A 281,951-nucleotide genomic window follows, 5' to 3' on the forward strand; every position below is an offset into this window, starting at 1 on the left:
GCTTAATAAATATCAAAATCCCTTCCAGTGATGAGCAGTGTTGGTGCTTCCCTCTCATGATGGAAGTCCCAGCCACTTCTCTTAAGCATAATTTCTTGCCTCCATATTCTGGAGTTTGATTCCTTCTGGAAGAGCAGGAGTAAGAAAGGGACACTTGTGTACTCTTGGTTTTTGTTGGTCTAATTGGTTGGGCCTTCTTGCCCAGGGTGCCCTGATAGTAGGCACAGTTGCCTCAACAGATCTTGGGAATCTGCCATTACAGGAAAAGCCTAGAGACCCTGCTGCAGTTGTCTGACCAGAGTCCACACATGGATAAGGCTTTGTCAGGAAAAACAGCTGTCCAAGGCCCCCACAGTGTACTCTACCTGAGCACGCATCAAGGCCTGCCATGACCTCCTGAGCACCTGGCTTGGTCCCCAAGTAAAGGTTATTGGAGCATGAAGTCTGGATCAGCTCATTCAGACACAAACCACAGGTGAGACAGGCCTTGGCCACTTTCTAAAAGGATAGGACCTAGTGCTGCAGGCCTACCACACACCACTGTTGCCATTACTCCAGTTGGCCACCTCCTTTTCCAGCCACAGAAGGATTCCAGCTCCTCCCTTGTTGACACTTGCTAGACAATCCCTACTCCCCTAGAAATCTGATCACTGATAACTCATTCCCATAAGACATACGTATCCTTTATTCTTTGCATCTATTATGATTTCCTACCCCACGTTGTTAACCCTGCCAACTCATCACATCGTTCAGTCTAGTACTTCTGTGGACTACAAGGCCCAGAAACCACAGATCTCCCTAAAGCAGTGTGTTGTGACAGAAAGAGCTAGAAAGACATGGGGGTGAGTCCTCTCTCCGTTTTGTGTTTGGTTAAGTTACTTAATCTTCCTGGTGTTCCCAAGCCTGTAAGATGGTTTGGTAAGACTGACCTCAGGGGTTATAGACCAGTGGGCCAAGCCCATAGCCCAGAATCTGATGGTAGGAGCTCAGCAAAATGTTGGTCTTCCCCAGGGTGTGCTGGAATTCACCCACTGTACTTTTTAAACTCCTTTTTGGGAAAGGCTCCACAATAAATGAACTAGCAAAACAAAAAAATATAGACCTCCTTTTCTCCCTCCTTTCCCTTATTTTCTGTCTCTTCTGCCTTTTATACACACTCTTTTTCTTCCCTTTCTTATGTATGTATATGTGTCTCTGTTCTTTCTTTTCCACTTCTCCTCCCATACCTTAGCCAGAGTCAGGGAACAATTAACCAAATGTTAAATGTTTTCATTGTGAGAATCAGAAGATGAACATGAAAGTGTTAGTCTCTCAGTTGTGTCCAACTCTGTGACCCCATGGACCGTAGCCTGCCAGGCTCCTTCTGTGTATGGAATTCTTCAGGCAAGAATACTGGAGTGGGTAGCCATTCCCTTCTCCAGGGAATCTTCCCAACCCAGGGATCAAACCCGGGTCTCCTGCATTGCAGGCAGATTCTTTACCATCTGAGCCAACCGGAAAGCCCAGAAGATAAAAGGAGTCAAAAGTGAAAAGTGTTTGAGAACGGAGCCAACTTTCTCACTTGGTGTCCCCGGCACTAGAAAACACATTATCTGTATAGATCTAAACCATTGTGGGCTAAGTGAAAAATTAGGGGGAAGACTCCGTAATCTATCTGAGCCACCAGGGAAGCCCAAGAATACTGGAGTGAGTAGCCTATCCCTTCTCTAGGGGATCTTCCAAACCCAGGAATCGAACCGGGGTTTCCTGCATTGCAGGCAGATTCTTTACCAACAGAGCTATCAGGGAAGCCTTAGTATGGCCATACCACCCTTTTCTCCCTTCACATCTTAGCAGTTTGCTTGCAGTGATGGGCTCCAAGGCCAAAAGAACTTAGGCAGGCAGGCCCTTAGAAGTTCTCAGGAGCAGAGGAGCATGAGGCAGTGGGAGGAGAGGCCCTAAGGATGGTAGAAAACGAACCGTGAGACACTGGCAGAATTGGAGCTCCTTGGGCTTAGAGACCTTGACCAAATCATTCTCTTTTCTGCTTCTTATTTCTCTCCTTAATTCTCACTTACCTGTCTTGTAAGATAGTTAAGAGAATCAGCTCTGAAAGTGTTTCACATATGAAATGTGAAATAAGCTGCTTAGATGAAACATCATAGTTTACATTTACCCAACTACAAAGCACCTATTTCATGATATCCACTTCTAGGCACTGGAGAAACATAAAGAATAAGAAAAGATCTTTCTAAGGAACTCAAGAGTTAGTATTTTTAGGATAATGGGTACAATGGGGGTCTTCAGACAGTGGGCCTGAAGACTTAGAAACTTGCTAGAACTGGCCTAAAGACAGCTATGGTCAAGCTACTGAAAGGTACAGAGGGCTAATAACAGTGTCAAGGTACCTTCACCCAGTAGGTGTGCCCCCAACTTTTTTTCCACTGTGTGTGTCACCAAGGTGAGAGCTGAAGCAGCTCAAATGCTCCATGAGCAGGAGGAAGCCGTGGGACGACGGGGAGGGACCCCACAGAGAACAGAGCCTCGTCAGCATCGGAAACCACAGGAAACCAGGTCAGTGCGTGGGGCCCGCTCCCTCTGCTCCAGCACTCAGCTCTGAACTCTAGGGCCTCCTGAGCAGACTGTACTGATTAGTGGATCCTTGGAGCTGGAGGCCTTTTGGCAGAAGAGCCAGAAGAACAGGCCAGTGGGTCATCAGAAAGCTACTCTATAATCCTGAGAGTCAGCCGGCTAGGGCCAGGGTGCGCTGGGGGACACGTGAGCTTTATGTGCCTCCTATAGTGCTTTCTTGTTCTCTAAATAGTGCTCAGTCACCTCTGTCTCCAGCACCTGATGCACAGAAGTGCTTGATAGCTCTGTCAGCCCTCTAAGTGAGAGGATGAAGCGTGTGTCCAGGGGAGATCCAAGTCCAGGAGCTGCTAAGGGGCAGGTGCCATCCACAGGGTGTTGCAGGAGTAGGAGGGGTTAAGTAGATGCAACCTGCCATCCACCCCCTAGCCGTATACCCACCTCTTTCCTGTTCTTTGCCAGAGCAAGAGCACCCTTGCCCTTTAGGTAGGGGAGCGGGGTTTTCTGAGGGGTAGATGTTCCCCAGTCCCTGCGCTTGGGGAAGGAATGTGGCCTGGCTGGCTGGTTGGGAACGAGGAGGAGCTCTGGGGCAGGGCGGGGCAGGGGCAGGCTGAGGCGAGGGCTCCTGCTGGCACTGCACTCCCGGCTGCTGCGCAGCAAGCCGGCCCAGGCCCTGCCGCCCACCTTCGGGCCGTGCAGCCATGCACTGGGCGCCTTGACCCTACGGAACCCCATGGGGAGCCCCAGACTGGCAGCCCTGCTCCTGCCTCTTCTCCAGCTGCTCACTGGCCTGTCTGCCTCTGCTGGGATTGGCTGCCCCTTCCTTCCCCGCTGGAGCACTCGCTGTCTACTGGCCTCCCGCATGGTAAGGTGCGCCTGCCACTGCTGGTGGGGACACCTGGCTCGCACAGGCTCATAACACTCCCCACTCTCCGGCCTGTCCTTTCCTACCACCCAGGTCCCTAAGCTCTGATCGCAGCATCAGCGTGTCCTCTACACCATCTTGAAGTGATAGCCATAGTCCCAGGGCACCGAGGGCCTGGGCAGGGTGGAGCTGGGAAGAAGACAGCCGGAGTGGATGGGCTATTGGTTTACGGGTCTCAAGCAGGGAGAACACCCCTGTGAGAACCTCTGCTAATTCTACTTCTGTCCTTTCTTTTCCCTACCTGGCCCTGTGCTTTCAGGATGGCAGTTTCACTGGTGAGTCTCATTCCCTGCCCTGCTCCCCTTCCCTGTTTCCTCCATTCTAATTTTTTTTTTCTCTACCTAAGAAGTGGCATATATCAAGGGAAAAGCACAGGGTTTAGAGCGAGGACAAGCCTGGATTTGCATTGCAATACTGCCACATACTCCACACATGGCTTCGGGCAGTGCACGGTGTCTGAGGGGTACAGCAGCAGAGTAGAAATGATTGTACAATGAAAACTGTTGTCCCTGAGCTGTGGGGAGGATTAAATGAGAGCCAGGTAAATCTCCAGGCACTCTGCCTTGACTAGTTCTTCACCAGTCAGTCGTACAATGATCCTTGCTATTTTACGGTACCTTCTGCTTTACAAGGTATTTTGCTACACATTATCTTACTTGAGCTTGACAGCAGCCCCACTTTATGAATGAGGAAGCTGAGGTTTACAGGAGTCTGTAACTTGCCTCAAGTCACTTAGCCAGGGTGTAAGTGGCAGTGCTCAGCCTCAAGTCCAACTTGTCTAAGGCAGAAGGGACCTCCTGGGACCTTACTGTCTGATTTCCTTTTCTTCTGTCACAGGAAGGTCTGCCCAGATTCCTCACCATATCCAGCCGGCCCCCCACCTCTCCCCAAAGCCTTGGTGTGCTTGCTGCTGCCACTGTCCCCACTGCTGGTGTCTGCATCTGGTGTCGGGTCCCTCGGGTATGAGAAACAGCGCTCTGGGCCATTCTTAGAGGAGATGGGAATTGGGGGAATTGGGGGTGAGCCAAGTGAGATGTATCACACTAAAAGAGATGTTAGTCCTGTTGCCAACCTCAGCAGAGACTTCAGCCATCCTGAAATAGCACACTGTGCCTACTGATAAGTTCTGTTGTATCATTTGGTGAAGGTGTTTCTCCTTTCAGCTGGTACCAGTTCTTGGGATTAAAATGTTTCAGTTCTATGAATTTACTATTACTACGTTCTAGTAAGGCAAGATCTGTCTTATAAGAAAGAACAGACAGATCTTATTCAGCTCTACATTTTTCTTGCCTACCTCAGTGCCTGGGACATACTAAATTCCCACACACTGCTTAAGAATCGACAGTTTATAATTTTTCACTGTTATAAATAATGCTACTATGAATCTTTGTATACACATAGATTTTTCTCTACTTAAGAAATTAGTTCTCTTTGGTTGTATCATAACTTTCAGGACTGTAGACGTTTGGGATCATTACCCTCCCTGATGTAAAATGATTGACTGTCCAGCACCAGGTCACATCTTCCGATAGGGGAGGGACTGCGAAGGGCCAGGTAGTAAGTGTGCTGTTCCCTGTGCAGGGCTTCAGTGGGGCTGGCTCCGCCTCCTAGTGCAGAAATCCGAAAAGTCTTACAAGTTCTGGCTCTGTAGGAGACACAGGATGCCAGCGTCTGCTCAGGTACTCTCCCTGCCAATGCCAGCCCTGCCCGATGCCCTACAGCCCTTCCCTTTCTGGCCTCTCCTTCTGTTCTCCAGTCATCCAAGAGAGAGGGAAAGCGTGGAGCTGAAGTAGACTATTCTGTCCATTACACAGTTAGGGACACTAAAGCTTAAATGTTGAGCAGCTTGCCTGTCGTGCCCCGGGCTGCTCCATAGACAGGAATAGAAGCCAGAGTTCCTGATTTCTGCCCTGAGGCCAACCTTGCTGTCTGCCTGCAGAGGAAGTTGCTGAGTAGCTGCTGCCTGTCTGAGAAGGGCCATCACAACTCCAGCCTCTCCCCAGATAGCTCCCACAAGGGGCTACGCTCCAAAAGAACCCAGCCGGTAGATCCAGAGGCAGGGGAAGGTCTCTCCAGATCCGGCTCACAAAAGCTTGGAGGTAGGCACGTCGTGTGACTGGAGATAGTGGAGCCAAGTAGTGGTGCCTGTGCTAAGGCCAAGAGACAAGGCCACCAAATCCCCCTTCTCCCCAGGACCTGAGTTCTCCTTTGACTTGCTGCCTGAGACAAGGACTATTCAAGTGACCATTCCTCCAGGCCCAGAGGTCAGTGTGCGTCTTTGCCACCAGTGGGCACTGGAGTGTGAGGACCTGAGCCATCCCTTCGATGCCCAGGTATGCAGTGCCATCTGCCCATAAAGCCAAATCATACAGGGCCGGAACCAAAGGACCTACCTATTGTACAGATGAGGAAACTGAGGCCCAGAGAGGAATGGTAATTGTCCAAGACTTCTTACAAGTCTGAAGTGCCTATCATGAAGACTTTGAACTAGAGAGAGAAGGCAGGGGGCCGTGTCTCTTGGCAGGAGAGGAAGGGAAGAGGGGGTAGAGATCTGGGACAACCATGAATGCCTAGCAAGGTGAGGAATATGGCACTTAACCTCAGTGCAGTGACCCTCAGTGAGATTCAGGTTGCCTTTTCAGTTCCACCAAGAAGTTGTTTTCCCTGAGAAAGTAATAAATTGGTTACATCTGTCTTGATACCCTTCAATCTCGCTCTCTTTTGTCACTGCTCCTCAGAGAATGAGATGTCCCCTGTTCTCCCAGCCTGTGGCCTGACATCCCACCTCAACCTCCAGTTGTCATGGATACTCTTGTATACAGTTGGAGCCATTTGCAGGGACTGATGCTGTACCCAAGTCCCTCAGATCTCCACATTTAAAATGATGATGATGCCTCCCGACATCATCGTGATGCTAGTATTTAATGCATTGAGTTGGTGCTTCTAGCACCTAGCACCCTCCCCAGCATACAGTAGGGGCTCAATAAATGTATATTCCTTTCCCCAACTCCTCCCTCCCCCTATTCCACGTATTGAGACACTTAGAGCAGATGGCCAGACTACAGGACAGAGACCCCCCTGAGAAGGAATTTGTCAGTGAAAGAAATAAGCCTCAGATAAGAGGAAAAGCAGGATGTATGGTGGGTAAGTTCCAGCTTCTTCCTGCCCTTGTCCAGGGTGCCTCTGCTCTTTCTCAGCCCCCTCTTCATCTCTCCCTTTGCTGAACTGTCCACAGAAAATTGTGCCTGGGAGCCACACTGTAGACCTGCCTTATGAATTCCTTCTGCCCTGTCTGTGCATCGAGGTAAGCAGAGGGAAAGGTGTGGATGGTCCATGCTCCACTCCTAGGCCACCCAGACAGCACAGTTGGTCAAGTGTATCTCCACTAAGTCCGGTTTTAAAAGGGCTGGTGTTAATGAGATGCTGGGGGAGACTGGTGCCAGCCTAACAATGAGCCTCACACTGGGTCAGGGGTGGAGGTGTCCTGCTGATCATGGGATATTCCTGGGGGTGATTCCAACCTCAGCCCCACCCAAACCCAGCTTGCTTTTGTTGAGACCCAGCCTCAGCCTACCCACAGAGCAGAATAGACAGCTGCCTTCACTGGGTGTCCTGAGCCGTTAGGGTGAGGGCTCATGGCCACTGCAAGGTTGCATATGGCTCCAGAAGTGCCATTCCCACTAGCCCTACATGGCAGTCCTCCTCCTCTGCCTGTAGGGCTGAGGGGGCCTAGCATTAAGACTTCTTTTAAGGGACTTCCCTGGTGATCCAGTGGCTAAGACTTCACACTGTCAATGCAGGGGGGCCAGAGTTTGATCCATTGTCAGAGAACTAGATCCCACATGCTGCAACTGAAGATCTCACGTGCTGTAACTAAGACCCAGCACAGCCAAATAAATAAATATATTTTTGAAAAAAGGCTCCTCTGGGCTAGACAGAAAAGTCTGGGGGCCTTGTTACTGGGAAGGAGATGAAAGGGAAGGTACAGGCAGAGACATGTAATGAGGAGCGCCTGCCAGAGGTACAACCACTGGATGTTGAGGGGAGAGGCCTGGAAGGGCACTTGGCAGCTTGGGAATTGCTGAGAATGGACACCTGGGAAGGCAGAAGTTGAGGAACATGGACCTCATGATTTGCCTCTTTCTGGGGCTAGGTTCTCCTCTCCCAGAGAAGAGGACTCAACCCCTCCCTCACTGATCTCGCTCCTATAGTCCGGAGTTCCTCCCCAAGCGCCTCCACCCTGGCCTGCACCCCACACGGCTGCCCCTCCTTGGTGCCCAGCCAGCTCAGGCAACTTGTGTCCAGGCAAAGTCAAGCCAAAATGAGTTTCAAGTCTGAGTGATGTCGGGAAAGCCAGTCCTCTGACCTCCATCCCTGTTCCCTTCTCCCACAGGCATCCTACCTGCAAGAGGACACCGTGAGGCGCAAAAAATGTCCCTTCCAGGGCCAGCCTGAAGCCTGTGAGTGCTGCTCATGTGACTCCTGTGCACGCACACCTTCTCTCTGTCTCTCTCCCACACACACGTACATACACACAAACGCACGCACATGCACACCCTCTACACTGGTATGGGAGGAAGTCCGCAGAAAGCATGAGGCACTTTCTCTGGAATTAGTGCAGAGGCAAGTCATGGACTACCATGTCTGCTAAATCAGACTGTTGAACATTGTCCTAGGCACTATGGGAGGTTCAGAAATATCCACCCCAGGAGTCAGTGTACTAAGAGGGTGGATCAGAAGACTTGGGCTCATATCCCAGCTCTGCTACTCATTCTTCTCTGAGCCTCATCTGTGAAATAATGATACTTGCCCTGCTTCACTTTCCAACTCCTTATGAGACTGGAATTCAATATTATATGTGAAAGTGGTTGGTGACATCTATGCATATTGTTGAGCCCAAATTGCAGAGACAGGATGCTCAAACATGACAGATGAGTAGCACCAAGCAGCTTATGGTCCACAGCAGGATTGTAACTAAGGAATAGGCTATAGGGCATGACCTGTGGGGACAGAGAAGCCCATGATGGTTGTCTCAGGGGAGGGAGAAGCCCATGGTGGTTGAATAGAAAAGGTCTCCTAAAGGAAGTGACACCTGAGTTGGGCTCAGAAAAAGGGCAGGATTTAGAAAAAAGAGAACGGAGGATAAAGCATTCCTAATTCTGAGAGGAATGTAAGAAAAGATATGAAGATTTTGAGTTTGGGGAGCAGCAAGGAGTTGGCCAGAAGGGAGGCGCAAGAAGGAGAGGAGATAGCTAAATATAAAAGGTAGTAGGAGGGGCTGGAAGCGGCATGCTCCTTTATCACCTAGGCAGACCATGGCTGTACCAAGCTCCTTCAGAAATATCATCTTCTGATGCCCTGGGGATCAGGATCAGTTTCAGGCCTCCTGGGCCTCACTCTCTGCCCCTGCTGCCTGCCCAGATGGCTCAGACTTCTGGGAGTCAATGAACTTCACTGACCACAGCCAGCACAATCAGATGGTCATGGCCGTGACACTCCGCTGCCCACTGAAGCTGGAGGCCTCCCTGTGCCAGAGGCGGGGCTGGCCGACCCTCTGCGAAGACCTCCCCAATGCCATGGCTCGAGAGTCAGAGGGGGTGAGTCAGGCCTTCCTAGGGCCTGGGCGAGCAGGGCTAGGGCCTGGGGCCCTGCTCTCAACTCTCTTCTCCCCCCACAGTGGTATGTCGTAGAGAAAGTGGACTTGCATCCCCAGCTCTGCTTCAAGGTACCAGCATGTACCTTGAAGTACAGGGGCTGGGAAGGGTGTGCATGGTGCCTGGAGCTTGCTGACTTGCCATTCTTGGATTTCTCAGTTTTCTTTTGGAAACAGCAGCCACGTTGAATGCCCCCACCGGACATTCGGTGAGCCAATAAGTGACCCTGGCTGGGACCCCTCTCTCACCATTTCACCCTCACACAACTGTGGTGAAGCCAAACTCTATCCCTGCCCTAGACTTCTCTGTCAACTGCAGCCCAGCTCCTATAACCTCCCACAAAAACATCATCTCTCACCTGACGCTCTCCCCCGTCCCCCCCTCCACAGCAGCTCCATCCTGGAATGTGAGCATGGATACCCAGGCCCAGCAGGTGGTCCTTCACTTCTCTTCAAGGACGCATGTCACCTTCAGTGCTGCCTGGAACCACCCAGGCTTGGGGCAGGACAGCGTGGTGCCCCCCGTGTACAGCGTCAGCCAGGTATGGCCTAGCCAGGGTTTGGCTCCCACTGGGACCTATTGATTAGAGCACATCAGGGAGAGGCAAGCAAATATCTGACTTACAGCATCTGCTGATTTAATGACTTGATAAGCCTGTATTCAGCTGCCTCTTCTGCCAGTCAGTGGAGTCTTCGATGGAGCAATTTCTAGGCCTTTCCATTTCTGAACCAACAAGGATAAACAGGCAAGAGGCTGGCCCTCTCACTCCCAGCTGCTCTCTGACCCACTCCAACTGCCACCACATTTTGTACTGATGCCCTCTCCTGAACCAGCTGTCCTCCACACACCCCTGCCTGCCTCCACAAGGCATCGGGCAGGAGTTCTCTGTCTCTGGGAGACAGAACCCCAGGAAGCTGAAGTGCTCTTTGCAGAATACTGTGAACCACTGACAGATTCAACTCTGTCATGTGAACTAAAAACAGCTAACTAGCAGACTCTCTTCTGTGTATCTGACATAAAAACCACCATCAAATATATCCGCAAAACCACAGCACCAAGCTGACTAAGCATGGCTCGCTCTTTTCAGTTCTTTCTTATTCACATGCAGCTTATTTGTTTTATAGTCTTTGAGGGCTCCCAAGCAGACAGATGGTAGTAAATGCTATAGATTTAAGACAAAATCATGTGGGATGACCTAAAATAGGGAGCTATATCTAAGGACTCCTTTATTGCTGTGAGCTGGGAACATCATTGAGTTTAACCATGGTTTGAGAGCCACAGTATCATACCCGCTCACAGCTGGCTGGAGAATGGGGGCTGAGGAAGGGCTGGGGCAGGGGGTGGAGGGTGTTTCCAAAGAATGGAGATTGATCCACCCTAACCAATGCCCAGAACACAGGGTGAAGCCACATCCTGCCTGTAGACGGAGGGCCGTCAGTTCAGCGTGCATTTATTCAGTGCCCGCTCTGTTCCCACTCTGTAATAGGCCCTGGGAGATATAAGAAAATCATGTAACACAGCCTCTGCCCGTAAGAAGCCTATCGTGTAATAAATAAGCACTACTACCAAATGAATACACACTGCACTGTGTACTGTAAACGGCATCCACCTGCATATTCCCATCTGAGGCTTTCAGTAACCCAGTGAAATAAGGATTATTATCCATTATACACAGATGAAGAAACTGAGGCTCAAGGAGGAAGGTAGTCTATCTCGATGCAAAGATCTCACTGCTAGGAACAACAAAGGGAGAGTTAAGGCTGACTTCGCTAGCTGTGGTCTCCTGACTCTACAACTTACATTCTTTCCAGTGGACAAGCTGCCCCTCCAGGTTTGCAGGGCAGAGATTAACCTCCTGGTTTGTGAGCTATTAGAGGACAGAACCAATGTCTGTGCTCACCTTGTTTCCTCAGGGCTTGGTACAGAGTCAGTACTCAGAGTATGTTTGTTGATGAGTGCCTGATTAACATGTATCTGTGCCACAGTTCAGATCTGGGAGTGATCAGCAGGATCTGGGAATGAAGCCTAGGAAGGCTTCTTGTTGGGGTGGCACTTGGCCCTAAGCTTGGTAGGATTTGAGTGGGGGTGGCGTGGAGAAGGGAAGAACACCACCTGGGCAAAGGCTCAGGGGCTGCACAGAGCCAGATTTGCCTCTGTGGGGACAGTCATTCTGCTCTTCATTCCCACAGACTCAGGGCTCAACCCCAGTGACCCTAGACCTCATCGTTCCCTTCCTGAGGCCAGGAGGCTGTGTCCTGGTAAGGAATTCTGCCCTCACTCTGCATACACACCCCTGGCATCTACACCACAGGTGGCACATGGGGCAAATCCAGTCAGTAAAAATGTTTGATTTGGCTAGCACAGTGTTCAAAATTGGAATTAGTTGTCACCATTTAACTAGTGGGAGACGTCATATTTTTAAAAGTTGATTTCCGGCGTTTCTTGAAAACTCAGAAAGCCTGGTGCTTTGTGTCCACATTCAGATGTGGTAATTGGTGTGGGAGCTCAGTGGTGTCTGATTACTTCAGTCGGGACTTGTGCCCCTCCAGCTCCTCTTGGGTGCCCTGGTCCGCTTTGGGTTTACTTTCTGAGTTTGCCAAAGCTGGCCCAGGCGCAAACCCTGTGCTACAAGAATGCCCTCTCCACGGTCCCCCTCTCCATCCTCCCACCTCATTCAGCTTCCCCTGGGAGGAGGGTTTACCTTGGCTCACAAGGGTGGGGGGCTCTGTGCCCTCAGGTGTGGAGGTCAGATGTCCAGTTTGCCTGGAAGCGCCTCTTGTGTCCAGATGGTGAGTTCTTGGGAGGGGACGGGGAGTGAGAGGGAGGCTGGGCACTGAGGAGCTGGGCTTCGCCTCACCCTGCTTGACTCAGTCTCTCACAGACGCCTGGGGCTCTTGATCCTGGCACTGCTGGCCTTCACCACTCTACTAGGAGTTGTTTTGGTTCTCACGTGCCGGCGTCCACTGTCAGGTAAGCTTACTGGGAGGTAACTTGGGGACTTTTTTGGCTGCTAGGCCAGTTGCCCTCTCCTTGCTCCCCTGCCCAGGATGCCTTCCCAAAGAGCCTCCTCCCTGCTGTGCGCACCCGTCCTGTTACCAAGGCTTTTAGCCTTAGGCCCCCTAGTGGGCAGAGATGGTTAAAGCAGGACAAAGGTCCCTCTGCCGGTAGTTCTCTGCGGCGTCTCTAGGCAAGAGGCAAGTGGGGTGGAAATGCAGCTTGCGCTGCACCTGTCGCCCTGGCCCTTGCCTCTTCCAGGGCACCTTTATCTAAATTAGCCCAAAGGTGCCCTATAGACTAAAGCTGCCTTGGATACCCAACCCTGGCGCAGATGAGGAACAGGGAAGGTGGAGGGGGGGTGAAGTTCAACCCTATCAGGTAGCCCTGAGGCCTGGGAGGAGAGGGCTGGGTTTTCCTTTAGCCCCCCACACTGCTCATCTGTTGCTCCCGCCCCCAGGCCCCGAACGAGCGCCGCCGGTGCTGCTGCTGCACGTGGCGGAGTCTGAGGCCCAGCGGCGCCTGGTGGGAGCACTTGCTGAACTGTTGCGAGCCGCGCTGGGCGGCGGGCGCGACGTGATCGTGGACCTTTGGGAGGGCACACGGGTGGCACGCGTGGGCCCCCTGCCGTGGCTCTGGGCGGCTCGGGCACGTGTGGCGCGGGAGCGAGGCACCGTGGTTCTTCTGTGGAGCAGTGCCGGCCCCAGCCCCACGGGCGGCCCGGATCCTCGCGCTGCGCCCCTGCGCGCCCTGCTTCGCGCCGCCCCGCGCCCGCTGCTGCTGCTGGTTTACTTTAGTCGTCTCTGTGCCAAGGGCGACATTCCCCCGCCCCTGCGCGCCCTGCCCCGCTACCGCCTGCTGCACGACCTGCCGCGCCTGCTGCGCGCCCTGGATGCTCGGGCTTCTACTGAAGCCACCACCCGGGGCCGCTTCGTCGCCCAGCCGCGCCTGAGGGGTCGCGTGGAACTGTGCCGCAGGCTGGAACTGGAGGCCGCCAAACTTGCCGACCAAGGCTGAACAGAGCTCAGCGCAGTCAGGATGTCTGTGACTGCAGGCCTAGGGGCACTGGCTGGAACCCCCTCACTCAGCGTCCCCGCCCACTCCCCACGTTCCCCCAGTGTCCAACCTCTTCTTCCTGCTCATGCTTCCTCAGAACCCTCAGGGAAAGTCTCTTTTTACAGAGAACGCCCTTGACCTCAGTCCTGTGGTGGGTGGGGATCATCACACTTCCTCTCTCCAAAAGTTCCAGAGAATAGTGCACGTAGGCTCCAGTCCACACCGGAGAGCTTAGGGCTTGGGGAGGCAGGAGAGATGGCAGTTCTGACTGGGAGGCGCCTCCAGACGAGTGCGGGAGGAGGGGGATCGGTGGAGAGGGCAGAACACCCCTTTGGGGCTAAGGATCCGCCTTTTTCAGAAGGAGGCCCTGCCCACAGATGGAGGGAGGGAGGGCTCTGGACCCAGGGTGGTGGGGGCAGACGTGGGACAGTGGGGACTGAGAGAAAGATGAATAAAAGAAAACATGATGGGTAAGCTAAGAAACACAAGGCGCCTCTTCAGTGTGCCCAGGGTGCTGAGCTGGGGAAGGGCCAGCATTACCCTACCCAGGGCTGGTTATACGTCATTCTGTGGGCCCAGATCCTCTGTGTCCACATCCACATCCACGTCTGTCACGTTCTCACAAGCAGTGCCTCTGAAAAGGCAAAGAGGGATCTGGAGATCTTGATCCTCACTGTGATTCTTCAGAGAGAATAAAGGAAAACGGGTGATGTGGGTCCGTGGTCACGCAGCTAGCCTGTGGCAACAGCACAATTAGGACCCTGTCTTCCTGCCTCTGGGGTCCTGGGTTCCTCCCCTCGACCCCACACTGCAGCATAAGCCAAGCAGTGATGAGAAGTCCACTTTCTAGTGCCTTTAGAGCTCCTGTCCCACAGTGAGGCCCAAGGAGAATGTGGGAAGGGACCTGGAGTCCCAGAGTCATATGGGAAGTGAAAATGCCCCAGGATTGCCCAGAACTCTCCTCCTTAGGGACTCCCAGAGTGAGTAAGAGCTCCCTTACTCACCCATTAGGCCACCACCCTCTTCAGGGGCCCCTCCCAGCCAGGTGTCAGCAGAGAAGGAGGAGGAGGAGGGGAAGAGGAGGAGGGACTGAGCCACCACCACTCCAGTCCAGGGCTGCTGGCTCCCAAGTCTGGTGTTGGTGGGAGGGACCGGGCGGGGCGGGAACAGACGGCTGCCTGCCGGGAGCCAAAACGAAAGCACTGTGGCTGGGACTGGCCTGGAGTCTAGACTCCCGGGAGAGGCGAGCGTGAGCGGGCCAGCGCTGGGACCCCAAGGCTGAGGAGCGATTCCAGCCTCTCCTGCCCCGAGGCCCGCGGCTGAGTGGGAGCAGAGGTGTGGTGTCTGCCCCCCCTCGGGGGGGGGGGGCAGGACAGGGCCTCAGGCCTGGGTGCTGCCTGGCACCTGGAAGATGCCTGTGCCCTGGTTCCTTCTGTCCTTGGCTCTGGGCCGGAACCCCGTGGTCCTCTCTCTGGAGAGGGTTGTGGGGCCTCAGGACACGGCTCGCTGCTCTCCGGTGAGTCTGGGGCCCCGGGCGGGCTGAGGAAGGCTCCGGGTTCGGTCTGGGGCTGTAGAGGCCCTAGCCTGGCTCCTGTCACTGCCATCCCTGTCAGAACCGCCCTGGCTGGTCTGTCGGGTGCTGATGGGGTAAGAGAAGAATGGGGAGGGGGCAAGAGCTAGATCTGAGTTCTTCTGGGAGGGACTCGAAAAAGGGAGAAAGAGTCGGCGGCCGAGGGAATGTTAGATCTGGAAGCATAAACTCTGACTTGTCTTTACCTCTCTCCCAGGGCCTGTCCTGCCATCTCTGGGGTGAGTAGCTCTACTTTTAGAGAGGAAAGATCTTCCTGGGTTGGCAGCAGGGAAGAGGGATGGGAGCTGTTCAGCCTAGGGAGAGCCCAAAGCTCCTTGGCCCTCTGGGGGTGTCAGGTGCAACCAGACTCTGGGTCTGAGCAGCTTCAGCACCTACCCCACCCTTCACATGCAGATGGTGACGTGCTCTGCCTGCCTGGGAGCCTCGTGTCCGCCCCAGGCCCCGTGCTGGTGCCCACACGCTTGCAGACAGAGCTGGTGCTGAGGTGCCACGAGGAGACTGACTGTGACCTCTGTGTGCGTGTGGCCGTCCACTTGGCCGTGCAGGGTGAGCCTATCATCCTGTGACTGGGCATTGGGTGCACGTGAGTGTGTCTGATGTGGACACAAGGACAGGGTGGGGGGAGACTGTCAGGTAGCCCGGGGCATCCTCAGATTCTCCTGGAGACACTGGCCAGTGCACACCGCCCAAGTCAGCCTGGTCTCACTGCCCACCCCCCAGGCCCCAGGCCTGGCCTCTGCTTCCAAGCACCGAGCTTCCTGGAAGGAAGCTAAACCCAGAGCTGAGGCTGGACCTGTGCCTTGCTCTTGGGCCCTTCCAGGGTACTGGGAAGATCCTGAAGATGAAGAGAAGTTTAGAAGAGCAGCTGACCCAGAGCTTGAGGAGCCTAGGAATGGTGAGAAGAAGCTGGTCGACCCAGCTGTCCCTGCCCAGAGCTTTGCCCTCCCTCCTGGGCCTGACCGCCTCCCCGCCCTGTTGTTCACAGCCTCTCTCCAGGCCCACATCGTGCTCTCCTTCCAGGCCTACCCTACTGCCCACTGTGTCCTGCTGGAGGTGCAAGTGCCTGCTGCCCTCGTGCAGCCTGGTCAGTCTGTGGTATGCAAAATAATAATAACGCTAACCACTTCCTAAAGCTGAAATTCATGAAGTACTTTCATGTACATTATCTCTTTAAGTCCTAATCTCAGCAGGGCTGTGGGCAAGTCATTTCAGTCCTTTATGCTTCAGTTTGCTTGTCTGTAAAGTGGGAATAAGAGTAGCCCCACCTCGGGAATTCTCTGGCAGTCCAGTGGTTGGGACTTCCAGCTTTCACTGCTGAGGTTTGATCTCTGGTCAGGGATCTAATATCCCACAAGCCATGAGATGTGCCTCCCCCACCAAAAAAAAAAAGAAAAGAAGAATAGTCCTATCTTATATGGCTGTTGTGAGAATTAAATGAGTTGATATATGTAAAATACCTGGTATAATGCCCAGCTCGGAAGAGCCTCAGAAAGTTTAATTTTTCTTTTGTAATCCCTTAACTGAGTGGGAGGGTATTATCCCTTCACTGGCCCTGCTGCCACTCCTCCTGAGGGTGTGTATCTTAGAGTCCTTGAGGACATGTTCATGATGGAATTTGGGGGCATAGAGTATAGTCATTGGTTGGGAATAGGGCAGAGGGTGAGTGGAGAGGGTCCATGGAGAGGATTCTGAGCCTTATACCACCAGCCTTCCGCCACCCTCTCCTCACAGGGCTCTGTAGTATTTGACTGTTTCGAGGCTGCCCTGGGGGCTGAGGTGCAAATCTGGTCCTACACTCAGCCCAGGTACCAGAAGGAACTCAATCTCACGCAGCAGCTCCCTGGTAAGTGACCCCAGAGCCTGAGGGGCCCCAAGTCTGGCCCCTTGTCTGTCTCCCCACTGGCAACTGCCCCTCTGCACTCACCCCCTTGCTTGTCCCAACTTCACTCAGTCACTCTCGCCCCCAGCCTCCCCAGGTGACATTGCTCCCCAGTGGGCACTGAAGTAGATATGGGTGATATTGAGGGGACAGGGAGTCTTCCCAGGGGTTGGTTTGCCCCCCTCCTTTCTTTGGCCCCTAACCCCACTGGAGGCTTTTCTGTGATCTCTCCCCAGACTGCAGGGGTCTGGAAGTCCAGGACAACATTCAGAGCTGCTGGGGTAGGAGCTAGGTCCAGTGAGGCTGGGAGGAGGGAGGGGCTTGTTCTGGAGTGGGAGGGGCCCTGGGAGTCAACTTCAGGCCTGGCTGCCACACCCCACAGGCTCACAGAGCTCATTGATTCATTTATCACACATGATCTACAGTAGTTCCTACTCCGTGCCAGGCATTCAAAGGTGAATTCTCACTCCTTAGAACAAATATTTGTTCATACCAGAGACAGCCAGAGGCCCAAAGCATGGTCAGGATTATGGTGTAACCCCTGTCCTGCCCCAATATATCAAAATAAAAATAGCTTTAAACCATAAAATAAGGGCTAAGGATCTCAAGGTTCTGATGATGTTTTTCACATAAACTATTTGGACTTTTGTTTCATTCCTTTAAAAAAAATACTTTATTTATCATGGTGTACCATACATACAGAAAACTGTAAAGTGCACTAATTTTAATTCCAGTTCAATTAATTTTTACATATGTGTACACTTGTGTAACTACCAGCACATCAAGACAGAAACACTGTGGGCTTCTGAACTCTTATATTATTTCAACTTCATTTTCTGCTTAGTTTCTTAAACTTAAGCTTGATGCCTCTTTGGTAATTCATTTAAGACTGCTCAGCACCAGGGTTTTGATATACAGATACACATCACGGATTTCATGTCTTTATTCATTTAGTAGACCTTGATTCACTTAGTCATCAGATATTTATTGAGTAATTATTCTGCCCAAGGAATATCCCTAGGCACTGGAGATAAACCAATTAAAAAAAAAAATCCCTGCCCTCACAGAGCTAACATTCTAGCTGGGAGTCAGGGTCATAGTAGAGGTGACAGAGGACACTTCCACGTATTTCACGTGGAAGTGTGAAATACACAGTAAGTTAGATGGTAATTAATACTATAGAGAAAATTCAGGGAAGAGGGATATGGAGGTTGGGAGTGGCAGTGGTCAGTCAGCATAAGACCCGAAAGAGGCGAAGGAGGAGCCATATGCGTATCTGAGGGGAGAGGGTTCCATATGGAGGGAAGCGCCAGTGCGAAGGGCCTGGGGCAGGAGCGTGCCTGGTATGTTTAAGTGTTAGTAAGGAGGACAGTGTCTGCAGCAGGTTAATTAAGGACATGAGTGCTAGGAAAGGAGATTGGAGAGGTCACAGCAGCCAGACAGGAAGTACTTGCAGGCACTGTAAGGACCCTGACTTTTACTGTGGGAGTGAGGTGGTGGGGGCGGGCATCAGAAGGTTCTGAGCAGAGGAGAATGCTTTTAGTGGTTACAGGGTACTTTCTGGCTGCAGAGGGAGAAGCAAGGAGAAGAGCCAGCTCCAGACCCCTACTGGGGTCTACACAGGCTCCATCTTGGGATGCAGCCAAAGTTTGGTTCGTGATGGAGACACAGGCTCTGCCCTCCAGGGGCCCCCTAGTCTAAGGGGTTTGAAGGAAACTCCAAAGGGCAGTGGGTGGGTATTACCCAGGCTTGGGTGTGCGGAAGAGGTGAGGGAAGACTGTCTGTCTGCATCCCCCTGCAGCCCTGCCCTGGCTCAACGTGTCTGCAGATGGCGAGGACGTGCGCCTGGTGCTGGACGTCTCTGAGGAGCAGCGCTTCGGCCTCTCTCTGTACTGGAACCAGGTCCAGGGCCCTATAAAACCCTGGTGGCACAGTAACCTGGTGAGGCCTCCCCCTCCCCAAGTCCATTCTCACCATAGGCTGATGCCCATGCTAAAGTTGCAAGTGCCTTATCACAGGGGACCCTTGAAAAGGACACAGCCACCCACAGTCAAAGCAAGGATCATCGGTGGGGGAACAGCTACCCCCCTGGTGTCCTTAACTTTGGCCTGCAGCCTTCCTCCTACTCATCTTCTCCAGCTTCTCCCCTTCTACTTGTCCCACAGACTGGACCACAGACCATTACCTTGAACCACACGGACCTGGTCCCCTGCCTCTGTATTCAGGTAGGAGCAGAGTCTGGCCGGGGGCCCGGGGAAGGGGATCAGGGAATTGGTGAGAGGGTTGGTCCTCACCTGCCTGGTGGAATCTATGGCTCCTAGGGGCTGGCCCCCTTGACCTTTTCTGTCCTGTGTCTTCTCCTTGTGCATGCCCTGAACACTCTTCCTGCTCTTTGAAGGCTTCTGCCACTCCTCTAGTTCCCTCTCTGGGCTTCCCTGGAGAGTAGAGCCTGTGTTGTGAACTCAGACTCATTTGAATCCTGATTCTTGCCATTTCCTAGCTCTGTGACCTTGAGCAATTCACTTCACCTCTCTGAGCTTGTTTCCTATAAGTAAAATGAGAATAACAGTACCAGCCTAAGAGGGCTATTACAAGGAAGTGTGCCACTTCCAGCTTATATATGCTATAATAATACATTCTCCCTCTGATTGTACATTTAATTGGTCATTAGGTCCCATGTTTTACTTCTGACATTAACGTCTCTCATTCTCACTACCTAAAATGCCCTCACTTCTTTTTCATATACCCTAATCCTTCCAGTTCAAATGTTACTTCTTTCCCAAAGCTTTTGTTCAAACTCCTGGCCTCTCCTATCTCCTCCAAATCTTCTTGCATTTCTGTCTTTTCTGTTCATTATTTATCATTTCTTTTGTTATTTGAGCACCTGTCTTCTTGCACAAGACAAATCCTCAATAAATGGAGTGCTTGATTTATTAATTTGTATACATGTTTTATTCTTACTACAACTGCAAATCTGTGATTTCCCTGAAGGCAAGGAAATAATAACTATTCACATTTAGTAATTTCCCTGGAGCTTTGCATAATGCTTGGCATCTAGTGGGTGCTAATAAGTTTGTTAAGTTAATGAATGAATGAATGCGTGAAACTCTACTGCTTAGCACAGTGTTAGGACATGTAACAGACATTCATGAAATGTTTGCTGTCACATAAATGTTCTCATTGCCAAGCACAATGCCTACTACATAGTAGCTCTTAAAGGTTTGCTGAAGAAATTATTCTATTTCTCCTGTGCTTAGAACAAGGCTAAGCCAAGAATGGGTGCACTTAAAAGGTCTATTGGAAGAATAAATGGAGAATAGATGGATGTGTCCTTCACACTTAGCACAGTGCCTGGCAAGTAGTGTGTTCTCACAAAGTGATTGTGGATTTAATTGTCGAATGTCCCTATGCCTACCATAGTGCTAAGACACATGGTAGGTACTCATTAAAAATTTGTTGAGTGAAGATGTTGCCAGATGTTGGCATGGGGATTGCTGAAAGAATAAATGTGTGCAATTCTAGGACTTTGCAGAGAACAGGAAGACCATATGTTTGTAAAATACGTCCTCCCTCTATATTCAGTATCCTAGAGGGATTAGTTCCAGGACTTCTGTGGATACCAAAGTCTGTGATCCTCAAGTCCTTTATATGATATAAAATGGTGCAGTAGTTACATATAATTCACTCACATACTCCCATATACCTTAAATCATTTCCAGATTGTTTATAATACCTAATACAACCTAAATGCTATGTAAACAGTTTCCTGTAGACAAATTCAAGTTTTGCTTTTTGCAACTTTCTGGAATTTTCTCCCCAAATATTTCTGATCTGAGGATGAGGGACAGTGGATAAGGAGGGCCAAGGAGGGCTGACTGTTTGGGGCTGAATGAATGCACCCCCAGGGCTTTAAGCAGAGGGTTGGCTGGGTTGAACTGACCTGTGGAGCTCTCTTTCCTTTCTAGGTGTGGCCCCTGGAGCCCGACTCTGTCAGGACCAGCATCTGCCCCTTTAGGGAGGGTGAGTGAACAGGTCCTGCCAGGGCGGGAGCAGTGAGGGAGGGACCTGCTGGTGAGCAGTGCAGTGACCTGTCCTGTGCCTGCAGACCCCCGCGCACACCGAAACCTCTGGCGCGCTGCCCGATTGCAGCTGCTTCCCCCGCTGGGCTGGCGGCTAGACGCGCCATGCTCACTGCCCGCCGAGGCCACTCTGTGCTGGCAGCCACTGGATGGGGGCCCCTGCCTGTCGCTGGTCCCGCCGCTGCCCCGAGAAAATGTTACTGTGAATGTAAGTGAAGTGGCAGGAGGTTCCTGGGGTTGGGGAAGGAAGGGGAGCCCAGGAGCCCACTTTCATGACCTCATGCATTACCCTCTTTCCACAGAAGGTTCTTGAGTTCCCCTTGCTGAAAGGCCACCCCAACGTCTGTGTCCAGGCAAGAAGGGGGCGCCAGAGAGCTGAGCTGGGGAAAGGACCTGCACGGACCCCCAGTCTTCTGGATCCACTTTATCCTTGGGTCCCTGGAGCAAAGTGGTTACCAACTTCCTCTTTAGGAGTTCCACTATTTACTTTAGCAGTGCATGGCATGTGAGCCTGGGCACTTCACCTGTCTGAATGTCAGTCTCCTCATGTATTTAATGGGGATGATAATAGTAACTACTTCACAGATGAAGATTAAATAAGTGCTTCACCTTGGTGACTGGCACAAACTAAATGTTCAGCAAACCTTAGCTGCTTTGATACTTGTTATAATTATCCCATTTCCCTACCTGGAGAAATGGGTTGCTTTACAGCTTCAAAGGGTGGTTATAAAAATATTAATTCAAGATTTATTGAGCACCTACTATATGCCAAGCACTGTTTTAGGCTCTTGGGATAGCTGTGTCAGTGAATAAAACCAATAAATATTCCCACCTTTAGAGAGCTTATGTTCTAATGGAAAAAAACAGACAATAGACATAATGAGTAAATTACATAGTCTGTTAAAATTGTGTATAATTGCTATAGAAAAAGATGGGGAAGGATAAAGGAGGGTTGTAGTTGCAATTTCAAGAGGGGCAGTCAGATGAGGCTTCTTTGAAAAGGTGGTTAGATGAGAAGGGAGTATATAAAGTGCTATCAGAAATGAAAAGAGTAGGGACTTCCCTGGCAGTCCAGTGGTTCAGACTTTGCCTTCCAGTGGAGGGGGTGCAAGTTTGATCCCTGGTTGGGGAGCTAAGATTCCACATGCCTTCCAGCTGAAAAGCCAAAACATAAAACAGAAGCAATACGGTAACATTCAATAAAGACTTTTAAAATAGTCCACATCAAAAACAAACTTTATTTTTTTAAAGAAATGAAAAGAGCTAATTTAGGCTGGGCTTCCCAGGTGGCTCAGTGGTAAAGAATCTGCCTACCAATGCAGGAGACATAGGTTTGATCTCTGGGTTAGGAACATCCCCTGGAGAAGGAAATAAACTCACTCCACTATTTTTGCCTGGGAAATCCTGTGGACAGAGGAGCCTGGTGGGCTACAGTCTATGGGATCACAAAAAGTTCAGACACAGTTTAGAGATTAAACAGGGAAGCAATTTAGGGCTGTCAGACCCTTTAGCACAGATAACCTCATGAGGCTGAGGCTGAGAAAGATGGAGTGATTCCTCATTAACCAGCCTTGAAGCTAGATCTGCCTAAGTTCAGGTCCAGAGTCCAGACCACCTCCTCCCCCAACCTGACAGGCCTCCCCCTTGTTGCTCCTTCCTTCTCTTCTGATTTTTCTGGCCTCAGCTTCTTTGTTCCTCATGTCTCTAACTCTGGCCTCTTTTGAGCAGGTGAGCACCTGGGAGAAGCTACAGCTACAAGAGTGCTTGTGGGCTGGTGAGTGGAACCTCAGGGGAGGCTGGGGCAAGGCCACTGCAATGGGGTGAGCCCAGGAAGTGCCAGCCCCTGGGGTGAAGGTCAGACATGGAGCAGGGTTGGGTTGGGTCTAACTCAGAGTGGGCTCTCACCCTTTCCAGACTCCCTGGGGCCTCGCAAGGATGACATGCTGCTGGTGGAGACACGAGGCCCCCAGGACAATGGTTCCCTCTGTGCCTTGGAACCCAGTGGCTGCACCCCACTGCTCAGCAGGGCATCCACGGTGAGGGATGGCGGGCCCTCCTCCATGTCCCTTTCCAGCTCCATCTCACACCTGACCTCAAATTTTCACTCTCTTCACATTCCCCTCCTTCAAGCCAAGCCCTGTGCTGGTCTCTGGAAATGTGGGGGTGACTTAGACTTGGACCTTGTTCTCAATGGCCTCTCAGAAGTCTCCCAGCCTCCCTCCCCAACTATCCCGCCCACCTGTAGCCTGGTGGGTCGCCTAGGTGTGGTGCCTCTAGGTGACAGCCCCCACTCCTTGGCTTGGCAGAGGGCAGCTCGCCTTGGAGAGCAGTTACTACAAGACGTGCAGTCGGGCCAGTGTCTACAGGTAAGTAGGTGGCAGGAGGGCCCTTCCCAATGCCAAAAGGCAAGGGGCTTCAAACCCTGTCTTAAACTTTTTCTACCTCTTACTGTGTCTAGCAGGAAAGAGTGAGAACCCTTCTGGGGCAGGGTCCTCCTCACTGTCCTCTAGTGCTTATTTTCTGTCCAGCCCAGGGGAACCTAAGGGTTGAGCCACTGTCCCCAAGTTGCTCACTGCTGGGTAAGAAACCAGCAAACAGATAACCACTGGATTAAGACAGTCGATAACCAATGTGTTAAGCTTTGGGTTCCAGGGGACATTCAAGTAAGGGTCTCTTCCTGTGGGCCAGTTCTGGCACCAGAAGGAAGGCACAGTCCAGAAAACAGGCACAGCATGGGCAAAGCAGAGCAGCTTGTGGCAACCTGCTGTGTGTAGAGGGAAATACGCATGGTCAAGGCTGCAAATTTGGGACTGGAACTTGGTGAGTGTGGAACACCAAGCTGGGGCCCTGGATTTGCTTTTGTTTGTATCTTACAGCTCTGGGACAATGACCTGGGAGCACTCTGGGCCTGCCCCATGGACAAGTGTGAGTATTACAAGAACTGCCCTTATCTGTACAGGGAGCTGGAATCTTGACAGGGACCATTCCCAGGGAAGCACACACAATGAATGGCCTTGTCCTTCCCTGGCTAAGATCAACCAGAGGGTAATTCCTTCATTAATTCACAAACTAATCTGGTAATCCCAGTATCACCAGAGACAAAATCCTTGTCCTCATGCCAGTGTCCAAAGCCCTGAATGCTTACAGAGGGGAGCTGATCTAGGTCAGGCGAGTTCAGGGGAAAGGTTGGAAGTGAACTCTGAAGGCTGAGCTAGATGAAGGGCGTGGGTAAAGATGCATTTTTGTGAAGACCCTGGGTGATTTTTTGAGGAACTCCAAGGTGGCCACTGTGATTGTGTTTTGAGAGGTAGACCTCTGTCATGAGATGAGGACATGAGGGCCATTGTAGGGCCTTGGGAACCAATGTAACCAATTTGGATTTTATATTAAGAATAGCAGGAACTTTTTGAAAGGCTATAATCAAATTTGCATTTAAAAAGATCTTGGGCCGCCCTGTGGTAATGAAAGTGAAAGTGAAAGTCAGTCAGTTGTATCCAACTCTTTGGGACCCCATGGACTGTATAGTCTATGGAATTCTGCAGCCATAATACTGGAGTGGGTAGCCTTTCCCTTCTCCAGGGGATCTTCCCAACCCAGGATCAAACCCAGGTCTTCGCACTGCAGGTGAATTCTTTACCAGCTGAACCACAAGGGAAGCCCAAGAAGACTGGAGTGGGTAGCCCATCCCTTCTCCAGTGGATCTTCCCGACCCAGGAATCGAACTGGGGTCTCCTGCATTGCAGGTGGATTCTTTACCAACTGAGCTATGTGGTAGAGTTAGAGGCAAAAAAGAAAGAGGTCAGAGACACCAGATAGAAGGCTGCTGCAGTCATCCAAGAGAGTGAGGTCAAGAGTCTAGCAACCCTAGCCTTGGAGTGGGGGCAATAATCTTAGCTGACATCTTAGCACTTACTATGTCCCCTCAGCATTATGTTCAGTGCTTTATGTGGATCAATACATATAGTCCTCACAAGAATCCTATGAAGTAGATACTACTGTTACCTCAGTTTTACAGAGGTGAAAACTGAGGCAGAAGGTGAAGTCACTTACCAAGGTCACCCATGTAGATTGATCTGTGTTCATACCCTGTACTCTGACCCTATGAGCTCTGACTTTGGGCAACTCTCTTCATTTCTCTGAGCCTCAGTTTTTCTCCTTCGTGAAGTGGGGGTCTCTTAACAAGCCCATCTTCTCCCTTAATTCTCCTAGACATCCACCAGCGCTGGGCCCTGGTCTGGCTGGCCTGCTTACTCTTGGCCGCTGTGCTTTTCCTTCTCCTTCTTCTCAAAATGAGCCGTGTGAAAGGTGAGCGCTTCCCAGCTCCCCATTCCCCAGGGGCAGGACTGGAAGTTGGCCAGGAGAAAGCGGGGACCGGGCTGACCGGCTGCCTCCGCTCCTCTCCCCTCGCAGGGTGGCTGAGGCTCTTGAAGGAGAACATCCGCGCGGGGGGTGAGTGTGAGCAAGAGCGGGGCGGGGGGCCGCCCCCAGCGGCCCTCGGGCCAGCTCACGTCTCCCTCCCGCTCTGTTCTCTCCCGCAGCGGCCGCCGGGAGCCGCGCGGCTCTGCTCCTCTACTCCGCCGACGACGCGAGCTTCGAGCGCCTGGTGGGCTCCCTGGCCTCGGCGCTGTGCCAGCTGCCGCTGCGCGTGGCCGTGGACCTGTGGAGCCGTCGCGATCTGAGCGCGCAGGGAGCGCTGGCCTGGTTCCATGCGCAGCGGCGCCAGACCCTGCAGGAGGGCGGCGTGGTGGTCCTGCTCTTCTCGCCCGGGGCCGTGGCGCTATGCCGCGAGTGGCTGCAGGATGCCACTTCGGCGCCCAGGGCGCACGACCCGCACGATGCCTTTGCCGCCTCGCTCAGCTGCGTGCTGCCGGACTTCTTGCAGGGCCGCGCGCCCGGCCGCTACGTCGGGGCCTACTTTGACAAACTACTGCCCGCGGACGCCGTGCCCGCCCTGTTCCGCAGCGTGCCAGTCTTCTCTTTGCCCTCACAGCTGCCCGACTTTCTGGGGACTTTGCAGGGATCCGCCGCCCCCCGCCCTCGGCGGCTCGCGGAGAGAGCGGAGCAAGTGTCCCGGGCCCTGCAGCCCGCCCTGGATAGCTGTTTCCGGCCCCCGGGGGCCCCGGGGACAGGACGCGGGATGGGGCCTGAGGCAGGAGACAGAACTTGAATAAAGTCAGACCCTATTTTTCTACCCGTGTCTCCAGTGTGTCTCCTCAGCTACTGTCCGCCGAACTACCGCCAGTATCCGGTATCCCCGCGCCCCTTTAACTCCCGGACAGGTGCAGTCCGGAGACGTCTCTGGTTGGCTGGCATGGGGTGACGCAATGGCACATGGCCCACTGCCATTGGCTGTGGCGTGGGTTCCTCCCCTCCCGGCTGCGGAGTCGGCGGCGGGTGCACGTTTTACGCAGCCGCGGCGTTGGGAAGACAGCTGCTGGCGACCGCGGGCTGGGTGGGTTGTCCCTTTCTCCTCCGCGGCCTATGTGGATCTGGATCCTTCCTTGCCCGCTAGTGGGCCATGCCTTTGCCGTCTGAAGGCCCTGGACCTGACCTCTTCATATCCGGATCCGGGCTCCTCCCCCCGCCCCCACACGGGGGTTCCGGACTCCTCCCCCCAAGACCGTCCGTCCGGAATCTTCTCCCGCAGTATTAGGAATCTAACCAGTTCTCCATAATCCCGCTGATTCAGCCTTTTAGAACCGTATTCCGACACTAAAACGATGGGCTGACTCCTACCTCCTTGCCGAGGATCCTGGCCATCTACCCCAGCAGCGACGAGGATAACTTATTACCATCCTGGAATTTTAGAATAGCTTCCTTTCCCTGTCTCCCCTCCCTCGGACTTAACCCAGTCTAGCCTTGTTTTCTTATACCACAGATCTGGGCCCCCAGACCCGCAGCACCGCAAATCCCACCCTTTTCTTTCCCACTTGGCTTCCCTAGTGAACCCTCCGCATATCCTCTGTCTACAGGTCCCCAGCCTGGGAAAAGATGGCCCCAAGATCCTCAAGGGGCATAGCCCCAGCTATGCTCTGTGGTTTGAGCCTCTTCCTTGGCTTCCCAGGCCTGGTCTGGGTCCAAATTTCTGTGCCTCCCCAATCTTCTCCCCACACTGAGCCCCATCCGTGTCACACCTGCCGGGGACTGGTTGACAGCTTCAACAAGGTGGGTGCATCAGCAGTATAAGAGGGAGGGGCCAGCTACTGTAACACAGTGGTTGAGAGTTGGGAGCTCTGGGATACAAGCCTGTATGAACTCATGTCCCAGCTTGGTTACTTGCTATTTGAATAGACTTGGGCAGGTTGCCTCTCTGCCTCAGTTTCTTGGTTTGTGAAATACAAGTGCTAGGATGTGCCAGGCAATATTAATAATTTTCTCCATTTCCAGGGCCTGGAGAGAACCATCCGGGACAACTTTGGAGGTGGAAACACTGCTTGGGAGGAAGAGAAGTTGTCCAAATACAAAGACAGGTAAGAAAGAGGCTGGAGGGGTGAGTTTGTATACCTAACATTCCCAGTCTCTGCTATGCTGGTAGAGGCCTAGAGACACGTGGAGAGGACTTACTCAACCAATGTTGCTGAATATAGGACAGCACTAAACAAGCCAATCAGAATCCCTCCTTCAGGGAGCTTACATTCTAGTAGAGGAGACAGTGAATAGATAAGTTGTTATTGTTTAATCACTAAGTCACGTCTGACCCTTTTGCAAGCCCGTGGACAGTAGCCCGCCAGGCTCCTCTGCCCATGGGATTTCCCAGGCAAGAATACTGGAGCTGGTTGCCATTTCTTCTCCACGGGATCTTTCCGACTCAGGGATCAAATCCACATCTCCTGTATTAACAAGCAGATTCTTTACCACTGAGCCACCAGGGAAGCCCAAATAAATTAATAATGTCATATCAGGTGAAGAATGGTAAAGCAGGATGGACTGCAGATTGGTGGGAGACATGGCATTCAGCATATGACATTTGAACAGAGACCTGAGGTGCAGAAGCAGACTGTGCAACAGTTCAGGAAAGGGTTTGGACAGAGCGGGACTGAGCTTGATGTATTTCAGAAGTGGTTGGATTTGGAGTAAACTGAAGGGAGAGTGGCAGAAGATGAAGGCACAGGGCCCGGAAAGTCACAAAAAGACATTTAGATTTTGTTCTGAGTATATCAGGAAGTCATTGGAAGTTTTGAAGCTGGGAAGTGATAACAGTTTTATTTGTACCTACAAAAGGTCTCTCACATGGACACAGGAAAACCAGTTGGGAGGCTAGGTCATAGACTAGGCATGTTGGCAGTGGTGGATGTGGTGAGAAAGGGTCAGAGTCTGGGTTTATTTTGCAGATAGGATAGAACGTGATGATGGAATCATCATGAAGTGTGAGAGGTTTGGGGCCTGCGCAACTGGGTGAATAGTGGGACTTTTCTGAGATGAGATAAATGGGTCTAGGGGAGGCATGGAATCAGGTGTTCTCATTGAACATGTTGGGCTGAAACGTCCATTAAATAGTCAAATAGAGTTAGATGTAGGAGTCAGGAGTTCAGGGGAGAAATAGGGCTGGAAACATGAATTTGATAGTCATCAACATATAGTCAGTGTATAAAGCCAGGGAACAAGATGAGATTATATTGAGAGGAGAGGCTGAGTCCTAGACACTTTAGCTTTTCAGAGTCCAATTGGGAAGAGGAATCGCCATGCTTGAAATTAGACCATGTTGTCAGTTGGGATCCTTTGTACCTTCGGGAAGGTCACTTCACCTTTGATCCTCTATTTCCTTATCTGTAAATTGGGAGTATTAATGTCAATCCAATTTTATATGATTGTGGTAAAGATTAAACTGTGATTAAACCACTAGAAAGAAAAGTTTTGGTACTCTGTAACATTGGTCATTTTCCTTTCCCTCAGTGGGCCTCATTTTCCTCATTTGGGAATGAAGGGATTGACCAAGGTAACCCTAAGGGCAATTCTAGCTCTATAATGGTTCCTGTTTTGTGGTTTTATTTTAAATCACCACGTCCCATATGCCAGGCACTGTGCAAGACCCTTTAAGCATAATGTAATACATTTTTTGTATTGCATATATATTAAAATTTTTTTATTGTTGTAAAATGGAATAACACAAAATTTACCATTAGATATACCAATGTATATTAAATATATATTTAGTATGTTCAGTGTTTTGCAACTATTACCATCATCTAGTTCCCAAACAATTTCATCCCCCAGAAGAGAAACTCCATCTCCATGGAGCATCATTCTCTCTTCCCCCAGCTGCTGGAAACCACTAATCTGCTATCTGTCTCCGAGGATTTGCTGATTCTGTTGGAATCATACAATATGGCCTTTTATGTCTGGCTTCTTGCACTCAGCATAATGTTTTCAGGGTTCATCCACTTTGTAGCAAGTATCAGTACTTTATTACTTTTTAAGGCTTAGTTATGTTCTGTTGCATTAATAGACCACATTTGTTTATCCATTTATCAGTTGATGGACATTTGGGTTGTTTATACCTTTTGGCTACTGTGTATAGTATTGCTGTGAACCTTTGTGTACAAGTTTTTGTTTGAACACCTGTTTTGCATTCTTTTGGCGAAGTATCCAGGAGTGGAATTACTGAGTCATATGGTGATTCCATGTTTAACTTACGGAGAAACTGCCGAATGGTTTCCACAGTGGCTGCACCATTTTTCATTCCCACCTGCTATGTAGGAGGGTTCCAGTTTCTCCACATCCTTGCCAACACTTGTTATATGATATGTTTTTAACTACATCTACCGAGCAAGGCTATTATATTCTGTTGTGCAGATGCAGGGACTGAGCTGTCTTCCAGCAAACCTACAGGGGAGCCATTGTCCCATTTTACAGATAAGAAAACATGTTCAGGAGAGGTTAAATGACCTGCCCAAGGTCACACCACTAGATTGGAACCCAGATCTGTCTGACTCCCAAAACTAGCACCCCTTGGCCTGTGGCCTTTGACATTGTCTGGCATCAGGTGGGGGAAGGGATTATAAGAGGGTAGTAGGTGGGCTGGAGTGTGTTCCTACCACCCGTCCCTGTCCCGTCAGTGAGACCCGCCTGGTAGAGGTGCTTGAGGGCGTGTGCAGCAAGTCGGATTTCGAGTGCCACCGCCTGCTGGAGCTGAGTGAGGAGCTGGTGGAGAGCTGGTGGTTTCACAAGTGAGTGAGAGGGGCCTTCCTGGGCGGGGCTCAGGCCAGGCCCGGCTGGTAATGCAGGGGGTGGCGAGCTAGCGGCTATGTCCTCCTTTGGCTCCTTCCTCCAAACCCAGGTGTGCCAAGGACTTCTGGGGAACCCAGGCTCCCACTCTGAGCTGCAGTCTGCAACTCTGCCAGTCAAGAAGAGGGCGGCCTTAAGGGTCCTGTGCCCACAATGGCTGTATCACAGATGCTGTGGGAGGTTGGGGGAGGGGGGGTGGGCGGCGCCTCTGACTCTGTCTCAGCCCCCACACTGTCCCCCTCCTCAGGCAGCAGGAAGCCCCTGACCTCTTCCAGTGGCTCTGCTCAGATTCCCTGAAGCTCTGCTGCCCTTCAGGCACCTTCGGGCCCTCCTGCCTTCGTGAGTTTTTCCAGGTCTTCTTGGGGGCTGGAAGGGAACTGCTGGGGCCAGGGGTCCAGTTGTGGCCCTGCCCCTGGCTGGCTCTGTGAGCTTGGGCTCCTCAGATTATTTCGCTGGACCTTGGTTCTCACCTACCTCACAGAGCTGGTTGGTGAGATGAGCAAATCAATGGGGAATGACTCTGAAAAGAGATATGGGGCTAGACTGAGTCAGATGGGACCATGGTTTCTATCATGTATTTGAGAAATCTGCCCCCCGCCCCCAGCCCCACCTTTCCCATGCCTGGACTAAGGGACTAAGGTATGACCTTCTTAGGGACAGGCAGGTGTTGCCTTGAAGCCCCTGCTGTCACCAGTTTTTTTTCCACGAAGTCTTGAGACAGGAGCTGAACTCACTCCCAGCCCCTTTTGAGAAATCTCTCTTGCAGTTGCACATATAAAGAGTTAGCAACAAAGATGGTCAATTCAGTCTTCCTAAAAGAAAAGATTTGTAAATAACCTAACCATTCCACAATGGAATGGTTAGATAAATTTCATAAAGTTTTATGACAGAATATTATGGCATTGTTAAAATGGTTTCTTCTCCAAAAATGTTTACTGACATGGGAGAAAATACTCTCTACATACAAAGTTGTATTTATGACCCCACCTGGTTCGGTGTCTGCCCACAGCCTGTCCTGGGGGTGCGGAGCGGCCCTGCGGTGGCTACGGCCATTGTGAAGGGGAAGGGACTCGAGGGGGCAGCGGGCACTGTGACTGCCAAGCTGGCTACGGGGGTGAGGCCTGTGGCCAGTGCGGCCTCGGCTACTTTGAAGCGGAGCGCAACGCCAGCCATCTGGTATGTTCGGGTAGGTAGCCCAGAGGCGCGGGGCCGGGCAGGGGTGTGTGGGATACCTGCCTGCCCACCCTCATACTTCCTCCGTTCCGCCCAGCTTGCTTTGGCCCCTGTGCACGCTGCTCAGGACCTGAGGAATCACATTGTCTACAGTGCAAGAAGGGCTGGGCCCTGCATCACCTTAAGTGTGTAGGTGAGTGGCACCCTGTCTGGGAGGGCAGGCAAGGTCTCGGGCTTGGTGACCGACCGACATACATATCTCTAGGCTCGACCAGTGCAGTCTGCATCTTCATAGAGAAATACCAACCTGCAAAAGTGGGAAAGTAACCAGGCACTTTCAGTACAGACCAATTGTTGTATAGCGGGAAATGTGTCTCATCCAGTTTGGTGGTGGGGAGTCAGGAAAGGCCTCTTGGAGGAGGTGTCACTTGGGTCTGGTCTTGAAGATTGGAAAAGGGTTAGCCAGGGGAATGAGGATAAACTTGGGGTCAGGAAACCTGTGTTCGAGACTTAGTTTGGTCCCTGTCTAGTCATTTAGATAGACGAGGGTAAAGGCTAAGCCGCTGTAACAGAAAGATCCCCAAAGACTGTGGCTTAGTGAATATAGAGGTTTATTTTCATGTCATATCAGTGTTGAAGCCGGTGATCCAGGCTAGCAGAAAAGCTCTGCTTATCACGGTCATTAGGACCTGGATTCCTTCTGTCATACTGTGCAGTCATGGGCATCTCTTTGTTTCACCATCTGGCACTGAGGAGGTGAGGTAGAGAAGAAGGGGCACAGAGGATCTAAGTCCATTGTTTTAAGCGAAAAGTGCAGCACGTCACTTTTGTCTGCATCCCGTTGGCCAAAACTCAGTCCCAAGGCCACAGTTAGCTGCAAAGTTGAAAACCAGTAGTCTCCAGTTGGCCAGGCGGAGTCCAGCTGCACCCCTGTATCTGTGGCGGCGGACAGCCTGCTGTCTCAGCCACACTCTTTGAGCCTGGGCAAGTCCTTTCCCAACAACCATGGCCTCAGCTTCCCTGTGAGTGAAATGGGGATTGAAGTCCCCACCCTGCCGGCCTCTTCGCAGACATTGATGAATGCGGCACGGAGCGAGCCAGCTGTGGAGCTGACCAGTTTTGTGTGAACACGGAGGGCTCCTACGAGTGCCGGGGTGAGTGTCTGCTCCTGTCTTCTGGGGACAGCTATGGGGAGGGTTGGGGGAGCTGCTCCACGCCTTTCCCCACAAACTGCCACCTTGCCAGGTGCCCCAACCCCTCCACCCTAGGTCCCTTCTGGAGCAGGGCTCCCCCAGGCCTACGGGCAGCTCGCCCCCATCTCTCTTCCTGCTCCAGACTGTGCCAAGGCCTGCCTGGGCTGCATGGGGGCGGGACCCGGCCGCTGTAAGAAGTGTAGCCCTGGCTACCAGCAGGTGGGCTCCAAGTGTCTCGGTGAGTGTCCTGCCACCCAGGAGGGCCTCGCCCACCACGAATTGACAGGGGCTGGACTGTGGACAGGGTGTGGGAAGGAAGGGCGGAATGTTGTCTGAGCCAGGGCAGAGGGGTGTCAGGATGTGAGTGAGATGGGACCCTGGCGGTCAGGGCTCTGAGCCCTCCTTGCCCTCCCTCAAGATGTGGACGAGTGTGAGACGGCGGTGTGTCCGGGGGAGAACCAACAATGTGAGAACACCGAGGGCAGTTACCGCTGCATCTGTGCGGATGGCTACAAACAGATGGAGGGCATCTGTGTGAAGGAGCAGATCCCAGGTGAGCCCCAGGAACCTGGGGAGGGGAGTTCCTCAATACAGGGGGAGGGCCAGCAAGCCCCTCGTCTGGGCAGCTGCAGACCTTCCCTTCCCCACCCCTTCACAAGGCTGCCCTGGCACAAGAACCCCACCGCCCAGGCTGGCTTTCGGTGGCCTCACCCTTCCCAGGGTAGAAAGGAAATCTGACTTGGTGTCAAATCATTCTGCCTTTCCAAGCCTCTTTCCCCATCTGTCCTTGCCCTGCTGCTGAGGGCTGTTGTAGGCTGTGGGTGTGATGAGACGAAGGATAATCACAATGATGGTGATAGTGACCACTTCCATGGTTTCAAACTGCATGTCACATGCTGTTCCAGGCATGTTGTACATATTGACTGATTTCACCCCTAAAATAGGATGTGATGGATCTTATTTTCATCTCCACTCTGCATAGTGGAAACAGGGACACAGATGAAACAGCTCGCCCAGGGCCCCATGGTAAGCAGGTGGCAGAGCTGGATGTCAAATCCAGGTGCTCTGACTCTGGAGCCGGGCTTGTACACATGCTCTGACATGACAGTCTCATGGCCTTGGGCAAACCTCTCGGCACCCCAGTTTTCCATTTAGTGAAACATGGATAATAACTGCCCATCTGGGAGTTGTTCTCAGCGGTGAATGACGCTGTGTGCTGGTGTGCCCAGCGGGCATGTTTGTGGCAGTGATGATCAGGTGTGTAGGAGGCTCCAGAAAGAGAAAATGGTGACAGATAGGCGCTTCTCTTGCTCAGAGTCAGCGGGCTTCTTCTCGGAGATGACGGAGGACGAGCTGGTGGTGCTGCAGCAGATGTTCTTCGGTGTCATCATCTGCGCACTGGCCACACTGGCCGCCAAGGGTGACTTGGTCTTTACCGCCATCTTCATTGGAGCTGTGGCAGCCATGACTGGCTATTGGTTGTCAGAGCGCAGTGACCGTGTGCTGGAGGGCTTCATCAAGGGCAGATAATCGCTGCCACACCTGCATCATCTCCTCCCACCCAGGCTGCCCCTGAGGTCGGGACTCTCCCATCTGGACACTTGAGGCACTTGCTTTATTTTTGAGAGTGGGGTAAGCACCCACTCCGCACTTTATAGAGCAGCCCAGACACCAGACCCCTGGAGTGAAAAAGTAGCCCCAAGGGTAGGTGCCTTGAGATCTTGACTTTGGGGCACTGGGCCAGCTTCACAATGTGTGAATTTTTTTTAAACAGTGTCTCCTCGTTGTGGCTGCTGGTGAGCTTTGGCCCTTGCCCAGGGTGAGGCTGGGGGAAGGTGTCCCTGCAGGGGTAGGCCCTTCACAGCCCCCTCCTGCCAGCTGCATGCTGCCAGTTCCTGTTCTGTACTCACCCCCTGCCCCTCAGCCACTGATTTATTTATTCATCTCAGGAAATAAAGAAAGGTCTTAGAAAATGGAGAATCTTGTCTTCCTACCTGTTCCCACCTGCTGTGGGTTGGCTTAAGCTACTGAGAGCCCTCCACCCTTGGGGAAGTTTCCTAAAGCCCTGGGAAACTGAGGGCTCTCTTGATGGGAGGAGTAGAGGGAATGCAAAGGAGAGCCTTGGCCCTGAAATATGTTAAGAGAAGGGGGATGGCGGAACCAAGCTTAGGAATGGAACTTTCTTAGTTCAGTACTGCCTATCATTTGCCAAAGGACCCTGACAAATGACTCTTCTCTAAAAAATGACTCTTCTATAAAATGGGCATAATAATGCTTCCCATCCAGGCTTAATGTGAGAATTAAGGTGATACAAAGAGCTGAAAAGTGTACAGCAGATAGATATTCCATGAAACATTGGTAGCCATTATTTTTAAAGCCTCCAAGAGGACTTCCCTGGTGGTTGAGTGGTTAAGAATCTGCCTGCCAGTGCAGGGGACACGGGCTCGATCCCTGGTCCAGGAAGATTCCATGTGCCAACGGGCAACTAAGCCCATTCGCCACAACTACGGAAGCCCTCATGACCTTGAGCCCATGCTCCACAACCAAAGTAGCCCTCCCTGGCCACTGGCCAAGACTAGAGAAAACCCACACACAGCAAGGAAGACCCGGTGCAGACCAAAAAAACCAGCCTCGGAGGGTTGAGTGCCCTTTGGAATTCCTCCCTTGCACAGTACACACAGGACTTGGAATCACTAGGTGGGTGGGTGAAGGGGGCCATCTCCTCTAAACAGGATCCTGGCAAGGGCAGAAGGAGGCATGAGCCAAGTCCTAAGGTTTATTTCTTTGGCACAAAGAGGACAGTCTGGACAAGCAAGACTCATCTCCACCCTGGGGAATCTGGAGGGGATGTTTCGGGCACCTGCATCCTGTTCCCCATTCTCAAATCCGTGCATGTCCACCCTGTATTCCGTATAAGTCTCGGCCTTTGTGCAAAATACCCGCTGAAAAAAATAGAGATATTTTAAAAAACAAAAATCCTGGGCTGGGGGTGGGTTCATGTCTGGCTGTCTCCGGAGGTTGCATTCAGTTGGAGGCCCAGGAATACTCCTGGAATGTCTTTCAAATGCTCAAAGTCCCAGAAGGTCTGCGCTCGCGGCCCTGGTCCTGAGTTTCTGGACCCCTCAGAGCTCGATGGTGTCACTGGAGGCGCTGCGCGAGTCTCCAGTCTTGCAGCGAGGCTGGACCCCATTCTGGGGCTCCCCAGACCATGCGGGAGCCGGGGCAGGAGCTGGTGTAGACAGTAGCTGCACTGTGCTGGGCAGCTCATCCAGGGGCAGACTGTCCACCGACGACAGCCCGTGGCGCCACGGGTTCCAGCTAATCTTGAGCGAGCCCCGGGAGAAGCTGTCCACGGAGCTGCCGGAAGCCGCCGCGTCAGCTTCTTCCACCACGTGTGGCGGGACCGGGCCGCGCACGCGCACATCGCTGAGCGACCGGCAGCGGCCTCGGAGGAGCGAAGAGCCCAAGCCGTCGAGCTCGGCGTCGGGGTGGCTGCCCCGGCGCGGCCGCAGCGCGCCCCCGGGCGGCGGGGAGGCCAGGCAGCGGAGGCCGCAGCGTCGGAAGACGCTGTCTTGGACCAAGTGCTCTCGGAAGAGCGCGGCATCGATGCTGCGGCTCAGGTTGATGGGTGATGGCGGCCGCAGGTCCAGCTCGCTTATTGACGGCGCCGGCCCCACGCTGCTGCGGGACAGTCCGGGGCCACCCTGGGGACCGCGGCTCAGCGACGTAGCCGAACCCCAGGCGCCGGAGCTGGGCGTGGCTGGAGGCCCACCCTCCGCTGGATTGCGGATAAGGCTCTTGCTGATGTCTAGGGTACCCGCGCTGACGCCACTGGGCCCCGCATAGCAGTTGTTGGGCCGCTCCGGCACCTCGCTCTTGCTAGAGGGCGTTGGGCACGCCAGGCGCAGCAGCTTAGCCCAGCAAGCGTGCTCTGTGGGTGGCCTGGGCCGCGCGGCGGCCAGAGCGGCCAGCGCCAGGGTGAGTGCCCATGTCAGCTCCAGCAGGCGCAGCCAGAAGTGCACGCCCCACCAAGCCCACGAGAAGCGGCCCACCCGGCCCGGGCCCGGGTACAGCCAGAGCGCCGCCGCCAGCTGCAAGCCGCTGGCCAGCAGCCCCAGCGCGCCGGCCACGGCCAGCAGCCTAGGGCCCGGGCTGGCATCCCAGCCTCTCGGCCCGTCCAACAGGCGGCGACGGCACAGACAGAGAGTGCCCAGAGCCACGGCTGCGCCCCAGGCGCACGATAAGCCCTGGGCCAGAAGGTTGAGCGCAGGCCTCACCGACAGCAGGTCTGTGGTGAGCAGCCCCAAGCCGTGCGTCAACGCCAGTGCTCCCAGGAGGAGTGGGTTCTGCAGCTGCTGTGGCAGCCCCGCGCCCAGGCCCAGCAAGGTCAGGGCTGCCAACGCGGTGAGTAGCAAGGGGAAGGGCAGGTTGTAGAGCACGAGGCCGGCGCGTAAACCCAGCCGTGCCTGCGAGCCATACGGGTCGGTGAGCATGTAGGCGGATCGCAGACCCCCCGCTACCAGCACCAGCACCGCCGCTACCAGTGCCAGCCGGGGCCCAGCAGGGGCGGCTGCCAGCGAGGCCAGTGCCAACAACGCGGGCAATAGGAAGAGCACCCCCACCCCGTAAACGTGCAGCTCCCAGGAAAAGCTCAGCACCCGTCGCAGGGGACCCCAGCGCAGAGGGGGTGCCGTGGCGTTGGTAGGGGGGCTGGAGGCAGGGACTGATGCCATGGAGCTGGCTGAGGGCTCCGGAGGGGGTGGCTGGCCCAGGGCGCGCTGCGTGGTGACCCGAATGAGGCCCCGGCGAGACGTCGAGGGGGCCTGGACAGGGGGTGCTGGGGGATGGCTTTGGGGGCGCCCGGGCCACTCCTCGGCTTCATCTGCAATAATAACAATATTAAAATAGCCCTTTGAAAAGTGCTTTTGATTTCCCATCATGCTCCAGTGTGGTGAACAAGTTATATAACTTTGCCAAGCACATCTGTAAAATGGGGATGGTAACAGCAACCCCCTCCTTGGGTTGCGGTGAGGATTAAACCTTTAGCATAGTCCCCAACACCCACTAAGGGTTAAATGGATGTGTCCTGCCATTTTTATTGAGATATCAGCAGTTCTCGTTAGGGGCTGCATATTAGAATCACCTGGAGATCAACTCAATCAGAATTCCTCTTGCTGGAGCCTGTGCTTTGGAATTTTTTCAAAGCTCCTCCAGTGAATTGTGGGAGTTGGAGAATCTCTTGCACTAAATAAACCCATGTTAATTTAAGACTTTTCTAGTCCCCAGAGTGCAAATGACTTCTCCCAGAGTACCCAGTGAGTAGTAGTTTATTATCCTAAGTTGTTTGAAGTTGTTGGTCAGTTCCTTTAAGGAGGCATTCATCCCCATTCATTCCCCACCCCTCCCCTATATGCTTCACACAGGTTCTTTTATTCCAGAGTACCCGCTCTGGCCAACCCCCCAGCCATGCCCTCACCTGGCTTCAGGGATCCCACAGGGCTCTCTGTTCGGTTTGCAGTTGGGCCAAGGTCCAAGGGGCCAGGGATGAGGGACTTGGGGGTACCTGGGGCCTCCACTGCACCTCTCACCCGCTGAGGGGAGATGGGATCTGCTCCATTCATTGCTGCCAACTCTGAAATAAAAAAGCAGTCATGGCTTTGCCTGACCCTCTAGCGTTCCCCCAAATCTAATCTTCCAGGAGAGAGGCATATCACCCTCATTTGCCAGAATGAGGTAAATGGGACCCAGAGGGAGCAGAGGTCACACAGAAACGGGGACATCCAGCCGCCCTGGAACACTGCCCCTCCCAGCCCTGATCAGCACCCTCACTTTGATACCCACCTGGCTTGGGCTGCCCATCAGAAGTCTCTGAGGCTGGGAGATCTGACGGCTGGGGTCCTGGTGAGCCCCTGACATCAGGGAGGTGAGCCTCTTTGGGGGAGGGACTTGAAGAACTGACTTCCCAGGCCTCCCCAGCTCCAGCCGTCTTGGGCAGCTCCATGGGCTGCTCCTCAGCAGGAGGAAGGCTTCTGGCCAGTGCCAGGTCTGGTTGGGACTCAGGCTCCTGAGAGGATGCCCCCTCAGCTGGTGACACTGAGCCAGTATCAGGGGCTGCTGGACCCTGCTGGGTGGAGAGGGGGCCTTGAACTGCCTCCTGGAAGTCCTCCTCACCCCCACCCTGTTCTTCCATCCCCGGCCTCGCCACAATACCCGGGTGGGGCACAAGAGTTGGGGAAGGGCCCTTGTGGTCCTCGGGAAATGTCTCCGAGACCCTGGTCTTGCCTTTGGCCAACAGACCCTCATCTCTAGGCGGCAGCTGTCCCACTCGGCCTCCAGGTCCCCCCGACGTGGGAGGAACAGTGGCTAGCCCGAGGTGGAGTCTGGGAGTCGTGGGGAAGAAAGGAAGGTGGGGTGCCCCCACTGGATAGGGGACTGGTGCTTCTTGCTCCATAGGCTCCTGTGAGTCAGGAGGTCCTGTCCAGCCCTGAGAAATTGGCCCTCGAGCCATCTGGAGGTCGTCGGTCACTGGGAGTCCTCCTTTCTGAGCCCCGTGGGCCGCTTTAGGTCCATGCAGGGCTGGGCCAAGGGCGTCTTCAGGCCTCTCTGGCATCTCCTCAGCAGGGACCTGGGGGACACTGGCATTCCAGGGGCTCTCGTCTCGGGGGTTCTCCCAGAAGAAGTCGAAGGCCTGACGCTCCGTGTCAAGAGGGCCCTTGCCTTGGGCTCCAGGGGCCAAGTGTGGTTCTGAGTCCTCAAGGGGTCTGGGAAGGCCCCGGCCCAGGGCAGGGCTGGCCCCCAGGGACAGCAGGGGCAACAGCAGCAGGAGGCCATGCACACAGCCCCAGGGGCTGGGGGCCATGCTCCACGCTGATGCCTGGGCCTCGAGCCCTCCGCTTCCCGTCCTCACCGGATGAGCCTGAAAGAAGGAGAGGGGGAAGGCGCATGAGGGGGGTCTCTGATGGCTACCCCATGGGGGCTGGTGGGAAAGAAAGAAGCAGCTTCCTCTCTACCCGTTCCTTCCTGTTCAGCCTCTGCATGCTACCCAGAGTCCTTTTAACACTACCTCTCTGGTCGTGCCACTTGCCATCATTCAGAACCTTCAGTGGTTCCGCATCACCCTCAGGAGAGAATATAAGGTCCTCTCCTGGCCTCCCAAGGCCACACCAGGCTGCTCACCTATCCCTCATCACCCACAGAACTGCCTGACACTCCACGCCTTCGATACTGCTCTTCCCTCAGGCTGGAATGCCGTCTCCCTTCTCCTTGCTGAAATCCTTTATATATAAATATATTTTAAATCCTATTCTTGAAGGCCCAGCTCAAAAATTACAGAAGTGGAGAGGGAGAGGAATATGCCCCTGCCTTTGAAGAGGGATCTGGGTTTGAATCCCAGCTTCACTAGTTTCTGGGTGACTGACTTTTCCCCTCCGCATCATGGTTTTCCCATCCGTAAAACGGGTATAATAATAGTACCCAACTCCAAGGGCCTCTTATAAGACATAACAAAACACGTGATGGGCCAGGCCCATAAATGGAGCTGAATAAGCATTAGAGCCCTCTGGCTTTTCCTTTTGTCCAGAAAGCTTTCTTTCTCACCAACCCTCTAACCATGTCAACAAATAATTGGAGCACGTACTGTGTGCCAAGCCTGGGGGATAAAGCAGTGAACAAGACTGGCAAGATCTCTGCCCTCATGGAGCTGGTGTTCTGGGTAAAAGACAGACAATGACTACTTTTAAATAAGATGGGCTATGGAGAACATAATACAGGGGTAAGAAACAGAAGAATGGGGGACGACTTTACACAGGCGTGCAAGAAAGGCCACTCAGGTGACATTTGAGCTAAATACAGAATGGGAAGAAGGAGTCATCCATTAGATGATATCCAGGAAAAGCATTTGCTGGAGGAAACAAAGTGCAAAGGCCCTTCGGCAGGCAGAAGGAGCACAGCAGACGCAGGAGAAAGGAGCAGAGGGAGATGAAATCAGGGAGGCAGGGCTTTCTCAAAAGCCACAAAAAGGCACCTGGATTTTTTTCTCAGTGTCCCACCCAGGAAGCCAAGGGAGATGACAAGCATAGAAGTTACAAGGGAGATCTGAGAAGTGTTTTAAAAGGGGGAGAGAGGCCGTTGCAGAAATCCAGGTAGGCTTTGACGGTGGCTTGTTTCAGCTTGAGTATTTCTTTCCCTGACACCTTCTCCACCCCTTCCGTCACACCGGTCACACAGCATAGTAATCTCCTGTCTCCCCCACCCGCCTGGGGCTTCTCAAGGGCTGTGTCTTTTATTTCTTGTCTCCAGTCACTGCATATGCCTCAACCAAGTATATTCCCTTACAGTTCCCCTTCCTGAGAGTCCCTAATGTAGGCGGGAGGCAGGAAGGGACCCCACAGCCAGCAGAGGGGGACAGCGGCTGTGAGAGCCAGTGCCTGGGTGAGTTTAAGGGCAGAGACCCTGTTCGATTTCTCTCTGGGGACCAGTTGTGCTCAAAGCTCCCAGGTTCCTAATCCTTGGTGGCTCGCAGACACCTTGAGAAGCTGAAGAAAATGCCAGGTGGCCTCCCCGGGGAAATGTCCAAGTTCACCAAAGCTTGTGGGTGATTTTAGGGGGAATCAAAGACCCCTTAAACCCATCCCCCAAACTGAGTTTAGGCTCCGCCTCGTTAGTTCATTTCTCAAACCTGGCCCAGGCTAGGTGCTGGGGACCCGAAGAGAAGGCTCAGTTCCAGTGTCCAGAGTGGGGTTGACCTGAGGTGGAAGAACTGGAAGGCCACGGACACAGGCGCTGGTGAATAACAGTTCTCCTTTGTCAAGCTCGTCCCCACTTAGGTTCCTGTGCTAAGCTTAGCTGAATGTCCTCGATCTCATCCACCTCTCCCGACACAAGCAGGTGTGGGTATATCCATTTCATAGGGGAAGAAAGCAAGGTTCAGAGAGGCTGAGCAACTCAGCCAAGGTCACACAGGCTGCCAATGGCTATAGCAGGGGCTGTGAAACCCGCACGGACTCAGTTTACACAGGGGGTCCGAGAAGATTTGCAGAGGAGGAGGCAGTAGAGTTGGGCCTTCAAGGATAAACATATGCCATCTGCTCACCACCCCCGATCCAAGAGATGTAGTCATCTCCGGATGAGCAGGGGGCTGCCCAGCTTTGGGTTCCAGCTGCTGAAGAGATTTTTTTTTAGTGGGGAGGGTGTTCTCCCTACCTCAGGGACTGGGGAGAGGCCGTCCTGGGGGGAGGGTGCGGGCCGCCGCAGGGCAGCCTCAGGAGCCGGTCCATCTCGGGTTACCTCTCCTTTTTCTCCATCTCCTCTCCTCTGGCTCCGCGCCTTCCCGCAGTGTCCTGGGTGGGGGTAGGCGCTAGTGCAGACCCTGCCGCTCGCACCTGAGAGCGGGGCTGCAGGCCATGCTCCCTGCCGGGGCCCCTCCACTGCCCCCTCCCTAGTCCACTCCTCACCTGGGCGCCAAGCTGGCAGCCCCCGCGTTCACCTTGCGCGCGTCCCTGAAGCTGCTCTCCACGCCGCATCCTCCGAGATGCTCAGACTTGGCTAACAGAGCCCGGCGCTGCCGATCGGGGAGCCCGCCCACAGGAGTGCCGTCCCAGCTTAACCCTTTCCCCTTAAGGGTGGATTCTTCTCCCAGTCCTAACCTCCCCTCTCTGAGAGAGTCTCAGGGCTAAGAAGGGAAGCGAGGTCACCTCGGAGGGATGTGAAAATCACTTCCGCAGCATCCCTGAAAACGGAGCAGTCTCTTTTTGCATACCTCCTGTGATGGGGAGCTCACTCCCTTTGTAGTCTAGATCGATATCCTTATAATACATACATACTTACTAGGGACCTCCTACAGGTAAATCCTACCTATGGCGTGATGTATATCCTTCAGCTTTTTGAAGGCACAGCCACATACACATTTTAAATAGAAATGAGATCATACTGTACATATTGTTCTGTAACTCGCCTTCTCCTTCACTTCCCAATATATCCTGGCATATTCAGCATGTACATTTCTACAGAGCCATCTCATTTCTTGTATTCAGCATGGAGAACTGCAGCATATGATCAGCCTGCCATTTTTACTTAGCCAGTTTGGGAAGTCGGACGTGTAGTTTGTTCCCAGCTATTTGTTAGCAAGAATATCAAGGCACCGGCACTCCCGTGCAGACATCTTTGTGCACATGCACTGGTGTGCCTATCAGATAATCTCTACCCGAGGCATGGGTAGGTCAGTGTCTCTGAGCATTTTCAGGTTGGTCTGTCAGAATGCTCCAGGCCCCTCTTTGGACAGTTCCTGATGTATTCAATGGCCACCATAAGGCTCAGTACATTAAGGAAAATCCATAGAAGGAATACATGTGGTCATTAAATATGATGTGGGATCTTTAATGGCATGGAGACATGTCGAGAGTAGACTTGTTTATTTATTTAAAGCACAGTCATTTGAGTTATAATATATGCTGAAATTGTCCCAATTCAAGCAACATAGAAACGTTCAAAGAATACAGGAACTGTCTTATCTTTGGTCTCTCCAGCTCTGCTCCCCCCCCGAGATGTACCCATTGTTAACATCATACTTTTCTTTGCATCATGTAAAAATATATATGTGCATGCATTTCTACAAAAATGGGATCATACTATGTGTATTGTTCCATAAGCTTGTTTTGTTTTAAGCAGATATATGTTGGAAACATTTTGAAGGCAACACATACTAGCTCGGCCCTTTCTTTTCATTAGCTGTACAGTTTTGCATGCTGTGGATGTTCTGTTAATTTGTCAGACAGCCCCAGTATTCCCCTACTGATGAGTAATCAGATGATTAACAGCTTTTTTTTTCCCCCTAGAAGCAATACTGCAATAAGCATCCTTACATACTAATATATATATTATTATATGCTGATACTCTCATTTCTCAGATAATTATTTGTATGATCCCATTTTTGTTAATATCCATCAATCAGTCCACCACCTATCCTATCCCTAAATATTAGAAGGTAAATAGTGATTGATGTTGTGTGTATGTGCTCCGTCATGTCCAACTCTTTGCAACCCCATAGACTGAGGCCCACCAGGCTCCTCTGTCCGTGGGATTTCCCAGACAAGAACACTGGAGTGGGTTGCCATTTCTTTCTCCAGAGGATCTTCCCAACCCAGGAACTGAACCTGTATCTCCTGCATTGGCAGGCAGATTCTTTATCACTGTGCCAACTGGGTTACTAGGACACGACTGAGCGACTGAGCACTCATGCAGATAGTGGTTGATATAATTTTTATCTAATTTTGCTTTTCTGTTTACCAATGTTTTATACAACCATGTATTTCTTTTGTAATCAGAGGTAAGAATGATAATATCATTTTAAAAAGAAAGAAAGAAAATCCTTCCTAGGGTTGAGCTGAAGTATCTGCCAGTGTTTTCCTATCTTTAGCTCTCACAGAAAACCAACACTCAGCCCTTAGATGTGTCTGACATGCTGTAGTGTGAAGAGTGGTCAGTCTCTGCTGCTGCTGCTGCTGCTAAGTCGAGTCAGTCATGTCCGACTCTGTGCGACCCCATAGACGGCAGCCCACTAGGCTCCTCTGTCCCTGGGATTCTCCAGGCAAGAACACTGGAGTGGGGTGCCATTGCCTTCTCCGGTCAGTTTCTAGTAGCTGGTAAATGGCGGAGCCTGAATCTAGCTTTTCTGACTCTGGGGGAGATTTCAGGCTTCTCCCATTTTACCATATCATCTGACCAGCTTTACTATTTTTTCTTGTGGAAACCCCTTCAGGATTGTAAAGTCATCTGTTATTTCTCTAGGATTTTCTTCTTCCAGGCCAAACCCTTCCAGTTCTCTAGCCTTCCCTTGAAAGACAAGGTTCTGAGATCTCACCATGGTGACATCTCTCCTCTGTTTGCTTCTTACCAGGTCAACAATATTCTCTTTAAAGAATGACTCTTGGAACTGAGAGAATAAAACTGAATGTTCACCTCCCCTTTCCTAGAGTCTACTCCTCTATTAATATGACCCCACCAATTAATATGCTGAAGTAATGTTTCTGGCAGCCACATCACTTTATTCTCAATATTGACCAGGTCTTCCCCATCTCACTATGTGCAGCTGGTTTCTTTTTTCTTCTCTTGGACATATCCCATGGCATGTGGGATCTTAGCTGTCCACCCAGGGATGGAACCTGTGCCCCCTGCAGAAGTGCACAGTCTTAACCACTGGACCACCAGGGAAATCCCTGCAGTTAATGTTTTGATCCTCACTAGAGGATTCTACATTTGTTTGTTGCTTATCCTATCTTGTTAGATCTAACCAGTTGTTCTGATTTTGTGGGAAACTATCTAGATCCTGATTCTACGTATAACAGCTAGTGGGCATTTTTTGGCTTTGTCCAAGATCTCTCTTCTGACAGTATGCTCATGTCCTTTGAGGGGCCTCTGTCTTTTCCCCTGGGGGCAGTCTTGGTGGGAAGGCAGTTCTAGGGGCCTATTACGGAAGCTGTGGGATCCAGGCCCCTCCTTTCAGTGCCTTATGGGAAAACTCACTGATGAGTCTCCTTTGGAAATGTCAAGATTCCCTCAGCCGGTTCAGGGCTGGCTTGATTCCTTTCCTCAGTTTCCTCCAAGGAGGGTATGGTTTGTGTGCTTGGACCCCAATTCATGCCTTTGCAGAGTCTCACTGGCTTGGCGGCGCCCAAATCCCCAGTTCCCTCAGAATCATCAGGCTGCTGCTCCCCGGCTGCCTCTCTGGAGCCCCAATCCCATTGTGTTTCCAAACCGTGGATTGGTAGGGGCTTTGAGATTGCAGACAAAAGCAAGGAGATTATGATCCCTTTGGCCAGAACCCACGATGAAAGCTGATCCAAAGGAAAGAGGAGACTGGCTAGGGGTGGAGGTGAATGTTAAGTGGGGAGCATGGGGTGCCATTCTGGCCCTAAAAGCTCCTGACCTCATCCTGGAGAGGCTGGGACAGCAAGGATGGGTGGGGGATGATTCCAAGCATAGCATACGGCGTATGGTCAGTAGCTGTTTATCAAGCTCTTAGTCTGCCAGGAGCTGTGCTACACATCTTACATGCATTATTCTTTCTAAGTCCCAACAACACCCTATATACTATTTGTTTTTCCAGTTAGGTTTTGTAAAAATTATGTGTTTATTTCTGGCTGTGCTGGGCCTCTGCTGCTGCACACAGTCTTATTCTAGTTGCAGTGAGTGGGGGCGACTCTTGAGCTGTGACGCACAGGCTTCGCAGTGCGGTGCCTTCTTTTGTTGCAGAGCGCAGGCTCCAGGGTGCATGAGCTTCAGCAGTTGCAGCACGTGGGCTCAGTAGTTGTGGCACAGGCTCTGTTGCCTCGCAGCACGTGGAATCTTCCCACATCAGGGATCAAACCTGTGTCCCTTGCATTGGCAGGTAAATTCTTAAGCCTGGACCACTAGGGAAGTCCCCATGACCCTGTATTATTATTTTTTTATTTTTAATTGGAGGACAATTGCTTTATAATATTGTGTTGGTTTCTGCCATATCAACATGGATCAGTCATAGGCTTACAGATGTCCCCTCTCTTGAACCTGCCTCCCATCCCATCCCACCCCTCTAGGTTGTCACGGAGCACCGGTTTGAGCTCCCTGAGTCATACAGCGAGTTCCCACTGGTGATCTATTTTATATATGGTAATGTATGTGTTTCCATGCTACCCTCTCAATTTGTCCCAGCTTCCCCTTCCCCCACTGTGCGCACAAGTCTGTTCTCTGCCAACAGCTTGATACATTATTATGCTTTCCATTTTACAGCCAGCAGGCTCAGGCTCAGGGAGGTTATGTAATTTGTCCAAGGTCACACAGCAAGTAAAAAGCCAAACCATAAGAGCCAGTGATCTTAAGAGTGATGACACTATCCTGCCCCTCTGGAAGAATCGCAGAGAGAGGAGAGATGAAAACCACAGGCTTTCCCGGTGGCACTTACTGTGCTAGGAGTTTGAATCTGAAAATAGGCCTCCAGCGCTCGCTTCGGCAGCACATATACTAAAATTAAAAACAGGCCTCTGACGGGATCTCCGATGAAAGGAGAGCCAACCACCAGCTTTGGGAATTTTTGAGAGCTCCTAATCCAGAGTACCTTGGAAGCTCCCAAGGAAGGGGAGAGAGAATGAAAAGGCAAAGGTGCGTGACAGCCAGGATGAAATCTCCTGCTTGGACAGGACACTTGGCTGGCCTTTCTGTTCTGGCGAGTCACTATGGTGGGAAAGAGCAGAGAAACAAAAGGCAGCTTGGGAGTGGGGCTCGGGGAGACGGTGCTGTCTGGCAGACCTTGTCTGTTCTCAGCCACTGTCTTAGCTGTGAGGGCAGGAACAGTCACACTCCCACATTGAGCCTCAAGGGTTCCTGGAATCTTAATTCATTCTTTCTCAGATTTTAGCCTCCACGGATACCAGCTAAATGAACCCTATTTTTTTTTAATATATATTTTTTATTAGTAAGTCTGATGAACCAGTACACACTGTAAAAATCAACTGTCCTTTATTTTATTCCCTCTCACTCCCAATTCTTTTCAACTCTTTCTGGTAGTTCTGATTATTTCTTTTGTTTTTATATGTATTTTCTAATTGTCAGACTTATATTGCTAATTTTTTTTTTCAGCTTTAGGTTTTACCTCTTGACTACTACAAAGGAACGCGAAGATTTAGCTCTTATATTGCCTTCCACATTTTCCTGTGCCGCTTTTGTTTATATCATCAATCTGCATTTACAATACTCCAACCACGAAACAAATTATCCAAGCTGAATCAGGAGTGTGCTATGATTATAATTCCTTTGCTGGATGTTCTGCTTTTCCTGGGGTAAGTGTGGCTTGGGTTTTTATTTACTTAATTGTCTATGCATCTGTCACTGATTCCCCATAATCTTTCCTTGAAGAGAAAAACAATCTGAAGATTTGGTCTCCCATCCCAGGTGAGAATACTTTCAAAAAGGCTTACAGACTTCGATAACAAATACGTAGTGTCTTCAACAAACTAACAGCTTGGAAAAAGCAGGGGGAAGGGAAAATGTTATAAGAGACTTGAGTCATAGCAGTCAAATGCCACGTTCGGGGCCCTTGTTGGGATCCTCATCCAGACAAAGCAAGGACACGAAGGTGCTGGAAGATAACTGGGTAATTTGAACATTGATTGGGCCTTAGCATGGACTAAACAATAAACCTGTTTGGACTCGGTGAATAGGGGTATTATGGGTTATGTTTTATCATTTCCTCATCTGTTACAGCTACTTACTATTTATATGTGAGATGGTATCATATCTGACATTTACTGTTGAAACACTCCAGGAAAAAAACAAATGGGCTTGGACGATACATGAAAGATTGACAAAATATTGATTATTATTATCAGTGAAGGGAGATGGGTATGTCCTTATACTATGCTCTCCACTCTTGTGTATGGTTGAAATTTTTCATAGTAAAAAGTTTAAAACAAAAAAATTCACAAAGAAATGGAAGAAAGGAAAAGATTGCACAGGGCTGGCTGTGCAATTGGTGAGCTGGTTGTAGAAATAAAACCTTTTACGTATTGAGCACTAGCCCGTTTTGTGTCTAGTACATGGATATAGAACTCGGGTTTCTGAAGCCTGCTGACCTTCCCAGGCTCCTCCAGAGCCTGGGAGATGGGGATGGTGGGACCAGGGTGAGCACAGGGTCAGGAGGAGGGCTGCTAGGGCTGCTGTTAAAGCACAGGAGAGGCTCAGGGACATGCTGGCATGCCCGACACCCCTCTGCACCCAGCGTTCACAGATGTCTCTTCCATGCCCTCCTCATACATCCTGGATAGTCTCCAAGAGCCCCTCGTAGCCGTGACCTTGAGAGATCTTGATGTCAACAGCCAGGGGCTTACCCTCACTTAATGTGATGTAATTCACCTATTTAAGGTCTTCTATTCAGTGGATTTTATTATAGTCACAGGGTTGTGTAACTATCACAAGTACAACATTTTATCATTATCTTTTATTACTGAAGTACGGTTGACTTACAATGTGGTATTAGTTTCAGGTGTGAAGCACAGTGATTCAGTTATATACACGCTTACACATTTGGTTGATGGCTATTGGGGTTGTTTCCACTTCGTGGCGGTTATGAATAATGCTACTGTGTTTGTGTACAAGTTTTTGTGTGGACATATATGTACTCATTTCTATTGGGCTATCGTCTGGGAGTGGAATTGCTAGATCATATGGAAACTTTGTTTGAGCTTTAGAGGAACTGCCAGACTGTTTTCCATAGTGGCTGCAGATCTGGGCTGGGAAAGGAATGGATGGGATAGAAGCGGAGAGTAACGGGGTGGTGAGTGGGGAGACTGAGGCCCAGAGAAAGAAAGTCCCTTACATACAGCCACACTGAGGCAGAGCAGGAAAAGTGGGGCTAACCATCTTGACGGCCTCAACTCCACCCCAGCAGCAAATCCCTTCCTACCAGTCCCTCGCAAAGGTTCTTGAAGTAACATCAGGATGAAGTGCGTGTCTGAGGAGTGACTTAGAAGCTCTCTGCCATCTGGCCTTGCCTCTGCCTCATCGCATCATGTCTTTTTTGTGTATTTATTTGGCTGCATTGGGTCCTACTTGCAGCACACGGGATCTTTAGTTGAGGCGTGTACTGTGGCATGTGGGATCTAGTTCCTTGACCAGGGATTGAAACTGGGCCCCCCTGCATTGGGAGCACAGAGTCTTAGCCACTGGACCACCAGGGAATTCCCAGGAGTGCTTTTCACTGCACTTACGTAGCTGGTGTCTCCGTGAGAAGACAAAATGCCTGAGAATAGAAAAAAGCAGACTTGAGAAAGCAACCAAGTCTGGATGGTATCATTTGAGGCCCCGGCTCCAGCTACACTGGAGTAACTGACCACTGGGCATTTTAGTTTTTGAACCAATTTACATTAAGAAAAAAAAGAAAACTGCTTAACCCAGATTGAGTTCTGTCAGTTGCCACTGCAGTATTCCTCACACAGTAATCCCCCATGCCTCCCACATGTAGCCATGCCCACCAGGCTCCTCAGACCACACAGGGGAACCACACTGGCTTTTGCCTCTAAGCACAGGTTTACCTGCTGTCCTCCAATCCAAGTGATCATTATTTTTATGAGTTGCGTTTTGCCACTGACTGTCCATCTTTAGTCTTCCATGCAAGGTGCCTTTCATACCACCATTATCAGCAAGTGGACATTCCAGGTTGCCCTAAATGGTTTTGGGTGCTAAGACCAGGTTGATGGTAAAGCTGGAATGCTCACCTAGCAATCTGATCCAAATTAAACTCCAAGCAGACATAATAAGCAGTGTTCCCTGAACTTGTGTGCTGGTCCTGAAAAGACCTTGCCAAGACAAACTTGGCTTTTCCCTTTGACTTGCTGGTGCCAAGGACATACACATTTACCACCGTGATGGGTGAGAAGAGTCTCACACATTTTACCCACCCAGCTTCACTACAGGGAAAAGGACAGACTGTGTGGGTCAAGAGGCAGACCGAGGACACACAAAGAGGGTCCTACGCTCAGTCCCCGCACTGTCTCCATTCCTGCCTGATTCGGGCCTTTCTGTATATCCCATGCCACTCCCCACTTCGTCAGGAAGCAGTGAATTGTAGACATTTTCATCTGCGGGCCTTGGCTGGTTCTCTTCCCTCTGCTTGGGATGCTTTTCTACACTGCAGAACTCTTTCAAGACTCAGATCAAAGGTTAGCTCCCCTGGGAATCTTTGGTCCTTTAATATTTTAACAACTCTTTTAAATATTAGCATTTCTTAACCTTGGGTCAGTGTGTCACTATGAATAGGCTTCAAAGGGTCTATCTGTGCTCCTGGGGTTACCCTAGAGATCTGTGCCCATGTCTGTTACTCTGGCGGCCAGGTCAGAGCATCCATCAGATTCTCAAAGAGGTACTGTGACCTAACGAATGATTAAGAACCACCAATTTCTCATGTGTCTCTCTTATGAGTTCCTGAGGACAGAAGTCCCATCTTTTCCATTGTAGACTCTCCAGCACTGGTCCACAATACATACTCCTAACTGTTGGCAGAAGGCTGTGAGTGACCCACAGAGGTAATGTTTTTACAGCAAAGACAAGAAAACAGAATAATTTGTAGAGTCGAGTTGTTTGTTCTTGATTACAACATTCAACGTGTAGATTACATTCACCTCTTGGTACCGAAAAGGCCCTCTGCCACCTTCCTGGGACAGTTAATCCAGAGAGAACTATTCCTGGGCAACCCTTACCTCTGTGTCCGCCAGCAATCACCCTCTCTCCCTTCTTACAACCATATGTAAGGTCTCTCTCATCCAGAATAACTTGGACACGGGGTCTTTTGTTCAGTGGAGTAGCCATGTATAGTACAGCTCTACTGATTTGACAATGGATTTAATATACTATGAATTCCAGATCAAGACCTCACATTATTTAACTGCTTAAGTCTTTGAGGATACCAAAGGCATTTGAGAATCTGGCAGTGTTGCAGGGTCACCAATTTTTACCTGATAGTATTAAAACAGAGAGAAGGTTTGCTAAGTCTGTCCTGGCCCTGGGTTATTTACTCTGAAAAAGAGCTTGAGTAAGGTTTTGACACATTTGCTTTTCATATCATTTGCAGGCGCAAGATGAACAACACAGAGAGTTTCATTTTGTCTATCCATTGGTCTTAAATTTTCAACAATGAAAATGTATTATTTGTGAAAGGGAAGTTTACTAACAAAAAATTAAAGGTGAAATGCCAGGTGGATGGATTCCAAGAAAACAGGAGTTTACTGAGGTTTAAATGTCAGAATGACTGCACATAATAATTAGGTTTAATTAACAATGCTTTTTCCATAGACTGAATTTTCGCTGTTTTTTAATATTATCACTAACTTGAGTGTCCCCCCTTTCTCTTACTTTTATTACTAGAGTCACCAGAAGGAACATTTAAAATATTAAAAAAATAGCTGTTTCTGGGCAAGTCACCCAGCATACACTCCTCATGTTTCCTCTGGGTTCAAACATGAAGGGGAGCCTGCCTCAGACAAGAACAATCCTTGCTGCACCCCCGCCAGCTCATGCACCCCCTTTTCATTCCAAGAGGCTCCAGCTCAAATGAAAGTTATAAGGTTAAGCGCGACTCCAAGTTCCAGACACAGCTAGCCCCTGCTTGGTCTTCAAAAAATAGAGGTCTGTAATTCCTTTTTGAACATGCCTTCGAAATGGAGGTCTTTGGCCATGAGCTCCTCTTCGACATCATCCAGCGCCCATTGGTGATCCGTCAGTTCCAGAGCTTCCCACTCTGTCTGCAAAGGAAGAGAAACATGGGGGCAGGGAGGGAAGGGCTGTTATAGGAGCAGTGCTGATGTGCTCAGGCCTGGAGTGGGATCGAGCTCTGCACATGTGACCCTCACTCAGTCCTAGGAGGGAGGTGCTGCGGTGCCCTCACCCACCCCCACCCCTAAGTTACAGACAGGAGACTAGGCTAAGAAAGAAACAATCTGTTCCGGTCCCTGGAGCTGGCAACTAATTACACTTCTCAAGTATTCTATTAATGTTGACTACTTTTGCCTTAAATTAGTAGGTCTTTAAAAAAATGCTCTACGAAACTTAATGTGCAATATAAATGTTAGCTCACAGCTATGGGTTTTAAAAAATAATAATTTGCACAATCCATCCCTTCAATGTGTGCAATTCAGTGGCTTTTAGTATTTTCATAAAGATGTGCAAGCATCATACTATGTAGTTCCAGAACACTTCTGTCATGGCAAACACACTCTACATCAAACAGCAGACACTCCCATTATCCCCTCCCCCAAGCCCTGGCAACAACTACTTCATTTTCTGAATCTTGTCATCTTTTCTGGATGCAGTATGTGGCCTTTTGTCACTGGTTTCTTTCATTTAACATTTAAAAAAAAATTATTTTGTTGAAGTATACTTGATCTACAATGTTGTCTTGGTTTCTGCCATACTGCAAAGTGATTCAGTTATACATACACATTTAGTTTTTTTTCATCCTTTTCCATTAAGATTTATAACAGGGTATTGGTTATAGTTCCTTTCTCTTAGCATGTTTTTACGGTCCCTCTCTGTTGTGGCATGATTCAGCTCTTCATTCTTTTTTTTCTTCTTCATTCTTTTTTATGGCTAATGTTCCACTGCATACATTCCATTGTCTAGACACTGCATTATCTGTTCATCAGATGATGGACATTTGGATTGTTTCTAGTTTTGACTATTATCAGTAGTTTTCTGAACATTCTTGTACTCAGTTTTTGTGGGAAAATATGTTTTCAGTTCTCTTGGGTGTTTAGCTGAGAGTAGAATTTCTGGGTCATATGGTAAGTGTGTTTAAGTTTTTGAGGAAAGACTAAGAACCGCGTTCCAAAGCAGCTGGACAATCACCAGCACGTACGAGGGTTCCAATGTCTCTACATCCTTGTCAACACTCGTTATTGTCCATCTTTTTTATTATAACCGTATGAGTGAGTGTGAAGTGGTATCTCACTGAAGTTTTGATTTGCAAAACCCGCGATGACTAATGATGTTGGGCATCTTTTCATGTGCTTAGCTTATTGGGTATTTGTGTGTCTTCTTTGAAGAAATGAATATTCATATCCTTTGCCAACTTTTTACTGGATCATGTTTGTATTGTTGAGTTCTAAGAGTTCTTTATTCTGAATCCTGGACCCTTACCAGATATATGATTTTCAGACACTTTCTCCAATTCTATGGGTTGGCTTTTCACTTTGTTAATGGTGTCTTTTGAAGCACAGAAGTTTTCATTTTGACAAAGTTCCACTTATCTATTTTTCCTTTTGTTGCTTATACTTTTGATGTCATATCTAAGAAATCATTGCCTAATCTAAGGTCACAAATATTTACACCTATGTTTTCTTTTATGAGCTTTCTAGTTTTAGCTCTTATATTTAGGTCTTTGACCCATTTAAAAACTTTTATTCAAAACATTTTTTATTGTGGTAAATATTAATATACATATGACACAAAATTTGCCATTTTTAACCACTGTTAAGTATACAATTTAGTGGCAGTTTTTAGGTTCACAATGTTGTGCAACCATCACCACTAACTTTTTCTAAATTTTTCATGCCCTGAAACAGAAACTCTGTACACAATAAACAGCAAAACTATTCTTTCCCTCAATGAACTGTTTTGGCACCTTTCTCAAAAATCATTTGATCTACATGTATGAGCTTCTATTTCTGAACTCTCAATTCTTTAAAAACAAAACAAAACTTTTTTTTATTTATTGGCTGCACTGCACAGCATATGGGATCTTAGTTCCCTGGTCACAGATTAAACCTGTGCCTCCTCCACTGGAAGCACACAGAGTCTTAACCACTGGACCGTCAGGGAAGTCCCTGCTGAATGAAATGTCAGTTCTGTTCCACTGATCTGCATGTCTGTCCACACAGTCTTGATTACTATAGCTCAGAAGTAGGTTTTCAAATCAGGAAGTCTTGAGTCTTCCAACTCTGTTCTTATCCAACATTGTTTCGCCTGTTCTGAAGCCCTTTCACTTCCGTATTATCTTCTGGATCAGACTGCTAATTCGCACAAGAAAACCTGGTGGGATTTTGAGTCTGTAGATCAACAGATCAAGGAGTACTGCCATCTTGATAACAGTAAGTCAAGACAATATGTACATGGATATATTTGCATTTATTTAGGGCTTCTTTAGTTTCTTTCAGCAATATTTTACAGTTTTCATGGTACAAATCTTGCTGTTTTGTTAAATTTATTCTTATCCTTTTTGATACTATTATAAATGGAATGATTTTCTTAATTTCTATTTTTCAGATTCTTTATTACCAGTGTGTAGAACTGTGACTGATTCCTGTAAACCCTGCTGAATGTATTACATGTAATAGCTTTTTTGTGGATTCCTTTTAGGATATTCTATATAAAAGACCACATTACTTGCAAACAAAGACAATTTTACTTCTAAAACTTTTTTTTTTTTTTTAATTTTGGCTGCACTGTGTCTTCACTGCGATCCATGGCCTCTCTAGTTGCAGCACGTGAGCTTGGCTACCCTGTGGTATGTGGGATCTTCGTTCCCAAACCAGGGATCGAACCCAAGTCCCCTGCATTGGAAGGCAGATCCTTAACCACTGGACTGCCAGGGAAGTCCCTACTTCTTCCTTTCTAATCTAGATGCTTTTTCTTTCTTTTTCTCGCCTAACTGCCCTGGCTAGAACATCTAGAATAATGTTGAATAGACGTGGTCATAGTGGACATCTTTTGTCTTGTTCCTACCCTTAGGGGCAAAGCTTCCAGAATAAGTATGCTAACTGTGGGTCCTTCATAAGTATCTTTCATCAAGATGAGCAAATTCCTCTCTATTTCTAGTTTTCATCATGAAAAATTTGTGAGATTTTGCTGTGTAAAATTATATTGGATTTTACAAATTCAAGAATCATTGTATGAAAGGCTCAAATAATTTAGATTTTATGGGGGGGCAAGCCACATGGCCTAAGGGATCTTAGTTCCTCCACCGGGGATTGAACCTGGGTCCTCGGCAGTTAGAAGAGTGTGGAGTCCTAACCACTCGACTGCCAAGTATCCCAATTTGGATTTTACTGAATGAAATTTATATCAGGTTCAAAAAAGTTCAAAATATTCCAAATGTCTACCTCGTATCTCTGATTGGGGTGTTTTTATAACTTCATTTGCACTGTGGATTAAATTGGGTGAGCATTTAAAAACCACCAAAAGTACCAAGAATCTCTAACTTACTTATCAGATGATTCTGTCTCTGGAATAAGAGACATGTAAATGAAAATACATCTTTGCTAAACTTAAGATGATGGAACCATATATATAGCACATTCACTTAAGGGAATTCATCTTTAAAAGTAACTCTGGTAACACCTTTGAGCTTCAGTGAAGCTGGGAAGAGAAGTGAGTGTACCTTAAAAGCTTTGTTGGTGTCTGCGGGCATGGCCATGGCTGCGCCAGTCATCTGCTCCTGCATCATCCGTGATTGGTCAGCAGCTGCAGCGTAAGACACACCCCAGTGAGTGCCAGGGCACAGCAGGCACCCAGGACCCTCAGGGAAGAATGGTTCTCACACAGCACTTACAGATGCTTGGCAGTGGGCTAGAGGACCATGGGACAGTTCACTGACTGGCCTTGTCACACACTTTGTGAAAGTCACTTTACCTCTTACAAAAAATGGACGTGATAACAGCAGGAGAGAGAAGATTAACTAAAGGAAGCTCTAACCTTTATTTCAAATTTAAATAACACGAGCAATAGCTATGAGTTACTGAGCAACACCAACATGCCAGGTACTTCACTAAGTGCTCCATGTATCTACCTTATCTACTCCTCACAGCAAACCCAGAAGTCAGTTATTAAGGTCCCTATTTTACAGGTAGGCAAACAGAGCACTGGTGTGGTTAAGTAACTTGCCCAGGGTCCCAGCTATTTAAGTAAGAGAGCCAGGACTGGTACTGGTCTCTAGTCAATGGGCGAACTGATCAAACCAGCCTTCTCTCAGCTTCAGGCTTACATTGCTGGTGCTGGATCCCTCATAGGAGGGTATCAGACTCTGCATAACTAAATACTGTCCCTGTGATTAATGAGATCTTCAGTCTGACCTTGCGATGTTTAAGACTCTTTCAGAGTACCTCAGAAACTTAGGAATAAGTTTAGGGAATGAAGCACCATATTTCACTCTGTTCAATACAACTACATAATCACTCTGGCCCTGGTATGAATGACTCAGCTATTGAAGTAATTGCCTCTTACCATTATCTTGGCCCAAAATCAGAGAGTAGATGCTCCGAAGCCCAAAGACGTTGAGGAAATACCAGGATGCAGAACTCACCCTAGGAAGCAAAAGTGAAACAATGTAGGTAGCTATTTCAGAATACACTAGTTCACACACTTCTCCCACCGGAAGTTGTTCAGAGTATGTAAAGGAATCTCCTGGGGTCAGCCAGTAGTCATCCAGAGCACAACCAAAGAAGAAATACATGTTATGAAGGCCATGTTACAAATATTAATAGTTACAGCTCTCTGCAGGCGAACAGCTGAGCCTTGTGGACAGACTTGGGTCAAACCTCGATTCTTCCACTCACTTCAGAGAGTTGCCATGAGGGTAAAATGAGTTAATATATGGAGGTTAACGGCTCCTTCTTTGGCATTCAGTAGCAGGAACTGAACTCACACCTGGTGGGCTTCATTTTATCAGGGTATACAAGTTTTGTTTAATTATCCTGCCTACATAGTGGGTTTTCAAACCATTTATTATTTGTAATCATGACAACACACACTTGTTATTGATGTATGTATATAATACACGCAAATAATACTGAAGTACATAGGATAAATTGAAAGAGGCCGCCTGTCCTGAATCCCATTCTCTAAAGAAACCACAAGTGTTAACAGGCTTCATATTGAAGACTGTAGTGACTGGAAAAGCCATTTCAAGTTTTGAACTATATCCCAAAGCTCTCCTTAGGTTAGGTTTCCCACCTTGCCCCAGTGAAGTTAATATGCTTGCATATAATAAAAAACTAAAACGAGTGTCAGAAATGATACAGAGAGAAAGGACCCACACTTCATTCCAATACTTGGGTCACACTTATCTGTACATAATCTTTCAGATTGGTAAGCTAGTTCATATGTGGTTCCAGGCTCCTTTGTCCACACGAGCATGTCAGAAACATACTTGTCCAGGTGCTGAGAAAAGATAAAACAGCTTTTCTCCACCCCATGAAGTTTGTGTTTGGTCCACAGGAGACTGGAAGGCCAAAGCTGAACAGTCATGCTACTTGTAGGAAGTATAGCTTTTCTCCTCTGGGGGAAGTGTGCATGGCCAAGACTCTCCCAGCGCCGGGTCTATCGTGTCCCTCCCAAACAAGCACAGACTGCTCCAATGGGGAGTCAGTCAAGATCAGTCAGGCAATGACCCCCAACGCCCATTCTCCTCCTCCTACTGTCTGGCTGTTTTATTTTATTCTAGTCTACTCAATTTTATTTTGGCTACGCTGGTCTTTGTTGTGGTGTGCAGGCTTCTCGAGTTATGGTGGGCTGGCCTAGTTGCCCTGCCGCAGGCGGGATCCTAGTTCCCTGACAAGGGACTGAACTCGTGACCCCTGCATGGGAAGGGGGACTCTTAACCACTGGACCACTACGGAAGTCCCTGTCTGGTTTCCATTAGATGCTAGTTTCTGGGAAGCCAGACAAAATAGTCTTGGAGAGACCACATGAAGAAGCACTACTGTGTTCCCGAGGCTGCAGCACTGTCCTAAGAGCTCTTCATATTTGGGGTTTTATTACTCTGATATAAAAAACAGAACAGTAAATAAGACACAAGTGCTGGATTTGGACAGACTTGTGGTCAAATCTCAATGGCTCCACTTCATAGGGTTGCTACGAGAATAAAATAATATATGGAATGTATCTAGCACAGAGACTGATACCAGTGAAAAGAATTAATGTTGTTTTTGGAAGTAATGTATTTTGAAACAAATAATACCAACATCCACTTCCATAAGCTCCAGGGCATTTATTGTTAAAAAGGCTGCTTTGGCCAGAGTTCCTGCCTTTAACTTTTTTTGGGGTGGACACATCTACTTTTTTGAGCTCCTAAGACCCAAGAAACTAGGAGAAAGAGCTTGATACATTCTCTCCTTTTGCAAGAAAACTCATGTAAAAGTTATCAAAATCTGTGGCATTCTGAGTGGAGTTTCAATGAGAAAAACTCCAAAAACCTATTCCAGTGAAGCAGGCAAACTGGAAATCCTGTTAACAGATCGCTGTTTTAGATTTTGGTTGGTGTTTTTACTCAATAGAAGAAAGTCCTTACCAGGAGGCATCTAATGTTAGTAGTTCAATTCCTTGCTGTAGCATAGGCTTAAAACGGAGGGTCAGTGGAAACGGGACCTTGGCTGCAGAAAAGAAAGAAAAGTTCAGAATCACACCCAGCTTCCTCTGTAGAACGGTTTAGTAAGTGTGATGCACATATTTCCCTGAGGAGGTGGGAACTCTGTACCATACAGTGCTTAGAAACTTATTTCCACAAAGAGCCGTATGCCACTTCTGAAGGATTAACACTCAAAAGTCACTCTATTCTAGTTCTTTGAACAACACCAGCTTCTCTAGTGCTTAAGAAGTAAGGGCTCAAACTGAGCTGTGCCCCAAAATCTGGAAAGGAAACCAGCACTAGTCTGTTAAACCCAAAGTGGAATATACACACACAAAGAACTATATTACTGAGACACCAAGTTCATTTAAATCAAAGCGGCTCACGAACAAATCGACAACTGACCCCAACACCTCAAAAATGAAGTCAAGACAGAAACAGGCTTCCCGTCCTCCTACTCACTGGGACACAAAACTAGTTTTGGATACAAATCAGTAAGCCACTCGTTCAAGTCCCTTAGTGAAAAAGCATCCATGTCATGAATGTATGAACGCTTTGGGATAAGAGCCATGAAATTAGAGCATAATCAATTTTTTGTTCAAGAACTGTTATCAGTTTCCACTCGAGAACACAGGACCCGGGACAGTAGTATGTCAGCAGCACCTGGATTTCTGAGTAGGGTCATGGGAAAGGATCACAGATTAAGTAAACCTGAAGTCTTCTGAGTGTGTAACTTACTTGTGACAAAGCCTGAAAATGTCATGTTGATCCATCCACCAATAAGAATCATAGGCAGGACATTGGTGACATTGCCTTTCATCATATCTGTGAGCATGGTGGGATCTAAGACAGAAAAACAAGCAACCAATAGCTGTTACCACAGTTGGTAGGGATTTATTCCTTGCTTTCTGTAACTTTTTACTTTACTTGACAAAATTAATACAAGTAATACAAGTTCATTGTAAAAAATTCAAACGACATAGAAACACAGGATGTGGACAGTTCCTCTGCCTACTGTCTAAACACTTTTAACTGTTGTCTATTCTTCTATCTTTATATGTCAATACAAACATACATATATACCTATACATGTATATACACAATGGTTTCTTTCTGTATATATATACATGAAGGGATACTATGCTTACTATTCTGCTTCTTAATTTAAAAACTTAACATACTGTGATATATTATGTTTCCATATTGGTGTAACATGGCTCATTATTTTTAATGTTTGCATAGGCATCCACTGTGGTCACACTCATCACTTCTGGTTAGATCTATAGATTGTTTATTGGCAAAAAGAAAAATGTTGTGAACAACTTCCTTGTACATAAATCTGCAAATTTGTGTAAGTGCTTCTGTGAGAGAAACTCTTAGAAGAATTTCTGGGCCAAGGGATTTGACCATTTAAAACTGACTTTCAACAACAGTAAGAGGACTTCATTTTCCATGACCCTGACAGTAGCAGCTTTGGTCAAGCTTTTCAATCTTTTCGAATTTAATGGGTTAAGAAGGACACCGTGTTTTAATTTGCATTCCACTGATTTTAGTGATGTTAAGTATCTTTCCATATATTTATTGGTCTTTTGTTTCTTGTAGGTTTGCTAAAAGACTTATTATTGAAATCAATTCCAGTACCTTCTGTCTGGGTTTATGATACTGGTTATCTAACCTAAAGAAATAGGTACTGAAATAAATGGATAAGTAAAACCAAATACTACGTTATTTTTGTTTTACTTTAAAGATGCTGTGTTCTTCACATGACTGGGATCAGAGGAAGTAAGAACTCTGTTAGAGGAAAAACTGTAGGGGGAGAGCAAGCAATCATGTCTGACAAAGAAATGAATCACCGAGGGAAGCATTTAGGCAGAATCTGGGAGTCATCTGCCAGCAGCAGGATTGCACTGGGTGGGACCTGGGACTGGAATGCTTTCCAGCTGTGCCCCTCAGAGCCCTGGGTCCTGAGGAACAGCAAAGGGGAGACACCTGGGGACTGGGGCCCTATTCCCCGTCCCCTTAGCCGAGAGGTCTTGCTTTTAATTCCACTTTATACAGTGGAGTTCCCAAGGTATAAGATTTATTTGAAAAAGAGAATCCCCCCTTTTGTAGATCCCTGTATCCGATGATCCCTAACTCCCTCAGATTACTGTCTTATACTATTTAAATTTCAAATAAAAGGACATCCTCCCTGCTCATCCTACCATCATGTTAAAAATCTTCCTTAAAGATGAGAGAGGGGAATATACATACCAGTCACAGGAGAAGGCGGCACAACCTTCCTTTTAGTTTTTTTGAAAAATCCATCCTCTGGGTTGTTGAAGTAATATTTTCGTGTCAGGAAAGACTAGTAGAAAAAAGAACTTTTTAAGTCTTAAAACTGTGACATAGAACATTGTCAAATTATTCCCCCGAGGTTTAGTCAGAAGGCCCTTGGAATATGCTATTACACTCAGAGCTGGCAGCCTACTTGGCAGCCGTCCTGACACTTTAGCTGAGTCACATTTGAAAACAATTTCCCAAGAAGAGCAAGGTCACAATGACAGCAAACACCACTAGGCCACAGCTTAATTACTGACTTGCCTGCCTTCAGCTTTCCCCGAAGAGTCCCCTTTTAAAACATTCAGCTATCTACTGTCCTCAACAGTGAATCGTGGAGCTTGTAATAAAAGATAAATGAGTACCTGTTTGGGAATGTATTTTCCATTTTCCCTGAGGACTCTGCTTCGAATTAGGACTTGACTGAAGGGAAAAAAAAACAAAACAAAAAAACAAAACCAAGACAATGAGATTTTTAAAAGTGAAACTCTAGAAGAAAATGAGAGAATAAAGTAGAAAACCTATTTAAACACAAGAGAAGGCCTATTTGGCAATAGCTCTGTGTGGAAACTTTTCAAAATACAAGTCTCCTTAAAACCAACAGGACATACTTAACCCAACACTCAGCTTTCCACAAGAAGTTTTCCGGAGTGACTCTTTCTAAACAAAGATTTCTGAGGAAGGCACATTTGGGACATGACGCTTTTTCTTACTTTATAATGAGCTAAGAAGGAACTTTTCTCTGAGTAAAAAGAGTAGCAGTTGGATGCTACTCAAAAGACCTGGGGGCAGAAGGGAGGAAGGGCAAGGATAAAAGAAGGAAGTTTAAAAACAAAGCAAAACCAAAGAAATGATTACAGGGCTTGACAGGGTTGTTACCTGACAGACAAATACAATTCTACTCAGGGTGCAGATGCTGGTAAGCTCTCAGTAGATACTTACTGAATTCATAAATGAAATTATCTGGTGATATTTGAACATAGTTGATTCTTACAGATAACAAAGTGTACCAAGCGGGCAGTGTTAGAACAAACATCAAACAGAAGAGATCAAAACGCTAATTTTTCTAGGTTGTTTTAATGAGGGGAGGAAAAAACCACCTTAATGGAAATCCTTCTTAAAAAGTGAGACAAAACAAAATGCTATAGACACAAGCCTGAAGAGTTGAGAGGTGATATGTTCCATTCCCTGGGAGCTAGACTAAAGCTATTCATAATGTGGCCTATGTCGCAATGCTGGTCTGTGGTGAGGTAAGAACAGACACTGAGACTAAAGGTTTAGAAACTTTTATAGCAATCTGACATTGTCCAAACATCCAAATATGTGATCAAAAATTTTTTATCAAAGCACCAGCCTGTGACAGACTGAACATTCAAAAACCCAAACTGGTCCTTTACCCCAGACAGTTTAAGTAGCACTGGGTCTAGAATAATGAGTAAAAATTTAAGCTCTGGAGTTGGACAGATGGGTTCAAATATTGGCTCTGCCACTTGTTAACTATGTGATTCTGGGTGAGTGCCTTAAATCTCCTACACCTCCATTCATATTGAACACAATAACAGGCTTATTCTCGTTGAACAAATACTTCTCGAGCTTCTGGGTGCCATGTTAGGTGACATGAACAACAGCGATCAAAAAGCAAGAATCTATCTTGGACTTCCCTGGAGGTCTGGTGGTTAAGAATCTGCTCTTCTACTGCAGGAGGCATGGGCTGGATCCCTATTCAGGGATCCTGCATGCTGCGGCCAAAAAAAAAAAAAAAAAGGCAAATATCTCAAGGAGGTTAAAGTCTAGTAGGGAAGAAAAACAATAATCAAATAACCACAGGAATAAATGTCAAATCCATCTGTTACATACCAGGAAAGAGAGACGGATAATCTGAGTGTGTTAACAGGGGGATGTGACTGAGTCTAAGAAGTCAAGGTCTTGGAGAAAGCTTTCCTGAGGGGCTATGATTAAGCTGAAATCTTAAAGACGGGTAGAGACAACCTTGGCAAAGAGCTGGAGCATGGGCAAAAGCCCTGAGGCAGGAGTAAGCACTGTTGTCTCTGAGGACCAGGAAAACGCCATATGGGTGGAAGCAAGAGGACTACAGAAACATGGTGAGACAAGGCTTGAGAGCTTGGCAAGAGCTAGACTATGTAAGAGAGTATCAGTGCTATTTTTTAAAAAAATTGTGGTAAAAAACATTAACATAAAATTTACCATCTTAACCACATTTAAGCACACAGTTCAGTAGTGTTAAGCATATTCACACTGTTGTGAAACAGATCTCCGGAACTTTTTCATCCTGCAAACCTGAAACTCTATTCCTATTGCACAATAACTTCCCTATTCCCCATCTCCCAGCCCCTAGTAACCGCCATTCTACTTTGTGTTCCTGTGAATTTGACTATTTTAGATACTTCATATAAGTAGAATCATACAGATATTACCTTTTTGTATCTGGTCTCTTTTGTTTAGCCTCATGTTCTTAAGGTTCATCTGTGTTGTAATCATGTGACATGATTCCTTTCTTTTTAAGGGTTCCACTGTATTGTAATCTTTATCTTAAAAGCAAAAGGTTGGGGGAAAGGAAACCCTTGTTGGTGGGACTGTAAATTGGTACAAATTTATGAAAAACAATATGGAGGTGCTTCAGAAAAATAAAAATAGAATCACATTATATATACGTATATATAATATATGTATATATGTAACCCTGTGTTCATTGGAGTATTAGTCACAATAGCCCATATATAGAAACAACCCCGAGGACTTCCCTGGTGGTCCAGCGGTTAAGAATCTGCCTGCCAATGCAGGGGACATGGGTTCGATCCCTGGTCCAGGAAGATTCCACATGCCATGGGGAACTAAGCCTTTGCGCCACAACTACCGAAACCCATGAGCTCTAGAGCCCAAGTGCTGCAATTCCTGAAGCCCAAATGCTCTGGAGCCTGTGCCCTGCAACAAGAGAAGCCACAGCAAGAAGCCCCATGCATCACAACTAAATAGCAGCCCTTACTCTCTGCACACAGAGAAAGTCTGCACACAGCAAAGAACACCCAGCACAACCCCAAATAAACAATAATTTTAAAAAGTCCTGAAAGGATAAAGACAACATGATATATGGGTAGACACACACACCGGAATATTAATTCAGCCACGAAAAAGAAGGAAATCCATTCACTTGCAACGACATGGACAAACCATGAATACACTATACAATGAGGCAGACCCCAAAGGACAAATACTGTGTGATTCCACTTACTGAAGTACCTAAAGTAGAATGGTGCGTCTCAGGAACTAGGAGAGACGGAAATGAGTTCAATAGGCTCAGAGTTTCTGCTGGGGTCAGGAAAATACTGTGGAAGTGTACAGTGGTGGCAATTGCACAACAAGGTGGATGTACCTTACGGCACTGAACTGTATAGTTACAAACAGTCCAAGTGGGGCTTCCCTGGTGTCTCAGTGGTAAAGAGCCTGCTGCCGACGCAGGAGACATGGGTTCATTCTGGTTAGGGAAGATCCCACATGCTGCAGAGCAACTCAACCTGTGTGCCACGACTACTGGCCCACTTAAAGCCCGTCTTCCAAAACGAGAGAGGCTAACGCAATGAGAGGCCTGCGGACCGCAAGCAGAGAGTAGCTCCTGTTCTCTGCAACTAGAGAAAAGCCTGTGCAATAATGAAGACCCAGCACAGCCCAAATAAATAAAATTAAACTTTAAAAAAAGAAAAAAAGAAAGTGGAAAGTTTTATATGTATTTTACCACAGTTTTTTAAAGAGCAAAAGGCAAATACTAAAGGATTTTAAGCTAATTCTTCACATATGTCATTTAAGGTGATTACCACTGTACTTAGCATACCCTGAGCACTAAAATAATAGTATTTCCTATCTTCCCTTTGCATGTTTTATCACTTGGACTAAAACTCCCTGAGAGTAGGGTCTTGTCATATTTTGTACCCCCTAGCATACAGCACAGTGCAGGGCACATGGTAAGTCGTCAAAAAAACCTTGTTCACTACAGAGAATTCAGGACTTCCACAGGCTTAACAGAAATTCAGATAGATCTCTATTTATACTGCTGAGCAATTTTGCAGATGTGGGGTTGAGAATCATGTGAGGCATTTAAACCCTGAAATAAGGCCAACTTAAATTATCCTATAAATTTTAAATACTCAGTTTCTCTTAAGGTCTGCAAATTCTACAAGAATTTTTGAATTTTGCATTTTTTCCCACTAGTATCTAAAAATAAGTCCCTGCTCGACTAAGCACAACAACACAACAACTGGCGATAAAGGTAAAGTTTATCTTCTGCCGTCGTAATTTGCAAGTGAAAAACATTTTCTTAAAATAAAACTCTAGTTTTCCAAGTCAGTATTTTTCAAACTGGAGTTTCACATTCTTAAAGATCTATTTGTTTTTACTTTCCGAAAAGTCACTATTCTACAAGCTTGAGAGTCACTTTTTACATACGTTCTATTCCCAAATATGGTCTAATGTTTTTTCATTTATATATTTCTCCATTTTGGTTTAACACATTTTAGAAAAATTTTAGTAACCTCTGAGGCAGCAAAACCTTAATTATGAAACCAAAAGTCCCATTTGTGATCATTCAGGCTCATGGAAACTTATACCGTATCTAGAGGAATGTTTTACAGACATCATCTAAAATTTAGTTCCCACTCCTGCTCTATGAGGCATGTCCTGTTATCATCCCCATTTCGCAGATGAACAAGTGAAACACAGGGGTAACTCAGCCAAGGAAACTCAGCTAGTGGGGGCCTGATTAAGCCGGGCAAACTGACATAACCCCTGTGCTTTCTTGCCCAAGGTCACGAGAGTGAGATTGCCGGAGAGGGGAGGGCGCTGACCTGTCGGAGACTTGTTCCTGGGTGAGCTTCTTGTCGCTCTGCAGCAGGATGGACACGTAGTGGCGGATCATGCCCACGAAGAAGGTGATGATAACGATGGGCAGGACCACCCAGAGACGGATGTTTGAGTCAAGCAACAGCTCCGGCCCCGCCATCTTCACAGAGTGGGCTCCCGGTCGAGTGTAACCGGGTTTCTTTTCGTCGGGGCACCGGGTCCTAGTTGAGGCCGCCTCTGGGCCTTCTCACCGTCCTCAGCCAGGCGAGACCCGGACCCTACGGCGGCGTTGTCCCTTGAGTCCTGCCCCAAGCCGGGCCGCCGGGCCGCCCACTTCCGGCGCGGACGTTTTACGTCATGGCGAGGGCGCGCTGAAGTAGCCTCAATGTGGCGTCAGTGTGGCGTCCTACCGGCGGGAAAATCGAAGAGGCGGGCCGGCGACGCCTTCTCCGCCGGTGACTGGAGCAGCGGTCGTCGTCTCTCGAGGCCTCGTGAACTTACGGCCTGGTTTCTCGGTCCCAACAGAGCCTGGCCTTTCCCTCTGAGCCTCCGTGCCCTCAACCTCAGCTTTTTCAGCTATCTAGTCGCGGGATAATACCTCCAGGTACCTTCCTGCGTCGTTAAAAAGACGAAATGAGGAGAGACTTGACCCCCATCCCCGCCCCCCGCCCCTCCCCGGAGGACCTAGTCCAGACAGCCCTCCGGGTTTCCCCGGGTTTGAGGCTGCTGGACTGGTTAGCAGGTGTTAAGGGCGTGTTCCCTGAAGTCCAGAGGCCGTGACTTGCCTTAGTTTTTCCTTCTGTAGAATGGTTGAGAATGCTTATAAATGTAAACGAGGCAAAGTATATAAAAAAAATGCTTAGCATGACGCTTGGTAAGTAGTAAATGTAAGTATTGTTGGAAGCCACTATTATGGGTGGTAGTTAAGAAGCAGGTAGATCCTGGAGCCGGCTTGCTAAATTGGAATCTCAGCTCTGCCACTGAATCTGAGAATAATGGGGGGTGGGTGGGTGGGTGCGTGTGCGTGTGCGTGTGCGTGTGCGTGTGCGTGTGTGTAGGCGCTCTTGTGCGCCCGTACGCTCAGTGCGTCAGTCATGCCCCAGTCTGCAACTGCGTAGACTGTGGCCCGCCGGGCTCCTCTGTTCATGGAATTTTCCAGGCAGAAATACTGGAGTGGATTGCCATTTCCTACTGCAGGGGATCTTCCCGATCCAGGGATTGAACTCAGGTGTCTTTAGAGTAATGGTACCTACCTCAAAAAGTTTTGTGAGAAATAAAGGAAGTATTAGATATAAAAGACTTAGTAGTTTTTGTTAGATATTAATATTTACATTCCTGCCAGCTATTCTCATTTAGCGAATATTCTCAGAAATTTTTTTCTTTAATGCTAGGTACCATGCTGGGCCCTAGGGATACCTGAGATAAACAACACTGGATTCCTGCTCTCAAGGAGCCCCTCAGTCTAGTGTGTTCTAAGGTTTCTTACATATACTTTGGAGCAGGAAAGCTGGAGGAGTAATCTCCTTTGGGGATAGGAGTCCAGTTTTCAAGGAAGAAGACATTTGATTGAGACTTTAAGGAGATGGAGTAATTTCCAGGCAGATAACAGCATTTCAGTTGGAGCAGGAATCATTTTTGGTTCACAAATGTAACCCCAACACCTAGCCCAGTCCTCAACATTGGAGTTCTGGATTAATGAGTTAAAGGAATAGTAGATTGGGGCTAAATGGTGAAGGATCTTCAATGTCAGAGAACTATGGGTTTTATTCTTCAGCAAGAGAAAAGTGATCTGGCTAAAGAGGCAACTAGGTAAACAAGTCGTGAAAGTAAGCAAGTATTGACCAGAAAGAGGAGTTGAAATTTTCTCAAGATCTGGCTTTAGATAGCATTTTGTGAAGTCTTTGGTTTTGGATAGAGCATTAATTGTTTTCTTTGAGCTAATATTTTTAACTTCTCAGAATTTATCTAGCTTCTACAGAGTAACTTATGTTCTCTGATTTGTTCTGCAAAGTAATTTAACTGAAGAAGACTGGTCAGAATGATTTCCAAAAGAAAACTATCAGTGTCAGAGAATAAAGAGAGCCTGACAGAAGATGCCTCTGGTAAGTGTCTAATCATTTGTTGCTTTATTTTTTGTAGCAAATGTGTGAGGCACTAAAAGGGATATAAAGTTCCTCCTTTCAAGTGTTGGGAGTCATCAAGTCTTAATAGATAGGACACACACAGTCCAGTGTCAAGAGATTTGGAATTTCTACCTCTAATTGCATGTATGACTTTGGGCATGCCTATAGTCTGTGAGCTTCAGTCTCCACATAAGTGGAATCTACAGACGTAAGAACTTATCTATCGTACGTCCTTCAGGTGCTGGGACACAAAGATAACTACATAGTCTGTGCTTAGTCGTCAGTCGTGTCCAACTGTTTGCAGCCCCATGGACTGCAACCCACCAGGCTCCTCTGTCCTTGGGGATTCTCCAGGCAAGAATACTGGAATGAGTTGTCATGCCCTCCAGGGGGTCTTCCCAACTCAAGGATTGAACCCAGGTCTCCCGCATTGCAGGCGGATTCTGTACCAACTGAGCCACCAGGGAAGCCCCAAACAGTTGTTGTGTTAGTCACTCAGTCGTGTCCGATTCATCGGGACCCTCATGGACTGTAGCCCACCAGGCTCCTCTGTCTATGGAGTTCTCCAGGCAAGAATACTGGAGTGTGTAGCCATTCCATTCTCCAGGGGATCTTCCTGACCCAGGGATTAAACCTGGGTCTCCTGTGTTGCAGGCAGCTTCTTTACCATCTGAGCCACCAGGGAAGCCCCTAACCCTTTAAAAATCTTTTGGTCATCTTTCCTCCCTTAAAAAAATTTATGATCTCAATAAATGCTGTGATGGTGATACAGAAAGGAATAGCATCATATCAAAGCAAACACGCCAGAGGCAAAGAAAGAGGACAGACTCTGTCTATAATGAGAATGCAACTGACAGAAGCCCTAAGTATTCCTATGAGAAGTGGTTGACAGTCTTTTGTTTATTATATTCATCTACTCTATTAAGGCAATTCTAACATTGCTTCATTAAGGGAGAAGAGTAGATAATCATACTGAACCTCAGGTACCTTTTTGTTTATGTTTGCTTATTTTTTTTAATTACTTCTCATGGATTGAAAGCCTTGGGGTGAAATCAGTCTAGACTTTGTACTCAAAGATAAGACGTAGGCGAATCTGTCACATTCTTCCACCTCTGCATCCTTATCATTGGTTCTCAAGCTTCGGTGGGAGTAAGGATTATTACCTGCAGAATATGAATTATTAAAAATTTAGATTCCCAGGCTCTAGCCTTGAAATTTTGATTTTGTACGTCTGGGATGTGACCTAAGAATATGCTTCCAATAAGCTTCTCAGTGATTCTAATGCAGTGGTTTGTAGAGTACATGAGAGACCCTGGCTGCTTTAGAATTTGGGTGGAAACCATTTCTATGGTTATTCTTGTTAGAGGTGGCATATTTTGAATTCTTCAAAAGAAAACTTAATAGGTGAAAATAATTCTGTTTGTTAATTGTTTTGTTTGTCTGCAAGCCATTATTGCTGACCCTTGTTAGAGATAAAATTTCACTGCAGCATCAGTTCCAGTATAGTCTCTCAGGAACCCATCAACTAGCCTAGGTATTATTCTAGGGTTTACATTTTAAGCTTTGCTCTACTCTTTGTCGAATTCTTGAAATTTTTTTCAATTTTCAGAAGCCAGGAAGCAACCACTTTCCAAAAAGACAAAGAAATCTCATGTTCACAATGAAGTTGAAGAAAATGACAATGTCTTTGTAAAGTTTCTTAAGGCATCAGGAATTACTCTTAAAACCGGAGAGAGTCAGAACCAACTAGGTAATGTTTAATGAAAATCTTTTATCTGGGTATAGTGAAAGGGCTCAGAACTGAATAATGGATTTTCTAGAGAGGCAGTGAAGATTAGAAATGGGAGCACCATCTGTCTGGAGACAAGGATGAAACTGAAATTACATTTTAGTTAATGAATGTTAAGTAAAGTATGTCTAGTTCTTTTTTTTTTTTTTTAAGAATGTTATATATAGTATTACTTTGTTTTCTTGTGAAAAAATAAATACCCAGAGAGTATTTATCTGGGTCAGAATTAATTTCAGAGGAAAATTTATAAATAAAGCCATATAAGGCCCTACTTTAGGAGCATAGATTATCCCATTCAGTTAAGGGTATGGCATCTTTTTAAAATACTTAGTAGCTATCCTTTACTAATGCTAATTCTGTTCTGCTGTGAGTTTATTAGGTTGGGAATACCTTTATTGGTTTCATCAGACAGGAACCTAGGTCTTAGGAAAGGGAGACAATAGTCAGGAGTGTTCAAGACACTGGGGACCAACTCGTCTTCTTTTCTTATAGCTGTGGATCAAATCGTTTTCCAAAAGAAACTCTTTCAGACTCTGAGGAAACATCCTTCTTATCCCACAGTATGTATTTTCTCCCTAGTGCTGTTTTTTTTTTTTTGCCAGCAGTACTCTTCAGTTGGGAATTTAAAGTCACTGGCATAGAGTTGAATGTGCTAGAATGATTTTATTTAACCCACAGCAAATGTTAAACTAAAATTTTTACTCTTGTTTTCTTTGAATGTTACCAAGATAATAGAAGAGTTCGTTAGTGGCCTGGAGTCTTACATTGAGGACCAAGACAGTTTCAGGAACTGCCTTTTGTCTTGTGAACGTGTGCAGGATGAGGAAACCAGGTGTGGAGATGAGTCGTCGAGTCTTGCTGAAATTTTACACCGGTTGGATTGGGGGGTGTGGGGAGGTTGGATAGAATGCAGGTTTTTTTGGAATTTGGTTTTGATTTATAGCTCTCTTTTTCTCAGAGTTTTAGCCTAACCTTTAAATTATTAAGTTCAGGATACTAAGAATCCAGAATGTTTTTTAAAATGTTTTTTAAAATGTATCTCACCTCTGTTGGTGAAAATTTCAACTCTTTACCTCTCTGTGACTTAAGAACTGTCTTCTCATGTGCTGTACTTCTTCTCCAACAGGATAGTTTCTCCTAAAAAATTACGTATTTAACCAATTTTATGGACAAAGGATAATAAAAACCGTAACACAAAACAGAAAACAAATTTCTCTCTTTTTTTTTAACAGCACGGGCACATCTTACTGTAAGAGCCTCATTAAATTGCTTCTGGGGATTGACATATTACAGGTGAGGCTGTGCCACTTTTTGTGTGAACATCTCATGGATGTGATTTGTGGTGTATGCCCAAGTATAAATGGCTGGAGCACGGGGTAGAGCAGGGGTAATAGAAGCATTTGAGTTTGTAGCAGTTTCCCACAGCCCTGTTGCTGAGATGAATCTGGAGAGCAATATCTGTGGTTTGGACTGAGCTGATTTGCCTATTATATCCTGAAGTCTCATTTGTCCGGTCAGCCTCTGCTTCCTGTTTTGTAAAGCTTCATGCTATGTGGTCTGTATACCATGTATGTCTCTGCTATATTCACATCTGCATCATCTCCCATTTAGCTTTGTATTTGCTTATTAACTAGATTTTGCCATTTTCCTTCTCTCTGCCTCTCTATTTAGTAGACAGTCTGTCCCACTGTTAATCTTAGCATTCTCTTTTCCTTTTCATTGGAAATCTTGAATATCATTTAGTTTACTTAAATCTATAGGAACTCTCTTGTTCCCCTGAAGAGAAATCTTTCTTGCAAACTATTTGATAATCTGTTAAAATTTGCATGTCATGGGTTAACAGTTCTCATTATAATTAATCATACTATTGATTATCTGATTATTTTAGTGTTCCCTTGATAGTCATTTTGCAATTTTTCAGAGGGTGGGTTATTGACAGATTTTTGTATTCCAGCAGGTTCTGTTCAAAATATAGGCAGCATTCATGTGGACATTCTTAAAAATGAGCATTTCAATTATAGCAGGTTTTTGCCTCCAAGAATCTTGATGGAGAGAATTACCGCTGGTTGTACATTTCTTTTGTACATTTCGAGACCATCTCCTAACTCCCTATGTTTTCTTTTTTAGCCTGCCATTATCAAAGTCTTATTTGAAAAGTTGCCAGAATTTCTTTTTGAAAAGTAAGTGAAGTTATACATCCTGGTGTACTTACGTTTCTCTGAAAAGATTGCTCTGAAACATCATTGGTACCTCTGAAGATCATATTTATCATGACTCCAGATTTTTAAGTAACTACTCAAGTTTAACTGTGGTGACTCTTTTGAAATTTTAGTAGCGTGTCTTATGTATTCCTAGAAGAATGCACGGTAAACTGGTGGTAGTGATTGTTTCCAAGGAGGGGAGCCAGTTGGCTGGAGTCAGATATTGTCTGAATGCTGTTCTTTACCTTTTCAGTTTTATACTGTACGTGTGCTGCCATTTTTTAGAAATGTACTTTAATGGTTAAGATTCCAGGCTTTCACTATCAGGGGCCCAGGTTTTATCCCTGTGTGGGGACTAATATCCTGCAAGCCATATGACATGGCCAAAAAAGAAAAACAAACACTTTGTTTGTTTGTTTTATTAAAAAAAAAAAGTTAGGAAAAAAGAGCAGCCTAATAGAAAAGTAGATAAAGATCATGAATAGATAATTCACAGAGAAGAAATATAAGAGCATTAAATGTTTTTTTAATGCACAAGTTCATTAATAATCAAAGATGACAATTTCAAATAATATTTTTTACTCTCAAAGGATCTCCCTTGTTGAGTGTAATTAACAAGCCAGTTCATACATCACTGGTAAACATATATAAAGCATTGTAATCACTCTGAAGATCAGGAGGTTGTGTGTATCATAACCTTAGATTTTGCTTTATGTTCAGCTGTACATCCTAATTTATCCTAAGGTAATAGCTCTGAATGAAAACAGTAATGAATATTATTGCTGTTTAAAATAAAAATTATAAACAGATTTTTAAGTATAAGGGATTGGTTAAGTAAATTAGTATAGGGATATCATGTGGATATTAAAAATTGTAAAAAGGGTTATATAATACCATTTAATTAAAAAAATTCAGGTTGCAAGTCATTTACAATTCACTCAATATTTTGTTAACAAAAATTCATACATATACATTTACATAGACATATGTATGTCAGTGATGGACATCTCTGGATGAGAGGATTTGGGTCATTTTAATTTTCTCCCTTTTAAAATGTGCCTTTTCAGTGTCTTATATGTAATAATAGTAAACTTGAAGGTTTATCTTTAAAAATTCATGCTTTGCCTAAATGGATTGCACTAGATGATTTGTGTCCTGGCTAGTCTTTTTTAGTAGTTAAACTTGACTATTATAAACAAAAATTGAAAGTGTTGTCAAGAAGAGGAGCTGGAGGTAATCCAAAACTTAGACATAGGAGGCTGGGAAGAAGGCAAAGACTGTCATCTTACGGGAAATAGTACTGAGTCAACTTTTTTTCATCCATATATGGATGGTTTTTAATACTTTCACAGACATAATCTCATCTGACCTAGGTTTCTATACCAGTAAAAAATATTCTGCTGTTTCAGTACTTATCACATCTAGGTAATTAGTTTTTACTTTTTAAAAATAATTTCTCTTACCCAATTTATTAATAATCTTTATTTTAAAAATTGTTCATGTATTTTAACAGATACTCTCCAGACCTTTCTTCCCCTCTCAACCCTCTCCAGATATAGTCATTAACAGTTCAGTGCATCTTCTTCCAGACATCTTTCTCAACATATATGCATATGTCCTATGTTTTTTTGGTATCATCTGTGTGTCTAGCACAGCGTGCAACCCGTGGTTAATGTTTCATTTCAGTTCAGTCACTCAGTCGTGTCCTACTCTTTGCGATCCCATGAATTGTAGCACGCCAGGCCTCCCTGTCCATCACCAACTCCCGGAGTTCACTCAAACTCATGTTCATCGAGTCGGTGATGCCATCCAGCCATCTCATCCTCTGTCATCCACTTCTCCTGCCCCCAATCCCTCCCAGCATCAGTCTTTTCCAATGAGTCAACTCTTCGCATGAGGTGGTCACAGTGCTGGAGTTCCAGCTTTAGCATCATTCCTTCTAAAGAAATCCCAGGGCTAATCTCCTTCAGAATGGACTGGTTGGATCTCCTTGCAGTCTAAGGGACTCTCAAGAGTCTTCCCCAGCACCACAGTTCAAAAGCATCAATTCTTCGGTGCTCAGCTTTCTTAACAGTCCAACTCTCACATCCATACATGACCACTGGAAAAACCATAGCCTTCACTGGATGGACCTTTGTTGGCAAAGTAATGTCTCTGCTTTTTAATATGCTATCTAGTTTGGTCATAACGTTCCTTCCAAGGAGTAAGCGTCTTTTAATTTCATGGCTGCAGTCACCATCTGCAGTGATTTTGGAGCCCCCAAAAATAAAGTCTGGCACTGTTTCCCCATCTATTTCCCATGAAGTGATATGACCAGATGCCATGATCTCATTTTCTGAATGTTGAACTTTAAGCCAATGTTAATTGAATGACTGAGATGTTATATGCAGTATTAATGTTTGCTGCTGTGTAGGTCAGACAGGCTATGTTCCTGATTTTTCATCCACTCTAACATTTCAGAGTGAACAGTGATGGAATCAGCATGCCTCGACTCATCATCAATCAGCTAAAGTGGCTGGACCGAGTTGTGGATAGTAAGGTAGGCTTGGGTACTTTTTTGGTCTCTTGTCTTTAGAGAGTGTTTTCTGCACTTAACACCAAACCTTTGGAATTTGCAGGGTTTTTTGCCTTTCTAGACAGGAAATTCATATTCTTCTATCCATTAGCTTTTTTAGCTTTCGTAGTTTGAAAGTCATGGTTATTTCATCCTTTAAATGTCTTCAAAAAACAGAAATATATCTCACTGTGATGGAAGTGAAGAGTCTTGTCCGACTCTTTGCAACCCCATGGATAGTCCATGGAATTCTCCAGGCCAGAATACTAGAGTGGGTAGCCTTTACTTTCTCCAAGGCATCTTCCCAACCTAGGGATCGAACCCAGGTCTTCTGCATTGCAGGCAGGTTCTTTACCAGCTTAGCCACTAGGGAAGCCCATAACTGTGATGACTGGATGTGATTTATTAAATTAATTATTTGTAAGGAATTCACGAATTTCTCAAAATACAGAGATTATTATGTTTTATTTCTCAAAAAAAGTGAGGTCTGAAACCATCCTACTTCACTGCAGATGTGTTGATTTAATTATATATTGAGGAAAATTTCTTTGGGAGTTTTGTTATTAAGTACCTTGGTAAAGATGAATCTGTTTTGAGCCTTTTGCTTATTCTTTAGAGTTCTTAAAATCATTCTACTAAGTTTTGTCACATTCAAAGGCTAAATCTTTATTTGAAAGAACATAAGTTTTGGAGTCTCATCTGGGCTGGAATTTTGGGTCTGGCACTTCTTAATTGTGTATCCTTGAGCAACAGATCCCTACCTTTTAAAAAAGGAAATAGAGATGTAAATATTAAGTGAAATAAAGATATTAGATAATATGCCATCCGGCCTACTTTTTTTTTTTAATATAGATACCATCTCATTTATGAAAAATCTCTAGGTGATTTACTTTTGATTTTAGATTTTGAGCTTGGATGTATGTGTAGTTGTCATATTGTACACAAAATAATTCCAGCTCTATATTTTGGGAGTAGGAAGTCTTTCTCTATTCTGGATACTGTGTTACAGTTCTTATAATAGTGTCCTCCACTGCAGGATCTTACCACCAAGATCATGCAGCTGATCAGTGTTGCTCCGCTGTGCCTACAACATGACTTTGTCATCAGCCTACCTGAGATCCTAGGGGATTCCCAGCATGCTGATGTGGGGAAAGAGCTCAGGTGGGTAAGCACCTTGTTGCCAGCTTGAGCAAGCCTTCACTCTGGGAGCCTATTGCCGCAGTATAAAAAGAGTAATAATACTGTGTTTCTGGATAAAAGAGAATGATACTTGTCTTACTGGGATATTGAATGTGGCTTGTTTTTCTAATAATATATATTTAAGTAGGCGTATGTATCTGTTGTGAATATGAAGTCTGGCTTAGGATTAGGTATATAAATTTGATCTGTGGAGACGTAAACTTTCCTTTATTAGCATTTTTTTTTTGTTTTGTTAGCATTTCCTGTACCCACGGGTGTCCTCAATCATGACTGCACATCCAGATGGTTTGTGGAACCTATTAAACATCAACGTTCTTTGGTCCCTAAATGATTAATTCTAATGCACATTGTTGTGTCAGATCCATTGCTTTCTGACATTTATGTGAAAAATTCTCATTGATAGAGCAGTAACGAAGAAGGGGTAATGCAACTGTGTATTTATCCTAGAAGTAATTAAAAACTTCAATTTGTAATACCTCCTTTTCTGTAGTTATCTGTAAAGCTATCTCCGAAAAGGTCTAGAGATTTCTTGCCTTTGTACTTTTGGGCAGACTGCTCCTTCTGTGTATAGCCCTATACCCCTCCCTTTGCCTGCCTGTCCTTTTGTATAACTTTCTCTTAGAATCCATTGCTGTCCTTCTCTACTCTATGCTACTGTAGCACCCTGCACATATAGGTATCATATTTATCCCACTTTATTGTAATTGTGGCTTTTCTTTTTCCTTTTCTGAGGAAGGATATGGACCAAATCTCAACAGTGGTTTCCTCTGAGTAGAGGGTATGATGAGATAGGGTTTCTTGTTGTTTGAATTTTTCAAAATGTGCATGTATTTTTTTTACTCAAGAGAATTTTAATGAAACATACTACAAATAGAATTTAATGGGAGCTAAGTATATCCTCTCTTCCCATCCTTGGATGATTTTCCCAAGTCATTACTTGCTCAATTCTGTTAAAAGTTGGATAATTTCTTTTCCACTGTTCCCAGCGACCTTCTAACAGAGAATACTCTGCTCACCGTCCCGATCCTGGATGTCCTTTCTAGCCTCCAACTTGAGTCAAAGCTCCTGACTAAGGTACGGAGGACTTTGCTCTCCAGAAACAGAACTAGTCTTCTCACCTCCCAGAACCAATATCAGTCATTCATTGCCCTGGACCAATTGTATATAATGAAAATTTCATTTTGAAACAGTGCTGAAAGACACCTATTCTTTTTTTTTTTGGTGAATTTTATGTGCTACGCTGTGATAGATGAACTGTTTGTTTTTAAGCCGTAAATTTTAGTGGAAATTGTCTGTGTTGCCTGCATATTTACAAACTGTTCCCATAGTAATAACAAATTTTTATGGCTTTCTGTAACCAGTGGAAAATTCAGACTCCAAAATGTAAGATAATAACTTTCATATTAATCGCCTCTCTGTTTTTGAAGAAGCCGTAGCATTAACAGTTGAGAGCTGGTAATTTGGAAAAAAGTAAAATGTGTTTTTCTTCTGAAAGTGCAAGTGAGAAGCTGAGAGAAATAATTTTTCTAATTTTACCTAATGAGTCGTTACTAGATTGTGATATTAACATGGAAATATGTAAGATTTTGTGTTTTTTGTGTTTAGGTCCGCCAGTTAGTGATGGGTAAGCTGTCATCTGTCAGTTTGGACGACCTACCTGTGATCATCAAATTCATTCTTCATTCCGTAACCCCCACAGATGCACTTGAGGTACTCTGCTGTTTCCTAACAAACACTAGGGTATTAGATCCTGGACAGTACAGAGAATAGTTGTGGTGCTCTTGTGAAACTCAGCAGTGAAAAGAAGCCTAACCTAGAGGAAAATATATCAAGATAAATTGTTTAAAAGGTTCTGATTCCTCTTCTCTGTCCTGAAACTAACTGATAATGCTAATTAGTCCAGATAGTATTCAAGGGAGAGAATGGATCTACTAGTCAGACTTATTGTTCTGTATTAGCCGCTATAGGTTATATTTGCTATTTCAGTGTAATGCCTCAAGGAATTCTGGACTTTTAAGGAGCATGACGTACTATAGTTGCATTAGTTATTTTCATCAACTGTCTCTTTCAAACTGCATTGTTTAATAATTCATTTAATAATTCTTCCTCAGTCTTTGAGGAGAATGTTATGATTCTTCTGTTGGAAAAATAGATTGTGCCTAGCTGCTGTGAATGATCAGAACACACAGCTAACACATTTATTTGCTGTAGGTAATTTCTGAGCTTCGAGAGAAGTTGGATCTGCAGCACTGTATTTTGCCTTCACAGTTCCAGGTTTCTCTAAGCAGGTTGAGAAATAAAGGACAAACAAGGTATAAACTCATGGACAGTTACCACCCTTTTTCTCACATGAGCAAGGAAAGTTTTTTGACATTTATTGTGGAGCCAGGACAGAAGATCTTAATATTTACAACTACAAATTATGTAGTAATATCATAATAATATATTACTATTATTTTTCAAATAATATTTATATGTATAAGTATGTATATGTACATGAGTGAGTGTGTGTGTGTGTGTGTGTGTGTGTATTCCCTTTGCTATTCACATCAATCTCTGATAGACTGCAATAAATTTTTATTAGCTATTTTACACATGAAATTGTGAATAGTTTTAAGGCACATGCCTAGTAAGCAGGAATCTAGATCTTACAGGTCCTTCTCTGGTAAGAAGGATTTCCTTTCCCTCTGCTACTTGTAGTTTTTCAGGAAATCAAGAAAATAGCAGTCAAGACTGTGTTACTCTTCTCTTCGATGTAATAAAGTCAGCTATTAGATATGAGAAAATCATTTCAGAAGCCTGGATTAAGGTGAGTGAGATCTTTGAACATTGAGGAAGAAGTGGCTGGCAATCAGTCATGGATATATAAGTAAAGGTAGTTGAAATAAAAGTCTTGAAAGTCAATCAAGTAGAAATAATAGATGATGGTTTGCCAGATGAGCAGATTGGTTCAAACGTGTTCTTATGTGTTGTAATATTTTTGTGACCCTTGTTTTTCCAGGCAATTGAAAGGACCCCCTCAGAGGCTGAACACAAGGTAATGTTCCTCTTCTATGAATGTTAAATATTATAGATGTAAAATTAGTGATATTGCCTGGCTTTCCTCCCTGCTGTTTGGCCTGGGATCTTCCAGTCATCCTTTTGCAGCTGCTCTGCTGCTGCTGCTGCTAAGTCACTTCAGTCGTGTCCGACTCTGTGCGACCCCATAGACGGCAGCCCACCAGGCTCCTCCGTCCCTGGGATTCTCCAGGCAAGAACACTGGAGTGGGTTGCCATTTCCTTCTCCAATGCATGAAAGTGAAAAGTGAAAGTGAAGTCGCTCAGTCGTGTCTGACTGCTAGCGACCCCATGGATTGCAGCCCACCAGGCTCCTCCATCCATGGGATAGGAAGATAATCTGAAAGGATGGCTTGCCAGATGGTCTTTATTCTGGCAATACAATGAAATAAAATATCCACAAGGGGAAGTAGTAATATTCCAAACAGTCACAGTGAACTGCAGTCAAAGAAGCTCCCATGAGGAGATGAGCACTGGAGTCACCTGGGTCATGAGTCAGGTGTTTAGGTCCCTCTGTCTGATTGCCCTTCCTCCAGTTTCACATGGAATTGTCAAGATAGTAGCATTTCATGTTTTACTTTCTTTTACCTGACGAGTGAATCAAACAGTCCATCTGTTATCAGGGTCATGATACTGAGTCTATCTTAACTCTGGAAATGCTTTCTTCAGTCAGGAAGCCAGAAGATTGAGTTCCTTATGTGCTGATTGGTTCCGTTTAAGGATATTCTTTAGTTGAAATCTCTTGTTTTGGGGGGTTTTGTTAGTTGAATTATTCAGTTGTTGGATGACTATTTTGAAAGCTGTTGTGATATTGAATAAAATAAAGAAAAACTCATTTTTTTTGTGGTGGCAGGATAGGAGGGTGATCAGAATATCCAAGACAACTATTATTGCATAACCCTTGGCTTCCTGCATAGCTATTTTTACTGATTTCTATTCATTGTATAAATATAATTTTGTGTTCTGACTTTTTTCTCTTCACATTGTGTCATAAATGTTTTATGTGCTTCTGCATTGTCTATTTTCATTTTTAATAGCTGTATTTTCTGCTATAATCTATCCTAATTTTAGTGTCTGAGTTGGGCCATCAGTGAAAGGATGTCCCAAGTAATTTGTTGTTTTTTGTTTTTATTAATTAGAGCATCTAACAATATATGTTAATGTTAATTGAGATAAAGTTGATAAATTGATAATATTATATTAGACATACAATGCAAGGATTTGTTATTTGTATAAGTCATTTGCAAAATGATCACTGCAGTAGTGGTTAATTTCCATCACCGTACACTGCTAGTACAAGTTTTTTTATTTGTGGTAAGAACTTGCAAGATCTACTCTCTTAGCAGCTTTCAGATGTGTGATACAGTATCAGTAACTATATTCACCATGCTGTACGTTACATCCCTGTGACTTAATTATTTTATAACTGAAATTTGTACCTTTACTCATTTTACCAATTCCTTCCCATCACCTCTGGCAACCACCAATTTATTCTCTGTATCTGTAAATTCATTTTTATTTTTTAGATTCCACATATAATTGAGATCATACAGTATTTGTCTTTCTCTGTCTGATGTATTTCAGAATGATACCCTCAGGGATCATCCATGTTGTTGCAGATAGCAAGATTTCATTCTTTTTGTAGCTGAATAATAGTCTCTCTCTGTGTGTATCACATTTTCTTTATCCATTCCATCAGTGGACTCTTGAGTTGTTTCCATGTCTCAGTTACTGTAAATAATGCTCTAATGAACATGGAGGTACAGATATCTTTGCAAATTAGTGTTTGTTTTCTTCGAATGCATAATCAGAAGTGGGATTGCTGGATCTATAGTACTTCTATTTTTATTTTTTTGAGGCCCCTCCACACTGTTCTCCATAGTGGTTGTATCAATTTACATTCCCACCAACAGTGCACAAGGGTTCCCTTTGCTGTCCCTCCTTTATTATTTTTGTCTTACATTTGTTATTCTTTGTCCTTTTAATTATAGCCATTTTAACAGATGTGAAGTGATATTTCATTGTGGTTTTGATTTGCCTTTCCCTGATGATTAGTGATGTTTTACATCTTTTCATGTTGGCTGGCTAGCTGTATGTCTTTGGAAGAATGACTGTTCAGATTCTCTGACCATCTTTTAATTGGATTGTATTTTTGCTGTTGAGTTGTGCAAGTTCCAAGTAGTTTGTTCTTTTCTTTTTTGTCCTGCTTGGCTTTTTAAACTCTCCCTCTCCTTTTTTTTTTTTTAAATTAAACATAGGTAATACAAGCTAATTGGGGAGGGAGAAATATCACAAGTATCTAAATATCTGTAAAATAAAGTTTACCTCCAATCTCTGTGCCACTCTTCTGGATTATCGTTCTTCCAGATATTTTTTTTTTTTTTTTTAAACTTTACAATATTGTATTGTTTTGCCAAATATCGAAATGAATCCACCACAGGTATACATGTGTTCCCCATCCTGAACCCTCCTCCCTCCCCATACCATCCCTCTGGGTCATGCCAGTGCATTCACATCCAAGTTGTATATGTGTGCAAGCACAAGCATGCTCACTCTGATATTTACACATATTTGTACTTGTATATTGTTTTTATACAAATGGAATCTTACTGTGATTATTGCAGATTGCTTTTATTTTGCTTCACAATATATTGTCAAAAAATATAGTATATCTCATTTTTAATGGCCACATAATATGTTGAAAATGACCATTATAATTTATATAACCATGTTCAGATTGACATTTTCAGTCTCTAACTTTTCACAAAGTAATTTTCCTAATAACAATGAAAATATATACTGAATTTGGCAAGTGATTTTTTTTCTTTAATAAATGTGAAGCTATTCAAAGTTGTTTCTGTAATAATACTACTTTTACTTGTATTCCAATATTTTAAAAATAATTTTTTTATTTATTTATTTTTGGCTGTACTGGCTTTTCATTGCTCCACATGCTTTTCTCTAGTTGCAGCGAGTGGAGACTACTCTCTAGTTGCCCTGCTCAAGCTTCTTATTGCGGTGGTTTCTCTTGTTGCAGAGCATGGACTCTTGGGCTTTTGGGGTTCAGTAGTCATGGCTCTGGGACCCTAAAGCACAGGCTAAATAGTTGTGGCACATGGGTTTAGTTGCTCTGTGGCATATGAGATCTTCCCTCATCAGGAATTGAACCTGTGTCTTTTGCATTGGCGGGCAGATTCTTCACTACTAAGCCACCAGGGAAGCCCTTCAATATTTTCTTAAAGGATACCAGTGGTTAATAGTTGTGACACTTCATTTCTCTGAAAAATCTTCTAGGTTTTATGAAACTGTAGGTACTCCCATGGGATTATGTTGAGCAAATGAGTAGTGTTTGTCTTAATGGAAAAAGTTGAGAGCTGCTGTTTTGTTGTAGTAAATGTACTGATTTAGTAAACTGTTTTCCTGTTGGTGCATATTTATTGACAACAGATTTTTGACCTGGCAATGCTTCTCATCATCTATAGCACCAACACTCAGACAAAGAAGTACATTGAGAGGGTGCTAAGAAATAAGATTCGATCAGGCTGCTTTGAAGAAGATCTGCTACAGGGTACATTCTATATTCATTACTTGGTAAGTGTCAGAGAAATCGGGCAGCATTAGTCTGAAAGTTACAGAGGTGGTTTTAACCTTTCCTACCCTGGGTGGAAATCATGACACTGCCACCTTTGCTGGGTAATAATGTTTTACAGGGAGCTTAGTATATTTCAGAACATAGTGGAATTATTACCATCTTGATTGTGACATTATAAATATTAATAAAATCCAACTAAGATTGGTTTTCATCTTTTTAGCAAAAAAAGCACAAAACTGGTTCAACAATTCCTTGAACACTGGACTCAAGCCCTGTATTCTTCTTTTATAGGAAATATTGTAATTCATGTCTTCTATAATTTCATTTTGACCTAAAATGTTGAACTTCACATCTCCCTTAGAAACTATCATATTAGTTTCAACCCATTGTTCAAGTCCATTGAGACTTTTGAATCTTAATTTTATGTATTAATCATTTTAATTGTCTAGCTCTCTGTGATCTGTAACTTTTGACAAACTTGCCTTCTGTATCCTGTTATAAGTAGTTTCTAAAAACCCTTGAGTATAACATTATCAGAGGAATGCTAGTAGAGACATAATTTTATATCTTTTGAATTATTACTATTTTAGCCATTCAGCGTATGACCCTTAGGTGATCATTCTTGTTGAAGTATAAACCATTTGATATGGAATTTTATAATCTAGAAATGGTATTTTCCAGGTGAATATTCAGGATATTAACAGTGTACACCTTAGAAAACTGGGTGAACCAGAGGTTTGGGGCTTAGGAATTAATGAGAATATGTAGTTGAGTCTTAAGACTTTATTATTTAGGAATTGATTTAAAGATAGTATTATTTTACCTTACAGTCTTTTCTGTGCTTATTTGTGCTCTGATATGTGTTTTGGTCTATAATTTTGCAGAGGGCAGAAACCATATATAATTTTTTATTGCATCTTCCTCAGTAAAGCATTATACCCATTTAAAGAAACAATAACTGGTTATTTATTCTGATTCCATTCATGTCCACCTACTGCCTTCTTGTTAGGACATAATCAGTTCTCTTGATGTACTTTAAAAGAAATCAGTTTAATTAGATTGAACCTTATAGACTGATTTAAAATCATAACCAGGGAAGAATAGGCCCACTGTATCCCCAGGGAGGCAATAAGATTAAGTGAGGAAATTTGAATTTAGAAGTTTGGGTTCTTGTCCCAAGCTGGGCAGATTACAAGCTATTAGGCTTGTGATTTAACTTCTTTGAAGTTAAAGGTCAATTCTTATCCATATATTGAATTTCACTGATTCTAAGAGAAGCTCAGAATGAAGGATTATTCTGAGTAAAACAAAGATTAAAATTCCTTAAAATAAGAATTAGGGAGAACTCTGACATCTTAAAAGGGTTAGCAATAGCAGCTCTAGGTGCTGTGATAACGAAGTCTCTCCCACAGCTTCATTTTTCTCTACTCCTCTCTCCTCAAGGTTCTTAAGGATATTTGTCCATCCATTTTGTCGCTGGCTCAGAGTTTGTTGAACTCCCTAGACCAGAGCATAATTTTGTTTGGCAGTCTTCTATACAGATATTCATTTATGTTTTTTGACACTTACTGCCAGCAGGTATGTTGAAATATTTATCTTGGGAAGGAGGGAACAGGGAAAAAGAAAAAAATGCCATCCCAAATGACTTGCATGTGATCCAATATTTGTTTCTTTTTGGTTGAAAGGCATTGAAGAAGGAAGAACTCCTGAACTGGGAGTTGGGAAAACTTAGTTCTAGTCCTAGTCTCTAAATGAAGGGATTGGACTTGAGGATCTAACTCCATGTTTTGATCTTTAAATTCTCTCAGTCTTGCTCCAGTCTGCTTGAAACAAACATTTGCCCTGGGGTTATCATGTAGTTTTCACAGTACAGGAATGGCGGTTTTAAACTTACCTGCTAATAATCTACTGCCATTGATCCTGAAATTGTTCTCAAATGCAGATTTATTTGAGATCTCAAATAAATCTCATAAATAGTTTCTCAAATGCAGTAGCTATCTCATGCCAGATGTCTATTACTCCGCTTTAAATGTGTATTTATCACAAGCACTATCATGACATCCTGAAAAAGGTGTCATGAGAAACAAACGAGAGAGAAATGCCTGAGGGCCTAACCCTCTTTCCATGAATACCAGACACCACATTTATTAGCACACTTCTAGAGAGGGAAGGCTGTACTTGTGGAAAGTGATTAGAACAAAGAACAAAGTGTCTTGTTTTGTATTGGTCATTTATGTTATACCTTTATTAACAACAGTAAAGCACATTTGAAAGGGCAACTTTTAAAAATGAAAAATGAAATTTCTTTGGTGGTCCAGTGGCTAAGACTTTGCACTTCCAATGCCAGGGGAGTGGATTTGATCCCTGGTCAAGAAACTAAGATCCCATGGTGTGGCCAAAAAAAGAATTTTAAAATGAATAATATAAAATTTTTAAAATTTAAAGCAGGAAAAAAAACACATTTAAAGCAGAGTAATAGACATTTGGCATGAGATAGCTACTGCATTTGAGAATCTATTTATGAGATTTATTTGAGATCTCAAATAAATCTGCATTTAAGATTGATCTGCATTTGAGATCTATTTATGCTAGATACCGAGCACTATAATTTGGTGTGAAACAGCAGTATAAAGGAAGGGAAGAGTGACATCTAAGATATTTGTGGAGAACCATCTTAATGTCTTAGAGACACCATCATGACCCACGTTTACTTGAAAAAATAAGTCTAACTTTAAAAAAAACCTTTAAAACCTTTAGCTTCTTGAGTGCCACCTTTTCAGTAAATTTTAATAGATTAAGTACAACTACAATTTAATGGGTAATATTTGACACTTATGAGAAAAAAGAAAGATAATACCAGGAAGCAAAATCTAGAGGGCTTAGATAGTGCTCACTAGTAAAATATGGGTAGTAAATCAAGACTGGATGGTAGTGTAGTTAGAGACATAATTCTAAACCTCTTGAATCTAATGGTAATGAAACCAGTTTATAGAAGTAGGTGATGGAATGAGGTCGGTTGGGATTTTAACCAGGTTGAGATTGGAATGGCCTTGGGCACAAACCTCTTTTTGATGACTGTACTGTATTTTAGCTTCACACAGTCGTGTTGACTTTTCTCTGCATAGGAAGTGATCGGTGCCCTAGTGACCCATGTCTGCAGTGGAAATGAAGTCGAAGTTGATGCTGCATTGGATGTCCTCCTCGAGTTGGTAGTTGTAAGCCCATCTGCTATGAGGCTGAATGCTGTCTTTGTGAAGGTATCTAGTCCTACCATTGACATATATTCAATCATTTTTCTTTCTTACATATATCTGAGAGACACCTGATAACTTGTTAGCAATTTATTTTTTATGCTAGATACCGAGCACTATAATTTGTAGAAGTGGAGGGGATGAAGGTGGGGTGATGGGGAAAATAATAGAAAAAATAACTCATCTGTCTATATATTTATTAATTCAGCAAATACTTCTTTATACCTAATGATGCGCCAGGCTCTATTCTGGGTGCTGAGGATATAAACAGTAGTCGTTGCCTTTGATGATAGAAAGTAAGATGTATAAGTACGTCACTATATATACAACATGACAAATTCTCTAATAAAGTGCTATAGATACACCAGTGCAGAAATAATTAATTTGGCCTGGGAAACTGGAGAAATCTTCAAACAAGAGATAATATTAGAGTGATTCTTGAAAGGTAGAAGAGATTTGTCAAGAAAGAATAAAGGAAGTATATCTAGGCTGCTGCTGCTGCTAAGTCGTGTCTGACTCTGTGCAACCCCATAGACGGCAGCCCACCAGGCTCCCCCATCCCTGGGATTCTCCAGGCAAGAACACTGGAGTAGGTTGCCATTTCCTTCTCCAATGCATGAAAGTGAAAAGTGAAAGTGAAGTTGCTCAGTCGTGTCCAACTCTTAGCGACCCCATGGACTGCAGCCTACCAGGCTCCTCCGTCCATGGGATTTTCCAGGCAAGAGTACTGGAGTGGGGTGCCATTGCCTTCTCCAATATCTAGGCAGAGAATAGTTTGAACAGAAGCAAACTGGCACTTATGTCCATGGTGTGCTTGAGGGATGACAAGTAAGATCAGCATGATTGGTAGATAGGGTAAGGTGGGAGGCGAAGACCAGATTATGAAGGATCTTAAATACCGAGCCAAAGAGTTGCAACTTTATTTTATAGACAAGAGGGAGTTGGTAAAGGGTTTTAATGGGGTTTGACATAAGTCCTTCCATATCTATAAAGAAAAAAATAATTCATGGAATACAAGCTGAGAAGTAAGGTCAGAGACATAACTTTTGACAGAATATTGTTTTCACTAAGAAAAAGGGAAGCGTGGAGAAAAAGTATAGGGAGAACTAGGAGCTATGTTAGGATGACTAAGTAGAATATCAACCCTTTGTGCTCTGAGGCATAGTTTTAGAGAACTTGAGCTTTTGTGAAACATGCCTGGCTGTCTGTGTGTGTGCCTTTTATGAGAATTTTAATTTTTTTATTTAAAGGAAAAAGAAAAGTTAGTTGCTAATCTCATCATTGACTTTTTTTTCTCCCAGGGCATTCTGGATTATCTGGATAATATGTCCCCTCAGCAAATACGAAAACTCTTTTGTGTTCTCAGCACACTGGCATTTAGCAAAGAACATGAAGCCAATAGTCACATCCAGGTAAGTAACTGTGTGTTGAGAAAGAATCTTTTAAACCTCTTCGGTTGAAATTTGTGGAACAAAATCCCCACAGCCTGTGTAGTAGTATAACTAAAGTACATAGCCACAATCCTGGTATTTGTTTATTCTTTCCTGCTACAAACATTATATGCCTACTGTATGCCAAGCACCGAGACAGTAGATGTATATTAGACCTGCCCTTTAGGAGCTCAGTCTGTTAGTATGGAAATGAGCCTATAATCTGCACATTATGAAACTAAGAAAAGCCATTCAGGTACTGTACCAGGGGCCATGGAAAAACAGGGAATACTCTTGTTCCATAAGGAACATCTCCATCTAACGTGAACTCCGTCTGGGGCTTCTCTGCTTTGTGAACACCATTCACTGAAAAAGCCAAAGCCAAGCAAAATGTCTAAAGTAAGATTGGGTTGGAATCAACTCATAGCTCTTTTGCATCTTCAGTGCCACCTTGTGGCAGTAAGCCATACTGGTCTTTGGACAACTTTTTTTTTTTCCACTAAGTTTCAAGAATTGGCAAGGTAGTATATACCATGGTACAAAATTCAAAAGATACTGAAAGGTAGTGAAGAATGTACCCTCCCTCTCAGTCCTCGAGGCTGAGATTCTCTAAAGGCAATCACTATTACTAGCTTATAGCTTTCTGAGATGTGCTGAGCATAGACAAATTTGTATTTACCCATATAACTTTTCCACACCATATCCTCTTGTTTTGTGTCTTGCTTGTTTGATCTAGCAGTATAGTTTGAGGATTTCATCATATCAGGAATAATAGAGCTACATCATTATGTTTTAATTGTGGTAAAACATACATAAGATAAATTTTACTGTTTTAACCAGTTTTAATTATACAGTTCAGTGGCATTGAGTACATTCACAGTGTTGTGCAACCATCACCATTATCTGTCTCCAGAACTTTTTCATCATCTCAAATAGAAATTCTATCCCCATTAAGCAATAACGCCCCATTTCCCTTTCTCTATACCCTGGTAACCTCTTACCTACTTTCTGTGAATTTGTGTGATCATTTAAATAGTTATACACATTATACACATTTAAATAGTTACACACATTAAATGTGTGATCATTTAAATAATTATACAATATTTGTCCTTTTGTGTCTGGCTTATTTCACTTAGCATAATGTGTTCACAGTTCCTCTGTGTTGTAGGATATATCGGAACTTTATTGCTTTTTATGGCTGAATATTCCATTGTATATATAGACTGTAACTAGTTTATCCATTGATGGATATTGGATTTTCCCCACCTTTTGTTATTTTGAAGAATGCTGCTGTGAACACTGATGTACAAGTATTTCTTTGGAGTCCCCGTTTTCAGTTGGGTATATACTTGGTATATACCTAGGAGTGAGATTTCTGAATCATATGAAGATTCTGTGTTTAACATTTTGAGGAGCCACAAAACTGTTTTCCACAGTGGCTATACCATTTTGCATTCTAATGGGCAATAGAGGGTTCCAGTTTTTCTACATCCTTATCAACACTTGTTTGATAAGTGTGTGTGTAAAGTGGTATCTCATTGTGGTTTTGATTTCTATTTTCCAGATGACTAATGATGTTGAACATCTTACTGTATGCTTATTGGTTCTTGTATATCTTCTTTAGAAAAAATCTATTCAAGTCCTTTTGCTCACTTTTTAAATGGGTTATTTTTTGTTGTTGACATGTAGGAATTCTTTTTATATTCTGGATATTAGTCCCTTATCAGATAAATGATTTGGAAATATCTTCTCTCTGAGATTATCTTTTCAGTCTTGATAGTGTCCTTGGGTGCAGTTTTGATGAAGTCCACTCAGTCTTTTTTTCTTTTGTTGCTGGTGCTTTTGGTGTCATGCTTATATTTTTTAAAAATCGCAAAATTTGAAGTCATGAAAAATTTTCCCCAAGTTTTCTTGTCAGAATTTTATAGTTTTAGCTCTTAAATTTAAATCATTGATTCACTTTGAGTTAATTTTTATGTATGGTATAAGGTAAGGGCTCTACTTCGTTTGTGTGTGTGTGGGTATCCAGTTTTCTCTAGCACCTTTTGTTGAGTAGTTTGTCTTTTTCTATTGAGTGGGCTTGGCACCTTTGTGGAAAATCAGTTGACCATATTTGTGAGGGTTTATTTCTAGGATCTGTTCTATCTATTGGTCTGAATATGCTTATGCTGGAAGCACGTTTTGATTACTATAGCTTTGTAATTTTGAAATTGGAAAGTGTGAGCCCTCCAAACTTGTTCTTTTTCAAAATTATTTTGACTGTTTGGGGTCCCTTGAAACTCCATATGAATTTTAGTATGGGTTTTTCTATTTTTGTAAAAAATGTTGTTAGAGGTACTTGCCTGGTGGACCACTGAGTAGGACTCTGAGCTCCCAATGCAGGGGGCCCAGGTTTGATCCCTGGTTGGGGAACCAAATACCACATGCTGCAACTAAGAAGCCCTAATGCCTCAGTGAAGATTCCACAAGCCACAACTAAGACCCAGTGCAGCCTAAAAAAAGAAATATTTTTAAAATACTGTTAGAATTTTTAAAATGATTACATTGAATGAGTATATCATCATCTTAACAGTGTTCAGTCTTTAGTTCCATGAACATGGAATACCTTTCCTTTTATTTAGGTCTTTAATTTATTTCAGTAATGTTTTGCAGTTTTTACAATGTGCAAGTCTTTTACCTCTTTGTTAAATTTATTCCTAAGCACTTTTTTTTCTGTTTGATTACTACTGCCTGAGCAGCCAACGACATGATAATTCACATTATCCATATCAAGCAACTATCCCAGCAGTAACAGTAATAGCTATTATTATTGAATGTCTACCATGTGACAGATGCTGTTCTTGGAATTTTTTGTAATTTGGTCTCTGATCCTCACAAAACCTTTCCCTTTCTATAGATGAAAAAAATTGAGACTCAAAAAGATTGAGTGACTCATCAAAGACCACACAGTTAATAAATGATAGAAACCTTGCTGTTCTGGTTGTTTGGTTCTAATATTTGACTGTCTTGCTGTACCATTCCAACATCTTCACCATTATTTCCTTGCAGGATGACATGCACCTGGTGATACGAAAACAGCTGTCTAGCACCGTATTCAAGTACAAGCTTATTGGTATTATTGGTGCTGTCACCATGGCTGGCGTCATGGCAGCAGATAGGTATGTATGGAAATTCTGATTTCTGTGGCTCATGGTCAGTTAATACAGTTGCTGTCTTACAAAATAAAGTGTTATATTGTTTAGACATCATTATAACAGAAGAACTAAAACCATAATAAGAGAAGTTACTTTTCATGTTCTTTTAAATCTTGACTGTATATGTTACCTATAATTTTTGCAGAATTGTGATCATAGTCATTACATTCTCATTGTTTAAAACTAGGGAATGCTAAGAAATTAAGTTTTAGAAAATGTTTGCACAAAAGAGGGAACCCTGATCCTCCTGGGATGCTTTTTTTCTGCATCTGCTCCAATCTTAAGCATTAGACAATACAGGTTTCTCCATTACTGTGTTTTTCGTGTCTGGAACACCTCATTTGATATAAAGTCTTCTTTTTTAAAAAAAATTTATTTATTTATTTTAATTGTGATATAAATAAAGTCTTCTTGTGGATTTTCCCTCCTGTACTAGTTCTTTGATTCCACAATTGTAACATCTCATAGAAGCTTGGGGCTTGATAAGTTGTTACTGTTGTGAAGTCATGAAATTTAGTTCATGCTTCTTGGAATTGATTTGTCATGAATTCCTTGGAGCTCAAGAAACATCCTTAGAGTTAGCATTAGTAATCTGTAGAGGCTGCATAGTATACTGGTTAAAAGTTCATTCTCTGGAGCCATTTGCTTGCCTGGGGTCAAATACTGGCTCCATTGTTCTTAGCTGAATGATCTTGGATAAGTCACTTTACCGTTCTGTTTCTGTTCAAATGTGTGAGGTAAAGATATTAATAGTATTTACTTCATAGAGTTGTTGAGAGCATTAAGTAGAACAATGCCAAATACTTGCTCTTATGATTTTTACTAGTTTAGTTAGTGTACACTTAAAAAAAAATCTAAGGTAGCCATCATTGCGCTAATCCACCTTTTGTAAGGCCTTAATAAATACTTGGCTGTGCTTTCATTCGATTTCATCTCCACCCTGATCTTAGGGAAGGCAATTTTTAAAAATTTATTGCTGGTTGTTGTAAAATATTACAGATGTGAATCTAAAATAACTTGTTTTTAGAAGTAGATCTTCCAATTTGACCCCAGGGAGTGGAGAGCTGAGCAGTGAACAGTGCACCCAGGTGAGTTCTTGTCTTGGGGTTGGATATGTTTATGAGTAACTGAGAAATTGCTTCTGGTCACTGTTGGCTGAGTGCCAAAGAATTGATGCTTCCGAATTGTGGTGTTGGAGAAGACTCTTTGAGAGTCCCTTGGACTACAAGGAGAGCATACCAGTTAATCCTAAAGGAAGTCAGTCCTGAATATTTATTGAAAGGACTGATGCTGAAGCTAAAGCTTCAGTACTTTGGCCACCTTATGCAAAGAGCCGACTCATTGGAAAAGACCTTGATGCTGAGAAAAATTGAAGGCAGGAGGAGAAGAGGACGACAGAGGACAAGATGATTGGATGGCATCGCCAACTTGATGGACATGGGTTTGAGCAAGCTCTAGGAAATGGTGAAGGACGGGAAAGCCTGGCGTGCTGTGGCCCATGGGGTTGCAAAGAGCTGGACACGACTAAGCAACTGAACAACTGTCACCTTACAAAGAGTGCTTCTTTTTTCAAAATATGTTTTCCTGAACTCATAGTTTTTGTAATTTGTACTACTCTTTTGGCCTTTAAAATCCTTTGGCTTGGGTTGTATTTTAACTCTGTATCTGATCTCCTTATTAAATTGTAAATTCCTAGAGAGCAAAATAGGTGGGCCATGTTTGAAGAGTAACAGGTTGACTAGAGTGTAGGGACAAGTAAGTGTATAATTGGAGAGCTGGAGATAGAGCTAGTTTGGAGATAGAAAACAGAGTGCTCTGAATGTGAATCAAGACATTTTAATTTTTACACAGAGGTAGTCTTTAAGGGTTTTAGCATAGAAATGGCATAATCCAAGCTTTGCTTTAGAAAAATTAATCTGGTTCATGTGTCTGGATTGGAAAAGAGGTAAAATTGAAAAGAAAGGATTGGTCAGGAGGCTTAGGAGAAACCTCAGGTGAGAGGTGGTGATGAGAGCTTTGCCAATGCAGTTGGAAAGGGAAAAACTTATTGTTGAATGGAGTGAATAGTTTTTAACTAGGAAGCATCAGCAACTCAAGGACTGGACCATTCTTTCTCTTCAACTGTTTCAGGTGACCTCCTTGCTACAGTTGGTTCATTCCTGCAGTGAGCAATCTCCTCAGGCCTCTGGACTTTATTATGATGAATTTGCCAACCTGATCCATGGAAGGAGGCTAGCTCCAGAAGTCCTGGTGAGGCCAAGTATCTTTTCTTAAAACAGTGAAGCTCAAGGGCTGCTTTACTATACATTCTTCAAATCCTTCTCTCTGTTGTATTGCAAAAATAGATGTGCCTGTGAGCTCTCCCATATTCTAATTGGGAAGGCTGTTCTGACTCACTCTGTCCCAGGCCTTTCTTCTGAGGCCTCCTTCACATACTAAGAGTGAGAATCATGATCATTTGGTTAATGATATTGTTAAAAGCCACCGTCTATTCTGTGCCAGGCACTGTATTAAGCATTTTTCATGTATTATGTCTATTCCACATCAGAATAATGCAGTATGTATTACTTGTATTTTCTTTTCAGAAATGAGGAAACAGGCTTCAGAAAGGATAATAGTTTATTTAGGGCTTTATAGGATGTACACCCTGGGCTACACAGACCTTTTTGTTTGTTTGCTTCCTGAAGGAATGGCTTGGGCAGACCATCTTTAATGATTTCCAAGATGCGTTTGTGTTGGATGCCTGTGATGTTCCAGAAGGGTAAGTGCTGTTTACCCACTGACATGGTTATATTGGTAAAGAAATTTTGTTAGTTATGTTGATAGCTGGTACCAATCTCAGAATGTCTTTGACTTCATCCAAGTCTATCCTACTCCTCCAACTTCCCTCCTCCCAACCCTAACACCCCAGCAGTCCCAGCTCCAGGACTGCTAGAAGATTCCCCACTTGTTCTTTCTCACTTCTCATAATAGAGAAGACTGGTTTGTCCTAGTGGTTTTTCCCATATAGTTGCCATACCCTGATGCTGGGACCTCACATTCTGGGTTCTCTTTGCAGTGATTATCCATTTCCTGTGAAAGCACTCTACGGACTAGAAGACTACGATAGTTGTGATGGGATTGTCATCAACCTCCTGCCACTGTTGTTCTCTCAGGACTTTGTGAAAGATGGGAGTACACGGACTTCGCAGGAATCAGACCAAAAGTCAGTATACTTTTTCTTCTCTAAAACCGCTGTTGGTGTGTTGAATCTTGACAAAGAATGACACAGTTCTTGTTCACAAGGAATGCTACAGTTCTTGTAATCTGTTGGCAACTTGATTGAAAAGCATTTCTCCCAAGACAGGTGGTATTTGGATGCATTACCAAGAATGGATCAGACTCCTTGTTTTCTCCCAGATCCTGGGATTGGGATTTGCAATGGCTCATGACAGCCAACAGATACTTTGTGAGGCTGCTTTTGTTTCTGTTTCTTTTCCCCACCTGGGAATGTGTTTGTGTACCTATGCCAGTCATGTGCCTTCCTTCTGTGTTACCCGTACTTTATCTTAATGCGTGGATATTTCACACTTACCTGTGTCTTCTTCCCGTTCAGTTCATTATTTATTTGCTGAGCATCCACTATGTTCTTTGTCATGTTTTTAAAAGTAGACATTTATTTTGGGCAAAACTTGTTAATTACAAGATCGGGGTCTCTATAAACATGGACTAATATGTCTGTAAACTGTGACCTAGAAATGGATTTTCCTTCCCAGATTGGTTTCTCCATTATGCCTGGCTCCCTATTTCCGGTTACTGAGACTTTGTGTGGACAGACAACATAATGGAAACTTGGAGGAGATTGATGGTTTATTAGGTATAGAATGAAGTTATCATGTTCTTTCTTCTTTGTAACCTTTTTTTGGTAAACTTAGGGAAGTGGTACATTGGTACTTGTGGGGGGACGGGAGGGAATTTTCTAACTTTACAGAGACTTTTAAGTTACATTTGTTGATGCTGCATGGTATGAGGGTATTTTTGAGACTAACTGAAACTTGACCTTAAAATATCCATTAAAGGGGGAAATAAGTAGAAGGAGACCTAGCTCTGGGGGCAGCATCCAGGTTCTGTTGACTTCAACTAAAAGAGATTAGAAATGTTTGTTCTTCTCTTTCAGATTGTCCTATATTCCTCACTGACCTGGAGCCTGGAGAGAGGCTCCAGTCCATGTCTGTTAAAGAACGTTCGTTCCTGTGTTCACTCATATTTCTTACTCTCAACTGGTTCCGAGAGGTGAGCAGTTATTGGGATGTTTCACCTACTGTCTGTAATTTCTCTAGAAAGGAAACTATTTTCTTGGTTCCCATGAGACTCCTTAAAAATTGTCCACCAACCTCTAACCCCTGTGTGTCTCTTTGGCGATTGTGTCCCACCCTTCCCTAGTTACATGCACCTCTTGATGTAGCCAAATCAAAATGCTTAGAATTCACTTAATGTTGCCCATGCTTTACTGCTTCTAAGCCTTTTCACACTATTCTGCTTCCTGCATGGTATAACTTCACCTTCTCCACTGTGAAAATACTGTTCCTCCTTACAGGTATGTGCTTAATATCTCGATTTAGTGAGATCAAATGAAGATAGTTTTCACCATCTTTTAGAATATATTTGTACTTAATGAAATGCACAATAATAATGAAATACTTTGAAAATGACAGTAACATCTTATATCTATATCACATTTCCTTTCTCATGCATATTGTTTCTAAGAATATTTATTCACTTTAATGATCTCTTCTTATCCCGACAACTGTATTATAGTACAGGCAGGGTAGGTATTACTATCCTTGCTTTATTCATATGAAATTGCAGTTACAGAGAGTTCAAAGTCATTAAAATTTATCAAACACATGTGCCAAATGCTGGGCTAGTTTCTTTATTCACACTTAATCCACACAACTGCATTCCCATTTTATAGTTAAAGAGATAGAAGCACAGAAAGGTTCAAGACTTGGCCAAGGTCACACAACTGGTAAGTAGCAGACCTTGGACTTGTTTCACCAAAGGTTGTACTCTCTAGCTGCAGAGAGTTACTTAACTTCTGTTAAGTTAAGTAACAGGTTCTGCCTTGTTACTTAACTAGGAATAAGTAGAACTGGTATTAAAAGTTAGGTCCTCCTGTATTGGCCCAGGGTGTTTTTTCTCTGCAGCACCTTGCTGAGAAGACTTTGATATTGCTCACTCGGCTCACGGATCCTTTCACTGAATGGCTCTTTTAGCCTTTGCTGAATAATGCAAATGAGGTTAAAATCTGAACAGTTCACAGATATGATTTGTACTTCTACAGGTTGTAAATGCCTTCTGTCGGCAAAAGTTGCCCGAGATGAAGGGGAAGGTGCTCACCCGATTAAAGCACATTGTAGAACTGCAGCAACTCCTGGAAAAGCACTTGGCAGGTGAGGGAAGGGTCCCGGCTGGGAACCCTGCTGGGCAATAGTGAGGAGATAAGAGGACAGCCTTTAAGCCAGACTCGATGATAGCTGCCCCTAATTCATGTGGGACAAGAAAATGTTTGCTCAACAGAAATTTTTAAAAATGAATACAGCCATTTTCCTCCCATTGTTTTCTCCAGGAGACCTTGGTGTTTGAGAAAAGACAAGATATAAAACATTGGTTGGGCTTTTGTAAATTACTTTGGTTCTTCAGATGTCAAACTTCCAGTGCCCTTTACCTTCCTGAACATCACCATGAGTACAGCTGAGAGGCCTCTTGATACCCTCTGACCATTAAGAAAACTTGTTTTACAATTCTAGCTTGATTTTCTGGGGAAAACAGAGCCTCCCTCAGGCTCTCATCTAAATAATTGTGTGTAAAACAACTATGTGACCAAATATTGCTACTATCTTTAGATTTTAAATGTAAGTTTATTTTTAGTTCTTAGCTGTTTGGATACTTTATATCTTTATTTAGAATGATTTTATGTTAGTTGACCATAATCAGTTAATGCAGTATTTCTATAAGTTATCTTTGGCCATTTTACTGTGCCAAAATGGTTAGCGTCACATGACCTGCAAGCATCTGATAGATAGTCAGCCATGCTTGGTAGTTCTGGAAACTAGATTTTAGCTACTTGGGTGATGATCATTCAAGTTTAACAGTGGTATATGGTTGGTATACATTGAGCTTCCTGCTCTCTGTTTCAGTCACCCCAGACTATGTTCCTCCCCTTGCAAACTTTGACTTGGAAACTCTAGAAGAAACACCTCATACCAGTACTGCCGTTTCAGCAAAAATCAGAATGAAAGGAAAGACAGGTATTTTCTTTTCCTCTTATTCCGTCTCCTCCTATGTGTTGTGTTGAGTTGACTTAGAGGTTATGTGTGTCAAGGCATCAGTAATGGGAGAGGTTATATAACTGAACCCATTCTTTAGCATGGTTATCAATGAACCGTAACTTAGGGTTATAAAATTAACTTCTTCATCTCTAGGTAGTCTTTAGCAGGTTGTTTCTTGAAGGCAGTGATATTTCGCAAACAAGATTACTGATTATTTCAGTTACTTTTCTCCTCTTGAAACATAAGGAGGAAAGAAACGAAAAGCAGATGGCGGCAAAACATCCTCCCCTGATGTGCTTTCAAAGGACGATAATTCAGAATGTGACCCTACACTAGCTGAGAGGAGCCAACAGGAAAAGGTATTGGAATGATGAATCTCCATGAAGATGTGTAACAACCCAGTGAAATTAGCAAGGGCTAGCATTATCCTATGCATTTCACAGAGAGAAAAGTTATGGAAAGGAGAGGTGAACAAACTCTGATAGGCCTTGGAGTGACCCTGTCAGTAGCAGAGGTTGGGTGAGACTCGAAATATTTATCACTACCACACACTGGTTCTTCTCATTATTTTCTTGATCATATTACTCCCTTTTTTGCACCCCAGGAGTACTTTGAATTATCTTGTAGCAATTATCAAATTCTGTCTTTGGATGTATTCTAAATATACTTCTTTTAGCTTTTTTTCCTCATCTGATCCCAGATTATTCCCTTCTCAGTGAATTGAGATAACACAAAATGCTTAGCATAGTTTCTTAATACAGATACTTAACAATTTCCTATAATAGTACCGCTCACAGAGTTGGTTTGTGAAATTGCTTAAACCACATGGATCCCAGTTATTTCTGTTCTTTAGCTATTGTTTGTGAGTATTTGTTATGTATAACTCCTCTAATCTTCCCAAAATCAAGTTTAGTATTGATACCTATATATAATAGATGAGAAAACTTAAGACCCAGAGAGAGTAGGTGACTTGTTCAAAGTTATACAGTTAATAAGTGCTTGAGCAAGGGTTTGAAGCCAGATTTTTTGGTCCATAAGCTCACAGTTTTCTGGTCCACACCATAGTGCCTTGATTTGCCTAGTAGTTCATCCCTAAGTGGAAACCAACCAAGAGTCTCAGTGTGCAACCTATATCCCAGTGTTACATTGGGTACTCTGTCTCAGGAATATTTTGAGACCTTGGAAAAAGAAAGTTGATAAAAGAATGTAATGAAGTGTAACTTTTTGTATAAAGTAAATGCTTAACTGCACTTTGAAACCTTCATTTAAAATTAGATTAATAAAGAAACCTTGTTCTGTTGGTTACTCGTACTTCTTAGGAATTCAGAGGGAAAGAAGAAAAGACATCAGTGTCATTACAGAATTACCACGCTTTTTTCCGAGAAATGGACATTGAGGTCTTCTCTATTCTGCGTTGTGGGCTTGTGACCAAGTTCATCTTAGATACTGAAATGCACACCGAAGTAAGTGACAGAACTGAGATCCCAGAACTTAGTCTTTTTTTAGGAAGTTCCTCAGCTCTCTTCCTTTTTCACAAAAAACACCATGACACTGGGAGAAGTAGGACTCTGGCTTCCAAAGCCTTTATATGTGAAAAAGTAGATAAATAATTATCCTCATCATCTTGATGTTTATAAATCTAAGTTTTGGTTGTTTTTTTTTCTTAATAGTACATTAGACATTACAGAAGATCATGCTAATGGTGTGATCCTTACTTTAGGTTGCTAATAACCAGCTGTTTGGATTACTTTATAAAGCAGCACTATTTTGGTTTATAGTTACTCAGTGTTCTTTTCACTTTTTCATGATATTTGTTCAGTGTCCATGATATACTTGTTGAGTCAGTTTTTTGCCACTCACCTAGACATTGGCAATTCAGTAGTACATCCAACATGATGCTCACCTTCAAATAGCTCATAATCTAATAAAGGAAGTAGACAACCAGTAGTACATGCTATGTGCATGATCTGAACCAAGTACCAGTGAAACTCTGAGGAAAGAATGGTATTTATAATGAACTTGAAAGTGGAGGACATTTACACAGAGAAGGTACTTTCTGATACAGGATTTCACCAGAAGGTAGAGGTTTTCCAGGTTAAAAAAATTTAAAAAAAAATGGTGTGGATTTTTGCCATAGATTTTTACAATGTGTATTTTTATAAGAATGTTTTGTTTTTTCAGTATTTCTATATCAGCCTGTACTTGGAGATTCTCCATAAATGTACGGTTAAGTGAAAAATTTGAAGTGAGACTGCATTGGATCCATTCTATTTCTGGTAGTGCAACGCACTTATAATGATTCTGCCAGTCTTATCTTAATAGTAGTGAAACGTTTCAGGGAGAGAAAATGCGAAAGAATTATTTAATGAATAGAGAAAAGCAAAAATTTCTTGAATTAGTCTTTTTTTTTTTTTTTAAATCCCAAGGTATTTAGGAAAGGCATCACTGGTCCATAGCTGGAAGGATATACAAGAGGCATTTATTTCTAGAGAAAAAGAGTGTCTTCTAAAACTATACTGCCTCATTACTATTTAATAATTTTAAATTTTGTTTTACTTAGGAAATGCATGACTTTGATTTGTTGACAGAGCACAACAGTCATTTATGTGAGGTGGGGGAAATTTCCCCCTTTCTTTTGGTAATGATCATATTCTTTACACATTGTAGACAGTAAAAACATGGACTGTATCCCCAAAAGATGGCTAGAGCATGTTGGGAATTATTCTTTCCTTCTTCCTTATAACAGGCTGCAGAAGTTGTGCAACTTCAGCCCCCTGAACTGCTTTTCTTGCTGGAAGATCTCACCCAGAAGCTGGACAACATGCTAACACCTGTGGCCAGGAGAGTCCCCTTCCTCAAGGTTAATACAGACAGGAGCACAGGGCCTGTCCTGTGGATTTGGAAACAAAGAGGTCTTAGTAGTGAATAAGTTGTCAGTTTCTCTGATAGTTTTTGGGTAGCGTGGTGGTAGGCCTGTTGCCAGCCCACAGTCACCTTGCTTTAGAAAGGAACTCTAAAACCGAGAAAACAAAAAGCCACCCAAAACAGAAGATGTATTTCCAAATGCCCTGAGAATTCCTGAATCCTGTTCTTTGCTTGGGTTTTGGTTTTAATACCCTCCCAAACAGCCTTTGTCCAAGGCTCAGCATGGTAGTTGGCTGTCTAGAACAGTCCACAAGCTCAAGTGTGTATCTAATGGACAATGCATGCAGCATCTGGGGAAGCAAATAGATGATAGGAACAGCAAAATGAGAGAGTTTCAGGTGTGAATGTTTAATATATCCAGTTACTTGATTCTTCTTGAATTTAATATTTGGTCTACATTCTTATTAGACTAAATGATTTCTATTTTTGTGTGAGCTTTATCTCATTACTAATTTGGGGTTTGTACTTCTCAAACGCTGTGCTGTGCTTAATTGCTCAATTGTGTCTGACTTTGAGACCTTATGGCCTGTAGCCTGCCAGGCTCCTCTGTCCATGGGGATTCTTCAGGCAAGAATACTAGAGTGGGTTGCCATGCCCTCCTCCAGGGGATCCCGTCTCAAACACTGTGTACTCTATAAAAGCCAATCTCTTGGTTATTTGAAGATTGAGTTTCCTCTGTCAAAATATATCCCTAGTTTCTTCCTTTCGCTCTACCTGCTGATACAAGGTTTGATTAAACCCCATAACAGACTCTTAGTTTCAAAGAAGTTATCCAACAGTTTCTTTCCTAGTAACTCTGAATTTATTATAGAGCAAAGGAAACCGGAATATTGGATTCTCACATCTCCACCAGAGATCTGCCTCAGAAATCGCGTTTAGGGTTGTTCAACTGCTGAACCCCATGTGTAACCATCTGGAGAACATTCACAACTATTTTCAGGTCAGAAGCCTATCTTATCATTATAGAGATTTAGAAGTTGCTAAATGAACAAGAGATTTCATTTTTGGCTGAAAAATCTTGAAGGAAAATGATGGCAATTGCTAAAGCAACAGTCTTAAAAGCACCTTTCCCTTGTAGTGCTTAACTGCTGAGAATCATGGTGTAGTTGATGGACCTGGAATTAAAGGTCAAGAGTACCACACAATGTCTTCCTGCTATCTGAGGCTACTGCAGATTTTTCATGGGCTTTTTGCTTGGTGAGTATGTGGCAAGTACAGTAGGTAGAGATAATCAAGAATGTCCTTGCTTCTACCTGACAGTCACCAAGGCACTGAGGTGTAGAAAAGAAGAAAAGGACTCCAAAAGGTTATGTCAATATGACACTTACTTTTTCTGAAGTGTTTTTGTCTCTGCATCATTTAATTTGGTTTGGCACACTTTATCTGTTACTAACTCATTTGAAAATCAGATGACTTGCTCTTTTCTAACCTGTAACAAATCTAGCCATCTGATTCTTGGCTAGTTCGCTGTGGCACCCTTTCCCTAATAGCACCAGGGTGAGTGCTGTAAGAAGTTGTTACTCATCAAGTTGTAGATAAATTCCAGATTGTGTGGTAAAGAGCTGCAGGCAATGTAAGCCAGGGTGTCTAGGGATGCCTTCATGAAATTGTGGGACTTGATGGGTCTACCTTGGAGGGTAGATGGCTTTGGGGAGTAAAGGAAGAAACTGTAAGGCACGGCATGGACAAGAGTAGAAATGAGGGAGGTGTGTCCCTTACATGCTTCTGTTCCTCAGGGCTGGGTCTTGGCCTCTCTGTTCTCATACAGGTTTCCTGGGCAGTCTCAACCAAGGTTAAATTTGGGCTAAAATTTAACTTCTGAGCTATAGGCATTTAACTCCCACCTGCCTACTCAGCTCCTCCTTATACCTGTGTCACTGACAGCTCAGATTCATCACATCCAAAGCGTGTTTCATCCTCCCCACCACTCCTTCAGCTTTCCCTGGCGAGACAGATGGCACCACCAGTTGCCTGAGCTAGAAGCTAGGAGTTTTTCTTTGTCCCTTTCCTTCTCTCTACCCTTTCTCTGTTCCGCATCTGATCACAAAATCCTATTGAGTTTATCTTCTAGATTACATCTAAATGGCTACCTGTCCCCTCTTTCTCCACTGCTTCCAGACTCCTGTTATCTCTCACCAGACCTAGAACAGCTTTACAGTTGGTCTCTCTCTGCCTCCACGTTTCCTCTTTTGGTCCCTCCTTCATACAGCAATTAAAGTGATCTTCCCAACATAAATCTGATCATATCTTACCCCACCTTTGTTCTGATCGCCGTTATATTTCTCTTGAATTCAATCTCTTCTACTTAGCTTCTAAGGACTTATTATCTGACTCCTGCTGTTCTACTCACTGTGGTGCACTCTGCCCTCCAGTTATACTGAAATAATTTCAGCACCCTATATAGCATTTACCTAGAAGGCTACACATACTCATCCTTCTGCCAGGATCTTCACCTTCCTTGACCCCCCGTCTCTTTTAACTCATCCTTGAGATCTGGATTTAAACTTCAGTTCCTCAGGACCATCTTCCCTGACCCCTAGACTGGGTAAATCTTTCTGCCTCTCTTATCCCCACTTCTTTTCTAATACTCTTAGGATAAAACTTCTCACATTTTATTATAATTATTTGTTCATCTGTCTTCCCTGCTGGACTGTGAGCTCTATGAAGGCCTAGACTAGCCATTATCATATTCTCAGTACTTAAAAACAGTGCCAGACAAAGGATTTGAACAGATGCTTAATCAAGGAGATATGTGAGCGGCAAGTAAACATATGCAAAGATGTGCAGCAGTGTTAGTTATTAAGAAAATACAAATTAAAATTACAGCACGGATGCAGTAAAAAGACTTACCTTGCCAAGTGCTGGTGAGGATATAGAGTAATTGGAGCTCTCACATGCTGCTGTTGTGACTGTAAAATGGTATACTCACTTTTGAAAACCGTTTGGCAGTTCATCAGAAAGTTAGATATATACCCACCATACCACCCAACCATTTTACTGCTAGTAAAAGTAGTAATTTATCCAAGAGAAATGAAAGCATATGTCTGCACAGAGTTTTCTATATGAATATTTATTGGAGCTTCATTTGTAATATCCTCAAGTTGGAAACAATTAAAATGTCATAAAATGGTGAATGGATAACAAATTGTAGTGTCTCTATGTGGTAGAATACTAAATGCAACAACATGGATGAAAAAAGAATTATACTGAATGAAAACCAAGACTGTAAGAGTGTGTAGTACTTGATTCTAGTTATACTAAGTTTTAGAAAAAGTGTATAATCTTGTAGTGACAGAAAACTGTTCAGTGGTTGCCTCTCATTGGGTGGGAGGATGGAAGGAGGGCTGGATTACAAAAGAATACGAGGAAACTGTTAGGAATAGATATGTTTATTATTTTCATTGGGGTGATGGTTTCTTGGATTTGTGTATAAGTCACGAATCAAATTCACCATTTTAAATGCATGCAGTTTAGTGTATGTCCATTACACTTTAAAAAAGCTATTCAGGAAAAAAAAAATACAACATTATAGGCCCTCAGAATTAATTTGTGGAAAGGAAGAGAGGCTACCACTGGTGATGCGGAAATGTTTCTAGAGGAGTGAAAGTTCTAGGGGGTCAGGTTGTGCTGGGCCTTGAAGGTCAGGCAAAAGAAGGGTCATGCTGGCCTAAATGGATTGGAAAGGCAGCCAAAGAGACCAATGAAAAGATGTTGGTGTGATCCATGCATGGGATGATGATAAGGGCCTGGCCTAGAGGATGGTCTTGGCTTGGAAAGGAAGAGATAGTAGGAAAGACAATCAGAAGACAGAACTGTCAAGATTTGACTTAATCTGGTATGGATTAGACACTGATTTAAGCAGTTTCACAAAATTATTCCTATTTTTTTGTTGTTGTTGTTTGTTTTGAGAAGATTGACAGTTATCTCTAAAATGTATACAATAAAGGAGAGTTTTTTTTTCCCTTGGAAATAAACCTAGGAGGAGGACTGTTATAGATCCTTAAGAAAAGACTGTTTAGGGTACGCTTCAGCTTCTAGTCTGGTATTCAGAGCTGTGACTAGATTTAGCGCTTGAGTACCTTCAGTACTTGAGTTCTTGTTCTTCTGTTGATTTATTGATGGTACAGAATAGTGGCCAGGATCCTTAAATGCTGTCCACATAATCTTCCTGAAACTGAGCTCAGCTACCTTTCCTTGACTTTCCTTTAGGAGTGGATTCTGTCAACTTCAAAATAATAATTTACTATACTCAGCCCTTGGGATCCTTACTAGCCGACTGAAGCCAGGAGAGCGTGACCAATCCATGGAGGAGCTGCTCAGGTGGGCTGGACCGCATGTCCCTGAGAGTTATCTAAAGAAATTCCTAGGAATAAAACAGGCAAGATTTCTTGGAGATAACTTGGTGTTTTCAGTGCCTTTTCCTCATTTATGTGAGCTTTCTTATCTGTGTATTCAGATATATCCTGAAACTTTAGAAACTGTTGAATAAATCAAACTAAATCCTCATGTATCCTTCATCCTGTAAAGTTTGTATTTTCAGGTAACAATGATGAAGGTGCTAGCCAGCTGTAGTCAACTCTTGATTATCTAGGTACCTACTCTGTCTCCTAATTGGGTTGGATAATTAGGTAGCAGTCAGTTATCACTTCCCTCATCTTGAAAGAGGAGAAGGCAGTGGCACCCCACTGCAGTACCCTTGCCTGGAAAATCCCATGGATGGAGAAGTCTGGTGGGCTGTAGTCCATGGGGTCGCTAAGAGTCGGACACGACTGAGCGACTTCACACTCACTTTTTCACTTTCATGCATTGGAGAAGGAAATGGCAACCTGCTCCAGTGTTCTTGCCTGGAGAATCCCAGGGATGGGGGAGCCTGGTGGGCTGCTGTCTATGGGGTCGCACAGAATCGGACATGACTGAAGTGACTTAGCAGCAGCAGCAGCATCTTGAAAGAAGAGGAGCCTAGACTGAGAGCACAGGAGATGAGAAGGAGCTCTAAGGAGCATGGCTTCAGCCTCTGCCCCAGCTTCACCCAGAGCAGTTTGGTCTTTCCCCTACCTCCCCTGAGAGCCTAGGCCATCACTGAGTCCGCAGTCTGCCTTTAGCACCTTATTTCATTTTCGATACAGTTCTTTTAAATTTGTTTGACTTACTTTCCACCAGTCAGTAGTTGACTCTGGTTTTATTTTAACTATGATTTTAGATTAATTGTGTTTCTTCATCTGCTATTACTTCAGAACACGAAAAGCTAACTACATATGATACATTTATCAAGTTCTGCTTTATCGTTTCCTTTTACCTTGTCCCTTGTCCTTGCACCTTCCTTTTACCTTAACCCATAATTTAAACATTATACTCAGTGTGTTGCCTCTTGCCTTAAAGAGCAAATAATTTACCCGAGGTTGCACATATCAGCATGGCCTAGGCTAGCACTTGGTTATCTTGGCATACATGACTCTCTTCAATGCCAGCATCCCATACACTGGGTCAGGCCTCTACACCCTGGCTTTCTCCATACAAAGTTACATTTCTCCATAAGATCTTGAAAGAAGGTTCTACTAAAGCACCTGCAAATGAGGAGGATTCTGCTTAGACCATCAGGCATTTCAGTGGACTTGTATAACTCATGGATTTAGACACATCTGTAATACTTGTGATGGTGGGTTTTGTTTTTTTTTTTTTTTTTTGTCTCTTTACAGGCAGAGCTTCCATTACTTGCAGAATTTCCATGCCAGCATTCCCAGTTTCCAGTGTGCTCTTTATCTCCTTAGACTTTTGATGGTCATTTTGGAGAAATCTGCAGCTCCTGCTGAGAACAAAAGACAAATTGGTGATGGATCCTCTTTTTGTCCTTCATGAATAGACTAGTAAACTTGGGGCTTCCTAGAACCTTGTAAATTTTACAAGCAAATCTCTCCATCATTGTGGATATGCTCTCTTTCTATACCAAGAAGGACATAGTCCCAGTAGGAGCTATGTCTGAGCTCTGCTGACATGGCTTAAACTGAGTGTGGTTAGTTTACTTGGCTGGATTTGCTGTTTAACTTTTGTTTATTCATATCCTTCCCTTTTTTTTTTTTGTTATTAAGTATCTGAGACATTTGACAGAAAAACATAAGCCATTAAGTTAATAAAATGGGACAGAAAGGAGAAATCAGGATTAAGTGTAAAGAAAAGTCTGGTCCCATCCCTGATCTTTTTCTTTAACTATCTTTTGACATCGCTCTTAGAATGCATCTCACTGATAAATCTTAGTTGGCAGCACACACAGAAAGCAAGAAAAAATGCAAAACCTTTATTCCTGTTCCTTAAAGGGGGAGGGTTTTATATGAACCTTGGAGGCCCATACTGTTTATTGTTTACTGGCCTGCCAAGGAGTACCTGAGATGACTTCCCACTGCCCAGCAGCACTCCTTACTCTGTGTGTCTGTATGGTTCATGCTTGTGTCAAGACAGGATAAGAGGGTGGGGCATGTTAGGTCTTAGAGAAATGGGTTTATTTCTGGTAGAAGGACTAACAGAGCAGGAACTCATGAAAGCTTCCCCCCCGCCCCCAAAATTGTCTGTTAGTCTAGGAACTTCATAGTAAATATAAAAGAATAACGTTTTTGATCAATTATCATCCCCCAAAGACTGCAAAACAAGAATTAAGTTCATTTTCCGTGAATCAAATTTGTGTTGTTTCACCAACAGCTTCCCTGGCCAAACAGTTCCTCTGTCGAGTGTGGCCTAGTGGAGAGAAAGAGAGGAGCAGCATTCCTAATGACCAGCTCCAGGCTTTGCTTGGGTAAGAGGCTCAGCTTCTGTCCACAAGCCAAATAGCCTTCCATTTGCCCCTGTTTGGATCCCTTGTTTAGTAAAAAACTGAGAAATTTATCTTGGTTGATGATAATTTGGAAGCAGTGAAATAGGTGTGAAATTAATGTAATTTAGAATATGTGGATTTTCAGATCCTCTAGTTCTGTTTTATGCTGTCAGTTCTTTAGTAAATCAAATCATAGAGGAAGTGGAGGAGTCTGCTGTTGTATCCTGCCTTGTTAACCCATGAGTCAGGTATTTATTATTGCCTACCATATCTAAGACACAGCCATCACTTCATGGTGTCTAACTGTATTTCTAATGGAGACATCATTTCCTTTACTCCTGAAAAGTAATTGGAATCTTTATGTTATTAAAAATAAATGTTGGGAATTCCTTGGTGAGCCACTGGTTAGTGCTCAGCACTTTCACTTCTGTGGCCCTGGGTTCAGTTCCTGGCCGGGGAACTGAGATTCTGCAAGTCGTGTGGCATAGCAAAAAATAGATTAATAAAATAATTGCTAATAGTTGGTTTAAAGCTTAGTACCTGGATATGTCTCAAGAAAGAAATCTTGATTTAGAAATTCTGTAATGTGTGTTCATACTCCTGTGGCTATCAATACAGCATCTACCTGGAGCACACAGACAGTGTACTGAAGGCCATAGAGGAAATTGCTGGTGTTGGTGTCCCAGAGCTGATCAACTCTCCAAAAGAAGCCTCTTCTTCCACATTCCCTACACTGACTTGGTAAGGGAGCACTCTCCTCTAGTCCTTTCCGTAAGTTAGAATCATACTAATGTATGTAGGTTCCAAGTAACTACCTTACTCTTTATCTAGTTCTGATACAGAAGGTATGTGCAGTCATTTGTTCAACACATAGAATGTCTGCTATGAATTCTCTTCAAGCTTCAAGCAGTCCTCACCCCGCCCATATGAAAGGATATTATTGAGGAATGACTTTTCAGTAGTTACAGTTTTTAGAGACATTGGATATTTAATCACCAAACTTTTTTCAGTGCTTTCACCCTTTATATGTGAAATTATTGTTCCAATATTTTAACCAGCTTTAGAAGGATACAGTGGTTATTGTGTCTAACCATATATGTGTCACTTAATGGGTTTTGTGTCTCATAGTATCAGTGGTTATCTGATATTCATATGGTCTTTATAGTTTATAATGCACTCTTATATTCCTTATTTCATTTGATCCTTTAGATGAATCTGTGAGGTAGATTTCATTTCCCCTGTTTTACTGATGAGGAAAATGAGCTTTAGAGAGGGAGCTTGCTTGGAACTAGAAACTTAAAGTTGAATCTTCTGACCACTACTTTCCTGCTCTTTCTCTGCCACCACACTGTCCCTTCATGAAATTAATCCCATGGTTTCACAGGCCGTCTTCTTGGCTCATTTCTAAATCCTTCCTGCTCTCACATCCTCCTAGAGTAGACCCTAGTGAAAGCATGTTTCCAGAGGTAGGGAGGGAAATCACTTTGGGTTCCCTGGTTTCATCCCAGGACTTTCTTTGTGATGAGTGCATCATTGTGTGAGTGTCATACTTTTCTCTTGTAGGACCACGTTTGTCATTTTCTTCCGAGTAATGATGGCTGAACTAGAGAAGACAGTGAAAGGTCTTCAGGCTGGAACAGCAGCAGATTCACAGCAGGTGAGTCAGATTGTCCCACCTCAGGAAGCAGACTCTGGATTATTTGGAAGATTCTGGTTGTTCTCCTTGGGTCTAGAATTTTCTCCTAAGCTATTTCCTTTAACTTACTGAGATCCAGAACTTTTTTCGAAGAGTTCTTGATGTCCTTTCTTCTAGTTGGAAGTGAGAATTAAGCTGTTTTCCCTGCTACTTCCTAAGGATAACCTTGGACTCCATAGACCTAGTCTGGAAAAAATATCTTTGGTTGCAGCCTCATGTACCCAGCTGCAACTTGTGAGCTGGCATGAGGTTAACAAGCTTGTTTCAGATGCTGTGGTCCTAGGCCTTGGCAACCTGCTAACCAGAGCAGAGCTAGCCTTCTAGGAGCAAGAGCTTGCTTAGGGAATCAGAGAAACTACAGGGATATGTTGCAGAAGCTTTTTCCTACTTGTAAGTTATTGAAGAGGAGTTGTCTTCTTAGAAAGTCTCAATAAGGTACCCTAGTGATACCATATATGCAGGCCTCCGAACCATCTACTGGGTTCACTGGTTGCCACATCTGTTTAGGAGGATACTTGGTTTAAAATCTCTGTAGAGCTCTGTAGTTCAAGAATCATATGTTAGTGGGAACATGGTAAAAGAAGTATTTGGCTGCAATTCAAAGATGGCTGTATATTTGGCTACCCCCAGATTCATGAAGAGAAGCTCCTCTACTGGAACATGGCTGTTCGAGACTTCAGTATCCTCATCAACCTGATAAAGGTGAGTATGGAGAGGCTCCCTGTTCCATCTCACTGGCTAACTGCAGAAACTGCCAAGGGGCCTGACTTCCAAAATGGACCCTCTCCGCTCCTCCCCACCCTTTGTTGGGCACCTGTTTCCCCATCTTGTCCCTGTGCCCTGCCCATCCTGGATAACACCGTCCCTGCTTCCTGTGCAGTGTCTTTCCCTTCTCTGCCTTCCTCCTTCCAGTCTGTGCCATACTGTTTACTATTTAATGACTCCTTCCACCCGTCATTCTCCCATACTCTCTCACCACACCGTGAATCTGAGCACATTCCCCATGGTCTCCATCTTCCAACTTGAATGCCTTCTTTATCCCTCATGTACACTCTGCTCTCCTCCACTCCATGATTTTGCTCAGACTGTTCCCCAAGCTTAGAATGTTTTTCTTTCCTTTCTGCCTCTTTCTTCAGGCTTCCCATCAAGGTTTGGGATCTCTGCAATGCCATCTTAACATTCCTTGTTGGAATCAATTCCTTGTTTCTCTATGCTCCCCTCTTCTTTTCTTGAACTTCAGTTACAGTGATTACTTTATTCTTTGTGATTGATTTGTTGACATGTTGATGTGCCTCCTTCATTTTAGACGTCTGTATAACACTCAGAGCTGTGCTTTGCATGGTGGGGAAGAGGCTGGGGTGCTCAGAGGAGCAGATCTCAGCTCTGGTTTCTTGTCCTTCATCTTTCCAGGTGTTTGATAGTCGTCCTGTTCTGTTTGCGTGTTTGAAGGTGAGCAATAGACTGGGCCCTCTTTAGTGTTTATTCTTCCTTTGGATCAGCTGAGTGGAATTGCTTAATACCTTGCCCACAAGCCAGTCTCCAGAATCTCTGCTGATAGGTAGTCTATAAAAGACCATGGATATGTTTTCCTATATTAATTGGATAACCAGAGAAACCAATTTTCCTATGAGTTTGAAAACTTAGTCTTAGAACTAGGATGATTGGCTTAAGGAGCAGTAGTCACTCCCTGCCATTCCTTCCCAGTCAACAGGAAGGAAGGAGGAGTGGGTGAGTCCTCTTTTTAAAGCCTGTGGGTGGCCTCATCGATGTGGGAGCTGGCCTTCTGGTATCCTCCAGGGGAATACCCTGGATTAGCCCTAGATTTGGTGATAAACACATTGGGTTAAGAGCTAAGGAAGGCAGTAGGGAGAATGCTTCTCCCCTTTCCCAGCAGTTCCTTCCAGGAGATGGTGCCCCATACTGTTGTCTCCTGGCTTCTCTCTTCCTCTTTACTCACACCCCGCACTGATGCCAGCGTGAGGGATGGTTGAGAAGGGGGAGTCCTTTTCCTGATGGGTGAATTGGGCAGTTGGTCATGTGCTTCCTCAGCTCTACCCAGTTTATTCCTTTTGAGAGTAAGTTGCCCTCTGGGAGCAGGGGCTCCCCTCAGTTCCTCTGTGCTCTCATTCTCAAGCTGAGCAATACCCCGCACATTGACTGTGTGTGAGGCAGGTAAGGATGCTTAACTCAGGACGAAACAGGCCTGTTTAGCCTTTGCATTAAGCTGTATTCTCTGAATTAACCTTTTGAACCCTTTCCGATTTATTTTTTACATATAAAAGAAAATAAACACTCTGGTCTGAGAAATGCTGTGTTGCCTCAGGCAGGGGCATTTCCCACGAAAGACCTCAGCGAGAGGTCCTCACCAGCTTCTCTCTTCTCTTCCTCAGTATGGGCGTCTCTTTGTGGAAGCATTTCTGAAGCAGTGTATGCCGCTCCTAGATTTCAGTTTTAGAAAACACCGGGTAAGAACTGAGAGCAGAGAGCACAGGCATGCTCTGTGTAGTGGTTCAGAAAGTATGTCCACAGCGGCTCCTGGGCAGCCATGGGGACAGCTCCCTCACCCCGGCTCTGGACACAGACTGACGCAGGCACCTCTGGTCACCAGCTGTCCCAGAGACGCCCATGGAGGACTGACGATTCCCTAGTGGACCCACCTTCCGATTTCTGCTCCAGAGCCGAGGATGGTTTCTTTTAGCCTGGTTTTATTATGCTACTGCCGTCCCAGGACCTCACATATTAGTGTGTCATTTGTTCCTGTGTACTTTTCTGGGTCTGGTCTCAGGAATTATAAAAAAAGGAAAGAAAACTCATTTGTGTCATAAACTGCACTGTAAGCCCAGAGTCCTAACCACTAGACCACCAGGCAAGTCCAGGAGATGATTTCTTGCATATATTTACCAAGTTGAACTTTGCAGAACACTCTCACAATATTTGGTTGGTCCCTCATAGCACAGAAAGAGAGGGGAGGACAGCCAGTGAGCACTCCTCCTTCTGTTTGAGGGCCAAATCCATATAAACTTGAAAAATTATGAATCACTGTGTTGTACACCTGAAGTTTAAATCAACACTACGTCAGTTTGAAAAAGAGATGATTGTCCATCTATGGCAGAACCTGAGGCTTGATGTCTTTGGTACTCTTGGTTGCAAGGATATCTTGCACGTAAAGTGAAATGAGAATGTTTCATACGGCATTTGTGCGTGTTGTTGGTTGTAGGAAGATGTTCTGAGCTTACTGGAAACCTTCCAGTTGAGCACGAGACTGCTTCATCACCTGTGTGGGCATTCCAAGGTAAGAGGGAAAGCAGGTCACAATTGTTGGTTTAATCTGTGGTTGCTCTTTGGAGACCCAGGGGCTCCAGTGCCTTCTTCCTTTTTTACCCTTCTTAAGTCTTTATTTCTGAGACTATGTCTGTCCAAAGGCAGTTTATCAGAGTGGTCAAAGCCTCAGTTGCTGGCTGAGATTGGGTAATCATCTCGAGGGAAATTTCTGCATCTGAAATTTGACTCAAACTCCATAGCCCTGTTTCTTCTGGGGCCTCTTCTTTGGTAAGAGAATGTTGGTGGTTGTGTAACTACGTACCATACTCTGGGCAGAAGGAATATTAAGGAAGTGATGACTCTACTGGAGATGAGAAGGAGTTCTAAAAGCAGCTGTTTTTAGAGCTTTTCTGCTGTATTATTTCCTAGTCAAGGAACACATCTGTCTCTTCTGAGAATATTTTAGCATTCAAGGACTTTTCCACTTAAAGTGTACAGTTGAGTCCTTGTCACTTTTTGTCTGAAGGGGCACAGAACCGTGGAATTGTGAAGTCACTGGCAAGCCCTTGATTCTTCCACCCAGTGCCTGTCATTCACTTCCTCCCCTGCTTATAAATTTTTAAGGTGCTGAACAGTGGAATTTTAAGGACTCCCTCCACTACAAAGGGGTACTTTCTATTGATTAATGTCAGTATAATATGTGTTCAAGAATATTTTAGGTAAATTCATTGATAATTGATCAATGAGAGATTATGATGAGGAACTGAGAGGTATTGGTGATATGTCTTCTAGGCTGCTTTAGCTTAAAGGACAACTACCATTCTCTTCAGAGTACTCTCAGTTCAGCTCAGTTCAGTCGCTCAGTCGTGTCCGACTCTTTGCGACTCCTTGGACTGCAGCACGCCAGGCTTCCCTGTCCATCACCAGCTCCCGGAGTTTACTCAAACTCATGTCCACTGAGTTGGTGATGCCATCCAGCCATCTCATCCTCGTCATTCCCTTCTCCTCCCACCTTCAGTCTTTCCCGGCATCAGCGTCTTTTCAAATGAGTCAGGTCTTCACATGAGATGGCCAAAGTATTGGAGTTTCAGCCTCAACATCAGTCCTTCCAATGAACATTGAGGACTGATTTCCTTTAGGATGGACTGGTTGGATCTCCTTGCAGTCCAAGGGACTCTCAAGAGTCTTCTCCAACACCACAGTTCAAAAGCATCAATTCTTTGGTGCTCAGCTTTCTTTACAGTCCATCTCTCACATTCATACATGACTACTGGAAAAACCATAGTCTTGACTAGATGAACCTTTGTTGGCAAAGTAATGTCTTTGCTTTTTAATATGCTGTTTGCTGCTGCTGCTAAGTCACTTCAGTCGTGTCCGACTCTTTGTGACCCCATAGACAGCAGCGACCAGGCTCCCCCGTCCCTGGGATTCTCCAGGCAAGAACACTGGAGTGGGTTGCTATTTCCTTCTCCAATGCATGAAAGTGAAAAGTGAAAGTGAAGTTGCTCAGTCAGCGACCCCCTGGACTGCAGCCTTCCAGGCTCCTCCATCTATGGGATTTTCTAGGCAAGAGTACTGGAGTGGGGTGCCATTGCCCTCTCCGAATATGGTGTTTAGGTTGGTCATAACTTTCCTTCCAAGGAGTAAGCGTCTTCTAATTTCATGGCTGCAGTCACCATCTGCAGTGATTATGGAGCCCCCAAAAATAAAGTCTTCCACTGTTTCTCCATCTGTTTGCCTTGAAGTGATGGGACCGGATGCCATGATCTTTGTTTTCTGAATGTTGAGCTTTAAGCCAACTTTTTCACTCTCCTCTTTAACTTTCATCAAGAGGCTCTTTAGTTCTTCACTGTCTGCCATAAGGGTGATGTCATCTGCATATCTGAGGTTATTGATATTTCTCCCAGCAGTCTTGATTCCAGCTTGTGCTTCATCCATCGTAGCATTTCTCGTGATGTACTCTGCATATAAGTTAAATAAGCACGGTGACAGTATACAGCCTTGACATACTCCTTTTCCTATTTGGAACCAATCTGTTGTTCCATGTCTAGTTTTAACTGTTGCTTCCTGACTTGCATACAGATTTCTCAAGAGGCATGTCAGGTGGTCTGGTATTCCCATCTCTTTCAGAATTTCCCACATTGTGTTGTGATCCACACAGTCAAAGTCGTTGGCATAGTCAGTAAAGCAGAAATAGATGTTTTTCTAGAACTCTTGCTTTTTCCATGATCCAGCGGATGTTGGCAATTTGATCTCTGGTTCCTCTGCCTTTTCTAAAACCAGTTTGAACATCTGGAAGTTCATGGTTCATGTATTGCTGAAGCCTGGCTTGGAGAATTTTCAGAGTACTCTACCAGACTACTATTTGGGGAATGTGTCTCTGGTCTATATTGGCAGGGCTTATGCTCTTGTTGAGTGTTCAGGGTGTTAGGAGTTCGAAAGTTTCTGTATAGGAAACGTGAAAGCACGATGATAAATGCAGATGAATTGGTTGCATTTGTTTCCATTCAGATTCACCAGGACACAAAACTCACCAAACATGTGCCTTTGCTCAAAAAGACCCTGGAACTGTTAGTTTGCCGAGTGAAAGCCATGCTTATCCTCAACAATTGCAGAGAGGCTTTCTGGCTGGGCAATCTTAAAAATCGGGACTTGCAGGTAAGCCTGGGACCCTACCAATGATAATCTCCTTCTCTTCTGTTCTTTGTGAGAGCATTGGAAAGTATCTAAGGAAGGTGACCTAAGCTCCACTCTCTCAATACTCAAAACTACTTTTCTCTTAAGTGACTGTTTAGCTCTTAAAGTTACTTTGTTCTTGGGCCCTGGTTGCAGGTTGCACCCCTCAGCAACAGCAGCAGCAGAGGCACCAAAACATACCATTGATGTATTAATAAAAAAGGCCTCAGACAGAGAAGCAGATCAGGAAAACCTTTTTCTACAACTATGGAGAAACTTTTTTTTGTTGTTTAGTTTTTTTTTTTTTCCCTCTAAAAGCAGTCTGTTCTATTCCTGAAATTATTCTCTGTGCTGATTTTTTTTTTTTTTTTTTTCTGACTGATTTTAACAAGTTAGCATTCCTTACTTCTTTCAGTTGTCTGACTGATGGGCTGAAATCTTGTGTTGTTTATACTGTTTCTTTGGTGTAACACCATTTTTCAAATACAGCCCAAGCCCCTATCATTCATGTTTATAATATCTGAGTCTCATAATTCATACATGAAAATAATAAATCCCCATAGTGTTAGCTTCCTTTCTTTACATCAGTGTTATTAGGTAGATACTCTTGTTATTATGAGAATTGAAGCTCAGAGAGGTTAAGTAACTTGCCATTCAGCAATATGAGTGCAGAAAAGGTTTGAGTCCTAACAGTCCTCATCCAGATTTGGTATTCCTAAACCACTTTAGTATACTATCTTTCAGCCTCTAAATGGCCATTTGTAATTGGTGTGGGTTTTCTTTTTTTTTTTTTTAGATTCAATTTAAAAAAATTATCTATTTTTGTTACTGGGTGTGCTGTGTCTTCATTGCTGCTTGAGGGCTTTCTCTCATTGCAGCAAACGGGCTACTCTAGTTGTACAGGCTGCTGACTGCAGTGGCTCCTTATTGCGGAGCTTGGGCTCCAGGGCTCTTGGGCTTCAGTAATTGCTGCATGTGGGCTCAATAGTTGTGGTGCATGGTGCTTGAGGCATATAGGATATCCCCAGACCAGGGATTGAACCAGTGTCCCATGCGTTGGCAGGCAGAATTTTAGCCACTGGACCACCAGGGAAGCCCTGTATATAGTTGATGTGTTGATGTTCATGTTCACATACTTTAAGGTATTTGAGAAAGTTTAGAATCATATTGAGCATTACCTGAAAGAGTCACCAATACAATCTGGCCATGTAAAACTAGTATTATACTGGAATACAAAGATGAATCTTTTGTAAAACTGCATTTGTGTGAGAGCCAGAAGCATCTCAGAAGCCTTGGGTTGATTATCACTTCTCTAGCTGCTGGATCATAGGTTGGTGTCTGTGTTTGATCATATTTGAATGACTTTTTTTGCCTTGCCTATAAACTTAAGCCTTTCTCTCCTTGAGACCCATGTGTGATCATTATAACCCACCATTTGTCTTGGCCCATTCACATTCAGGGTGAAGAGATTATATCCCAGAATTCCCAGGAGAGCACTGCAAATGAGAGTGAGGGTGACACATCATTCCAAGGAGCAGAGGTATGTGCAGGACTTCTCCCGCCCAAGTTTATAATTACTTCCTTAGGTGAATTCTGTGAGGGCCAGAAAACACACACACACACACAACACACACACACACACACGTGCAGGACTTCTCCCGCCCAAGTTTATAATTACTTCCTTAGGTGAATTCTGTGAGGGCCAGAAAACACACACACACACACACACACACACACACACACACACGTGCAGGACTTCTCCCGCCCAAGTTTATAATTCCTTAGGTGAATTCTGTGAGGGCCAGAAAACACACACACACACACACACACACACACACACACACGTGCAGGACTTCTCCCACCCAAGTTTATAATTATTTCCTTAGGTGAATTCTGTGAGGCAGACACACACACTATTATAATCACTGTTGAGTATCTCAGGTTGTGCCGTATGTTATACAGTTGAAAATTCCCTTCCATTATAGCCTCTTGTTTTTCCCTGAATTCGTATCTGAAACCATTTTAGAGGGGAGATAGGAAGAGGTCAAAGTGTTTTGTGAGTGTTGAGAAGAATGAGTTAAACCATTTAAACATGTTGTTTGAATGTGCAAAATAGAAATGTAAAAGCCAAAGCACAGAATCAAAAGCTGTCACCACTGGGGACTACAATAATAGTGGTAGTCTTTATGCTCTTCTGGGCTACTCCTGATGCTGTTGAGATTTTAAAGCAAAGAAAAATATATTTATAAAAGTTTCTTACAATTTGGACAGGTTATAGATATCGAGAATCTCAGATTTAAGAATCTGGATATAATTTGTAATGCCATTTGAGGCTGTGAAAAGATCACTTAGTATGAAAAATTATTTTATTACATGGTTCTCTGTTTTATTTGTATCGAATGCCTCCGCCTTGTTCTCATAAAAAAGTTTGAGGCAGACAATATTCTATTTGATGCTTTGTCCTAAGCAAACCTCTCAGATTAGATTTTGCAGATCAGAGAGAATCTTATGCTGGATTCCTGTTGTATTTTGAATTTAACCAACATTTCATTCTATACTGAATGCCCATTTTATTCCTGTGTCATATACATGCTGTAGTGCTGTGAGCTTATTTAAAAATCACACATGGTTGGGTTGCCGAATGGCCCAAGTCAGTATCAAAATGGCTGCCTCTATCATCTTCAAGGCTACCATCTTCAAGAATACCAAATCTGGCTTCAAGGCTTTAAGGCCATGATAGGAGAATGGAGCAGCCTCTGATTCTTTTCTCAAAAGAATGGTTTAAACCTATCATTGGTTTTAACAGTGAAACAGTGCAGTTGTACATGCTGTGGGAGCAGTGTTGCAAGTCATGAGGTTGATCAGATGACCCCAAATAATTATCGTTTGCCTCTTAGGGTGGCGAAGAAGATAAAGCAAGTGATGGAGAAAAGGAGCGAGAGAGTGATGAAGATGAGAGTGATGACGACTGAGTAGGCTACAGAAAGGTGCTCCTTCCCGTCCTTGCCAGCCACTCACCACAGTGTTCAGGGTCACAGATGCTGCCGGTCTGCCTAACTGGAAGCATCCTATTTTGTCCTTAAAAAGGGGGTTCTATTGAATCAACTCAATTGTGGATTTCACGGATTGTCTACTAACGTTAAAGACGGTGGCTTAACGTCTACTATATTAAAGACGAAGGTAGCATTGCTTACCCATTTGAGTGAACACGGCAGAACAGTCATGATTCTAGGCTTTGGGAGCTGGTTTTGAAACTCTGGATTTATTCTACAATTTAAGCTTGTACCAGTTTTCAAATAAAGTCTCAGTTCTACCTCAGCGATCTTTTGTAATTTCCTTCGTAGGTGGGACTGAATTGGAGTTTGTGCAGAGAAATAATGGAGAATTAAAATGATCTGTTCCCTATTAAAAGGACTGTCTTATTTGACATGAAAACACATTTGTGATCTTTTTGGAAGAGTGACAGATTTCTTGTAGTGCTCAAAGAAAGTCAAACGTTTGGCTGCATTTTAAATTTTTGGTGGTTATGTAGACATATAAGACAAAGGTGAAAAGGGCAGCATCCAACTCATGTTAACTTTGCATAAATTTTATTTCCACATTATTCTGAGTTATACCTATAATCTAGTTATAAGAATACTACAAAATGGCTTGTAGTTGATTAAAAATAAAACATTAAGCATACACTTCAGCTAAAATGGGGAACTCTTCATGTCTTCTGCTCTTATTTCAGTGCCAGACTGTTAATATTTAATATTTGTTAATATTTCTACCTACTTTCATACTCTCCAGTAATGTTAGGGTGTGGGTGGTTAGGTTTTTATGTTGTTTTTTGGTGGGGAGGTTAATCATTGACCTATATACACATTTTTGACCCCTTTATCCTCATGTACATAGGAATCCATAATCTCCTTCCTTGACATTCTTTGTTTCTCCACCTCATTGTGGTTTTAGTGTTGAAATGAGGTCACAGTAGGCTCATTGGTGTATATGGTTTAATGGTTCTTTATCACATGGTACATGTCAGTGCTAGTTTGACTCTCTTTCAAATGGTTGTTCGGCTTTACAGTGGAAATGTTCTCCTCCCTTGCTCTGTCACTGGCCCATTTTTGGAGGGAAAGGGAGGAGAGGGGCTCCTGAATTGTCACCGCCTGACTGGAAAGCAAAATAGCTGGGACAAGCAGTTTCCTTTACAGGGACAGCTCTACATAAGCTTCAGGCACATAGCGAAAGACATGGTGTGAGGAACAGGAATCAGATGGGACCCTTTACTTGGAATGTTGCAAGGCAAAGGTACACTTCTTGTATGTTGCATACAGCAAGAGGATGGAGCGTAACATCTGTTTGCACATGGTCACTGTCATCTGAATCTGAGGTTCCTTAAGTCCAGTGGGCCACTGGTGCTCCCGGCTAATGATTTTGCAAAAGGCTGACTTGTCTGAAACTCTGAAGGTCCCAGTCCACTTTGGTGGCTGAGCTGTGATGACCCTGCCAAAGACAGAATCCACTCCACTGAGGCGGACAGGCTGAGGCTTCCTGACCAGCCCTTTCTTGTTGTTCATGGTTCGGAGCTCTGATGTGTGATAGGGCAACTTGGGACTCACCCCAGGCTCCAGGAAAGGGCTGTCTAGGACTAGAGTGACCTCTTGAAAGCACAGCTGCACTTCAAGGTCAGAAGGGGTATGTGGGAAGCAGGGGGAAGCCCTAAAGGGGTGCTTGGAAGAAGGGGTAGGTGTTGTATGCCGCAGCCATTGGAAGCTCTCATCCAGTGGGGTCCATGGTGACCAGAGCTGGTATCCTGCCATTGACAGTCCTAGAGGAGAGGAATCAGAACATGGAATTTCCCTAGCATGCTTTTGGCGAGGGTAGGGCTGTTCAAATTCACATCTCTGTCTCAGTATTAACTTTACCTTACTCTGTAGTTCTCATGAACACAGATTCCAGTACTTTGTTAGGATACAAGTAGTTCTATAAAGGGCAGTAGAGGATAGTGACAAGTATTGAATCTGGTAACTGCTGTGTGTACTTTATTAAACCTAATCACAAGCCTCTGAAGGTAGGTTTTTATCCATGGTACAAATGAGGAAATGGATTTGTCCAAAAGAGTAGCCCTGTTTGGTATTAGGATCTGTGCTGTGTTGATAACTGCTAAAGACAGAATCTGTGCCTCTCAGGTGGCAGAGGCTGCTGGCACTCCATGGTGAGACATTTGTGGATGGGTGCTCAGAAAGGCCTGTCTCACCAGGTATTTGTGACTAAATCACATGTACTTTATACCGTTGGTTCTCAAAGTATGATTCTGGGACTGGCGCCTTAAGCATCCTGTGGAAACATGGAAGAAATGCAGATTCTTGGGTCCCCTGCATTCTGCACTTAAAGAAACCCTCCAAGGGAGTCTGATGCACCTTACAGTTTGAGAACTTACGCTTTTTCTTTAAGGAACTTCAGCTTTTCTATTCTTAATTATGGACAGTCAGAACCTCTTTTGACACGTGACCAGCTCTCTCGGCGCCCTGAGGTACTTATACACCACCTCAGAGGAATTACACAAGGCAGGAGGGGAAAAAGTTCCCAAGACCAGTCCTTTTTTAGTTTTTAAAGATTTTTCTGGTTCTCCTATGTATGTGTTTTTTGGGCTTCCCTGGTAACTCAGCTGGTAAAGAATCTGCCTGTAATGCAGGAGACCCTGGTTCAATTCCTGGGTCGGGAAGATCTGCTGGAGAATGAATGGGCTACCTATTCCAGTATTCTTGGGCTTCCCTGGTGGCTTAGCTGGTAAATGATCCATCTGCAATGAAGGATACCTGGGTTTGAAGCCTTGGTTGGGAAGATCCACTGGAGAGGGGAATGGCTACCCACTCCAGTGTTCTGGCCAGGAGTAGAGTCACAAAGAGTCGGACATGACTAAGTGACTTTCACTTCACTGGGTATGTTTTGTTTTTGTTTTTTTATCTGTGTAAGACCCACTGGTTGAGATTTTTTCCTTTCTTCTTTGAAGATAAAGGAAAAGGCGTGGAGGATATGTCGCTAACTCAAAATTTACCCAAGTAGAATTTAGACTTTCCATCTTTCTACTTTAAAATTGTCAGTATATAAAGGATTTCACTGAATTCAAGAGAGATGTAACATTTATTCAGCACCTACCTACTATGATAAGGGGCACGGCAGACCCTTTTCTTTCTAGTCAAGTGTATTTCTCTGTATCTTCACTATTCTTCCACAAAGGTAGCAGCAAATGGGATCCCATCCCACCCAGTAATGGCCCAGGAGAAGTTTGACAACCTCACCATAGTTTGTGAGACAGTGAAGTTTTGTTTTGAAAAGAGAATTGTTGGTGACATTTGAAACAGAAGACCTGCCCCTGACAGTGGTTAGTAGAAAGATTTGTTGATTTCCTCTGGCTGGGAATGTTTCTCCTGAGGTATGCAAGCTCTTGTGCATACTGTGTTCAAATATCTGGACTGCCTTAGGATGAGAAAGTGACAACCAAGGGATAGTTATCGGTTTGAAACAGCCTGTGAAAGGCTTCTGGTACTTGATATTCTGGCCCTAAGAGCACACATCCAGGATCAGGGCTGCTCTGGTACCCCATCAAGACAAGGTCGGGGTGGAGAGTGTTAACTCTGAATGTATGATACAGAAAAAAAAAAAAAAAAAAAAATCCAGGAGCCCTTCTTCCTTGTCTCTTGAGAGGAAATAGGGCCAGAGGGAAAAGACTTTATCGAATGTCCAGCCGAAATACTCAGCAGAACCAACATGGGGTGAAAGAGAGCGTCTGACCCCAGGTCCCTTCCACCACTTTTACATAAGGATCAAATAAAGCTAGTTCACCGCTCGATCCTACCAGCCACGAGTCTCCATCATCCACTTCAGGAGGATTTGAACCTAGTCAGTCTGTTCAAGCTGCTCTAAGACTTAGCTCCCAGGTAGGGAACACCTGCTTCTAGCCCCAAAGGTTTTCCCTTCATACACTTCCTCCCATGTCAAGAAACCCAGTCCCTTCATTTCCGCACCTGGGAACGGGGAAGACAGCGTCAAAGTGCAGCTGAGGTCCTTATGAACTGTGATCCCGAGGGGCTGGAGCTGCCCTGAGAGGAACAGGCTCCCCCTCCCTACCCCGGGGCAGGGGCCAGACGGATCTGGCCGAGGCGGAGGTGGTGGTGGGAGCCCGGGCCCGGTCCCACCATCCGGGCCGTGGTCTCACCTGCTGAACTCCGCGGGCCTCACGCTCCAGAGTGGCGGCTGCTGTTCCCTGGCCGCATCTTCACCGGGTGCTTGGCAACAACCTTTGTGACCCAGGACCGTGGCGGCGGGGTGGGAGGGGTTGGGGGGGAGCGGGGAGAGCCCGAACCGCGGAAGGGGCGCGGTGAGGGGGCGGGGATCGAAGCGCCCCGTTCGCTCGGAGCCCCCGTCTCACTGGAACACCCGGTCCGGGATTCAGCCTTCAGGAGTGCTGAACCGAATTCTCTTCCCCTCCGCCTCTTCCCCACCTCGCCACAGCGATGTGCCTTTGATCTATCTGGTCAAAGAGGACTACGGAGCCCATTTCAAAGACTGGCCGGGAACCTGCCTGCATAAATGTCAGGGGAGGGGGAGCTGTGGTTAGTATTAAAAGGTTAGCGCTACCCTTTAAACCCTGCTCTGAGTTACCCAGAGTTCTGAAGGCTTTTGTGGCTGCATTGAATAACCCCAGTGCAAGGACCCAGACAGGTGCTCCCCTGTCAAGATGGAGAAAGATAACTCTCTCCTTGACTTCCTAACCAAAAACTTTGCTTTCTGTTAAACTTCAAAAAGGAAGATTCTCATTCTCAGAAAGCTGAAAAACTGACACTTTCACCTTAGTAAAAGAGTGATTTGGCTACTTTTAAACTTCATTGCCAACAATTACTCTTTAAGGCCGGGGGAAGGGAGGTCTACCCAGTTGACTCCTATATCCACAGTGCCTGACTATCACAATGCCTGGCAGGGTGCAGTATTTGTAGGAAGAATTAACTAATGGCCCACCTGCGCTTCCCTTACCCAGAAAACCGCCCATGCACTTTGTGAACCCATGGAACACAGCGCAAACAGCTGTCAGGTTTGTGTGACTCTAGGTGAAGCTGAAGGGGAGAGACTGGGCATCTTTGGGTTGGGGTCAGGCTGAGATCCTGGTTTGGAAGACCAAATAGTCTTGAGGGACTTGTCAAGAATTGTCAGATGCCCACTGTGTGTATGTGTGGCCTTGTGGAAGGAGAGATAAGTGGAGAGAGTTGGAGAAAGTTGGTGGCAGAGAGGGGAAAGGGACAGAGAATGATGAATCTTGGAAGAGACTAAAATGATTTTAACTTACCACTTTTTACCCCAGTAATTTTATTATTTTCCTCTTGAATAATTTTGCATAGTTGCAATTTTTTAACAGTGTATTTTGTTTTCCGTTTCAATTTATCATCTGTGTTGTGCTGCCATAGTATTTTTCCTGATTAGCATTTAAATGACTGCATAATACTGCTCTGAGTGGCTATACCAATAGCCATTCCCCAACTGCTGAGATTTTTAAAAAACAGATTATCTCAAAGAACACCTCTGCGCTGAAAGTGTTTTTTTTCCAATAATTTTGTTAAATAATTCAAAAACTTTGAAAATGTGTACAGCTCTTGCTTTCAATTTTACAAATTTCCTTCTGAAGAGACCGTCAGTTTACAGTGTGATCAGCTAATTGCGACGTTTACCGATTTCCCCTCAGCCTCTTCAAAACTGAAAAAAATAACGTTTTGTTCACTTGATAATTGCAAAGTGGCACATCATGTTCTGTTGTTTAAAAGGTATTCTAAAAATGATTTGTATTTAGTGTGGTTTAATTGGCTATGCCCAGCTTGGTTTGGACACAGCTCGCAAGCTTACTTTGAAGCACTTGAGAGAAGGTGTGAATGTGGACCCATGCGCCGCCCCCCGCCCAACGACCATAACCGCCAGAGACGGAGGCGGGTATTTGAGGGGGATCTTTGCATCTGCGCACCCTATTTTCCTCGTCGGCTTGGGGCGGGTCTGTTCAGGGGCGTGGGAGCAAAGCGAAGACGCTACCGAGTACTTGACAGTGCGCAGGCGCGCCACAAGGCCCTGGGATTCGTGGGTACCCAGGCAAGGGTGTGGGAGAGCGGCGCAGGCGCCCTGGCGGCCTGGAGGGTCGAGGCGCCTGCGCAGTCGCGCTTCCTCGGGCAGCAGCCATGGCGGGACAAGAGGATCCGGTGCAGCGGGAGATTCACCAGGACTGGGCGAACCGGGAGTACATTGAGGTCATCACCAGCAGCATCAAGAAAATCGCAGACTTTCTCAACTCATTCGGTCAGCGGGCGAGCAGGGGGAGGCTGGGAAGAGGGAAGCCCGCTGAGCGAGGGCGCTGAGAAGCTTTGAAGGGGAGTCTTGAGTGCCCTAGGCTCCTGCTGATTTTCGCTTCCTCATTCAGGCCGCACCTTCCCCCTCTCGCCCTGACCCCGGGCTCCACTGGACAGTCCCTGGGGCGGAGGGGAGGGGGGGTGCGGTTATCCTGCCCCAGACTGAGCTCATCGGCAGCTTTGCCTTTACCCCGGATCCATTATCGAGTCTTTCCTTTTCCCGGACACGTCCTGGCAACCCTATCCTTCGTCTGCGCCTTTTCTTCTCTTCAGTCGCCTCCCTTCCTCCTCTGTGCTTCGTTTCCAGTTCCCACTTGGCTCTCAGATGCAGCATGATCTTGTCACTGCCCTGTAAAGACTCTAGAGGTTTCCCATCTCCTTTCTGGTCGAGCCTTCTAGTCGCCCCTCCGGCCCCTCCTGTTAGTCCCTTCTTGTCCTGTGCTGAGCGGGAGCAGATGAGGGCAAAGTAAGGTCCACATCTTGTCACGCCATGGACATCTCTGCGTTGCTAGTATGAAACCGACAGTGGGTGTTCTGCTTCTAGCAAAATCTTTCCTAGGCATTAGCCTACTCGTGACAGTCTTAAATTCTTTCCGCTTTGTCGCACACCCTTCTGGACAGCAAGCCGGTAGCAGAGACCCCTACTTCCAGTTCTTCGAGTGTTTCTTTGACAGAACTGAGCATTTGGTAGACTTTCTATGTCATCACAAGGAGTGGGAATGACATTTTTCCAACTGGTGTGCTTCTGGTCCATTCTTTCAGCAGTGTTAAATGGTTAAGATTAAGGAGGGGTCAATGATGTATAAGAAAAGATTTCAAAAGGAATTATTTTCTAGCTGGAGAACCTGACACATCCTAAGGAGTCTAAGGACAGAGCAAAAGTTTGATCAGAAGGCATCTGCAAGAGAGACTAAGTCTTGAGTACAAGGCTGTCTCTTAGGCTAGGTGGGGGAAAAAGCATCATTTTCCTGCCTTTAAAGAATTTCTGTCTTGCAGATGAAATAATGACAGCTTCAGAACAAAGCAGAATATTGTTTATGTTTTAATATATTTACATACAAGGTGTCTTGGGGTGGTGGATTTCCTCACTCAGGTAATGGGAGTGATGTTAGTATTAATGAGAGACAAGAATAGAATAAATTTTATATCAGTGACACAAATTCACACGTATAACTTCCTGTAGTGGTTGTAATAGGAAATGGTAGTCAAGAAATCATAGAGCTCATGTATCCTGAAATTATTTTTTAAAGTTCTATGCAAACTCTTCCAGTATTAGTTCTCCTGATTGTCTCTTCTGCTTCCCTAGAGAGATGAACTATTACGAGGGTTCTTTAGGGCACTTTATACTCATAACTTTTCCTCAGAGGAAGGACCAGATAAAAGATTCCATGCACAGGGAGGGATAGAGTGATGACAGAATGGCATCTGAATGAAACTTTGGCTTAGACTGAGGAGGCAGTGGAACGTGGTTGGACAAATAACTGACAAAGAATTTTTACTTTTTAAAAGATATTTATTTATTTGGCTGTGCTGCTCGACGTTTGTTCAGGCAACTGGGATCTTTGGTTGTGGCATGTGGGGTCTAGTTCCCTGACCAGGGATTGAACCTGGGCTCCTTGCATTGGGAGTATAGAGTCTTAGCCATCGGACCACCAGGGAAGTCCTGAGAGCCTTTACTTTTAAAACCAGAAGTAAAAGACTTCATTTATATGGTAGGCGTTAATATCTGATACGTAGACAGAATATCCTAACAGAATATTAAGAAAGTCAATTCAGTAAATCAAGCATCTAAAATAAGTTAAACTGGGGCTGTTTTTCATAATTAAAAGTGACCTAGTGTCTCAATTCCCCCAGTTTGTATCTAGATAACGTAATAACTTCATTTCTGAGCATTTAATCATATTAATCTACCTGCAATGCAGGAGACCCCGGTTTGATTCCTAAGTCGGCAAGATCCCCTGGAGAAGGGATAGTCTGCCCACTCCAGTATTTTTGGGCTTCACTGGTGGCTCAGTTGGTAAAGATCCACCTGCAATGCGGGAGACCCCAGCCTGATTCCTGGGGTTGGGAAGATCCTCTGGAGAAGGGAATGGCTACACCCACTCCAGTGTTCTTGCCTGGAGAATTCCATGGACAGAGGAGCCTGGCAAGCTACATACAGTCCATGGGGTTGCAAAGAGTCGGACACGACTGAGTGACTTTCTCTTTCAATCATATTAATAAACATATAATAAACATGCATTCATCTCTGACATAAAACTTTTTGGCATGTTACTGTAGTTTTAGTTGGTGAGTCTTGGAATTAACCAAAAATTGAAGCATTTGAGCTTAGAATTTGTGGAGGAGAAATATCTCTTTTCTTGCTATATAAGCAGGGAAATATATGCTGCTGTGAGATTTTATCAAATACATGTGAGTTACATTTTATCAGATAGAAAACAAAGGCTTTTCTCTCTCTCTCTCTTTTTTTTTTTTAGTTTCCAGCAAGTCCTAGACTAAGGAAATAGACACACAAGATTCCAGTCTTTCAGGAGCTGGAAGAAATGGCTTCCCTTAGCTTCGGCCATTATTTTCCTCTAAGGTGGGGGTAATGGCCTAACATTAGCGATTACTAGGTGATTTTTGAAGATTTTAGAAAGTGGATTTAGGCCTTTTAAAGAAAAGAACAGTTAATTACAAGTAGAAATAATTAGGAAGCACAATTAAAGGGTAAAGCAATTTGACTTAGCAGTTAGATATACCTGAGGCAAGGTCCCAAAGATTGGCGGTATCACGATATAAGAGTTTAGACAAAGACCAACAGGCTGAGAAACTGGATAAATCATAAAGATAGATGAGTACATTGTCTTGGCATTGGATGACTCAGGATGAATGAGTGTGGGATGTATTTTCCCATTCTAAGCCATTTGCATGACTCCTCCATTCTGATGTGTGGCTGCGGGGCTTGTATCATGTGTGTGATGTGATTTGGCGGCGCAGAGGTTTAGCAGGTGTTTCCTCTAAGGGGGCATCTACAGCTATTTGAAAATGGCAGCAAACCTACAGTTCTCACCCTGACCATAATAGGCTTGTAGGCCATGTGCTTTGGAGAGGGAATTGTTTTTCCAGGATACCTAATGACTCTGAACAGCTTTACCCTGTGATTCTGGCTGGTGAGAGTAGGGTTTTGATCCATTTGTGGTTTTCTCTTTGAGCATGGGAGGACCACTGGGACCTAAGGACACACGCATCATGATGTACCACAAGCATCCTAACACTAGGCCTATTCTGTACTTTGAATGGATGAAGTTTCTAAAAATAGATTGTTACAAATGATAGCTTTTTATTTTTATACCTTTTTATCCTGACTCTGAAGCGAACACATGCAGAGACATGTAACCAAAAAAACAGAGTGTGTAGCTATTTTTAAATCTCCATTTTCTTAATAGTTAGCCAACAAATATTACTTGCCTGTTGTGACTCCAGCTGTGTGTCAGATGCTGTGAGAAAGGAATAAATAAGAATAAATGGACAGAACCACTTCTAAAAGGTTTAGAATTTTGTTGGAGAAATAAAGTCTTCCCTTGTGGCTCAGGTCTCCTGCTTGCAATGCGGGAGACCTAGGTTCGAGCCCTGGGTTGGGGAGATCCCCTGGAGAAGGAAATGGCAACCCACTCCAGTATTCTTGCCTGGAGAATCCAGTGGACAGAGGAGTTTGGTAGGCTACAGTCAGTAGGGTTGCAAAGAATCAGACATGACTGAGCAACTTTGGAGAAATAAGATCTTATGAGAAAGACAGTGTTGATTTTTGTAGGCTAAAGTTATGTGCAGTAAGAGTTCAGAGAAGTTGTTTGATAACTGGCATTTGTTAGCAGTGGTCATGTATGCACACCGTTAAACACCCTGATGAGGACACATGGCATTTTCAGTTAAAGTCTGATGATAATGTACATATAAATGCATTGTGGTTTCAAATTTGTCCAGCTGCCAGGTTCTTTCCCAGTATTTTGTTTGAACCAGTATTATTTAATGGAATCTGAAATATGACTGAAGTTTCTAGAGTTTAACGTGTTACATTTTCAGCAGTGCTTATCTGTGCAGGCCAGTAACACAGTGTTGTTCTTGGATTCTGACTCATCACCAGATTGACAGAGCTGGAACAGAACAGCCACCCAGGAAGGAACCCTCCCTCTCACCACCCCACCCCTTCATTGTGGCCACGACTTTTTTTTATGGGAAATGACAGGTTGTCGGTGATAACACGCGTGCTCATTCTGAATAGCCTTTGAGCTTCTAAAAACCAGGCTGAAAAGAGATTAGGTCCTATTGGGCCTGGGAATTCGAAGCAGCAGCACTTGCAGGTTAAACACACATACACACACACACACACACACCACCCCCCTGCCAAGAACATGTATTTGTATGGCTGAGTCCCTTTACTGTCCACGTGAAACTATCACAACATTGTTAATTGGCTTACCCCAATAAAGACTGGTTTTGGTGTTTAAAAAAAACAAACCCAATATTTAAAGGAAGAAGGAACAGTGTCCAGGATAGGCAAATCCTTACAGAAGAGGGAGGATTATGTCCACTTGGCAAAGACCTCTCAGAGGTCCACTTTGAATGGACTTGAAGGAGAATGCTGAGGCAGGCAGGATGAGTTAAGATTTGGACTTGATGGGATGAAAGTCGAGGCAAGAATCAGGGTGTGGGAGATTTCTTAAATTGGGTGCTGAAGTACTTTTGCATAACATCTAGGGAAAAGTTGAAAGGGAGGATTGTGAGCTAAGTGTTAAATCACTGGGTGGGAGACTGTCTTGGAGAGCAGATATTTAGAACTTCAGAAGTGGGGATTATTGAGTGATGCCTGAACATCAGTGTTGGAGGAGGGTGGGAATAATTAGCGTGCCTGGAATGTGGAGAACAGTTGGAGGAAGAGTGGTCAAGTGATTTCTGTTGAGAAGTTTTGTAGGGAAAAGGTATCCTAGAGCAAGTCTAGGTTTCCTTTTGGGCGAGGTGGTAAAAGAGACTGGAAAAATTAGAGGAAGAAAAGGAACCTTTTGCAGATGGAAGGCAGGCCCCACAGGGTTTTTGATGCTCTCCAGGTTTTCTCTTGTTCCAAAAGGCCTGTGCAGGGACTGTTGGGTCATCAAGGGCCCCAAGAGCAGCAGCGTGGCAGGGCCTCCACGAGCTCAGCAGCACCACACCTTCTGTCCTTCTAGGGTCTGCTGCTTCCTTGACCTCTACTGTTCTTCCCTATTAAGATTATTTTCTTCCTCTTATCATTTCCCCTCTCTTGGAAACTCTTGGTTTGCCCATTAATTATCAAGTGGCCATCTGTACAGCCTTGGTGTATCAGTTTTTTTTTAATTTTCTATGGCTGCCATAACAGATTACCACAAATGTAGTCACACAAACCACATACATTTATTATCTTAAGTCATGTACATCTGAAGTCCAGCAGTGGTTTGCTGAGGTGAAATCAGTGTCAGCCCAGAGCCTCCCTCCTCAGCTGGAGGTTCTAGGAGAGGAGCTGATTCCTTGCCCATAGCTTGTGGGCAGAACTCATTCTCTTGCAGCTGTAAGAATAAGATCTGTATTTCCTTGCTGGTTGTCAACTAAGGACTATGCCCAGCTTCTAAAGATCACTTGCATCCCTTGGGTCATGGCCTCCTTCTTCCATCTTTGGAGCCTTTGATGACAGGTTGAATGCCACTCACATCCCTTGTCCTCCTTCTGCCTTTCTCGTGCCTTTCATGTCTACGTTTATGGACTTGTGATTACATGGGGTCCATCTGGGTAATCCAGAATCTCAAGGTCCTTCACCTTAGCCACATCTGCAAAGTCCTTTTGCCTGTGAGATACATATTTGTGGGTTCTGGGGATTAAAGTCTGGACATCTTGTGGGGAGCAGTATTCTCTGCCTGTCACATTTGGTAGGAGGTTAAGCAGATCCTCCCTAAGCAGCTGTGTTCCTAAGATACTTCTCACCTTATCCTCCCACTGCCTTGCTTTGCCCACTCGCTCCCATTTGTGCCTTGCATGATACAGCATTCCTCCTCTTCATCTTAGGGGGCTGGCGTGTGTCTATGTCTGGAATGGCATTAATCCTGAACGTCTGTCTTCTTTTACTAGATATGTCTTGTCGCTCAAGACTCGCAACACTAAATGAGAAATTGACAGCTCTTGAGCGGAGAATAGAGTACATAGAAGCCAGGGTGAGTATGCCGGGCACCGGGCGTCCTCATGAGGCAGGTGTGGCTGTGTGAGAGAGAATACACATTCTCACTTGTTGCTGCAAAAACTGGGAAGCAGAAACAGGCTTAGAGAAGTTAAGTACCTTGCCTGAACTTAAACCTGCTTTCTGGGACTCCAAAGCTGTCCCCTTTTTCTACCACTCCCCAGCTACCTAAGATATAAAAATTTAATAAAATTTTAGACTCTCTATTGCTTTTGAATTTATCTAATTGTCAGTTTTCCTTTGACAGGTGACAAAAGGTGAAACCCTCACCTAGGACTGTGCCATGCTGCTGCTGGGAAGTTTGCTCTTACAGCAGCCAGCCTCTCGTGGGAAAGGCCCCAGCAGCCTTCAGCTCCTTCCTCTCTCCTTAAAGAACAACAGGGCTTATTCTTGTTTTTCTTTTTTTCAAAAGTGTGGCCTTTGGGCTCTGCCATGCACACCCAGAAGTGTGATGTGGCGTGTGGGGAGGAGTCCGGGGCCCTCTCGGAAACATTGTTAGGCATTTTACCTCTGCAGTAACATTCTGTAGAACTACATGTCAACACATTTGAGGCACTGAGAGCCAAAAACCTGGGACTCTGTCAAGGTCCTCCCCACCTCTCTCTCTCTCTCTCTCTCAGTCTTTCCTTATAGCTCTCATTGCCTGTGCATTGATTCTATAAACAGTCCTTGTCTTATTCCCACCTTTGGCTGGGGGTAGGAAGCAGTCCTGGCTGAGATGCCCTGGTGAGGTGGCTGCCAGAGAATGTTGTTGCTAACCCACCAGTTTCTTGTCCTTTTGGGGAGGTCAAGGCCAGGCCCCCACTTGGCTTGAAAAGGGACATTTTCAGAGTTTTCTGTCTGTCATTTGGGGTGTCTTTACCTCTCATATTTCCCTAATAAACTCCTCAACTTTATCTGACTGCTGTGATTGTGGTGGGGAGAGGAGCTAGAGACGGGGTACACCTCTTTCACAGAAATCTGATGTGTGGGATTCTTAATCTAACAAAACTTTCAGATGTAGCCGTTTGATCAAAGCCTAGGTGGCTTGCAAGCTGGAGCCCCCATATTCGGACTTTGAGCTCATTCATCCTGGGGATCCTTTGGTCATTCAGCAGACATTTACCAAGTACTTACTATGTAGGGACTTTATGCTCCAATAAAATATACAGTGTTGAATCAGGTGTGATGCTTACCGTCTATTTAAATACCAGCATCTACACAGTTTAACTGCAGTCCATGGCAGACTATGAGTTTTATTAGGTACAAGCGAAATGTCTACTTTTAGAAAGGAAATCATTTAAACAGAAGTGTCTAAACTTTTCATTCTAGCATCAAAGCCTACTGTAAACTTGTGCCAACTCACTAGGCTTAACCCCCATATAGAATTTTCATTTTAGTCACGTAGAAGTCATTTCTCCCTGTTCAGATCTTATTTGCCACTGAAGGTCTAGCTTAAGGCAAACCTCCTCCATAAAGTTGTCCTGTCTCCCTTTTCACTGAGTGCCGCACTGTTGCTTTTTCACAGTCCCTCCCATCCTGCCATGCTAACACCGCTTCAGCCCTGAGTTTGGTCTTGTTCTTTGACTTAGCGTCTGCATCTTACAGTATATATGAGCACCTTAGGCTTGTATTGTCCAGCCGGGTACTTTGCAGAAGGCAGGCAGTCAGTAAATAGCAATTGAAATGCCTTGCAGAGCTCAAGCTGCAAGCACACATCTGTGCTTAGATCCTTGTTTAGACCTTTGGAAGACCATCTGAAGTAGGACCTTCATGTAAAAAGGTGATGTTACAATGGAGGCAAAACTGCCGTCCTTCACTTTGGTAACAGCTGTTTTTGAACATTATTGAGCTCATCTGATATGCTTTTAACAATTGCTTGAGATATTTATTCATAATATCTTCCCTGTCCTTTCTGGGATAAAAAATGTATTCCTAAAGTTCAGGTTTTAGATTATCTAGTGCTCTGCAGTCAGTTTAACAGATACTTATCAAATTCCTACTATATTCAGTGACTATAATGAGACAGTAATAGAGGCAAAAATGATGGTAATCTTCCTTAGATGACATGTGAAAATGATAATTTTTTATGGTGCTATAGACATTCTTTAATGATATTGAAGTAATATTTCTAAAAGAAAAATAGTGCCCTAAATAATATGATGTTGCTAATGGTAAGCTACTGGTTGTCGGGAAAACAACTGGTATGGGAACCAGTGAGTCCAGCCTCCTCTAGTAGAGGTAACTGCTCTGTCTTACCTGATCCTTTGAGGAATCACCCCCTTTATATATTGAGCCTCAGCTCAGGGATATATAACTAGCATTATCTATAATTTATTGAGTGCTACCATATGTTAGATGTGCTAAGTGCTATGTGTACTTTATGTCTTTAATCCTCAAGCCCTAACAAGTAGGCTTTCTTCATGAAATTTTTCTTTTTTTAATTTCTTTTGATGTGGACCATTTTTTAAGTCTCTATTGAATATGTTAAAATACTGCTTCTATTTTATGTTTTGGTTTTTTGGCTGTAAGGCTTGTGGGATCTAAGCTTCCCTACCAGGGATCGAACCTGCAACCCCTGTACTAGAAGGCAAAGTCTTAACCCCTGGACCACCAGGGAAGTTCCCCCATGCACTTCTTTAGAGAGGCTAAAACTTGTGCCAAGTCATACAGAGTAAGTAAAGGTGCTAGAATATGGACCTAGACTTATCTGACTCAGATTCTACTTCTGAATGTGGTAGATCTAAAACCAGATCTAAAACTTTCTCGTTCCTAGTTCAATGCTATTAAATAATTTTTAAGCTGCTACACACCCATGTTAGTTTTACCTGCCTTTCACTGTCCTTTGGTAAAGAAGGCTTCATGGGTTTTCCTGGCTCTGTCTATCAAATGCTGTTCACATTGATGTCTGTGTTGTTTTGCTTCTTCCAGCTTCCTTTCTCTGAAGGCTTGTGTCATGTCTTTTCTGGAAGTCTTGCCTAAGGAATTTTATCAACTCTGGCACTTTCCCTGGCTATCTGTGGGTTTCCTTCTGAAAGACCATATTTGGTCAGGCTCCAGAAATTGGGATTTTATTCTCAGGTTATACACATCTTTGCACATAGGTCATTTCAGCCCATAAATAGTGTTATGCTAAACCACCATTTGGAGAAGACTCTTGAGAGTCCCTTGGACTACAAGGAGATCCAACCAGTCCATTCTGAAGGAGATCAGCCCTGGGATTTCTTTGGAAGGAATGATGCTAAAGCTGAAACTCCAGTACTTTGGCTACCTGATGCGAAGAGTTGACTCATTGGAAAAGACTCTGATGCTGGGAGGGATTGGGGGCAGGAGGAGAAGGGGACGACAGAGGATGAGATGGCTGGATGGCATCACTGACTCGATGGATATGAGTCTGGGTGAACTCTGGGAGTTGGTGATGGACAGGGAGGCCTGGCGTGCTGTGATTCATGGGTTCGTGAAGAGTCGGACACAACTGAGCGACTGAACTGAACTGAACTGATACACATCTTTGCACATAGGTCATTTGAGCCCACAAATAGTGTTATGCTAAACCATCATTCATTTTGTCCCCAATGTGTTCCTTCAACTTAACGTAGAGTTCTGATATATTTTACTCTCACTGATGATGATAAAGTTATGGTTTGCATTTTAATCCATACTAAGTCACTCAGGTTTTTAAATTTAAACATAAAATGTTTTATCCATTTATAACAAAATTAAGATGTTGATAGGATAGCTGCTTTGATTTGACCCATATGGAGACTAGGAGTTCAGAGAGGTTAAATGTTAATATTGTACCCAGCTTTGCTGAATCAAGATTGTTCTCAGTCATCTCATCATCATTAACAAAGTTGTTCTAGATAAAAGAACTATCAAAACTCAACAGCTAAGAAAAGCTAATAAAGAAATGGACAAAAGATTTGAATTGATACTTCAAAGACAAAAGGATGACAAGGTCATGAAAGATCTTCAACATTGTTAGTCATTGGGAAAATATAAATTGAAGCCTCAGCCAGATTCCACCATATGCACTCAATCAGAATGGCTAAAATTTTTCAAAATGCACAAAATCCTGATAATACTAAGTGCAGGCAAGGATGTGGAGCGACTGGAACACTCATACATTGCTGGCAGGAATGCAAAATGATACAACCCACTTGGGAAAATAGTTGAGCAATTTCTCACGAAGTTAAGCATGCACTGACTGTGTCTCAGCTGTCTTATCTGTAGATGATTCTCACCTAAGAGAAGTGAAAACTTAACGGACACACACATAAAACCTGTATGCAAATGCTTATAGCTTTATTCATGATTGCTCAGTGTCCCTTAGCTGGTGAGTGTATTGTGGAGTACCACTTGGCAATGGAAAGGAATAAACTTGATACGTTCTACAATATTGATGAATCTCAAGCACACTAAGTGAAAAGCCAGACTCAGAATTCTACCTGCTGTGTGGTCCTATTATATGACCATCTGGAAAATTATAGAGATGGAAAAAAGATGTATCAATAGTTGCCAAGACTTAAGCCTGGGAGTAAGGTTTGATTACACTCATTTTTTGGGGGTGGGAGAGGGTGGATTGTTCTGTACTTTGATTGTCCTGATGGTTACATGACTATCCATTTTATCAAAACACACCCCTATACACCAAAAAGAGTGAACTCTACCATATGGAAATTTAAAATAAATTTAGGGGGAAAAAAAGTAGCCTGGTTAGACACATCAAACTCATGGTAGTTACTGCCTATGAAGAAGGAAGGGAAACAGGGTGGAAGTTAAAGGAATTTTGGCCTCATCATTTATGCTGTCATAACTAAAAAGTAAGTATGACAATGTACTGTTAATTTTATATGGTGAGATTATCAGTGTTTGGTTTATTACTCTATACTTTTTAATTGGTCAAAATATTGTTTAGTTGCTAAGTTGTATCCAACTTTTTTGGGACCCCATGGACTATATAGCCCAACAGGCTCCTCTGTCCATGGAATTTCCCAGGCAAAAATACTGGAATGGGTTGCCATTTCCATCTCCAGGAGATCTTCCCAACCCAGGGGTCAAACCTGTATCTTCTGCTTGGCAGGTGGATTCTTTATCACTCTGCCACCAGGGAAGCATAAACAAGGCAAAATACATATTAAAAGAAAATTTTGAAAAGGCTGAGAAGTAGAAGAAGAAAAAATCACTAGTTGTTTTGAAAAACGGGTACATTTTCTCTCTACTTGTTTGGCATAGTGTAAAATGTACTCTAAGAACAACATAGCCTGTAGCTTGGACTTAGAATACCCAAAATACATTTTCCTTTCTCTTAAATATGTAAACGTTTGCAATGATACAATGTTAGTGTTAAGGTCTGTGTTTAATAACTTGTTTTATTTCCTCTGTATTCTTTTTTGGTAAATGATAAAAGAATTTCCATTGATGGTGGTGATATAAAATTTCCTCTCAGATGTGTTCAATTGGGTATGCCTAGAAAAACTTTGAAAGGAAATACAAAAAACTGATGATATTTATTGCCTCTAGGGATTCTTTTGAGGTGGTTGGGGGAACTAGGATGAAAGGGAAATTTTCACTTTATCCTACTTTTCTGTACAAAACTCAAATCTTGTGATCCAAAATGGAAACAAAACAACTTGATTAATAAAATTAGTAAATAGCGCAGATGGTAGGGAAAATACGGCAAAAACCATGACAGTCTTAAGGCAATGAATGAAGCTAAAGAAATGCTGTGTGAAAAACCTATGGGAGGCACAAGAATCTAACGTTCAGAGGAAACCCTGGGGCAAAATGGCCTAGCGCCACCCTCCGCCTCACAGAAGGCTAGTCCCCTAAAGTTAGGTGATACATCTGCGCATGCGCACCGCCTCTAGCCTGCCATCTTCAGGGTATAATCCATCCTCCACCGAGAGCACGCGAAAGCCGCACGTACGCCTGCCCGGGGACGCGCACGCACCCCCCGCCCCGCCCCGCGCGGCCGGCGAATCCCGCGAGGCCCGGGTAGTCTAGGCTCTTGGAGGTAATGCCCCGGAAGGCGGGGGACGCGGAAGAGGCTGAGGCCGGCGCTGAGGAGGCGAGTGCAGAGGACCCCGGCGCCGAGCGGGAGATGGAGGCCGGGCGGCTGCGGCCGGTGCTGCGCTCCGTGAACACGCGCGAGCCGTCCCAGGTCATCTTCTGCAACCGCAGCCCGCGCGTGGTGCTGCCCGTGTGGCTCAACTTCGATGGCGAGCCCCAGCCTTACCCGACGCTGCCCCCCGGCACGGGCCGCCGCATCCACAGCTACCGAGGTAGGCGGTCCGGGGTCGCCCTGTCGCGCCCGGCCGCGCCGCCCCCTTGAGCTGAGCGCAGCGAGCCGCGCTGTAGGCCTGAGAATCACGGTGACCGTGGCTCGGTCTCACCGAATCCCCGCCCCATTCGGGGGAGGCAGCTGCTGTTGTCATTTTTATTCCCATTTTACACTCGAGGAACTGAGGCCCCAAGAGAGGTTGTGACAGATTCAAGTTGACGCAACTAGTAAGTGACAGTATCTTTCTAAGACTGAGTAATTTGCATTTGAATATCAACCCCACGTGTATTCCATCCCTCACGCCCATTTGTTCAGTTTGTGATTAGGAGAATCCCACATTCTCCGGTGTGCCCAGTGAGCCGGTCCGCGTCGGGTCCCTGTCTTGATGAAGTGTCTCTTCTGCCCATTAGAAGAGACAAATGCATAAATAGATAAGAACAAGCCAGTGTCATAATTGCTGCAGTAGGAACGGAGCACAGCATTGCACCTTCTCAGTGAAAGAGAAGGGGGTGTGCTTTCAGTTAGGGAAGCTTCCCAGAAAAGGAGAATTCTGGAAGATGCATGGAATCTGACCAACCCAAGACAGGAGTTGAGAGCTGTAGACAGACAGAACCGCATGGCCTGACACCTGGAACCTGGGAGAGGGGAGAGGGTATGCAATGGGAGAGGAAGTCTGAAAAATGATTTTACCCCTAGGAAAATGGGGGCCATTGGAAATTATTAAACAGAGAAATGGTATTGCCTGATTTAATACTAAAAAGCTTCCCCAGGATGCAAGGTCATTTGGAAGGGGAAGACTACTGGTAAGAGTTAGAAAACTGTTGTAATAACCCAGGCTGGAGATGTCCAGGCCAAATGAAGTTAACGCTTACTAAAAATTCACTATCTTTCTCAGAGGATCTTGATGAATCTTTTTTCTTTGAGGGTAGCATAGTCAGTGATGCTCTTCAAACTTTTACACCAAATTTCTCCTAATACTAAATGAGGAATGGGAATTCTTTGGGCTTCCCTGTGGCTCAGAAGGTAAAGAATCAGCCTGCAATGAGGGTGACCTGGGTTCAGTCCCTGGCTTGGGGAGATCCCCTGGAGGAGGGTAGGGCAACCCACTCCAGTATTCTTACCTGGAGAATCCCCATGAACAGAGGAGCCTGGCGGGGTGCAGTCCATGGGGTGACAGAGTCAGACATGACTGAGCGACTAAGCATGCACCAGTGTTTTAGGACTCAGTGGTTTCTCTGCTGGCCCTGGTTGGATTCCTGGTGGGGGAACTAAGATCCTTGCAGGCCACGTAGTATCCTAGGAAAAAAAATAATTTTTTTTTTTTTTTTAATGAGGAAGAATTCAATTCTTCCAGACATCCACATTTCTGCAGTCTTATATTTGGGAAATTGTGTGACTTTTGTATTCTCTAAAATTTATCTGTGCCTGATTTAATACAAACGTTAAAAAAATTACTTCCTGAATGTACTTAATGTTCCTAAATTATACACTTAAAAATGATTAAAATAACCAATTTTATGTTATGTATATTTCGCCACAATAAAAAACATTACTTCTCACTTGACATTTCTTAAATTTTGCCTCCAAATCGTCAAGTAAACATATGCCCAGGATCTCATGCTGTTTTTGTTCTGAAAGAGCCTCCTTCCTTCCTTGAACAGAATCTTAGGCCTGGGATTTTTTGTCTCCTTCCAACTGTCCCCCTCTCTTTTTTTTTTGCATAAGATATATTTATTTCTTAAATCCATTTTTTAATTTGCATGCAGTAAAATACACAGATCCTAGCATTTAATAGGTTTTGACAATACCTAGATCAAGTTATAGATTAGAATATTTCCATTATCCCAGAAAGTTCTGTCTTGCCCCTTTCTACTCTTTGGATTTTTCACATCCTTGTTTAGTTTCATCTCTTCATACAGAATGTACTCTTCTCTATCTGGCTTTTTTCTCTCAGTGTGATGTTTTTGTACCTTGTTGTTTTTGAAAAGCACAGATCTGAGGAGTTGGTGACCTCTCTCCTTTTAGTTTGCACCACTGGATGTGATTTGCAGTTCAAATACTTTGCTTTTGCACCAAGGTAGCAGAAAGGGCCTTCATTTTGGAACCTGGTATAGTTGCTCTTCTGTTTACTGTCTCCATTGCCTTTTGTGAGGATTCAATAGAATAACATTATTGGGAGGGCTTTGTATGGTATTCGAGCATAACGAGAGGCAAGTATTTCAGTCTGGGGAGATGAAGGCAATAGATATATGACTACTTAACCTCTGCTTGTCTTAACAGGTCACCTTTGGCTCTTCCGAGATGCTGGGACATCTGATGGGCTTCTAGTTAACCAAACTGAGCTATTTGTGCCATCTCTCAATGTTGATGGGCAGCCTATTTTTGCCAACATCACACTGCCAGGTATACTGATGTTCCATCTTACTTTTTAAAAAGATAGGCTGTTGTGCTAAGTAGAGGATAGGCCCTTGAAAGAGCTCAGTCCTTAGTGACTTTTGCCTGATGCTGGGCAAGGTATCCAGCTTTTCTGTGTCTTATTCTCCACCATAAATAAAATGTAAGAAATGTACTGGTATTCTCTATGTTGAACAAAGATGTTGTGGTGTCTCAGAAGCTCTTTGGGCTTGTCAGGAGTGGGCTAAATTAAAATAACTGATTGTAGAATTATGAGTGCGTTTTGTTTCCGTGGCCTTGGAGTAGAGTTATGCCCTGGAATCTCAGAAGAAAAAACATGTAGAGAGTGAGATATCATGGCTTATTTATGACTTCTGGTGTTGTATCTTTTAATGTAATTTAATGCAATCAAGCTTACTGTGCCAGTCAGGGTTTTTTTTAAAAAAAAAAAAACCACCAAATTGAACATTAGCTTCATAGCTTACCACTTGTTTAAAACTCAAATGATTTTATTAGATTGAACCCCAAGAAACTGATCTTTTGGGTTAAGAAAAAAAACCTAAATATCTGTGGCTTCATAAGGTTCACACTAGTATGTGTATATAGATTTTGTTTTAAGGCAGTGGATATACAGAAGTGAACACTGGTAAGTTAAAATGTAGGAAATTTTGCCTTGTAGGAGACATTTAAAGAGTAAGTTCCCCAGTGAGTTAAAAATAGGATTTGAGGAAATTGGTGACAGTCAGCTGGAATCCCCAAAAGGCTATTGACAGAAGGAGGTTTCAATAAGGAAAGGTTGAGACCTACCTCAGGATGAACAGAGTAGTCAGCAGCTGGGCTGACTTCCTAATATGTGGGACCCAGTGCAAAATTAAGATGTGGGACATTTTGTCCAAAAATCAGGAAAACTACCATTTAAAATACTAAAATATCTTCCCTTTCTTCTGTGTCTCTCTCACAACTTGTTACGGTGTCTTTTCTGTTTGCTACTTAATGCTATTTTAGGAAAAGTTAAAGTTTTTTAATTACTTAAAAAAATAGGATTTGAAGGACTTCCTTGGAGGTCCAGTGGTTAGGATTCTGGCTTCCACTGCAGAGAGCACGGGTTCGATCCCTGATCAGGGAAACTTAAGATCCCACAAGCTGTGAGGTGCGACAAAGAAAAGCAAAAACATAGAATTTGAGTTCCCCCCAGAATCCAGTTATATGCTGTTTTAGTTATCTTTTGCTGTGTGACAGCTACCTGTAACTCAACAACATTTTATTTGTTCATAATTCTGCAGGCAGGGCTGAGTTCAACTCAGGGGTTATTCTACTCTCTGGTGGTCACCGGTGTGGCTGCTTTCTGCCGGCAGGTTGGCTGAGGGCTGGGCCTCTCTCCCATGTCGTCTCAGGGCCTGGCCCTCTTTGTGTGGTCTCTCTTGCTGTATAACTCAGGGCTCCTGAGGGCGTAAAAGCGATTGTTGCCAGAGCTTCTTAAGGCTGAAGCCCAGAATCAGCACAGCGTCACTTTGCCCACATTCACTTAATTAAAGCACATGATAGGCTCAGCCCAGCCTCAAGGGAAGTCCTCCACATGGCCATGAATGCTATGAGATGTCTGTTGGAGCCATCACGTTACACTCCGCCACAACCCGCGTACTCACTTTTTTTGTCCAATGTGAGGTCCAGCTGTCGAAAATGTAACGGCCTCGGTTGGCCAAGCCTCGTGAGCGCTTAATCCCCAGGCCTGAGTTTGCTGCTGAGAGTCGCTTTTCTGCCCTTACAGTGTACACCCTGAAAGAGCGGTGCCTCCAGGTTGTGCGAAGCCTGGTCAAGCCTGAGGATTACAGGAGACTGGACATTGTGCGATCCCTCTACGAAGATCTGGAAGACCATCCCAATGTGCAGAAGGACCTGGTGCGGCTGACGCAGGAGCATATTGAAAGCCAGCGGATGGCAGGGGAGATTGAAGATGTTTAGTTCAGAGTCACACTCCTGGGTCTCAGCTTTTGATGGTCCTGACAAGTCTTGATCTAGAGCTAGGACTGGTCACCTTTTCTCAGCTTCAAGGTGTCTCATTCTTGGAGTGAAAATGCTCCATTGCTTAAAACAAAGTTAACTGACCTCACTACAAGGCATTGTGATGTTTAAGGGCAAATATCACAAAATGTAATAATTATGCCTGCCTCTTGTAGAAATATTTATCAAGGAAAAGTAGTTGCATCTTTGCTTCCTAGTGAGTCAGGAAAGTTTCTGTGTAAGGACTTTGTGGAAGTAATTACAGCGAGAATAGTAGCTTCTTGTTGAGTTGTAAGGAAGCAGTGGTGCCTGCTTTTCATTGTTGTGTTGTGGTCTGTGATGTGCCCGCCTCCCGCTCTGGGAGACAGAAATGTCCTTGGGGCAGGGGAAAATCTGTCTGCTCTTTGAGACCCTAGTGCCTCGCACATTATCAGCCTTCCATCTGGTGTTAGTTGAATGAACAAACCAGTGGGTCCTTTGGTAGAAAGTGTTTAGAGGTTTTGACCCTTTTTTTTTGAGGGGGAGTGACAGTGGGGACCTTAAAGTATATACAGTAAACAGATGTTTAAAAGGGAATCATTTTTATAGAAAGTAATCTTTTAATAATTTTCTAAATTTTGACTTTTCTTAGTCCATTGTTGTCACAGGGCTGTGTCACTTCTGTTTCTAAGCCAGGACTAGCTTTCTACAGTTCTTGTGGTGATGGCTTTTTGAAACTTGCTATCCGCACAGGAGAGAGGAGAAAATGGCCATTACCTTGTTTAATCATAGTGTTAAAGAGCTACTCCTGTACTATAAATAGGTTTTTGCCAAGTGTGCGTATTTCTGTTCCTTTTTGTAACTCCATGACTTTTCTGTTTAATTCAGCAGTTTTTCACCAGGCAGGATCTGGTGACACTTTGCACCTGGCTAGAGGAGAAGAGGAAGAAGCCCTCTAAACTCTGGAATGTTACAGCTAGCACACTGTGGATTTAGAGAGTAGCCTGGAATCTTTTATAGTTTTGTACATGCCCAGATCCTTTCCTATAGGCTGGACTTAAATTCATTAATTTGAATTCAATACTTCTGTCAGGCATCCTTTTTTGGTAGCTAATCGTTAAAAAAAAAAAAAGGATCCTCCCCAGTAGAGAAAATTTTGGAAGAAACGGAAAAATAAAAGGAAGAAAAGATCCAGGTAGATACATTGCTTAAATACAACCACTAAACATTTTGAACAGCCTTTTTTTGGCTTGGTTTTACATAGTTGAGATCATACTGAATATACAGTTTTATATTCTACTTTCTCATTTAACTTTATAACTTAAAATATTTTTCCATGGTATTATAAGCTCTTCATACTCATGAGTGCAGCCTTCCTTTTATAAATAATGTGGGACTATTTCTTACCATCCTTATTAAATCCTTCTGCTAACTTTTGAGCGCATTTCCTGTGCTCTGATATCAGAGTGGAGTGAATGAATCAAATGCCTTACAGTTTTTCCACCTAATCATATTCTCCTCTTTCAACATTCAACAAATAAGGGGCTTTTGTTTTTTAATCTGTTGTGTTATTCATTCAGTGACACACCTCTAATTTTTTTTCTAATTTTTGTTGTTGAATTGTTGGGTAGAGAAGAAAATATGCTGGTATAGAAGGCAGCCATACGATTAAAAAAGTAGGATAGTATGAGAGATTTAAGGAAGTCTCTCGGTGCTGGATTAGTTCAATGTTGGTTTTATTGTTTTTTTAACCTGCCGTTGTGTCAAAATGTTCCTGAAACTTGCAATTTGAGTACTGTTTTTGTGTTGTCCAAAGAAAATCGAAAACCTGTAGCATGTATGGGCTCATTTGAAATCTTATGAATGTATTAAATGTATTGCTCTTGAGAGACTGTGATCTTACCTGTTTTCAGTTTTTTTTTTTTAAAGCTTCCTTTGGATACAGTAAATGGTGCTGAGTAAAGGAAATGGGTAGGATGTCATTTGCCAGGTTCTTCTGTCTTGGAGAGGTGTGAAGACTGTTTAATGGCCTTGGGGAGACGAAACACAAGGAACCTGGTTCTCTGTCGCTTTTCTTCGCAACCCTGGATTTTGTTTAGAACTTTATTTTAGCTCTTCTTTTCTTGTAAAGATGAAATATCACTAAAAATTTTAAGCCCTACAGAAAAGGATGAAGAAGAAAAGCATTCACATTGGGAAGAAAGGCATTTTTTTTTTTTTTTTTTTCATGAAAATAGAACCAGCCTTAACAAACACCTCCCTAAAGAAGATACGCGGATAGCAACTAAGCATATGAAAGGATGCTCCAGGAACTTCTCTGGCGGTCCAGCGCTTAAGACTCCATGCATCCAATGCAAGGGGCGTGCATTTGATCCCTGGTCGGCTAACTAAGATCCCACGTGCCAAGTGGTGTGACCAAAAAAGTATTTAAAAAAAGAAAAGATGGTCCACGTAGTACGTCATCAGAGAATTGCAAATTAAACAGCAGTGAGATACTACTACACAGCTATTAGAATGCTCCCCACACACACAAAAAAAGGCTCACATCCAGAACACTGACCACACCAAATGCTGGTGAGGATGTAGAACAACAGGAACTCTGATTCATTGCTAATGGGAACGCCAAATCTTATGGCCACTTTGGAAGACAGTTTGATGGCTTCCTATGAAATTAAATGCTTATCATATATCCAGTAATTATGCTTCTTGGGTATTTACTCAAAGGAGCTGAAAATGTACGTCCAAAAACTTGCACATGGATGTTTATGGCAGTTTTGTTCATAGTTGCTAACATTTGGAAACAAGCAAGGTGTCCTTCAGTAGGTGAATAGATGCATATATGATATATTCAAATAACGGAATATGGTTCAGCACTAAGATGAAGGGAGCTGTCCACCAAGAAAAGAGAGATAAAACTTAAATGCTTATTACTAAGTGAAAGAAGACAGCTTGAAAAGGTCACACACTTTATGATTCCAACTCTACAACATTCTGGAAAAGGCAGAATTGGATTAAAAAGGGATTGAGGGAACTTCCCTGGCGGTCCAGTGGTTAAAACTGCACGCTTCCAATGCAGGGGTCATGGTTTTGATCCCTGGATGGTGAACTAAGGTCCCATGTACAGTTGGCATGGCCAAAAATAAATAATTTTTTAAAAATTTATGGGGCAGAGAGGCTTGGAGGAGGTGGAGGGATGAATAAGTAGACCACAGAATTTTTTGAGGTAGTAAATTTATTCTGCATGATAGAATAGTGGATATATATTATTATACATCTGTCTGAACCCACAGAATGTGCAATGCCGAGTGAACCCTAAGGTAAACTGTAGACTTGGGGTAATAATGATGTGTCAGTGTAGGTCCATCGATTGTTAACAAATGTACCACTTTATGGGGATGTTGATAATGGGAGAGACTGTGTGTGGGAGCACGAGGTATATAGGAAATCCTGTACCTTCCTCTTAATTATGCTGTGAACCTTAAAACTGCTCTAGACAATAGTCTATTAAAAAAAAGTGGTTAATGTCTCACTAGGACTTACTGTATATTGAGAAGATGAAAAGAAAGCAGGGCGCTCAGCTCACTAAGGACATGAAATAAATACCAGTGTTTTACAGTCCTGAAATAGGAACACCAGTATGACCTTTTCAGATATTTCACGTTTGGTTTCTGTATCCTGTTCTCCACCTCAGCCCCGCTCTATACTAGTCACTGGGCTGCCTGTTACCCTTCACCATTTCTCCTTTCTGTCAACTAAGCTCCCTGCCTCAACAGAACGTTTTCCTGGAGACTTCTCCCGTCACCACACAATCCCAGTAATCCATAGGCAGATCACACCAGTTGACTCTTGATGTTGTACATTCTGTGAGTTTGGACAAATTTCTAATGACATCTATCCACTTTTATAATATCAGACAGAATAGATTGACAGATATGCTTGTGATGTTAACCAAAAGTGTTGGGCAGTAGCACCGGACACTTAAATGAGAGAGAAACCTGCAAAACTTGTTTCAGAATTTGGAACATGAAACCTCAGGAAAGTACAAGTCAACATACAAATAAATAGCAATATGCTCTCTCCCTATTCAGGTAGAAAACACAAAAGATTGTTTTGCTCCAGTTGGGAAGAGTTGAGTCCCTGATAACTGGACTGGACCCACAAATGTTAACAACAGACCTAAGATTTCTGAAAGACTCAGAGGAAATCATTTTAGCAAATTATTTTATCTTCAGATAAATTGAATTAATTGGGTGAAGAACAGCCTAGCAGCAGTTTGCTAGGGAGGACATAAGATGACATTCTTTACCTGAAGGAGCAGGGTCAGATACCCTGGTCCAACTTGGAAATACTAAGAACTTGTGCTTCAGTTATCCAGTGCTCAGAAACAATCAGATGGAAACTAGAGTGGAGAATTACTCTAGCGGGTCTGGATTACCCTTGTCCTGTGGCAAATGCAGAGAGTGAAGGGAATTTGGGGAAGGGTCTACTATGTCCTCAGGGCATCAGTTTTCCAAAAATTGGTTTATGGTTTTCCTTGATAGACTTTAGGACTCCCCTTCCCTTCCTGTAGATGAGAAAGCAGACACCTCTGGAACAGAGTCCAATACTGGAAATAAATGTACATTAATAGGAGATGGGCCAAATCGCGTATCCTAAATAAACCATTAAAAGGGAAAAGATAGATTCTTATATATGGACATGAAAAACTGTTCATTATTAGTTGAAAAACATTTATAGAAAATTAAATGTGTTTTTAAAATTTTTATGTTAAAAAGTTAATTTTATAGAGGTCTAAAAATACATGCCAGAGAAGGCAATGGCACCCCACTCCAGTACTCTTGCCTGGAAAATCCCATGGACGGAGGAGCCTGGTAGGCTGCGGTCCATGGGGTCGCTAAGAGTCGGACACGACTGAGCGACTTCACTTTCACTTTTCACTTTCATGCATTGGAGAAGGAAATGGCAACCCACTCCAGTGTTCTTGCCTGGAGAATCCCAGGGACGGGGGAGCCTGGTAGGCTGCTGTCCATGGGGTCACGCAGAGTCGGACACGACTGAAGTGACTTAGCAGCAGCAGCAGTAAAGATACATGCAAGTATATACACCAAACTATTAATAATGGTTGTCCCTCCAGGATGAGACTATGGGAAGGTGTTAATTTCTCTGTCTCTGTCTCTCTGACATAACAGGGAAAAAAAAAAGTATATATATGTATATGTATATGTCTATGTATATATATAGGTCTCTGCCTGAACTCCTGGTACACAGCTCTCCTAAAACCATTGATTTCAAATTCCTAAGTGATAAGATCATTAGGAGTATCTTTTATTCTAATGAGAGGACTCTGGGCTGGCTCTTGTATGACTCCTGGAAGAAAGCATTGAATTTTCAGCCCTAGCCACCCTTCTCTAGCCTAGAACACAGTAAACAGATCTAATCCCGTATTTCTCTTCATCTGGATATTCATCTGTATTCTTTATCATATCCTTTAATAAAGTGGTAAGTGTATTTCCATAAGTTCTTTGGGCAATTAGCAAATTAATTAAACTTAAGGAGGGGTCAATGGCACCCCACTCCAGTACTCTTGCCTGGAAAATTACATGGACGGAGGAGCCTGGTAGGCTGCAGTCCATGGGGTCGCAAAGAGTTGGACACAACTGAGCGACTTCCCTTTCACTTTTCACTTTCATGCATTGGAGAAGGAAATGGCAACCCACTCCAGTGTTCTTGCCTGGAGAATCCCAGGGACGGGGGAATCTGGTGGGCTTCTGTCTATGGGGTCGCACAGAGTCGGACATGACTGAAGCGACTTAGCAGCAGCAGCAGCAGCAAACATCAACAGGTCAAAATGGCACAACTATATCACTAATTACATTTAGCTTCAGTAACTTTTTAACCAACCCTAGTAGGGAGGGTGTTGGTCATGGAAAAGCTAATTAGGAGAAACTATGTATTGTTCAGGATCACAGGAAAATTTTCGGAGAAGAAAATAGGGAACAAAGAGCCCTTCCTTGGGATCAGACTTGGGTTGAATCTTGTTACTTGACCAGTTTGGCTTGGACAAGTTACAACTGACTCAAGCCTAAGTTTCCTCATCTGTAGAAGAGAATGATAAATGTATCCTGTAGGAGATGCCTGGTACTTGATACGTGAGTGGCAACTCTATTAATTAGTAATAACAAAGACCTTACTTTGAGGAACTTATTCTAAAGAATGGGGACAAAGTCATGTCCATAACATGGCCTGCTGAGGCCCCCACACTACTCAAGCCTCTCTGGAGGAAAGAATCCAGCACCTAGAGCAGTGTCTGGCAAATAGTAGCTGCTCAATAAATATTGGCCCTTAAAATCACAGTCTATCCTGAGTCTCCTATTTAATACAGAGTCCTACCCCTGCTTCCTCTGGACTCCTGATTTCTCTTAAAGTACCCCCCCACACACACACAATAGCACCTTTTAGCATTTCATGTAACTTATTTATTCAGTAATGTTTTATTTATTGCTAGTTTCCTCCATCCACTCCCACCCCCGTCTAGATTAAGTCCCATGAAAACAGGGACTTTTGTAAGTTTTCTGCACTTTTGCATCTCCAACACCTATGAATAGTGCCCAACTTATAGCAGGTTATTAATAGACTATCTCTTGAATGAGTCGAATGTGGCTGAGGGGCTAAAGCCCTGGAGGTGGAGTCAGAAGGTCTCTTGGGATCAACACTGAATTCCCGTGTGGTCTTAAAGGTGTTTCCTCTCTCCTCTGGGCCTGTTTCTCCTCCGGGCTCTGACCGACTTGGTTTTTCAGCCACTGGTCAAGCCGGCCGGGAGGCGTCGCGCCCCCAGTGTCCGCCAGGGGGCAGTCGCACACAGGGCCGGCCCCGCCCACTTCCCGGCGGCCCGCGGTGGGTGGACCCACGAGCCCGCGGGTACAGAAGCGGAGTCCTGCCTGCGTCGGACTCAGTTGTCAGGCCGCCTGCCCGCCAGCCCTCAGAGCCTGGCCATGTCCTGCTACATCTACCAGCTGCCCTCCTGGGTGCTGGACGACCTGTGCCGCAACATGGACACGCTGAGCGAGTGGGACTGGATGCAGTTCGGTGAGTGGTCCTTTCTGCGACCCCACTAAGCCCCCTCCCCAACCTGTCTACCGTGGTCCTTGATGTCAAGGGCTCTCTCTGCTGCTTTCCTGGGCCCGGGCCTCCCTGTGTATCCTCGGGCCTCCTTGTGTGTCCTCGGGCAGGGGCTGCCCCTTCTCTGTTGGTGATCTAGAAGGTGTGAGGTGATCTCGGACGATTTCTGCTGTTACTCAGTCTGTCGCTAAGTAATGACTGGCTGCACTTCGCTGTTTACGGTAAAGCTGAAAATTATTGCTGTCAGCAATGACTGGTGCTTACTGTGTGCCCGGCCCTGACGCAAGAACCTGACACGGATTATCTCATTTAATTTCCATAACAACTTGTAAAGTGCATATTTCTCTTACCCCGTCTTACAGACCAGGAAAAGGATTTAGAGGTAGACTCACTTGTGAGGGCAGCCACTTATAAGAGTCACTTGTGCAACGCGGTTCCTAAGTGGCGGTTCCTAAACCCTGGCGTCTGGCTCCGCCAGGACATCCTTAACTCCTTGTTCTATTTTCTTTGTTTGCGCCTGGTGATTGACTGAGGGCTTGGCATTTTGGGGCATGCTGAGCATGTGGTCCTCAGGCGCCCAAACAGAGGTCTGTACTCCAGGCTCCGCCACATCCAACTGGTGACTTTGGGCAAGTTGCTTAACCTTAATCTGAGTCTCAGTTTCTTAATCTGTAAACTGGAGGTGGTTGTGAGGAATGAAAATTGTATAAAAAGGTCTTGACACCTGCGTATCAGAGTTTCTTGTAAGAATTAAGGAAGTATTAACAACATTAACATTCTTAGTTGTTTTTTTTTTTTTTTTTAAACCGTGCAACTGGTGCCACTTTATTTGAAAGGTAATATCTGTATTTTAAAAAACTGAGATTATGATATATACCATTTGAACAAAGAATGTAATATTTATGTATGGTGGAAAGAATAATAATACAATGAGCATGCATGTTGTTATCTATTCAGTTTGAGGAAATAATATATACTTTAACCTAGTGGTTCTCAACCAGGGGCAATTTTGACCCCTTTAGGGAACATTTCTAATGTCTGGAGACATTTTTGGTTGTCGCAGCTTGGGGGATATAGTGAGTAGGTGCCAAGTGTGTCGGTAGCTCAGTCGTGTTTGACTCTTCGCAACACCATGGACTGCAGCCAGGCTTCTCTGTCCATGGAATTCTCCCAGCAAGAATACTGGAGTGGGTTGCCATTTCCTTCTCTAGGGGATCTTCCCAACCCAGGGATCGAACCCAGGCCTTCTGCATTGCAGGCAGATTCTTTACCATCTGAGCCATCCAGGGAAGCCAAGGATGTTGCTAATTGTCGTACAACACACAAAACAGCCCCCTCCTCAAAGAACTATCCAGCCTAAAGTGTCAGTAGTGCTGAGGTTCAGAAATCCTGCTTTGAACCAGTCACAAAAATAATACATGCTTATTGCAAAATACTGAAGGAAGCAAAGATTAGCTCAAACTCTGCCGCTCAGTGATACCATCCTATCATTTGGGTGCTAATAATAATAATAACAGCAGCAGCCGGTAACATGAATTGGCTTCTAACCATGTTCCAGCAGAGTGCTAGGTGTCATACCTTCTAGTTTTTTTTCCCTAAGCATATTTATTTATGAATATACATTTTCCAAAAATCATAATTTTGTACATTCTACTAGCCTACTTTTTTCACTTACACTGTATCACAAATTCTCCTTGCCAAGCAGTATTCTTTAGCAGCACAGACTTCGATTTTTATTTCAGTGTGTATTTTTATTAACTGTTTAGTGGAAAAAAATAGCAGATGTGCTAGGTTAAATGAACAAATCAGGCCCCTGGAAAGTTGTGTCTTTCCCCTCCCTGGTCCTCAGCCTCCCCTTTCCTCCCTGCAGAAGCAGTACCTTGGTAACACATCAGGGCATCTCTGAGAATGTCTGTCATCATCTGATTTTCTAGACTGCACTGTGACCCTTTGCTCAGATGATCTGTGATTTCACTGCTTTTGACTGTTTTGTGGGTTGTGGAAAAACACTTTATGTAAGAGACTGTCTCTAGTTTTTCCGTGTGGGCCTCAGTTATGAGACCAGAACAACTTCTGTTTCTAGGATACTAATTTAGAAGGCACTCCTGTGAAGTTCTTCCTCTTCTTTATAAACTAAAAAATTTTTAAATTGAATTATAGTTGATTTACAGTGTTGTAACTTCTGCTGTACAGCAAACTGATTCAGTTATATATATTTATATATTTTAAAAAAATTCTTTTCCATTGTGGTTTATTACAGGATATAGGATATAGTTCTCTGTGCTATAAAGTAGGACCTTGTTGTTTATCCATTCAATATATAACATTTTGCATCTGCTAATCCTAAACTCGCAATCCATCCTTCCCCCATGCCCCTGCCTCTTGGCAACAAGTCTGTTCTCCATATATGACGATTAAAAAAAACCAACAACACAGCACAGCTTCATTGAGGTATAATTCACCTACCATGCAGTTCACACATTTAAAGTGTACAATCCAATGGCATCTAGTATATGCAAAGTTGTATATCCATTTCCATATCAATCTTAGAACATTTCGATTACCCCAGAAGGAAACCCTATACCCCTCGACCGTCTCTCCCAACCCCCCAAACACATCTCCTGTTTCCTGCCAGCTTTAGGCATTGCCTATTTTGGACATTTCATATAAATGGAATAAATCATAAAACATGTGCTCCCTTGCAACTTTAGCACCTTTCCACAGTTCATCCATATTTTAGTGTGTATCAGTGCTTAATTTCTTTTTATTTATTACTGAATAATATTCCATTGTATGGAGGTACTTCATTTTATTTATTCATCTGACATTTGGGGTTCTTTCCACTGCTTGACTGTTATGAATAATCCTTCTGTGTACATTTGTGTCCGTCTTTGTGTGGCTGTATGTTTTCATTTCCCTTGAGTAGGTACCTAGGCATGGAATTACTGAGTCACAGCGTAACTATGTTTAACACTTTGAGGAAGTGTTACACAGTTTTTGGAAATGCATTTACCATTTTACATTCCCACCAGCTCTGTATGAGGGTCCCAATTTCTCCATGGCCCCCTCCATCCATGCACTTGTTACTCTCCGTCTTTCTGAGTTTCTGGCCATCTGAGGAGCCCTTCGAGGAGGTATGAAGTGATTTTTTGCTGTGGTTTGGTTTGCATTTCCATAATGACTAATGATATTGGGTGTCTCTTCATGTGCATTTGTACATCCTCGGTGGAGAATACCTCTGACCCCTCAGACTCTGGAGACACCAGAATTGCTCAAGGTCCTCAGAGGCTTCCCATTGTGATTTAGGTTATAATCCACTTTCCGCACCAGGCCCGCCCCATCTGGCACAGTGTGAGCCGCACTGACTTTTGTGTGACTCTCCTCCCACACCCAGCTCTTGCTCACCCTGCTCCAGCTATGCTAGCCTCCTTGGTCCAGACTCAGGGCCTTAGTACTGGCTGTTCCCTCTGTCTGGGACATTCTTTCCCCATCTTCCCCAGGGCTGGTTTTCTAGTCTCTTTTAGACTTCTTTTGCTGCTGTAACCAATTACCGCAATTTAATGGTTTTAAAACAGCCTTTATTGTGTTGCAGTTCTGGAGGTCAGAAGGCCTAGCAGGACAGCTGTCCTTGCAGAGGCGCTAGAGGAGAATCTATTTCCTTGTTTTTTGGGCTTCTAGAGGCTGCCTGCATCCCTTGACCTGTGGCCCCTCTTCCACTGTCAAAGAGACCAGGGTAGCGTCCCCAGCTGTCTCTACCTCTGCTTCTGTAGTTTTCCCTGAATCAGACACTCCTGCCGCCCGTGTATAAGGATCCTTGGGCTCACTCAGATAATCCAGGATAATCTTATCTCAAAGCCCTTAACTTAATGCCATCTGCAAAGTCCCTTTTGTCATGTAAGGTGCCATATCCACAGACTTTGGGGTTTAGGCCACTGACATCTGTGGGGGGCATAGTCTTTCAGTTCTCAATTCATATGCCACCTTGTTTGAGAAGCTGACCCTGTCCCCCTTTCTTTCTTTTTTTAATCTCATCTCCATGTTTTATTTTCTTCATCTCTCTTAACACGCTATGACCTTGTTCCTTATTTGTCTATGTTCGTCTGTCCCCAGATAATGTAAGCACCATTAGGGCAGGAACATCACCTGTCTGGTTTGCTTCTGTATTCTCAGTGCCTGGGGCAGTGCCCGGCCAGTGCACACTCAGTACCACTTGAGTGAATGATGGGCTGAAGGATGTGGGAATGGTGAGGACGTAGGATGGCCTGGAGCCCCGTGCTCAGCCAGCTGTCTGTGCTGAGTCAGAGGTCACTGGGCTGGGAGCCAGCCATGCCCCCCAGGTGACAGCTCCTTGCCAAGGCAGCGCTTCATGATTTTCTGTTCAGCACAAGTAATCGTGATTGTCCTTCCAGCCCTAAAGAGTCTTGGCTTCTGCAAGTCTCTTTTTTATTGTTGAGGTTGAAAGACCTTACTGCAAATTCCACAATTGATTCTTTTTTTTTCTTTAATGGCATTCTAGCGTTTTACTATTACAGATAATGCCAGTCATTTTAGAAGCGATCATCCCTTAGGGGAGATTGTGATACTGGGGAATGGAGGTGGAAAAATCCATCAAGTGATGCAAAAATCATACAGTCACAAATATGCAAACTCTTTGGATTTGACAATTTTGGCAGATAACATGTTTGCCTCCTGTTTGTTTCCCTATGATTGTGACTGCATTGATGTTTCCCCTTGGGGGAAAACAGGCTTCTTACTGTTTGACTCATTCCTGCTGCATTTCGAGGGGTCCTGGGGCAGGGATTCCTTTGTTAGATGGCTCCTGTTCCTCCTCTCTCATGCATGCACCAGTCTTCGTGTACAGCCCTGCTTTGTCCCTGCCCAGCTGTGTGACTTCAGGCAAGTGACTGCCTCTCTCTGAGCCTTTAGTTTCCTCATCTGTAAAATGGGGATGAGTTGCTGAGAGTCTTAGGGGACAAGACACTCTCCCTTTCCCACAACCAGAAAGGAGTCTGGTTAGTCCAGACAAGGAGCACTTCATACAAGGGCGGATCATTTCAGGAGACTGTTCCCTCTCTGCTCCAGAGAGCTTTGCAGATGGGCAAGGTTTTTCCCTGAGTCCTGCAGGACTCAGGATCCCAGACCAAAAGGGATGGTCATCACGTAGTGTTAACCTTCGGGGATGAAAGCAGGTTTTCATAGAGTATAGATGGCTTAACAATTACAGCGAGCATTTATATCTCAGGTATGTTATCCTATATGTATAACTAATCTAATCCTTGCAACAACCGCTGAAGCAGGTGGCATTGTTTTCCTCATTTGAAAATGAGGAAACTGGGGCACAGGGAGAGGTGAGGAGGCGCCTTCCCTAAGCACACTGCAAATAAGTAGCAGAGAGAAGATCTGAACCCAGGCCTCAGAATCCAAGGTCTAGGGACTTGGTGGTCCAGTGATTAAGACTCTGCACTCCCAATGTAAGGGACCTGGGTTTGAACCCTGGTCAGGAAACTATATCCCACATGCCACAATTAAAGATCCCGAGAGCCGCAACTAAGATCTGGTGCAGCCAAATAAATATTAAAAAAAAAAAAAAAAGAATCCGAAGTCTGGTCCCTAAGCCTGTGATTGTAACATCCATCCTGTTGACATAAGCATGTATTTTTATTTCTGATAGAAGAGTCTACAAGAGTATAACCAGTGCTTTCCTTGGGGTCTTCCAAGTGGGGTGATCATGGGGGCTTTGATTTTCTCCCAGTTTCTGAATGTTCCACATGTGATGACCAGGTTGTGAGTGTTGGGCAAAGAGCCAAGGACTCAGCAGGGCACTCGGCAGTGACTCATCCCACTAAGATCTGTATCTTGTCTTAACCCTGATTTCAGGGTCTTGTTAAATGCTGGCAGGTTAGTGCTGTGAGAGATGTCACTTTCACAGAGCTACAGTGTCCACACTGCAGGGCAACTCCGGGTTTAATTCCTCTTCCTCCCACGTTGCCCGTGAGGAAAGTGCAGCTCACAGAAGTGAGGGCTGCCGCAGTGGAGCCCTGGGGGCGGCTTCTGTTCCTCCCATGACATCATGCTGCCTCCAGAGAGTGGGAGGTGAACCTGTGGACAGACCTTGTGTGCATGGAGGGCTGGGAAGAAGGGGTTCCTTCCTCTTCCCTCCACTCTTTTGTCTCTGCCACTGGAAGCGGCCCCTGACCCTGCTGACATCACATCCCACGGACCAGAAATCTGGTCTGGGGTTTCCAGTGACTAAGGTTGCAACTCAAGAACTTTCCATCTCTAACTGGGCAGTTCTCCCAGAGGCTTTCTCTCTGTGGGAGGCTGTCACAACCTTCCCCATTCCTCCAGAGGAACAGGGACTGTCCAATAAGATCATGTCCCTCCCCGGCTCTGAGGTATTTCATGGTGTCCTGGTGTCTGTGGCTCTTAGGATCAGGTTCAGACTGCAGCCTGGCATTCGAACTCCATTGTTCTGTGATCCTGGGCTCTTGTCTTGCTCTTCCCCACTCAGTTCACTTAATGTTTGTATATTTTCAAACAGAAAAGCTCTGTGGACTTCGGGTTGACTCACCACTGTATCTCTGGGACTTGTCATAGGCCTGGAGCGCAATAATATTTTGTTGAATGAATGTATGACTTGATGTTTCACATAGGTTTCTGAAATCCTGAAACTGAAGTCTGATTGTTTGTGTCCTAGTTTAAAAATAAATAAATAAATGCCTGCCTCATTTCAGGAAACTCAGCAGAATACTATGTGACCACTCAAGAATGCTAAATATGAAGAGCTTGTAACCAACTTGAAAAATGCTTACAGTATAATGTTAGTAAATAAGGTCTAGATACACATTCTGTCTTACGGTCTGGAACAACTGCATCCAGAGGCACACCTGTATGTTTTGGGGGAGAGTCTTAGAAGTGGAAAGTATCCTAGTGGGATGCTGTGTCATTTATTAGCTTTTTTGCCCCTGCGTTTTCCAAGTTTTCTTTAGCAAACAACCATTAACTTTATAATAAAAATGAAAAGAAGGAAGGCATTAGTTTTAGTATTGTAGACAGCGCGTGCATGCTCCATTGCTTCAGTTCAGTTCAGTTTATTTGCTCAGTCGTGTCCGACTCTTTGCGACCCCATGAATCGCAGCACGCCAGGCCTCCCTGTCCATCACCAACTCCCGGAGTTCACCCAGACTCAAGTCCATTGAGTCAGTGATGCCATCCAGCCATCTCATCCTCTGTCGTCCCCTTCTCCTCCTGCCCCCAATCCCTCCCAGCATTAGAGTTTTTTCCAGTGAGTCAACTCTTCGCATGAGGTGGCCAAAGTACTGGAATTTCAGCTTTAGCATCATTCCTTCCAAAGAAATCCCAGGGCTGATCTCCTTCAGAATGGACTGGTTGGATCTCCTTGCAGTCCAAGGGACTCTCAAGAGTCTTCTCCAACACCACAGTTCAAAAGCATCAATTCTTCGGTGCTCAGACTTCTTCACAGTTCAACTCTCACATCCATACATGACCACAGGAAAAACCATAGCCTTGACTAGACGGACCTTTGTTGGCAAAGTAATGTCTCTGCTTTTCAGTATGCTATCTAGGTTGGTGATAACTTTTCTTCCAAGGAGTAAGTGTCTTTTAATTTCATGGCTGCAGTCACCATCTGCCGTGATTTTGGAGCCCCAAAAAATAAAGTCTGACACTGTTTCCCCATTTATTTCCCATGAAGTGATGGGACCAGATGCCATGATCTTCGTTTTCTGAATGTTGAGTTTTAAGCCAACTTTTTCACTCTCCTCCTTCACCCTCATCAAGAGGCTTTTTAGTTCCTCTTCACTTTCTGCCATAAGGGTGGTGTCATCTGCATATTGAGGTTATTGATATTTCTCCCGGCAATCTTGATTCCAGCTTGTGTTTCTTCCAGCCCAGCATTTCTCATGATGTACTCTGCATATAAGTTAAATAAGCAGGGTGACAATATACAGCCTTGATGTACTCCTTTTCCTATTTGGAACCAGTCTGTTGTTCCATGTCCAGTTCTAACTGTTGCTTCCTGACCTGCATACAGGTTTCTCAAGAGGCAGGTCAGGTGGTCTGGTATTCCCATCTCTTTAGGAATTTTCCACAGTTTATTGTGATCCACACAGTCAAGGGCTTTGGCATAGTCAATAAAGCAGAAATAGATGTTTTTCTGGAACTCTCTTGCTTTTCCCATGATCCAGCGGATGTTGGCAATTTGATCTCTGGTTCCTCTGCCTTTTCTAAAACCAGCTTGAACATCTCAAAGTTCACGGTTCACGTATTGCTGAAGCCTGGCTTGGAGAATTTTGAGCATTACTTTACTAGCATGTGAGATGACTGCAATTGTGCGGTAGTTTGAGCATTCTTTGACATTGCCTTTCTTTGGGATTGGAATAAAAACTGACCTTTTCCAGTCCTGTGGCCACTGTTGAGTTTTCCAAATTTGCTGGCATATTGAATGCAGCAGTTTCACAGCATCATCTTTCAGGATTTGAAATAGCTCAACTGGAATTCCATCACCTCCACTAGCTTTGTTTGTAGTGATGCTTTCTAAGGCCCACTTGACTTCAGTCATGTCCATCTCTTTCCGGCCTGCCAGGCTCCTCTGTGCATAGGATTTCCCAGGCAAGAGTACTGGAGTTGGTTGGCAAGCCCTCCTCCAGGGGCTCTTCCCAAGTCAGGGATCTAACCCAAGTCTTCTGCATCTCCTGCATTGCAGGTGAATTTTTTACTGCTGAGCCACCAGGGAAGCCCATTGTAGACAGTAGCCCCCTGTACATTGTACACTGCTTCAGAGTTGGCAGAGTGCTTTTTAGATCCATGGCTCTCTTGCTCCTTGTAACAGTTTTATGAGGATGGCGGGCTGTGGATTCATTGATTGATTCATTCAGTTCTCCCTGCCAGGGCTGGGACTTAGAGGTGACGAGAATGAGATACCCAGGGCAAAACTATAGGTGGCATCTACTCTCCAGCTGCTTCAGGGGCAGGACCAGCCCCGAGAGTGAGCACTTCCTTAACGTTTGCCCCCTGGCTGCCTCCACGGCCTCACTTTGGTCCTGGCCCTGCCCCCACTCTGTGCCGGGCCTTCTTCTCTGTCCTGAGGCTCTAACAGTGCCTACATGGGGCTTCTGTTTGGAAGGGAAGACAGACAAAGTTCTTTCACCTTCTGTTACACTTGAGGAAACCGAGGCTCCCATCCCCCTGGGCAAGTGTCTTGCCCATAGCAAATAAGCAGCTAAAGCTCAAGGCCCCTGACCCTCTTGTCCAGTGGTTTTTCTCCTAAGTCTTGCATGGCCACCCAGGGTGACATTTACATTCAAGTGTGAGTATGCTGGTCCTGGTGGTGTTGAATGACTTGGGCTGCCGGTGGAGCCCAACTCATGGTGGAATTTCAGGTAGAGTGAGGGGCAGGTGGCTTTGTGATGGACAGAGCCGGGCCAGCATGGGGTCCCTCTGGTGGAGGGACTGCCCTTCTGACTCTTAAGTATTTTTTCGTGCTCACCTTCCAGCCTCCTACGTGATCACAGACCTGACCCAGCTGCGGAAGATCAAGTCCATGGAGCGGGCCCAGGGTGTGAGCATCACACGAGAGCTACTGTGGTGGTGGGGCATGCGGCAGGCCACCGTCCAGCAGCTGTTGGACCTCCTGTGCCACCTGGAGCTCTACCGCGCCGCCCAGATCATCCTCAACTGTGAGTCCCCACAGTCCCCTCACAGCCAGCAGGAACTGCGCTTTCTGGCCTTAAAAGCTTTCCTGATCTTAAAGACATTTCTTACCACCCAAGTAAGAAATTAATAACAGTGGTCACCCCCAGGGAGAGGAATGGTGCAGCCAGGGAAGCAGGAGTTGGAGAGAGATTTTATTTTATTGATTTTTTGATTGTCAGTCTCTTTTAAATGTCATCTTTTAAATGTTGGTTCTCTGTTGCAAAAATAAATAGAAGTTTAAAAATAGCTATAACATAACAATTCAAGAAAGTCGGCAGTAAAAATTATTTATATCCTCATCCTGTTTCCCAATTTGGCATCCCAAGAAGTAACCACTAGTTACAATTTCTTGTCTGTTTTCCCAGAAATTTTCTAGGCAAATGTTTATATGTATCTGCAATGCTTTTAATACAAATGGCAGAGAGAAGACCATGCACTCAGACGGCCCCTTTGTTTTCACCTGGCAGTTGATCTTCCAGGCTGTTTCATATTGAGATCTTTTGTCAGCAGTGACATTGTATTCCTATGACATACTGTATGGCGATTTATTGATGGGTGTTCAGGCTGCTTCTAGCAGTTGCCTATTGTATACAGTGTTGGGACACACACCGCATTTGCACACATGTGAATCTAGTTGTGGGATGGTTTTCCCAACATTGGAATGGCTGCGTTGAAAGTTTGCATATTTTAAGTTTTGATGAGTTCAGTACCAGTGTTACAAACTGCCCCCCTACAGATATGGCCATGGTGGGACTATATTAACAGGTAATAAATAATAACCTCCTTACCTTGAAGGGTGTCAGTGAAACTGAAAAAATAGAATATGTCAAGGGCCTGGTGTTCAGCCAGTGTTCAGCAGAGGCAGGGGGATGGGGGGGGGGCTGATAATCTACACTGGACCCCCCAGCCCCATGTTCCCAAAGAGACCCTTTCAGTGTGGGGCAGTGGGCCAGGCCTCACAGGAATTTACTGAGCCCCTGCCCAGTGCCTGGTGCTGTCCGAGGTCCTGGAATACAGGTGGGAAAGCAACAGGTCCTCTGTTCTCATGGAGAGCATAGTGATGGGGAGACGGCAGACAGGAAAACAAGTAAAAATAAAGGGAGGGAGTGACTGAGTAGGGGAGCCTTCTAGAACATGGTGGTCATGAAAGGCCCATCTGAGGAGGTGAAGTTGGAGGAGTGAAAAGAAGGCACCTGTGAGAGGAGTTGGAGTAAGAGAACCCAGGGGAGAGGGAACAGCCTGTGTGAAGGCCCAGGGGTGTTGAAGGAACTAGCAAAAAGCTGGTGTGAGAGGTAGACAGCAGGGCATTCAGAGCCCCACCGGCCTGTGGGAGACCTGTGGGCCCTGAGCTGGGAATAACCTGACTGAACCAACAGACCTCAGTTCAGCACCTGCCTTCTGGAATCAGGGAGGGCTTCCAGGAGGAGGAGTAGGGGCTTAGAGCCTTCCATCCTCAGAGATAAATCAGGAGCTAGCAGGGTGGCCTATAGGTGGAGACACACAGTGGTTGGTGTGACTAACACCTGTCCTGTGTAACTGCTTGCAGATCCCTCTTTGGCTTGTCTGCAGCCCCAGAACCTGACATGTGGTACACTCTGAGTTGAGTAGATGTGCTTTCAAACATTTTTCATGTTTTGATAGAATTAGTGATAAACTCTAAATGGGATCAAAAAGAGGTGAGGAAATTTGTGCCTGTCCAAGGATGCTAAAGAGAAAGAGAGGGGAAAAAAGAGAGAGTTGTGGAGAACGGGGACTGCAGAGTGGAGCAGGAAAGCTGTTGTTGGGTCAGGTCAGCCAGAATGGAGGGACCTCGGCTCAGGCCACTTTGGAGAGGACACCTGTTTAGGGTACTGGGATGCTGCAGGGGTGTCTGGAGGCCTAGGGAAATTGAGGAATTGAGACACATCTCTTGTTGGACACACCAGTTTGCCATTGACGTCAGAAACTGACTGTTGACTAATCTTGAACATATTCTTAACAATTTGAGGTCAACACACAGCTTAATGCCAGATTCAGAGAAACACACTCATTGCAGTGTGACCATCTGAAGCTGACACTGACTAGGCACTTTTGAGGTGCCAGGCACTGAACTTGGTTCCTCCCAGAACCCCCTCGAGGTGGGTGCTCTAAGGAGCCCCTTCTCCCACTAAGAGGACACTGAGGTCAGGAATGGCTCAGAGCCTTCCCCAAGGGCACAGGTCTGGTCACACCCAGGCGCGTCTGGATCAGAGTCCTCATTCTTAGCTTTTCTCATGGGAACTTCACTGCACGCAGTGTTTGGTCTTCCAGGAAACAGTAATAGTTATCTGTCAGCCTTTCTTCCTAGAACTTTACTCAGTTCCCTGCTTTCCTGTTCCAACCGCCTGTAACCTCTCAGGACTGTGAGAGTGTGCCTCTGTTCCCCAGTCCTCCTTGGCTCTGATTAAAATTGCCTGAGGAAGAGACATTTGTTTTGGGATTTCGGTTGTGTTTTCACTATTGCTTTCAGTCCTCAGGCAATACACTTCCCCTTTCCGTATCTTGGGGGTTTTTTGGGTTTTGTTTTTCTGTGGTTTGTTTTTTTTTTTAATTAAAAAAAAAAGGTGCCATAAATCTTGGTCACTTTTTGAAATTGAATACAAAAGGCATGAGTGAGGCATATTAAATTTCTGTTATTCCAGCCAATTGGATCAGTTTTCCCTTCCCTAATTGTAACATTGCTTTTGTTTAGTCCATGCGTCCTGTGGGCCTCTGTGCTATCCCATGGACTGTAGCCCACCAGGCTCCTCTGTCCGTGGGATTTCCAAGGCAAGAATACTGGAGTGGGTTGTCATTTCCTTCTCCAGGGAATCTTCTTGACCCAGGGATTGAACCCGCATCTCTTGCATTGGCAGGTGGATTCTTTACCCCTGTGCCACCTGGGAAGCCCTAATGGTAGCATTAGTTAAACCTTGCTTTGCATTTACTTTGTGTCAGGCTAGTGTATTCTCCTCGGTTCTGTCTCGTCACAACAAAGATTTGGAGCGATGGACATTAAAGCCCTCGGCGCGTCACAGCTCTCGGGTCTTGGACAAACCGTATTATAGCTCTTAGACAAATCAGTGTTACAGCTCTATTTCATTTAGAAGATAGCAGGAGGATCCATCCCCGAAGTGTGAGGGCATGCCAACCCAAAGACACGAAGAGAAGAGAGTGGAGAAGCGCACCAGCTCCCGGGGGAGAGAGAGAGAAAGAGCTCGCTTTGGCTCCTCCTTTTATGTTTTTTCCTCCCCCTGGGCCTGCCCTATGCAAATTGGGCTTAGCCAGGAGTGCTGTTTGTTCTTCCTGAGGTCTTCACACCAGTCCTCGGACCTTCCTTTGTTCTATTTTTGCGGGCTTTTCCTTTCCTTGTCTTTTAGCCATTTTGGACTCCTGTTTTCTATTCTAACTACCTAACACTTGCTGAAGATTGTTTATGAGCTTGCTCAGCTGCCCATAGCAGTTTGAGAACCTAACTTCTGCCCACCACTTTTCAGATAACTTTAAGACTAGGTTTGACTAAAACAGAACTTGAGAACCAGACACCAAAAGTCCCACATATAAAGCCTCAGAGACTTAAGACTCTAGGTAATATATTTGTATTTAGCAGAGACCTTCCGAAGGTTGTACCTGAACCAAAAGGCTGAGTGTGGGGTTCACGGAGGGCCATACGTGTGTCCTGTCTCTTGAAATCATGTCCTTCAAAGAGCTGAGTGTGTGGGTCTCTGTTCCTTGATATTTTCTCAGCCTTAATTGCCAAGACCATTAATATTCAATTGTCAGACATTAAATGTTATAAGAATTAGAATAAACTAGTACAGAAGCCTTACCATTGCTTTTTCTGGCAAATCTGCTTGCCAGGGTCAACCTTTTTTACTCCTTTAGCTGTTTCTTGGTAGTTTCCTATATTAGCGTCCCAGGTTTATTGCTGTTACTAAGGGCAGACTACAGTGATTTAAATAAGACTTAAACAAGACTGTGCCTCCACACATGCCTTCCAGCCAACAAGAAAGGCACGATCCCCTGGGAATTGCAGTGTAACCTCCCTTCACAGACCATTGGCCAGGGTTGATCACATGATCACATGTAGTTGCAAGGGAAGCTGGGAAATGGGATCTGTAGCTGGGAGCCTGTGTGCACAACTTAAGTGTCTATTACTCTAGAAGATGAGGGGATACATGTTGGAGGGACAGCTGTCTTCCTTTGGCCCTTTGCTTTGGGCCACCCTAATATCTGTATGTATCCTTTTTCCCACAAACACAACATGCTCACCCTTTCCCCAAGGGAGTCTCTTTCGGCAAGGGGAGTGAGTCCTTTGCTTGGTCCATCTGGCAGCCCCTTGTTCTTTTAGTTGACCAGTGATTCTTAAAGTGTATTCCTTAGACTTCTAAGGCTTAGCTTCCCCTGGGAACTTGTTAGAAATTCAGGTTCTTGGGCCTTACCTCAATTGCCAGTGTAGATAAAGTTAAGAACTGCTGTTCCAGCACCTGGTTCTCTGATTTCTGACCCTGTTTTGAGGGGTGGGGTAGGTATTGGTGGAGCTTCCCTGCTTCCTGTTCTCTGTGGTCTCATCAGAAGTGGGAACTTCTGATAAGGCTGCCCTTATAGGGGGCTACATGGCTTTTATAGCGCTCTTTCTGCTGGGGAGAAGTGGTTTGGGGGCCTCAGAGAAGCTGTGGGGTCAAATAATGGCCAGCTTTTGTCACACCAGGCTTGTGGTTTCTTTGGCAATACATTTCCCTCAAAATGCTAGAAATTTCTGGTCTCTTGGCTTCTAATCAGTTGTGTATGTGATAACCACAGCTAATGATCCAGCCTAGATAGCTTACTTCTTAGCCCTGAAAGGTTTGCTCTTTTATTTAGTGGCCTATGTATTCAGCCTGCACCTCGCCCACCCCCCCACTTCCTCCTAATTTAAGGTGCATACCTGGAGCCTCCCCTGAGGCCACCTGAAACAATAACTTGGATGGGATGGAAGTGTTCTTCTTTGGACTCTTGCTTCTGGGCTCTGTGTCTGGCAGATAGTGGTGGACTGAGAATTAGATCAGTGGTGGACTGAGAAGTGTGAATTAGAAAGGTTGGGGCCATGCTATCACCTCCTCCTGGGACTTTCCCTTTGGGACCCCTGACAGGGGACGTGGTTCTTGGTCAACTTGGATTTTCTACTGCAGGCCGCATCATCATTTTCATCTCCGCTTTAACATGGTCTGGCTCCACATGAGTTCTTCTGCCTTTGTTGGAGGTCTCTTGAAAAAGAAGCCACATACACCAACCCTCAGAACATTTTCAGCTTCTCCATTTAGAGTTACGGGATTGCTTAGCACATGGACTGCCTTCCGAGGATCACAGGTGACAGTTTTGCTTTGGTATGAGGAGAGTAATCAGCTTTCCAGCCTGCCATACCTGGGTCCTTGCCACCTCTAACATTATTATATTGATCTGACTCCTATGTTTTGTGCTTAGCCATTCAGTCGTTTCCGACTCTTTGAGACCTTATGGCCTGTAGCCCGCCAGGCTCCTCTGTCCATGGGGATTCTTCAGGCAAGAATGCTGGAGTGAGTGGCCATGCCCTCCTCCAGGGGATCTTCCCAACCCAGGGATTGAACCCAGGGCTCCTACATTGTAGGCGGATAATTTACCAGATGAGGTACCAGCGAAACCCTGGCTCCTATAAGAAAGGCCAAAATAACAACGAGTTAAACTAAAAGAAGATTTCTCTCCATTAGTAGTGTGTGTGTTGGCAAAAAGGCTGATAGGGTGGATCCACAGTGTCAGGGATTCAAGGTTTTTTTCTACCTTATCCTGCTATCCTGAACATGTGGTTTCCAGCTTGTGGTTTGAGATACTCTCTTCAGCTCCTCTTCTCTTTTCCATATTCCAGGCAGCAGAAAGGGGTGGGGACTTTTCTTTCCTTCTAAGGGTTTAAGCTGAAAGAGGTACTTTTATCACTTCATTCAGTTCAGTTCAGTTCAGTTGCTCAGTTGTGTCCGACTCTTTGTGACCCCATGAACTGCAGCACGCCAGGCCTCCCTGTCCATCCCGGAGTTCACCCAAACTCATGTCCATGGCGTCGGTGACGCCACCCAGCTACCTCATCCTCTGTCATCCCCTTCTCCTCCCACCTTCAATCTTTCCGAGCATCAGGGTCTTTTCCAATGAGTCAGTTCTTCGTGCCACTCGAGTGTATGTTCCTCGGTTCTTTGTCTCATCACAACAAAGACTTGGAGTGACAGACATTAAAGCCCCCTCAGCGTGTCACAGCTCTCAGGTCTTGGATAGACCGTGTTATAGCTTTCAGGTCTCGAATGGACCATGTTATAGCTCTTAGACAAATCAGTGTTACAGCTCAGTGTTACAGCTCTATTTTATTTAGAAGATAACAGGAAAATCCATCTTCGAAGCGTGAAGGCACATCGATCCAAAGACACGAGGAGAAGAGCGCCCCAGCGTGGTGGGGAGAGAGAGAGACCTAGCTTTGGCTCCTCTTATATGTTTATCTCTCCCTGGGCCTGTCCTATGTAAATTGGGCCAGCCAGGAGTGTTTGTTGTACCTGAGGTCCTCGCTCTGGTCCTCGGACCTTCTTTTGTTCTATTTTCGCGGGCTTTTCCCTTCTTTGTCTTCTAGCCACCGCCATTTTGGACTCCTTTTCCCTATTCTACCTACCTAACATTCGCATCAGGTGGTGAAAGTATTGGAGTTTCAGCTTCAGCATCAGTCCTTCCAGTGAACACTCAGGACTGATTTCCTTTAGGATGGACTGGTTGGATCTCCTTGCTGTCCAAGGGCCTCTCAAGAGTCTTCTCCAACACCACAGTTCAAAAGCATCAATTCTTCGGCCCTCAATTTTCTTTATAGTCCAACTTTCACATCCATACATGACTACTGGAAAAACCATAGCCTTGACTAAACAAACCTTTGTTGGCAAAGTAGTGTCTTTGCTTTTTAATATGCTGTCTAGGTTGGTCGTAACTTTCCTTCCAAGGAGTGTCTTTTAATTTCATGGCTGCAGTCATCATCTGCAGTGATTTTGGAGCCCCAAAAATAAAGTCTGCCACTGTTTCCACTGTTTCCCCATCTATTTGCCATGAAGTGATGGGACCGGATGCCATGATCTTCGTTTTCTGAATGCTGAGTTTTAAGCCAACTTTTTCACTCTCCTCTTCCACTTTCATCAAGAGGCTCTTTAGTTCTTCTTCACTTTCTGCCATAAGGGTGGTGTCATCTGCATATCTGAGGTTATTGATATTTCTCCCGGCAATCTTGATTCCAGCTTGTGCTTCATCCAACCCAGCATTTCTCATGATGTACTCTGCATGTAAGTTAAATAAGCAGGGTGACGATATATAGCCTTGACGTACTCCTTTTTCTATTTGGAACCAGTCTGTTGTTCCATGTCTAGTTCAAACTGTTTCTTCCTGAACTGCATACAGATTTCTCAAGAGGCAGGTCAGGTAGGCTGGTATTCCCATTTCTTCATTAAGTTCTATTAACTAGAACCTAGTCACATGACCATAATTAGCTGCAAGGGAAGTCTGAATGTAGCTTAAAAATGTAGTTTTTATCCAGGCAGCTGTCTGTCTAGCTAAAACTTCTAAAACTAGAATGTAGGAACTCATTCCTACATGTCAAAACATCCCGACATTCTAGAATGTAGCTAAAACTAGAATGTAGGAAGACAAGGGGAATGGATATTCTCACCACATTTGCACTATCTCTAAATAATGTGCTTATCCTGTTCTTTTCATATATATCAATTTAAATATTATCCATTAACTTCCTAGAAGAGAATTTGGCTCTACATGTTGCAGTAAAAAGGAAAAAAGAGGTATGAGTTTTTCTTTTTCCCTTTTCTGGGAACAAAGAAGATAAAGATAAAAATCAGCGAGCAGGCCTGAGCATTCCTTGTTTTTTTTAGTCTCAGTTCAGTTCAGTTCAGTCACTCAGTCGTGTCTGACTCTTTGCAACCCCATGAATTGCAGCATGCCAGGCCTCCCTGTCCATCACCAACTCCCGGAGTTCACTCAGACTCACGTCCATCGAGTCAGTGATGCCATCCAGCCATCTCATCCTCTGTCGTCCCCTTCTCCTCCTGCCCCCAACCCCTCCCAGCATCAGAGTCTTTTCCAACAATGAGTCAACTCTTCCCATGAGTTGGCCAAAGTACTGGAGTTTAAGCTTCAGCATCATTCCTTCCAAAGAAATCCCAGGGCTGATCTCCTTCAGAATGGACTGGTTGGATCTCCTTGCAGTCCAAGGGACTCTCAAGAGTCTTCTCCAACACCACAGTTCAAAAGCATCAATTCTTTGGTGCTCAGCTCTCTTCACAGTCCAACTCTCACATTCATATATGACCACTGGAAAAACCATAGCCTTGACTAGACGGACCTTTGTTGGCAAAGTAATGTGTCTGCTTTTCAATATGCTATCTAGGTTAGTCATAACTTTTCTTCCAAGGTCTACTGATCTTAATTTTGCATGTCAGTAACTAAGTTTGCTTTTGTGCCCCTTAACTCTGCAGGAGCTACAGTGCACATTTTCTTCTTTGACTCTATGCTAAATACATCCCCTATCTGGTGTTTACCCTTTCAACACCCTTCCCCTTGTAGTTACACATCAAAAAGAGGGCCGCAGAGCCCCCCAACTATCAGACTCAATTATTGGATTACCAGTGCCAGTTTATGACTGTCTTTGAAACAACTCGAGAGGAAGAAATCAAGATCCTATCACCTTTGTTCCTCATCACCATCTCATGACTGCAAGCCCTTGCCTTATAGAAGTCCCTAGACTCCTCATGGAGGAGGGACGCAGTTCTGGGGGCGTGAGCCTACTATGTTCCCCTGTCTACTGGCTGAGAATAAAAACCATCTTTCTATTTCCTCCAAACTCTGTCTCCGTATTTTTTATTTAACTTTGGTGGGCAGAGAAGGCCAAGATTTTGGCTGGCCACATACACACCTCTTCTCCCCGTTCCTCCAAATACATTTACAGCAATACATTTATATCCTCTGTAATCTGTAGATGGATTTTTAGTTCCTCTATAGTCTGTAGGTTGTTGTTCTAACTTTTAACGAATATCATTACATATTTAATGAATTTTCCATCAGCTCTAGACAGTGTCCCCCCCCCCCCTTTTTTTTCAAGATATCTTTTGATGTGGACCATTTTTAAAGTCTTCATTGAATTTGTTACAACTTATTTTATGTTTTCTGTTTTGGTTTTTTGGCCAAGAGGGATTTTAGCTCCCTTACCAGGAATCAAATCTTCTTAACCACTGGACCACCAGGGAAGTGCCTAGGCAGTACCTCTTGATGGTTCACTTTGTGAGATGAAGTGACTTTACCTTGCACTTTATTACTCTCCCCTCTCCGCTTTCACCTCCTGACTTCTGGCAGAGACCAGACATAAAGTGACTTTCCATGGATGTCTTCACATCCAGGCTCTTCTGAGCCCACAGGGAAGAGCAGGGTCTTAAGTGAGAGCCCACAGGGAAGAGCAGGGTCTTAAGTGAAGCCCCAGTCTCTGAGTCAAGATAGGAAGAGGAATGGGGCCTTTGTATTGCATTGAAAAATGTCTTTTTGTGATGGGGAAAGTACCGTATGCATAGGATATCCCCAGGGTGACTCATGGCTTAGAGTAGCATTTCCCAAATCACGTGCCCGTGTGCTCCAGCAAGTTACCTCCTACAAACAAAGGGTTCATGAAAAAATAAACTTGGGCAATCTGTATGCTTTATCAGTGCCCCCTAAGATACACACCAATGTTTTAAGGCTCTGATAAGTTCTGTAGCAAAGGAACCTATTTAGGCCAGTATTTTCCATTTACATTTGACTATGGGAGCCCTCTTTTCATTTGATACTTATTAATATTCCCACGGAATCAGTACACTGTGGGAGTCACTGCTCTAGTAAATGGTGGCCACGGTGCAGTTGTTGGGCATCCCAGGGGGGCCTCATAATGGAGAACCTGGGGCATCAGGGGCGGCATTCACATGGTCAGGCCAGCATCAGAAGAGTCTGACCCTGGGACCTAGGTTCAATCATCACCCTGGGGCTTAAAACCTGAGCATCCTTCTCCTGATGGGGACTTTTCCTGACCACCAGGCTTAGGGAGAGGGCTGTGTGCTGGCATCTGGGGGTCTCAGGAGCTGGAATCAAGGCAGAGGCCAAAGTATCAGAGCTGTGGCTTCCCGCCAGAGGTAGGTTGGTTGTCATTGCAGCTGAGCTTCGGAGCTGATGAAATGCCACTAAGGTGGGCATGGGAGCTGAACCCGCCAACAGCAGTGGTCTGATGGCTCTAGCTCTGAGCATGAAGGCATGAAACCAGCTATGCCTGACCTGTGAGGTGAAACTCTCCCTTGTTCTTCCTCATAGGGAGTTAGATACACAGAATCTGGAGAAGAGAGTCAGCAGTGAACTGAGGCATGTTATCAAGTGCCCACCATGTGCTAGGTGCCGAGGACACAGCAGTGAAAACACAGACTAGATCTCCGACCTGAAGGAGTTTGCAGTTTAGTTGAGAGCTGGATATGAACAGGATGCTGGCATAGAGATGGGTACCCAGCCGCAGCAGGAGTGCTCAAAGGAGAAATGTAGGTAGGTAGGTAGGAGGGTGGGAGAGGGGAAGTTTTGATTTCATCTGGGGAAGCTTCCCTGAGGAACTGAAACTTGAGTCTCCACTCAAAGGACGGGTTGGCCAACCACACAGGCATTTGCAGGCAGAGGGAACAGCGTGTGCAAAGGCCTGGTGGTGGAAAGGAGCGATGCTTGGCCGTGGTCAGGTCTCCTTTCATCAGGAGTGAAGGGAAGGTTTGGGAGGGAGTATCCCCACTGCTCTGGCCATGGTGGGGAACAGGGGCTTCTGAGGTTCCAGGTGTCAGCTGAATAGGAGAGCAGGAAGCTTCTGGAACCTGAAGGGACTCCAAGGGAGGTGAAGCAGGTTTCTTCTTTCCATCTGCTGCTGTCATCTTCCTGGGAGTTTGTTCTTTCAAGTTTCCCAATTTTCACACGGTCTTTTCTTAGTTGAGCAACCTTCACAGTTTCTAACTTTTGTTTGGTGGCTCAGCCAAAGTCATTTCCTTCCTGGAGCTGGGCTCTTGCTGGGTGGGGAGTTTCTGTCTGTTGTCCAGATTCCTAAAGTGAAATGGAAGAGAACAAACCCTTTCTCTCCCAAAGAGGCTGAGCAGTTGCAAGGACCAGACAGGCCTGGTGTGTGTATTCTCCTGGAGATTTCCCCAACACCCGCTCCTTTCCTACCACTAGGGAACAACAAAGTGTGGGAAGGACTCAGGTCCTAGGACCCCAGGAGACTTGCCCCTGGTGGTGGCACTGCACTGGACCAAGAGCCCCCCTGCCAACTCCCACCACATCCCAGCCAGGAGTCATGTTACCTGAGTGCTAGTTATAACTTGTATTTAGCACCTGATGTGCTGGGCAAGTATATTACCTCACAGATCTTGCTATTTTCATTTCATGGATGAGGAAACTGAGACGCAGGGATTAAGTAAGTCACCCAAAGCCACACAGCGAGTAAGCAATGGGCAGGGAAGGGATGCAGGTCTGCTTGATCTTAACCCTGCTGGGGGACATCACCAGAGGGCATCAAGTCTCACTTTCCCCTCTGAAAAACAGGCGTAGACATTGTCCTGTCTGATTGTCTCATAAACAGGGAAGCTTCAGAACATAAGTGGCACTAGGCTTTCTGAACATCCTTGCTGTGTGACTTAGCATGGTCTCCTGACCCTCCTTCCACGCATTAGTGATTCCACTGGAAAAGAGCGAAGCTTTGAGCACTGTAGGTTTCTTGGGAGTCCGTGTGAGCGTGGACAGAGGGGCACATGTGGTGCCTTTCAACCAGTCCCCAGGTTTTCAGAGAGGACGAGTGGGAGCTGGAGGGAGAGGAGCCGCGGTTTACTGAGCTCCTGCTCTATGCCACGCTGTGGAAAGCAGCTCCTCTGGGTTACGAGCATTAGACACATGTTGAGGTTGCCCATTAATCAGGATGGGCTGTGGTATTGCAGTCACAGATAAACCTGGAAATCTTGGTTGTTCAATGTAGCAAAGATTGATTTCTCAGAGTCTAGGGCTGCCTCCTGCCTTCTGGCACTTGGTAGGCCATCAGGAATGCATGGTTTCCACAGTCACTGTAGAGGGAAAGAGACGAATGGACGAGGCTTGCTTTATCCGGGAAGTGACAATGGCATTTCCACTTAACACCTATTGGCCAGAACCAGTCAGTGCCCTCAGCCTAATTGCTAGAGAGGCTGGGGTCTGAGGGGCCAAATGACTGTTTGGTAAGCACCGTCTCAGCTCTAGGGTACCTCAGTTCAAGGGGTTTTTTACAAGATTCCACCTCACTGTGGCCCACGCGGTCTCACAGGGTCTAACCCTCGCCCAGTTCTCTCAGCTCATCTTGGCTACTCCCCCCACCCTCCCATTCATTCAGTTCAACCAGTAGGGTCATCTTTCATTTTAGGAGATAGACCGAACTATCTTCTGCCTCAGGATTTTTGCACATGCTGTTCCTTCTCTTTACAATGCTGGTCCGTGCCCACCCCCACCCCCCAACTCCCTTGTATTCTTTCCGTGGTTCATCCCTCTCATCTTCTGAGTCTCGACTTAAACGGCACCTGTCCACAGAAGCCTACCCTGGACACCCCATGTAAGTAAGTGTCAGGTACCCCTCCCTTCCTCCAGCTTGTTTTCAGCGCAGAACTCCTCCCAGTTTACAATTAGATATCTTTGAACTATCATGTGGGTTTTGATAACGGTTGGCATCCCCTGTCCCTAACACAATGAGTAAGTGAATGAGGATGGATGAGTCATTTTAGCAGCTGGGGGACAGTTCCAATGGAGGATCCTAGATAGGGTGATGGGGAAGACAGGTCATGCTCTCTGACTTGCCTAACTTCATGTCTAGCTTGAGCTGGGAGTTTCTAGGGGTGTGTGTGTATGGACTTTGGATGCACAGGGAGGGAAAGGAAAAGGAAAAGAGAGGGTCTAGAAAGTTCTGTTTGTCCTGCTGTGGCCAGCTGGCACCTGGGTTCTTCACTTGGGGGCTGAATCACTTTTATTTGCTCTCAAAGGGATCCCTTTAAGCCACATGAGTCAGAATAAACACAAAAAATAAAGACAAATATATAAATACTCCATCACGGTTTACCTTGAGGTAGCACCCCTCAGCCGAGGGCTGTGAAGAGTGGGGGAAATTCCAGACTTGCTCACCGGGGAAATACCTTGCCGGCAGCTGGAGTGCCCTTTGCTCAAGCATGTGGCTCCAGGGTTTGCCACTGTATCAAATGTTCCCAAATTGCTGGCCCCTGCGAGAAGATCACAGGGCCCTCTGCCAAGGACCCAGCATGTGTAAGCCTTTCGACCAAAGGAAGTGGGGCCTCCATAAACAAAATATAAGTAAGAGAACTATGTCAGGTTTCACTTTACTGAAGTATTACCTAGAGATAGCAACCGGCCTTTCCCCCCAGAGCTGTCATCTGAATTCAATAGGTTACACATACAGGAAAACACAGGAGGAAAAAACGCCTGACCTAAACTCGGGGGAGATGAGCATAACAATAGTAAATTACAATAGTAGCTTATAACTATTGAGCACTTACTTATTTCATCATCTCTGGGGGCGGATGGCACAGTTCCTCATCCCACTTGTCAGATGAAACTTGGAGAGTTTCCTTTGCCCACAAGCGTAACTGCGGTGTGCATGAGTGAATTCACTGAATTCACTATTGGGCCCCACAGCACATGTGATCTGTGGCTCATTAGAGAGAGTGGAACATCCTAAAAATACAAAGCGGGGAGAAAAAGGAATCAGACCCACTGTTCCCTGGGAACTATGGAGAGAGCGGAGAGAAACGCTTCTTTCTGACCCTTCCTCTGCCCCTTGGAGCTGGAAACTCAATCCTCATCATTCTGGGTTAAACCAACTGTTCTGAGCCTTATCTAGGGAGCTTTTGAAAACATCCAGACTCTGATTTAATTGATCTGAGAACCAACACCTCAACCCCTTGGCATCCACAGCCACCAAAGATGTTACTTTGAGCTTTGGCATCTCCTCCCATTTCTAGGGGTCTCAACAGGAGAACCCCAAGTTGCCTGTCCTCCTGGGTGTGAGCAGGCCAGCTGCCAATGACACAGCGGACAGAAGCAGGGCAGGGCTCTCCTCTATCAGGGCTTCTGTAATACTCAGCGCGACGGCCACTGCACCTTCAAGGCCCTGCCACTGCCCACTGAGACGCACATGTCCATTGGAGGGTTTAAACTGTTGGAACTGTCCATCCCAGATGCTTCTTCAGAGAATCTAAATTGGGATCAGAGATTCTTCCTCTGTGTCTTTGAGCAGCAAGAGAGGACAGAGAATGACTGAGTCACAGTTTGTGCCCTCTCCCATCACTGGCCCAGCTGTGTATCTGGTTTTATATCTGGTTCCACTGAGTCCTGGGATTGTCCTGGGATAGAAGGGTTATAATGATTCTGACTCCATAGAAGATGCAAATGAAGCTCAGAAGGTTAAAAAATCCAGCCTAAGAGGGGCTGGCTCTGGAAACTTCCCCACACTTCCTCTCACTTCTACTCGGTGATCACAATTCCTATTTTTGGTTCTCATGATACAGCAAAATCAACTTTTTGTGTGCACTCTTTTTGAACATGTAATTGCAGCAGAGAAAAGAGTGCTGTCTCCTGGAAGTGTGAGGCTGCTCCCGTACATCAGTCATAGGAATAAATGATGTCACTGACTTGCTTTTTGGTCTTGGCAGACAGGAAACTGGTGAGATTTAAAGATCATCATGACCCTTTCGTGTGAGCGTTATGTCCTCCTTTGCCCCATCCTGCTCTTGATGTTCTATTTTTATTTCAACGACACTCTGCAGTATGTACTGGCCCAAAGGAGTGGGCGTGGTATCCTCTCAGGTATCACGATCAGTTTCCAGGCAGTAAGAGGGGAAAAGCCACAGTTTCTCCCACTCATGGGTTTGATGGTAGGAAAAGAGACAAGCAAAAGCGTGCCCTGCACCTTCCAATTCAGATCGGACACCAGCAACCCAAGAGTCAAACTGAAGATATGTCATGTTTATGACATGTCATGTCATGTCTGCATCTCAAAACCATCTGAAAACCCAGAGTGCTGAGACGGGGGTTTCACAGGAAACAAGCTTCTCAATTTGATTGCTACCGCAGGCCTGAAGCTGGGCTCCATCAGCTGTCCTCTATGCCCTTGTGTGTGAGTAGGTGGGACTCGAGTGGACTTTAGCTGAAATGCTCTGACGAGTTCAGTTTCAGGCTGGAGCCCCCGCTGGGTGCCACAGGACTGTTCCCTCCCCAGTCCCACACGTTTGCACAGAGCACAGTGCCAGCTGTAGGCTCCCGCATGTCACTGCACACTCTCCTTAGGGTGACAATGTAACGAAGCTGTTTCTGTTCCTGAGGGTGGAGGCCAGAGAGGTCAGCCACTGGTGGGTGGGTGGCCTTGATGTTCCTACCAAATAGATCTTGACTGAGAGGCAAAGATCTGTGCAGAAAGGGAAAGGGGAAAGGGATAAGTCACTGAAGTGAGGTCAGGCCGGGATGGCCACCTTCACTCCCATTTGACTGATGACGAAACAGGCTCAGCCAGGCCTCGGATGGGGGAAGGTGCCAGTTGGGGTGCAGGTGGGACCTTTAGAAGCTGTATATTCAGGAGCATCTCCTGCTGTGGTGGGCTGTCTGGGATCCCCTTCACCAGCAGGCCCGACTGGCCCAGTGCAAGGGGAACTGGAGCCACAGAAGAGCCACCTCTGGCCCTGTGCCTCATACATAGATGTTGTCATGAGGACGGCTTGGATGTGGCCCTTTGAGAAATATGAGACCCACACGAGGCAGTTGGTGGAGAGTGGGGTGTGCCAAGGGGCCATCTCCTCAGGCCAGAGAGGAGAAAAGAGGGCTCTGAGAGGCCCGGGGGCCCCTTCTTCCTAGGCTGTTCGCTTCTGCTCCATATCTTCCCAGGAATCAGTGTTCACTATTGGTGACTGTCCCTGTTGTCACTCTCTACAAGAAACTGTCACCCAGCACCTGAGGAAAGCAGTATATGACACGAGCAAAGACGTGGGAATCCGTGAATCCTGCTGGCAGGGCTGCCCTTGGGGAGGAACCTCGCTTCTGGGATCACAGTTGGGCCAGAAGGGCCTCTCCCTGATGGGATTGGCGTGGGGGCAGCGTGGTGCCTGAGGACCCCAGGTGGGGAGAAATAAAGTGTGTGACCTCTGGGGCCCCCCTATGGGGTGGCGTGAATTTCAGTTTGGGAAGAGGGCAATTCAGTTCGGGAAGATGAAAAAGTTTTGGATGGATGATGGTGATGGTTGGACAGCAGTGTAAATGCACTTTTCTTTTTTTAAACAATGTTTATTTATTTATTTGGCTGTGTCGAGTCTTAATTGTGGCATGCTGGCCCTTCATCGCAGACATGCTGGCTTCTCTCTAGCGGTGTCTAGTGTAAATGCAGTTAATGCCACTGAACTGTAAAATTATTAAGATGATAAATTTTACGTTTTATGTATTTTACCACAACTTAAAAAAACAAATGCAGTAAAACAACAACAAAAAATTGTAAATGATTCAGAGTTAGGTTAAATGAAAACAAAAAGACTCCAGCCTACATTCTTTACACCCAATATGTGGGCTGCTTAAGAGATAACCTGTGGGACTTCCTTGGTGGTCCAGTGGCTGGGACTCCATGCTCCCAACGCACAGGGCCCGGGTTCAATCCCTGGTCAGGGATCCCATGTGCTATAACTAAAATCCTGCATGCCACGACAAAAATTGAAGATCCCACATGACGCAACTGAGCCCCAGCACAGCTGAGTATTTTGTTTTAAGAAAAGAGATAACCCACTATTTTAAAAATATGATACCACCACCACCACCAATGAAGTTCCCGTGTTTTGAGCTAATCAGTTAACGTGTGCTGATTCCTCTTAGTCTCGTGGAAGCTGTCCAAAGCCAACACAGCTGGGAGGTGATGAAACTGGTGTCCCTGCCAAAACCTGGACTCTGAGCAGCTAAGCTCTGCTACTTCTTTATAAGATAAAAGATATCTTATAAGATGCTGTGCTGTGCTTAGTTTCTCAGTCGTGTTCAACTTTTTGTGACCCCATGTACTGTAGTCTGCCGGGCTCCTCCATCCATGGTGATTCTCCAGGCAAGAATATTGGAGTGGGTTGCCATGCCCTCCTCCTGTGGGTCTTCCCAACCCAGGGATCAAACCCAAGTCTCTCGCATTGCAGACGGATTCTTTACCATCTAAGCTACTAGGGAATCCCATGAATACTGGAATGGGTGGCCTATCCCTTCTCCAGGGGACCTTCCTGACCAGGAATTGAACTGGAGTCTCCTGCATTGCAGGTGGATTCTTTACCAGCTAAGCTAACTGGGAAGCCCATCTTATAAGAAAGTTCCATTTAAAGGAATAGTATGTCAGTGACAGTAAAGGAAACAAGGAAAAAGTCACCCATTATCCCTCATTCGGCCTTCAGGATACTTTTGTGCATTCCCTCTGGCCTTTCCTCACTTGCTCGCAAGCTGTTCCCTTTGTCCTGCTTTTCCTCCGGTGGGGCCACGCCCAGAGCCGAGCCACCTGCAGAGGGGAACAGGAGTGCTAAGGACAGTGCATTTGAGTGGTTCTGTCCTTGCTGGGTAAATAACAGTGAAACCAGCCCCAGGTTTGAATCCATCAGCTCTTTGGCTGGGAACAAACCATTTCACCCATCTGAGCCTCAATATGCTCAAAAGTAAAAGGCAGAGATAGCTGTCAGCCACCAGAGATGGTTGAGAACATCAGATAAATCTGCACGGCCTTCCGTGTGCAGTGCCGTGAATTTAGGCATTATTATTGTTCTAGTCCCAGAGCGCCTGTGTGAGAAGTTTGGTTCCGTAGCAATGATTGGTTTTATTTATAGAGAGACACAGTTTGTGTGCCTGCTCAGTCATGTCAGATTCTTTGCGACACCATGGACTGTAGCCTAGCCTAGAATTCTCTATCCATGGAATTCTCCTAGGCAAGAATACTGGAGTGGGTTGCCATTTCCTCCTGCCAGGGGATCTTCCAGACCCAGGGATCAAACCTGAGTCTCCTACATTGGCAGGCAGACTCTTATCGCTGAGCCGCCCTGGGGAGCCCCAGGACACAGTTTACCTGTTGGAATAAATGCTCCTGCAGACCCAAAGGCTGGAGGTGTTTCGTTGAAGCCCCACCCGCTGCCCATGTGAGAACGAGCGAGTGGCCAGTCTTCCCCACACTTTGGGGCGCTCTGTTTTTTTTGGTTCTCAAAAACATATGGGTCCACCTCTCACCACCAGGAGTTGAAGGGCCTTGAACGCAGGGCTGTAGAATTAGGATTTGGTCTGGGAGGCAGTGGGGGGTGGGGGGTGTCAGAGGGTTCATGTGCGGAGTAGTGTGTTTTATCCTGTAAGTGGGGAGTCAGATGGGCTCTAAGCAGGGAAGTGGCGGGGCCAGGAAGGTGTCTCAGTAAGATGAGACCTGGGGAGGGCTCTGGAGGCCACTGGAGCTGGAGGCCGGACCAACCTGAGAGGACGGCAGTGCTGGGGGAGGGGAGAGGAAGCCGGTTCTTAGGAGCAGGCTCTGTGGAAGCTGGTGGAAACACACCCTCCAGCACCTTTGGGGTTTCCCAAATCACTGCAGAGAGGAAGTGATTACTCTCAAAAGGCAGCTGACCTCCACCCAGGCTCCTTTAGCTGGTCCTGCCTACTCAGGCTGTGTGATCTCCGACAAGCCACTTAACCTGCTCAGGCCTCAGAGTCTTCATCTCCAGCAGGATGCACTGAAGGACCTTGGGAGGATTTCATGCTTGCAGAACTGGGGCTGACCAGACGTCATGGCTCGCAGTTGACGTGGCTGCTATTTTCAGGCTTCCCATCTCTAAAACAGGGAAAGATGCACGTGTCTGCACTGCTCATGGAAGGGGAAGCTGGAAGACGGGCAGTACTTTTATACTTAGGGGCTCAACTAGGGACTCAGTGGTTCCCCGATGTGTTCAGGGAACCTCATGGTCTACAGAGCCCTTTCATGTATGCGTTCTCATTCCCTCTTCCTGACAGCCCTGTGAGGGAAGCAAGCAGATGTTATCATGACTATCACTTCTGTCTCATAGGTAAGGAAACAGGCTCGGAGAGAGAAGGAAAGTGACTTATCAAAGGTCACACAGCTGGTAGGATTGGAAGTCAGGTGGGTCTGACTCAGAGTGCCTGAGATGGACGGTCGCAGAGATTGTCGGGTCCAAGCGCTATACATTACACGCGGGGAGGCCAAGGCCCAGAGAGGGAAACAACTTTCAGGGGCACATGAATCTGAAGCCAAGCCCAGACTCTGAACCAAGTCTCTAGATTTCTCCATCCAACCTCTCGATGGCTAACCCACTTCACTGAATGATAATAGCTTTCTTTCTTCCTACCTCATTTCAGGGAAACCAGTTCTTGAAGTCAAGTCTTCCATCCCAGACTTCTCGGACACTGTGAAGCCAGGAAAGCCTTTGGCAGCTTCTGTAAGAAACACTGAGGATAAGCAAGAAACGGGGCAGCCTGTGAGGCCACCCACCTTTCCAGGCTCAGGTAGTTTTAATTAAACTTAATTTTTTAATTTAAAGGAGATTTATTTAAGGAACTGTTTTATCTATGAGGATATTTAGCTCAGAGTATAATAGCAAAAAAATGGAAACAACGAGTGTGGGTGGCCAAATTAATCACAGATGGCGGTAACAGTAAAATCCTGCTAACAGTGACATAGGGATGAATATACACGGGCTTCCCTGGTGGCTCAGATGGTAAAGAACCTGCTTGCAACGTGGGGGACCTGGGTTCGATCCTTGACTTAGGAAGATCCCCTGGAGGAGGGCATGGCAACCCACTCCAGTATTCTTGCCTAGAGAATTCCCATGGACAGAGGAACCTTGTGGGCCACTGTCCATAGGGTTGCAAAGAATTGGACATGACTGAGCAACTAAGCACAACAGAGCACGTGTATATACACGTGGAAATATGCTCGTGATACGCTGAGGTTAAAAATGTCAGATGACAGAAGGATATATGCCATCTATTACCTTTTTTTGTTTGTTTGGCCTCACTGCACAGCATGTGGGATCTTAGCTCCCCAACCAGGGGTTGAACCCTGAATTGGCAGAGCACCTGGGAAGTCCCGCATTTTTGTAAAAAGGAAAAAGAAACTCAGTAACAGAGGGCTTTGTATGTGTTACACACTGTTCTAAATTTATCCTTCAAAGATGTTGACCTTTTTAACCTTCAACAGACTGTAGGAGTTTGGTATTATTTTTCTCCCCATTTCACAGATGAGGAAACTGAAGCACAGAGAGGTTTTCATCATGTGTGGTAAGGAATCATACACCTTGGAGTTGCCACCATGTAAATGCTTATTAAACGTTAGCTGATCTTAGGAACATTCCAAGCACCCCAGCTAGGTTGAGTCTGGAAAGTTAATTCTAGGCCGAGTAGTCTGAATTATTTCCTATAGCCTATCATGTTCATATGCTATGGGCCCAGGTATTTTACCTTTGGTTCCCCAAGACCCAGCACAGGCTCCGGGCAGGGAGCCTACTGACCTCTTCATCTGCCATCCTCAGGCCCCTGGCCCTTGCAGCCATGTTGGGGGTTGCCAAGGGGCGCTGCCTGCCCCATAGCCGTCCTCCCCTCTGCCTGGTAGAGATCTGCTGCTTTGTTCTGTGGAGTTTGAGTATGGAGCGTGAAAGTGACTTGCTCAAGATCATGTGGGTAGGAAGTAGCATCTGAGCCATGTGATTTGAACGCTCATGTCCCCAGCCACTACACACACCACTGACCCAAAGCTTCTCAGCCCGCTTCAGTTGTCTCCACCTCCTTGTCCCCTGGGGAAGGACTCAGCCAGCAGGTGACTTCCCCAGGGGACCCGTTCTTCATGCCATCCTTCCCACGTCTCCCCCGGAGTCCCACCCACCTTCTGTTTTTCTGCAGTCTCCTGAGTAGAGAGCCGGAGACCCCAAATCCACGAAACCTCCCAAAGTCATTGATGTGGCCCCCGAAGCCAGGGTCAGTGTCGGCTGAGAGGAGCAGGCATGGGCTTTTGCATCTGGCAGACTAATATTTGAATCCCAGCTCTGTCCTCATTATCAGGAGACTGACTACTTTAGCCTCTCTGTACCTCATTTTCTTCATCTAAGAAATGGGCATAATAATAGAAACCATATCATCCTGTGTGGGAAGTAATTATACACCTTGGGGTTACCACCATGTAGATGCTCATTAAGCATTAGCTGATCTTAGGAATGTTCCAGACACCCCAGCTAGGTTGAGTCTGAAAAGTTAATTGTAGTCCAAGTAGTCTGAATTATTTCCTACAGCTAAAGAGTTTTTTTGTTAAGGGCAGAACTCTGATCAGTGATTAAAGATAAGGGGATATGGTCCTAAAGCTCATTTGACAGTGGTTGGTAGCCAAAGGGAAGGAAACTAATAAAATAGGGAGATTCTAGGGGAGTGCGGGTGAGGCTAGAGAAGATTACTGATAAGCAGCTTCTTTGGAGGTTCCTAAGCTCAGCTGCTGTGAAAACAAGCACCGTGTGTCTCTGCCAGCCTTCGCACCCTTTGCTTTCTTGAATGGCACCTGGAAGGACATGTTCTTAGACAAGTCAGGACCATAACTATCTGTAGACAGAGACAGGAAGTCTATTGTCTGTCTTTGCCCAAGCTGAAAATATGGGTGTGATCATCAATTTCCTCAAACAACCCAAAGCCAGTCTTCTCTTGGGAAAACCCCAAGGTTCTATTGGGCCCCAAAGTTCCAGCTGTTTCTCTCATAGGAGTGGAGAAGGTGGAGGCAAAGGTAGCTGGGGAGGAGGACTGACAGGTGGGAACGGTGCCTACTGGCAGTCACTGAATCGGCTTGACACCCTAGGGCGGAGGGCTCTTGGTAGCTAGGGAAGGAGGCATAACCTGTCAAAACTCTATGGCTGACCAAGCGGCGGGAGTGGGATTCAGCTCATGTGAATTGTTCCAGAGTTCACATCTTAACCTCTGTATCTCCTGATCCGCTGGCAGTAGGTAGGGAGGAAGTAGGGAGAAACATGGAGAAGGAAAATACACAAGCAGATGAGCCATGGACAAGTTCTCAGTACCTCCTTAAACAGATACTCAAAGCTAGATTTCAGATAAAAGGGCACTGAGCGGCTGAAATAACTGTCACAAAGCCTTACCTATAGGAGAGGCATCGGCTGTTCATCAGAACTGATTTGCTCTCATTCTATATGTAGTTTTACCAGCCTTGGTACCCCATATATACCAGAGGCTGGTCTTTGTGCTTTATGCCATCTTTTAATCTGGAAAAGAACTCTACACAGAATGGACTATTACTGTTTTCTTTTGTTGTTGTTTCTTCATTTTTACATTTGAGAAAGCTAAAATGAGGCACAACTCACCCAAGTTCAAATCTTTAGTAATGACAGAGCCAGGACTGGAGCTCAGTTCTGTCTGCTACCAAGAAAGAGATAGGGAAGCTGTAGATGCTGATGCACTGCCTGCCACATGGCAGGATCCAGAAAACTCCAAAATGAGATACAGCACTCTGCCTGCAGTGATGCAACTCAGCAGGACAAGATTTTGGTGTATTCTGCTTGAGAAAGCAAAAAATCTTCTAGAAAGATTTCTGTGGGAAATGGCACACGAAAGTTGAACTCTAGTGTTTTGGAAATGACATTTGTGTAGACCAGTGTCTTCCATGAGTGTTTCCAAAGAAGGCAAAGGCTTGTTCTTACCTGGTTTCTCAGCCTTGCAGCACTGGCCCACATTCCACTCCCTTTCCCTCCACTCTCCAAACCAGAGAGACAAACAGACTGAACCACCCTCAGTAGCTCTCCTGTGTCACAAGAGCAGACCTCAGCGATCTCCCTACACTGAGAGGCTTGGTGCAGCCCCCAGAGCAAACCCCAGGTATCAGACCAGAGAATCGTGGCTGTGTGAGGCCAGTGCAGACCTTGGTATTGCTGGGCAGTGGGAGAGGGTGAGGGACCATGTGTGCAGCCTAGTGCGGCCACCCTGGGGTGGGGGGAGCGGATTGTGCAGAAATGCAGGAAAGAAGCAGCGGGGGAGTTGAGTTGGCCTAGAGCAGCTGTCCCCAGAGTGCAGAGCCTCTGCCCACCAGTGTGCATGGAACACAGGTATTAGAGTGTGTGTTACATGCACAAAAGACTAGGGATTCAATGCTGAATACTCAAGATGTGAATTAGAGCAGAGTGAAAGAAAACATCGTGGGGCAGCACGGACGCATGACCCACACCTAGGAGGTGGACGACTATGACCACTGGGACTCAGGCCAAGGAAGGGCACTGAGCCGAGCCCAAGAGATGGCGGGGTGACAGTGGGGGCCTCTGAAGATGCAGCAGCTGTGGGTGGAGCACCCACCCAGGGAGCCTCCCCTCTGCATCCAGGCACCAGGGGTGGGGGCAGCTGTGGCAAGCTCAGCCTGGGGGCAGATGCACAGAGGGATCTGAATGAGCAGCTGGTCTTTGGTCAGTTATACTGCCAGCAGCTGGTCTGCAATGTGTTGCTGGTTTTACTTAATTTGTTTTACCTTTTTATTTTTTTTAATTGAAGTATAGTTGATTTACAATGTTGTATTGGTTTCAGGTATACCGCAGAGTTATTTAGTTATACAAACATATATATCTATTCTTTTTTTTTCAGGTTATTTTCCCTTATAGCTTATTACAGAATATTGAGTATAATTCTCTGTGCTATATAGTAGGTCCTTGTTGGTTATCTGTTCTGTATATAGTAGTGTGTATCTGTTAAACCAAGCTCCTAATTTATCTCTCCCTCAACCTTTTCCCTTTTCCCTTTCATTTTTTTTTTAGTGGCTGAGTAAAAATAGCCCATCTTCTTTATTCGTTTATTCTGGTTTTATTTTTTCCTTTTTATTGGCCGAAAGTTTAATATCTATGCCTGAGCTATAGCTCTTATTCCGAAGCTCAGTTTAAGCTGCAGTGCCCTGAGGGACAGAGAGGGTATGTGTGACTGTGTGTACACCTGTGTATTTTGGGGAGGGGTGTTTATTGTTACTACCCCCATTCTGGGGGTCTCTGGTGCAGTGTGGGTATACCAACATGGTACCTTCTCAAGTGTAGTCCTTTCAAATATAGCCAGTGCTGGAAAATATGGGGGAAAAAAAGAAAACAAAAGACAAACAAAAACTCTAGAAGCAGCAGAAAACTCAGGGAGAGAGGCTTACTTAGGGTGGCCCCTCTCCTCAGAGAATGAAAGTGCCTCAGACTTTGTATCAGGTGAGTTTTGTTTTATTAGCTGCCTGGGTAAATAGTTTTGAAAAGCTGGTTCTAGTTTCACCATGGTGCTGTTTTCAGTCTTCTGAGTTAATTTTTATGGCCAAAGTTCCACATTAATCACTCCTTTGCTGGTAATGTAAGCCAGACATACTTGAAGCAGGTAGATTAGGTCCACAACACTGGGGCCAAAGTCAGGTTCCCTTGGGAGGGCCGGCCTCCTGTTACACAGAGGCCAGGCCTGCGGGAGGACCACTTGGGTATTGCCAGAGGATGGCATCTGAAGCTCTGGCTTCTGGCCAAGGTCCACTTTCACGTGTCTCTTGTGAATCTTCTCCATTCACTAAGGGCGTGAAAGCACAAACTCTGGAGCCACTGACTGGGTGTCTTTGGAAAGGTGGGGTCACCTCTGTGTGCCTTAGTTTCACCACCTGTAAAGAGTAGATGATGCGTCTGTCTCCTGCAACTGTTGTGAGGGTGAAATGAATTAGGTCAGGGAAGGGCTGGGAACAGAGCCCGGCATACTCTCAGTGTGTGTTAACTGAGCGTGCCTGGAATGCTTACCACAGCCTGGGCTTTCCTGCTGTGGCTTTACCTCCTCATGGGCTGGTTCCTCGGCCTTGGTGCCTTCCCTCCCTCACAGCTACTTGTTGCAAATGTTTCATCTTGGAGGTCCAGGTCAAGTGTTCCTTCCTCTGTGAAACCTTCCTTGATCTCTAACTCACTGAGGCAGACCTCTCTTGCCTCTCCCCTGGGAGGCTGGTTGTTGCCATTCCTGCCACATGGAGGTTTCTAGAAGTCAGGCTCTGTAACTGATTCACTTGTGTCCTTCTCAGCTGCTTTAGAGGGAGGTGGGTTAGGGCTGGGAGTCAGAAGGCACAGGGAGCTCCCTTTGAAGGCTGACTTTGCCACTTCCATCAGTGTGGCCCTGGGCAGCCAGCCGCCTCCAGCGCCTCCTTTCCGCCACCTGTCACAGGGGACTTTGTATAGGACCAACCCACAGGGCTGTGAGAAGTCTTCCACAGGGTAACATGTGAGCAGCCTGTGGGCTAGCGCCTGGCTGTCAGGAAATGGCTGACGTCATGATCGACAGTGTCACTGGCGTGAATGAGACACTGGCCGGGTCGGGAGACCAGCCAGGGACCCCTCCCACCTTCCTCCAGCATCCGAGGCCTGATCCACTGTCTCTCCTTTTCAGGACCTGCTGCAGTCAGAGTCAGCCTCCCAGCCCCTCCTGAAGATGCCTCTTCTTCCTTAAAAACCAACCAGACTGCCTCAGCTGATTCAAAGGTAAACCCTCCACCCTGAGTGTAACCCCTGGCTTTGACTGTCTTTCTAAAATGCAATGTGTTTATTCCCTGAGACCAGTTTGGGGGTTAGGGGTCCGAGTGAAGAGGCGAACCCCATCGAATTACTCTGAGCTTCTAAGACTCTTAAGTGCCAACCCTCAATAAAACAGGAGAGAGGGTCGGGGAGAGAGTGAGCTTTAGTTTTTAATGAGCTTTTCCATTATTTGTGTTTAAATGAGAGCTGATAATTGGCATCCTCCTCACCCCCCGAAATATCTTGGTGGCAGTAGTCATTTGCTTAGAACATGCCTTCCCTCCAACCTTTTTTCAACACAAAATATATCTGATTTATTCTGAATTTTTAATGATTTGGGTCCAGGGTCACTAGTGACTTCTGTGAATCTGAAGCACTTTTTGCCTTTCTAGGCTCTTTCTTTCATTTAAAAATGTTTTTTAAAATCATATTTTATGATTGCAATGGTTTTAAAGATGAACATAATCCAAGTTGGATTAAAAATTTCAACATTTTCTTTGAGGTGAAAAGTACATTTTTATTCTTTAGACTTTGAAAGAAATTATGTTAAGACATTTTTGTGGGCCCTTAAAAGTGTCTTGGTGTCTGGCAGGGAAGCCAGTGCTACACAGATCTGGTCAGTGGAGCTCTTCCATAAATGGGACTATCACTTAAGCAAGGTGATTTATATTTTAATAATTAATCATTTCAAAGACAACTGAATAATTGGGAGAATAATCATGAAGTAATGTTAAAAGAAAACACGAGAAATCAAAACAATGTGTGTGACATGATCTCAGTTTTTATTTATTTATCCTTTATTTTTCTTCTTTTTTTGGCTGAACCGCAGCTTCTGGGATCTTTAGTTCCCAGACTAGAGATTAAACCCATGAACCCTGAAGTTGAAGTATATGGTCCTAGCTGCTGGACTTCTAAGGAATTCCCACAATCCCAATTTAAAAAAGAAATCCTCATATATCTAACTGGCAAGAAGAGGATAATGGGATCATGCATAATTAGCCCCCGACTCTAATTCTTTAAAACTGTTTGTGAGAGCCTGCTATGCTGTGCTGTGCATGCAGGCTCAGTCGTGTTGGACTCTTTTATGACCCTGTGGACTGCAGTCCGCCAGGCTCCTCTGTGCATGGGATTTCCCAGGCGAGAATACTGGAGTGGGTTGCCATTTCCTACTCCAGGGGATCTACCCAACCCAGGAATTGAACCACATCTCCTGCATTGGCTAGTGGGTTCCTTACCACTGTGCCACCTGGGAGTTCCTTATAAAAGCATATATAACTTTAAAAAATGGAAATTTATGTCTACCTATTTTAAGGAGGGCCGCTTTTCTTAGACTTACATAGGTTATGTGGACCTGTATCCTGCTTCTCAGCATGTATACCATGTGTAGGACCAGGGGCACCAGCCCAGCCACTGACCTGGAGTGGAATCTGACTTCAGTTGTTTGACCCTTTGTAAACTGAAAATAAAAAATAAAGGAAACATTGACCGTGGGCTGGGAATACTCACATTGTAGTTAATCTATAGGTAGAAAGGTAATGTTACCTTTCAGGGTACTATGATTATCTTCGTTTTTGCTGATGAGGCAGTGAAGGCTCAGAGAGGTTAAGTAACTTGTCCAAAGTCACAGAGCAGGTTAGAAGTGGAGCTGGGATCTGTCCTTTTTGTATTCCTCCTCACTGGATGAGATGATCCCATTCACCCCTCAGCTCTGCTGTTCTGAGATTCCCTGAGGTAGTAGGGAAAATAATACTTTCCATATTAATCTCTGTCTCTTCTCTATGAATTTCCAGGATTTCAGTGCCTCCATTCCTAAGCAAGAGACACTTTCAAGCCTGGCTGGAGATGACCTTTTCTGGAGTGAGGTAGATGTGATCCAGGCAACTGATAATTTCAACCCAAGCCACAAAATCAGTGAGGGGACCTTTGCCGACGTCTACAAGGGGCAAAAGCGTGGCACACCGTTTATCTTCAAGAAGCTCAGAGAGGTAGGCACTTCTTGGTTTCCAGTAAGAGGTGGAGGCTGCATGGTGAGGCTGGATTTTCATGTTTCAATGTCTTTTCCCACAGATGGCCTGTTCAGGTCCAGGATCAGTGGAAAAATTCTTCCAGGCAGAGGTGCAAATTTGTCGTAGGTAAGTCTCCTCTTTGGAAAATACTTTGTTTGATAGTGATGACAGCTAACCTGTATATAGTGCTTCCTATGTGGCAACATGTTTTAAGCATTTTCTTTATGTAATCCTCATAAGAACCCTGTAACATGGCTACTATTATAACATTATTTTACACATGGACACATTGTGGCACAGAGATGTTAAGTGTTTTGTCCAAGATCACACAGCTAGTATGTGGCAGAGCTGGAATTTGGTTGGTTGATCTGACTCCTTCCATGCTTTTTCTCTGTAGCCACTGTATGCATGGATTAGAATTATAAAAGAACCTCGGCTCACTTGGCTCAACTCCTTCCTTCCAGTCGGGAAAGAATCTGTTTCTGTCCCATTTTTTGAGATGGACAGAAATGTACTGATTCCAACTCTAAAAGCAAATGATGACCCACAGGCTTAGCCTGGCCTAGCTCTATTTTAATGGCCTGAGAGCTAGGAATAGTTTTTACATTCTTAAAGGGTTAAACAAATAAAAAGAAGATAATTTCATGACACATGAAAAGTATGTGAAATTCAAATATCAGCATCCATAATGAAGTTTATTGGAACCCAGCTGTCCTTATTTATTTCCGTGTCATCTGTGGCTGCTCTTCCATGATGGTGCACAGTGGGGGAATTGTACCAGAGGCCAGATGGCCTACAATGGCTAAAATATTTACTGTCTAGTTTTTTATAGAGAAATTTTGTTTACCTCTGGTCTTGAGCAATAAGGGCCTTCAAAAGTCATCCTCAAACCTGCATTTTATAGATGACGAAACTGAGGCTGGAGAAGTAAAGTGCAGCTCCCATCACAGAGCTTAGTAGGGGCAGGGGCACTGGGAAAGAGAAGGGGAGGACATTTGCAGACCTGGACATTTGTCCTGCCCCTGCTGTCATTGCCTGATGGATTTAACACACGCATACTAGGCCTCTGCAGTGTGCTGGACACCAGCTGTCATTTGAGCTGGCAAGTCACTCTCTGAGTTTCTCTGCCAAATATGCAGTCTCGGGAAAGCAGTGTGTGATGACTGTGGTATATTTTAAGAAATAAAGAAAGTTTTAAAGAGGAAAATAGAAATCACCGATTTTCCATAGCATCTGTAAATTACTACTACAGTATTCAGATTTTTATATATTTTCTTTAGTCCTTTTTCTCTTCATATATATATATGACTACACACAAACACACACACATATACATATATACACATCCTTAACTACACACACACACATGCACACACATGCACACTCGTAATGGAAACTGGAAATCTGATTCCCTTTCCATCTTGGTATAGAGCCTTCCTGGAGTAAGCAGCTATTGCTTCATTCATTCATTTGGCAAGTGTGAGTCATCAAGGCCTTTCTTGGTTCTCGGGAGTGCAGACATGCAGAAAACACAGCGTCCGCCTTGGGGAGTTCATGGTGCCGAGGGGAGAGTGAATGTAAATAACTGGTGAGGGTGGAAAGTGTGCGGTAGTGCAGTAGGATGGCCTAGCGGGAAGCGGAGAGGGGCTGAGGGGCAGGCAGGTGGCCCTTGAAACAGTGTTCAGGAGAGTCCATCAGCATCTGCCTCAAGGTGGAGGAGGGAAGAATGAAGGGGGTGTTTTCAAAGCTATTTATGACGATGAAAGGTGACTAATTAGATGGGAGAGGTAAGGAGGTTTCTAGGAAATTGGATGGTTGGTGGTGCCCTTGGGTGAGCAAGTAACTAAGGCTGGAGAATCAGGTTTGGAACTTGTTGAGTCTAGGTGTTCACCTGGAACATTGGGATGCAATTTGACATTCAGGTCTGGACTGTGGGTTGGACCTGGAGAGATGTAGGGGTGCTCCTCATAGAGAGGGTGCACTTTGTAGAGGTGAGAGATCCCTGATGGAGCAGCTTATAAAATGAGATGATGAGCCCATCCAGGGAGACTCAGGTTTCAGAGAAAGGCTGAGGAAGAGGGTCTTAGTGGAAAAGGCCAAGGAAGAGCTGTCAGAGAGGCAGGAGAGTCAGGAGGGAACAGTGACTTTCAATCGGCCAGAAGAGGATTTTGTGAAGAATCACAAGTGGTTGGGGTATCATGTACTTTGAGTTCTTTGATTTCAAGCATCTTGAAGGCATGCAGTTGTCATCTCTCTACCCTCAGGAGTCAGAGCATTTGGTACCTGGGAGCTTCCTGGTGGCCTCGTGGGTGGAGAGGGCAGAAGAGGTGGAGGAGGCAGGAAATGGAGCTGTCTTTGATTATTCTTTCTGTCTAACTCCTCATGCCTGCACTGATGCCTAATTTCAGATGCTGCCACCCCAACGTCTTACCTCTGCTGGGCTGCTGCACTGGAGAACAGTTTTACAGCTTGATTTACCCATACATGGCAAATGGTTCTTTACAGGACAGACTCCAGGGTCAGGTAAGGGGCTGGGTCATGGTCAAAGAACAGGACTAGGCAGCATTCACTTACAGAATCAAGGATTAAGAACTTAAAGGAATCCAGAGGGGAAGAGGGCCACTCAGCGGCCCTTTAAGGAGAGGAGTTGGGCCAAGATAGATAAGATCTGGCTAAACATCTTCAGGAAAAACCTATTTAAAAAGTTTTTTGACAAAGAGGCATTTAAATCAAGAGTAAGACAAAGGTAACCCATAGCACTATATTATCCAGTATTGTTCTGAAGGTACAAGCCAGTGCACTAGGCAAGAAAAAGAATGAACAGATACAGAGTATGGAAAGTGGAGGTACATTTTTCTTAAAAATGGTATTCTAATAAATTCCTATTTGTTTGTGAATATATGGAATATTTATGGAGAGATACAGGAAACTGGTACCTTGACTGCCTCTGGAGAACTACATGTAGACGGGGCTCAGGTTGGGAGACAAACTTTTACTACATACTCATTTGACCTTTTGCATATCATACCATATGAGTGTTATATCTATTAATGTTATAATTTTTAAGACAAACAAGCCTCCTTCCCATAAAGTCCTCAAACAGAGTGACAAAAGTTATTCCACAGCAGAATTATTGCTTCCCTTGGGAGGGATAAAAGTAGTTATTCATGGTATAATAATGATTGTTAGCTTTGCTGAGCTCTCACTGTGGGCAGGACACCATGATAATGGCTTTGTACATCTCCTTCAGGCCTTGCCACCACCCCAGAGGTTCCCCCATTTTCAAAAAGAGGAGTCTCTGCCACAGAGAAGCAAAGTAACTTACCCAAAGAAACACAGCTGATGGGTATCAGGGCAAGAGTTCATGTGGCTCCAGATTCCAGAGTTTTTGAGAAGAAATCTATTAGCAAGGCCAGTTCTTAGAGGACGTAGAATCTAAGAGGTCACCTAAAAAATAAGAAGGGATTTTTCTTGGACATTCAGCCTTAGAACAGCAGTGGAAGTATAGAGGGCTTTAGACCACCCATAATCTCCATCAGCTCTTGTGACATCTCTCCAGATACTTATAAAATCAGCTCATGTGCTTGATGTGCCAATGTAAGGTCCTTAGTTCCTCTCCCAAGCAGTCCCTCTTAGAGACGAATTCCAGAACTGCTGCATGATAGTCATGATAAAAATAGCTGCTATTTAGTGAGCACCCACTGTGTGGCAGGTACTATGCTGAGGGCATACCATTCACTCCTTTGAATCCTTACTACAGCCTTAAAGCATAGGGATTAACGTTTCTATTTTATATCAGAAAAAACTGAGGCTCAGAGATGTTGAGTGTCTTTTCCAAAGTCACACAGCTAGTGGGTGTCTGGGCTGGGATTTATACGTAGATCTGTCTGATGTCAAAACCAGTTCCCTGCCAGTAAACCATGCTGGTTGAGCCCTGTTGTTGAGGACCTGAGGGCTGGAGGAGAGACAGGAGCCCAGGACTCTGTCACTTTAAAGTCCATTGAGACTTTAAAAAGGCACAGATGTCACTATTTTCTCCTCCTTTTCTTTCTCTTAGGGTGGCTCAGACCCTCTCCCCTGGCCCCAGCGCATCAGCATCTGCTCAGGACTGCTTCATGCCGTGGAGCACCTGCACAGCTTGGAGATCATCCACGGCAATGTCAAGAGGTGAGAGAGGAGGGCTGAGCCCCGCCTTAGGCTGGGGTGGCAGGGATGAGGCCACACACACTGCTGGGTCCCATTCCTTTCCCTTTGTCTCTCTTTTCTTTGACTTTCTCTCCCCTCCTTGCCTTTCTTGGATCTCTTTTTCTTTGCTGTTCCCTGGAACATCAGTGTTTCTAGGTTGTACTCTGTCTCTGGTTGCCGTCAGCATGACTCCCTATCTCCCTAACAAAGGTATTTCCCCAAAAAGTTTGTTGGTATTTACCCACAAGCCTTCCATTCCCCTGCCATATTTCACTTCCCCTCCAGCAGCCGATCTGGACTGGGTCCTCGAGCTGTGGGCTGTGGCTGCCAGGCTCCCTGGGCTTCTGAGACCTGCTTTCGTTCGTGCATCTGTTGTCACAGATCCTGTGACACAGGTTAGGTGTGCACCCCAGCATCTCAGTACCGTGCTCCCAAGACTAGAAACATGGAGAGGGATTCCAGAAGATACCAGAAGATCTGGCAACAGTGACCTCGAAACCATAGCATTCGCACTTCCCCAGAGTTCTGTCCTCTTTTGGCCAGTGGAAGCCTTTTCCTCTTTTCTCCCCCCTGATTTTTATTGAATTGTGCAAACAATTGTAATAGCAAGAAAGGAAGTGAAGGGACAAGAGGTCATCCTGACCCTATTACCCTGACGTGGCCTCCATTTCTCTGCTGTTTTTCTTTTCCAGCCCTTGCCCACACAGATATCTCAGCCCTAAGATAGCACTATTACCTGATTACCAACTCATAATCTCTTTTCCCCCATGATTTAAACATTTCCTCACGTTGCATGTCATCAATTTTTTGGCACTTCTTAGTCTTCCATTGAAGGTATTTGCCCATAATTTACATAATGGCTCCTAATAGCCAATATTGGAATTGGTGTCTACTTTTTTTGGGTGACAAGACAAAAGGATTTATTGAAAAGGGATGTTTAAGTGAACAGCAGCAGGGTCAGGGAACCCGGGAGAACTGACCTCTGTATCTACTTTTTAAAAACCATTTAGGGTTAGTTTGAATATTTCTTTTAAAGGTTTTGTTGTTATTTTTTTTGATGTAGGTCATTTTTAAAGTCTTTATTGAATTTGTTACGATATTGCTTCTGTTTTATATTTTGATTTTTTTGGCCATGAAGCATGTGGGGTCTTAGCTCCCTACCCAGGTATTGAACCTACACACCCTGCATTGGAAGGCGAAATCTTTTTTTTTTTTAACTTTCTGTTTTGTATCGGGGTATAGCCGATTAACAATTTTGTGACAGTTTCAAGTGAACAGTGAAGGCACTCAGCCATACATATACATATCCATCCTCCCCCAAAACCCCCTCCAATTGGAAGGTGAAGTCAATCACTGGACCATGAGAGAAGTCCCCAGTTTGAATATTTTTATACATGTAGGTTAGTTTTTAAAAATTAAATTTTTTTCCTTTGGAGTACTTTCTGAGAGTATTCATTCCTGTAGATTAGATGCTTAAGTCTAAGAATATTTTTACTGTTCGTCTTATTCCCCATGATCTGAGCAGGTTCAGTCCCAAAGAATGCTGGTGTTTAGACTTGAGTCAGCAAGGCCACAGCTGGGGGTTGGAACAGCTTCAGAAGAGATGGAGCCAGTACAGCCTCTGGGCTCAGGGCTGATATCCGTGGGGATAAGGATGGTCGTGCCTCTCTGGCCACCAAATGTCATTTCTGGGGCAGCAGGACTGATCTTATCTTCCTCCCCATTTGCTGGTGGAGGTCGGCTCCCAATCCCCACCCCCCATCAGGACTGGCTCATAAACTTGTTGAGGGTCTTCAGTGACCCTCGTTGGCTGGCTCACTACTAAGCTGCTTTCCAAAAGGGTCTCCACGGCAACCTCTTCTTGTCCACCTCCAAACAAGAAGGTTCTCTCTGCCTTCTTTCCCACAGCTCCAATGTTTTGCTAGACCAAAACTTCACCCCCAAGCTGGCTCATTCGATGGCTCACCCGTGTCCTGTCAACAGAACATCAAAATATACCATGATGAAGACCCACCTTTTCCAGGCCTCCACTGCATATCTTCCAGAAGATTTCATCAGAGTGGGGCAGCTGACAAAGCGAGTGGACATATTCAGCTGTGGAATAGTAAGAGCTTCCTTCTGTGCTCAAATCAAGGCCTGCACACATCTGTCCTTCCCATGGCTCCTCTGTAAGCACAAACTAGAAATATTCCACAAAGTACAGCAGGAGTTGGCAAATTATGGCCTGCAGATCAGAACTGGCCTACGGCCTATTTTCTATGGCCTGTAATTAAGAATAGTTTTTATATTTATAAAAGACTGAATAATAACAACAACAGCAATAATAAAAGAACGTGTGACAGAAATTGTTTGTGGCTCACAAAACCTAAAATATTTACTGTCTAGCCTAGAAAGTAAATATCTCTAGAGATATTTACTTTCTAGAGAAAGTTTGCCAACCCTTGAAGTAAAGCTCCCCCTCCCCATGAGTGTCCAGATTCTAATAGGCTACAGATAGCTCCTGACTTCTCTGATGTGCATTCAGCCTGCCATCTAATTATCCATCCGCTTGTCTATTTCTTCTTGTTTGTTCATCTGTTTAGTCCATCTGTCCATCCATCAGTCCGGTTATTATCCAACCATTCATGCAACAGCCACCCATCCATTCGGAATCCATCCAGCCATCCAACCCGTGTCCTAATCACCACTGCTGTCCATCATTACTGTGTGCCAGGCACTTGGACTATAAATGTAACTAAAACACAGACCCTCCCCCAAGAGTTCATGGTCTGAATCTAGCAATCTCCAAAGCACATTTCTATAAAACACAGTTCCCTGAGATCTCAATAGGTTTGATGTGTTTAAAGGGTTTCGATGTGTTCAAATAGGTTTGAGAAACGCTGGGTTGAACAAGGTTATGCTTGTTCAAGGAGAAAAAAGTTACCACAAAAAATTAACCAGGGCCTTTCATATGGTAATAGTCTTTAACCTGGTAATAATGAAGCAAGGGTATGCAGCATGTCCCAAATTCCCTTGACTATGGAGCCTTGTTTTCTTAGCATCTCTAAACATCAGAGACCTGGGGATCCCAGTCTGGGAATTTCGGGCTGAGAAAAGTGACGGTTTCTGGCTGACCTCTGCCTAGAGCCAACAGCTGCATCTTGGCCCTTGCCTTCTCTCTTCGTCTCCAGCCTCAAACTCTGCACTTCCTCTCCCTGACCACAGTCTGTCTGGTTCTTCCACTAATGCCCTTCTTCGGAGCCATCTTCTGCCCTCAGCCCAGCTTCCACATATGAGGTTCTGCTTCCTACTGTCTCCTGGCACATCAGCCCTTCTGGTTTACTTGTCCCCCAGTTCTTTCCTGCCTCACCCCCTCCCCACCCCCACCAGCACCACTGTGGGGGCTGCTCAGTGAAGCTCAGCAGGGTCAGCCCAGGATCCTCCTCCCTTAAGAACCAGTGGAACTAAACCCCGAAGCTGCCAGGCACATACAGTGTAGAGCTGAAGAGCATGAGTTTGAGTCCCAGCTCAGCTGCTTTCAGCTGTGTGACCTGGGGTATCACTGATAACTCTGGGCCTCAGGTTTATACTCTGTAAAATGGAGGTAATGATGCATATAGAAATTAATGAGATTCATAAGATAGCATATAAAAACTGGTTAGCAGAGTATGTTACGTTGATCAGTATGATTATTATTATGGGGATTAGTGTTAATTATTATAATTTTCCCTGCCTTCACACCCTCACTCCTGATTTCTGTTTATGCTTGACTTTTTAACTCAGTTCTGGATGTAACAATTGACTTTCCCTTTCATTCATTCAGTGAGTGCCTACTGGTTCCCTTCAATCTTTTTCTCAGCTCTGCTACTGATGGATGGTATGATTCTCAACTTTGGTTCTTGTTGTGGGGAACACTGCCCTTCTCTGTTGTTATTGCTGTTTTTGTTTATCTTTTTTTTGAATATAGTTGGTTTACAACATTGTGTTAATTTCTGCTATACAGCATAGTGACTCAGTGATACACATATATACATTCTTTTTTATGTTCTTTTCCATTGTGATTTATCCAAGGATACTGAATGTAGTTCCCTGTGCTATATAGTAATAAGTCACTGGTTTTTTTATGAGCGCTAAGTAATTTTTGTAAAAGGCCTGGCACAGGGCCTGCCCTGTGGAAGAGGCAGAGGAAGTTTGTCTGTTCATTTCCTCTTGTTCTTCTCTCCAGTCTTGGCAGGACCTCGACTGGAGTCCCTTTTCTCTTGGCTTCCCTCCACCAGCTGCAGCGGTGCCTTCTGCTGCTCCCTCCTGGCAGCTGCAGTCTGTTAGTAAAGCTGCAGGCCCTTTCAGGGTGGAGGAGGAGTTCTTGGCAGTTGTTCAGTAGCTCAGTCATGTCAGACTCTGTGACCCCATGGACTGCAGCACGCCAGGCCTCCCTGTCCTTCACCGTCTCCCGGAGCCTGCTCAAACTCATGTCCATCGAGTCAGTGATGCCATCCAATCATCTCGTCCTCTATCGTCCCCTTCTCCTCCTGCCTTCAATCTTGCCCAGCATCAGGGTCTTTTCTAATGAGTTGGCTCTTCACATCAGGTGGCCAAAGCATTGGAGTTTCAGCTTCAGCACCACTCCTTTCAGGATTGATTTCCTTTCGGATTGACTGGGTTGATCTTCTTGCAGTCCAAGGGACTCTCAAGAGTCATCTCCAACACCAGAGTTCAGTCAGTTCTTTGGTGCTTATCCTTCTTTATGGTCCAACTCTCACATCCATACATGACTACTGGAAAAACTGTAGCTTTGACTAGACGGACCTGTGTTGGTAAAGTAATGTCTCTGTTTTTTAATATGCTGTCTAGGTTGGTCATAGCTTTTCTTCCAAGGAGCAAGTATCTTTTAATTTCATGGCTGCAATCACCATCTGCAGTGATTTTGGACCCCAAGAAAATAAAGTCTGTCACTCTTTCCATTGTTTCCCCATCTATTTGCCATGAAATGATGGAACTGGATGCCATGATCTTCACTTTTAAATGTTGAGTTTTAAGTCAGCTTTTTCACTCTCCTCTTTTACCTTCATCAAGAGGTTCTTTAGTTCCTCTTCACTTTCTGCCATGAGGGTGGTATCATCTGCATATCTGAGGTTATTGATATTCCTCCAGCAATCTTGATTCCAGCTTGTACTTCTTGGCAGTAACTGGACCTTATTCTGTCTTTGAGAGAAGTTGTTGGAGGGAGATTTAACACTAAACTGGAGTACCCACTCCCTCATATACAGTCATTAGATCACCATGTACCAGATAAGGATACAGGCTCAGATTTTAGTTTCTTGCCCACAGATCACCCCAGCATGTAAGGAACAGAGTCAGAATATGAACCCAGGCCCATGTGACTGGCTGGACTCCGTAGCCAGTGTGCTGTTACCTCTGCTGAGAATTTCTGTTCAAAGCAGCTCTCGCATTTATTAAGATACAGATCACAGTTTGTCAGTTTGGTGGTGGCTTACACCAGCTCAGGACTGTGCTCTTTTCATGAATGGATGAATTAATGAGCAAACAATGTTAATAAAAGCCTGTGGATGAAAATGCTATGGATATTGCCAAGATTTTCTGTCTGGAATAGATATCTGCATGTGGATTCCTCCTTTTCTTGAGATTAACATAGCAGTGCCTGCTTACCATTTTTGATGGGTTTTAAATGAAAATATTTTTAATATATAGTGTGTGTGTATACATATGTATGCGTGTATACAGATAGATGTTTATATATATATATAGAGAGAGAGAGAGAGAGAGAAGGGGGTGTGTGTGTTTGTGTGTGTATATCTATCTGATGGTGATACACACACATTTGGTTTTCATCCTCCTTGCTTTGCTATCAGTTTGAACTTCTCCTAGCAGCTGGGTGATGTGTTTAGCTAGAGAAGGTGTTTAGTGATGTTTACACATTCCAGATTTGGGGCAAGTGTCTGTGCTGGCAAATGACAGAGCCAGGCCTGAAGCTCAGACTGTATTCCTGAGAAGAAGCTTCTCTCTTGGCCAGAATCTCCTGTGTGAACTTGTGCGTGTGTGTCTGAACTGTGCTAACTCTGTATTCTCTCCAGGTGTTAGCCGAGGTCCTCACAGGCATCCCTGCGATGGATAACAACCGGAACCCGGTTTACTTGGTAAGCGAACCAACCCCTTCTGGCTCACAGCTATGAGGGGTTTAGGGGTGGAGAGAGCAGGAACCTCCACTGTACCCTCTGTACCCATTTTTATTGCTAATGAGGCCTAAATCCAGGATTTGATTTGTACCTGTGCAAAGCAGCTGTAACCTTCCCCCTTCACCAGCCAGACAACAACTACTTTTGCATAAAAATAGAGTTTAGAATGTTTGGGGAAATCCATTTCTTCTGTCTACATGTCAGGCAATCAGATAGGGTTTGTTTGATTTTTTTTTTTTTGGCCACACCGTGCAGTATATGGGCTCAGTTCCCCAAGCAGGGATCAAACCCACGCCCACTACAGTGGAAATACAGTATTAATCTCTGGACCACCAGGGACGTCGTAGCCTTTGTCTTTAAATTGGTGAAAGTAAATTTCAGCCCTTTTAGGTTTCTATAATAATTTCTATTTTGTAGGTTTTATAACAACTGTCATTCAAATATACATGTGTATGTGTATAGTGGCAATTTCAGAAATATAATGACATAGCCCAACTCTGTGATTGACACTTTATATATGCGTATGTGAGTGCTCAGTCATGTCCTCCTCTTTTCAACCCCATGGACTATAGCCTGCCAGGCTCCTCTGTAGTATTTTCCAGGCAAAAATACTGTAACCAGTTGCCATTTCCTCCTCCAGGGGATATTCCCAACCCAGGGATCGAACCCAAGTCTCTTGCATCTCCTGCACTGGCAAGTGGATTCAGTTGGGAGTTGGTTAAAAAAGTGACGATAGTGGGGACTTCCCTGGTGGTCCAGTGGTTGAGAATCCTCCAGGGAACACAGATTCAATCCCTGGTCCGTGAGCTGGGATCCCACATACCACAAGGGAGCTAAAGGCATGTGCTACAACTTCTGTAGCCTATGAGCCCTAGAGTTTGTACTCTGCAACAAGAGAAGTCATCATGATGAAAAGCCCTTGTGCACCCTGAGTAGAGAGTAGCCCCCATTCACCCCAACTATGGAAAGCCCACGTGCAGCAATGAAGGCCCAGCACAGCCAAAAATAAATAAATAAAGAATGACAATAGGGACTTTCCTGCTGGTCTGGTGGTTAAGACTTCACACTTCCACGGGACAAGACCTATGATTTCGTTGGCAATAGCCAACTGGGGAGCGTCTCCTTACACCATTCCTTCAGGGCAATCACTGTACAGGTTCTCATTTGTTTCAGATGGTGTATTAATTTCCTATATTTAATCTATTTAATCAATACAAGTAATATATTTATAACCTATTTATATAAGTAAATGCATACATGCAAAATGTATCATGTAACATAATTTATGCTATACAAATATATCTATATATAGTAATATATCTATTGTTATTTGTATAGCATATCTTCTGTTTTATGCATAGTTCAGATTTCTGCTAAGTAGCATAAAATATAACATGTAGTACAAAATTTATAAAATATAAAAATATACATAGTATTATTTATATAGTACATCTCCTATTAAATATGTATGGGCCAGAATCCTACATCCTAACATTTTCCTGTAAATGTTAATAAGGTGGGTTATTAGTATAATTATACTATATTGTACTATATTGGTATAATTATGCTATACTGTACTATGTAAATGATAGCTATTATTACTATTAATTACAATCACTAAGGAGATCAGTCCTGGGTGTTCTTTGGAAGGAATGATGCTAAAGCTGAAACTCCAATACTTTGGTCACCTCATGCGAAGAGTTGACTCATTGGAAAAGACCCTGATGCTGGGAGGGATTGGGGGCAGGAGGAGAAGGGGATGACAGAGGATGAGATGGCTGGATGGCATCACGGACTCAATGGATGTGAGTTTGAGTGAACTCTGGGAGTTGGTGATGGACAGGGAGGCCTGGCATGCTGCAATTCATGGGGTCGCAGAGTCGTACACGACTGAGCGACTGAACTGAACTGAATAGAGCATTAAATGTTGATTCTGTGTCAAGTACCACACTTTATGCACTATGTCTTCTAATTTGTGTTAATTTTATTCCCATTTTCCTGATGAAGCAACCCATGCCTAGAAAGGTTAAGCCCCTGCTTGATGATATGAGTGTGCTATGAAATGCCCTGTACATGTGGGGGATTTAGCCGTTCTCCAGTTCTTACTGTTTTACTTGTTTCTGGGATCCTTGCAATTATTTTTTAAAAACCATGTTCGTTTCCGGAGTGTTTGCAGCTCTGGTGCCATGCTGGAGGTGGGCGGGGCACATGTGTTTGCCATGCTGGAGGTGGGCGGGGCACATGTGTTTGCCATGCTGGAGGTGGGCGGGGCACATGTGTTTACCTTCCTGGAGGTGGGCGGGGCACATGTGTTTACCTTCCTGGAGGTGGGCGGGGCACATGTGTTTACCTTCCTGGAGGTGGGCGGGGCACATGTGTTTGGACCCCACACCCCTGGACCTCACATGGGGGTGTTTCCACTCTTTCCAACAGAAGGATTTACTGCTCCATGAAATTCCCAGCAGCACCATATCGCTCTGCTCCAGGAAGATGGGTGTGGAGAAAGAGATGGCAAAGGAGATCTGCCAGAAATACCTGGAGAAGAGAGCAGGGAGGCTGCCGGAGGCCCACGCCGAGGCCTTGGTCATGGCCGCCTGCCTCTGTCTGCGGAGGCGCAACGCCAGCCTGGCAGAGGTAAGCCTGAAGCTCAGCCCTTCCCTAGCAATGAGCCCTGTCTGTGAGTCGGCTTTACCAGGGGCTCATTACGATCCCTTTACCAGTCCCTTCACCGAGAAGTGATTTCATGATTCAGAGCCACATTTAGTGGCAAACAGCAGTGTCTGCTGGAGCTGACAGCAGCTAAGCTGGAGTCAGAGGTCCTGAGGGTGCCTCGGACCATACTCTCAGATGTAACAGAAGTCCATCTGTTTTCTCTGAACCTGCTTTATTCCTTGTCCTCTCTGTGGGCCCCTTTTCCTTCCCTTCATCCTCTTGGTCAGGGGATACAGCCATTTTCATTTACATGTCATAGTCCTGTTTTCACTAAGTGGCCAAGTCTCCAGGTCCCAATTTCAACCTCTTAGTGAGAGAAACTCATTGGCTTAGCTAGAGTCAGGTGTCCACCTGTTGGCAATCAGGTAAGGTAGGAGTTCAGTATATAAACCTCCTGGCCAGGGAGTCAAGCCTGGCAGGTGGCAGGGCCAAGTCCCAGAGAAAGGGATCATTTCTTAGCCCATGGACTAGGCAGACACACCAGAAATCAATCACCACAGCAGATAAAACATTTTCCTATGGCTAGGATATGCAGAGGTGGTTTCCATGGTAGTAGGTATAAATTTGGGGACCAAATTTGCTATGTCTTTTTAAGACAAAATAACTCCCTGAGAGGGCTCTTAGAGGTTATCCCACTGAGTGATTTTGAAGTGGTGTCTGGCAGAGAGGGGCTCCTTGGGAGCACCTTTTAGCAGAAAGAGAGCTGCAGGCCCTACCCACGACTCCAACCAGACATTCATTGTCACTTCTCATAACTGTATTGGGTTCTTAGTATTTTATTTGAGGAAAGGGTTTGGTAGCTGAAACAACAACAACAACAACCACAAAGCCTTCAAACACCAATGCTTACAGCCAAGCCTCCCATTTTACAGACGAAGTCAAGACCCAGAGAAGGGGGGAGGAGGCCAGAGGGATTTTGGGTCAGAGCCCTCTGGACTCCTGGCTCAGCCTCAGGGTCACCATCTTTGGCACCAGGATGTGGCAGGAGCCAGAGACCAAGTCCTGACTCTCAGCCTGGGCTGGCTTCAGCTACCTGAGTGCATTCGCGTATTGAGCAGTGGCGTGCTGGACCCTGGGGATAAATGGGGAACAAGGCAAGCCCAGTTCCGCTTTCCTGGAGTTCACAGACATTGTGCAGTAACTGTCTGATGAGTGGTGTATGACAGGGGAGCCCTACCCAGGACTTTCCCGAAGAAGTAATATGTAAGCAAATGAAGAGCAATCCAAGCAGAAGGAACAATGCATGCAAATAACCTTAGTTGAGTGAGAGCCCAGCAAGATCAGGGGCCTGGTAGAAGGTCAGAGTGGCTAGAACACAGAGTACATGGGGCAGAGTGCTTTGTGATGAGGCTTCTGGGGAAAAAACCTAACAGTAGAGGGCTTTGCAGGCGCAGTCAGGATGTTGAGAAAGTCCCTGGGGGTATTAAGCAGGAGCAGAACATAATCAGACTTATGCTTTAAAAAGATCTCTTTCCCTCAACATTCATTCTTTTTATTCTTTTGTTCAGGGTATCAGAGTACATTCAAAGAAGCTGCTATGATGAGGAGACTCCAAAATAAGGGAGATAGAAATTTGTTCTTTTTAGCTCAAGAGTTTGAATGTTGGCAGTCCAGAGCTGATGTGGCAGTGTCGCAGTATTAGGGATTCAGGCTCCTGTATTATGGCTCTGCTGTCCTTATCATGCGGCTTCCATGTCAGAGTCCAAGAAGGCTGCTGTAGCTCAGGCCATCACATTTACATTTCAACCACTGAAAGGGAGTTTAAGAGAAGAACATATCCTCTTTTTTTTAAGGGTGTGACTTGGAAATGCACACATCACTTTTTCTCACACCCCATAGGCCAGAACCGAGTTATGTAGTTTTGTAGTTTTTAGCTTGACAAATATTTACTGGGTACATCCTGTGAAGATTTATCTCAAAAGGTAACATTTGAACTGGGCCTTGAAGCATGAGGAAGCATTTGCTATGTAGAATAAAAGGGACAGGGCACTATACGTATACACAAAGGAATGAGAAACGGTCTTTGTCCCCAGTATTTCACAACCAAGCTAGGAAGATGAGAGATCAGTAAGGCCTGGACTTGAAGGGTTTAGTGGTCAGCTCTGCCACTCACTGACTGGGTGACCTTAGGCAAGGAACTTAACCTCTCTGATCTTTTAAATTTTTATTTATAAAAACTCATTGTATGTCGTGTGTCAAAGGTGCTGTGTAAATTGCAAGGCACTGAGCAACTGAGATGTGTTATTTTTACTAAGGGTAGGTTTGTGTGCCATTTGTATGAGAGAGAGTATGTGTGTAAGGAAGAAATATTTCTTCCCTGCCTGCCTTTAATCTTCCTAACCTCCCTAACCAGAAAAGCCCTCAGGTGCAGTATCTATGTTACTTAGGGCATTTCTAGTTGAAAGTGATAGAAACTCAATTCAAATTCTTAGATACAGACACACAGATGTGTAAACAGAAAGAGAAAGAGAAGGGAGCCTGTGAATGAGCGATTTATTGGCTCATTTAACCACACCACAGGCAGGATAAGGCATTGCTGGGGCAGCTAGGCCCAGGGTCTCAACCAGCAAAAGTACAACAATTTGAATCTCTTGTGCCTGTGGCCCCTGTGCTCACTCTCTCTACCCCCGCACACCACCCCCATCTCTAGCCCCTGCTTTACTCTGTGTGGGAGCTTCATTTTCTCCTACTGTAAACACGTTTTCTTTGTGAGGCGGGGAATCTGGCTGTGCCACTGGGAAGGAAAAGACAGTATTTCCTCAATAAATATTAGGTGCAAGAGTCCCAGAGAAGGATCTGATTGGCCTACTTGGGTCACATGCTCAAATCTGGACCAATCATTAAGGTCACAGGGATGGGATACTGAGATCGACCCATCTGGGTCATGTGCTGAGGTGGACGGTGATGAGGTCAGCTCTTTTCAAAGGAAGGATGCTGTTCTTTCAGCCAAAGCAACACTCATTTAGTTTTTCAGTATCTCTCTCTCTCCCCCGCTGCCTGGGAGATCTGTTAGATTTTTAATTTCAGAAAGAATTCCTGATGAGTGCTCTCGTCTCTCTTCCCCAAGGTGTGTAGCTCCGTGGCTGCTGTGGAAGAGCAGCTGAGAGGTCAGGAGACCTCGCTCCCCTGTAGTGGGCTTTCTGAGGGCACAGGCTCTTCCTTCAACACCCCAGAAGAAACAGATGACGTGGACAATTCCAGCTTCGATGGCTCCTACTCCATGAGGGCTGCACCCTGGGCTGGGGCTACCTCCTCGCCTCCCCTGACAGCAGATGAGGAAGGCATGCTGCTGGCTGGTGGAGCAGTGGAAGCTGACTCCTCCGCTGAGGCCTGTGCCCCTCCAGAGCCTCCCCAGGATGGTAAGTGTGGTGTCTCAGTGCTTATACATGGTCATTTATGTCCCTTAACTCAGCCTATCATTTATTCCTTTTCTCCCTCATTCATGCATTAATACGGTTATTCACCTGTCCACCTGCCAGCTGACTGGATGAAGAGTGTCATCCTCCTTTTCCCCCCAGCCCTGATGTCCAGTCCCTCACTCACGCCTCTCTATTGACCTAAGTATCCTTCACCTCCATCTGCTTCTCTGCATGGCCTGCCCCCGTAACCCTCCCCCTCGTCTAAACTACTCTCCTCTTGCTGGGTGACTGTACAGCCTCCCTGTGGCCTCCCTGATCTGCTCTGGTCCCTCACCAGTTCTTCTTCCAGGGATCAGCCACTGTGGTTTTTTAAAAACAACTCCTGTCACCCCTCATTTAAAGCCCTTCTGTGGTTCCGCACTGCACTTAGAGACCAAGTAAAAACTCCCTCGGAACTAGCAAAGCTCCTTGTGGTCTGTCACCACCTGCCTTTTCATCCTCACTTCACACCTTGCCAGCTGCTTCCAAAGATACTTTATATTTCTGCCTCCTGGGTCCAAATACACCAGGTTCCTTCTGAAATAAACATTCAGAAGGCCTTTACAATTCAGCATCCTCTTCCCCTAGTAAACGTGGCTCTGTGAGTGTCTCAGACTCTGACCTTTCCTGTTGTTCCTCTTCCTACATGGAGGTGAGAGGAAAAAGAGAGAGTGTAAGCTTCATTCTAACACTGTCCCCTACTTCCAGGGGAGAAACATGGAAGCCTTTCCCCTCTGAAAGTTAGGGGTAGGTGGCAGTTTTTCCCTGCAAAGGCAGAAGCAGTGGCAATGCTCATTCCACTTAGGCCTGATTCAGAACCCCAGTTTAAGTCAAAAACTCTGACCAAGTCTGACTTTCTTAGAATTACAATAATAGTAACTATTTCCAGCTATCAGTAGTTGCAAAAGGTATTTATGTTTTGTTCAAGTTGCTTTTCTTTACATTGAATGTCAGCTACAGAGACTTCGTGGAAAATCGAGATCAATGAGGCCAAAAGGAAACTCATGGAGAATATCCTGCTTTACAAAGAAGAGAAACTGGATAGCATTGAGCTTTTTGGCCCCTGATGACTTGAACACAGCTGAGGACCCTCGTCCTCCATTGGAAAGATGAACATCAGATCAAGAAAAAGATCTAAGGAAGAATCGCGATCTCCCAGGAAACACCAAACATCAGCTTCCCTTGGGTCAGGTGAAGAGATACTTCCACTTTTCCAGAGTGAGTCAGGGGAGATAGGACTCAGCTTTCCAAGACACACAAATCCATGAAGTCCTCTTCCTTTCTGGGATTTGTCAATAAGACCTCTGGGTTATCAGGCCACTAAAGTGGAAACCCTGGTCCATGAGCCCAGGATGTGGGCAATTTTGTGGTTCTGGGGAGTATGTGATGATAACCACCCCCGCAGATGCCGTTTCCTGGCTCTCACCCTCGACAACCACTGGAGCATTCCGAGTGCTGATGGCACTTTCCGAAGCTAAGCTCTCTAGGTCATATTTGCCGCCTGCAAACTTCCATGACCTCAAAGACTTCCAACTTGCGTCCCAGTTCGGTTCTTCACTCCTTCCTCAAGGTCTCAAGTTTTACACAAGCCAGACACTTGGCAGAAGGCTCTGGAGATTTCTCTGTTTTCTCTTTTGGAAATCTTGCAACTCACAGATATTTATTTAATGCTTACTCTGCACCTTTATTTTCCCACCCCACTAACGCTAATAATTTAAATGGAGCTGTTATTTAGAGAGTATGTGTTATTTATGGCTGGATGAAGAACCAGAGGAACTAGTTTCATGACTGATTCTGCTGCTAATTAAGTCAAGCATTTAATTTCTGAGACCTCAGTTTCCTTGTAAGTAACATGCATTCATTCATTCTCCCTCCCTGGGCTGTTGGGGAGGAAGAGGTAGAGACATGGCTACAGAAATACTTGGAAAATGCACATCTTGTTTTATTAAATAAATTTTTAAAAAGGACATTAAGTGTCTACTTTTGTTATTCAACTAACATTTATGCAATGGGTTTATTTCTTAAAAGTCATGTTGCAAGTCTTTTTGTTAAAATGCTAGTTTAAATTCAGTGTATCCTATTTTAAATAAGCCTAATATAGTGATTTTTTTATTTCGTAAGATAAAAACACATTGGGAAAGCTAATGTGTATCATAATTAGTTGCGTGTCCAGATGATATGGAGAAGTTTCTCTGCATCCATGAGTTGGTATAGTGAGGTAGCTAAGAGGTTGGGCGCTGGCTCTAAAATGTTGGCTAATAGTTGGATGATCTTGGGCCAAATTAGGGAGTTACTTTGAGCTTCTGTTTCCTCATCTGTACAATGGGGGAAGATAAAAAGTACCAGTTTCATAGGTTTGATAGTAAAAGGGCATTCAACAGCCCCCCAGCAAGGTCAGCTTTGTACTAGTACATAAGAAATCTGAGTGGACTCCAGCCCAGGTGGACAGTGATTTCTACTGACACCTTTGTCTTAAGCTCTGGTAGCTGTTAGGATTCAACTAGAGTCTGTGTTATGTACCCCAAAAAGGACCTGAGATGTGGTAAGCACCTTCAAATTATGAACAGTATGTTTCCAAAGCATTTTGAGCAATAGAGGACAGTTGCCGATTGGGTAATGTTTCCATATGACCCAGAAATTCCACTCCTATGTATCTAAGAAATGAAAACATGTTCATACAAAAACTTGCACCCCAGTTTTTATAACAGCAATATCCATGATAGCCAAAAGGTAGAAACAACCCAAATGCCCCATCAACAGAATGTGTGGCATATGCATACAATGGAATTGTATTCAACCATAAAACATGAAGTACTGATGCAACATGGGTGAACTTGAAAAGATAATGCTGCTACTGCTAAGTCGCTTCAGTTGTGTCCGACTCTGTGCAACCCCATAGACGGCAGTCCACCAGGCTCCCCCGTCCCTGGGATTCTCCAGGCAAGAACACTGGAGTGGGTTGCCATTTCCTTCTCCAATGCATGAAAGTGAAAAGTGAAAGTGAAGTCACTCAGTTGTGTCCGACTCTGTGCGACCCCATAGACGGCAGTCCACCAGGCTCCCCCGTCCCTGGGATTCTCCAGGCAAGAACACTGGAGTGGGTTGCCATTTCCTTCTCCAATGCATGAAAGTGAAAAGTTAAAGTGAAATTGCTCAGTCGTGTCCGACTCTTAGTGACCCCATGGACTTCAGCCCACCAGGCTCCTCTGTCCATGGGATTTTCCAGGCAAGAGTACTGGAGTGGGGTGCCATTGCCTTCTCCAAAAGATAATGCTAAGAGAAGCCAAACATATATACTTCCATTTTTGTGAAATGTCCAGAACAGGCAAATCCAGAGAGACAGAAATTAGGAGTGTGTGTATGGGGGAGCAGGGAGTGGTTTGGGGAGGGAAGTGGTAATGATCACAAGATTTTAGAGTGATGAAATGTTCCAAAATTAGATTATGGTGATGGTTGCACAACTTTAAATATACTAAAATATAATAGAATTATATATTGGTCAACTTTATGGTATGTAAATTATATCTCAATAAAATTATTAGAAGCACACAGAGTGGTTACTCACAGACATAAAAAATTTTGTATCTTGAGGCTCCACTTCTCATTTTTTACTACACACAGTATTTTCATTTATTCTGGATCCTGTTTTTTCTTGTCTTTCTTGGCTATTCTTCCTCAACAGTATATTTGGAGCACTTCCTTCTTTTTGCCTGCTATTCCATTGTATGGTTATTCTGTAATTTACGCAACTAACGTCACTTGCTGGATACTGAGATTGTTTTCATTCTTCCTGCAACCAAACCTTCCAAACAGGTTACATCAGTATAAGCTCAGTTGGTGATGTATGGGAGTGCATTTCTGCACATCCTCAACTACAGAGAATATCATCATGCTTTTTGATCACTGCTAACCTAATGGGTGAAAACATAATTTTATTTGTACTCATTAAATAATTCAAAATGGAGCCATTTTTTCATATGGCAACATGAAATTTAATCAATTTTGTTATTTGTTACATTCATCAATTCATTTCCTTTGCCCACTTAATTATCTTATTGCCAAAGTTTTTACATAGTAAGGACATGAGCCCCTTGCTATGTGTTGCAAACATCTTTCCAAGTTTGTACCTTGTTTTTTAACTTTGGTGTTTGTTTGCCAGAGGATAGTTTACGTTTTTGTGTAGTCTTTTGCCCCCCCCACCCCTCACCCCGTAGTTTCTGAGTCCAAATCCGTCAGTTTCTGGGTTTGTCACTGGGTCTCTGAACCAGTTTCCTGCTCTGTAAATGGAGTGATGACGCTAGTGTGGGTTTGATCAGCGCATCTGAATCTGAAGGCGTCCTGCTAAAGGGGACAGCGCTGAGCAGCAGGGAACAGCCGCGGGAGCACGGATCAGTCGGTGCCCCATTCCTCCACTATCCGCAAGCCTGAGGAACTGCGACCCCACCTTTGCTTCCAGCTCTACGAGCTAACGTGTGTGGCTCCGCCCGTCTAGCTTCCGACCAATGGACGAGTTTCGTAAGGCGAAGGGTTCCGCCTCCAGACTTACTGACCAACAGAGGGGCTCCGTCTTGCCCGGAGCTCCGCCCCTTGTTGATCTGAGCAATGGGCGCCCTCTCTTCAGCGCAGGACCCGCCCTCGCCGCACGCCGGGCTGCGGGCCGTACAACTCGTTCCGGTAGGCGGGTCCAGCAGAGGCCGGTGTGGTCCCAGCTCCGGCGGAGGCAGGGCCGGCCCCGCAGGATTGGGGCGGACGGCAAGCGGGCGGCCAGGGCAGGGCGTCAGGTTGCGGAGCCGACGTCCGGGGGCGAGAGCAGGAACGGGATACGGGCAGACCCGGGGATATTCTGAGCAGGCGGACCCGGGCGCCGCCGGCTGAGCGGCGGCTCGCCCCCTTCCGGCCCAGGGCTGGTCGGCTGGGCCTCGGGGGCAGGGCGGGCTGCGTGCCGGTCTGGTACTGCTCTGCGGCCCGCGCTCGGCGTTCCGGGCCTCCTGGCCGCGGGCCCGCCCAGGGGCTGCAGGACTGGCCTCCAAGTGTGGACCTAACAGCGCCCTGTAGCCGTTTGAAGCGCTGACATCTGCGAAGGGCTTTGTATTGCAAACTCAGTCAGAGCGCGTCGTAGTTCCGGAAGCGCTTTGACATCCCCGAAGTAGCGCTGTGCAAACTGAAGCTCTTGGTAATCGCGGAAGCACGTTGTGGGCTCGGAACCTAATCGAAGGAAACCTTTAGTAAATCCTGGGACCTTCTGGACTTCGAAGCGGTTTGCTATCGCCGACATAGGAAGCGCTTTAGCGTCTCTGAAACCTTGAGAACTGTGATGGGCAGTGGAAAAGGGGAAAGGTCAGTGAAGTCATCCCCTGGCTGTGACCTAGTGGCCTGCCCTCCCCCAGGGGTTCCCGGGAAGGCGGGAGGCTGGAGGAAGGGGCAGCCAGCAGGGAAGGTGGTGGACTCCCGGCCGCCTGTTTACCTTGCAGGTGCCCATGGCGTCGGAGCGGCGCAAGGTCAAGTACCACTGGAGCAGCACTTCGGATCGGAGTTCCCGCAAGCGCAGCTGCCTCCGGGAGCCCAGTGATGTGGCCCCCTCCAGCCGCCCAGCTCACAGCTCTGTGTCGCGTTCAGGAGGGGCCAGCAGCCCCAAGCGCCTGAAAGCCCAGAAAGAGGACGATGTGTCCTGGGGCTCATCCCGCCACAAAAGTTCCACCTCCTCCTCGCATTCCCGCCGCAGAAGTTCCACCTCCTCCTCCTCCTCCCATTCCTCTGGCCCAGGTGCGGGTGGGGCCGCCTGCAAACGAGGCCTGATTCCGAGCTCACAGGGGTTCCTTTCGTCAGGGGGATCCCCTCTGCGCTCTGTCAGACCTTCTCTAGAAGAAATGGCTTCTCTCGAGGAAGAAGCCTGCAGCCTTAAGGTAAGTGACCCCAATGCCTTGCAAACGGCAAAGCCCTTTCCACCTGGATTGAGATGTTTGGCGGTGGAGTTTTGGTGAAAGGACGCTAAGAAAAAGATGTCTGTTAAGATCTCTGGGGTCTTCCCAGGGCACTAAGCGCAAACTGGATAGACGCCAGGGGATGGCCTGAAGTTCCGTTGAGAGGTAGTTTGCAAACTTGCCAGCACTTTGAAACTACCTTAAAATTCTTGAGGTTCTGCACGGGTGTGGGCGCAGATTCCTGGTATTGAAGTATTTATCAGGTGCTTGTAACTGGCAATCAATCAGTCATGGTGGAGATTCGCTGTGCCAGGTGGCTGGCGTGCCCCAGAGACATAGGTGTATGCAATTTAGTTGTTAATTTACTGAGTTGTGCCATATACCTACCTCGAGGCACAGAACCAAGAAAAAGGATTTGGTTTTTGGTGTGGCTTTTCACCAGGGTTATGTTTTCCAGCACATTGGGCTTTTGCATGGTGGGGCAGGGTTATTTTAGAGGTTCAACATTTAGTTCCCCAGTGGGAACACACGGGAGGGTTATGAATTCATAATGTTGGGGAGCAGGAGTGCTTCACGGAGGAGGTGCATTTCACCCACTTATTTTTTTTTTTAAAGGATTGATTAAATTTTCTCAGCACCTGCACTGTGTGTGTGAGAGAGAAAGTTGAACGTGAATTTGGAAATGTTCCGTCTCTTCCAGTCGGGTTAGAGGGAGGAGACGAGTCCTGGGTTTTGTTGCCGGCTACTGTGTGAGCGTCAGCCACCTCTTTAATTAGGTTTTGAGCAAATATTCATCGAGGTCCTAGCTTGTGCCAGGCAGTGTTTCTAGTTGCTTGTGATTTGCTTTCTAGGTTTTGGAGATACGGGCGTTTAGAGGTGGGGAGTTCTGTACGTGGAGGAGCAAAGAAAGGCAAAGTCTTAACTTGGTTAAGATGGGCTGCCCCTAAATAAAGTTATCATTAAAAAACCCGGAACCAGCCAGAAGGAAAACAGTTTGTCCTAAAGCCTTTGCTGAGTGGTTTCTGATGTGGAACTGAGAAGTGAGGCTGTATTTAGCTCTGTGTCCTTGCTGGCAGGTTGTTATCCTTAGGAGAAGTGTTCCACGTGTTTTCAATGTGGCCCTCACGGTCAGAACCCTTGTGTGGGCACATTGATTAAAAAAAAAAAATTTAATGGTGAGTTGAAAGGGTTTGTCTTTGACATAAGTGTAGGTAATATGAAGTATATTAATATGACACATGTAAATGAGGTAAATATGAGGCTAGTTTGATCTTGTCATTTATCCTTGATGCAGTTTCAGTGGTTTGGGGTACAGGGTAAAACGATCAGTTGATTAAATTGAATCCAATAACCAGATCGTGAGGCGGGGAAGACTCTAGCCTAGTCTTTCAGGTGCGCTGCGTGCTGGGCTCGGGTTCTCTTGGGCCGGAACTCGAGCGTTGAGGGCGTGGCCCCTGATGGGGCGTGGTCTCATCTAATGACAGACACGCCTCTCCTCCAGGGCTCAAGGGCCTGCTTTACCAGTCATTCTCACGGTTCCCCTTGGAGAAATGAGCAGTCTGGTCCTGTCTCAGAAGTCTTGGGGTTCTTTCCTTGGCCTGCTGTCAGTCATAAGCACTTACGTGAGGACTGTGTGTCAAGCACTCTGTTGGATGGTGGCCCCACGAGGGGGCTTCTCAGGGGCATGATGTCTGGAGGGAGGCCTGAAGAAGTCACGAGACTGCCTCAGGATATGGTTTGGTGGAATGGAGGCTGAGGAGCTAGGTAGGGGGCAGCTTGCAGTGGGGTGTTAGGAGCCAGGGGAATTTGGATTTATTCTAAGCCATTAGGGAGTTCTGTATAGAAGGAAGGCAGATTTGCGCCTTTGGAAGATCATTCATGTCAGTACACTCTGAGACTTGATAGAATTAATCCCAACTATCCTTCTCTAGCACTGCTAAGCACTCTCCCTAGAGAGGGTTTGTTTGAAAACGAGGCACAGTACTTATTTAAATGATTTGAAAATGCCTCTTTGACCTTCCCCTCTTACCCGCTTTTTTCTACAGTCATTTGCAGACTTGTTGTCTAACAAGTCACCACTCACCTGCCTCTTCCCACCCCTCCACCTGCCCTTCTGCATTTGCTCTGAGGACTTGGAGACGTACACACGTAGCTTTGTGTGTCCCCCTCATCAGAGAAGTCTGTGTGCCAGGTCATGGGATATTCCGAGGAGAAGATGTTTATCTTGGTTCATTCTGGCTGCTGTAGCAAAATGCCACCGACTGAGTAGCTTATAAACCGCAGAAATTGCTCAAAAGTCTAGAGACTGGAAGTCTGAGATCAGGGTGCCAGCTTGGTGAGCACCCTCTTCTGGGTCACAGACTTCTCTTTATGTCCTCACATGACAGAAGGGGACAAGGAAGCTGTCTGGGGCCCCCTCACTAGGGTACTGATCCTGTCAGTAAGAATTAGTCACTTTCATGACCTAATCACTTCCCAAAGAACACGCAGAATAACACCACCGTGGGATCAGGTTTCAACATTTGAATTTTGTGGGGAACACCTTTAGACCATAGCTACACTGGCATTTTGGAATCGTTAGCGATTCCTGCTGGCCAGCATCATCATCTTGTGCCATATTACCTCCAGGATAATTGTGGGCAAGGTTTTCTCAGATTTTTAGAAAATTTTTTTTGGTCTGTGCTGGGTCTTTGTTGTGGCAGATGGGCTTAGTCACCCCGTGTCGAGTGGGATCTTAGTTCCAGGACCGGGAATCTAACCCATGTCCCCTGCATTGGCAGGAGGATTCTTAACCACTGGACTCCCCAGGGAAGTCCCTCAGATTCTAACGGTAGTTGATGATTTTCGTTTACTTTATAGAGAAGGTTAAATGTCTCTATTGTGAGCACCTTCACCTACCTTATGTTTAGCCTTTAGTATGACATATCTAATTTTTTTTAATTGAAGGATAATTGCTTTACAGGCTTTTGTTGTTTTCTGTCAAATATCAACATGAATCAGCCATAGGTATACACGTGTCCCCTCCCTCTTGAACCTCCCTTCCATTTCCCTCTCAGTCCCACTCCTCTAGGTTGATACAGAGCCCGTTTGAGTTCCCTGAGTCATACAGCAAATTCCCACTAGCTGTCTATTTTACGTATGGTAGTGTACATCTGCGCATTACTCTCTCCTCTCTCCATACATCTCACCCTCTGGCTGCCCTCCTCCCCCACCCGCCTTGTATCCATAATTCTGTTCTGTCTGTTTCTCCATTGCTGCACTGTGGATAAATTTATCAGTACTGTCTTTTAGTATATGATGGTTATTTTTCTCTTTCTGGCTTACTTCACTCTGTATAATAGGTTCTGGGTTCATCCACCTCATTAGAACTGACTCAAATGCATTCCTTTTTATGGCTGAGTCATATTCCATGGTATGTATGTACCAGAGCTTCTTTATCCATTCATCTGTTGATGGACACCTAGGTTGCTTCCATATTTTTGCTATTGTAAATAGTGTTGCAGTGAACAATGGGATACATGTGTCTTTTTAAATTTTGGTTTCCTCGGGGTATACGCCTAGGAGTGAGTTTGCTGGGTCATGTGGTGGTTTTACTCCTAGTTTTTAAAGGAATCTCCATACCATCTTCCATAGTGGCTGTATCAGTTTACATTCCCACCAACTGTGCAAGAGCGTTCCCTTTCCTCCACACCCTGTCCAGTATTTATTGTTCGTAGACTTTTTGTGATGGCCATTCTGACCGGTGTGAGGTGATAGCTCATTGTAGTTTTGATTTGCGTTTCTCTAATAATGAGCGATGTTGAGCATCTTTTCATGTGTTTGTTAGCCATGTGTATGTCTTTGGAGAAATGTCTGTTTAGGTCTTTTTCCCACTTTTTGATCGGGTGATTTGTTTTTCTGGCATTGAGTTGTGTGAGCTGCTTCTATATTTGGGAAATTAATCCTTTGTCAGTTGTTTCATTTGCTCTTATTTTCTCCCATTCTGAGGGTTGTTTTTCACCTCATTTATAGTTCCTTGCTGTGCAAAAACTTTTAAGTTTAATTAGGTCCCACTTGTTTATTTTTATTTCCATTACTCTAGAGGGTGGGTCGTAGAGGATCTTGCTTTGATTTACATCATCATTTATGTTCTGCCTATGTTTTCCTCTAAGAGTTGATAGTTTCTGGTCTTACATTTATTTCTTTAATTCATTTTGAGTTTATCTTTGTGTATGGTGTTAGGAAGTGTTCTAATTTCTTTCTTTTACATGTAGCTGTCCAGTTTTCCCAGCACCATTTATTGAAGAGGCTGTCTTTGCCCCACTGTATACTCTTGCCTCCTTTGTCAAAAATAAGGTACCCATAGGTGCACGGGTTTATTTCTGGGCTTTCTATCTTTTCCTTTGGTCTATATTTCTGCTTTTGTGCCAGTGCCACATTCTCTGATGACTGTATCTTTGTAGTATAATCTGAAGTCAGGAAGGTTGATTCCTCCAGCTCCATTCTTTCTCAAGACTGCTTTGGCTATTCGGGGTCTAGTGTGTTTCCATATGAATTGTGAAGTTTTTTGTTCTAGTTCTTCAAAAAATACCATTGGTAGTTTGACAGGGATCGCATTAAATCTGTAGCTTGCATTTGGTAGTATAGTCATTTTTCACAATATTGTTTCTTCCAACCTGGGAACATGAAATCTCTCTCCATCTGTTGATGACATGTCCAAATTTTTAATTCAGTTTGGGGAAGGAAGAGTGGAAGGAAAAGTTTGAACTTTATGATGTGCTGGAGAAGGAGGTTTAGTAGGTAACTCAGGTCTGACTCTTTGCGACCCCATGGACTGTAGCCCGCCAGGTTCCTCTGTCCATGGGATTTCCCAGGCAAGAATACTGAAGTGGGTTGCCATTTCCTTTTCCAGAGAATCTTTCTGACCCAGGGATTGAACCCGTGTCTCTTAACGTCTCCTGCACTTACAGGTGGGTTCTGTACCATTAATGTCAGCTGGGAAGCTAAAGCTTGTCAAATGTGAATCTCAATGTTTGACCTCTGTTCAGTTCAGTTCAGTCGATCAGTCATGTCTGACTCTTTGCGACCCCATGGACTGCAGCACGTCAGGCCTTCCTTTCCATCACCAATTCTGGGAGCTTGCTCAAACTCATGTGCATTGAGTCAGTGATGCCATCCAGGCATCTCATCCTCTGTCGTCCCCTTCTCCTCCTGCCTTCAATCTTTCCCAGCATCAGAGTCTTTTCCAATGAGTCAGTTCACATCAGGTGCATTCACATAATTCTCAGTCTTGTGAGGTGGGTAGTGTTATCTGTTTTATTTTATTATTTTTTTGAGAAGTAAAGCCATAGTTATGCTAAACCCTTAAGATTTTAAGCTTGTTTGTTTGTTTTTAATTGAAGTATAGTTGATGGCAGTGTTATCTTTATGTCTTACTTAACAAATGCTTAGATACCAGTGAACAAATGTTTGAGCACCTGCTATGTAGACCCTGGGACAGTGAGACTCAGAAAGGTTAAGAGACTGGACCAAGGCCACACAGCTTGTACAGGTCAGAGCTACAGTATAATCCCAGGTCAGTCTGACTTCACAGCCAGTGTTCTTGAGGCTGCTGCCCTCCTTTGAGCACCTGCTCATCCTGGCCCAGCATTAGATGGGAGGAGCAGGGAGATGAAGAGGGCAGCATCCTTCCATTGGGGGCCCTTTAAAAGGTCACGCAACCCAGACACGAGAAAGCATTGTGCATCTTGGCTCTTGAGTGATGAGACTTTCACGAGGGATCCTGTCTTCTGCTTCACTCAGTGGATGTCCAGTGCTTGGGTGAGGCCGTGCTGGGGCTGGTGGTGCAGAGAATGAGACAGTTCATCACAGTGCGAGGTGTGGAGTGTGATAACAGGGGTATTTGGAGTACGAGGGATCAGAGGAGTGAGTGACTTTAAGCATCGGGAAAGTCCTCACAGAAGAGGTGCCATTTGAGTTCTCTTGACGGATAAGGACATTTCAGGAAACAAGAACTGTGTGTGCCCAAAAAGGATTATGAAATGCTGTTCTGATGCTTGGGGTGCTGCTTATTCCAGGGCCCTCCTTTCCCCCTTCTCCAGTGCTTCCCTCATTTCCAGGACACCTGGGTGAGTGGAGAAAGGCAGGAGATGATGCTGGAAGGAAGGTTGGGGGCCAACCGGGGAGGAGAGCTTCCGGGGTCACACTCAGGAGTCAGGCAGACACAGAGTCGTTGAAGCATGTTAAGCGGCATTGCCAGATTGTAGAACTCCTCGTGGTAGCTGTAGAGAAAGGATGGGCGGAGGCATCCTTCGTGGTACCCATCTCTGCCCATCTTTCGTGACTGCTGCTCGGAGATAGCCCCTTTCATCTCTTTTAGCTCGCTCTTCTAGTCCAGTTTCTACTGAAATTGTTAACAGTGGCTGACTGTGCTGAGGGCTGGCATGACGTCTCCACTAATGTCTCATTTGCTAAGTGCTTCATATATGAAATCACCTTTCATAATTTCTCATTTTTTTCCTCCAGGTTGATTCCAAAGATAGCCCTCGTAGCTCCGTGGATTCTGAATTGGCAGCGGAAGCGGAGGGTCAAAATGGTACAATGGAGGAACCACACAAGGTCCAGAAAAGGCAGAGGGAGAGACTTCGAGACCAGGGCTCCGCCATGATCTACCTAAAGGCCATCCAGGGCATCCTGGGAAAGTCGATGCCAAAGAGGAAGGGAGAGGCGGCCCCACGGGCAAAACCCCACATCGCAGAGCACCCCCGCCGCGGAGAGGGACCAGCCGGGAGTGTCAGTGTGGCTGCTCCTCAGAAAGAGAAAGAGACCACCCCAGAGGTCAGAGCGGAGGAGGAGGACACTGTGCTGGAGAAGAGCAGCTTCTGTGACAGGAGGGTGGTGATAGACCCTCAGGAGAGCCCCAGCGAGGAGCAGCCCCTGGGTGGCCGAAGGATGGTCACCGAAGAGTGCTCTCCACCCCTGGAGTTTCTGGATGACTCTGACTCGCATTTGAATGGCCAGAAGGTGAGTCAAGCTCAGGTCAAGCGTGGAGTTTTGAGTTTTGTTAAATGTCCTTGGTCTTTTTAGTTTGATCATAGGTATTACTCATTCAACGCAGTCCTTGACTTACCCAGGGCTTCAGGAAACAAACTGATAGTTCTCTTGTATCATGCCTTTCAGATTTATTAAGAAACCTCAATTCAGTGCTAGCTTTGTTTTATGATTTATATGTTAAGATACAGATGTTCCTGTGTAACAAAGGCCAAAATAACATTGACTTAAGCAGTTTGCCTTATAGAGGATGGGTCCACGGTGTGGGGGACCTGGGTGCCTCCTGCTTGACTCTGCTGCCGCTCGGCGGTTTCCACTTTGTGGTTCGAGCGGCTGTGACCAGGCTCCGCATGTTACATTGACATTCCAGCCAGGAGGAAGGGGAGAAGAGCAAAGTACATTCCCTCCCTTTTAAGAGTTTGGCTCAGTAGTAGTCCCCATTATATCTGCTCATATCTGTTGAGAAGAATCTGGCCAACACTTGCAAGAGAATCTGGAAAATTCCAGACTGACTTCCATCTGGGAAACACTACATTCAGATAAACTTTTGTTGCTCTAGAGGAGGGAGAGGGTGACACCGAATAACACTGAAGGGAAACGAGCAGTTTTTAACATTGTTTCTGATTCGGAGGGAAAAAACATTCCTCTGTGGTACCATCTCTGCCCATGCTTCATGACTGCTGCTCGGAGGTAGCCCCTTTCATCTCTCTTTCTAGTCTGTGTTTCTAAGTAATTTCACATTGTTTATTTTTTAAAAATTTAGACATCTGTGGACTTTCTACACAGGAGACGAGAATTTAGTTCTCTACACTTAGACGGTACCCACACGTGAAAATGTATCCTCTCTGCCTTCCTGTAGCTCTGATTCATAATACAATTTTTAGTCAAATCTATTTACAATTATTATGACCGTATTCATAGCTGACTGACTTAGTATACTCTGATTATATTTCCAATCTTATAAAAGTTTGTCTACTTTGAAGTTCATCTTACTTTGTTTCTTTCCTGTAGTTTTCTGTTCTTATGACTGTTTCATCTCCAAACTGCTAGTACTGTTGCAGGAAGGGGGACCCCTTCCAGGGCCAGAAACTGGGCTCTTGTCTAACCTTTGGAAATGAATTGTCCGAGGAGACACATGTGCTGACAAAGCAAGAGATTTTATTGGGAAAGAGCACCCTGGTGGAGAGCAGTAGGGTAAGGGAAGCCAGGAGAACTGCTCTGCCATGTGGCTTGCAGTCTCGGGTTTTATGGTGATGGGATTCGTTTCCGGGTTGTCCTTAGCCAATCATTCTGACTTGGAGTCCTTCCTGGTGGTGCACGCCTTGTTCAGCCAAGATGGATGCCAGAGAGGAGGATTCTGGGAGGTGGTTGGACATGTGGTGTCTCCTTTTGACCTTTCCTGAACTCTTCCTTCTCCTGGTGGCTTATTAGTTCCGTGTTCCTTACCAGGACCTCCTGTCATAAAACACCTTATGCAGATGGTTACTGTGGTGCCTGGCCAGGGTGGGCGGTTTCAGTCAGTGTGCTTCCCCTAACAGTACCATTAATTTCTTCTCAATATTGTCAAAATAAGTAGTCTGCTCTCCATGTTTCTTTCTTTTTTGAGGGTATATTCCTTTTGATTCCTTACGATTCCTTTTTTCCTCTCTCCTTTCATCTCTGCTTTCTTGATGCATAATTAAGGAGAGTGCATATGATGATAAACATGCTTTTAAAATTTTTGGCATGCTTAAATTATAAAACACTGGCTCAATTTTTTGAGTTGTCCTTTTTTAGACATCCTGTTTCATTTTGAGGTTATAATACCATCTCTTGTTTCTCTGAGAATATGAATTAAAAGTTTGTTTCAAAGTTTTCTTTCCACACTATTTTTTCAGAGTTTTCTTCTGTTTTTTTGTTTTTTTCCCCTAAATATTTTGGTGTCATCTTTTGTGTTAGGCTTTTCCTCAGATGTTTCTGGTATCTGTTCATATTTTAACGATGAAGCATTAAGCCAGTTGGAAGTCTTGGTGCCTGGGTGGGCTTATCAACTGCTGCCTATAACATCATGTGATCACCTGTAGTTTCATCCTGAGAGGCTGCTGGGGGGTGAGGGGTGGGGCCCTGGGACAAATCCTCCAGTGCTCTGCTCAGGAGCACAGGTCCAGCTGCTAGTGTTTTAGGAGTCAGGTTGAGGGGGTGGCTGGGTTCATCAGTGTCTAACATGTGATGACCCTCAGCTATGTGTCTGTTGTCCCTGGTTCTTCCACGGGCTCCTTGGCTTAACTTTTCCAAGCACGAACCTTATCTTTTGCTGGGCGGGGAAGGGGCAGACCCATCTGTGCAGGATGGGAGCAAGGATCTGGGGCTCTAACTTCACAGATCCTCTTACTTTCATCTCCAGCCTCGCCTTCATTTTGAGAGCTCTGATACCTCCAATTCCTGGGTCTTCTGGGGGCCTATAGTATGATTCAGCATGTTTTGGGGGTTTTCTCACTGCAGGCCTAGGTTTTGGCCATCTGTGATCTGCTTATCCAGTGACTGTTCCTTTATCTGCTTTCTAGTATCTGATTTTTTTTTAGTTTGCTTTGCTCTTTTTTCTGTATGCTTTCTCTTCATAGGTTTATGCTTTTCCAAGTCCATTTCCTATAACTTTAATAGGTTTTTGGCAGGAAGGACAAAACCCACATGTGCTGTATTTAATTGGAAACCCCAAGAGCAGTAGGTTTTGTAAACTACTTTTCCCGCCAACCCAGTGTATAATGCCTGTGTTTCTGTCTAATGTAGATCATTGTTTCACTGCCTGGAGTTCCCTGGTATGGGTGAACTTTCCAAACTTCTATGCCCAAACTCCCGTTTGTCAGACTGGACACTTAGATTGCCTGTTGAGGATATTTTTGGGTAGGTTAGCAGATGAGTGTTGAGATCAGACATTTTGAGTTCATATCCTGGCTCTGCTGGTGTACTGCAGTCTTGAGAAAGTCACTTAACCTCTTTGAGCCCCCGTTTCTTCCTCTATATAAAAAGGCATGATTCTTTAAATGTTATTACAGACTAATATGGGGATCAGCAGACTGTCTGTTAAGGACCAGATAGTAAATATTTTAGGTTTTTTGAGCTTTTAAGGCCTCCATTGCAACTATTCAACTCTTCTGTAATAGCATGAAAACAGCCAGAGACAATATTAAAGTGAATGAGCCTGGCTATATTCCAATAAAACTTTACTTAAACCAACAGGCAGTGTATTGGATTTGGCTTGTGGGCTGAAGTTTGCTGAATGCTAAATTAATACATGAAAATACTTTGCTCAGTGCCTCGTGTATAGTAGACTCTCAATAAATGCAGCTTTAAATTTCACCATATGTACTTGAACCTTAGGCAATCTTGAGTATAGGTAATTGTCAATTTTCCCAAAAAGGAAATCCAAAACCTTTTCCTGGCCAACTTGACTATATATAAAGTCTTTCAAGGTCTTAGATGATGTCGCCAAAGTCTGTTTATCATATGTATTCCTAGGTACATGTGCATTTTCTGAAGTCATTTTTCCCCCTACTCTGCCATTTCTCACCCCCTCATATTTGATTAGTTTTATTGAACCTTTTCACATGTTTCTCTGACATGGTCTTTGTTGTCACTGGAGTTACTTTTTGAGTCATGTAATGTGATTTCCTGAACTTCCCTGATGAGAAGAATGAGAACCTGACTCAAGAGGTCTGAGATGGAACTGCAGAATTAGTTTTTTGTTTTTAACCAGTACTCTCAGATAATAGTTTGTGAAGCAGCCAGAGGACATCCCTACCCTTACATCTGAGTTAGCATTTTAATTGCTGTTATTTCCATTTAAAGTTTTTATTATGAGATATTCAAAATATTTATGAAAATTACCCACTTACCCATTACTCATCATCAATAAGTGTTAACTCACTGCCGATCTTGTCTTGTTTGAGCTCTGTATCCCTTTTCTCTCCACAAATTATTTGGAGGAAAACTGCACCTACCATATCATTTCACCCATAAATATTTTGGTGTTTATCTCTCAAATTAGGATCTTTAGGGAAAAAACAAGCATAACTACAGTTCTAATCTCTCCCTCTGCCCTGTCCCCCCAGTCCTTAATAGGGTCAACTATCCAGTCAGTCTGGAGAAGGAAATGGCAGCCCACTCCATTATTCTTGCCAAGAGAATCCCATGGACACAGGAGCCTGGTGGGCTAGTCCATGGGCTCGCAGAGAGTCGGGCACGACTGAGCAACTGAGCACACATATCCAGTCAGTGATTAAACTTCCCTATTTCATGATTGTTTCAGTTTGTTTGAAGCAGGATGTAAGAGTCATCTGTGTCATTTTCTAAAGTGTTAAATCTCTTAGTCTCTGTAGATTCCTCCTCCCCTTTCCATTCCATGTTATTTGTTGTTACATATATTAAACAAAAAAAGATGTCTTTTGACTTGTAGAATTTCCTGTAGCTGAGATCTCATTGATACGATGTAGCACTTTTTGGTCTGTATTATTCTGTCCCTGGAAATTCTATCCCACATTACAAGTAGCTGTTCCCTTTGCAAATCCCTTTGCATTTGTTCAGTCTTGGGAGGTAAATTTTGGGGCATCCTACAGTGTAACCATGTCTAATTATTCTTTCAGTTAGTATTTTAGGAAATATATTTCCAGGGTTTAAAACTAAAAAATGTATTTAGTGAAAAGTAGCTTTCCAACTGGCCCTATGTTGCCCTATTCCTCCTCCTACATATTTTATGTTTTTTAAGTTTCCAGTGTAATTTTATACGTAACCACTTAGCTTATTGCTTTTTAAAAAGTTATCTTTATAAAAAACTAAAAACTATCTTTAAAACCTTTGTTTAAAATGATATCTAGCAGAGAATTGTGAGGTCATACCCCCAGGAATAATTACTAAATCTGTTACCTTTTTTTGCTTCCCATCTCCCTTTAAAAAAAAAAAAAAAAAAAAAAAGAGTTTAAGGAACCTCTTTAAATAAATACTCAAATTAGCTTGACTGAGTTTTGTTTAGGGTCATTTATCTTCTTCAAATAAAAGAGTGTATCTTGTCTACAAGAGACTTTGTGAGGACTTAAATATGAAATGAACCCTCAGAAAAGGGAAGTATCATTTTGAGGAGAAACCCTTACCTTCCATTTGGACATTTTTTATAATTTTAATCAGATTAACTTTTGTTGTTGGGGGAAGAGGAAATAGTGAAATATATTTTGAAGAGCTAGATTGCAAAGGTGTTAATTATCTGTTAGTGTATGTGAGAGGTATTTTATTGACGTGCTTACATGTGAACATGTCTAGCAGCTGGTGCTTGGCACCTACCTGTGACCTCTAGGATGTGGTTGTGGGTGCTCAGAAGTCATACGGTAGTCGACCTCCCCCAGAGGAGCAAGACTGGTTTGACCTAGTCCTGGAAGCTGCAGTCCCTTCCGGCTCTGTCAGTTACCATACAAGTTGGCCCAGGTTCAAGGGGAGGGGTCACAGACCCCACTTTCAATGGAGAGTAACGTCAAAGAATTTGCAGACACAGCCTCCAAGGACTCCAACTGCATGGTGGTATATTTTGAATGCGCAACAGACCTGTTGTTAGTGATGAGATGCTGGGCAGTGCTTTTCTCTAACAACTGCACCCCCCATACCCTGTATGTCCTAGAGAGCAGTTTTTTTTCCCAAGAGGGGCTCTTCAGAAAGGGAATGCAGGCACAGCCTCCCTTCCAGGGAGGGCACATGACACCATGATCCCAAGTTTATTCCGTGGTAACCTGGCTCACTTTCTGCAAAGTAATCAGGAAGCCAGATGACAAAGTGCACTAAGGAGTCAATGCCGTGCCATCTCCGTGGCCTGAGAGTGGCCAGGGCCTCTATTTGGCTGGTGGCCGAGCGTGGGAGGCTGTCCTCACACAGGTCAAAGGCAAACCTTCTGTCTCTTTCCTCCTCTGCAGCCTAAGGACCGGGAGGTGGTGATGGAGCGCACCTCTTCAGGAAGTGACTGGTCTGACGTGGACGAGATTTCCACAGCCAGGTTCTCTCAGGAGGAGCCCGTCCCCCTAAAACCCTCCACAGTTCCAGAGGCTTCTGCCTTCCCCACGGACTACGTCATGTACCCAGCTCACTTGTACAGCAGTCCCTGGTGTGACTATGCCAGCTACTGGGCCAGCGGTCCCAAGACCCCCAGATACCCGTCCGTGGGCAGTGGCAGCAGCGACACGATGCAGGCGGGCAGGAGGTGCCGGGGCTCTTCCCCCACCTCGACGGTGAGCCCCTCGCTCACCTCCAGGGAGCCTGAGGCTGCCAAGGAAGGCAGATCCCGGAAGTCTCGTTCATCTCGTTTCTCCAGAAGCTCAGAGGGACACGTGAAGGAGAAAAGAACATTCCAGGAGGACGTGCTGCCCCGTCCTGCTGAGGAACCTGCGTCTAGTTCCCTGCCCAGGAGCCGTCGGGAGTCCAGGCTGGAGGGTTTCATCGACACCCACTGTCACTTGGACATGCTGTATTCCAAGCTGTCATTCAAAGGGACCTTCAGCAAGTTCAGGAAGATTTACAGCAGCTCCTTCCCTAAGGAGTTTCAGGGCTGCATCTCTGACTTCTGCGATCCTCGCACCCTGACTGATGGCCTCTGGGAGGACCTGTTGCAGGAGGATCTGGTGTGGGGTGCCTTTGGCTGTCACCCGCATTTTGCACGTTACTACAGTGAGAGTCAAGAAAGGAATCTTCTGCAGGCCTTGAGGCACCCCAAGGCCGTGGCATTCGGGGAGATGGGCTTGGATTATTCTCACAAGTGCACCACGCCTGTCCCAGAGCAGCACAAGGTAATGTCGTCCTTCGTTTGCTCACAGTGTTTCTCTCTTAGTGGTTACGTAAGCATTTCTCCACTTTGGGAACTAAAGAATTCAGAATCTCTAAAAACATGATTGCTCTTATCCAGACCCCCTCTCCCCAACCCCAGATGTCATTGGTCAAATGCTTCGCAAGCTGTTGCTTTCCTTTCAGTTGTATTACGAAAGAAGAGGGTAGGGGCTGAATGACCTTTACAGCTAATGATACAAATGTCAAAGCTTCCATTCCTTCTTGGGAAGCAACACATTTTGTTTGTTTAACTAAACAATATGTTTTTCTTCTGATTTTAAAGTTAGTGTGCCCATTGCAGAATATTTTGCAAAACACACAAATGAGCAAAGAGAATCATTTCCCAATCCAGGAGAGAGCGACCATGACTTCTCCCTTGTAGTGAGCTTCATTTCCTCTTGTTCTTTTTCTGCTGGCTCCTGAGGAGGACACGTGCTCCACTGCAGCCACTGTTCCTCCCCTAACAATTCTTTCTTCTTAATAGTTTTTAAAATTCAGATGTGTTTTGGAATTCATATTTTTATTGTCGCTATCCCTTGGAGAGTTGCATGGAACAGTTGGTGGCATGTCTTATGAGTACCTGTCAAAGAATCAAGGAAATGAGTGCTGTATGTACGTATCTTTTAAAAAAGAATTTAGGAGATTAATAGAAAGTAGTAGTTTGAATGTTTTTTCCACCGTGAAAATGTTCCCGCTTCATTAAATATTCTTTGAAAAATATGCTTTTTTAACAGCCATGTAATGTTCCACCCCAAGTCTATAGTAGTTTGATTATGCAAATAGTAGCTTTTTAGAAGCAAAAATTAAGTGTTGAAATTAGAATCTCTTGCAGCCTTCTGCCTCTGGAGGAGTTCAAAGAGGGCATATATGTTAAAGAGGGCTCCAGTGGGCTGTCGGTACTGGGATTAGCTCATCGTTAAAGTCCTTGAAAGCATTCCATGTTGTGGTTTCCTGGCTCACTTTCCTTTAGTTGAAAACACAGGTTAAACCTGAGTTACGTCAGAATTGGTATTGGCTCTTTGCCGCTATCTTGAGACAAGGTAGTGCGAGCGCTGGACTTGAACATGTCATTCTCAAGTGAGTCACCTGACTCAAAGCATCTTCTAATTTGATGTTAAAAATTCCAACGTGAATTATATTCCATGATTGGAAAAAACTACTCATGGAAATATTAAGAGCGTTGTTTTTTTAAATGTATCTGTAGGTACTCACCTAGCAGATGTGATTTTGGTTAAGAAAGCAAGTTGCAGGATATAGCTTTAGTATTTATTCTTTCCACACATAACTGAGCACCTCTGAGAGTCAGGCATCATGCAGATACATCCATGGCAACTTTTCACGGAGGAAAAGGTGTGCAAGGTGACGGGCTCCCTCTTGGGAGTGGGAGTAGGGGCAGGGGCGGTGAAGGAGAGCACACTTATCTTGGAGTGCTGCTTCTGAGCCCTGTCCCGCCCCTGGAGCCCCAAATAAGCCTTGCCTAGTGGTTGCTCCATGCAGAGCCTGGGTTCTGGTTTGAATCGGGGTGCTCCAGCTAATCAGCTGCAAGTTATCTGGCCTCATTTGGAGCCTCCGTTTCTTTACATGATGGGCTGAGCACCCTATCTTAGGGTGTTTTTGAGGATTACAGGTTATAATACACCTAAATACTACTACTATCTAGTAAGCAGTCAGTAAATGTTAGCTATTATTATGCATTATAGAGCTTAAAAACAAAGAATGGGAGATGGTGGGGGTTGCCCACTGGACTGGCTGCTCTGGAGGTAACAGACATCCAGAATGGCCCTCACCCACAGGTTTTGCCACTGCCTTCCCGCAGGTGTTGGAGAGGCAGCTACAGCTGGCCGTGTCTCTGAGGAAGCCCTTGGTGATCCACTGCCGGGAAGCTGATGAAGATCTGCTGAAAATCATGAAAAAACTCGTGCCTCCAGACTACAAGATTCACAGGTGAGAGCCTGGAACTTCAGCGGGCAAAGGAAGTGAACATGTCCCTCTGTCTAGGATGTTACTGGGAAAAACAAACGCAGTGAGAAAAGAGCATTGATAATGTTAGGTCTTTTCGTAGAATCTTTTCAAAAGATTAGCTATCATTTTGACCCATATGAAATTTCTGATACTTGACCACTTTTTACGTAAAAAATGACAGCTTCATATGGTTTGAGCTAATACCCTGAATCGCTGTGACCCCCATCCCATGAAGCAGGTTGTAACGGAGGCTCAGTTCTCAGAAATGAGAGCTGTTGATCTGGGGGGAGCTGCTGTGGGCCCAGTGACTGAGCACACCACTCCAGGGCACCAGAAGAGAAACTTTCTCTCCTCCTTGCAGTTTGAAAGCTCATCCCTCCCCACTCCTCCCTACCCCACCTTGAAGTCCAGGAGGTATCTTCTGTAAATGGTATCTAGGGGTTCTTTAGTTGGGTAAACTCACCAGCCTCCTGCCGTGTGCCCGTTCTGGGCATGGGCTTGGCTTGGCCCTGGAGGAGCTGTGAGAGACGGTCCGCTGGTGACTCCCCAGAGGGTGTGGGGCTGAGCTGGGCACAGGGAGCCAGAGCACCGGCCCTTAGCTGCCTCTGGCTACAAGGGGCCAGGAGGTGATGCCCAGCTGGCTTTTTCAAGATGGGTGAGATGGGTTAACTGAAGAAACAGAGTCTAGATCCCAAGCCCGGTTCTGACAGGTGACTGAAGAGGGCGGGGCTGTCAGGCCTCTAGACCACCGCCTTCCAGGCACCCAGGCCAAGAGTGACGCCTCTGAGTGGAGCGGCTGCCAGAGATGAGACGGGGCACAGTCACTCGGCCCTTCTGGGCTGGTGTATATGGTACTAAGAACATGGACAGGTGTCAGGCTAAGAGAAGAAAAATTCACCCGTAGGCCCCTTCCGGTGTACTCGATGACATGGACGTAACTTCTGCCCATAGTATCGTGATCCGGAGGGGCTGCGGTTGTCAGTTTTGTTTCTGACTGTGTCGACTGTGAGTCCTTCCCTCGGATGCAGTCTTTGCATTTTTGAGAATTTGTCCAGCAACATTAACTCAGAAGAGGTGAAATGTCTAGAGGGAGCTGGGGCTTCGGCAGAGTGGGTAACGAGAGAACCCTGATGTGGGATTCTCCTCCTCGCAGGCACTGCTTCACCGGCAGCTACCCGGTCATCGAGCCCCTGCTGGACCACTTTCCCAACATGTCCGTGGGCTTCACAGCCGTCTTGACCTACTCCTCCGCCTGGGAGGCCCGGGAGGCTCTGAAACAGATCCCGCTGGAGAGGATCATCGTAGAGACGGATGCTCCCTATTTCCTGCCTCGACAGGTAGGGCCGTCTTCAAGCTAAGTTGAGGCGCTGAGGAGAGAGGGTGGGCGGTGGGCGGTCACCCGCGCAAGGCTGGCAGGACCAGAGCGCCCAGTACCTTTCCAGGTCCCGCCCTTGGCTGTGTAGATGTCTCCTCTCTGTTGCTTTGCAGAACCAAAGTCTAGGGGGCTGAGAAGCTGAAGGGTAACCACTCTCTTCCAGGCAGTGCAAAGCCCTACCCTGTAGAGGGTTGTCCAAGGAAGCGTGGGACCCTGCTCACCCAGAGCCCCCCTGACTGGGACTCTCCCTGCACCTGCAGGTAAAGGGGTCTCTACACAGCTCCAGAGGCCCTGCTCGGGAAGGGCCGGGGGGGACACGCGCCTGACGGCTGTGCACAGAAAGCACAGCGATGTCCTGAATGCTTGGTGTCTTCCAGGTTCCCAAGAGCCTTTGCCAGTACGCCCACCCGGGCCTGGCCTTGCACACGGTTCGAGAGATCGCCAGGGTCAAAGACCTGCCGCTCGCCAGCACCTTGGCCACCCTGCGTGAGAACACCCGCCGCCTCTACAGTCTTTAAGCAGGGAGGGTGCCACCAGGAGTCTCCTAGGAAAGGTGGGGAAAATCACATTACATGTGTAGTTTTGCAAAACCAAGACAAAAAATGACTTGGTCTCTATGAATGTGGAGCAGGTAAACATGGGGTGAGCAATGAGCCTGGTCTGTCTTGAGTGAACTTGAGTTTGTGTGCTAACTCAGTGGTGTCCGACTCTTTTGCAACTCCTTTGACTGGAGCCCTCCAGGCTCCTCTGTCCATGGGATTCTCCAGGCAAGAATACTAGAGTGGGTTGCCTTCTCCAGGGGATCTTCCTAACCCATGGATCGAACCTGCATCTCCTGGGTTGGCAGGCAGATTCTTTACTGCTGAGCCACCAGGGACGCCCCTGAAGTTGAGTTTAACCTTCATCCTTTTCTCTTCCCCACACCCTGCAGGATGACCAGCGGCCTGACAGGAGAAAGGCCGCGTGAGCTCTGCCTGTGGGTCCCCACTCGAGGATGTTGGAGAGCCAGCTGGGACAGAGGAAACCCGGACAGGGTGTTTCCTGAGACCTCCTCGGAGGCCTCTGCTTCAGGCTGGGGAGGGTGGGATGGGGTGCAGTGGGTGGGCGAGGGGCTTGGGCTGGCCTCCTGGCCGTGGTGCTCCAGGGTGACTCGGGCAGAAGGGGAGGGTGTAAGGGTGCAGCAAACTCACCTACTCCGAGCTTGTCTCTGTGGCTTAGGCGCAAGCAGTCTGTGTGTGAAGTCACACTGCTCCTCGTTTAGTGCGCGTGAGCCAGTGGTGTGGTTCCTGGTTCTCCACTCAAAACACAAATCCCGAGTGGGAAATCTCTGGGGGACGTTGGCCAGAGACCTGTCTTGGAGGCTGATGCTCCTGTGGCCGGTGAAGGAGCCCCTCGCTCCCCTGGATAACCTTCAGTCTGGCCCGCACTGTCGCCAGTGTCATTTCTGCGTCAGCACTGGCTGAAGGACCTCGGCTGCAGTCTCACTGGTTCCACTGCTGTTGACACAGAGAGGGCCGAGGGGCGTCCACTGTCCAGGGCAAGTTCTGGCTGAGGGAACCCTGGATTGACTGGAGGACCTGAGGAGGAAGCCTATTTGAGGACAAGGACCCCAGGGAAGGTGTTCTTCCCCCTCAGTTATGTTGAACTAACCGCTAAGGGTCCAGTCTGCCGCAGAAACTGCTAGCCTGCCCTCGGGGCTCTGAGCCCCGCTGGCCTCCACTTTGCCCCCTTCTCCTGCAGCATTGGACCAAAAATACTCCTTCTGTTCCATCTCTCGTAATGGCCCCTTGTGCGCCCCACCCAGGTCGAGAGGTAAACCAGTTTAATTCTCCAAAGCTCTGCTGGCGCCGCCCAGCCCTGTCCATTGCCTATGCAGAACAAGAGGCCTGGTGTCCATGAATCTCCCATTTCCCGGCCTGGGGCTCTCCCTCACCTTGGCCTCCACTGTGTTCTTTCTCCATGGTGGAAGTCAGAGCCCCTCCTCGGACTCTGAGCAGCCAGGCCATCTCAAATTCTGAGCTGTGCTCTGCGCCCTGCTGGTGCCTTGTGAAAGTATGTTCCATACAGACCCTGGAAGGTTATGACAGTCAAAGGTTAAGAGTGAGGACGCTCTGGCACTTGGCACAAAAGGATCCTTACTTCCAGCTTCCTCAGTGAGACAGGCCACCCTGAGTCCTTTGTCTCTTGGAGACCAGGAGCCGAAACCGTAAGATCCATCACTCGCGCTGGACCCCTCTAGGTGTTTGTGGAAGGTGCTTTGGAACCTCGTGAGCTGCAAGGAAAAGGACTTGGCGTTTCGTGTGTGGTATTTCCTCCTTGCCCGGGGACCTAAGTTTCTGGCCTGGGAAGTGGGCCTTGATTCACTGTCCACCTTCCATGGATCAGCTGTGCATCATCTGTGCCTCAGATCTGGGGAGTCCAGAGCCTTGTTCTCCTGCTTGGAAGATTTGGAGGACTAAGTGTTTCAGAGTGCTTCATTGTTCCCCAAATGAACTGCCGCTTAGCCGTCTCCTTCACAACAAGGCCTGGAAATCACGACACCAACGAGGGAAACCAGCCGGGCCCGCGTGCAATGATTAAAAGTGACAACTCAGTGGATGTCTCAGAGCCATCGCAGTCTCCCTGCCAAGGTGAAGCACCAGGTGCTATCTACTTTTATCTCCAGGATTAAGGATTTTCATTTCTGATACACATTGAAATGCGACCTGTGGCAGGCGGGATGGGGGATGAAGGGGGGTGAAAGCCAGTTGGCACTGTGTTTCATTTACAGATTTTAGATGGCCAACTGGATTGTTTCTGCTGTGTTGCTGGCATGCCTCTGTATCTCTGCCCCCTCGTCCCCTTTGGCCATCTCTTTCTGAAAATAAAGTGATGGATCTTCAGCCCATGGTCTCCATGTGTGTTTGTATTTCTCAGTGGTTTGGTTGTTTCCTACCTTTGTACCCTAAGGATCCAGAGGTCTGGAGACCTTCTCGAATATGTGCTTCAGCAGAATTCAGCTGGAAGTAAGCAGCTTGGGTACCCTCTCCAGATCTCTGCTGCCTCTAAGCACTTACTCTCATTTTACGGCCCAGGAACACCCAGATACACTTCTGCTTCTTAGCCTTGAAAAATAGACACGTTCTTTGTTCTGACCAATGAAACAGGAGGGAAAAAATGGAAGAAAGAAGGGTGTTGTTGATGGCTCCGTTGCACTGTGGGCTCTGGACTGTGAACTCTGGTGCCTCTGGGCAAACTCTGGACGCAGTGAAACAGAACTTCCTCCTGTCTTACGGTATCCTTGGACAGAAGTGCTCAAGCCAAAAGTAAGCCTGTCCAAAGGGAGGCTCTGTTCCAAGAACAGTTGATGAATTTGGAATCTGTTAATGCCTCATCTGGGACGCACAGTCATTGGTTTGTGTATTTCCAGCACATTCCTCAGTCTCAGCTCCGTCCCAGCTGAGTGCACGGCAGCTGTGTCTGCCTGACACAGAGATAGTCTCTGCGGCTGGAAATCTGCTCTCAGCTTTCCTGGTGTTTTCCACCTTTCCCTGTGTATTAAGCTTGGGACCAATAGTAATCATTTACTGTGAGCACTTTCCTTTTTGTGTCACTCATTTCTGTAAAATCCAGGCGAATGTCCACTGTACGCTGCTCGAACACAGTGCCCAGGACGGCAGCAGGACTGTCGGTCAGTGGCCAGGCAGCCCTCTTGCTTGCTGTAAATGCTCGTCTGTCAACAGTGTTTGGAAGTGAACTCAGACCAAAGTGTGGTTGCTAAGCATGGGTCTCGACTCCTCTGTGTACACTGTCCTAAGGGAATTTCTTACACCCCTGTAAGTGTGTAAGAAGTTAAACACACGTGCTATCATTCTGATGTACTGGGCATATTATTTATAAAACAATTTCTTCATAAGGACATTTTTGTTGTTTTTGTTTTTCCTGTGTAAATACCTTGCTCAGCCCAGGGCGTAAATGTACCTGCTTCGGAGAGCCGGAAGGCAGTGTTGTCGGGAAGTGACATGGGCAGGTCTGAGAAGGCTGGCTGGGACCAGGTGTGAAATGCTGCATTTTCTCAAGTGTGTCCCCTGTTTCCCTGCAGTCAGTTTTTATTTCTTCCAGTTGTCAACTTGAAATTGTCCTTGGCCTACTCCAAGTTGATCCCATGTCTTATGAATGAAAATGAAAAATGGAAACAAAAGGCTACCTTAGGTAGCAGGGCAAGAGGGTGACCCTGGTTGAGAACAGCAGAACATGGGGGCGCCTAGGCCCAAGCCCACAGCTCTGGGTAGGTCGGAAACCTGTTTGCTACGTGGCCTCGGGAAGTCACCTAATTCCTCTGAACGTCAGTCTTCTTCCTCTTAAGTGGGTTTGTTGTGGAAATTAACTGAAATTACATTAAATTCATGTGAGATGTGTTTAGAACAGCGCCTGGTGCACAGCAGGAATGCAGTAAAGGGTGGCTGTTAGGATAACTGAATGCTTACTGTGTGCAGATGTCCTCCAGGGAGATACTGTTCAGTCTTGACTGGGGAGGCGGGTGTTTTACATGGGAGGAGCCTGAGAAGTTCAGTGTCACGGGCTGGATCAGACAGCTGGAGTTCACATTTGGGTCTGAGTCTGAGGCCCATAGCGTTCCACCCAGGCATGCTACCTGGGCCAGCTGAGAGAGCCCCATCCACAGTGGGTGCTTAACATCTGTTTCTGGAATTAATGACCTGGGCAAGTGGGAGGGAAGGCTTGTGTGTGCCCCCTGAGAAAGGTGTAAAGCCTTGTCTTTGTGGGGGAGCAACAGGTGACCGGCATTCCTTGGAGCCTGGCACCCATCCTCCCCGAACCCAGACTGGCTGCTTCACCAGGTCAGGAGGTGGTTTCTTGGGCTGTTTGATGATGGTTGGGCCTTGGCTGCTCCTCTGGATGTTGAGAAAAGGGCTCTGGGCATTGTCAGCAATGATCAGGGTGGCCCCCCTTCTAAGTTTTAGAGCTGGGATGTGCCTCAGCTCCAGGCCCACATGTGGGTCTCTGCATCAGAGAGAAAAGCTGGCTCACTGGAGGTGGACTTCGCTTCCTCCACCCAAATCATCCACCTGCTTTCCAATACCTTAGATTCCTCTAGTGGGGATGTGTGTGTGCTGAGTTGTGTCCAACTCTTTGCCACCCAATGGACTGAAGCCCGCCAGGCTCCTCTGTTTGTGGGATCTCCCAGGTAAGAATACTGGAGTGGGTTGTCATTTCCTCCTCCAGGGATCTTCCCAATCCAGGGACCAAACCCACATCTCCTGTGTCTTCTGCATTGGCAAGGGGATGCGTTACTGCTGAACTACCTGGGAAGCCCCCCTAATGGGGATAATGCCTTTCAAACTGGGGTCATCCCTCAGAGGCAGATGCTTTCAGAGGCAAGAGCTCAGTGAGCCAAGTCACTACACAGCCAAATAGGTGTGTGTGGTTTCCTGAGATGAAAGGGCTGTGTGTGTGTGTGTGTTTTCCTGAGATGGAAGGGGGGTGTGTGTGTGGTCTGCCCAGTGGACAGGCACGGAGTTGATGGCAGAGCTGCAGCTTAGAGAGTTGGAGACAGGGAGGTGAGTCAAAGAGGAAACGACAGACTTTTCATTCAGTCTCACTTTCGTTGAGGGTCCCCTGCATTGTCCTAAGTCATAAGAGTCATGTCCTAAGTCATGAGAGTTGACACCTGTTCTAAATCGGGTGGGGCCACCTGGCTTTGCTGCCTGAATAGGACCCTGTGGGCATTAAGTCACTATATATGCTCCTGGGGGCTTGTTAAAAAGCAGATCCTGATCTTCTAGGGCAAGGACGGGGCCCAAGATTCTGCACTTATAGGTTCCCTGATCACGGTGACATTCCACAGGCCATGCATGGCGCCTCGCTGAGGGATGGTGGTCAGGTATCGTGGTACCCACCAAGCGTGATGAGTGGTTTGCACTACGGGGCTGTGTCTTAAGTGCCTGGTGGCCATAATGTCACTGGAGAAGTTACTTGGCTCCTACAGGGAGCCCTCTGTGACAAGGGTTTCTCCAGAGTGTGGATGTTACCCCAGCTCCACAGAGGGGTGTCCCGTGTGTTTCTAATGGGTGCACACATGCTGAGGCAGGCAGTGCTTCTCCCACTGTGGTCACCCATCCTTCATCACTAGCTCGAGAGTCAGTTCACACCAAAGAGCACGTGACTGATAAGAGACATTCCCCCCGGGAAGACTGGGTCTTCACTGGAATTCAGCGGTGGAACTTAAGGATCAAAGCTCACTTCAGCTGTGAGCTGGGGCTGGAAGGCTTTTGGGACGTCACCCTAGCGTCCCAGATCAATGAAGGAGCCAAGGCAATGGCCAGCCTTGGCCAAGTGAGGTGGTGTCTGCTGTGCGGGTCTTCTCAGTGGACCAGGAGGAAGGGGAAGAGGTCAGGTTAGCTGTGTCTGGCAGTGGCTCTAGCTGTTGTTCACGCCCCAATTGTGTCCAGCTTCGGACTCAGGCTTTCACATTCCCAGCATCTGTTTTGCCCTTGAATGTCAGTTCAGTAGCTCTGATAGTGTCACCGGAAGTTCCCCTGCTCACACAGGCCTCACTGGTTGTTAATGTACCTTTCTTTGCACTTGAGAAGCTCTGGTACTTAAAGGACCCTTGCTGGTCGTCTTTTCCTCTGTCTCGCCCTTCCTGCCTCCTTTCTGTCCCCCTCCTCTGCTCCTGCTGCTGCTAAGTCGCTTCAGTCGTGTCCGACTCTGTGCGACCCCATAGATGGCAGCCCACCAGGCTCCCCTGTCCCTGGGATTCTCCAGGCAAGAACACCAGAGTGGGTTGCCATTTCCTTCTCCAATGCATGAGAGTGAAAAGTGAAAGGGAAGTCGCTCTGTCGTGTTTGACTCTTAGTGACCCCATGGACTACAGCCTACCAGGCTCCTCCATCCATGGGATTTTCCAGGCAAGAGTACTGGAGTGGGGTGCCATTGCCTTCTCCGTCCTCTGCTCCTACATCCCCTCAGTAAACTTCTCCGCTGTAGGTGTGGCTCTAATTTGGTTTTCTAAGCATGCACACCTCCTTGCTACATGTTCAATTTTTCTCTTCCATTGACCACAGACCAAGGATTGGCTGGCTGGGGGGTGGTTTTTCAGTGAAATGTGAAATCTTCCTCTTTGGTGAAGTAAACATTTTGCACCTTCAGCATCCAGTTTGAGCACTGATTCACCTCGGGCTAGTACCCCTCAGAGCTGCGTGTGATCTCGGAAGTGTTCTGGAATCCAGTTGAGTGCTTCTGGGAGGACAGAGAGGTGGCTGGTCTCAGGGTCGGTCACTTGCCGATCGGGCTTTCTGAAAAGCGAGAGGTCAAGTCGAAGTGCCGTGTCTGGGGCTCCCAAGGCGGTCCAGGGTTTAAGACTCCGCATTTGTATGGCAGGGGGCACGGGTTCCATCCCTGGTTGGGGAACTAATATCCCAGGTGCTTCGCCGCGTAGCTGGAAAAAACAATGCCCACCAAAAAGCCCCGCCACTTTGCCCGCTGTCCTGCTGGCACCATCACAGTTGGCTTTTCTTCCACAGGGTGATGGACGTGGCATGTTGTCGCGGGGAGAGCACTGGCCTCGGAGTGTGGACCATGTGACTGGGGTCCATCCCCTAAAAGCGGGGGGCGGCGGGGGAGAGGGCAGTCCTGGAACCAGTCCCCTGCAGGAACTGAGGGATGACTGTTTGGGACAGAGGGATCAGAAGCTTGAGAGGCAAGGGTGGGAAGAAAACTTCTGTTTGTTACCCACAGGCAGACTCACGCTGGGACTCCAGCGAAAACTTGGAGTTGACCTGACCTGGGCAAGGACTTACCACGGGCTTCTTCCCAAAGGACATCCTGAAGAAACCTCCCCAGGGACTAGCCGTGCTGGTGGGACTGAGCCCCTGACAGCTTTGAACCCGGCATCAAAGCGGGCACTGAACTAGGAGGGCCCAGGAATTGTCAGAGGTCTCACCCTCCCACCTCAGCCCCTCGCCTCCCACCCCCCATCCCAGTGGAGGCCCTGGACTCTCAGGAGGGGGAGAGAGAAGGGCCTGGGGTCCAGCAGGCACCCCTCAGCCAGGTTACCCTCCTTCCTGGGCCTGGTCTTATCACCCCCACCGTCTTTATTTTACATTGAAGGATAATTGCTTTACGATGTCGTGTTGGTTCCTGCAGTACAATAGCGTGAATCAGCCTGAAGTATACATATATCCCCTCCCTATGAAGCCCCCCTCCCTCCCCTCTAGGTCATCACGGAGCACCGGGCTGAGCGCCCTGTCATACAGCGAATTCCCACTAGCTGCCTGTTCTACACATGATAGTGTATATGCTTCAATGCTTGTCCTCACCATCTTTAAGGGCTTACCTTGTACCCTCTGTCCTTACCACTGAGGAGGTTACTGATAAAAGCTGTGGGGTCCCCTAGAACGAGTTTCCCTCATTCTTGCAGCTTTGGAAGGCAGAAGGTTGAATGGCCAGTGGTGGAGTTTGAGATGCCGGAAGGGTGATCTGGGGACAGGGCTCTCCCTGGTGGACGCAGCACTAGCCTGGGGAACGGTGTCTGCACCCCACCTTCTTCCCTTCCCAGGTGGTCTTCCTCTTGACTGCACAGGCCTTTCCTTGTTCTGTGGAAAATCGGACAGGAAGCTGACGCTTTCCTCGAAGGATGCTCTGAGCAGGTTTGTTCTTCCTGTGCTCCGTCTCTTCCTTTCTGCAGGGAGGGTACCTGAGAAAGGAGGCCCTCCTTTCTCAGCAGCCTATGAGATGACTTCTTGAAGCTCAAAGCTGTGGGCAAAGAGGAAGGAGCTCTGTTTGTGGCCATGTCATCGTTTCTCTCCTGGGGAGTGGAGACTGTTTACCTTCATGTTACCCCAATAACCACGTGGGTTCCCGGCTGTGTTGGGCAATGAGATTCCGGATGAGTAGACAAAGGGATCTTGGGGCCGAAAAGGAGCCCATGGTCCTTCTGCCCCCTGCCCTCCACTCAGGACGTGTCAGCCCCATTTTCAGGTGAAGCAGCTAAGGCCGTAAGAGGTTGTATGATGTGCCTGGGGCTGCAGAGGGAGGTGGTAGCCAGGGCCAGACAGCAGACTGGAACCCGCCAGCCCTGGAGCCCCTTTGAGCCCCAGGGCCGCTGCCACTGTGCCTGGCATGCAGCCTTCATCCTGGTCAGGCTCAGGCCGAGCCCTTACTCTCCAGGTAGGAGCCACTGTGGCTCCCATTTCACAGATGAGCAGAGACGCTCAGAGATATTAATAAAACAGATATGTGTTGGTTCCCTATTTCAAACGTACCTCCATCCCCCTCATCTCCACCATGAAGATGAAGCGAGTGATGACGTCACTGATCTGGGGGACACCTGAAGCCCCTCTTTCCCTCCCTTCAGTGCATACTCATTTTCCCTCCACCCCCTGGCTGATGTGAGTGGTCGGATGATCCCAGCAGACCTTGCACAGCACTAGGGGCACCGAACTGGAGACCTGCCAGGCTAGACTGCACCCTGGAGCCGGACGAGGAGCAACCGACAGGCGCAGTGGCTGCTGGACGGGAGAGCGGCTTCAAGTGGCTTGAAAAGACCCCTTTGGCCTCAGTGTCTCATCTGGTGAGTGGGGGTTGGGTGCACTGGGGGTGGGACTTGGTCTTGAAAGCTTCTAGGTCTGAAACTCCATTTTGGGAAACAAGTTCAGAGGGAGAGGACGGGCCTGCGATGGTCCAGACAGGACCCCAGGACTGGAGGGGTTTGGAGAGCAGAGCCAGAGTCATGGCCTGTGTCATGGCCCCCTCCACCTCTGGTGCCCCCCACCTCCGGACTTGCGGACTAGCTGAAGTTGTAGCTGAAGCAGTGCCTGCTGTTCCCTCTGTGGAAACTAGAAACTTCTGCATCTGAGCTGGCTTGGAGCTTCTCTTGCCCTGCTGGACTTGGCCGGTGCACTGGGAAAGTTCCCTCATTTTAGTCTAAGGATTTGCAGACTGGTGTTGAGGGGGATGTGACAGGTGGGATCTCACGCATGGTAGGAGGAGGCGCCTGGTGAGGGTCAAAGGGTGTGGGTTGGGGATTTCACCCCTGACTCACAGGGATCAGGGGAGAGGCTGGGGGTCAGTGGAGGGAGGCCAAGGAGACTTCCTGGGCCACCCACTCTCTCTCTGCCAGATGGGTGATGGGGATACAGGGCTTGGGGACCGGAGTCCCCCCAGACCAGGGGTCCCACCTCTGCCCCACACAAGCTGTGGCCCCTCAGGCCAGTGAGCTCTCCCAGCTGAACCTCTGTCCTTTGTCTCTAAATGAGGGCCTAAGACCAGCCTTACTGACCTCACAGGCAGTTGCAGAGGTTAAAAAATGCTAAGCAGGAGGGTGAAGCAGGGGAAAGAGAGACCGAGGCGTGGGCAGCAGCACAGGTTACCGGGCACCCCGGGGGGATTCCAATTCCCCTGTACAGAGGTCTTTCTCTGCCTTAACTCTTGTCGGGACCAGTCGCTGGTTTTCTAAGCATGCACACCTCCTTGCACCCACCTTCCCCACACGGGTGGGGATCCCTTATAAAATGCCTTCATGCCCTCTCTCTCCTAGTCCTCCTTGCCCCGCCGCGCACAACTCACCAAAGCCTAAGCAAGCCTGGTGGGCTCCGTCCTCATCTATAGGTGGGGTTCGGTGAGAGCTGGGCCCCCAGCTCACCTGTCCCGGGTGCTGCCCCTCATAAAATAAAGTCAGGTAAGGTCTGAGAGGTCCCTGAGTCCATCAGAAAGTTTTCTCTAGGGAAACGTCTCCAGTCTGAGCAGTGCTTTCTTCCTGATGTCTGCTTGCCGGCTCCCCTTTGCGATCGCCTGGTGTCTGCTGGCACCCCCGTTCCCCTCTGCTTGGGGCTCATCCTGCTGCAGCAAAGTTACTTAGGTATTTGCCTGCTGATGGGCAAAGACCTCCCAGAGCCCAATGGTACAGAGTCCACTATCCCCTCCACTGCCGGAGGCATAAAACTGCAGAGACCCACCTGGATTTCCAGTTCTTCTTCTGCACTTTCAGCCTGACTTCCGAACCAAGCAGCCTCCCAGGGCCTCGGGACTTCAGTGTGACTGCGGGCTTCTTGGATTCCTTCTCTGCTGGAAAGAGGAGGTATTCTCCTTAGGACCCTGAGCCCCTGTCTGTCCAGAAGCAGAGTGAGGTGCGGGCTCACATTTAGGCCTAGAGGCCTCCTTTGTGCTCTGAGGGAAGGCTGAAGCCCAGAGTGAGAGAGCCACTGCCCAGGTCACACGGCTCAGGGCAGGGTTGGAAGGAGTTTCCCCATTTAGAATGCAGGGCTCGTGGGGAGATGTCTCACCTGCACTTTCTGATGTTTGAGGCTCAGGGAGCTGGAGCCCACCCTGGCCAATTCCACCCAGAGTGCACTGAGGAGCAGCAGGCTGCAGACGGTCCCCAGGGCAGGCATGGCCTCAGCTGGCTGGGGATACATGGGCCTGGAGGAGAGACTCCAGACCACGTGCCTCCCTTCCCCTCCCCTCCTTCCATCCCCTCTGCCCCACTTTGCATCCCTGTGCCCCAGCCCTGCAATTAGCCCCAGGGCTCCGACCTAGACCTGGGGCCACGATTGCTGAGTAGACAGCTTAGCCTCCTGTGCCTGCCTCCCCAGCTAGGAGCGGTGGAAGGACGTGGGTGCTCTTTGCCAAGAATGTTCATTCAGAGGTGGAATGTTTGACAGTGGGGCTCCCCAAGTCCTCTATCCCAGGCCCTGAGAAGGGATGACGAAGCTGAACCAGCAAGATCCCAGGAGACTGTTCAGATGGCCCTGCAGACACTCAGTTGTCAGGGCGAGATAAACCCATAAAAACAGGTCTCTACAGACAAGAGCCGCCAGAGTGCCTGCCTGGGATTCATTTATTTGGCTGTGCTGGGTCTTCATTGCTGCATGGATTTTTCTCTAGTTACGGCAAGTGGGGGCTCTCATGTTGAGGGGTACAGGCTCGCGGGCACAGGCTCAGTAGTCGTGGCGCACAGCTCCACTGCTCCTCGGCATGTGGCATCTCCCCAGACCAGGGATCGAACCCATCAGCAGGAGGATTCTTTACCACTGAGCCACCAGGGAAGCCCCTGTTTGTTTTAAACAGCAGTCCCATCTCAGGGCAGCCCAGCCTCCCGTGCTAATTAACATTCCCTGGGAACTAAAAAAGCTCATGACGTCCTCTGGGTAGAAATCAGCAGCGGAGGTCAGATGCCCTGAGAGATGGCTGGGTTAGCCTGGGGCAGCCCCGTGGGGTGGCCATCTGCTCCTGTCCCCAGGCATGCTCATCCCTGAGTTTAGGTGGGAGGGAGGAGGGCGGCCCTGAGTCCTGCCTGGTGTTGCTGCTAGGTGGCCTCGGCCTGTCTGCGGTTCCCTTCCTCCAGGCACAGGATCATTCAATCTCAGGAGCGTGTCCTGCCCTGGCCTTTGCTGCTTTCCATAAGGGATTCTGCTCGGGCTCTCACAGCCTGAAGCCTATAGGACTCCAGCTCGTTTTCAGGCCTCTCCAAGGGAAGGCCATTTTTCAGATGAAGAAACTGCAGGAGAGCAGGGCAGGGACCATCTCCAACAGGGGCTGAATGCCAGTGCTTTCTTCTGGGTGGTGGTGATGGCTCGGCTCAGCCTTTGCTAACATGTGGGCTGGTCTCCCCAATCGCAGCCAGGTTCTAAGAGGGAACAGAGGGGGCCTTGGGGCCTGGAAAGCTGGGGCCTGGTGCTACCCCAGGTGACCCTGGCCCTGGGGAGGTCACTCAGTGTCCCCCTGCTCAGGGCTGCCTCTCAGAGTGGCTTTCAGGATTAACTGAGGTGATGGTGTGAAATCCTTTACAACCTGTCAAGTATCATGCAGATAACAACTATTTTTTGTACCCTGGCCAGCCTCTGCTACGTCAGATGTTCTCAGATGAAGAATTCATCAACCACATGGGGGATTCCATACCTGCCCCAGACCCCTTCACGACACGGGATGCTCAGGAGAGGACTCCTGAGGGCTCGGTGAGTTGTCTGCGTAGACCTTCTAGTGTTCTGGAGGAAGAACTCACTTCTGACCAGGCTCTGGCTGGGAGGGTAGGAAGGGCTCCGCTGGCAACGGAGCAGAGCTTTGAAGGGCAGCCCTGCGGCAAGCAGCGGGCAGGAGCGGAGATGAACAGCAGGCATGACTGCAGACTGTGGAGCCCCAGCCAGAAGGTGGGATGCTCAGAGGAGGCTGGCAGAGGTGGGGGATGGATCGTAAGGAAGGGCCTCAAAGGAGATGCCGGGTGAGGATAAGCAGTTTGGGAGCTGCTGGGACAAGGCACTGGGGCTGGATCTAGAGGAGGGGCTATGAAGGCTCCTGAGGGGCGGAATGACCCAACAGGACCGTAAAGGCCTGGGAGGCTGCACCTCTCTCTTCATAAGGAGGACAATCGATGCCCCAAAGGCCACAGTCTCCCTGAGCCACGCAGCCCTCAGTGGGCAGTGCTGGCTGCCCGACCAGGTTCTGAGCACGGCAGAATGGGGGTCGGGGAGCCAGCAGACCAGCGGTCATCCAGTGACCTCCTGATGCAGATGGACTTCAGGGGGCACTGGACCCCTGTGGAGACAGGGGACAGTGTGGGCCCTGGAGGGGCTGGCTGAGCCCCTTAGGGCACTGCAGGGGCCGAGTATCAACACCTCTGCTGGGAAGCTTCTCACCACCAGCGCACCCACCGTGGAGGCTAGAACCCCTCCTTCAGTCCCAGCAGAGTGTAAGCCTGTCACCTGGAGGCCTTCACCCTTGGGGGCCACCTGAGCTCAGGCCTGGGGGCCCAGAAGGCCTGAAGGTGGGGCAGGGTTGGGGGAGACACACTACCCACAGGCAAACACTCACGCTTCTTGCTGTGTTATCTTTGAAAACAGAAATGTGCCTGCGGGTTTGAAACCACCCCAAGCACATCCCAAAGAGCTGAGGCTGGGTCGGGGAGGAAGGAAGAGGTGAAGGACCTCAGAACCACTCAGACCACTGAAGGAGAGGAGACGATGCCTGGAAAGCACCTCACTGCATACCCCCAGCTGTGGGACTGGGGTGGGAACCCACTAGGATCTGGACCCCAGAGGCCTTTGGAGGAGAATAGTGTAACTTAAGCCAATGTTAACTGATGCTGAAGCTGAAACTCCAATACTTTGGTCCTCTGATGGGAAGAACTGACTCATTTGAAAAGACCCTGATGCTGGGAAAGATTGAAGGCAGGAGGAGACAGGGACGACAGAGGATAAGATGGCTGGATGGCATCACCAACGCAATGGGCATGAGTTTGAGTAGGCTCCAGGACTGGGTGATGGACAGGGAAGCCTGGCGTGCTGCAGTCCATGGAGTCGCAAGGAGTTGGACATCACTGAGCCACTGAACTGAAGATAGACTCCCTCTCCACATATATTTGAGGGCTTCCCTGGTGGCTCAGATGGTAAAGAATCCGCCTGCAATGCAGGAGACCTGGGTTTGACCCCTGGATCGGGATGGCAGCCCACTCCAGTATTCTTACCTGGAGAATCCCCATGGACAAAGGAGCCTGGCGGGCTACAGTCCATGGGGTCACAGTCACACACAGCTGAGCAACTAACACCACATGCATCTGCGCTTCTTATTCTGGAAAATTTCTAACATAGAAAGAAAGCAGAGAGAGTAATACAGTGAGTCTCCAAGCATCCATCGTCAGTTTCGACATGTATTAGCATCTTGCTTCATGTTTTTATCCCATTTACTGTTTTCCCTTTTAGGGGAATATTTTAAAAGCAAATCTCGGCAATCATGTAATTTCGACCTTAAAAGCTTCAGTATGTATCTTTAACAGATAAAACGCACTCTCTTAGGCTGTACCAGCCCTGTGCCTGTACCTGATTGTTTTTTTTTTATTGTTCCTTTCTACATTTACTAGCATTTTTTCCTTCAGCAATTATTTTATCACCGTGATACACAGTTTGTACAGGAAAGGCAAGAAAAATATATGATTTTTTTTTCTTCTTACTTTCAAAGTAAGGTCATTGTTCTAGCAACCTTCAAAATTTTTCCCCTATCACACACTAAAAGAGTTTTTAAAATATGTGTTTCAATCGACGATAGTCATTATTATTTTTGATGCTTCCATATTTGAAGAGTTGATTGCTGTGTGCTTTTGACACAACCCTAATTGTTTTCCAGTAGCTTCCTTGTTATGACTGAGCATCTAACACTTTTGTTTTTTTCTGTCCTGTTAAGAAATCCTGGGCTCATTTTGTGCATGCCCTTCTTGCTTCTGACCTTAATCTGCAATTCCTTTAAGAAATGCTGGTTTCTTTTAATGGGAAGTAGTTTTTAAAGACCACAGTCTGGGACTTTCCTCATGGTCCAGTGGTTAAAATCTACCTGATAATGCAAGGGACACAGGTTCGATCCTTGGTTCCAGAAGATTCCACATGCCACGGAGCAACTAAGCCTGTGCACCACACTACTGAGCCCTCACGCCCTAGAGCCCATGGACCGCAACTGGAGAAAGCCTGCTGCTGCTGCTAAGTCACTTCAGTCGTGTCCGACTCTGTGCGACCCCATAGACGGCAGCCCACCGGGCAGTCATAAAGAAATAAATACCTTTTTTTTTTTTTTTTTTTTACAAAAGACCACAGTCTGGATGCTAATTAGTTATACTGCTTCTAGGCTTTTTCAGTGCAGAGAGGAGAAAAAATATCGTTTTTAGGAGAAAACTAGGTCATGAGTTAATTGTGTTATTTCCAAGTAAAGCTTAAGTTGACAGTGCTTTCAGCTCCTGAGCTGTGTGCTTAAATCCCTTCTTTTATCTTAAAAATCTTGGTTTCTAGTCACAGTAACAAAATTACTTTTCTCTTGCTCTGTCTTACGGTATCAACATAATACTTTCAAAATAAGATGACAGCAATTACTACAAACCATAAAACTACTAAATACAGCCTATTAGGAATGTACAGTTTAAGACACTTGAATACTTATTTTCTCTCTGTGGTTATGGATTGGGCTTGATATATAAGTAAAATTACACCCATTTGTTCTCTCAGTTTTTAGGGATTTTCCCCTCTTTAATTGTTATTTTCTAAACATCACATGCTCCCAAAGTCAATGCACAGGACAGGGTTCACGTGTGCTAAGCCGCTTCAGCCGTGTCCGACTCTGTGACCCCACGGACTGCAGCCCACCAGGCGCCTCTGTCCATGGGATTCTCCAGGCAGAATACTGGGGAGGGTAGCTGTTTCCTTCTCCAGGGGATCTTCCCAACCCAGGGATTGAACCTGCTTCTCCTGGGGCTCCTGCATTGCAGAGCAGAGACTATTACCTTCCATTTCTGCCTCCTCCTCTCTGTTTCTTCTTTCCTCTATAGTAACTATTTTTACTGTGACTTTTTTCTTTGACTCCTGAGTTATTTAGATGTGTACATATTCTTACATTTCCAAATACTTGAAGATTTTCCCAAATATTCTATTATTGATGTCTAGGTTATTTCCATTATAGTCCAAGAATATGTTCTTGATGCTTTTAATTCTTTTAAATTTGTTAAAGAATGTCTGAGTGTCCAGAAATGAGTCTATCTTGATGAGTGTTCCAGATGTACTTGAATGCATTTAAGTGTTGTTGGGTGAAATATTCTATGAATGTCAGTTAAGTCACACTGATTGATAGGTTTGTGTATGTATTCCATAACCTTTTTTTTTTTTTTTTTAATTAGGGATCTATTTCTTCTGTTGCTAAAAGAGGAGTGTTAAGATCTCCAGCTGGAATTGGAAATGACTTCTCTTCAGTTCTGTGAGTTTTTGTTTCACATATTTTGAAGCTCTGTTTTAGGTGCATGCGTATTTAGGATTGTTGCCTTCTTGATGAACTGATCATTTATTATGTCCTTTTTAAAAAATCCTTTATAAGTATTTGTTGTCCCGAAGTCTACTTTATTGGATATTTCTTGTTCTAGAATCAGTTTTACGTCATTATAATATAGATACTTCAGCTTTCTTTTGATTAGTGCGTATATAGGATATCTTCTAAATCATTTCCATTGTTTTAATCCGTGTGTTCATGTTTAAAGTAGGTTTTGTATAAACAGCAAGTAGTTCTGGGTTTTGCTTGTTTTTTAAGTCTATTCTGACAATCTCTCTTGCCCAGGGCCTTTTACTCGGGAGGGTTTACCTATTTATTGTAATCACTTGTACAGTTGGGTATAAACCTACTAGCTGTTTTCTATTTGACTCATCTGTTCTTTGTTCCTTTTTTCCCTCTTTTCATGCCCATTTTTGGACCATTTTTTTGTGGTATTAATCACTGGTGACTTATTAGCTATATTCTTTTAGTGGTTGACCTAGGATTTAAAACACAGCTTCACCACAACATACCTTGACAGATAGGATATTCCTTTTCTATACTATAAGATCTTTCAAACAGAATACTCTGATTTCCCTATTGCCATTATTTCTGCTATTTCACACATTTTATTTCTATATGCTGTAACCTCCACAGTGTACTTCGGATAGTCAGTACTTTTAGAGATATTAAAGAAATGAAAGAAAATCTTCTGTTCACCCAGATCTTTACTATTTCTGGTGTTCCTTATTCCTTTGCATGGATTCAGATTTTCACCTGGTGGTATTTTCCTTCTACCTGAAGAAATTACTTTCACATTTCTTGTATTTCAGCTTTGCTGGTAATTCATTGTTTCAGTTTTTACTTGAAAACGAGTTTATTTCACCTTTAAAAAGGGATATTTTCACTAGGTGTAGAATTCCAAGCTAACAGGTTTTTTTCTTTCAGCACATCTGACATTAATCTTCTAATGCTTTACAAAATTTCTGATGAGAAGTTGGCTGCCATTGTTACATTTGTTCCTTTATCTGTAATATATCTTTTTTCTCTGGCTGATTTTTTAACTTCAGTTTTATTATAGTGTGTGTGAGGTACTTTGACTTCCTAGAATCTGTAGGGTTATAGTTCTAATCCAGTTTGAAAAAAATTTTGGCTGTTTCTTCAAAGATTTTTGGACATATTTTAAACTACTTAATATTGTAGTAACTTGTTATTTTTTTGGAGGGGTCTCCTCTCTCTTTCTGTGCTTCAGTTTGTGTAATTTTTATTGCTGAATTCAGACTTACTGATCTTTCCTTCAGCAGGGTCTAATGTCTGTGTACTCCCATCCAGTCTATTTTTAACTTTAGATAATGAATTGTTCATTGCTAGAGACTCCATTTGCAACTTTCTTGCATCCCCCATTTTTCACTTTTAAACGAAAGCATGGGACACTGCTCCTAGTTTTGACAGTTCTCACACTGGCTGTTGAGTTTTCGATCTAGAAGGGATGGGTATTTGATCACAATTCTTGGGTTACTTGACTCAAAGGGCCTTAAAAACTTGCCTTTCTCCTCCCCGTGCTGAAACCACACTGGTGTTATGGCCATGAGTGGCTTGGCCCTGCTCCTTCATGTTCTAGAGTTTGACGAACTACCTTAATGGCGTCTGGGGTTTTCTTTTACTCTCCTGTGGCTTTGTTTTTGTGAAAGGACTGAAAACCTGTGTGGCTGTTCTGCCACCGTGAACCTCACCAGAACTCTCTGTATCTTTTACATCAGCCTTCCATTCGTCTCATTTGGGTTTGGCAACTGCCCTGGAAGATGGACGCAACCCTGTATTCCACTCCATTGGTTTATTTTGTTGTAACAAATTTGAACTATTTCCCTTAGGAATGGCTAACATGTTACTCCCCTAAGCATAAACGTTTGGTTGAGGGCGGTAATTTCATTTACTTCCAGCTTACTGTCATTGATCCTGGTGGTGTAAGGTACACACACAGCTTATGGCCAGGAGCCCAGTGACCTGTCACTAAGCCCACTGTGTGACTGGGGCCAGTCCCCTCTCATTATTCATTCACTGATGGCAGCAGGCACTATACGGAGGACCAGGCCTGCCCTTGGGAGCACAGAGAGAGTGAGAGAAAGCAGAAATGTAGAGCTCATTAGAATTTAGTGTAGTCTGTGTCCGCTGAGAACCCTGAGCAAAAGTTGCCTTCTTGGCCTTACTTTTCATATCTGAATGGAAGGAAAGAAGCAACTATTGTCCTGTTGTTGTCTGAAGGCTTGGATTTTGCAGACTGAGTGGGCCAGGCCGCTGTATCCTCACTTCAGCCAAAGTGGTTTCACTTTTTTTTTTTTTGCCTTTTATATGTTATCATCTAATATTTATTATTTTTAATATCATTTTTTTTAATTGGAGGATGATTAACAATGTTGTGTAGCTTTCTGCCATACAATGTGGATCAGTCCTAAGTACATGTATATCCCCTCCCTCCCACTTGATCTAAGATTTATTTCAAAGCAGAGGTTCTGCTGCTGAGAAACGCACAAGGAACCTGTAGAAGAGGGGTCCACATTTAACTGTGGGCTCTGAGGAGCCCCCGTGCTTCCTCTGATCCACCCCTGAAAGGGCTAATTTCAAAATCCTCGTGGTGGTGGAGCATGGTGCCAGCACTGGCTTTAGCACGTGGCAGTGGTGGCTTTTGAACGTCTTGCCCGTTTGCTCATCAGTAAGGCGAGGGCTATATGCTTACACACGAAGGCTGTGCTGCTTCACGCAGGCCTCAGTAAATCGCAGCTGCCGTTGTGACTTCCAGTTCAGGTCAGGGCCCTGGGGCCTCTGGTGAGAGGTGGTCTTTGGTTCAGGGATGGTTAGGACCAGAACTGTGCTCTCCATGCTCTCTGGCCTAGACTGTCAGCCCTACGGTTAGTCCAGCCTTTGGCTCCAGCTTCCTCAGGCCCCAGGGATGTGCTGAGAGCCCAGGTCCCTGTGGCCAAAGGTAACCTTGTTAGGCATTTTTTATGTTTTAAAGATTATTTTATCTTGGAGTATTGTTGATTTGCAATGTTATGTTTATTTGAAGTGTACAGCAGTCTGATTCAGGTATAAACAGACATATGTATATATAAACTTCTCTTGCTCTTGGCTTCTTTTTGCATATAGGTTATGACAGAAAGTTGAGTAGAGTTCCCTGTCCTCTATAGTAGGCCCTTGTTGTCAGTTGCTCAGTCATGTCCAACTGTTTGTGAGTCCCTGGGTTGCAGCCCACCAGGCTCCTCTGTCAGTGGAATTCTCAAGGCAAGAATACTGGGGTGGGTTGCCATGCCCTTCACCAGGGGATCTTCCCAACCCAGAGACAGAACCTGGGTCTCCTGCATTGCAGACTTCTTTACTGTCTGAGCCACCAGGAAAGCCCATAAATATTAGTGGGTGTTGCTTAAACCCAGCCGCCTCCTTTATCCCCCCCAACTTTCCCTTTTGGTAACCCTAACTGTATCATCTAAGTCTGTGAGTCGTTTCTCTTTTGTAAATTAGTTCAGTTCTATCCATTTTTGTACTCTACCTGTAAGTGCTATCATACATGTCTTTCTCTGCCTGACTCACTGACTTCATGTGGACATCTCCCGGTCCATCCATTTTGCTGCAAACGACATTCTTTCCTTCTGTTTCTGGCTGAGCCACAGTCCATTCAGTACATGTAGCATATCTTTATCCGTTCATCTGTCGATGGACATTTCGGTTGTCCCCTTCCCTTCTGTGTATGTGCTTAGTTGCTCAGTTATATCTGACTCTTTGCAGTCCCATGGATTATAGCCCACCAGGCTCCTCCATTCATGGTTTTTTTCAGAGAATACTGGAGTGGGTAGCCTTTCCCTTCTTCAGGGGATCTTTCCAACCCAGGGATTGAACCCAGGTCTCCTGCATTCCAGGCAGATACTTTACCAGCTGAGCCACAAGGGAAGCCCAAGAATACTGGATTGGGTGGCCTATCCAGCCCATCTTATTCAGTTCAGTCGCTCAGTCGTGTCCGACTCTTTGCGACCCCATGAATCGCAGCACGCCAGGCCTCCCTGTCCATCACCAACTCCTGGAGTTCACTCAGACTCACGTCCATTGAGTCAGTGATGCCATCCAGCCATCTCATCCTCTGTCATCCCCTTCTCCTCCTGCCCCCAATCCCTCCCAGCATCAGAGTCTTTTCCAGTGAGTCAACTATTCGCATGAGGTGGCCAAAGTACTGGAGTTTCAGCTTTAGCATCATTCCTTCCAAATAAATCCCAGGGCTGATCTCCTTCAGAATGGACTGGTTGGATCTCCTTGCAGTCCAAGGGACTCTCAAGAGTCTTCTCCAACACCACAGTTCAAAAGCATCAATTCTTCGGTGCTCAGCTTTCTTCACAGTCCAACTCCCATATCCATACATGACCACAGGAAAAACCATAGCCTTGACTAGACGAACCTTTGTTGGCAAAGTAATGTCTCTGCTTTTGAATATGCTATCTAGGTTGGTCATAACTTTCCTTCCAAGGAGTAAGCGTCTTTTAATTTCATGGCTGCAGTCACCATCTGCAGTGATTTTGGAGCCCAAAAAAATAAAGTCTGACACTGCTTCCACTGTTTCCCCATCTATTTCCCATGAAGTGATGGGACTGGATGCCATGATCTTCGTTTTCTGAATGTTGAGCTTTAAGCGGGTAGGAGTTATTTATTTACATCCTTACAGCCCTTGTGAATGAATGTTAAGCACCGATTTGCAAGTTGTAGTTGCGAGCAATGGCCACAAGACGCAGGATTTCTTCATGCCAACTCTGGTTGCTGGGGCAACCAGAGCCCTAGGGAAAGTCTTGTTCCTGGGTTGTCCATTAGAGTGTAGTGTACCAGCACAAATACCCAAGGGCTTGTGTATTCATTACTGCTCCTTCCTCACCCTTCTCCTCCAGGTATATTGGAATCCCTGCCAAGCTGCTATGCTGAGAGGTTGTCATTTTGTAAGTGGGGTGCCTCTAAGGAAGTGGGAACTCAGAGGACATGGGAGACCAGATGACTTTTCAAAGCTCTTCACGCCTGAAGGGACCATCATTTTGGGGGTCCTTTAGGCTTGGTTTAGCTGCAAGAGGGACCACCTGGATCTAAAGATTGTGGTCACATCCAGAGGGGACCAGACACTACAGGTCCCAGGGGGCTCATTGTTGGTACAACCTCCCCAGCACCCTCAGCCAGAGGAGAGTCTAGCCTTGGAACCCAAGCCTCCTTAGGGATGAGATACCAGCCCAGGTCACCAAGGCCTGAAGGGAATATGGTAGGTACTTATTTTCATTAAAAACTTAAAAAATTACATATTTTTCTTTTTGGCTGCATTGCGTCTTAGTTGCAGCACTCAGGGTCTGCACTGTGGTGTGGGCCACTCTAGCTGGCGCATGAATTCTAGAGCACGCGGGCTCAGGAGTTTCACCCCATGGGTTTACCCCTTGGGCCTAGCTGCTCTGAGGCAAGTGAGATCTTAGTTTCCCAAGAGGATTGAACCTGCATCCCCTGCATGGGAAGTCATGTTCTTAACCACTGGGCCCCCAAGGAAAACCCAAAGATCCTGAGCATATTTTCATGTGATTGTTTTTTTTCTTTAAAGAACGGGAGGAAAATTTTGCTCTTGAAATGGCATCTTAAGAGTTGGCCCTGTACTGAATTCATTGATTTACCAACTGCAGGGCATTTCTTGAGGGAAGAGGTCATTTACAGTCCCACAGGCCTTGTGAATATTTAGCACCCTGAAGCACCAGCTTTCCCTTCATGGATCACAGCCTTGTAGTGGTGAAGGGGCTTGCATAACTCAGTGAAGCTATGAGCCATGAAGGCCACCCAAGATGGACAGGTCATAGTGAAGAGTTCTGACAAAATGTGGTCCACTGGAGAAAGAAATGGCAACCCACTTGAGTATTTGTGTCTAGAAAACTTCATGGATAGTATGAAAAGGCAAGAAGTTATGACACCGGGAGATGAGCCCCCTGACCCCCCAGGTCATACTGCATTCGGTATGCTACTGGAGCACAATTATTAACAGCTCCAGTAAGAAACAAGCCACTGGGCCAAAGTGGGAATGACACTCAGTTGTGGATGTGTCTGATGGTGACAGAACCAGATGGTCTGGTTGAAAGATGGTGGTAAAAGATGTGTCTGATGCTGTAAAGAACAATACTGCATAAGAACCTTGAATATTAGGTCCAGAAATCAAGGTAAATTGGATATAGTCAACCAGGAGATGGCTTGACTGAACATCAACATCTTAGGAATCAGCCAACTAAAATGGACAGGAATATGCAAATTTAATTCAGATGACTATTATATTTACTAGGGTGATGGCATTCCAGTTGAGCTCTTTCAAATCCTGAAAGATGATGCTGTAAAACTGCTGCACTCAATATGCCAGCACATTTGGAAAACTCAGTAGTGGCCACAGGACTGGAAAAGGTCCGTTTTCATTCCAATCCCAAAGAAAGGCAATGCCAAAGAATGCTCAAACTACCGCACAATTGCACTCATCTCACACGCTAGTAAAGTAATGCTCAAAATTCTCCAAGCCAGGCTTCAGCAATACGTGAAGCATGAACTTCCTGATGTTCAAGCTGGTTTTAGAAAAGGCAGAGGAACCAGAGATCAAATTGCCAACATTCACTGGATCATGGAAAAAGCAAGAGAGTTCCAGAAAAACATCTATTTCTGCTTTATTGACTATGCCAAAGCCTTTGTCTGTGTGGATCACAATAAACTGTGCAAAATTCTGAAAGGGATGGGAATACCAGAACACCTGATCTGCCTCTTGAGAAATTTGTATGCAGGTCAGGAAGCAACAGTTAGAACTGGACATGGAACAACAGACTGGTTCCAAATAGGAAAAGGAGTACGTCAAGGCTGTATATTGTCACCCTGCTTATTTAACTTATATGCAGAGTACATCATGAGAAATGCTGGACTGGAAGAAACACAAGCTGGAATCAAGATTGCCGGGAGAAATATCAATAACCTCAGATATGCAGATGACACCACCCTTATGGAAGAAAGTGAAAAGGAATTAAAAAGTCTCTTGATGAAAGTGAAAGTGGAGAGTGAAAAAGTTGGCTTAAAGCTCAACATTCAGAAAACGAAGATCATGGCATCCAGTCCCATCACTTCATGGGAAACAGATGGGGAAACAGTGTCAGACTTTATTTTTGGGGGCTCCAAAATCACTGCAGATGGTGACTGCAGCCATGAAATTAAAAGACACTTATTCCTTGGAAGGAAAGTTATGACCAACCTAGACAGCATATTCAAAAGCAGAGACATTACTTTGCCAACAAAGGTTCGTCTAGTCAAGGCTATGGTTTTTCCTGTGGTCATGTATGGATGTGGGAGTTGGACTGTGAAGAAGGCTGAGCGCCGAAGAATTGATGCTTTTGAACTGTGGTGTTGGAGAAGACTCTTGAGAGTCCCTTGGACTGCAAGGAGATCCAACCAGTCCATTCTGAAGGAGATCAGCCCTAGGATTTCTTTGGAAGGAACGATGCTAAAGCTGAAACTCCAGTACTTTGGCCACCTCATGTGAAGAGATGACTCATTGGAAAAGACTCTGATGCTGGAAGGCATTGGGGGCAGGAGGAGAAGGGGACGACAGAGGATAAGATGGCTGGATGGCATCACTGACTCAATGGATGTGAGTCTGAGTGAACTCCGGGAGTTGGTGATGGACAGGGAGGCCTGGCGTGCTGCGATTCATGGGGTCACAAAGAGTCGGACACGACTGAGTGACTGAACTGAACTGAAGGGCAAGAATCCCTTAGAAGAAATGGAGTAGCCATCACGGTCAACAAGAAAGTCTGAAATGCAGTACTTGGGTGCGATCTCAAAAATGACAGAAGGATCTTGGTTCATTTCCAAGGCAAAGCATCAACATCACAGAAATCCAAGTCTATGTCCCAACCACTAATGTTGCAGAAGCTGAAGTTGACCCATTCTGTGAAGACCTACAACACCTTCTAGAACTAACACCAAAAAGAGATATCCTTTTCTTCATAGGGGACTGGAATAAAAAAGTAGGAAGTCAAGAGAAACCCAGAATAACAGGAAAGTTTGACTGTGGATTACAAAATGAAGCAGGACAAAGGCTGAGAGTTTCCCAAGAGAACCCATTGGTCATAGCAAACACCCTCTTCCAACAACCCAAGAGATGACTCCACACATGGACATCACCAGATGGTCAGTACTTAAAATCTGATTGTTCTTTGCAGCCAAAATGGAGAAGCTCTATACAGTCCATGAAAACAACGTCTGGAACTGACTGTGGCTCAGATCCTGAGCTCCTTATTGAAAAATTCAGGCTTAATTGAAGAAAGTAGGGAAAACCACTACTCCATTCAGGTATGACCTAAATCAAATCCCTTACGATTATATAGTGGAAGTGACAAATAGATTTAATGGATTAGATCTGATAGGATGCCTGAAGAATTTTGGATGGAGGTTCGTAACACTGTACAGGAGGCCGTGACCAAAGCAATCCCAAGCAAAAAGAAATGGAAGAAGGCAAAGTGGTTGTCTGAGGAAGCCTTATAAATAGCTGAGGAAAGAAAAGCAGCAAAAGGCAAGGGAGAAAGGGAAAGATATACCGAACTGAATACAGAGTTCCAGAAAATAGTGGAGAGAGATAACAAGGTCTTCTTAAATAAACAATGTAAAGAAACAGAGGAAAACAATAGAATGAGTAGAGATCTCTTCAAGAAAACTGGAGATATCAAGGAAACATTTGATGAAAGGCTGGGAACAAGAAAGAAGAGAAACAATAAGGACCTAACAGAAGCCAAAAAGATTAAGAAGAGGTGACAAGAATACACAGAAAAACTTTGCAAGAAAGATCTTAATGACCTGGATAACTGTGATGGTGTGGTCAATCACTTAGAGCCAGACATCCTGGAATGTGAAGTCAAGTGGGCCTTAGGAAGCATCACTACGAACAAAGATAGTGGAGGTGATGGAATTTCAGTTGAGCTATTTCAAATCCTGAAAGATGATGCTGTGAAAGTGCTGCACTCGATATGCCAGCAAATGTGGAAAACTCAGCAGTGGCCACAGGACTGGAAAAGGTCAGTTTTCTTTTCAATCCCAAAGAAGGGCAATGCCAAAGAATGTTCAAGCTACTGTACAACTGCGCTCATTTCACATGCTAGCAAGATTATGCTCAAAATCGGTCAAGCTAGGCTTAAGCTGTACTTGAAATGAGAACTTGAAGATGTACAGGATGGGTTTCAAAGAGGAAGAGGAAACCAGAGATAAGACTGTCAACATTCCCTGAATCATGGAGATAGAAAAGGAGTTCCAGGAAAAACACCTCCTTCATTGACTACACTAAAGACTTTGAATGTGTGGATCACAACAAAATGTAGAAAATTCTTAAAGAGGTGGGAATACCAGACCACCTTACCAGTCTCCTGAGAAACCTGTATTCAAGTTAAGAAACAACAGTTATGGAATAACCCGACATGGAATAAAGGACTGATTCAAAATTGGGAAAGAGTACGACAAGGCTATATATTGTCACCCTGCTTATTTAACTTCTATTCAGAGTACATCATGTGAAATGCCAGGCTGGGTGAATCACAAGCTGGAATGAAGACTGTCAGGAGAAATATCAACAGTCTCTACACAGATACTACTCTAAAGGCAGAAAGTAAAGAGTAACTAAAGAGCCTCTGATGGGAGTGAAGCTCACTTGAAAGTCAACATTGAGAAAACTAAGATCATGGCATCTGGTCCCATCACTTCGTGGCAAATATTAATAGAAGGGGGGAAAAGTGAAAATAATGACAGATTTTATTTTCTTGGGCTCCAGAGTCACTGCGGATGGAGACTGCAGCCATGAAATTAAAAGCGACTTGCTCCTTGAAAGAAAAGCTATGACAAAGCTAGACAGCATACTGAAAAGCAGACATGTCACTATGCCAGTGAGGGTCTATCGAGTTTGGTTTTTCCAGTAGTCAGGGACAGATGTGAGAGTTTGTTCATAAAGAAGGCTGAATGATGAAGAATTGATGCTTTCAATTTGTGGTGCTGGAGAAGACTCTTGAGAATCCCTTGGACTGCAAGGAGATCAAACCAGTCAGTCCTAAAGGAGATCAGTCCTCGGTGTTCACTGGAAGAACTGTTGCTTGAAGCTCTGTACTTTGGCCACCTGATGCAAAGAGCTGACTCATTGGAAAAGACCCTGATGCTGGGAAAGACTGAGGGCAAAAGGAGAAGGGGGCAACAGATGATGAAATGGTTGGATGGCCTCACTGAGGCAATGACCATGAACTTGGACAAACTCTGGGAGATGGCTGGGGACAGGGAGACCTGGTGTGCTGCAGTCCATGGGGTGATAAAAAGTTGGACACAACCTAGTGACTGAACAAAGGACAAAGCACCAAGGTTCAAATTGTTTTGAGACTGAACCACAAGCAAGGAGCCCTTCTTTATGACCCACTCTTGCAACCATAGCCTAGAGGTAGTCCCGTTTCTGCCTGGTAACTTACAAGTGGAAAGTGTCTGAAGAAACACTCAAGGGCTGTATCTCATTGCTTACACTTGACCTCCGGCCCCAGACAAATCCAAAATTCTGCCAAAGTGCTATGATGAGGGTGCTGTGGTAAGTAGATGGGAGACTCTAAGGAAGGAGGCTGGAAGTCCAGCCCCAGAAGCCTGGGAGACAATATGACTTTATGAAACTCTTCATGGACAGGGGGTTCATGACCCTTCAGAGACACAAACCTTGGCATAGCTATAAGCAGACCAGTCTGAATATGGGAAAGGAAGTCCCAAAAGTAGGGATGAGGTAATCCAGATACAGTGGGGGGAGCAGCAGCTGGCATAACCTCCACAGTTCCCGCAGCCCCACTACAGCCCAGCCTCCCAAGGGTCCCAACCCATGCCTGCTCAGGCCCCGTGGATGTGACACCAACATAGCCCATCAGGAAGGAGGGGTTGAACACAGGCCTTTGGGTTTAACTTTCTATTCTTGTGTGATTCGTATCTTCTCTTGCAGTACAGTTTACTTGCAAAGTTAGCCTCTTGTCAGGAGCACAGCTCCTTGATCCATCTGTCTGTATGGACGTAAGTATCCCTTTGCACATTCTCTACACGAGTAACTTACTACCCTGTTGAGGAGAACTCCCTGTTGTATCCAGGAAGTCATAGTTCATTAACTTTCTTTCTAACTATCTTTCCAGGCCTCCACCAAACTCTCTGTATACCACCTCATCTATAATTCTGTCTCTATTTCTCTTTCTGGCTATCAATAAATTTCTCTACCTATATTTTTATCTCTGTCCATTCATTCGCTATCTGTACATCCATCGGCCTCACTGTTTCTCTGTGTGTGTATTCCTCTTTTAAGTCCATGATTCCAGCTGCCTCTATATCCATCTATCTAGGTCTGTCTGTCTGTCTAGCTGGCTATGTATCTATCTCTGTATTTGTGTTTTTCTTTCTCCAGGTACCTATGTATCCAGGAATCCAGCTACTGATCTACCTCCCCGTCTATATTCATCTCTCTCTCTCTGCTTCTCTGCAGCTGTTGGAAGATCTTTCCACGTCCTTTCATCCTCTGTGTGTGTATTTATGTTTTATCCATCTCTCTATGGATCCAGTCTCCCTATCTCCAGCTAGATCTCTATCACACTATCTCTGAGTTTCATCCCTCCAAATCTCTCTATAGCTACGTGTTGATACACATTTTAATTTATATCTACCCATGTATCTACATAAGCATGTATCTATTGATATTTTTACAGCTATATCTAACTCTCCCACTGTCTTTCCACCTCTCCAGCTCCCTTTATGCCCACATCTCTCTCCACCTCCATATGTCACCCAAACTTCGTATGTTTTAATCCCAACATCCTCGATTACATCTCCCCTCGTCCCAGACATTGCTTGGCCAAGTCTCAGTTTGATGTCTCCGTCTGGGAATCCGTTTCTGCTGGGACACCAGTTCATTTGCATTGCTTCTGGATTCTGCTGAATGCTGTACTGTGTACACTCTTCATCTTTCTCCATCTGGTTTCCTTGAGTCAGTGTGAGGGTCCTTCAGTGTGGCTGCAAGTGACACGATTTCCTTGGTGTTTCTGGATGAGTCATAATCTACTGCATGTATGCAGCCTGTCTTCCGTATACATCTGTGAATGGACATTTTGGGGAGTTTCCAGTGCTTGTCTCCTCTGGGGAGCGCTGCAGGTGACAGTGGGGTTCAGGTGTCTAGAAGAAGGATGGTTTTCTCTGGATAGTGGCCCTGCAGTGCAATGTGCAGATCTCCTGGTAGGTGCATTTTTCGCCTATGAACAACCCTACAGGCTGTGTTTTCAGAGAGGCTGTAACAGTTTCCATTCCGTGCAGCAACACGGGGGTTCTGTCTTCTCCACATTGAGAAAATCTCTAATTCTGTCTATATTTCTCAATCTGGGTATTAATTAATTTATCTACCTGTATTTATATCTCTATCCATTCATTATCTATACATCCAGTAGTTTCACTACCTTTCTCTCTGTTAATATTTATCTCCGAAGTCCATGATTCCAGCTACCTCTATATCCATCTATCTAGATATTCACAAGGCGGGGCCCTAAATGATCCCTGCCCTGGAGAAACTTCCTGTGGCTGGTAATACTAGAAGAATGCAAAAGTGTGCCTAATTTCAGAGCCTATTTCAAGGCGAAAATTCTCCTCACAATTACAGCTTGTCAACGAACCTGGAGAGTTCTTCAACCTCTCACCCATGAAGACAACCGCCATGCAAAAGATTTCAAGGCGAAAATTCTCCTCACAATTACAGCTTGTCAACGAACCTGGAGAGTTCTTCAACCTCTCACCCATGAAGACAACCGCCATGCAAAAGGACAGCCGAGGTGGCGTCTGGCGCTGGTCCTCCGCTACCTCTACAAAGAACAAATGTTCAAGGCCGCCTGGAGAAAACAGAACCCTGCTGTGTTGCTGCACAGAATGGAGGCTGTTAACAGTCTTGCTACAGACACGGCCTGCAGGTTTGTTCAAAGGCAAAAAATGCACCTACCAGGAGATCCCCAAATCACACTCCGGGGCTGCTATCCAGAGAAAACCATCCTTCTCCATCACACCTGAACCCCAATGTCTCCTGCGGGGCTCCCCAGAAGAGTCCAGCATTGGAAACCACCAAAATGTCCATTCACAGATGAATGGATAAGGAAGACGGCCTACATACATGCAATGGATGATGACTCAGCCAGAAACACCAAGAAAATCATGCCAGCTCTTCCGCATTGATAGTCCCTCAGATGATCACACTGGCCCCAGGAAATCAGATAGAGAAAGATGAACAGTATACATACGGCAGCTTTCAGGTGGAATCTAAAAGCATCACAAATGAACGAGTTTCCCCAACAGAGACAGATTCCCAGCCGGAGATATCAAACTGAGACTTGGCAAAGGGATGTCTAGAATGAGAGGAAGGGTAACTGAGGAGTTTGGGATGAAAACATATCAAATTTGAGTGACACAGAGAAGTGGATAGATATGCAGACAAAAAGGGAGCTGGAGAGCTGGAATGACAGCGGAAGAGTTAGATACAGCTGTAAATTTATCAATAAATACCTGTTTATGTAGATACATGGATAGATATAAATAAAAATGTATATAAAGACCTAGAGATTCAGATGTATGAAATCCAGAGATAATGTGGTTACATATATAGCTAGATTCCATCGAGATATGGATAAAATATAAACAAACACAGAGGATGAAAGAACATAGAAATGTAGATAAATAGATCTACTAACAGATGCAGAGAGAAAGAGACGAATATAGACAGAGATAGATCAATAGCTGGATTCCCGTCTACATTGGTACCTGGAGAGAGAAACAGAGATAAAGACACAAAGACACATTCATAGCTACAAAGCCAGCCAGCCAGCCAGACTTAGATGGATATAGAGATAGCTAGATTCATGGACTTAGAAGATGAATACACACAGAAATAGATAGTGAATAAATGGACAGATAAATAAACATAGGTAGAGAAATGTACTGATAGCCAGAAAGAGAAATAAAGACAGAATTATAGATAGGGAGGTATACAGAGAGTTTGGTGGAAGCCTAGACAGACAGACAGAGAGAGAAAGGGTAATGAACAACAGCTTCCTGTGTGCACATGGAACTCTACTCAAACGTATATTAACTTACTCATGTAGAGAATGGGTACGAGAATACCTGCGTCTGTGTGGACAGATGGATCGAGTGGCTGTGCTCCTGACAACAAGCTAACCTTGCAAGGGAACTCCAATCGAAAATACAGCTTACACGACAGGAACAAATGACACCCAAAGGCCTGTGCTCGACCCCTCCTTCCAGAGGGGCTACGCTGGTGTCACATCCTCTGGGCCTGAGCAGGCGTGGGTCCCCAGGGTGGGCTGTCTCCTGGCTGAGGGAGGTGGGAGGATGGGTATGCAAATGAGCTCTTCCCTGGATCTGGAGGGCCTCGTCCTCTGCGCAGGGGACCTCAATCCTCAGATCCAGGCTGGCCCTCCTCCACCCTCAGTAAGCCTACTGGCCCCCACTGAGGGACAGTAACAGGGCTCAGAATAGCCTGGAGTTAAAAGTTCCCCTTCAGGTCCTCCCCACCATTCTATGCAACACAAAGAACTCTCTCACCCGAAGAAAAAATGGACATTAGGTTGATTACGCCCAGCTCCCAGCCGGTTCAGCCTCTGCCGATCTCCAAAATTCCTTATCCCAGCTGTTTAAGAGATAATTACTCCTAACAACCTTGAGGAAGAACAGGCCCCAGTAAGACAGTAGCTTTCCACATAAGATGCCTATATATACTTACTCTCTTCTTGGGTTAGTGCAGCAGCTCACTAATCTGACTGCTGCCCCTTCTCGCCTCATTAAAGGTGATCTGTTCCTGTAAAGTGCTGGTCTCATTCTTTTTCTGAACCTCGCCTTCTCTAACTCCCTTACCCTACATTTTTGGTGCCAAAACCTGGGATGTGGAGGTTCCTCCTCGTTCTCCACGGCCACCTCTTCGGAACGTGGAAGCCTGTCTACCGGGCTTTCAAGACCTCTTCCAGAGGACGGCCTGTGCCTTCGTGAGCGGCACAAGCCCTGTGTAAGGGCTTTATTGGTTTTCCATGTAACCCGAGGAATACTGGCCTCTCTCTCTCTTCCTCTTTTCTCTACACTTTCTTTTCCACGAGACCAACCAACTCCAGGACAGGCCTTTTGCCATTCGACTGCTTTACACGTAACACTCCTCTCAAGCCGGCGCCTAGATTAAGGGAAGATCCGCACGGTGTTCTGGAGGCGCCCTAGAACCCGGTCCTCTCCGGGTTCCGGGGACCCCAGCCTAGGGCCACTCTATAGGCAACGGTGGGGGATGCTCCACCTCGACACAGAGCTCTTTTCTCGTAACTCATATTGCGACTACTGGTGACGACTCGAGCTCCCAATAGGAGCCTCTGCTTGCCTTTCAATTATGGGGTCTGACCAATCTGTTCCAAAAGATTCTGCTATGGCCTGTGTTCTCAAGAATCTCAAAACACTCTCACTCACTGAACTCAAAGCTAACCGCTTAAAACAGCTCTGTATACAGATCTGGCCTCAGTACCAATTAGACAATTAAGACCACTGGCCTGAGTTCGGGACTTTTGATTTCAATATTTTATCAGATCTCAGTAACTTCCTCAAACGGAATGGCAAATGGTTGGAGGCCCCCCTATATTCAAGCCTTCTGAGACCTTAAAAGCTGTGCTTTTTCTGCAAAGACTGTTCTACCTATCCTCCTCTGCTCTCTCTCCCCCTCCATTACAAAAGAATCCACATCTAAAGCCCCTAAAAGGCCCCCTAAACCCTCAGCCCCCCGATTTCGACCCGGCAACTGAGCCTCCTCCCTACTGCCCCAAAGAAAAAGCTTCCGGAGACGAGACCCCATCCTCCAGCCATTCCTTCTCCAAAACAGAAAGCAATGACTCCAAAACCCCAGAAGAGACTTCCAGCCCCTCCATCGTCCAGGACCTGAAGCAAACACATTTCCTTTCAGGGTTAGTAGGATTGGAGGGCCCCATACCGGTTCCTGGGCCTTTCTCCATTTCTGATACGAGCCAAACTGAAGAAACAAACTATTGAGATCCTTTTCAGAAAATCCTACTAGATACAGAAAAACATTCCTCCGCCTTACACAAACATATCATTTAACCTAGAATGATCTTTATTACATCCTAAATGCCACTTTAACCCCGATGAAAAAAAAAAAACGGATATGACAGGCAGCCCGGACTCACGCTGATCAGATCCATAACCAAGATAGGACTAATCTGGTGGCTGATGATGCAGTCCCTTTAACTGAGCCACAGTGGAAATATCCAGCAGGCGATGCTGACATCCAGGACCTGCATCATATGATCACCCATTTACTGGAAGAAATGCTAAAAAGCTCTCACATTCATATTAACTACGATAAGATTAGGGAAGTGACTCAGGAAAAAGATAAAAATCCTGCCCTTTTTCTTTCATGGCTTACTGAGGCAGTCCACAAATACACCAATCTAGATATTTCCACCCCCGCCAGACTTCTGTACCTACACATCCAGTTCATAAGCCAGGCAGCCCCCAATAAACGCTGAAAACTTCACCAGTCAGAAAAGGGCCCCCAAAACCCCTCAGCGAGAGCTCCTAGAAATAGCCTTTAAAGCTTTCAACAATAGGGAAGAAGCGAAAAAAGAAAAAGAAAAGAAAAAAAAAGGCCAACTATGCCTTATTCCCTGAAGATATCCAAGGAAAAAACCAACCCCTTTGGCCCATCAACCTCGGCCCACCCTTATGAGACCTAACCCTCCAGGGCCCTGCTTCAGATGTAACCAAACGGGACACTGGGCTAAGTCCTGCCCAAATCCCCGGCCACCCACCAAACCCTGCCCCACCTGCAAACAATGGGGCCACTGAAAAACAGATTGTTCTCAGACACTACCCACCAAACCTCGGGGTCCACCCCAGGCCCAACAACAGTGGGCCAGGAACCAGACTCAGGGAGGCGCTGGCACCCCAGACCATGGTTCCTCGGATGAGGTGAGAGATGATCCAATTGTGCCCGAGTCATTCCAGTGACAGAGCCCAAGCTCCAGACCCCAAGTCTGCCCCATACGGACGGACTCGGGGCTTCAGGTAATTGACACGGTGGCCGGACACAAAGTCTCGTTTCTATCAGACGCTGGAGCGGCCTGTTCACTTTTAACCTCCTTTAAGGGCCCTCTCCCGGAGAAGGCAATGGCACCCCACTCCAGTACTCTTGCCTGGAAAATCCCATGGACGGAGGAGCCTGGTGGGCTGCAGTCCACGAGGTCGCTAAGAGTCGGACACAACTGAGCGACTTCACTTTCACTTTTCACTTTCATGCATTGGAAAAGGAAATGGCAACCCATTCCAGTGTTCTTGCCTGGAGAATCCCAGGGACAGAGGAGCCTGGTAGGAGGCCGTCTATGGGGTTGCACAGAGTCAGACACGACTGAAGCGACTTAGCAGCAGCAGAAAGGGCCCTCTCCAACCTTCAAAACTGGCCATCAAAGGGGTCTCAGACATCCCTTTGTATCCCCAAATAAACCCTCCTCTCCTTTGTTCCTTTGGCAAAACAACACTAACACATTCTTTTATAATAGTTCCTCAATGCCCGATGACATCGGTGGGACGTAATCTTCCAGCCAAGCTACAAACTTCTGTAAACTTCCCATTCTTAGATCCCATATCAGTTCTTTGCATCCAAATGGCACCCGAACCCCTGGCAAGCCCTCACTCCCAAAACCTGCCCCCTGATCTTCCCCCAATAGATCCTCAGGTCTGGGACACCGAAGCCCCATCAGTAGCCAGACACCATTCCCACCCCCCGCAGGTCTTTCTTAAAAATGCCTCTCAAGTAATAACCCAAACTCAGTATATTCTGACCACAGAATCCCGACAAAGACTTAAAACAATAATCCCAACTCAGAGATTTCGAGCCTTGACACAGACCCCCAGGCCCCAGACCAAGAGAAAACGGCTTTCTCTATTAGGTCTATTAAACTTCTTCCAAATATGGGTCCCAAATTTTGCCGTCCACGCAAATTCTCTCTACCAAGCTACTCAAAGAAACTTACATGATCCCTTATTGGCCCCCACCTCTCTCCACACCCCAATAGACTTTGATCAAACATTTACTGCAGGCCCCTTCCCTTTACTTACCTGATTACACCAAGCCTTTTTTCCTTTTTGTACATTCTCAACAAGGACATGCTTTAGAGATTCTGTGCCAAAAAAGGGGGGACATACGGGGCCCTCTAGCTTACTAATCTAAACAACTCGATCTCGTCATGCTCAGATGGCCACCTCGTCTCCAGGCCTTAGCGGCAACCACCCTCTTAATACCTGAAGCCCAAACTCTCACCCGAAATGCTCCTCTAAATGCATGCTCACCTCATTCCTTCAAAGATTTACTCTCTCATGGCTTTCCTTTCTCTGACCCCTGCTCGACTACTGATCCTCCACGCACACCACCTCGACCCATCCCTTTCTTTTATGCCTTGTAAACGTTTCTCTTAATCCTGATAGCTTACTCCCTACACCAGATCCAGAAGCAGAACACCTATTTCATGACTGTGTTCAGACCTTAGATATGACACTTAATCCCTTTGAACATATAATTGATCAGCCCCTTACTGACCCCAAAGTCCCATCCTGGTTCATAGATGGCATTGCCCAAAAACAAGCCCCATTTGGGGCTCAATGCTCTATAGTTCAGGGACAGCCTGACATAGTTATGCCCCCTCACCTCATCAAGTCAGCCACACTGCCAGCTCACACATTCTCACCACAGGCTGAACTGATAGCTCTTACACAAGCTTTGACCCTAGCCAAAGACCAAAAGATAAACAATTACACTGACTCCAAATACATCTATAACGTATTACATTCTAACATTATAATCTGGAGAAGAAAGAGATTCCTCACTCAAAAAGACACACCTGTTTTCAATGCTTCTTTTATTTCTGAACTCCTCCATGCAGCTCAGCTCCCAAAACAAGCTGCTCTAATACGTGGCCGGAGACATCAGCGACATAGTCCTAGCTCCTTTTATAACAATATAACAGATCACGACACAAAATGGCAGGCCGCCTCTGTTAGTCCTGTCTTTTCTATAGCCCAGATTGATGAGCCTAACATCCACACATTACTTTCATATTTACATTCCCTTTTCCACCCCTCTACAAAAGTACTTAAGGCTTGCCTTCAAAACTTTATTAAACTGACTAAAGATGATGTAACTTATTTAAATAATCTGACCCAAACTTGTACCATTTGTCAGCAGACAAATCCTAACATTCGCCCCCACTCCTTTCCCCACCCACCAAATTCACAGAAATCTTCCCGCACAAGACTGGCAGGTAGATTTCACCCACATGCCACCTGTAAAAAGGGTTAAATTTCTCCTAGTCTTCGTAGATACATTTTCTGGATGGATTGAAGCTTTCCCTACTACTAACAAATGAGCCCCTACTGTGACTCAGCTTATTCTTACTGAAATCCTCCCAAGGTTTGGAATGCCTTCCTCCCTCCAGTCTGACAACGGGCCCAAATTCACATCCCAAACCACCCAAAATTTTGCATGAGCCCGTCAAGTTCCTTGGAGGTTTCACACTCCTTATCATCCCCGGTCTTCTGGTAAGGTTGAGAGAGCCAACGGAGTCCTAAAAGAAATTCTGACCAAATTAACGATCAAACTTCATCGAGACTGGACTAAACTGCTCCCATTAGCCTTCTTTAAGGTCTGGGCCTTACGGAAAAAAACCCTTAAATATCAGTCCATTTGAGGCCATGAATGAGAGGCCCATAATACCTTTGGGTCTCCCCTCCCCCCAAGACAGTCCCAAACTGCCTTCCCACCTCCCTTTTCCTTTACTTGCCCAGATACAAGATGCCCTTTGCAACATATAGGTAACTTACTCCCTCGACCACACCCCAATCTTCCATACCCATCCCTTCAAATAGGAGACAAGGTCTATATGACAGTTCAGTCCCCCTCAGATCTAACCCCAAAATGGCAAAGACCCTACACGGTAATTCTGCTGACCCCTACCACTACAAAATTAAAAGAAATCACCCCTTGGGTACACACCACCCAGTCAAAAAAGGTTACAAAGCCCAATGATGAAAATGCTTGCCAGACTAATACTTATCAAGTTTCTCACACAGGCCCTACAACTTGGAAGTTCTCACGGTTTCCACCGGCCCCAACTGGCGATGGATGAGCCTGTCGGTTTCACGGCTACAATTATTCCTGGGACGACTTCTGGCAGATATCTGGGTCTCGAGTCCTCAAGGATCCATGCTCGAACACACTGAAGATTACATCTCCACCCTGTGGCTACAGGAAACCTTTTGTAACTTTTACCCCTTCTCAGACGATTCATGCTTATCATCTTCCTACTCACTTTTGGGCCTTGTTTGTTTAATCTTTTCCAGAGATTCCTCCAAGACCAAATCCGAGACATTTCCCGAGACCAAGTCAAGACTGTTTTGCTTGAGACCCTGACGGCTAGAATAGAAAATCAACACTATGGGCCTTGGACTTCTTCCTCCCAGATCACAAAGCATTGACTCTCATTTATCAGCACGAAGAAGCCCTGAACATTAATGGCACCTGCCTCTCTTTCTCTTTTTGTATATATTCCTTAGGGTCTGGAATGAAGGACAGTTACATGGCTCAAAATAGGCTGGAGTTAAGATTCCCCTCCAGGTCCTCCCCACCATTCTATGCAAAACAAAGAACTCTCTCACCCAAAGAGAAAAATGGACATTAAGGCTGATTAAGCCCAGCTCTCAGCCCGTCCAGCCTCTGCCGGACCTCCAAAATTCCTTGCCCCAGCCCTTTAAGAGATAACTACTCCTAACAACCTTGGAGAAGAACAGGCCCCCCGAAGACAGTAGCTTTCCACATAGATGCCTATATATACTTACTCTTTTCTTGGGTAAGTGCAGCAGCTCACTAATCTGCCTCATTAAAGGTGATCTGTTCCTGTAAAGTGCCGGTCTCGTTCTTTTTCTGAACCTCGCTTTCTCTAACTCCCTTACCCTACACCCACAAACGCTGGACGCCTCTGTGCTGAAAGAACTTTGCCAAGTCACCCTGTCTCCATGTCCCCTCAGGGTTCTGCTTCCCAATTTCAGCCTTCTCCTTTGCACTCAATTCAGCTTCCTAAGACATGGGCCTCAGCATAGCATATTTGCAGGGGTTCTGATATGACTGGGACTGGGGGCCTGAAGGGTAAAGGGGAGGAAGCAATGACCCTCAAGCCCTTATCGTTTTGTCATGGCACTGTGCAAAGTACAGTACAACCCAGAAACACAACTTTTGTTCAAGCTTAGCTTCTCCCAGTTCCTAGATCGGGCATGAAGATGTGCTGCCCCCTTGTGGACATTTCTGTGAACAACAACTTTCAAACCTGGTGCTTAAGGCTATAGATATTCACAAGGCCTGTGGGGTCCCTAAATAATCCCCGCCCTGGAGAAACATCCTGTGGTTGGTAATGCCACTGCTGCTGCTGCTAAGTCGCTTCAGTCGTGTCTGACTCTGTGCGACCCCATAGATGGCAGCCCACCAGGCTTCTGCATCCATGGGACTTTCCAGGCAAGAGTACTGGAGTGGGTTGCCATTTCCTTCTCCAATGCATGAAAGTGAAAAGTGAAAGTGAAGTCGCTCAGTCGTCTCTGACTCTTTGCAATCCCATGGACTGCAGCCTACCAGGCTCCTCTGTCCATGGGACTTTCCAGGCAAGAGTACTGGAGTGGAGTGCCATTGCCTTCTCCAAAATACTAGAAGAATGCAAAAGTGTGCCTAATTTCAGAGCCTATTTCAAGGCGAAAATTCTCCTCACTATTACAACATGTCAATGAGCCTGGAAAGTTCTTCCGCCTCTCAACCATGAAAACAACCACCATGCAAAAGGACAGCCGAGGTGGCATCTGGCGCTGGTCCTCTGCTAACTCTACAAAGAACAAATGTTTGAGGCCACTGGAGAAAACAGAACCCTGCCGCGCCCCCGCCCCCCCCCCCCACCACCGTGTTGCTGCACAGAATGGAGACTGTTAACGGGCTCTCTACAGACACAGCCTGCAGGTTTGTTCAGAAGTGAAAAATACACCTACCAGGAGATGACTAAATCACACTCCCTGGCTGCTATGGAGAGAAAACCATCCTCCATCACGCCTGAACCCCAATGTCTCTAGCAGTGCTCCACAGAAGAGCCAAGCATTAGAAACCACCAAAATGTCCATTCACAGATGAATGGATATGGAAGACGGCCTACATACATGCAATGGATGATGACTCAGCCAGAAACACCAAGAAAATCATGCAGCTCTTCCGCATTGATAGTCCCTCAGATGATCACACTGGCCCCAGGAAATCAGATAGAGAAAGATGAACAGTATCCATACGGCAGCGTTCAGGTGGAATCCAAAATCATCACAAATGAACGAGTTTCCCCAACAGAGACAGATTCCCAGCCGGAGACATCAAACTGAGACTTGGCAAAGGGACGTTTGGATGAGGGGAGAGGTAATTGAAGAGGTTTGATTAAAACATACCAAATTTGAGTGACATAGGGAGATGGATTTATATGCTGAGAAAAATGGAGCTGGAGATGTAGAAAGATAAGACTTGTGGTTCGATAGGTACAGCTGTAAATATGGGGACAGGAAATTGTTTACACAGATACATTGGTAGATATAAATTGTCATCTCTATCAACAGACAGCTACACAGACATTCAGAGATAAAATCTAAGATAAGATGATATAGAAATAGCTGGATATAGAAAGATTGGATCCATGTATATATATGAATGGATCATATATGATCATATATCTATGTAAACAAAGCTAGTCAAGGTGATGGAATTCCAGTTGAGCTATTTTAAATCTTAAAAGATGATGTCAAAGTGCCACACTGAATATGCCAGAAAATTTGGAAAACTCGGCAGTGGCCATACCACTAGAAAATTCAGTTTTCATTCCAGTCCCAAGAAGGGCAATGCTAAAGAACGTTCCAACTACCTCCCAACTGCACTCATTTCACGTGCTAGCAAAGTAATGCTCAAAACTTCCCAAGCTAGTCTTCAACAGTATGTGAACCAAGAACTTCCAAATGTTCTAGCTGGATTTAAAAAAGGCTGACGAATTAAGAGATCAAATTGCCAACATCGCTGGATCACAGAAAAAGCAAAAGAATTCCAGAATAACATCCACTTCTGCTTCTTGACTACACTAAAGCCTTTGTGTGGATCACAATAAACTGTGGAAAATTCTTAAAGAGATGGGAATACCAGTCCACTTGACCTGCCTCCTGAGAAATCTATATGCAGGTCAAGAAGCAACAGTTAGAACCAGACATGCAACAACGGACTGGTTACAAATTGGGAAAGTAGTATGTCAAGGCTGTATATTGTCACCCTGCTTATTTAACTTATACGCAGAGTACATCATGAGAAATGCTTGGCTAGATGAAGCACAGCTAGAATCAAGATTGCTGGGAGAAATAACAATAACCTCAGATATGCAGATGACACCACCCTTATGGCTGAAAGCGAAGAGGAACTAAAGAGCCTCTTGATGAAAGTGAAAGAGGAGAGCGAAAAAGCTGGCATAAAACTGAACATTCAGAAAACTAAGATCATGGCATCCGGTCCCATCACTTCATGGCAAATAGATGGGGTAACAGCGACAGACTTTATTTTCTTGGGCTCCAAAATCACTGCAGATGGTGATTGCTGCCATGAAATAAAAAGACACTTGCTCCTTGAAAGAAAAGCTATGACAAACCTACACAGTGTATTAAAAAGCAGAGACATTACTTTGCCGACAAAGGTCCATCTAGTCAAAGCTATGGTTTTTCCAGTGGTCATGTATGCATGTGAGAGTTGGGCCATAAAGAAGGCTGAGCACCAAAGAATTGATGGTTTTGAATTGTGGTGTTGGAGAAGACTCTTGAGAGTCCCTTGGACTGTAAGGAGATCAAACCAGTGCTGCATTTCATGTGCAGCACACGCCTCCTCTAGTCCCTGAGCACCTCGCTCAGGGGCACCAGGGCTGAGGACTCTCAGTGCAGTCTCTTCCCACTGCTCCCGGCCCCCCACGCTCCTGGTGTCATCCTACCAAGGGTTTTTGACACCCTTTCCCTTTTTTGCCTTTTCTTCTCCACATAGGCACACACAGGAAATGCAGGTGAAACTCACGGTGACTTGAATCTGGTACCTCTAACAATGCATCTGCCCCAAGAGCAGACTGGAATCGGGGCACTGCTCACCCAGGATCAGTCCCAACTCCGGAGCAGCTCAGGATTCCTGCTTCTCACTGAGGCTTAACGTTGTGGGCACAGCTCTGCTGCTCCAGAGTTTCTATCCAGAATATACTCCCTCTTCCAAAATCAGACTTGCAGAGCCTAACAGGAAACACCAATTCACATTCCGTTTAAAATGATCACTTATGGAGGAGGAAATGGCGACCCACTCCAGTATTCTTGCCTGGAAAAGTCCATGGACAGAGGAGCCTGGGTGGCTGCAGTCCATGGGGTTACATGACTGAGCATGTGTGCATGAGGGTGGAGGGTGATGGGTTGGTAGCAATAAACTGGGAGAACTAAAAAAATAAATAAATAAAACGATCACTTAAACGACCATGAAAGGAAAAAGTGTCCTGCCATGACTCCACCCCCATTCCTTGGTCATCCTTCTCAGAGCAGCTCAGAGACCAGAGTTCTGATACAGTTCTGGAAACTGTCACCTTTGTGACTGGATCTGCCATTTATAATTTTTGATGCTCAGACTCAGATTAAAGAGAGGAAAAGTGAAAGTGAAAGTTGCTCAGTCGTGTCCAACTCTTTGCAACCCCATGGACTATAAATCCATGGAATTCTCCAGGCCAGAATACTGGAGTGGGTAGCCTTTCCCTTCGCCAAGGGATCTTCCCAACACAGGGATTGAATCCAGGTCTCCCACACTGCAGGTGGATTCTTTACTGACTGAGCCACCAGGGAAGCCGAAGGGAAGGAGAGGAAAGGATTTGAAATTTGGTGGGTAGATTTTATCTTTATTATTCATGATAATGAAAGAGAAGAAATAAAGATAATCTCTACTCCCATGAAGGCAAGTCTGACCTCTAAATCCTCCTGGGAAAGATGAACACAGAATACCCAGTCCCCAACACTGAATATGTAGTCCCCAGCAGATTACAACAATCAGCTCTCATAATATGTGGATCTTAGCAGTGTCTTAAACACATACCTGTGAGCATGCAGTAGATCCTCATGAAACATTCCTTTCGAGAATGAATACTTGTCCCCCACAACAGGCTTGCTCAGACTCTGCTGCTTTCCCCAGGTCCTGCTCAACTGGCAGGTGGTGAGCAGAGAATGTCATCTTTTCAGAAGGTGGTGGTGGTCTTCACTGGCAACAGCAGTATTTGTGTTCAGATAGGGTGGTTGTGTGTAAGGCACTCAGGCGCTGTTCTTGATTTCTTTAATTAATCCTGCCAGAAATGAGGTCTGGGGTAAGCAACTTCAGTGGTCATTCAAATTGCAAATTAATGACCTTCATCCCAGATTTGGAGAGTCATACCCTCTGAGTGTGGGGCCCTAGTATTGGTTTTTTAATGAGATCCATAAGTGATTGCCATAGATGGGAAATTCTGATAAGCAACGTTCAAAGTCATTTTCATCTTTGATTCCCCACTGGGATCATTTGTGTATTTTTTAGAACTACCCTCAGAGCTTCTGTCAATTCATCTTTGGCAGAACTCAGATCAATGATATCTCAACGAAGTGGCCCAGGTTATTCTATCACGAGGCTGGGTATACACTGGGAGGCTCCAGGTTCATTCCTGAGACCTAGTAGAGGGTCTGGGCCCTGGGGAGGCCTGCTCCGCACAGACATGAATGGGGGACAGTCAGTCTATCTCATGTTCCCGGCGTCAGCGGATGTGCAGGTGTCTCTAGGAGACAAGGGAGGAGAAACTCACACAAACTCCATAAAGGAACTCTGTAAATGCACAGATTTTCCCAGGCCCCCAAAAGCAATGGAAGAAGAGTTAGAACATCCCTTGCTGGGCGTGGGGAAGCCTCTGGTTCTCACTTCAATTGCCATGGAAGATCATCAGAGCAAAAGGAAAACCCTTAGAGGATTTAGGAGCATGGGGAGTGGAGCAGGAGAGGGACCTCTGTGACAGCGGGACACAGAGGCCTGGACTTCTCGAAGGAATCCCCCGTGAAGTAGAGCCGCCCAAACCACATTTTAAGGCCTCAGTTTCTCCTTCGCCTCAGACACCATCCCTGCGCAATCTGCGTTATTCATCCCTACCTACCTGGGTGCATGACTGTTGTCTCCTTTTCTTCACATCCCAGGGCTCCTTTCTTTGCTCAAAAAAGGTGACGAGGTTCAGCTTAGAGACAGCAAGACCTGTTTATTAAAAAAAGGAACATGAGTCATCCCCGAGATTCTACAATTTCCAATCTACTACAGTGTTCAGTAGAGAAGATAGGTCACTTTAAGTTATAGAAAATTATTTCATCAAATAGTATTTCCTGACAGCCCCTTTAAAACACTTAGGAAGCATTTCTGATTTGCAGTTCCTTAACTCTACTTCCGAGTACTATTCAATCAAAACCATGTATACATGTTTATACGTGTCTGAGTCCCTTTGCTGTCACCTGAAATCATCACAGCATTGTTAATTGGCTATACCCCAATACAAAATAAAAAAGTTTGGTTTTTTTTTTTTAAAGGAATAGATATCTGATTTTAAGATGTGGGCAACATCTCATTTCATTTTAAATATCTAGAATGATCACTGATCAAGAGTGAAAGAGCCAGATCAACTCAAGACATGAGGACAAGATGAAACATCCTGAAGATTCTTTTTTGCATCAACAAACCCCTATTTCCTTAAAATGATTTTACTTCTCACCTGTGCTGATTGCAGCATTTTAAGGTACCTGAATTTTAAGCATTTTAAGAGTCCTATAGGACTCTTGTTTTCTTGTCCTGGAGATACAAACTGTAATAAAATGAATTCTTGTACATGACTGTGGAATAAAATTGCAAATTTATAGAACATTTACTTACAAAAGCCTGAACAAAGGTAAGAGCCTCCACTTTTCAAAGCCATCTACAAGTAAAGGAAAATGAAGCAGTCAGGGGGAGTATTCACTTGAAATGTGGTGGGTTTTAACACCCATCTCTCAGTAAATCCCTCCAAAACCCTATTAACGATGATGGGGAAATTACTAGCTTTTCAGTTGAGGAACCTGGGCAGACAGCCCCTGAATCAAATGAATAAAATTAATGTTAGCTGTAATGGGACAAATTGGTATCAGCTGATCAATACACTCATCATCACTGCTGGGATAGTTTTGACAAAAAATAATGATGACGGCAAAAAAAAAAACATTAATCTAGGATATCCCAAGAGGTCCAGTGGTTAATCCTCTGCCTTCCAATGCAGGGGGTGTGGGTTCAATCCCTAGTTGGGGAATTAAGATCCCACATGCTATGCAGTTTCGGAAAAAAATTAATACAATTAATCACAAGAGCAGGTTAAACACATTTAAAACCATATATAACTGTCATGTCCTGTACTTGGGTGTATTTTAAATAGGAAGTCTTGCCTTGAGGCAACTGAGAGCTCTCTCTTTCAGAACTTTGAGTTATTCTAAGCCATATAGCAGAGAAGGTAATGGCACCCCACTCCAGTACTCTTGCCTGGAAAATCCCATGGACGGAGGAGCCTGATGGGCTACAGTCCGTGGGGTCGCTAAGAGTCGGACACGACTGAGCGACTTCACTTTCACTTTTCACTTTCATGCATTGGAGAAGGAAATGGCAACCCACTCCAGTGTTCTTGCCTGGAGAGTCCCAGGGATGGGGGAGCCTGGTGGGCTGCCGTCTATGGGGTCGCACAGAGTCAGACACGACTGAGGCGACTTAGCAGCAGCAAACCACATAGCAACAGCTTTACTGCTGCACTTTCATTATCCTTGTCTACACAGACTGGTGCTACATCCAGACAGGACCTAGACATTGCATATTCTTCTTCTGCACTGATATGCCAGGACCCACCCTCACAACCAGTGGGAATCTTGTATCAACACATCCCCAAGGTGACCTGACAAAAAGGGAACATTTTCAACATTTGCACACTGGTAATTCATGGCAGGAATTCCTCATGCTCTGAAGAGACCTTGGACGGAGAAAATGGAGAGAAGGCGATGGGATATCAGAAGAATATCTTAAAGAGCTAACCTGGGGTATTACTAGGAAAAAAAAAAATGTATTAAAAACTAAGTTTGCCAGCACCACCCAGAGGTCAGAAGTAAATGTTCACAATTTCTAAGTACATGGGATTTCAGTAAGGGGGACCCAGCCTCTGATGTGGATCCCAGACTTTACCTGAAAACCTGCCACTTCCTCCTCTTCCTTCTCCATTTCTGGGTTTCTTTCTCTGGCCATATTATGCAGAGAAATCACACCTGTGCATCTTTGAAGCATCAGCTCTGCCCTTTCACCTGTTCACGCTCTGAGGCAGGTGGCCCTTGAAATGCAGAAAGGCCACAGCGTCCCATCCTTTGTCATGTGACAGAGTCAGGAAAAAATGAGCTCCTACATCTCCTTCCCTGTTTTCCTAAGCCCTTCGGTCTCAGAGTCAGCCACCACAGCTGTGAGAGCAATGGGGAATGTGGGTGGCACCCACAGAGGCTATTAACCTTTCCTCAAACCAAAGGCTGGACTCAACTCTAAGTGCCTCTAACTCAACATAGTTCATATTTCAGAACCAATGACAGGCAAACTAAATTAAAAAGAAATGGATGGAGAAGGAAATGGCAACCCACTCCAGTATCCTTGCCTGGGAAATCCCATGGACAGGGGAGCCTGGCGGGCTGCAGTCCATGGGGTTACAAAAGAGTCAGACACAATTTGGCAACTAAACATCAATAGCATTTTGATGTATAATAAAAACAAAACGTCTGCTCAAAAAAAAAAAAAAAGAAAGAAAAAGAAATGGAATTTCTACATTAACTGAAATGGTTTATGCACCCCCTTCACAGAGTATTTCTAAGACCCTTATTAAAGATAAAATGGAAAAAACACAAACTTCTCAAGTGCTGGAATCTCAAAGAAAGCATCTGAACCAGTAAAGATAAGAAGTCAGAGGATAAATGGATAGCAGACGACTAAAGCACAAGGAATGACACAGTATCACTGCCTGGGCGTTTTTGGCAAAAATAAATAAAATCTTAACCTGAAACAATCATGAAAATGTCACTTTTTTGCAAATTTCAATCCATACAAACTTTCCATTTCTTCTTCCCATTTCATCCATTTCTTTCTGTGTTCCTAATAGTACATTTAAATAGCAAGACTTTCCTAATTATAGAAAATAGACTCTCTGACTTTTTTAGAACATTATGAGGGATTCAAGATTATTAAGGTCATCCTGTTTATATGTGCATTTTCTTTTTTTAAACTTTTTATTTTATATTGGAGTATATATAGTTGATTAACGATGTATTATTTTCAGGTGTACAGTAAGTCAGTTATATGTGCATTTTCTCAATCCTGTTCCAAGTGAAAAATGTATCCAGATATAATCACTACATTTTCTCCCACTTACCTAAAATCCAAACACCTAAACCCAACTCAGCGGGGATCTTGGATAGCAGTACATTCCCTTGTTGATGTCTCACTAAGGGAACACTTCTAATACTTGAAACTTACAAACTCATGGTGGTAATTCTTCATCCTCTATAAGTAGGCTGGATTCAGACAAAGGAGAAAAGGTTCTGGGACAAAAGAGTATTTTAAAGAGTTGGCCATGACTATCACAAGAATAAAAGGGAAAAAAATCAGGTTGAAAACAACCTCACTAGGCAAGAAATCAGGAGAGAATTAATAATTTGGACATTCTCAATCCATGGCATTTCAGGAGGAAAAGGGGACAGAGCTTCTAAACCAGGACAGGGTATTCAGCTGGTGACGATGGTTTAGTCCAACTCTTGCTACCCCACTGACTATAGCCTGCCAGGCTCCTCTGTCCATGGGATTTCCCAGGCAAGAATACTGGAGTGGGTTGCCATTTCCTTCTCCAGGGCACCTTCCTGACCCAGGGATCAAACCCAGGTCTCCTGTATATATATTTACCTGAGATGCTCCTCTTCTTCCTCCTGCTCCAAGTTCTTTTCTCATCAATATTGTGTTGAGCGGGGCTTCCCTGACGGTCCAGTGGTTAAGATTCCATGTTTCCAATGCAGGGGGTATGGGTTCCGGTCGGGGAACTGGGATCCCGCATGCCCTGAGGTTTGGCCATAAAGTTTAAAAAAAAAAAGTTGAGGAATGACATCAGCATCTTGAGATTAGGCCTTGGGTGGCGTCAGCACAGCTCCTCCCCCGCTTTCCACCACACCCACAAGCCAAACTTTCAAAGCCCGACTTGAAAAGGTGAAAAGGCCAGTCTCTCCACTCCTTTGTCTCAGAAGAGATTCAGGAAAAAACAGGTCCTACATGGAGACCAAGCTGTGAGTTTGTCCTTTGTCGTCTACACGTGTTCTCTCTTCATAAACATCCCAAAAACAGTGCAGGCGGGGTATGCGGGCTGCACTGCGTTCCCCTTCCAAGCCTGCGTAGAGCAGACTGCTGCCTCTTTCTGAGGTCGGCCTCAGCTCTCACAGATGTACTCAGAAAGCCATGTGCTTAACCCTGGCCGCACCTCAGAATCACCGGGAGCACCTACTTAAATCAGCACTGACTCTCCCACAGGACCAACAGACAGGCTCTGGGAAGCACACAGGTGATGCTCGTCTTAATACTGGTCATGAGATCCCAACAGGCACTCAGTTATACACTGAATACGGACGTGTAATCCCTACATATTTTGAATGGCCATCTCACATGCTGTTTCATTTTGTACAGTTTTCCCCACAGTTTCCAGGCTGAGTTTATTTCTAGGAAAATGCATTATTTCAGATACATAATTGCACACTTGGGGCTCCTTTTCGTGCCTGAATTATTTAACAGGCTTCTCCATAATACTGCCCGCTCCATTACATGAGTAAGATTATATTTATACATGTATTTATACGATAAGCACGCAAGCATGCATTTACAGCTGTATTATGATTTACTGCTCCTTCTGGCCCATAAAACTGTATCATATGCCATTCTCTTATAAATGACTGTTTAATAATTATACTCAGGAATTACACAGGAGCGAGTAAACTAAAAACTGACCAATGTGCAAATATAATTTATATATATATATCTCATAAGATTAGGAAATCCTCTAATAATTATCAAAGAAAAACAAAAGGGGGATTTCCCTGGCAGGCCAGTGGTTAAGACTTCACCTTCCAATGTAAGGGGTGCAGGTTTGATCCCTGGTCAGGGAGCTAAGATCATACTTGCCTCAAGGCCAAAAATCCAAAACATAAAAACAACAGAAGTAGTATTGTAACAAATTCAAGAGGCTTTTAAAAAAAATGGTCCATGTTAAAAAAAAAATCTTTAAAAATAGAAATAAATAAAGGCGGTTCCCTGGTGATCCAGTGGTTAGGATCCAGAATTTTCACTGCCATGGCCTGGGTTCAGTCCTTGGTCAGGGAAGTGAGATCCTGAAAGCTACGTAGTGCAGGCACCCCCAAAACACCCTGGGACCATCCCAGGGTTGGTCCAGTGGTTGAAGCTCGGAGCTTCCACTGCAAGGGGAACCAGGATCCCTCCTGCCACTCGACCAAACAAACAAACTTCAGCAGTACCTTGCTGCAAACTGAATAAAGTTCAAGTTAAAAAAAAAACAACAACAACAAAAACCTGGATACTCTGCAGTCATGAAACAAGAGAATGAAGGGGATTAGAATTAAGAAACAGTAATCAAAGAGACTGGCCTTTTATTTTAACATAAAAGTTATGCAAACATGGAATCTCTGATGTATAAAATCTTGTGCATTTTATTAAGTTGGAACTGGACATTTTTACTGATAGATTATTTTTTAAAAAGAGTGAATATCACAAGATATATTGGAGCCTGACTTCTGTTCTCTGAAATTCATTCATTTATATCTCTTTAAGAATTGATTCCTTTTCTTCAAGAGGGAAGGCCATCTCATCAAAATGACAGAGCACTGACATCTGCAGTAGGAAAAAATTTACTGTCTCCATTAAGCACTTCATACATCCTGAATTAGAGAACACAGTTCTATTCCAGTAACTGCCAAGCAAATGGATACACCATTTCTGCCCAAGACATACTGATTTCTGTACATTCACCTTACTCCTTTTATTATAAACGTGTGGTGTTACAGGCACATACCTGCATAATCCTGAAAATTTAGTGTCTGATTCTAGTCATTAATATGAACAACAAATTGGTTTCAGTCCTTAAGAGTATATTAAAAGTCAGGCTGAAGTATTACTTGGACTCAACACCAAGACATCAAGGTCATTTTGTGAATTACACTAAATTGATAGAAATTATAATCCCAGTCTCTTTTTGCTAGTTCAGCTCAAGCTTCAGAATTATTTCATCTTCCTGTGTGGCTAATGCAGAATCAAACCTGAAGAAGCACCTTCTCTGACATGAACATGTACCTAAATTCCTGACACCCTTTCTTCCATTGAGAAAGGAGACTCATGGAGAGTACCCTTTCAGATTGAAAGAAAAAAATTATCACCTGACTCCTTTCTATGCCAGGATGGGTTCAGTGTGATGGTCAAGACAGCCAGTACTTACACTGGAGGGAGGTAGGCATAAACCTAGGTACGGGTCTGTGGAACTTTGCTGGTGGACCAGTGGTTAGGACACCACCCTTTCACTGCTGTGGGCGGTGGTTCACTCCCTGATTGTGGAACTAAAATCATACATGCTACATGTGGTGCAGCCAAAAAAATAGAAAGGAAAAAAAAAATCTAGGTATGGGTTTGTTATTGTGAGACTTCATCTTTCCTCAGAAGCACAAATATCTTAGTTTTGGAAAATGGAAGATATTTGTGAAAAACTTCATCCCAGTCATTAATTACTAAAAAACAACTACAATCTACTAGTTATTTCCACAGAGATTATTAAAGAGTTTTGAGAGACTTTTTTTTTTTATCCCAAAAATAAAAGTCAGAAAGAGGCTCAAGTGAAGGAAGCAGGAAATACTGAGTTGACCATAGAAACTGGAAATACACAGGAGACTGAAAGATTTTACAGAGGCAATAAATAATGCTCGAATCAAAAATCTGGAGGCCCATCAAGGGGAAGGAGAGCCAACCTAAAAAGTTCCCAATGGCCAAATGGAGATCGCCTTGAACGACAAAATAAAGAGCACAGCAGTGAATGATAACATAAAATATTCAATAAATACCTAGGGCTCCGAATCAATCTTAGAAAAATAACTACAGGAATAAATGAAGAAATTTATTCCTTATACAAAAATGATGAATAAACTAGGGAGTTGTTCCTCTTTTATAATGGCGAAGCTTATTCCAGTCTCCCCGCCCCAGCCTTTCCTTGAGTGTGAGATGCACTTAGTGATTTTCTGTAAAGAAGAGAGTATGGAAAAGGAAACCAGAGCTGTCACAGCGTGATGGGAAAACTTTTTTCCGGTCACAATATAATGAGGATCTTCCAGTTGAAATATCACTTTTCTTTAAATTGATGTTTTCTATGTGTGCTGAGAGCAGGTCCTAGGGGTCATGAACTCCCTGAGCTCACGGGCAGGATGTGGGTCTCATGCCACCATTGCTTTTTCGTTTGGGGGCAGGCCCTGTTGCTGATCAAGCCTGGATAAGTAAACCTGCTTTCTTGAGTCATCGTTAACCTACAGGGGTCTCCCGTATGTTTTTTCCTATAATCCCCTAGTGGGGTTAACCATGTAATCACCTACTTTGTCCCATTATTCTGTGCTATCACAAGTATGACCAAATCAAGAATATGGACTGGATATTTAAGATGTGGGCAATGGCATTTTATGTCATTCTATATTTTTTAGTATTTATTTATTTGGCTGTGTGGCACACAGAATTTTTGACCTTCATGGCGGCATGTGGGATCTTTAGCTGTGGTATGCTGGGGAATTTTTCTTTTGTGGTGATAAGATGGTCTGGAATTAGACAGTGGTGATGGCTGATAAGTATGTAAATATAATAACAAACTACTGAATTATACACATTAAGTGAGAAATAAATAAAATTCTAAAACCAGAAAAAAAAAAGTAATACTGATCTATCAGGCTGCGGGCTGTTGAAACTGGACATTTAATTGTCAGTTCCAGGGCAAGGTTCTATTGATCATCCAGGGTGCACAGCAGAAAGACAAATACAGATAAACAGTTCATCCTCTTATCCAGATAACATACCTCTGAAATGAGGAGACCCAGTGAACAGTTCCCCATCTCCTTAGATGGAGACATGTATCTCTCTGTGCTTTGAAAAATGACTAATCTTCATCTGAGAGAAACATCTCATTGTATCCTATGGTCTTCTGCAGGCACACCTGTTACATTGAGAGTGAGAGGCTCTGGGTCAGCACCAACCATCCTTAGGTATCCAGCAGGTGTCTGGATAGGAGGTAGGGTCTCCTCAGGACAACACTCTGAGATCGACTTTTTGCCCTTTCCACGAACTGCTCAGGGAGGCCAACTCTCAGCACTCTTCACGTCTGGCCTTGGCTGGGCACCTGACCCATACGTGTGACCATACACTGCAGAGCTCTGCATGGCCTTCATCTTCTTCACTGGTACAATAATGGGGTCAGGTGAGATCAGGGAGACCTGAAGATTGTACCTGGGAGCATCAGGGACCCTCAAAGGGGTAGGAGGTAACTGGTGAACAAGAGTTCTGAGACCTGAAGAATGCTAGTAGAAAATGTAAAACAGGATCCTCTTCCACAGGACCTCTCCAGGGCTTTAATGTGCTGATGAGGGAAGCAGGATAGTTACAGCGATTAAGAGCACCAAACCCTGGAGCCACACAGACTTGGGCTGACCTAGTGATTTGGGCATTCATTATCTGTGTGACCTTGGGCAAATCACTCAACTTCTCTGAGACTTAGTTTCCTCATCCCTAAAAAGAGCATCTCCTTTTCATTATAGGGGACTGGAATGCAAAAGTAGGAAGTCAAGAGATACCTGGAGTAACAGGCAAATTTGGCCTTGGAGTACAGAATGAAGCAGGGCAAAGGCTAACAGAGTTTTGCCAAGAGAACACACTGGTCATAGCAAACACCCTCTTCCAACAACACAAGAGAAGACTCTACACATGGACATAATCAGATAGTCAATATCAAAATCAGACTGATTATATTCTTTGCAGCCCAAGATGGAGGAGCTCTATACAATCAGCAAAAACAAGACCAGGAGCTGACTGTGGCTCAGATCACGAACTCCTTATTGCCAAATTCAGACTTAAAGAAAATAGGGAAAACCATTCAGGCATGACCTAAATCAAATCTCTTTTAATTATACAGTGGAAGTGACAAATAGATTCATGGGATTAGATCTGATAGACAGAGTACCTAATGAACTATGGATGGAGGTTCGTAACATTGTACAGGAGGCAGGGATCAAGACCATCCCCAAGAAAAAGAGATGCAAAAAGGCAAAATGGTTGTCTGAGGAGGCCTTACAAATAGCTGTGAAAAGAAGAGAAGTGAAATGCAAAGGAGAAAAGGAACAATATTCCCATTTGAATGCAGAGTTCCAAAGAATAGCAAGGAGAGATAAGAAAGCCTTCCTCAGTGATCAGTGCAAAGAAACAGAGGCAAACAATAGAATGGGAAACACTAGAGATCTCTTCAAGAAAATTAGAGATACCAAGGCAACATTTCATGCAAAGATGGGCTCAATAAAGGACAGAAATGGCATGGACCTAACGGAAGCAGAAGATATTAAGAAGAGGTGTAAAGAATACAAAGAAGAACTATACAAAAACATCTTCACGACCCAGATAATGATGGTGTGATCACTCACTTAGAGCCAGACATCCTGGAATGCGAAGTCAAGCAGGCCTTAGGAAGCATCATTACGAACAAAGCTAGTGAAGGTAATGGAATTCCAGTTGAGCTATTTCAGATCCTAAAAGGTGATGCTGTGAAAGTGCTGCACTCAATATACCAGCAGGTTTGGAAAACTCAGCAGTGGCCACAGGACTGGAAAAGGTCAGTCTTCATTCCAATCCCAAAGAGAGGCAATGTCAAAGAATGCTCAAACTACCGCACAATTGTACTCATCTCATATGCTAGCAAAGTGATGCTCAAAATTCTCCAAGCCAGGCTTCAGCAGTACTTGAACCGTGAACTTCCAGATGTTCAAGCTGGTTTTATTTTTTTATTTTATTTTTTTAATTTTATTTTATTTTTAAACTTTACATAATTGCACTAGTTTTGCCAAATATCAAAATGAATCCGCCACAGGCATACATGTGTTCCCCATCCTGAACCCTCCTCCCTCCTCCCTCCCTCAAGCTGGTTTTAGAAAAGGCAGAGGAACCAGAGATTAAATTGCCAACATCTACTGGATCATTGTAAAAGCAAGAGAGTTCCAGAAAAACATCTACTTCTGCTTTATTGACTATGCCAAAGCCTTTGACTATGTGGATTACAACAGACTGTGGAAAATTCTTAAAGTGATGGGAATACCAGACCACCTGACCTGCCTCCTGAGAAATCTGTATGCAGGTCAAGAAGCAACAGTTAGAACTGGACATGGAACAATAGACTGGTTCCAAATCGGAAAAGGAGTACATCAAGGCTGTATATTGTCACCCTGCTTATTTAACTTATATGCAGAGTACATCATGAGAAATGCTGGATTAGATGAAGCACAAGCTGGAATCAAGATAGCTGGGAGAAATATCAATAACCTCAGATATGCAGATGACACCACCCTTATGGCAAAAAGCAAATAAGTACCAAAGAGCCTTTGGATGAAAGTGAAAGAGGGGAGTGAAAAAGTTGGCTTAAAACTCAACATTCAGAAAACGAAGATCATGGCATCTGGTGCCATCACTTCATGGCAAATGGATGGGGAAACAGTGGAAACAGTGGCAAACTTTATTTTGGAGACTCCAAAATCACTGCAGTTGGTGACTACAGCCATGAAATTAAAAGATGCTCCTTGGAAGAAAAGTTACGACCAACCTAGACAGCATATTAAAAAGCAGAGACATTACTTTGCCAACAAAGGTCCGTCTAGTCAAGGCTATGGTTTTTACAGTGGTCATGTATGGATGTGAGAGCTGGACTCTAAAGAAAGCTGAGCGCTGAAGAACTGATGCTTTTGAACTGTGGTGCTGGAGAAGACTCTTGAGAGTCCCTTGGACTGCATGGAGATCCAACCTGGAGGATTCAATATGTCAAAGTGGGGCTTATCAAGTCTGTATATCACAGCTTGGCCTTGGTCCCTGTGGGAGCTCAGAAAAAGCAGCACATAGTTCCCTGGGGGTTTGGAAGGATGACCAGGAGGTTTCCAGGGAGAGGGGAAGGGGAAGGGAATCCAAGGCAAAAGAAAAAGCACAAAAGCATGGAGGTGGGATGACAGGAGTGGACTCGACAACTGCTCAGATGCAGACGTGGGGGAAACTCAAGCATGGTGAGCAGGAGTGTGAAGGAGGAAGCAAGGGAGAAGCTGGAGAGGTGGGCTGGACTGGAGCCCAGTCACTAGGAGCCACAAAAGAGCCCTAGAAAGCTCCTCTGTCAACTGCAGGAAGCGGTGGAGGAGAGCAATGGCGTGCTACATGCATGCGGAGGAGGGGCCCGCCTGGGGACGACCCTTGTCATCCCCAGCCTGATGGCTAAGATGGTCCTCTCTCTTGCAGGGAACACGGAAGGAGACCCGAGTCCAGCCGTCAGGCTCAGGAGAGCTGAGAGGGCTCTCAGACAACCAGGGAAGCCCCGAGGGGTTGGAGCTGGGCAAGCATTACACTTGAAGCTACTCAAGGAATGAGGGTGCAGGCAACAAACAGACGATTTTGACTGACATTCACATGAGATAAGACACAAACCACTCAACATCACAGTCATCTAAGTCTATGCCCCAACCACTAACACCAAAGAAGCTGAAGGGGAATGATACTATGAAGACCTAGAAGACCTTCTAGAACTAACACCAAAAAAAAAGATTTCCTTTTCATTATAGGGGACTGGAATGCAACAGTAGGAAGTCAAGAGATACCTGGAGTAACAGGCAAGTTTGTCCTTGGAGTACAAAACGAAGCAGAGCAAAGGTTAACAGTTTTGCCAAGAGAACACACTGGGTCATAACAAACACTCTCTTCCAACAACACAAGAGATGACTCTACACATGGACATCTCCAGATGGTCAATACTGAAATCAGATCGATTATGTTCTTGCAGCAAAAACAAGACCTGGATCTTACTGTGGCTAGATCAGGAACTCCTTATTGCCAAATTCAGACTTAAACTGAAGAAAGTAGGGAAAACCACTAGACCATACAGGTATGACCTAAATCAAATCCCTTATGATTACACAGTGGAGGTGACAAATAATCACGAGATCAGATCTGATAGGGTTTCTGAAGAACTATGGATGGAGGTCCATAACACTGTACAGGAGGCAGTGACCAAAATCATCCCAAGGAAAAAGAAATGCAAGAAGGCAAAGTGGTTGTCTGAGGAAGCTTTACAAATAGCTGAGGAAAGAAGAGAAGTTAAAGACAAAGGAAAAAGGGAAAAATAGACCTACCTGAAAGCAGAGTTCCAGAGAATAGCAAGAAGAGATGAGAAAGCCTTCCTAAGTGAACAATGCAAAGAAATAGAGGAAAACAATAGAAAGGGAAAGACTAGAGATCTCTTCAAGAAAATTAGAGCTACCAAGGGAACATTTCATGCAAGGATGAACACAGTAAAGGACAGAAGTGGTAAGGACCTAACAGAAGCAGAAGATATTAAGAAGAGGTGGCAACAATACACAGAAGAACTGTACAAAAAAAGGTCTTAATAACCCAGATAACCATGACGCTGTGGTCACTAACCTAGTCAGACATCCTGGACAGTGAAGTCAAGTGGGCCTCAGGAAACATTACTATGAACAAAGTTAGGAGAGGTGATGGAATTTCAGCTGAGCTATTTAAAATCCTAAAAAATGATGCTGTTAAAGTTCTGCATGCAGAAAGTCAGCAAATTTGGAAAGCTCAGCAGTGGCCACAGGACTGGGAAAGGTCAGTTTTCATTCCAATCCCAAAGAAGGGCAATGCCAAAGAATGCTCAAACTACTATACATTTGCGTTCATTTTACATGCAAGTAAGGTTATGCTCAAAATCTTTCAAGCCAGGCTTTGGCAGTTCATGAACTAAGAACTTCCAGATAAACAAATTGCCAACATTGGTTGTATCATAGAGAAAGGAAAAGAATTCAAGGAAAACATCTACTTCTGCTTCACTGACTAGATAAACAAATTGCCAACATTGGTTGTATCATAGAGAAAGGAAAAGAATTCAAGGAAAACATCTACTTCTGCTTCACTGACTACACTAAAGCCTTTATGTGGTTCACAACAAATTGTGGAAAATTCTTAAAGAGATGGGAATACCAGACCACCTTACCTGTCTCCTGAGAAACCTGTATGTTGGTCAAGAAGCAACAAAACTGGACATGGAACAAGGACTGGTTCAAAACTGGGAAAGGAGTATAACAGGCTGTATTTTGTCACCCTGCTTATTTTATGTGCCAGTGGCAGCCTGTTCATACAAAGGCCTATGAAGGCCTGGTGCACAAGTGAGAAGACAAGAAATCCTCTTGGCTCATCATGGTCACTCACTCACTCCAAGGATTCCACCCAACAGATACTAACTTTAAGCAAGACACTAACCTCAACAGGATACTAACCTCAAGCAGCTCCCACTGGATTAGTCCAAAATAAGCTTTAAATCTAAAGAATCAGACTGCCTACTGTCCAGGTCACAGCCTAACCCCGGGTACGCAGATACAATGAAACAAGGAGAAGCTGGCCTCTGACTCCTTATGCGAGAGGCAAAAAGTGACACCTCTGCAGACATGGGGAGCCAGTTTCGGAATTCTCAGCTTCGGAGGAATGTCCAAAACGTTTCGTTCAGTTTTCCCTTCTACTGAAGATATCCCGAATTCCCAAGGTTTTTTTTTTTTTTTTTTTTTCCTTTTAGTTGCTGCAACTAATCCCCATGCCGCAACTAAGACCTGGTACAAAGACAGAAAGATTTTTACCAGCGAGATATGGGCAACAGGCTTCTCACCTTGAGTCACGTGGAAAGTAGTGTTCAGGCAAAAGGGCTTAAAATGAAAGACAGTGCAGGTAGGTGTGTGTCTTCCTCGAAAGCGGACTATCCCAATAGGAGATCAGATTTTACGTTCCAGCTAAGAGAACAAGCCTCAGTCCCCGAAATCTCTTCCCACCTACAATGGATGAAGATTGGGCGACTTCGATTCGACGTATACTCTCCTGCTCCCGTTATCTGCAGCGCCAGGCTGCCGATGAGGCGATTCCCGGCGTCCCCAGCCCCACTCCAGCCCCGCGAGCCCCGCAGCGCCCCTCCTCCGCATTCCCCACTATCCAGCCCGCCGCAGCAGCGTCCCGGGGTCCACCTTGTTTCCAAAGGCCAGCTTCAGCGAACCGAATGTGCCCCGGGTGCACAGGAACTTGAATACTTCCCAGAAGCAGCGCCACATCGCTCCAGGCAGCAGGAGGTGCTGGAATCCGGGGGAGCCGTCGGGGAAGGCAGCGGCGCACACCTTACCCCAAGCGGCCTTTGGCCTTCCTGCCACGTGTGCGCTCGCCGCGACAGACACCAGGCTAGATCGAGAGAGTTCAGCGATTGGACGGCGGCCCCACGTGACGAGACGCTCACGTTGGTTGGGTGGCCAATAGAGGCTCAGCGAAGGCCTGGAGGGGCGGTTGCCGGCAGAGACGCTGGGAGACTTGCCTCCATGGTATGCTGCTTTCCGCGTTAGGTTTAACTGCGCAGAACACTCCTGGCCAGATGTATGAGGTCGACTGTGGTACTGTGGTTGCTGTTGTGGAATAACTCTTCGTGGCCTAGCAGTTTGAATCCTTGTCGTTCGGTGTCAATATGGGCTTCCCCTCCCAGGTGTCGCCCCACATCTGTTCAATTGGACTGTGTGTTTTAACAAGTCTCCCGGGAGATCTACATGCGCCTTACATATGCTTGGGCACAGAGTGCCAGAGACCTGCAGACTCAGCAAGAAAGCGGACTTGGGTTAAGGCTTCTGACAATTCAAAAGGCCCAGATGTCCCAGTGCCCAATATCGTGAGCAGCTCATTACCGTTGCTACAAATGTTTGAGTAAACAGATTATGATTTGATGATAAAAGATAAAATTAAGAAACTTATTAATACGATGATGTTAACTAGAGCACCCTGAACTGGGACTATGGAGGGCAAGGAATACCT

General features: G+C 45.4%; 11 protein-coding genes, 1 long non-coding RNA gene and 1 pseudogene across 28 annotated transcripts; 10 read left to right on the forward strand and 3 right to left on the reverse strand.

Moving 5' to 3' along the window:
- The first annotated feature begins 3,190 nt into the window (after positions 1 to 3,190).
- On the forward strand, positions 3,191 to 13,682 carry IL17RE (interleukin 17 receptor E). Of its 3 annotated transcripts, none has more exons than XM_027522225.1 (16): positions 3,191 to 3,438; positions 3,753 to 3,768; positions 4,331 to 4,453; positions 5,075 to 5,172; positions 5,433 to 5,592; positions 5,687 to 5,826; positions 6,729 to 6,797; positions 7,887 to 7,953; positions 8,915 to 9,090; positions 9,171 to 9,218; positions 9,307 to 9,355; positions 9,537 to 9,688; positions 11,337 to 11,405; positions 11,885 to 11,936; positions 12,019 to 12,117; positions 12,602 to 13,682. In XM_027522225.1, the coding sequence occupies exons 4-16, from the start codon at positions 5,155 to 5,157 to the stop codon at positions 13,156 to 13,158; spliced, it is 1,656 nt and encodes a 551-aa protein (XP_027378026.1). In that variant the 5' UTR covers positions 3,191 to 3,438; positions 3,753 to 3,768; positions 4,331 to 4,453; positions 5,075 to 5,154; the 3' UTR covers positions 13,159 to 13,682. The 3 variants fall into 3 exon arrangements, with proteins under 3 accessions (XP_027378026.1, XP_027378027.1, XP_027378024.1); XM_027522226.1 differs by having other exon boundaries at positions 3,191 to 3,433; XM_027522223.1 differs by having other exon boundaries at positions 3,203 to 3,433; positions 9,540 to 9,688.
- Positions 13,683 to 14,347: 665 nt separating this feature from the next.
- On the forward strand, positions 14,348 to 25,937 carry IL17RC (interleukin 17 receptor C). 10 transcript variants are annotated; one of them, XM_027522220.1, is made up of 19 exons: positions 14,348 to 14,713; positions 14,985 to 15,006; positions 15,182 to 15,334; positions 15,609 to 15,683; positions 15,774 to 15,872; positions 16,520 to 16,631; positions 16,904 to 16,948; positions 18,469 to 18,608; positions 18,833 to 18,892; positions 20,633 to 20,687; positions 20,773 to 20,954; positions 21,049 to 21,099; positions 22,475 to 22,520; positions 22,661 to 22,782; positions 23,053 to 23,112; positions 23,623 to 23,671; positions 24,956 to 25,051; positions 25,157 to 25,195; positions 25,285 to 25,937. In XM_027522220.1, exons 4-19 carry the CDS (start codon positions 15,630 to 15,632, stop codon positions 25,911 to 25,913), a joined length of 1,839 nt encoding a protein of 612 aa, XP_027378021.1. In that variant the 5' UTR covers positions 14,348 to 14,713; positions 14,985 to 15,006; positions 15,182 to 15,334; positions 15,609 to 15,629; the 3' UTR covers positions 25,914 to 25,937. The 10 variants fall into 10 exon arrangements, with proteins under 10 accessions (XP_027378021.1, XP_027378015.1, XP_027378017.1 ...); XM_027522212.1 differs by having other exon boundaries at positions 14,349 to 14,713; positions 15,774 to 15,883; XM_027522214.1 differs by lacking the exon at positions 25,157 to 25,195 and having other exon boundaries at positions 15,774 to 15,883.
- Positions 25,938 to 26,095: 158 nt separating this feature from the next.
- Positions 26,096 to 34,314, forward strand: CRELD1 (cysteine rich with EGF like domains 1). The gene is made up of 11 exons (XM_027522227.1): positions 26,096 to 26,198; positions 26,719 to 26,911; positions 27,134 to 27,216; positions 29,803 to 29,913; positions 30,219 to 30,310; positions 30,981 to 31,157; positions 31,242 to 31,337; positions 32,215 to 32,298; positions 32,480 to 32,575; positions 32,756 to 32,890; positions 33,653 to 34,314. The coding sequence occupies exons 2-11, from the start codon at positions 26,738 to 26,740 to the stop codon at positions 33,865 to 33,867; spliced, it is 1,263 nt and encodes a 420-aa protein (XP_027378028.1). The 5' UTR covers positions 26,096 to 26,198; positions 26,719 to 26,737; the 3' UTR covers positions 33,868 to 34,314.
- Positions 34,315 to 35,099: 785 nt separating this feature from the next.
- PRRT3 (proline rich transmembrane protein 3) lies at positions 35,100 to 41,969 on the reverse strand. Of its 3 annotated transcripts, XM_027523185.1 has the most exons (5): positions 41,790 to 41,866; positions 41,539 to 41,675; positions 38,179 to 39,253; positions 37,814 to 37,969; positions 35,100 to 37,219 (listed from the first exon to the last, which is right to left on the reverse strand). In XM_027523185.1, exons 3-5 carry the CDS (start codon positions 39,194 to 39,196, stop codon positions 35,460 to 35,462), a joined length of 2,934 nt encoding a protein of 977 aa, XP_027378986.1. In that variant the 5' UTR covers positions 39,197 to 39,253; positions 41,539 to 41,675; positions 41,790 to 41,866; the 3' UTR covers positions 35,100 to 35,459. The 3 variants fall into 3 exon arrangements, with proteins under 3 accessions (XP_027378986.1, XP_027378984.1, XP_027378985.1); XM_027523183.1 differs by lacking the exon at positions 41,539 to 41,675 and having other exon boundaries at positions 41,790 to 41,969; XM_027523184.1 differs by lacking the exon at positions 41,790 to 41,866 and having other exon boundaries at positions 41,539 to 41,783.
- A 4,037-nt stretch (positions 41,970 to 46,006) lies between these two features.
- Positions 46,007 to 65,420, forward strand: LOC113880286. Its single transcript, XR_003507710.1, has 3 exons — positions 46,007 to 46,471; positions 46,949 to 47,148; positions 65,335 to 65,420. It is a non-coding gene; the product is annotated as an uncharacterized LOC113880286 (long non-coding RNA).
- Positions 50,429 to 65,727, reverse strand: EMC3 (ER membrane protein complex subunit 3). The gene is made up of 8 exons (XM_027522181.1): positions 65,375 to 65,727; positions 60,884 to 60,941; positions 60,453 to 60,546; positions 58,938 to 59,042; positions 58,143 to 58,224; positions 56,078 to 56,157; positions 55,236 to 55,318; positions 50,429 to 51,603 (listed from the first exon to the last, which is right to left on the reverse strand). The coding sequence occupies exons 1-8, from the start codon at positions 65,527 to 65,529 to the stop codon at positions 51,475 to 51,477; spliced, it is 786 nt and encodes a 261-aa protein (XP_027377982.1). The 5' UTR covers positions 65,530 to 65,727; the 3' UTR covers positions 50,429 to 51,474.
- On the forward strand, positions 65,707 to 116,752 carry FANCD2 (FA complementation group D2). 2 transcript variants are annotated; one of them, XM_027522179.1, is made up of 44 exons: positions 65,707 to 65,973; positions 67,381 to 67,471; positions 69,102 to 69,242; positions 69,774 to 69,841; positions 70,010 to 70,113; positions 70,514 to 70,574; positions 71,409 to 71,461; positions 73,943 to 74,021; positions 75,073 to 75,197; positions 76,223 to 76,310; positions 76,842 to 76,946; positions 77,448 to 77,548; positions 77,937 to 78,045; positions 78,238 to 78,273; positions 81,741 to 81,884; positions 83,329 to 83,463; positions 85,011 to 85,142; positions 86,438 to 86,548; positions 89,618 to 89,727; positions 90,791 to 90,851; positions 91,894 to 92,013; positions 92,451 to 92,524; positions 92,822 to 92,968; positions 93,519 to 93,619; positions 93,920 to 94,035; positions 95,087 to 95,195; positions 95,943 to 96,053; positions 96,321 to 96,433; positions 97,394 to 97,537; positions 98,821 to 98,934; positions 99,811 to 99,939; positions 100,078 to 100,196; positions 103,209 to 103,319; positions 104,696 to 104,826; positions 105,690 to 105,783; positions 106,420 to 106,542; positions 107,365 to 107,458; positions 108,128 to 108,199; positions 108,908 to 108,946; positions 109,888 to 109,962; positions 110,715 to 110,789; positions 113,270 to 113,416; positions 114,894 to 114,974; positions 116,332 to 116,752. In XM_027522179.1, exons 2-44 carry the CDS (start codon positions 67,408 to 67,410, stop codon positions 116,404 to 116,406), a joined length of 4,341 nt encoding a protein of 1,446 aa, XP_027377980.1. In that variant the 5' UTR covers positions 65,707 to 65,973; positions 67,381 to 67,407; the 3' UTR covers positions 116,407 to 116,752. The 2 variants fall into 2 exon arrangements, with proteins under 2 accessions (XP_027377980.1, XP_027377981.1); XM_027522180.1 differs by having other exon boundaries at positions 90,794 to 90,851.
- A 663-nt stretch (positions 116,753 to 117,415) lies between these two features.
- FANCD2OS (FANCD2 opposite strand) lies at positions 117,416 to 121,039 on the reverse strand. The gene is made up of 2 exons (XM_027523544.1): positions 120,639 to 121,039; positions 117,416 to 118,247 (listed from the first exon to the last, which is right to left on the reverse strand). The coding sequence occupies exon 2, from the start codon at positions 118,237 to 118,239 to the stop codon at positions 117,703 to 117,705; it is 537 nt and encodes a 178-aa protein (XP_027379345.1). The 5' UTR covers positions 118,240 to 118,247; positions 120,639 to 121,039; the 3' UTR covers positions 117,416 to 117,702.
- A 1,467-nt stretch (positions 121,040 to 122,506) lies between these two features.
- BRK1 (BRICK1, SCAR/WAVE actin nucleating complex subunit) lies at positions 122,507 to 130,183 on the forward strand. The gene is made up of 3 exons (XM_027523548.1): positions 122,507 to 122,755; positions 128,920 to 129,002; positions 129,273 to 130,183. The coding sequence occupies exons 1-3, from the start codon at positions 122,638 to 122,640 to the stop codon at positions 129,297 to 129,299; spliced, it is 228 nt and encodes a 75-aa protein (XP_027379349.1). The 5' UTR covers positions 122,507 to 122,637; the 3' UTR covers positions 129,300 to 130,183.
- A 4,757-nt stretch (positions 130,184 to 134,940) lies between these two features.
- On the forward strand, positions 134,941 to 141,558 carry VHL (von Hippel-Lindau tumor suppressor). The gene is made up of 3 exons (XM_027523547.1): positions 134,941 to 135,288; positions 137,568 to 137,690; positions 139,450 to 141,558. Exons 1-3 carry the CDS (start codon positions 135,024 to 135,026, stop codon positions 139,641 to 139,643), a joined length of 582 nt encoding a protein of 193 aa, XP_027379348.1. The 5' UTR covers positions 134,941 to 135,023; the 3' UTR covers positions 139,644 to 141,558.
- On the forward strand, positions 137,608 to 202,569 carry IRAK2 (interleukin 1 receptor associated kinase 2). Of its 2 annotated transcripts, none has more exons than XM_027523546.1 (13): positions 137,608 to 137,690; positions 156,296 to 156,478; positions 175,953 to 176,099; positions 182,004 to 182,095; positions 183,919 to 184,113; positions 184,196 to 184,260; positions 186,543 to 186,657; positions 188,192 to 188,301; positions 190,228 to 190,423; positions 194,391 to 194,453; positions 196,926 to 197,126; positions 200,272 to 200,563; positions 201,557 to 201,968. In XM_027523546.1, the coding sequence occupies exons 2-13, from the start codon at positions 156,343 to 156,345 to the stop codon at positions 201,667 to 201,669; spliced, it is 1,725 nt and encodes a 574-aa protein (XP_027379347.1). In that variant the 5' UTR covers positions 137,608 to 137,690; positions 156,296 to 156,342; the 3' UTR covers positions 201,670 to 201,968. The 2 variants fall into 2 exon arrangements, with proteins under 2 accessions (XP_027379347.1, XP_027379346.1); XM_027523545.1 differs by lacking the exon at positions 137,608 to 137,690 and adding an exon at positions 145,455 to 146,747 and having other exon boundaries at positions 201,557 to 202,569.
- A 2,716-nt stretch (positions 202,570 to 205,285) lies between these two features.
- TATDN2 (TatD DNase domain containing 2) lies at positions 205,286 to 226,605 on the forward strand. 2 transcript variants are annotated; one of them, XM_027522549.1, is made up of 8 exons: positions 205,286 to 205,939; positions 206,074 to 206,505; positions 213,028 to 213,525; positions 219,483 to 220,349; positions 222,203 to 222,330; positions 223,502 to 223,685; positions 224,101 to 224,276; positions 224,655 to 226,605. In XM_027522549.1, the coding sequence occupies exons 2-7, from the start codon at positions 206,080 to 206,082 to the stop codon at positions 224,239 to 224,241; spliced, it is 2,244 nt and encodes a 747-aa protein (XP_027378350.1). In that variant the 5' UTR covers positions 205,286 to 205,939; positions 206,074 to 206,079; the 3' UTR covers positions 224,242 to 224,276; positions 224,655 to 226,605. The 2 variants fall into 2 exon arrangements, 1 of the variants encoding a protein (XP_027378350.1); XR_003507739.1 differs by lacking the exon at positions 224,655 to 226,605 and adding an exon at positions 223,887 to 223,983 and having other exon boundaries at positions 205,304 to 205,939; positions 224,101 to 224,192.
- Positions 226,606 to 280,756: 54,151 nt separating this feature from the next.
- The window catches only part of LOC113880468, a 3,818-nt pseudogene continuing 2,623 nt past the window's right edge, over positions 280,757 to 281,951 (forward strand).

Source organism: Bos indicus x Bos taurus, chromosome 22, assembly GCF_003369695.1.
Source record: "Bos indicus x Bos taurus breed Angus x Brahman F1 hybrid chromosome 22, Bos_hybrid_MaternalHap_v2.0, whole genome shotgun sequence".
In the NCBI taxonomy this organism is placed as follows: domain Eukaryota; kingdom Metazoa; phylum Chordata; class Mammalia; order Artiodactyla; family Bovidae; genus Bos; species Bos indicus x Bos taurus.

Excerpts from the sequence above, each read along its gene's own strand:
- IL17RE (XM_027522226.1), top strand. The coding sequence starts at position 3,302 with ATGGGGAGCCCCAGACTGGCAGCCCTGCTCCTGCCTCTTCTCCAGCTG. Across the intron at positions 7,954-8,914 it reads CCAGGGCCAGCCTGAAGCCT|ATGGCTCAGACTTCTGGGAG; the intron begins GTGAGTGCTGCT and ends CTGCCTGCCCAG. Across the intron at positions 11,406-11,884 it reads GGCCAGGAGGCTGTGTCCTG|GTGTGGAGGTCAGATGTCCA; the intron begins GTAAGGAATTCT and ends CTGTGCCCTCAG.
- IL17RC (XM_027522212.1), top strand. The coding sequence starts at position 14,609 with ATGCCTGTGCCCTGGTTCCTTCTGTCCTTGGCTCTGGGCCGGAACCCC. Across the intron at positions 15,884-16,519 it reads TGCAGCCTGGTCAGTCTGTG|GGCTCTGTAGTATTTGACTG; the intron begins GTATGCAAAATA and ends CTCTCCTCACAG. Across the intron at positions 25,196-25,284 it reads GGAGAACATCCGCGCGGGGG|CGGCCGCCGGGAGCCGCGCG; the intron begins GTGAGTGTGAGC and ends TCTCTCCCGCAG.
- CRELD1 (XM_027522227.1), top strand. The coding sequence starts at position 26,738 with ATGGCCCCAAGATCCTCAAGGGGCATAGCCCCAGCTATGCTCTGTGGT. Across the intron at positions 26,912-27,133 it reads TGGTTGACAGCTTCAACAAG|GGCCTGGAGAGAACCATCCG; the intron begins GTGGGTGCATCA and ends CTCCATTTCCAG. Across the intron at positions 30,311-30,980 it reads CTTCGGGCCCTCCTGCCTTC|CCTGTCCTGGGGGTGCGGAG; the intron begins GTGAGTTTTTCC and ends GTCTGCCCACAG.
- PRRT3 (XM_027523183.1), bottom strand. The coding sequence starts at position 41,858 with ATGCGGCGTGGAGAGCAGCTTCAGGGACGCGCGCAAGGTGAACGCGGG. Across the intron at positions 39,254-41,789 it reads GCTGCCAGCTTGGCGCCCAG|GCTCATCCGGTGAGGACGGG; the intron begins GTGAGGAGTGGA and ends TCCTTCTTTCAG. Across the intron at positions 37,970-38,178 it reads TGATGGGCAGCCCAAGCCAG|AGTTGGCAGCAATGAATGGA; the intron begins GTGGGTATCAAA and ends TTTTTATTTCAG.
- EMC3 (XM_027522181.1), bottom strand. The coding sequence starts at position 65,529 with ATGGCGGGGCCGGAGCTGTTGCTTGACTCAAACATCCGTCTCTGGGTG. Across the intron at positions 58,225-58,937 it reads ATTTTCAGGCTTTGTCACAA|CCAAGGTCCCGTTTCCACTG; the intron begins GTAAGTTACACA and ends TCTTTTCTGCAG. Across the intron at positions 51,604-55,235 it reads ACACCAACAAAGCTTTTAAG|ACAGAGTGGGAAGCTCTGGA; the intron begins GTACACTCACTT and ends CTTCCTTTGCAG.
- FANCD2 (XM_027522179.1), top strand. The coding sequence starts at position 67,408 with ATGATTTCCAAAAGAAAACTATCAGTGTCAGAGAATAAAGAGAGCCTG. Across the intron at positions 75,198-76,222 it reads GATGTGGGGAAAGAGCTCAG|CGACCTTCTAACAGAGAATA; the intron begins GTGGGTAAGCAC and ends CACTGTTCCCAG. Across the intron at positions 83,464-85,010 it reads TTGACACTTACTGCCAGCAG|GAAGTGATCGGTGCCCTAGT; the intron begins GTATGTTGAAAT and ends TTCTCTGCATAG.
- FANCD2OS (XM_027523544.1), bottom strand. The coding sequence starts at position 118,239 with ATGGCAGGATACCAGCTCTGGTCACCATGGACCCCACTGGATGAGAGC.
- BRK1 (XM_027523548.1), top strand. The coding sequence starts at position 122,638 with ATGGCGGGACAAGAGGATCCGGTGCAGCGGGAGATTCACCAGGACTGG. Across the intron at positions 122,756-128,919 it reads AGACTTTCTCAACTCATTCG|ATATGTCTTGTCGCTCAAGA; the intron begins GTCAGCGGGCGA and ends TTCTTTTACTAG. Across the intron at positions 129,003-129,272 it reads TAGAGTACATAGAAGCCAGG|GTGACAAAAGGTGAAACCCT; the intron begins GTGAGTATGCCG and ends TTCCTTTGACAG.
- VHL (XM_027523547.1), top strand. The coding sequence starts at position 135,024 with ATGCCCCGGAAGGCGGGGGACGCGGAAGAGGCTGAGGCCGGCGCTGAG. Across the intron at positions 135,289-137,567 it reads CCGCATCCACAGCTACCGAG|GTCACCTTTGGCTCTTCCGA; the intron begins GTAGGCGGTCCG and ends TTGTCTTAACAG. Across the intron at positions 137,691-139,449 it reads TGCCAACATCACACTGCCAG|TGTACACCCTGAAAGAGCGG; the intron begins GTATACTGATGT and ends CTGCCCTTACAG.
- IRAK2 (XM_027523545.1), top strand. The coding sequence starts at position 146,654 with ATGTCCTGCTACATCTACCAGCTGCCCTCCTGGGTGCTGGACGACCTG. Across the intron at positions 184,261-186,542 it reads GAGGTGCAAATTTGTCGTAG|ATGCTGCCACCCCAACGTCT; the intron begins GTAAGTCTCCTC and ends GCCTAATTTCAG. Across the intron at positions 194,454-196,925 it reads ACCGGAACCCGGTTTACTTG|AAGGATTTACTGCTCCATGA; the intron begins GTAAGCGAACCA and ends TCTTTCCAACAG.
- TATDN2 (XM_027522549.1), top strand. The coding sequence starts at position 206,080 with ATGGCGTCGGAGCGGCGCAAGGTCAAGTACCACTGGAGCAGCACTTCG. Across the intron at positions 213,526-219,482 it reads CGCATTTGAATGGCCAGAAG|CCTAAGGACCGGGAGGTGGT; the intron begins GTGAGTCAAGCT and ends CCTCCTCTGCAG. Across the intron at positions 222,331-223,501 it reads CCAGACTACAAGATTCACAG|GCACTGCTTCACCGGCAGCT; the intron begins GTGAGAGCCTGG and ends TCCTCCTCGCAG.